The sequence below is a fragment of the Coffea arabica genome, chromosome 5e (genome assembly GCF_036785885.1).
Source record: "Coffea arabica cultivar ET-39 chromosome 5e, Coffea Arabica ET-39 HiFi, whole genome shotgun sequence".
Taxonomy (NCBI): domain Eukaryota; kingdom Viridiplantae; phylum Streptophyta; class Magnoliopsida; order Gentianales; family Rubiaceae; genus Coffea; species Coffea arabica.
This window is the reverse complement of record NC_092318.1, coordinates 11,913,821-12,202,178: the sequence shown is the minus strand read 5'-3', so window position 1 is coordinate 12,202,178 and position 288,358 is coordinate 11,913,821. Positions and strand designations below refer to the sequence as shown.

Here is a 288,358-nt window from a genome sequence, read left to right as displayed (position 1 = left end):
GTGGTTGATATTTGAGCTATGAATTGGCTATTTGGAGATGGTTTTGTGACCTTGATCAAGTGTATTTGATAGCTTATGACTTGTGGTTGTGATTGAGATTGACTTGAGATGAAATTTGGTGTTGAGTTTGGATGGAAAAATAAAAAAAACAAGGGGAAGTGCTACTGAAATTTTTACCACTTCCTTTCTTGTGAAATAAGTGATATAAGAGGGATGATTTTGGGTTGGTTTGGACTTAGGTTACATGTGACTTTGATGGTAGCGTATAAGCTGAAATTTTGATAAAATCATGTGAAAAGTAAGAGGAAAAGTGATGGTTCCTTCTAGTATGCTTTTTAGTTGCATTTGTTTCATTTTAACCTCGAGGTTGGTTGTCTTTTTAGCTATTTTGTTGCTGAAAATTTCAGCCATGAATTGAAATGAAGGACTCTTTGGTTATTCATGTTCTTAGGTCTAAATGTTTTCTTTTCACTCCAAAATCATATTTGCATCTTTGCACTAGTAGTTACTTGGATTTTCTTTGGTTCACCTAAATTTTGGATGGTTGAACCATAATATTTTTATCTTGTTGTTCTTAGGATTTGTCGATGATCAAGGGCATAATCCGGGAGAAAACTTTTGACACTATTTTTGCTTGAACTGGTGAGTGTACCACTTGCATGACTTGTTGCTTAACCGATTTACTTGTGTTTGAAATTTTTGACTTGAATGACTGTAACTTTAGTTTATCCTGAACGGGACGAGGGTGTACTTTATCACACTCATTTCCCTTTACTGTTTGACCGGTTTACTGTGCAATTTGGATTTGTTACTTGTGCATGAGTTGATGTCATTTGGAGACTAATATCCAACGATCTTACTGTAAAATTTGAGCTCAAACCTCATCGGTAGTCAATCGAATCGAGCTAGCAAGGGTTTGGTCGAGGTAGAATGAAGAACCATGAGAAAACTGTTACTAATTCACTGAATATTTTTTATATCTGATACACTCGAGCATTACCGCCACTGTTTCTGTTTGATGTTCGGGCCTAGTAAGGGGTATGTTTGGTAGATGAAAATTGGTATAAAGTGGGGATCTACGGTCATGGTTTTGCTTCTTTAAACATTGACGGAGTGTCAACAGGTTTGGATCAAGTTAATATAACGAGAAATTTAACTCTTGAGAGCCATCTGTATCCTTTAGTTGAACTACTCTGTTTAAGTCGTGGTGTTTACTTATATCTTATTTGATACTTATATTTGATCGATTAAAATTGTAATTGTGTGATTTCTTGACTGTGTGACCCTTTTGGTATCTCATTGGGCAAAAGTTCACCCTAAATTTTGGAAGCGTGAATTTTGGGAAAAGAGTCGAGTTAGTTATAGTTGTTTTTGTTTAATCTCCTTTGTATTAGCAAACCTCGCATGTATTTGTATAAATTTGGATACTCTGGCTGGTACTTTAAGTTGAATCATTAGAAACTCCATTGTATATAGTATTGATTGATTATTTGAAGTTAAATTGCGCCTTTTGGTATGGTGAATGTGAATTTTGGCTTAGTAGTCCTGGCGAGAGTTGGGCAGGCAGTCCGCTAACCTTTGGGGTACGCCCTAAGGGAAAGTGGGGCTGTCACAGTATTGCACCAATTAGATCTGATAATGTCTCAGTTTTCTTGGGAAGAGGAGGAGGGGCATCAAAAGAAGCACTAGTGGAAATGGAATGAGCTGTGTTTCCCCACAAAACAAAATTTACTGGGAGTTCACATACTGGACAACATCTTGAAGGCTTTTAGCTATAGGTTATGGTGGAAATCACGAATGAGTGACATGCTTTGGGCTCGCTACATGATCTCCAAATATGTAACGACAACAGGGCATGCGGCCATAGCGTCAATAAAGCCCTCAAACTCGCAGACTTGGAGAAGAATGATAGGAGTGCGTGACTTCATGGTACTGCACATGCAAACGCTAGTTCGAGATGGCAGCTTATCCTTCTGGTTCGACAACTGGTTGGGGACGGGACCGCTAGCTGAAGGCAAACAAGGGACACCATCTTCGAGTTTGGTAATTAAAAACTTGATCGCAGGTGCAGAATGGAAGCTAGACCGAGTCGACGAAGCACTAACGGAAGAGGACAGAAGGAAGATCCTAAACTTTCGTATTCACCATTCAACAGACTGGGATCAGTATGTCTGGACAGCTACTCCAGATGGCAAATTTAAAATCCAAATGGCTTTGGAGAGGCTCCGCAAGTCGACTAATCCTTTAATCTCAAGGAAACTCATATGGAACCGGCGTATCCCCCTCAAACTCTCTATTTTCATGTGGTGCCTACTGAATCATTTGCTTCCTTTTCCCGACATGTTATAGAGATTTGGGTTCCGCTTGCCATCCAAGTGCTACTTTTGCACAAGCGACATCCAAGGGCTACTTTTGCACGAGCGAGGAGACTCTGAGTCACTTCTTCATTGAGTGTAGGGTGGCACGTCAAGTATGGGGACAATTTGAGCAGATGTTCAAATTTCGAATAGCAGCGGCAGTGGACTCTCTCGCACAAAAACTACAAGGTTGATGGATGCACACGTCTAGGAGCTCGTTAGAGGCCGCTTTGGCCCATCTTTTACCAGTGTTGATCCGTTGGGAATTATGGAAGGCAAGGAACAAAGCTGCTTATGAGGACATTATCACGCCTCCAGGTCAAATAGCCCGTCAGGTTTTGGAGTTACTACACCATATCAATGCTGCTCATCCCTTCACTACATCAAGTCCCAAAGATGACATTTGGTTACAATTGGGACTGCTACCCTTTACTAGAAGGCCAGCGCCAACAATGTGCATTACATTGGTGTGGACCTTGCCACCTTATCCCTATGCCAAGTTGAATGTGGATGGCTCCTCTCTTGGGAACCTTGATTATTCAGGAGGAGGAGCATTATTAGGGACAATGCCGGGCACAAACGGGGGGCTTTCTCATCCTTTTATGGCTATCACATGAACATGGAGTCCAAGGTGAGGGCACTTCTAAGGGGCTTCAACTTTGTGCGTCGCTCGGCCTATCAAAGGTGATCGTGCATGTGGATTCAGTGCAATTACTATGCTCAGTAAGACAAATCTCAGCTACACCTTGGAAACTCAATAGCCTGATCAGAGCAGTATGACAATCGATAACGCACGCCAGATACATTTTGGAGCATTGCTACAGAGAGACCAACTCTGCAACGGACAGCCTTGCGAAGGAAGCAGCAATCATGCAACAATCTGCAACTTAAAATGCTGATTCTCTACCGAAATGGGTGAACAGTCTCTCCAATTTAGACACTCGTCAATTCCCCTCCATTTATATAAAGCATTGATTGTAAGGGAGTAGTTCCTCTCATAGTTTCCCTTTTTTTCGCTTCATTTACTCTGTAATTATGCCAATTTATTTTAATAATAATAATAAGTTTATATTTAAAAAATGGCTTGAATATATATATATATGTATACATATTTTAAGGCAAACCTGTCGCGCCCCATTTTAAAAAGAAAAAAATCAAGTGTTAAAAAATGGATTTTGGATTGATTTTGATTGGAAAAAATGAGAGTTTTATTTTTAGAAAAATAAATAAAGAAAATGGCCTAATGGGACTTTAAAAAGTGCGACGATTTTGACCCAAAACTAATAGTTTAAAAGGGTTTTTAATGAAAAATAGGAATCGCCACTTGGTATTGAGTTAAAGTGTACCAAGTCACCTAAAATAAATTTTTAATCAAAAATGGAAAAAAATCCTTTTCAAACGACTCCAAGTCTTCGAAAATTAGAGAAAAAGTGTTCGGGAGTCACATTTGAAGAAAGGGAAGGCAAGGATAAAATCCAAAGTACCCTTTCAACCTAACTAAGACTAGTTGCGTGATTTAGTAAAAAATTTTCTTATTTTAATCTAAAAATTTATCACATTTGGATGTCACCATATGGATGCAAAACCTAACCCTAGGAGGATATCGGTGGGTCGGAATATCTCTTCAAAGTTTAATTGATGTAAATCGCATTAATTGTGATGCCCAAGAGTGACTTTTTGAAGAGCTCACAAATATACAAAAATATGAGACTCTAAGAAAAGAAAAGGAAATAAGAAAATAATAATTATACAAATATACATGACCTAAAGGAATGCATCATAACGGGTGCGGGGAACTATGACTCGTGACTAGATTTTTCCTTTTATAGGGGGGATACGAGCGTGCTAAGGTTAGAAAACCAAACTCGTCTATATCCCATATTCAAGGGGTTGATTATCCTAATTTGTGTTCAAACAAATGACCTAATCCTATTTCTATTTTTTCTAAATGGGATGTAACTCTAAAATATTATACATAGGGATAGAGGATATATAAGGAAATATTATGTAAAAGTGATAAGGATCCTAAAAATAGAAAAATATGCATGAAATGTAATAATTTGGCATACAAACATGATCTAACGTATGGACGGTTCCTAAGGGTCTAGCATTGGACTAGCCCTATATCTATAAATTCTCACTAGTATTGGACTAGTGAGAAATCGGAGAAAAGGGTCTCAACTAGCGTTGGACTAGTGAGAAATCGGGAAAAAGAGCCACAACTAGCGTTGGATTAGTGTGGTGACGTCACATGTTTATTATGATCGAATAAAACTTATAAAACATAATAAAGCAAATAAACACATAAAACACATAGCACATAAGCATAATATCTAGATGCAAGACCCTAAGAAAGCAAGTAACACGTAAACACACAAGCATGCAAAACACACAAAGCAAATAAAGCCCTAACTATTACATTTGGGGACCCTAACTACAATCTAAAGGGAAAAATGAAATAAAATAATAACCTAACTATTACAATTTGGCATTTAAATGCCTCTCAAATAACCCAAATTAAATTAAAATAAATATACAAAATTAAAACAAATAAAGTGAATAAATAAATAAATGAAATAAAAAACATTCAAAAGAGGCATGCAATTACATACATAAAGTCACATAGGAGCACATAGTATCGAGTAAAATCAAAATAAAGAGTTGAGTGTACCTCCATTGAATTGGTGACCTAATGGAATGAAAATTTTCTTATTTTACCCTCTAAAACAAAGAAAAAGGTCAAGGCATCACTTTAATTAACAAATAATCACAAAAAATGAAAATAAACACGAAATTGAATCACTCAAAGCATCCAAATAAAGGTAAACAACCCATGTTGACACATTAAAACAAGCAAGGACCCAATTGAAAGAATTAAAAAAGTTGGAGGGGTTAAATTATTATTATCACAAATACTAAGGGTCTAAATTAAAAGAAATTAAATTTAAGGGCTTAAGATGAAACCTACCAAACCAAAATGATAAAATTCCCAAAAAATTAATGAAAACCCATTTGTTATAGTTAAACAACAAAATTACTCACAATTCTACTAAAATCCAAATCAAAATTATAAATCTATCAAAAAATTATTAAACCTTCAAGTTTTATCCTAAACTTATGAATAATCTGTCCAAAAAATGCACCAAGGTATACCAAAGGAAAATAACATGTTAAAAGGGGAAAAGTGATTAAATTTTCCAATTTTTCTGGGCCTTAATAGCATTAGATAGAAATTAAGGGGTTAAAGTGCAATTTATGAAACTTTTGAATGCATGCTACGAAGCTTTCTTTGTTTCTGCTGGTTTCTTTCCTCTGCAACATGCTGGGTTTCTCAAATGCAATCTCCCATCCATCCTAACGTAACTAATATCTCAGCTAACCAACATTTGGACTAAAGCAACAAGATAACCAAGCTTTCTTTTCACTTTTCAACATAAAACTTTATGTTTAAGCGCCAGAAATTCAGATGAAAAGATCAAGCAAGCATCGAATAACAGTATCTTCTTTAGCAACAATGCTTCTGCAATTTTCTCATGCAAACCGAAATATGATCATACGAAGTAATGGGAATGAAGCTTATTGATTTATCCACCAAACCCCAATGCTATAGCTTCCTACCCGTGTTGTTAATCATCACCCAAATGCAATGGTCTATCCCCCAGAAATTCTAATAAGGAAGTTGGACATGAAATGCAGCAAAGTCCCATGAATATTTGATGAAATCTCAAACCCCCAGATCTTCAAGAAAGCAAACCCAAACCATAAAACAAACAAGATAATCCGTGGTTCACATCCCATAGCATTCACGGGTGAGAGAAAACTAATGACCTTGTTCATAAGTTCCCAACAAGCAACTTTAGAACCCAAGTCTTCAAGAAGAAAGAAAGAAAAAAAAACTAAGACCCAAAATCAGAAAAATGAACTAGATAATGAAACACCAAATTCATGATTCGCCTAATTTCACGAATGAAAGTAAACTAATGGCTTTTGTCCCTAAGTATAGCAGGTTATCAAAACAGAATTTCTGTATGGATTGGTACTATCTTGCCATAAAACAGGGGGGAACCAAGGGCATGAACTGCTATTTTCATACCATGAAACAAGGAGGAACCGAAACATTTTTAGCAAAACCCATGCAAACATTCATTCTCATTCTCACAGCAACAAACATCCAACATCGGACAGATTCTTCATTTTTAAAACCAAAGCTAGCAAGCTCATCAACCAAAGCCTACTAAAACTTCATCATAGCATTGTTAACAACACACAGATGCAACAACCTATTCCCAACAGATCCAATAATGCTACTAGATATGAAAATGCAGCAAAGATGCAAAGAAAGAAACTTGCGGCAAACATGCACACAGCATACCAATTGAACAACAAAGAAATCACAAACTTTAAGCAACAAAGCAACTCTCGACCCTTCATAAGAGTCCTAATATACTTAACCCAGAATCGACTCAATGTATCAAGACCACAAAACTGTCCTTTCCCTTTTCAACATAAAATTCTGACTTCTGGACATAAAAGGTTCCGTATAAGACCATGAAAATTTGGAAGGGTTGCTGCAACTTTATTGTATGGTTGGTATGAAGAACCCATCATCATCCGGAATGAATATAACATCAAAAAACATCATGGACACATGGTTAAACATGCAACAAAGGAGATCTAAGGCGGGGAGGGGTCAAAAATATGGCTTTCAAAAATTTTCATGTAGTCGAGCCATTAGTCGAAGCTTTGCTGCAACTTCGTTGGGTTTTCCTTAGGCATAACAGGTCATCAAAACAGAATGGATTCATTTATGAATCACCATTGCCATACCATGAAACACAGAGGAACCGAAACATCACTCAAAACAGGCCTATGTAAACAATATTCATTTTCACGGCAAAATACCAAAAACATTGATCAGGTCCTTCGCTCTTAGGAAGAGCAAGCAGATTCTAGGTAAAAACCATCAGCAAAGAACCATCAGACAGCATGGAAGCAAAAGAAAGAACCATCAGACAACAAAGGTAAGCAAATAAAACAGCGAAAGAAAGCAGCTTTATAAGTAAAATGCAAGAAAACTGCTCCAAACAATCCAGCACAACCACAACGCAAGAGAATCAAGTGATGAAAACAACGAACAGCAAGAAATCATCATTTGGAATCCAACAGTGGCATGATAAAAGAAAAACTAGAGATTCACACATGCTGGTATCCTAATTAAGAGGAAAAAGAGTTTCCTCTTGCGTCGCAAGTTGACCTAGATGTGCAGGATCCTCCAACAATTGAACGAACTAGAAGAAAAAGTTTCCTTGAGCAGACCCAGAGAGTAACAAAACCCTTTTCTTGCTCTTCACTAGTCTCTTTTTTTTTTCTCGGCCCTCCTCTCTGTTTTTTGCCATCCCCTCTCTGTTCTTTCTTTTCTTGTTTTTCTCGGTTCCCTCTAGCCGCCACTCCAAATTGTCCTGCTCAAACCCTCTTATTTTGTGGCCTTCTTATAGGCACCAGATTCCCCTAGAACCTAGCATCAATGGCGCAGGTTTGCTGCCTTTTCTTGTGATTATTTTGAGCCTCTAGATGACTCTTGCTACACAAGAACTTGAGTTCCCTGGATTAAGGCCAGATGACCTGTACTAGAATGATCCAATGGAGCCAAAAAAAACCAAAAAAAAAAGTCAGAAAAGAGCTGGAATTTGTAGCTGCATTTCTAGTACTGTAGCTTCATTTCTGCCGAAGAAGAAAATGTGCGCGTGGCTTCCCTTTTTTTTTTAGTTTTTGTCTTTTCAAAATCATTTTAGATAAACACTCTAATTGAAGTTGTTTCATTACTTTAAAGAAATTGAATCTAAGATGATTAAAACATATTTTTGTGAAAATTTTCATTTTTCAAAACTTTAATGTAAAATATCTTAAAAAATAAAAATTATGAACTTAATTTATAAAAAATAAGCAAAAATGAACATTACTATCATTTAATAAATTAAATAAAATAATAATACATAATAAAACATAATAAATAATAAATAATAAAATAAAAATAAAAATTTGGTGCTACAGTTTGCCCCTCTTTGTCCGAATTTCGAAAAGACTCGAGACAAATACGTAAACACCAAATACTTACCTTTCGTTACTCTGCCGTGAAACACGCAAACATAAAACGGTCAGCAGGATAAAACCCAGTCCTACCGAGGTTGGTGGGATAAAACCTGATCCTGCCGAGGTTGGTGAGATGAAACCCGATCCCAACAAGATCTAAATGGTCAGCAGGATAAAATCCGGTCATGCCGAGGTTGGTGGGATGAAACCCGATCTCAAAGCGGTATAAACGGTCAGCGGGATATAACTCGGTCCTACCGAGGTTGGTGGGATGAAACTTGATCCCAACATGGTATAAACGGTCAGCGAGATAAAATCCGGTCCTACCGTAAAAATTGAAAATGTGAGGACTCGTATTTTATTTTATTTTATTTATTTATTGTATTTATTTATTTTATCGATTTATTCACTTATTTATTGGTTTACTCCAAAATAGTTATTTTCATGATTAATTACCCAAGTATTAGTTAGTTATGCTATTGTTACAGGAATTTCTTAGAAATTTCGCTTTATCGGGCACGAGTCGGAAGTTCGTGTTTTCACGCGCGCGACTAATTGAAGGACTTTAGAAAATTATTGTTGGACTACTAAGAGTGGATAATAATAGTGTTAAAGGAATTGCATTAGAGGTTTAGTGCATAAGTGAAACAAACCCCAGAGGAAATGGACGAAATGCGCGCGTATGCGCACTATTGAGAGTTGACTTTTGTGCCAAAATTTGAACTACAACTACCAAGCTTCTCCAAGAAGCTTCCCTCATCAGATTTTCACTCTCTCTCTCTCACGCCTTGCTGGCCGAAAACTCCAAGGAAGAAGAAGAGCAAAACCCTTCATCATCTCACTTCATTTCTTGCACCTTTTCACTCCAAATTCATCACACAAACTCACAACAACTTGGAGACTCACTTGGACTAGGAAGAGAGCATTTTTCTCATGGTTTCTTGGAGCTCTTAGTGACCGAAAATTTCTGATTTTCATCATCCAAGAGGTGGTAATCACCTAACCTTTTAAACTTGGTTCTAGTGAGTTAAATTTGACTTGGAAACTTGTAGATTCATGTGGGCATCCTTATGTGGTTGAAAATCATTTGATTGGGCTCTATGAAATCTCACAATGGACATGTTGGACTGATATGATGATTATGGGTGTTATTGATGTTGATTAAGTGCTAAACAAGTGGATATAAGTTGAAAGAGTAGAAGGAAAATCAAAGGAAAGTTGCAGCTAAAAAGGGCCGAATTCTGCCCTGTTCTTGCCGAACCCTTGGTTCGATTTTTTTGTGATCAAATGACCTTGAATTTGTCGTAGATATATTGTATGGGTTGTGTGGAAAGTTTCCACCAAAAATCACTTGATTTGGTTGGGCAAAAGCTGGATTTTCGAAATATCTTCAAATCTGGAAAACGGGTAATAGGGGTTCTCTGGCAGTGAACTTTGAACGATCATAACTCTTTGCTCCCACGTTAAAATCAAGTGCCGTTTGTGGCATTTGAAACTAGACACTTCTTGTTTTCTAACGGTATAAAATGCATCACTTGATATAAACTGAGTGAGTTGTACTACTTCTTCAAAGTTACCTGTTCTGTTTTATTGCTATGCTAGAGAGTCAGTGATGTGCTGGGATTTGTTGCTTGAATTTGAGCTAGCTATGAACTGAATTTCAAAATGATTTATTCTGATGAAATATAGCCTTATGAATTTAGTTTCCAACACCACTAATCATGCCCAATTCCAAGTTGAATTGACTGAGTTATGGCCAAATTACAGAACTGCACCAGTGATAGAAAATCCTAATTTTGGCTAGCCGAATGGCTTAGCTCGAATTGGGACTTGTTATTTTGAAACTTTGGGTGTCAATCACCTACCAAATGTATGTTGGATGTTTCTTAGACTTTTTCTTCATGAATGAACCAAGTTTGAGATGATTTCATTGGCCAAAGGTTCGAAAAAGAAAAATGGAAGCATGAAGGCAGCTTTGTCTTCGGATTTCCTTAAACTTTAGCAGTTTAGTTAACTACCTTCCCTTGTGAATTTTTAAGCGAAATTTGGTAGAGTAGTCCTCATATGAAAGTTGAATTGTACCAATTTTGGTCTTATTCTAAGACTGTTTTGATATACAAACAAGTTACCAAAGTTATTTTTCCAAATTTGGAAAATTGCCCAACAGTCCTCATTTTGAACCAACTTTGAGCTGCTATATCTTGGTGCTCAAAACTCCGAATCTTGTTTCATTTATTTTGTTTTAAACTTTGATTGTAACTCTAATTTAGTTTCAAATTTTAGAGGCTAGTTCAAATTCTGTGAATTTTGCCGAATTTTCAAAGTTTACCAAAAACCAACTCCGAAGTTGTCTTGGAAGTGCAAGTCAGTAGCTTTAAGCAGAAATTTGAGTGTTTTTCATTTAGAATCATGGAAAAGTGTATTCTATAAACTTTTAGTACTTTGGAAGTAGTTTCCAACGGTACCAAGGTTTCCAATTTTGGACCTACAGAGAGTGAGATATGATTTTTCAAAGAATGGCCCTCAAATCTGAAATTTCTATACTTAAAGGAAATTGAGTTTTTATAACTCTACATTTCTCTTTGATATTACTTGACCGTTTTATACTTGATTTCAAAGAGAAAAATAAGATTTTCCTTGCGTTATTAAACCCCACTTTAGAGTCTCGATTTATGAGTAATTAAGGATTATTTTCATGATATTTTCTTAGATTGTACAAGAGTACAATCTTCCTTGATAATTTGGGGTTTTAAACGATAGTGTGTGATAGATAATTATTGTTTGCTCAGGCATTCAAGGGGACCTTCATGAGGACCTCACAACTGACGCTTAAACACTTGAATTGTGCACCACTATCTCATTTTGACTAGGTGAGTGTCAAGTGTATGTGAACTTGTTATGTGCTTAATCGTTATTAGTGATAGAATATTTTGAAAATGCTGAGTCGAGTGTGTACTTTACCACACTCGTTCTCATTTAAGTGAAGTGTACTTGAATTACTCGACATGAAATATTTGAAGTGAATATTTACGTGAAGTATACTTGAATTACTTGAAGTGAATTGCTTGAAATGACTTGTTAAGTGAATTAAGTGAAGTGTTTCAGTGATTAATTATGCTATGGCTGCATAAGTTGATTGGAGTGAATCTCCTCGACTCCTAGTGATACTAGTGGGGGACGCCCAAATCTTATTGGCCAACCTTGGACTCGAGTCAGCACGGGTTTGGTCGGGCTCCTTGGCAAGCCATGAGAAAAACATAAGTTTGACCTATTGAGAGGTCTTACTTGGCATACTCGAATAGTATAGCCTTATATAAAAGAAAGGTGGGCCCGGTACTGGGATATGTATGGGTGAACGGGGAACGAGTAAGTGAAGTCCTACGGATTATAACCTACCCGATTGACCGAGTGTCAACTCATGGAGGTTCTTGATATTGCAAGCGAAAAATAGCTCCTGAGAGCTCCTATATCCTTGAATTGTTTCTGTTTACTTTTCTCGCCCGAATTGTTATTTACTTGAATATTACTATTTTACTCGTTAAATGGGATTGTTAGTTGGACAACGTGCTTGCATGTGTGTTTCTTGGCCTCATTGAGTATTGACTCATTCCATTAGTTTGTTTTCCTTAACAGGTGAATTGGAAGATTATGAAAAGCCGACTAGGTTATGTTTTTGATTGAAATCTTGGTTGTAAATATTTAGTCGACTTTTAATGGTGATGTATTTTGCGAATTGATGTATCTTTTGAGAACATGATGTAAGATTTGGTTATTCGGTTAAGGAAGCAACTTTTCTTCATTTAGACTTGTATATTTTGGTATGTATCGTTAAATTTGAATGGAATTGTCTTGAGTCCTAGCGAGAGTTGGGCAGGCGTCCCGCGGATATCCTTGGGTTCACCCTTGGGAGAAGTGGGAGCATCACAGTTGGTATCAGAGTGCCAGGTTAGAGATTTATTTGGGAGATATATTAGAAACCTTACCCTTAAGATTTGAGATGAGATGACCTAGTCATAACCAAAGTGATATTTGAGCGAGTTAGTGACTAAGTTTCTAATCCAAAAATTGTGGTTGTTCTGCAGGGATGGAGAATGGAAACGGGAACCCTGCTGCTAATGGGAATGGTCATGCCAATGGCCATGTAGAGCCTCCTAGGCCTATTTACTATCGAGCTCTTAGCGAAGGAACTCGCGTGCGCTACTCGCCTGCTACTAGGTATCCTCGATGTCCGTGTAGGTTGACGTATGCATACCCGAACCACCTTGTACTAGCCATTGACGACGAGAATCGTCAGTTGGTGAACACCAATCGAGATCTACTCCAAGAGGTGGAGAAGCTGAGCCAAATGGTGAGTGCTCAGAGTGAGAGGATTGCTGAGATTGCGGAGGTATTGGCAGGTGAGGTGGCCACGGTTGAGATCACTCGCGATGAGATTCAGAGGACTAGGGCTCGATTTATTAGGTTAGGTGAGGAAATCCGAGATCGGGCTTCCGGGATCTTAGCCGACACTACTATGCTGATTGAGGAGGTGATGGAGGTTGTCCAGAGTCCGGCTCAGGAGGAGGATCCGAAGGAGGATCCTGAGGAGGAGATTTCACCTGGTAGCCCTACTGTGGACTAGATCCAGAGTGATAAACCCTTTTGACTGATATAGTTAGAATTAGCTGGGGTGATTCTAGTGCTAAAGCCATTGTATTTTTGTATGACTGTGTGGCCTACTTTTGAGGCACTTGATTTTATTTTAGTCGTATGTGACTAAAAGTACTTTTGTAGCACTTGTGTGCTATATTTTTGTACTCTCCCATGACTTGCTAATTGTATGAACTTTGAAGTGTTAATGAATGTAAATTATTGTTATTTCCAATGTTTCTTGATTGGCTCTTGTTTTGAGTATTTTCTCGTGTAATCACTTTTATTTCTGCACTAGGCACCATTAGAATTATGGACGGACGAAGGAGTGGTCGAGATCGTGGGCGAGGGTCTAGGCAAGCCCAACCTCAAGGGGATGACCAGGGATCGGCAACTGGACCGATCCAAGGACAAGAAAATATAGAAGTAACCAAGTGGCTACTACCATTAATAGGATGACAGATATTCTTGAACGGTTAGCTGAGAGACAGGGTCCAGAACCACTTAACCAACCTAGGGGATAGGATAGGGGGGAAGAGAGAGCCTTGAAGAGGTTCCTAAAATTTAACCCGCCTAAGTTTACTGGCGAACCTGATCCTGAGGTAGCGGAGAATTGGTTCGCCTTAGATTATACTGAAGATAGGCGAGTGAATTTTACTGCTTTCCAATTTGAGAGAGTAGCACGTGTTTGGTGGGACGTGATAAAGGGAAAATGGGAAAAAGCTCAAACCCCTTGGACTTGGGAGAATTTCACAAGGGAATTCAATGAGAAGTTTCTTTTGCCTTTAATCCAAGAGAAGAGGGAGGATGAGTTCATCAAGTTGAAACAAGGAACTCTTAGTGTAGCTGAGTATGAAGGGAAGTTTACCAAACTTTCTAAATACGTCCCCGAATTAGTGACCAACGAGCGGAAAAGGATAAGACGGTTTGTACAAGGGTTTAATGTAGAAATCCAGGAGGGTTTGGTTGCGGCCTAAATCTCTACATTTACTGAGACTCTAGAGAAAACGCAAAGGGTCGAGAGTGCAAGAATGCAAGTTAGGGATTTCCATAACAAGAAAAGGAACTTTTCTAGTCACACTTCTGGACAGGTTAGTAAGAGTACACAACCTTCCAAGATGGGAAGAGGAATGGGAGGAGTGTGGTCCGCTAGAGTTTCAAGGGGAGCTTTATCCAGAGGAAGTCGTAGTGGGCCAATTCAAGCGAGAGGAGTGCCTTCTAGTGGTTTGGTAGTGACACCACAAGTTACTTATGGTTACAGTGGTAAACCCAACCATTCAGAGAATGATTGTTGGAGAAAGTTTGGGAAATGTTTGTTCTGTGGTAGGGCTGAACATCAACTTGCGAGTTGTCCGAAGGCCCCAAAAATAGGAGGTAGCACTCAAAGGCCAAAAAAGTCAACCTCTAGGCAGACTAGTGCTGGGGGAAGTCGACCTAGAGTGCCAGTTAGGGTTTATGTACTTGATCATCAACAGATTCCCGATGCAACTGAGGTGGTTGAAGGTACGATCCCTATTTTTCACCGTTTAGTTAAGATTTTAATTGATCCGGGTACGACACATTCTTTTGTAAACCCTAATTTCATGAGTGGGATAGACTTGAAACCAATTAAATTACCTTATAATTTGGAGGTTAAGACGCCTACTGGGGATCAAAGTTTAATCGCTAACTTGGTATATAAGAATTGTGAGATCTGGGTTGGAGAACGGAAATTACTAGCCGATCTGATGGGTTTAGCGATTAAGGCATATGATGTGATCCCAGAAATGGACTGGTTAGCCCGTTACAATGCTCAATTGAATTGTAAAACAAAAATGGTAGAATTGTGCATTCTGGAAAAGGCAGTCCTGAAACTGGATGTAAGGGGTAGATTAGTTTCATTTGCACTTATATCAGGGATTCGAGCTAGGAGAATGTTAAGTAAGGGAGTTCGGGAATATTTGACTTTTCTTATTAATACTTCTAGCGATAAAATGAGATTGGAAGATACGTCTGTAGTGAAGGAGTATTCAGATGTCTTTCCTGAGGAATTAGAGTCTTTACCCCCGAAAAAAGAAATAGCTTTTAAGATCGATGTGACTCCGGGAGTAGCACCTATCTCTAATACACCGTATAGAATGGCTCCCGTTGAATTGAAAGAGTTGAAATTGTAATTACAGGATTTATTGGAGCGGGGTTTTATAAAGAAGAGTGATTCACCGTGGGGAGCTCCGGTCTTGTTTGTTAAGAAAAAGGATGGGAGTTTAAGGTTGTGCATAGATTATCGAGGTTTGAACGATGTCACTATTAAGAATAAGTACCTGTTGCCCCACATTGATGAATTTTTTGACCAACTGCAAGGGGCGGTAGTATTCTCGAAGGTGGATTTGAGACAGGATTACTACCAATTGAGGATTTTGGAAAAAGATATACCCAAGACTGCTTTTAACTTGAGATATGAACACTTTGAGTTTGTAGTAATGCCATTTGGATTGACCAATGCACCTGCTACTTTTATGGATTTGATGCACAAGGTCTTTAAACCTTATTTGGACCAATTTGTGGTAGTGTTCATTGATGATATACTAGTGTACTCTAAGCCGGTGGAAGATCACGAGAAATATTTGAAAATTGTTTTACAAATCCTGAGGGAACATCAATTGTATGCTAAGTTTAGCAAGTGCGAATTTTGATTGAAAGAAATGACATTCTTGGGACACATAATTTCCAAGGACGGGATTAAAGTGGATCCAACCAAAGTTGAAGCGGTCTCTAAATGGAAACAACCGGAAAATCCTACTGAAGTTCAAAGTTTTATAGGGTTAGTAGGGTATTACCGGAGATTTATGAAAGATTTTTCTAAAATTGTTGGATCCATGACTGAGTTGACTAAGAAAAGTGGGAAGTTTATATGGAGTCCTAAATGTGAGGAAAGTTTTCAGGAATTGAAGAGACGTTTGACAAGAGCACCTGTACTAGCTCTACCAAATGGGAAAGATATTTTTGTGATCTACACAGATGCTTCCAAGGAAGGCTTGGGATGTGTATTAATGCAAAATGATAAAGTGATAGCGTATGCCTCTAGAAAGTTGAAACCGCATGAAGGAAATTACCCAACTCATGATTTGGAATTAGCGGCTGCAGTGTTTGCTTTAAAGAAATGGAGGCATTACTTATATGGATTAACTTTTGAGGTTTTGACTGACTACAAGAGTTTTAAGTATTTGTTTTCTCAAAGGAAGCTAAATTTGAAACAACGTAGATGGATAGAATTCTTGGAAGACTATGATTGCAAGATAAAGTACCATCTAGGGAAGGCCAATGTAGTGGCCGATGCTTTGAGTCGTCAAGTACAAGTGGCGGGATTGATGATTAAGGAATTACACTTGTTAGAAGAAGTTAGTTATTGAAATCCTCGACTTGAACCGAGGAAAGTAATTCTTGGAAATATTATAGTGAATTCCACTTTGGTGGAACGTATCAAAGAAGCTCAGGAAAAGGACCCTGAAGTGCAAAAGTGGTTGAAAAAAGTCAAAAAGGGAGAAAAGTCGGATTTTAACTTGGGAATGAATGGTATATTGAGATTTCAGAATCGGATAGTAGTGCCAAAGAATGAAAAACTTAAGAAGGAGATTTTGGAAAAGGCATACCGATCGAAGTTTACGGTACACCCTGGAAGGAATAAAATATACCAGGATTTGAAGAGTTTGTATTGGTGGGAGAGCATGAAAAAAGAGATTGCTCGATTTGTTCAGATTTGTTTGATTTGTCAACAGGTTAAAGTTGAACATCAGAAACCATCAGGACTTTTGCAACCTTTAGAGATACCCGAGTGAAAATGGGAAAATATCACCATAGATTTTGTATCAGAGTTACCTAGGACACAGAGAGGTCATGATGCCATTTGGGTAATAGTGGATAGATTGACCAAATCGGCTCATTGTTTGTCGATTAGTATGAAGTATCCGCTGAAGAAGTTGGCTAAGTTATACTTGGATGAGATTATCAGGTTGCATGGGATACCTGTAAGTATTGTGTCCGATAGAGATCCTAGATTTGTTTCGAAATTTTGGCAAAAGATGCAAGAAGTGTTGGGAACTAAATTGAATTTAAGTACTACTTACCATCCCCAGATCGATGGACAGTTTGAGAGAACGATTCAAACTCTTGAGAACATGTTGAGAACTTGTGTTTTGGATTTTGGAGAGAGTTGGAGTAAGTATTTGATATTGGTGGAATTTGCTTATAATAATAGTTTTCATTCTTCAATTCAAATGGCCCCGTACGAAGCACTTTACGGTCAAAAGTGTAGGTCTCCGATTTGTTGGGATGAAGCAGGTGAACGAAAAATTTTAGACCCAACTACAGTGCCTTGGATTGAGGAGGCAAATGAAAAAGTGAAGTTGGTATGCTAGAGGATTCAGACCGCACAAAATCGTCAAAAGAGTGATGCAGATGACCGTAGGAAGGACTTGGAATTTGCGGTTGGAGATCAAGTATTTCTTAAGATTACCCCTCTGAAAGCAAGTTTGATGGCAAGAAGGGAAAAGAAGTTACAACCGAGATTTGTAGGATCTTATAAGGTTATCCAACGCGTAGGAAACATAGCGTATAAGTTGGAACTGCCACCGAGTTTGTCTCGAATTCACAACGTTTTCCACGTGTCCGTACTTAAGAAGTATCACCCAGACCCTTCCCATATCTTGTAACCGAAAAATGTTGAATTGATGAGGCGCTGACCTATGAGGAGAAATCGGTGAAACTCCTAGATCGTAAGATGAAAGAATTGAGGAACAAGCGGATTTCGTTGGAGAAAGTTCTCTGGAGGAACCATGGACTAGAGGAAGCAACCTGGGAAGTTGAAGAAACGATTCGAGAAAAATACCCAGACCTATTCTCAAATTAAGGTATAATTTCGAGGACGAAATTTTCTTAAGGGAGAGAGGATGTGAGGACTCGTATTTTATTTTATTTTATTTATTTATTTTATCGATTTATTCACTTATTTATTGGTTTACACCAAAATAATTATTTTCATGATTAATTACCCAAGTATTAGTTAGTCATACTATCGTTACAGGAATTTCTTAGAAATTTCGCTTTATCGCGCACGAGTCCGAAGTTCGCGTTTTTGCATGCGCGACTAATTGAAGGACTTTAGAACATTATTATTGGACTACTAAGAGAGGATAATAATAGTGTTAAAAGAATTGCATAAGACGTTTAGTGCACGAGTGAAACAAACTCGAGAGGAAACGGGCATGAAACGTGCGCGTACGCGCACCATTGAGAGTTGACTTTTGTGCCAAAATTTGAACTACAAGTACCAAGCTTCTCCAAGAAGCTCCCCTCATCAGATTTTCACTGTCTCTCTCACCCCTTGCTGGCCGAAAACTACAAGGAAGAAGAAGAGCAAAACCCTTCATCATCTCACTTCATTTCTTGCACCTTTTCACTCCAAATTCATCACACAAACTCACAACAACTTGGAGACTCGCTTGGACTAGGAGGAGAGCATCTTTCTCACAGTTTTTTGGAGTTCTTAGTGACAAAAAATTTCTGATTTTCATCAACCAAGAGGTGGTAATCATCTAACCTTTTAAACTTGGTTCTAGTGAGTTAAATTTGACTTGGAAACTTGTAGTTTCATGTGGGTATCCTTATTTTGTTGAAAATCATTTGAGTGGGCTCTATGAAATCCTGCAATGGACATGTTGGACTGATATGATGATTATGGGTGTTATTTATATTGATTAAGTGCTAAACAAGTGGATATAAGTTGAAAGAGTAGAAGGAAAATCAAAGGAAAGTTGAAGATAAGAAGGGCCGAATACTGCCCTGTTCTTGCCGAACCCTTGGTTCAATTTTTTTGTGATCAAATGACCTTGAATTTGTTGTAGATATATTGTATGGGATGTGTGGAAAGTTTCCACCAAAAATCACCTGATTGGGTTGGGCAAAATCTGGATTTTCGAAATATCTTCAAATCTGGAAAACGGGTAACAGGGGTTCTTTGGCAGTGAACTTTGAACGATCATAACTCTTTGCTCTGACATCAAAATCAAGTGCCGTTTGCAGTATTTGAAACTAGACACTTCCTATTTTCTAACGGTATAAAATGCATCCCCGGATTCGAACTGAGTGAGTCGTACTAGTTCTTCAAAATTACCTATTCTGTTTTATTGCTGTGCTAGAGAGTCAGTGATGTGCTGGGATTTGTTGCTTGAATTTAAGCTAGCTATGAACTGAATTTCAGAACGATTTCTTCTGATGAAATGTAGCCTTATGAATTTATTTTCCAATGCCACCAACCATTCCCAATTCCAAGTTGAATTGACTGAGTTATGGCCAAATTACCAAACTGCACCAGTGATAGAAAACCCTAATTTTGGCTAGCCGAATGGCTTAGCTCGAATTGGGACTTGTTATTTTGAAAATTTTGGTGTCAATCACCTACCAAATATATGTTGAATGTTTCTTAGACATTTTCTTCATAAATGAACCATGTTTGAGATGATTTCATTGGCCAAAGGTTCGAAAAAGAAAAACGGAAGCATGAAGGCAGCTTTGTCTTTGGATTTCCTTAAACTTTGGTAGTTTAGTTAACTACCTTCCCTTGAGAATTTTTAAGCGAAATTTGGTAGAGGGGTATTCCTCATATGGAAGTTGAATTGTACCAATTTTTGTGTCATTCTAAGACATTTTTGATGTACAAATAAGTTACCAAAGTTATTTTTCCAAATCTGAAAAATTGCCCAACAGTCCTCATTTTGAACCAACTTTGAGCTGCTATATCTTGGCACTCAAAACTCTGATTCTTGTTCTGTTTGTTGTGTTTTAAACTTTGATTGTAACTCTAATTGATTTTCAAATTTTAGAGGCTAGTTCATATTCTGTGAATTTTTCCGAATTTCCAAAGTTTGTCAAAAACCAACCCCGAAACTGTCTTGGAAATGCAAGTCAGTAGTTTTAAACCGAAATTTGAGTGTTTTCCATTTAGAATCATGAAAAAGTGTCTTCTAGGAATTATTAGTACTTTAGAAGTAGTTTCCAACGGTACCAAGGTTTCCAATTTTGGACCTATAGAGAGTGAGATATGATTTTTCAAAAAATGCCCCTCAAATCTGAAATTTCTATACTTAAAGGAAATTGAGTGTTTAGAACTCTCCAATTCTCTTTGATATTACTTGATAGTTTTACACTTGATTTCAAAGATGAAAATCAGATTTTCCTTGTATTATTAAACCCCACTTTAGAGTCTCGATTTACAAGTAATTAAGACTCATTTTCATGATATTTTCTTATATTGTACAAGAGTACAATCTTCCTTGATAATTGGGGGTTTTAAACAATAGTGTGTGATAGATAATTATTGTTTGCTCAGGCATTCATGGGGTCCTTCAAGAGGACCTCACAACGGATGCTTAAACACTTGAATTGTGCACCACTCTCTCATTTTGACTAGGTGAGTGTCAAGTGTATATGAACTTGTTACGTGCTTAATGGTTATTAATGATAGAATATTTTGAAAATGCTGAGTCGAGTATGTACTTTACCGCACTCGTTCTCATTTAAGTGAAGTATACTTGAATTGCTCGACATGAAATACTTGAAGTAAATATTTACGTGAAGTATACTTGAATTACTTGAAGTAAATTGCTTGAAATGACTTGTTAAGTGAATTAAGTGAAGTGTTTCAATGATTAATTATGCTATGGATGCATAAGTCGATTGGAGTGAATCTCCTCGACTCCTAGTGATACTAGTGGGGGACGCCCAAATCTCATTGGTCAACCTTGGATTCGAGCCGGCACGGGGTTGGTCGAGTTCCTTGACAAGCCATGAGAAAAACATAAGCTTGACCTATTGAGAGGTCTTACTTGGCATACTCGAGTAGTATCGCCTTATATAAAAGAAAAGTGGGCCCGGTACTGGGGTATGTAACGGTGAACGGGGAACGAGTAAGTGAAATCCTACGGATTATAACATACCCGATTGACGGAGTGTCAACTCGTGGAAGTTCTTGATCGTGCAAGTGGAAAATAGATCCTGAGAGCTCTTATATCGTTGAATTGTTTTTGTTTACTTTTCTCACCTGAATTGTTATTTATTTGAATATTACTGTTTTACTCGTTAAATGGAATTGTTAGTTGGACAACGTGCTTGCATGTGTGTTCTTGGTCTCACTGAGTATTGACTCATTCCATTAGTTTGTTTTCCTTAACAGGTGGATTGGAAGATTATGAAAAGCTGACTAGGTTATGTTTTTGATTGAAATCTTGGTTATAAATATTTAGTCGACTTTTAATGATGATGTATTTTGGGGCTTGATGTATCTTTTGAGAAAATGATATAAGATTTGGTTATTCGGTTAAGGAAGCGACTTTTTTTCATTTAGACTCGTATATTTTGGTATGTATCGTTAAGTTTGAATGGAATTGTTTTGAGTCCTGGTTAGAGTTGGGCAAGCGTCCTGCAGGTACTCTTGGGTTTGCCCTTGGGAGAAATGGAGGCGTCACAGAAAAGATTTTTGCAGAATGCTTTTTTGTATAAATTTGAAAATAGAGACAGATCTTTTCTTCTAAAAAATTTGCCCCAGTGTGATGCTATTGGACTGTTGGACCTGCAAAAGAGAAATAATCATAAGGATAGATAATGCCACCACCATCCGATCAATCCTGCTTTCAAGAAATATGTAAACATGAGTATTTGTGCGTTCTTCCCTGATGCAGCGAAAACTCAACTTTACTCCGTGAACTGTGTCAAGCTTCCTTAACTTCCAATGCTAATAAGACATTTGGTATCCAGGCAATTTCAATAGAATCACGGGGATGGCCATTCGATAAGTCCTCAATGTAGCAAAACTTAGCTTTACTCTGTGAACTACATCAAATCTTCTTAACTCTCAATGCTCATCAAATATGACATTTGTTATCGATGCAATTTCAATAAATCACAGGGATTGCCATTTGATAAATCTAGCAAGATAAATGAGACCATGAAACTCATGAAAGAATATTTTATTTACACAACAATGATGAAAATTTCAGTAACATGCAAATAATCATTTATTTTTGTATTGAAAGAAAATTAATTTTGGAGAAATGAACCTGTAAACTCAACAATTCACGCTTGAGAATACCAAAGTACTCTGATTTCAAGCAAAATACCACGTTTGACTCTTTAGATATCACTCCTTCGGAGTTCAATGTCGGCAACATAACCACAAGGTGAAGAGAAATTCCAATGAGCTGAGTCACCAGCCATTCTATTCTAAGCTCACTTTTCAACATAAAACTCGACCTTAGCGTCCTTTCGGGTTTTCACTAAGGTTACCCACACCCTTTTTATTTTTTTTTATTTTTTATTTTTTCTTCTTTTCTTTTCCTTTTTCCTTCTTTTCCCTTTTCTTTTTTTTTCATTTCTTCTTTCTCTTTTTCTTTTTCTTTTTTTTTCAAAGGCGCCCTTTCGGGTTTTCATCTGATAAACAAATCTTGTCAATAGTCTTTATTAATTCAGAAATGTGTTTTAAGAAATGATGGCATCAGTACGACAATCCTTCCCTTGTAAAATCGGTGAAGGTGTATTGACATCATTTGCCATGTGATTTAGAAAATTTCCTAAAAGAGGTGATACAAAAAATAGAAGTCAGGACTTTCAGTTTTTGTAATGGGGTCTGGTGAAGTGCTAAGAAAAGGTTAAGGCTTGAAGGTGAATTTCAAAAGTGGTTTAAATGATCTGAAATCGCATTGTTGCGCCAACCCTATTTTAGGGTTAAATTAAAACTTGCCCCAGTTTATTCTCAACTGAGATTCTCTTCTCTTTCATTTTCCCCTTTTTTTCTTCTGTCATTCTATTCATCTTTTGAAAAGTTTACAATTTGCCCCTATTTATTTTTAACCAAGGTCTTCTTTTGTTCATTTTTTTTTCATGCGATTTTCCTTCAAAAATTGAATTTGCCCCAGTGTGGAGTTTGCGATCCTCAAGGGTTGCCAAACGAAATGATTTATTCTGAAGGTTCAAAAGGGATAACTAAAAATAGAATGTTTAATTGGAAAGGAAGAAGGTCTGACTTTCATTCCATTCTTCGCATTAACCCTAAAAGGAAACTTCCATTTATCAGATGAAGAATTTCTTACATATATCCGAATTGATTGGTTGAAGGAAAACTTGTGCATCCATTTCTATGAGAACAAGTGCTCCACCAGGTAACACTTTCTTGATAATAAAAGGGCCTTGCCAATTTGGTGCAAACTTTCCCATCAATCTACGATAACTGCTCGTGACGTTGTTTAGTTCAATCAGTCTCATCCAGTTTGGCCTCCATTAATATGCTCAATGAAGGAATTTCGACCTCGGCTGGCAAAACTGCTTCCATTCCGTACATGAGGTTGTAAGGTGTTGCTCCAGTAGAAGTCCGTATAGCCTTTCTATAGGCCATTAATGCATGGGGAGCTTTTCGTGCCAATCACGATGTCTTTCAGTCATTTTACGGATTATCTTCTTCAAGTTCTTATTCGCGGCCTCCACAGCTCCATTCATCTGTGGTCTATAAATAGAAGAATTTCGATGTTTGATCTTGAACTACTCGCACAATCCATCCACCATAGTATTGTTGAGATTCTTGACATTGTCGGTGATTAGTGTTTCTGGCACACCAAATCGACAAATGATACATTTTCTTAGAAAATCGGTCACCACCTTTTTAGTCACATGCTTGTAAGACTCAGATTCGACCCACTTTGTAAAGTATTCAATTGCCACTAGAATAAATCGATGCTCGTTCGAAGCAGGAGGGTCAATAGTTCCAATTACATCCATACCCCATATTGAACATGGTCAGGGAGCAGTGATACTGTGTAATTCTGTGAGAGGAGTGTGCATAACATCCCTATGCAATTGATATTTAATGCATTTTCTGACAAAAACTACACAATCATGCTCCATAGTAAGCCAAAAATATCCGGTCCTCATGATCTTCTTCGCTAATAAATGGCCATTCATATGTGTTCCACATACACCACTGTGCACTTCTTTCATCAAATAATCCGCCTCACCTTCATTAACGCATCTTAGAAGGCCTAAATCTGACGTTCTTTTGTAGACCACCTCTCCATTCAAGAAAAACTTGGATGATAATCTGCGCAAGAAACTTTTAGTAGTCATATCAGCACTTGGAGGATAAGACCCCGTTTTGAGAAATTTCTTGATGTCGCTATACCAGGGACGGCTATCGAAAGATTTTTCTACAACCAAACAATGTGCAGGATTTTCCTGCAATTGAATCTGAATAGGCTCGATCACCAACTCATCTGGATGTTGAATCATTGAAGATAAAGTGGTCAAAACATCAGTGAAAACATTTCGAGCACGCGGAATATGTCTGAACTCTAAACTTCTGAATTTATTCGCCAAATCCAGTAAACTGCAATGATATGAAAAGATCTTTGAATCTCGAATAATCCATTCTTTAAGCGTTTGATGCACGAGCAAATCGGAATCACTGAACACTATTAAATCCTTGATCTCCATTTCCAGGGCCATTTATAGTCCAAAAATGCAAGTCTCATATTCAGCCATATTGTTAGTGCAGAAAAATCGCAGTTTAGCGAAACCAGAGTAATGTTTTCCTTCAGGCAATACTAGAACAGCTCCAATACCGGCCCCAAAGGAATTTGAAGCACCGTCAAAGAATTGTCTCCATTCATAGCATTTCTGTGAGAGCCCGTAATTTTTCCATTTTAGGGTTTTATTATATTCAACGGCTTGTTTTCTGCACTTTCTACATCCGGAAAATTTTCTAGATAAATTTTATGAGTAAATATAGTTTTTAGATGATTTTTTTAGTATCGAATAGATTTTGGAAAAATAAGAATGTATATCGGACGTGGGACCCACTAGTGCGAAAAGTTCGGAAAAATTCGGCCAATTAGGTTAAGTTTTGGATACTGGAATTAATTTATCGGGTGTTAAGAGATAAGTAGAGGTGCAATTTGGATTGGTGTGAGAGGAAACAAAGTGATAGACTTGCATTAAATAAGTGACAAGTGTCACCATTTGATTGGAGGGACTTGTATGACTACTATTCATTGTCTTACCAATTGACCAAATAAATCAAAAAAATACCAAAAATTCACCATTTTCTCCTTCATCTTGGCCGAGCTCTTCAAGCAACAAAAGAAAGAAAACTCTTCAAGTTTTTGGCTTCAATCTTGCTTCAATCAACTCACTCAACCATCCAATCTTGTTTTTGCTCCATAAAACCACTTAAGGGAGTGATAGTGAGGTGTTGTGTGGAGTTATTTGGAAAGCTAAGAGGACTAGTTGCTCTCTCTCTCTTGTTTCTAAGGTGAGTTGTGAAGAACCCCTCTCCTCCCTCTAATGATGCTTAATTTATGCTTAGTGGTGGAATAAGATGCAACTTTATAGATTATATTGTGATTTTTGGTTGAATTGATGAAGTTTTGTAATTATTGGGGATTTTTCTGTTTTAATATGAATATGATTGTATGGCTATGTATGATGATCGGAAATGGTATGTAAGGGACCTAGGAGGTGGAAAAAGTGGATAATTGCAAGCAATTTCTGTTTTGGAAGAAATTTTGGAAAGTTAGGGTTTATGAAATTACATTCTGCCCGTTTTTGTAGCTCATAGTTAGAGGCCGAATTGGCCTTGGCTTAAAACATGAAAATTGTAGGTAATGATATTTTAGAGGTGCCTACAAACGTTCAGGTCAATCGGAGTAGCGTACCTTGAGAAAAGTCGAAATTACCCTTGCTGTCCTGGTTTTACCCGAATTTAGGAATTGCTTCTGTAATTGGTTATTTTGGTTAGGAATGCTTCCGAATTGGTTGTTGAGGTCTTCTGATGAAATGTATCCCTGTTCCTTAGCTTTCGGATGGCTTTAGAATTACTGGATTTGGACTTAGGTAGCCTGATTTATGATGTTTGCACTAGAATGCGTTCTGTGAATCTGTTTTTGCGGTTCTGGTGTAGTATCTTGCCTTTTTGACCTGGTTCCACTCGAAACTGGGTTGAGTGACCTTCTTCAATATTGTAGCCCTATCTCTTAGCTTCGAAACGGTGGGTCTTGGACCTTCATCCGATAATCGTAGTGCCTTTGGTGCCATTACCGTAAAATGACGTCAAAAACTGTTTTTTTCAGGGTTAAAGCTAGTTCCATTTCCGGATTTTCTGGTTTCCTCTAATACTTATGTATGCTTATGGAGCCCTATGTCGGTAGTATTTGGCATTGGTTTATGACTTGTAATCGAGTCTTATTATACTTATTGGAATATTTTAGGGCTTGACTTTCCTTTCCGGTCATTTTCCTAGCTAAATGACTTGAATGACTTTAAGCCTAGTGAACTACTTTCAAGTACGGTTTTAAGAGTCTTCCTTTTTCCATATGATTTCATCAAAACCCTTTTTATATAACCTCTACTTGAATATATAGTGACTTTTAGTCATACAAACGATTCTTTACGATTCCGAAAGAATATTTTCTTAGCCTATCTATTTGTCTTTTGATTTGTCGTTAGTCAAATGTTTTCCGTTGGAATTCTATAAGCCTTTTGAGCTTGGTTTTGCAATTGATTTTGAAACCCTGGTTATTTTCATCCTTGGGTCCAAACAACCCTCTTTTTACTTGAAAGTCATCTTTACACGCTTTACTCCCAATTAGTCAGGTTTCTTCGTTTCCCCTTAAATGTTTTGCTCGATAAACTATAATGTGTTCTCTTGTTCAATCTTAGGTTTCACTGGTGATTAAGGGTAATATCCGGAAGGATATTTTGCACGTTATTTTGCATAACTAGGTGAGTGTTCCTTGTTTGCTATATTCCTTGACTTATTGGCTTGTTATTATTGATTGATGATGTGTTAAGTGCTTTCAATGATTGTTAAAACGAGTTTTCTAGGCGAGTGTGTACTTTATCGCACTCGACCTAAATAAATGTGAAAGTTTCAATGATTAATGATTAAATGCTAGTTGCGCATGAATGTAAGCCGTTTGGCTGAATTGGGCCCTGCCCTTCGTTACCGATCGACTCGAGCCAGAAGCGGACTCGGTCGGGCGATATGGTGACCCTGGGTGAATTGGTATACTCGAGTATTACCTTGTAGTCCGGCCACGTCCGGATGGGTGGAGTCCGGCTAATGTCCGGATGGGTGGAGTCCGGTCAACGTCCGGAAAAGGGATGAACGAACAAAAGGATGAACGAGGGATTCTACTTACAAAAATGTATTTTTAAACGATTGGAGGAATAAGGGGAAATGTCAGGGGAACGAACGAACAATCAAATAGCTCCATGTGGGCCGTATCCTTTTAATGAATGTTACTATCGCTTTTCATTGTAAATGTTTCTTGAATTATTGATACTCCATGTTTAATGTATTGAATTGATTGTCTGATTATCTGTTTGGAACCTCACCGAGCTTTTAACTCACCCCTTTAGTTTTGTTTTCCTTAACAGGGGACGGCGAGCAGAATGAGAGCATAGACTAGCTAGTCTAGTTCTTTTGTTTCTTTTGTAGTGGTTCTCGCCTAGTGCTTGGCACGGACTGGACGTATGAAGGATTGAGAACCTTTGTATTTTTGATCTTTACACTCTCGTTTGGGGATGACAATGTATATAAGTTTCGCTTTAAATTTTGGATCGTTGCCCTATTTATTCTTGTGATTTATTCAGATTTTAAGTGAGGACTGTGGTGAACGATTGAGTCCCGGCGAGAGTTGGGCAGGCGGTCCGCCGAACCCTTTGGTTCGCCTTAGGGTGAGGTGGGGCTGTCACAATTTCTCATTTAAGTCTTCCGCTGTACCAACAAACAGAACCTCCTCATCCGAAAAATAAGTGTGAAGCGGTTGATAATCGTCCTCCCTTGGATTTTCAGGCAGGTGATCTGCTAGAGCCTTTCCCTTAACTGCCTTTTGTGTGGTGAAAATGATATCGAATTCCAAAAGGTTCATTTGCCATTTAGCCATACATCCGGTCGGCATTGGTTTTTCCAATAAATATTTCAAAGGATCTGAACGAGACATAAGGTAGGTGGTATGACTAAGCAAGTAATGCCTTAATTTCTGAGCTGCCCAAGCCAATGTACAACAACTCTTTTCAAGAAATGAGTATTTTGCCTCATAAGTTGTAAACTTCTTGCTAAGGTAATAAATGGCTTGTTTCCTTTTCCCAGAATCATCATACTGCCCCAAAACACATCCCACAGCCTCGTCGAGCACAGACAGGTACATAATCAAAGGTCGACTCGGCTTGGGTGGCACTGAGACCGAGGGGTGCAATAAGTAATCGTTGATCTTATCAAACGCCTGCTGGAATTTTTCATTCCAATAAAATGACACATTCTTCTTCAATAATTTAAACAAAGGCTCACATGTAGAAGTCAACTGGGCGATGAACCTTCCAATAAGTTAATCTTTCCTAAGAAACTCTTCACATCCTTTTGTGTTTTTGGCACTAGCATTTCACGAATGGCCTTAATCTTCGTCGGATCTATCTCTATACCCTTCTTACTAATGATGAATCCCAATAATTTGCCAACAGGGGCCCCGAATGCACACTTTGCAGGATTTAATTTCAAATTATATCTTCTCAATCTCTCAAATAACCTTTTCAAATCAATCAAATGGTCTTCTGCTCTTTTGGATTTGATGATGATGTCGTCCACATAAACCTCAATCTTCTTATGAATCATATCGTGGAGTAGGGTGGGTATTGTCCTTTGATAAGTGGCTCCAGCATTTTTTAACCTGAATGGCATTACTTGATAACAAAATGTCCCCCACGGAGTGATAAAAGCAGTTTTATCTTTATTTTCTTCTGCCATTAGAATCTGATGGTATCCAACAAAGCAGTCACCAAAAGACTCAATCTCATGCCCAGCGGTGTTGTCCAGAAAGATATGTATGTTTGGCAAGGAAAAATCATCCTTCGGACTTGTCTTGTTCAAGTCTCGATAGTCAACATATACTCTTACCTCTCTACTTTTCTTCGGTACCGGGACGGGATTTGAAAGCCAAATAGGATAATGCGACACCTTGATAATTCTGGCATTTTGTTGCTGCTCAATTTGCTCCTTGATTTTAAGACTCATATCCGGCTTAAATTTGCGAGGCTTTTGTTTTACTGGTGGAAAATTTGGGTCTGTTGGCAGTTTGTGAACCACTATGTCTGTTGAAATTCCGTCATGTCATAGGACCAAGCGAACACACCTTGAAACGTGGTCAAAAATTCAATCATCTCTACCCTCTGCTTCTTATTCAAATGAATGCTAATTTTTATTTCCTTACCCTCAGTTTCAGTGCCAATATTAATGGTTTCTGTTTCTTCTAAGTTCGGTTTGCCTTTCTCTTCATATTGTTCAAGATTCTTTAACAAAGATTCCGATTCTTCCTCGTTATCGCTCTCGTTTTGAATTTCTGATTCCAAAATTTTAAATTCGTGAGAAATATCGAGATTGCAATCATCGAATTCCGGAATAGTGATATCCAAAGGGTCAATGTGTTTTATTTTTGGCCATCTGAAAAAAATGAGATAGATGCAACAATGCGTAAGTAAATCAATTTGAAAAATAAATACTGTGCATTTCATTGAATTTCAAAATAATGGACAAAATGTCATAACATGCTGCTTAACAAAAGATATGCATTTAGATACGATATTTAACGTAAGACTTGCAGTGCAAAGACATTTGATTCAAAGTTCTTTACAAAATTGAAAGACAAAAGATGAATAATTCGAATGATTTCTCTCATATCTTATCAACCAAAGGCAATCCCCTAGATTTACCGACATTCCTTTCGGGAGGGAAGGAAATTACTAGTCCAATTCTTCATTGCTGCTTCTACAGGAACCTCTGGGAATTCTGGATCCTCTGATGGCTCACCCTCATAAGTAGCTCCCACAAATAGCTCAGACAAACTAATATCCACCTCCTCGATCAGGTCCATTTCAGATCTAATCACTTCTGATTGATAGGAAAAAGTGCAGTACAATGGTGGGATACTCCTGATAATTTGCTTTCCTCCTTTTTCCACTCTCTTGCGATCCAGGATTTTTTTTCTTGTCTTTGGCAGTAGGTTGAAACCCTAGTTCAAAGGTGTTCTTCTTTTCTTGAAACTTTATTGGTTGTAGGACTCCTTGCAGGCTACGCCCGAGACCCTTGCCTAACTGGTATCCTCCCCGAATCATCTCTTTAGCCATCATAACACTGGCTTCTGGCAGATTCATTCCCAGCCCCGACTTCTCCTTAGACACCCATCCTACTGAGACGATATTAGCCACATGGTGAGAGGAAACTAGAACTTTTCTATCACTTTCTTCATTTTGCCTAGAATTGACAATCATAGTACAATCATCCTCTGAAAACACTGTGATCAATTGGCCATTCACCACAAGCTTCAACATTTAATAGAGTGAAGATGGTATAGCGCCTGAAGTGTGAATCCAAGGTCGTCCAAGTAGAATATTATAAGCACTTGAGAAATCCATAACTTGGCATATGAATTGGAATTGGGCAAGTCCTATTTCCAGCACTAAATCCACTTCTCCCATTGATTCCCTTTTTGCGCCATCAAATCCCCTTATCACAGTCGCAGACGGCCGGAGTTTAGCTTCTTGAAATCCCAACTTAACCAAAGTATTCCATGGACATATGTTTAAAGCAGATCCGTTGTCTATCAGAACTCTCGGCAATAACTTCCCATTACAACGGACTGAGATATACAGTGCCTTGTTGTGTTCAATTCCCTCAGCGGTTAAATCTTCATCAGAAAAAGAAATCTGATTTGAAGCCAAAACATGCTCAACTACATGGGTGAATTTGTCAACAGGAATATTCTTAGGCACTTGAGTCTCATTTAACACCTTGAGCAAAGCCTCTCTATGAAGTTCCGAGGTTAAGAGTAGGTTCAACATAGAAATTTAAGCGGGCAGTTTATCCAATTGCTCGATACTTTATACTCGCTTTTCTTCATCATCCTAAGGAAATTGAATGCTTCTTCTTCGATCACAGCTGGTCTTTTTGGCGCGGCTTTTTCCTTTGCTCTTGAGGGTTCATCAACTGCGGTTTCACCTACGATTCTTCCAGATCTAGTGATGGCGGCCACCTCCTTCTTTGGCGTTTCTTCTCCTCCAATCAATAACGTCGGCTCGCTGTAATTCCATGAAAATTCTTGTAGATTAAGAACAGGAGCTTGTTCAGGCAATTCAAGTACTATAAGCTTTGATGGCTCACATTCGAACGGTATCACATCTAGAATAAAAGGATCAGCATTTTCCTTGATTTCGTAGGATTCTTCCTCCAGTATGAATGGTTCTCCAATAACCCCCATTATCTCAGCTTCATCCACAACGTATTGAGTAGGTTCCCCGATCTCCTCATCCATGGTAATAACTCCAACGGTATCTTTGTGCACAGGAAGGGGGTTTTTGCTAACACTTGGTCCTTGTTCTTCTCTTCTTCTCAAAATTATGTCTCCGGCCTCAATCATGTCTTGAATTTTATGTTTAAGTACCCAACAATTGACAGTAGAATGCCCAGGAGCTCTAGAATGATAAGCACAAAAGGACTGGAGGTCATAACCAGGGGGAACTCCTTTAGTATAGACTTTAGGAGGTATTGTACCAATTTTTCCCGCGGCCTTGAGCTGCTTATATACTTGATCAAGGGGCCGACCTAGATTGGTGAAAGTTCTATATGACATTGATTTTTGGGTGTTATTGGTTTGTTGATAGTTTAGTTCGGGTTGGCGGGTGAAGTGGGTCTTGGGTTATAAGGAGGGCGAGGTCTAATCTGAAAATTAGGTGGAGAAATGTGAAATGGTGTTATGGGTGTGTTTGGGTAATTTGGTCGGGGTCGAGAGTGGTTAATAGTGGTATGATAAACAGGTCGAAAGTGTGGTTGGTATGGGTAACGGGGTGAATAAGTAGGGTATTGTTGGTATTTAGGTCGGAAGGAAGGACCTTGGTTCCAGACAAATGAAGTTTCCTCCTCTCCCTTCTTGAATTGGGATTTCTTACTACTACTGCCTTGATTTTGCATAGGTTCTAGTTGTGATTTTAAAGCTGACACATTAACAATCTTCCCTGCTCTCACAAACTCATCATACTCTTCCAATTTATTAATAATTTCTGCGAAGGAACACCTGGTCATGCGAAAAATCTCCTCGAAATAGGGCAAGTCATGGGTTTTGATAAACGTACGAACAATTTCTTCTTCAGTCATGGGAGGTTCCACCTTGGCAGCCAATTTCCTCCATCTCTTTGCATACGTCTTGTGATCTTCAAATGGCTTCCTTTTAGTCCCTTCAAGTGTGGTTCTCGTCAGAGCAAGCTCACAATTGTACTCATACTGTCTCACAAAAAGCGGTCGACAAATCCAGCCATGTCCTCATATTCTCGGGTTTCAAGTTGGAATACCAATCTAGTACATCGCCTTCTAAGCTTTCAGGGAACAACGGAATTGGTAGATTCTCGTCATCTATCGGCTTTCCTAATTTGTTGGCAAACATTCGAAGATGCGTCTTGGGGTTGCCTGTTCCGTCATACTTGCTAAATTTGGGTGCTTTAAACCCACAGGCAGTTGCATATTAGGAAACATGCACAGTTCATTATAGTTCAAACCTCATTTTTTACTCAAGCCTTGGTTGTTTCTCATAAACTCATCAAACCGATCCAACCTTTTTAGCAAATTCTTGTCAATTGGCGCAGAGGATTCTCCAGCTTCAACTTTTCCTTGGGCAGCAGTGTCCAGCGTGAATGGTTCAGCGATAGAATAGTAATACGGTCCTTGAGATTCAAGTGGTTTGTTCAGATTAACAGGTGGATAATTTTAAAAAATTTGAGGGTGAGAAGGATTGGTTTGGATAGTGGGTGCATAAGTATGTGGTAGACCATGAGTGAGATAGGTGCAAGTTTCTTCAGGTGGATTTGTAACATGTGAGGCCAAGGAGGTTTGAGTGTAGGGCAAAAGTATTGGTTGCGGTTCAGTTTGATTAGCAGGTAAGGGCTCAGATTGACCACCGCTACCGCTACCAGCGACCAACTGATGAATCACGCGCCGTTGTGCGGTCATTTCTGTACTCAACTCATTGAATCTGTTTAACACTTCGCTCAGTTGAGCTCCCAAATTTGCCAAGTCAGTTGATGATGTCGCTATAGGCCTATCGAACGATTCCGGATGCGTACTCATGTTTACACTGTTTCTTGAAACTCGGCTACGCGATCGTATGATAATGGGGCTTTTTCGTGTAGCTATATTTACAATTACCCGAAAATTTATGAAAAACCTTATTTAAATGCTCTTCTTGATTAACTGTTGTCAAAAGAAAGAAAAAGGAAAAGAAAAAGACCCGAGTTAGTAAAAATTAAAGTAATTCGGATACATGTCCTATTAAGAAGCCCTTGTTGTGCCAAGGGTAGGTTTAACATGATACAACACCTTCAAAGTAGGACCTATTTTATCAAACCTGCTTTTGACTACCATTTTGTACAGAAGAAAAGTCATTTCATATTTCAAATTTCCATTTATAAACATTATTTACATCATTTCTCGGAGACGCTCTCGTACAAAGTCATTAAACCTCCTTAACCTATCTATGACAGCATTCTTGGATTCTCTAGCATAAGGGTTTCTCATACGTTCCACTTCATCGTACAATTCTCCGCATTTTCTTTTCAATTCTCGGTGTTTCTCTTGCATCTTTTCACAGGCCTTTTTATGTTTCTCGACCATCTCTTGGTGAGCTTTGATAGACTCCTTTAGTTGCAAATTTTCTCTATCTTTGGCTTCGATAATGACCCTCAATCTCTTGACCTCCTCAGATGGTTCGTCTTGCGATTCTTGCGTACCCAAACCCTTAAGCCAATCCTCATATTGCGAAGTAACTAAACCCTTTTATTTGAGTTTTGGAATGTATTTGACATGCTCGTCGTCGGACAACGTACCCTATGCCTCAATGATAGCAATCTTCTTCGAAATTTCATTTGGACATATCCCTTTGTCAAAAACGATAATGAATTCGATCAGATCAAATGTAAGTGGTAACTCTTGAACATGGCCCAACTGTCGGAGAAACCTCTTCGGATTATATGCCATGATACCCTGGGTACCCAACAATGGAATGAACTTGGATGCTTTAGCGCGAAGGACGGGTTTAACACAATTAGTCCAATCTAAGACCCATCTGACATTCTGCTCAGGTAAGTTCTTCAAGAAGTCCACGAACTCGGATGCATTACACGGCAAACCATTCCCATTAATTCTCTTGTGATGCGTAATTATCCAATTATACCCAGACATCGACAGACTATCGGAACTAAGTGATCATCTCATGAAGTGCTCCATAGCCCATACGTGCAAGACCAAATTTGACCCACGAAAGAATTTTCCGTCTCTCTGACAAGTAGTGCAAGCTATAAAGATATCGGCTAAGATAGTCGGAACAATAGAGCATTGCCTATCTTTTATTCCTAAAAATAAATCAAACATGACTTTGGTGAGTTTAAAGGTTATTTTTTTGTTTTTCCTTGAAAAAAGGTAGGTTCCAACCATAACCAATCCATAAACTCACACTCTTTTACGTTCCCATATTGCCTTGGTCGTAAATGAAAAATCTCCTAAATGCCTCTCGAAACCATCCCTCAATGCGAATCGGTTGAATAAGAACTTTACGTCAATGCTTTAGTCAGACCCTTGTATTACGGATTTCCTTAACCCAGCGAAATGATAGAACTTAGCTTTGTTAGATACAAATGGGAATATTACGGCGGTACCATGAATTGGTAAATTAAAGAGGCCAGCTACCTCCTCAATTGTCACGGTCATCTCTTTCTTGCCTAACTTAAATGCGGAGCAAATAGGGTCCCACAAATGTATCAAAGCTTCTACCAAATAGCCATCTGATTTGATATCTTTAAAATTCCCAATTGGTCCTAAGTGAGAAGCTACTTGGTTAATTTCGCTAGGTGAAAGCAATGCGGGCCACCTCTGTACCTCAATCGGTACTACTAACATTTGTTGGATTCGTCGAGGGCGTTCCATCTAGAAACAAGAAGTTGGTGTCAAGTACCGTACCTACAGGTCCCACTTTTCTGGTTAAACATGAATTTAAACGTGAAAATCCCAAAATAGGGTTAAATACCCACGAAAATATAGGGTTGGCTTATTCTTAACATGGGATTCCCTCTAAGGTTTATGCATGATACTAATTTATCAAAACATTTAAATATGCAATAAAACATGACCTAAAGGGACCCTTTGTATGCCAAGGGTGGGCCTAAAATGATGTGCAATTATTAATCTAAAAATGCAATACATCGAAATTTTAAAGATGCAATAGCCAATCTAAGAAGGTAGGTTCTAAAGGAATATCATGCCAGATCTCTTATTTTTTAGCATTTGTAAATGCAAAAGACGAGAAAATAAGGAAATGTTAGTTAAACAAATACACATAACACGTTGGGCAATTAGATAATACAAAAAGCGAAAAGAAAGGAAAATAAGGAAAGAGGGGTGGCATCCCTCCTTTCGTGCCTAGTGTTCGTAGTTGGGTACGGTCGACTCTATCTTAGGCGATTTCTAATATGGATGCATGAGATTGGGCTCACTAATGCACCTAAACTCAATAAAGGTTCAGGCCCCCAAACCTTCAGACCAAAGGCGAAGGGCCATCAATCCCAATGCCTAAGAGTCGGTGGTTCGAGCTATCCCTCGGACATTGCTACGCGCACGTCGTGCCACGGCCACATGTCCAAGTGGATCAATTTAATCCTAATAAGGGAAGAGTGGTATGACAACCACTAAAAGTAAAAAAATGCGGGGCTATAAAGTAAAGCATATGCACGTATGAAGTGCTCCATTTGAAGAGATGGATTAAATACCATCAAATATGAGTGAGGGTTCTAGGGTGGCTACCCCCTTCCCCAAGATGCAAGCGCAATATACAAATATAAGTGAATGAAAAAGAAAATAAACACATTACATACACGGATATCGAGATGATTTGTATGTGTGAAAATGCAAGACACCCTAATGTCGCGCCCCACTTTTTGATTGAGTGAAATGATGTGTGTGGTGTGAGTGTGTGTGATATACATGTGAACGTGTGCGGAATGAAAAGTAAAAGGCCATGGGACTTAGAATGCGACGATTTGGCCAAGTGAAGTTCAAAAGGGTTTTGGTATCAAAAAAATGGAGTCGCCACTTGGTATAGAGTTAGGGTGTACCAAGTCACCCAAAAATGATTTTTGTTTTTGAATAAAAAAAGTAAATAAACCCTTTTTGAGAACTTTTGGGTCTGCGTAACCAAAAGAGGGATCGGGGGTCACATTTGACGAAGGGGAAGGCAAGGATAAAAATCCAAGGCACCCCTTCGACCTAGCCAAGGCTAGTTGCGTGACTTAAACCAATTTTCCTAATTTTTCTACCCAATGTATGTTCGCACGTTGGATATGACTATATGAATGCAAAACGGAAAGGAAAATGCAATCCTAAATTCTACGATGTCTCTCGTGAGGCTTTTGGTCCCAAACCACATGAATTGTGGCGGCCAACAAAGGAAAACCCCCATAGAGGTCGATTAATGCAAATGAGACTCAAAGGTGCAAGTGTGGAAGTGTATGAAAGAAATTAAAAATCCAAGTGTTTGTGTGCAAGTGTATGAAAAGGTGCACGTGTGCAATTGTATGAAAATTCCAAGTGTTTGTGTGCAAGTGTATGAAATATAGTGATAAGTGCATATAGGTGTAATTAAATGCAATTTTGTGAAGTAGAAATCAAAATGAACAATAAGGAAAGGAAAATGTGAATTGAAAAGAATGAGTGAGTGATAAATGAGAATGAATGAACCTAAGGGAATGCATCAGGTCGGGTATGGGAATGACTCCTAACTTGTCGACTTCGATTTTCCCTTTGATTAGAAGGCAAAACTAGCGTGCTAAGGCTATCGAGTAGCCACACTCGCTCGTTTCCCTTATCAGAAGGGGACCCTCAAGCAAATGGACCCTACAACTATCATGATATGCAAAAATCCTAAAATGAAGGGAAAGGGGGTTCGAGGAGCATGCCAAGTGATAAAACTAAGAAAAATGCATGATATGTGGTGAACAAGCAAATGATATGCTAATGTGGGGAAATCCCTAAGGGTCTAGCGTTGGACTAGCCCATTCTATGAATTCCGACTAGCGTTGGACTAGCGGAAACGTACATTCATCCATTCCATTCATTCATGGCTATGAAAGCAAGTAGACATGCCAAAATACTCGTAAACACATAGCACATAGCATTTAGCATGCTCGACTAGATGCAAGAGCCTAATAAAGCAATTAAACATGTAGCAACAAAAACAAGCAACCAAGGGGAAGGGGAAATGGACCAGATGCTCTCCGAGCCCTATCTATTACAAGCCAAGAGGTGTACACATACCCCATAAAAGCATAAAGGGGAAGGGGAAATGGACCAGATGCTCTCCGAGCCCTATCTATTACAAGCCAAGAGGTGTACACATACCCCATAAAACTTAAATAAAAGTAAAAAAACAAGTAAATGCATGCAAGGAGGTAAGGAAAGCGAAGTAGACATGCATATTCACATAACACGTAGGAGCACGTAAGAGAAATGAAAATCAAAGAGATAGAGGTTACCTCCCTTGCAATTGGGCCCCAATGAAGTGAAATCACTTATTTATCCTCCAAAATAAAAGAAATGGTCAAGGTACCAATTTATTTGGAAAAATTAAAAGAAATGCGCAAAACAAAGCTCACTTGATCATAAAGCCCCTAAAGTCATGTCTTAAGCGCAATTGAAACAAAGCATGGTAGTTAATTGAAGCAAATAAGCAATGAAGTTGCACGAATTAAAATTACCAAGGACCAAATTGATGAAATTATTTAATTGATTGGGTTCTAGTGAAATAAAGGGAGACTTGGGGGGCCAAAGTGCAATTTTCAGAGAGTTTTTTCATGCAATTCATGCAAGCTACGAAGAACTTCACTTCTGCAATTTTCATATGCTCTAACAACCGAAAAAGGAAATCTGCTGCACATCTCCCTCAAGACCAGATTTCTTGAGCACAACTTTGATTAGATATTTCCAAACCAACATCACAAATTCAGACTAGACAACCCACTTCATAGTCACCACCATTCAAACAAGCAGGAAACTTGGCAAGATCTAGTGCAAAAAATCTGGAAAAAACATGCAAAATGGCTCGGCAAAACTGATTGTTTATTTTTCCAGCAAAGTATTTGATCTAAATCAAGTATTTCAGCCCCCAAGCATGCAAACTCAATACCAATCAAACACTACCCCTTTCCACACCAAATTAACCATCAAATTGAGATGGCCAACTTGGTGAAAGACCACGGAGAAAAGAACAACAAAACAGATACAGCAGCCTTTTCTCTGCTGCAAATTTCATTCGGGAGCTTACATAGCTCAGAAAAATTTGAGGTAGAGCTTTAACATGCAAAAACCAAAGGATAACTATGAAACTAGCAAACTTGAACTTATTCAGGGGTGCATTTCTGCAATAAAGACACAAACAATACTGCTGCATTTTTGGTTTCCAGGCTTGCGGCAATTTTCCAGCCGCAACTCTACCCATTCTATCATGCAAACAGGTCTATCAGAAGCAGGTTTCTACCTATCCATCATTAACCAAACATGCAAGTTCATTGCAGGGTTGAAACGGAGCAAATGAAGCTGACCATCAAAGATGAAAGTAAACAGCAAAACAGTAATGGAAGGAAAGAGAGGAGATGCCGCAGTTTTCTGCAATAAAAAACAAAGCTTGCGGCCCTTTGCTCCCAAGCTCACCGCAATTTTCCAGATTTAAGTCCCTAACTTAGCTGTGTTTAATCTCATGCAAAAGTTTTCATTCCAACATGGTTAACATCCTACCAAATATCCAGCTTAGACCTTAAGCCAGTAAACACAACATTCAGCACTCCAGCATGCAAATTTCAATCCCAGATTGTGCATAAAAATCACCAAAAGAAACAGCCATGAACATTAGAAACGAACACAGCTAAACGCAAATCCCTTCTCCTCCAAAATCAAACCAGATTCACGGATAGAAACTCACATGAAGAATGCAATCCAGTGCAAAGACTAAGACTTTCAGCATACAAACATAACTCAGCAACTTACAAACAAATCCAAAGTAAAAAAAAATGTTACCTTTAAACCTTGACCGAATCTTGATGCACTTCAAAAGATGAAATCTTTGTTCCTTCGTCTCTCCCGCAGATGCGCTTCCTGATTCTTTGCCTTGCTTCAACGAATCCAAAACCTTCTTGCTGCCCAAAGTTTCCTGAACCAACACCTCTAAAACTCACTGCTTTTCTCTTAATCCACCGTAAATCTTCCTCACTCTTTTATCACTCTTTCTCAGTCGCTGTTTTTCTGCTTTCTTCAGCCGCCCACTCTCTGTCTTTTCCCTTCTAGCTTTCTCTCTTCGTTTTTCCAAGTTTCGGCTGTCACCTCTCTCTCGTATGTCCTCTACCCAGAATTTTCTCTAGCCGTCAACCTCCAAGAAAAGCTTCCTCTCTTTTTTGTTTTTTTTTCTTTTTCGTTTTTCTTTCTTTCCGATCCTATCCTGCTAATGCTCTCCCCCAAAAAACCTCCCCCCGTTGCGGCTCCCTCTTCTTTTCTATTTATACTAGCTCCCAATCTCCTAAACCCTCCCATGAAAGGTGAGGATGAGGGACAAGGACAGGCCCTCACATCCAGCCCTCCAAAGGGCAAGCCTGGCCGTCCTTTGCACGCTGCAAAAAAAAATTGCAGCGTGCATGCTGCGACAAAATTTCTTTTTTTTTTTTTTTTTTTTTTTTTTTTAACACAACTTGAAGATTACAGAAAATATAAATAACAATAATAACAAAATTACACAAACCAGGTAATAATAATAATAACAAAACAAAAATAATTTTAAACAAAAGAAACTAAACAAAAATGGCCATTTTTAAAATTTCCAATTTTTCATTATTTCCTTTTTCTCAAAATAACTTAATAAAAAAAACTAAAGTGCCAAAAGATTGAATTTAAAGAAATAAACATATTTTTGTGAACAAATTTTCCCTTTTTTTTTCTTTTTCTTCTTCTTTTTTTTTTCTTTTTCCTCTTTTTCTCTAATTTTCTCTTTTCTCCTTTTTTATGATTTTTCATTTTCATTTTTCCTTTCAAGAAAGCATTGAATAAAAACAAAATGACTAAGACATATTTTTGATGTTTTCCTTTTCTTTTTTCTAAAAACTCTACGCTAATTTTAAACTTAAAAGCTAAAACTAAAAATTAAAACTAAAAGTAAACAACGAATGCAAACAATCTAAAATGAAAATCATGAAATAGATGCCACATAAAATTATTCAAAATTTGGTGTCTACAGTTTGCCCCTCTTTGTCTGAGTTTTGAAAAAACTTGAGACAAAGAAGTAGACACCAAATACTTACCTGTGTTATTTGGCTGCAAAAGGATCCCAATGAACAAGAATTTGAATACGGGACTGACCCGAACATGAAAAATAAAACGGGACTGACCCGAACCAGAATTGAAAACGGGACTGACCCGAACAGAAATTTAAGATTGGGATAGACCCACGGGATAGACCCGGACAGAAATGTAAAATTAGATGAATTGAAGTGAGATAGAGTGTTGGTGGGATGGAAACACGCACATTAGTGAGTTAGGCTCGATGCTAACGGCGGTAGAAATGAGAACATGCACGTTAGTGAGATAGACTCGATGCTAACGGCGGTAGAATGAAAACACGCACGTTAGTGAGATAGACTCGATGCTAACAGCGGTAGGATGAAAACGCGTACGTTAGTGAGATAAACTCGATGCTAACGGCGGTTGAAGTAAAACACGCACGTTAGTGAGATAGACTCGATGCTAACGGCAGTAGGATGAAAACACGCACATTAGTGAGATAGACTCGATGCTAACGGCGGTTGAAGTAAAACACGCACGTTAGTGAGATAAACTCGATGCTAACTGCGGTTGAAGTAAAACACGCACATTAGTGAGATAGACTCGATGCTAACGGCGGTAGAATGAAAACACGCACGTTAGTGAGATAGACTCGATGCTAACGGCGGTTGAAGTAAACACGCACATTAGTGAGATAGACTCGATGCTAACGGCGGTTGAAATGAAAACACGCACGTTAGTGAGATAAACTCGATGCTAACGGCGGTTGAAGTAAAACACGCACGTTAGTGAGATAGACTCGATGCTAACGGCGGTAGAATGAAAACACGCACGTTAGTGAGATAGACTCGATGCTAACGGCGGTTGAAGTAAACACGCACATTAGTGAGATAGACTCGATGCTAACGGCGGTAGAATGAAAACACGCACGTTAGTGAGATAGACTCGATGCTAACGGCGGTTGAAGTAAAACACGCACATTAGTGAGATAAACTCGATGCTAACGGCGGTAGAATGAAAACACGCACGTTAGTGAGATAGACTCGATGCTAACGGCGGTTGAAGTAAAACACGCACATTAGTGAGATAGACTCGATGCTAACTGCGGTTGAAGTAAAACACGCACGTTAGTGAGATAAACTCGATGCTAACGGCGGTAGAATGAAAACACGCACGTTAGTGAGATAGACTCGATGCTAACGGCGGTTGAATTAAAACCAATCCCAACATGACTTTTGTGAAGTTGGCGGCACAAAATCCAGGCCCAACGTGATCTTTGTGAAGTTGGCGGCACAAAATCCAGGCCCAACGTGATCTGGTGAATGGTCAGCAGGATAAGACCCAATCCTGCCATCCAATTGGTCAAGAAATTGGATTTGATCTGTCAAGATATAAGAAATTAAATTTTGATTTTCCAAGAAACAAAAATTTGAACTTGATTTTCGATTTTTGACTTTTGAATTTTTCTGATTTTTCGAGAGAATTTTTTTCAAAAATAATTTGCCCCAGTGTAGGGCCCTTTTCCCTTCTTTCTTTCCTTTCTTCGGCATCGGCCTTCCACATCGCCAGATGCTTTTCGTCGACTTCAACTGTGAATACCTGCACAGGGGGCTTACATGCACTCAAATTTTCAAGAAAAAGGCAGCGTGATTGATTTGAAAGTCTTGCTTGAGTCTTTGACGAAATCCTCAAATGGACTATAAAAAATTTGCCCCAGTGTGGGCTTATTTTGTGAAATCTTGCGAATAAAAATTTTGCCCCAGTATGGGCCCATTTGATTGCAAACAATTGGTTTGGATGACTTTCCATTTATGCGAACACTATAAGAAAGAAAATTTCATGATGAATTTTCTCAAAATAATGCCAAATTACAAAGGATTTCTTCCTTACCTTAGCATCGAAGCTTTGGGTAATGGCGTTATTTCTGATTTGGAAATGGGAGGTCAAGATTTGTCTTATTCATGTGCTCAGATGGTATGTAACCCTTTCTATACCACATCTTGGTGAAAGCAAAGAGTTTATCATCCTTATTTCTTAAGAAAACGTAGTCCACATACGAGCTTTATAGGCTTGCAATAACACGGATGGAAACGATAGCTAAAACATGAAAAAACTGGTTGTTCCCTTATGATCACAAATGATTGATGGATTTCTTACGAGCATAGTCGTCACTTTGGATTGTCATGAAGGAATAAGTCAACGATGGACTTTATGAGCTTGTAATGTGGCTTGAAAACGATAGCTAAAGAATAAAACTTTCAAGGACATTACACCACAGATCGCATTTTTCAACATTGCCTTCATCTGGACTCCAGATTCTTGGACTTTGTTTGACTTTTTATCATCACCCAACAGAGTCTTTTAACATCAAATCTTTTTGCATCTTTCTTTTGCATTCATTTCGCTCGTTTTTCTTTTCTTTTTCCCTCTTTTCAGAAATACCTTCTCGGGGTTTCATATGAAGAGCAGTGTCAACCTCACGCCAAATCAATTCAGAAATACAGCTAAAATTTTCGACATCAGAAATTTTCTTAACAGGGCCATTGCTAAGAACAGAAGTCAGGGCTTTCGGCTTTTGTAATGGGGTCAGGTGGGGTGCTTAGAAAAGTTAAGGCTTGAAAACGGATTTCAAAACTGGTTTGAAAAATCCGAGATCGCATTGTTGCGCCAACCCTATTTCAGGGTTAAATCAAAATCTGCCTCAGTTTTTGCTCAATTGAGGCTTTTTACTTTCATTTTCTTTCTTTTTTGTTTTTGACTCTCCGGCTTTTTGCCATTCTTTGAAATTTGCCCCAGTTTATTTTTGAACTGAGGTTCTCTTTTTCTTCCTTTGTTTTTGATCTTGTTGCTTTTCACTTTTCACTTCTTGAAATTTTCTTTTCAACTCAGACTCGCCCCCAGTGTGGGGTTTGCGATTCTCAGGGTTCGCCAAACGAAGTATTTTATTCTGAAGGCTCAAAAGGGATAACTAGAGATAGAATGCTTGATTGGAAAAGAAGAGGGCCTGACTTTTATTCCATTCCTTACAATAACTCTGAAAGGAAACATTCATTAATGGGAAATTTTTAGCATGTACCTGAATTAACTGATTGAGGAAAACCCTTGTTCATCCATATTTGTGAAACATAGGCGATCCACGCGGACAAATCCCTTCCTTTTCTTTTTTTTCAAAATTCGGAACCCAAGTGGAGTCAATTTCCCCAATTCGCGGTTCCCTCCTTATTCGAGCATTTTTGCTTTTCCCCTTTTCTTTTCCTTTTTAAAATTTCCCAATCTCCTTCCCCAATGCGAGGTACGATCATAAGTGCATTCGAAAAGAACCACCAATTTTAGCTCAAATGAGGACGCAAGGGATAAATGGTGTTTAGATTGAAGAAATGATGGCCAAAGTATCATTCTTACGCTTCATGACAATCAAAGTAACGAAACGGTTATTGAAAATCCATTCCCCTATTTGATATTTGAAAATTTTCCAACATAGGGTAGTGATCATTAGGGCTCTTATTTGAAACGAAATTATTCTTTCATAGGCTCAAATGGGAGATCAAGTGATAAAAATCTGTATAGGTAGAGAAAAGAATGCTCGAAGTATCACTCCAAATTTTCCAAACGAATAAGGATGATGCACATTTTTGCTTTCACTTAGATGTGATTGAATCGATTAAACACAATGGATATTTTCAAGCAAAGATGGCCCCAATTTGCGATTTATCAATCAATGTGACTGATTTTATTTTGGGGTTCAGTGAAGGAAAAAAGATATCTCATTGGGCCTTCTGAATGACCTCTTTTAATTCTGAACACTCTTATTGTGAATTTTCAGGTCGGAGGTTGAAAAAATCCCAATTTAGTCTTATTTCTTAAAATTCATCATGAAATCTCCAATGAATAAGAATAAAGAATGAAATGTACATAAATATACACAAAACAATGATTGTCCAAAAAGTTTATTGCTGAAAAAGTTTGAAACAAATTTTCTCATTCAATTACGATACAGGTGAGAAGAGAGAAACTTGTAAAGAGCTCCACATATACACTTTTTGTCTCCTTTTCAAATATACAAAATTTCCCTTTGGAAAACAATTACAACATCTCTCAGAGGGTTTTCATCGTAGGATCCGCCCAAGAATCAAATAACACTTGTAATCTTCAAACTTTATTGGATTAAAATTATCATCAGATATAGAAGAACATTTCCGTCTTATTGAAATATTTTTATGAATGCAGGGGAGGGGGGAAACAAAAGAAAAATACCCCGAGTTAGTAGGCAAAACTGCAAAATCGGTATGCATGTCCTATGGGAGAACCCTTTTATGCCAAGGGTAGGCCTAGCATGAAAATGCAATCCTCCAGAGCAGGCACTATACAATACCTGATGGATCCAATCAGCTCATGGAGTGAAAAATAATTTTGAAAGAATTTGGTCAATTGGGGTGACGAGAGATTTGTCAAAATGAGGTCAACGTCCGAATAGATTGATCACCTTTGATTTGCAAAAGGCACGGGTTTGACCTTGACGAACCTCCCATCGAAAAGATTGGAATTCGTTTTAACAAATTTTCTCAGTAAATTACGGGTCAAAACCCTAATTGATCAAATGATTGGATGCAATGGACGATTTTTCAAAATTGACTAGATCTCCCAATTTGGAATTTGACAATGAAATCCTAATAGGGCAAATGGGTTGAATGAAATTGACAATTTATTTAAAATCGACCGAATTACCCTAAAAGGGAAACAGGTCAAATGAATTGAATGAAATTTATCCGAAATTAATCAGATCACCCTAAAAAGGGTAAATTGATCAAATAGATTAAACGAAACATGATTTATTCAAAATCGGCTCGGTTGCCCTAAAAATGGGTAAATTGGTCAAATGAATGAAATTGAATTAGGGATATATTCAAAAATCGGCCGAATGACCCTAACAAGGGTAAATTGGTCAAATGAATTGACAATTTATTCAAAACCGACCAGGTGACCCTCAAAGGGTAAATTGGTCAAATGCATTGATGATTTATTGAATGAATCGACCGGATGACCCTAAAAAGGGTAATTTGGTCAATTGAATTGATAATTTATGCAAAAATCGACCGGATGACCCTAAAAAGGGTACATTGGTCAAATGGATTGGATGAAATGAATTTATTCAAAAATGACTAGATTGAACTAAAATTGAATGAATTGGAAAAAAATGGATTGGATAAGATGGATGATTTGTTCAAAAATCGATTGAATTATTCGCCCACTGGGTGGTTTCAAGAAATCATTACAATGCCTTGGTCTATGAGCTTCTAAAATCAAAATTTGGCCTCTATATTTATCGTCTCAACAATGAGGAATCATTTCTTCGAATTAACGTCCTTTTACGCAAGGGAATTTTACCAATTTTGAGAAAATGGCAAAAAGTGATTATTAGATGCTCATATTCCAAAAAATTGCTTCATGAAAATGATCGGATCTTTACCTTACCTTGTGCACTACCCCTTCGGACGGTACGAGAAAGGTAAACGTGCAAGTCTCATTTGGATTATATATCCGAGACATGGGGTGGTTTATTCCTAACACGGGATCCCCTAAATGGCATTCCCTTTCTAGGGTTTATGCATGATGCCAGTTTATTAAAGCTATGTAAATATGTGACAAACATGAAATGTGAGCTAAAGGACATAAATAATGCAACGGGGGGAAAAGGTCTAAACATGAAATGTATTTACTGGAAAGTAAGTGCAAAGACTGAAATTTAGACATGTGAGCTATCTAGTGGGTGAGTCACTAAAAGAGTGCCCAAGAGGCCTCTTATTGCTAAGACACATGAATGCAAGCCAAGAAAACAAAAGAAATGGTTAGTGCAGTTGATAGTACACATAACACATTGGGAGCAATTAAAAAAAGAAATACAATAAAGCAGGTAAAAGGGGTGGAACCCCTTCCCTCGTGCCTAATGTGCTTAAAATAGGGTAAGGCTGACTCTAGCCTAGGAAAATGCTAATATGGATGCATGAGGTTTGGTTCACTAATGCCTAGACTCGATAAAGCTTCGGCTCCCAAGCCTTCAGACCTAAAGGCGAAGGGTCATCACTCCCAGGGCCTTTGATCGGTGGCTCGAGTGATCCCTTAGGTAGCGCTATGGGCGCAGAGCACACCAGCCGCCTACCCAAGGCGATCGATCCTAATCCTACAAGGCGGTGTGGGAAACGCCCACGAAAAACAAAATAAAACGGGATAAAAGCAAGTAAACGTGCACGTATGAAGTGTTCCCTATTTTGAGGGAAAGGGGTGAGAACCACGCGAGGCTCTAAAGGTGACACACACCCCCCCAAATGCAATGCAAGCGCGAGATAAACAAGTAAACATACATCCAATCAACCAATCACACGTATGTGAGTGAGGGAATAGTTGGATACGCGCGCGAGGCAAAAAGGCCTCAAATAAAAAAAATGCAACCCTAATATCCAAGTGCAATGCATAAAAAGGGTAGAAAAAGGAAACGAATGGCTAAGTCAAATGCTCGGACCCACTTAGGAGCTCCCCAGTGGAGTCGCCAACTGTCGCGCCCCACTTTTTGATTGAGTGAAATGATGTGTGTGGTGTGAGTGTGTGTGATATACATGTGAACGTGTGCGGAATGAAAAGTAAAAGGCCATGGGACTTAGAATGCGACGATTTGGCCAAGTGAAGTTCAAAAGGGTTTTGGTATCAAAAAAATGGAGTCGCCACTTGGTATAGAGTTAGGGTGTACCAAGTCACCCAAAAATGATTTTTGTTTTTGAATAAAAAAAGTAAATAAACCCTTTTTGAGAACTTTTGGGTCTGCGTAACCAAAAGAGGGATCGGGGGTCACATTTGACGAAGGGGAAGGCAAGGATAAAAATCCAAGGCACCCCTTCGACCTAGCCAAGGCTAGTTGCGTGACTTAAACCAATTTTCCTAATTTTTCTACCCAATGTATGTTCGCACGTTGGATATGACTATATGAATGCAAAACGGAAAGGAAAATGCAATCCTAAATTCTACGATGTCTCTCGTGAGGCTTTTGGTCCCAAACCACATGAATTGTGGCGGCCAACAAAGGAAAACCCCCATAGAGGTCGATTAATGCAAATGAGACTCAAAGGTGCAAGTGTGGAAGTGTATGAAAGAAATTAAAAATCCAAGTGTTTGTGTGCAAGTGTATGAAAAGGTGCACGTGTGCAATTGTATGAAAATTCCAAGTGTTTGTGTGCAAGTGTATGAAATATAGTGATAAGTGCATATAGGTGTAATTAAATGCAATTTTGTGAAGTAGAAATCAAAATGAACAATAAGGAAAGGAAAATGTGAATTGAAAAGAATGAGTGAGTGATAAATGAGAATGAATGAACCTAAGGGAATGCATCAGGTCGGGTATGGGAATGACTCCTAACTTGTCGACTTCGATTTTCCCTTTGATTAGAAGGCAAAACTAGCGTGCTAAGGCTATCGAGTAGCCACACTCGCTCGTTTCCCTTATCAGAAGGGGACCCTCAAGCAAATGGAGCCTACAACTATCATGATATGCAAAAATCCTAAAATGAAGGGAAAGGGGGTTCGAGGAGCATGCCAAGTGATAAAACTAAGAAAAATGCATGATATGTGGTGAACAAGCAAATGATATGCTAATGTGGGGAAATCCCTAAGGGTCTAGCGTTGGACTAGCCCATTCTATGAATTCCGACTAGCGTTGGACTAGCGGAAACGTACATTCATCCATTCCATTCATTCATGGCTATGAAAGCAAGTAGACATGCCAAAATACTCGTAAACACATAGCACATAGCATTTAGCATGCTCGACTAGATGCAAGAGCCTAATAAAGCAATTAAACATGTAGCAACAAAAACAAGCAACCAAGGGGAAGGGGAAATGGACCAGATGCTCTCCGAGCCCTATCTATTACAAGCCAAGAGGTGTACACATACCCCATAAAAGCATAAAGGGGAAGGGGAAATGGACCAGATGCTCTCCGAGCCCTATCTATTACAAGCCAAGAGGTGTACACATACCCCATAAAACTTAAATAAAAGTAAAAAAACAAGTAAATGCATGCAAGGAGGTAAGGAAAGCGAAGTAGACATGCATATTCACATAACACGTAGGAGCACGTAAGAGAAATGAAAATCAAAGAGATAGAGGTTACCTCCCTTGCAATTGGGCCCCAATGAAGTGAAATCACTTATTTATCCTCCAAAATAAAAGAAATGGTCAAGGTACCAATTTATTTGGAAAAATTAAAAGAAATGCGCAAAACAAAGCTCACTTGATCATAAAGCCCCTAAAGTCATGTCTTAAGCGCAATTGAAACAAAGCATGGTAGTTAATTGAAGCAAATAAGCAATGAAGTTGCACGAATTAAAATTACCAAGGACCAAATTGATGAAATTATTTAATTGATTGGGTTCTAGTGAAATAAAGGGAGACTTGGGGGGCCAAAGTGCAATTTTCAGAGAGTTTTTTCATGCAATTCATGCAAGCTACGAAGAACTTCACTTCTGCAATTTTCATATGCTCTAACAACCGAAAAAGGAAATCTGCTGCACATCTCCCTCAAGACCAGATTTCTTGAGCACAACTTTGATTAGATATTTCCAAACCAACATCACAAATTCAGACTAGACAACCCACTTCATAGTCACCACCATTCAAACAAGCAGGAAACTTGGCAAGATCTAGTGCAAAAAATCTGGAAAAAACATGCAAAATGGCTCGGCAAAACTGATTGTTTATTTTCCAGCAAAGTATTTGATCTAAATCAAGTATTTCAGCCCCCAAGCATGCAAACTCAATACCAATCAAACACTACCCCTTTCCACACCAAATTAACCATCAAATTGAGATGGCCAACTTGGTGAAAGACCACGGAGAAAAGAACAACAAAACAGATACAGCAGCCTTTTCTCTGCTGCAAATTTCATTCGGGAGCTTACATAGCTCAGAAAAATTTGAGGTAGAGCTTTAACATGCAAAAACCAAAGGATAACTATGAAACTAGCAAACTTGAACTTATTCAGGGGTGCATTTCTGCAATAAAGACACAAACAATACTGCTGCATTTTTGGTTTCCAGGCTTGCGGCAATTTTCCAGCCGCAACTCTACCCATTCTATCATGCAAACAGGTCTATCAGAAGCAGGTTTCTACCTATCCATCATTAACCAAACATGCAAGTTCATTGCAGGGTTGAAACGGAGCAAATGAAGCTGACCATCAAAGATGAAAGTAAACAGCAAAACAGTAATGGAAGGAAAGAGAGGAGATGCCGCAGTTTTCTGCAATAAAAAACAAAGCTTGCGGCCCTTTGCTCCCAAGCTCACCGCAATTTTCCAGATTTAAGTCCCTAACTTAGCTGTGTTTAATCTCATGCAAAAGTTTTCATTCCAACATGGTTAACATCCTACCAAATATCCAGCTTAGACCTTAAGCCAGTAAACACAACATTCAGCACTCCAGCATGCAAATTCAAATCCCAGATTGTGCATAAAAATCACCAAAAGAAACAGCCATGAACATTAGAAACGAACACAGCTAAACGCAAATCCCTTCTCCTCCAAAATCAAACCAGATTCACGGATAGAAACTCACATGAAGAATGCAATCCAGTGCAAAGACTAAGACTTTCAGCATACAAACATAACTCAGCAACTTACAAACAAATCCAAAGTAAAAAAAAATGTTACCTTTAAACCTTGACCGAATCTTGATGCACTTCAAAAGATGAAATCTTTGTTCCTTCGTCTCTCCCGCAGATGCGCTTCCTGATTCTTTGCCTTGCTTCAACGAATCCAAAACCTTCTTGCTGCCCAAAGTTTCCTGAACCAACACCTCTAAAACTCACTGCTTTTCTCTTAATCCACCGTAAATCTTCCTCACTCTTTTATCACTCTTTCTCAGTCGCTGTTTTTCTGCTTTCTTCAGCCGCCCACTCTCTGTCTTTTCCCTTCTAGCTTTCTCTCTTCGTTTTTCCAAGTTTCGGCTGTCACCTCTCTCTCGTATGTCCTCTACCCAGAATTTTCTCTAGCCGTCAACCTCCAAGAAAAGCTTCCTCTCTTTTTTGTTTTTTTTTCTTTTTCGTTTTTCTTTCTTTCCGATCCTATCCTGCTAATGCTCTCCCCCAAAAAACCTCCCCCCGTTGCGGCTCCCTCTTCTTTTCTATTTATACTAGCTCCCAATCTCCTAAACCCTCCCATGAAAGGTGAGGATGAGGGACAAGGACAGGCCCTCACATCCAGCCCTCCAAAGGGCAAGCCTGGCCGTCCTTTGCACGCTGCAAAAAAAAATTGCAGCGTGCATGCTGCGACAAAATTTCTTTTTTTTTTTTTTTTTTTTTTAACACAACTTGAAGATTACAGAAAATATAAATAATAAAATATAAATAACAATAATAACAAAATTACACAAACCAGGTAATAATAATAATAACAAAACAAAAATAATTTTAAACAAAAGAAACTAAACAAAAATGGCCATTTTTAAAATTTCCAATTTTTCATTATTTCCTTTTTCTCAAAATAACTTAATAAAAAAAACTAAAGTGCCAAAAGATTGAATTTAAAGAAATAAACATATTTTTGTGAACAAATTTTCCCTTTTTTTTTCTTTTTCTTCTTCTTTTTTTTTTCTTTTTCCTCTTTTTCTCTAATTTTCTCTTTTCTCCTTTTTTATGATTTTTCATTTTCATTTTTCCTTTCAAGAAAGCATTGAATAAAAACAAAATGACTAAGACATATTTTTGATGTTTTCCTTTTCTTTTTTCTAAAAACTCTACGCTAATTTTAAACTTAAAAGCTAAAACTAAAAATTAAAACTAAAAGTAAACAACGAATGCAAACAATCTAAAATGAAAATCATGAAATAGATGCCACATAAAATTATTCAAAATTTGGTGTCTACACCTAAAAAGGAAAAAATGCAACCTAAAACCCCCAAATGTGATATATAAGAAGGTTAGAAAAAGAAAATGATTGACTAAATCAAATGCTCGGGCTCTCTAAATCTCCAGTGGAGTTGCCAAGCTGTCGTGCCCCATTTCCAAAAGAAAAAATTGTGATGCCCCCACTTCTCCCAAGAGCGAACCCAAGGGTATCTGCGGGACGCCTGCCCAGCTCTCGCCAGGACTCGGTACAAATTCAATTCAAACTTAAGAATAACCAATCAGTACTAAAAGTCGAAAATATAAAGGAAGGTCAATTCCTTAATAATCGATCAAGTCTTACATTATAAGTTACCAAAATATCTTACAATCCCAAAATATACAGCTTCCAAAAGTTGACTAAATGAATACATTCAAAATTCTAATAAAAAGGCCATCAAGTCGACCTCTCCATAATTCCTTCCATTTCAGCTCCTGTTAAAGAAAGCAAGTCTAACGGGGTGAGTGGATGTTCATGAGACCAAGAAAACATGCAAGACAAGTAATTCAATAATAATAGCACTTACATAATAGTGAAAACTATAACATTCAAGGAATTTCACAATTCATAATAAACACCCTTGAGTAGGATACAGAAACTCTTCGGAGCTAATGATTTCTTACTTTGCCCAAATTCAATTTTAATATCTTCCCATGACGACACCCCGTTCCCCGGGTAGGTAATTGAGTTTGTAGCCTTTCACGTATTCCATGTATGTTTCTGAGACGACTCGAGAGGTACCTCCCATCCAAATCGATGTGGTACTTACCATCGTTCAGTTTAAAGTTCTGAGACGATTCGAGAAGTACCTCCCACCAAATCAGTGTGGTACTTACTATCGTCCAGAGGTCAATGAGACATCGCTCCAATCGACTTAGAATGCTTTAGGGTTCTGAGACGATTCGAGAGGTACCTCCCACCCGGATCGATATGGTACTTGCTATCGTTCAGAGGTCTAGGGTATTGAGACGACTCGAGAGGTACCTCCCACCCGGATCGGTATGGTACTTACAATCATTCAGTTAATAGGTCTGAAACGATTCAAGAGGTACCTCCCACCAAAACGGTGTGGTACTTGCTATCGTTCAGAGGTCGATGAGACATCACTCCAATCGACTTATGCAGCCATAGCATATTTTCCAAGTCAAGTCATGTCAGGTTAACCAAGTCAGGTCAGGTCAGGTCAAGCAAGTCAGGTCAGGTCAAACAAGACAGGTCAAACATAAGTCATTTATTTCAAATGAGAACGAGTGCGATAAAGTACACACTCGGCTCGGCAAGTTTACGTATCATGTATAACACTTGTACAACTAATATCTCAATCACATAAGCATTTAACACATACTTGACACTCACCAAATAAACAAAGAAGAAATGTCACTTGACGTTCAGGCGTCCACCGTGGAATCCTCTTGAAGGTCCTCGTGCGAGCCTGAGCAATTAATAGTGAACTATCATTTATATACCCCAATTATCACGAATGGTTGTACGCTTGTACAATCCAAGAAAATCTCACGAAAGCGAGTCTAAATTACTCGTGAATCAAGGCTTAAAAGTGGGGTTTTTAAAACACAAGAGAAATCGAGTTTTCATCTTTGAAATCAAGTGTAAAACGTTCAAGTGATATCGAGGAAAAAAAAAGAGAATTTCGAAAAACTCCATTTCCTTAAGTTTCGAAAATTTCAGCTTTGATATGAGATTTTGAAAAATCGTATCTCATTCATTACAAGTCCAAAATTGGAAAACTTGGTACCGTTGGAAACTTCTTCCGAAATACTAAAAGTTCCTAGAATACACTTTTCCATGATTTCAAATGGAAGTTATTCGAAAGTTGGCCCAAAGTGGCTGTTTTGGACCATTAAGACAGTTTTGGGTTGATTTTCGGCAAAGTTTGGAAATTCGGAAAAATTCACACAATGCGAACTCGCCTCTAAAATTTGGAACTCAATTAGAGTTACAATCAAAGTTTAAAATACAATAGGTGGAACAAGAATCGGAGTTTTGAATATCGAGAGACATCAGTCCAAAGTTGATCACATTTCGCAAACTGTTCAGTCATTTTCCAGATTCAAAGACTATATTGGAAATATCATTTGGCCATCGATTTGGCATTAGAAATACACCTAAATTGGTACACTAAATCTTCCATGTGTGTACAACATTTATACCAAGTTTCATGAAAAAATTCCCACGGGAAGGCAGTCATTAAAACAACCAAATTTCAAGAAATATTTCAAAGCCAATCTGCCTTCTCACTTTTCTTTTGCATGCAAACGTCTTGTGCAATGAAATCAGTTCTAAATCACTCCATTTTCGAAACCAAGAGTCCATAAACATACACTAAGCAATTTAAAGATAATGAACATCACAATTTTTGAAATATAACTCCCCAAATCAGATTTGACCATTCGGCCAAGAGAAAAGGAAAAGTTTTCCAGATTTGAAAAGCAGAATTTGGGACATCTGTTGGGCATCGAGGAGGACTTGGAATGGCACCAAATTTGGCAGTATTATACTACCATATGAGAGCTATTCTTCTGTCAATTTTCATGAAAAAATACACACGGCAAGTTGGTTAACCAGATCACCAAAGTTTCCAAATTTCCAAGGCAAATCTGCCTTGGACATGAGTTTTCCGTTTTCAAAACATTTGGCCAACAAAAATGTCTCAAACATGGTCCTTTTTATGTAGGTAATATCTAAGAAACATCCAAGATGCATTTGGTAGATGACTAACACCAAGAATTTCGAAACAACAAGTCCCAATCAAGATTTAGACATTTACTAGCCATAAGAGGGTTTGAAATCTCCGAGTCAGTTTGGGATTTCGGCCACAACTCACTCAATTCAACTCGGAATTGAGCATGGTTGATGGCGTTGGAAAGTAGATTCGTAAGACTATTTTCTCAGAAGAAACCGTTTTCAAAATCTATCCATAACCAGCTCATTCATGAGCATCAAGTTATAGCTCATGTGCTGCCTTCCAGGAAACAACGAAACAGGACAGAAATTTTCAAATGAATGGTTTGGCTTGTTCAAGTGGAACCAGGACATGCATTTTATATCAACGGAAAGCTGGGAATGTCTAGTTTCAGTATGACAAACGGTACTCAATTCTGACATTGGAGCGATGAGTTATAGCCGAAACAAGACGACTGCCAGAGCAGTGACGGGAACATTTTCCAGTTTTCTAAGCTTTCGTAATTCCAACATTTGGGTGACCAAATCAAGTTACTTTTTAATGAAACATTTTATACACTCACTATAACATGTAAACAACATAAACAAGCCATTGGAACCTCAAAATTTTGCATCAAAGTGCATGAACATAACAGGGGCAAAATGGTCACTTTTGGTCATTGCACCATCCTTGAGTTTCTATCAACAATCTAGCATTATTCCACTAATTTAAACACTAAACCAATATTAATATCACCATCAATCACCAAATCAGTCCCTCAAACCAAAATGGGAGTTCATAGAGCCCACACAACCATTTTTCCATCATAAACAAGCTACCCAAGTGCATGCATGAGCTTAAATGTGTAAGATAACTTCCATAAATCAAGTTTCCAAGGTTTGATCATCACTTATTTGGTTTGATGTTCCAAAGCAGAATTTTCGGTCCTCTCTTGGTCCAAGAAATCCGTGGAATGCAGCTCCTTTTCTTAGCTAGATGAACTCTCCAAGTATTAAGTTAAGTGTGGTCAAATTTTGGTGGAATTTGGTGGTGTTTTTGTTGAAGAAATGAAGATGGAAAATGGAGAACTTTGAGTTGTTTCCCTTCTCCCTTGGCCGGCTGGTATGGAGTGAGGAGAGAGGAAATGTTTGATCAATTAAAGCTTCCAAGTGAAGCTACAATGTGTGGCCACAAATCACCCAAAAGTCAACTCTCCTTCGCGCACGCACGCGCGCGTTTTGTGCTCGATTCCTCTCGAGTTTATTTCACTAGTGCACTTATTTTCATATAAATATTATCCACTCTTAATTGTCCCAAAATAAGGGTCTAAAGTCCCTTAATTAATCGCGCGCGTAAAAACGCGTAGTACCGATTTGTGCACGATAAAGTGGAATCTCTAAGAATTTCTTATAACGATGGTATAATTAACTAACACTTGAGTACTTAAACATAAAAATACCTATTTTAAGACTAATGTACAAGTCTCCAATTTTCCAAGTTTATTGTATTCTCAAATCGATTATTAACTCCCATCGCGTATTCACTATTCTCACTTAACGAGTTTTCAAAAATTAAATTTGGAAAAAAATCATTTTAAAAATATATGCAAGTCATAATTCCATGTAATTGGGTCTAAAAAGGTTGAAATAACATATTCAGAGTAAACGGGCAATTAAATATTTAAATAAACTAGTAATAGGAATTTAAAATAAGTAAATTTTTGCGAGTCCTCACAAAAATCAAGTGTTAAAAAATGGATTTTGGATTGATTTTGATTGGAAAAAATGAGAGTTTGATTTTTAGAAAAATAAATAAAGAAAATGGGTGGAAATGGGACTTTAAAAAGTGCGACGATTTTGACCCAAAACTAATAGTTTAAAAAGGGTTTTTAATGAAAAATAGGAATCGCCACTTGGTATTGAGTTAAGGTGTACCAAGTCACATAAAATGAATTTTTAATAAAAAATAGAAAAAAACCCTTTTTAAACGACTTCAAGTTTTTGAAAATCAAAGAAAGAGTGTTCAGGAGTCACATTTGAAGAAAGGGAAGGCAAGGATAAAATCCAAGGTACCCTTTCAACCTAACCAATGCTAGTTGCGTGATTTAGTCAAAAAAAAAATTTATTTTAATCTAAAAATTTATCATATTTGGATGTCATTATATGGATGCAAAACCTAACCCTATGAGGATATCGGGGGGTTGGAATATCTCTTCAAAGTTTAATTAGTGCAAATCACATTAATTGTGATGCCCAAGAGTGACTTTTTGAAGAGGTCACGAATATACAAAAATATGACTCTAAGAAAAAAAAAAGGAAATAAGAAAATAATAATTATACAAATATACATGACCTAAAGGAATGCATCATAACGGGTGCGGGGAACTATGACTCGTGACTAGATTTTTCCTTTTATAGAGGGGATACGAGCGTGCTAAGGTTAGAAAGCCAAACTTATCCATATCCCATATTCGAGGAGTTGATTATCCTAATTTGTGTTCAAGCAAATGACCTAATCCTATTTCTAATTTTTCTAAATGGGATGTAACTCTAAAATATTATACATAGGGATAGGGGATATATAAGGAAATATTATGTAAAAGTGATAAGGATCCTAAAAATGGAAAAATATGCATGAAATGTAATGATTTGGCATACAAACATGATCTAACGTATGAACGGTTCCTAAGAATCTAGCGTTGGACTAGCCCTATATCTATAAATTCTCACTAGCATTGGACTAGTGAGAAATCGGAGAAAATGGGTCTCAACTAGCGTTAGACTAGTGAGAAATCGGGAAAAAGAGCCACAATTAGCGTTGGACTAGTGTGGTGACGTCACATGTTTATTATGATCGAATAAAACTTATAAAACATAATAAAGCAAATAAACACATAAAACACATAGCACATAAGTATAATATCTAGATGCAAGACTCTAAGAAAGCAAGTAACACGTAAACATACAAGCATGCAAAACATACAAAGCAATAAAACCCTAACTATTATATTTAGAGACCCTAACTACAATCTAAAGGGAAAAAATGAAATAAAATAATAACCTAACTATTACAATTTGACATTTAAATGCCTCTCAAATAACCCAAATTAAATTAAAACAAATAAAACAAATAAAGCGAATAAATAAATAAATGAAATAAAAAACATTCAAAAAAGGCATGCACTTATATACATAAAGTCACATAGGAGCACATAGTATCAAGTAAAATCAAAATAAAGAGTAGAGTGTACCTCCCTTGAATTGGTGACCTAATGGAATGAAATTTTTCTTATTTTACCCTCCAAAACAAAGAAAAAGGTCAATGCATCATTTTAATTAACAAATAATCACAAAAAATGAAAATAAACATGAAATTGAATCACTCAAAACATCCAAATAAAGGTAAACAACCCATGTTGACACATTAAAACAAGCAAGGACCCAATTGAAAGAATTAAAAAAGTTGGAGGGGTTAAATCATTATTCTTACAAATACTAAGGGCCTAAATTAAAAGAAATTAAATTTAAGAGCTTAAGATGAAACCTACCAAACCCAAATGATAAAATTCCCAAAAAATGAATGAAAACCCATTTGCTATAGTTAAACAACAAAATTACTCACAATTCTACTAAAATCCAAATCAAAACTATAAATCTATCAAAAAATTATTAAACCTTCAAGTTTTATCCTAAACTTATGAATAATCTGTCCAAAAAATGCATCAAGGCATACCAAAGGAAAATAACATGTTAAAAGAGGAAAAGTGATTAAATTTTCCAATTTTTCTGGGCCTTAATAGCATTAGATAGAAATTAAGGGGTTAAAGTGTAATTTATGAAACTTTTTGCATGCATGCTACGAAGCTTTATTTGTTTCTGCTGGTTTCTTTCCTCTGCAACATGCTGGGTTTCTCAAATGCAATCTTCCATCCATCCTAATGTAACTAATATCTCAGCCAACCAACATTTGGACTAAAGCAACAAGATAACCAAGCTTCTTTTCACTTTTCAACATAAAACTTTATGTTTAAGCGCCAGAAATTCAGATGAAAAGATCAAGCAAGCATCGAATAACAATATCTTCTTTAGCAACAATGCTTCTGCAATTTTCTCATGCAAACCGAAATATGATCATACGAAGTAATGGGAATGAAGCTTATTGATTTATCCACCAAACCCCAATGCTATAGCTTCCTACCCGTGTTGTTAATCATCACCCAAATGCAATGGTCTATCCCCCAGAAATTCTAATAAGGAAGTTGGACATGAAATGTAGTAAAGTCCCATGAATATTTGATGAAATCTCAAACCCCCAGATCTTCAAGAAAGCAAACCCAAACCATAAAACAAACAAGATAATCTGTGGTTCACATCCCTTAGCATCACAGATCAAGTTGGGTTTTACAGCATCGAGGGGAAAGCATCAAAATACTCATGTTTACACGTTTCTTTAAAGTTAGACGGGTCGAATGGTGGTGGCATTATTTATTTTTTCTCTTGCAGGTCCATACGTGTTTCGAATAGTAAAATTGGGGCAAATTTTTTATATAATTGTGGAATGTCGTCCAAGAATTGAATATTCATGGTTCAGACCGAGAAAGAGGTGTGAATCAAAATCTTAAGGAGGAGCAACAATGCCATAATGCAAAACGAATGATCGGTTGCACAACAATTGGCTGAAACTGGGGCAAATTTTGTAAAGATTCTCCAGGCTTGGGTTGTATCCCACTGATCATTTTATCGTGTTGGATTTGGAATCTTGGCAGGCTTGGGTTGTATCCCGCTGACCATTTTATCGTGTTGAATTTGGAATTTCGGCAGACTTGAGTTGAATCCCACTGACCATTTTCGTTTGAATTTCGGCAGGTTTGGGTTGTATCCTACTGACCATTTTATCATGTTGGATTTGGAATCTCGGCAGGCTTGACTTGTATTCCACTGACCGTTTTATCCTGTTGAATTTGGAATTTCGGCAGGCTTGGGTTGTATCCCACTAATATCCCACTGACCATTTTATCATGTTGGATTTGGAATTTTGGCAGACTTAGGTTGTATCCCACTGACCATTTTATCGTGTTGGATTTGGAATCTCGGCAGGCTTGGATTGTATCCCACTGATCATTTTATCGTGTTGAATTTGGAATTTCGGCAGGTTTGGGTTGTATTCCACTGACCGGGTTGTATCCCACTGACCGTTTTATCGTGTTGGATTTGGAATCTCGACAGGCTTGGGTTGTATCCCACTGACCTTTTTTTCATGCTTGGGTTTTATCCCACCAATCTCGACAGGGTTGGATTGTATCCCACTGACATTTTATCATGTTGGATTTGGGTTTTATCCCACCAATCTTGATAGGTTTGGATTGTATCCCACTGACCATTTTATCGTGTTGGATTTGGAATTTCGGCAGGATTGGATTGTATCCCACTGACCGTTTTATCGTTGGGTTTGGGTTTTATCCCACCAATCTCGGCAGGATCGGGTTTTATCCCACTGACCTTTATATGTTTGCATATTTCAACTCTCAACAGAATAAATACAGGTAAGTATTTGGTGTCCACGTCTTTGTCTCAAGTCTCTTCGAAACTCAGACAAAGAGGGGCAAGTTGTAGACATCAAAATTTCAATTGATTTAGTTAAATTTTTAGCTTTATTTTTTATTTGTTTATTCTTGTTTTATATTATTTTATTTTACTTTATTTTAGTTGATTAAATTGATAGTAGCAAATTAGGTTCATCATTCTTTTTAAAATACATTCTTATTATTACTATTATTATTTTTTATTATTATTACTATTATTATTATCAAATTTCTAAAAAAAAAAGAAGAAGAAGAAAATTCTCAATAAAAATCCATTTTATCTTTTTCAAACTCAGTTTTTTTTTTCTAAATAAAATGACATTTTGTAAGGTAATTAAAAATTAGCATTTTATTTATCAAAAATTGATTTTGAAAAGAAAAATACAAAATATTATGTGGCACACATGTAATAGGGTCAAGTGGGGGGTGTGCATGGTAGACAAGTATGTTGGGAGAGCATGAGACAAGTGTCTCTATATTTCTTTGACACCGTATCATCTAGATGATAGGTGGCAAGACAAGTGTTGAGCCTAGGAAAATTAAAAAAAAAAATAGGAAAAGAATAGAGGCTACGGTGGCTAGGGTTGGAGGGGAAGCTACGCGAAAACTAAGAAGGCTTTAGGCAAGAAAAAACCGAGAGAGGGGCTGAGGAAAAAGGAAGGGTTTTCAGGCAGTGAAAAAACAAGGAAAAGAAAGAAACTGGAGAAGGCTAAAAAAGAAAGAAACTGGAGAAGGCTAAAAAAGAAAGTAACAAGGGAAAAGGGAGCTGGGAGCTGGTGAGGAGCTTCGGGAAAAAGGAGAAAGTTTTCTTGGGGAGGAAAAGAAAAAAATTGAGCAAGAGGGAAACAAGAGCTTGGGGCAGGGAGATCTGGGAACCAAGAGAGAAAAAAAGTAGCTGCGGGCAACAAGAAAAGAAAAAACCAGAAAGGGGAGACTTTGGGGGAGTAGGAGGAACTGAAAGGAGAAAGGAGAGATTGAGAGACTTTCGGAAGTGATCAGAAAAGAAGGAAAACAAGGAAGAGAGGAAGAGAGAGCTATGGGCTGGAGAAGGAAACAAGTGAGAGAGATTGCAGAAAGTGAGGGAAAGCAAAGAAACTAAGGGTTTCGGGCTGAGGGAAGAGCAAGAAAGAAACGAAGAAAGAAAGAAAAGAGGGTTTTTGGCAGCTAAGAAGAAAGGCTACGGGGGGGAACAAGAGAAAGAGAGGATTGCGTAAGAGGGCTACGGGAACAAAGCAAAAGAGAGAGAAGGGAGATTGGGGGAAGAGACGGAAGGGACGGCTAAAGAATAGAGGAAGAAAGAGGGAATCTGGAGGAGGAAGGAAATAAAGCCTAGAGAGTTTCAGGCCAAACGGAAAACAAAAAGGAAGAAAAGAAGGAAGTTTCGGTTGAAAAAAAACGAAGGGAAGAAGCCAGGAGGAAAAGAAATGGAGGAGAGAAAAGAGAGAGCTTCGGGGGGGGGGCTGAGTGAGAGTAGGAAAAGAGGAAGACTGAGTAGCAAGAGAGGGAAAGGAGGAAAAGAGAATGCAGAAAAATCTGATAAAATTGTTGAGCCAGGGTTGGGGAGAAAGCTACTTTGTGGTCGAAATTTGATCCCGAATTTAAGGTTTTTCAATCATTATTTTGTCATCTGCACCATCTATGCTTGTAATAGCGTGACTTTTGTTAAGAAGACTCCTCCAAAAAACATCTCCAGCACCCTCAAATTGCAGCTAGAAGTCTGCGGTTCATCAGCTCTTGAATCTTTCTGGGTCACCGCAATTGCTTTGGATCCTGCATATTGGACAAGATTATCCCAACCCCTCGTTCATTTGACTCCTTAAAGTTCAAAAGGTAGTCCCTTTTATCCCTTTTTCGTGTCACATAAGCCTGAATCTACATTAGAGTCAGAAATCCATGCTGCACTTTATTTCTTTTTTGCTGTTTATTTCTTTTATTCCTGGCAGTCATCAATTCAGATTTCCAGCCTTAATCCTGCAATAAAAATGTAGTGTTTGATTTGGTTGATGTTGGGAGTCACAGCGTTTGGTTGTTTTGATCCAAAACCTGGATATTTGGTTGAGTGGCCATTTGTGATGAAATGAAAAGAGAGTTGCAGGAAGAAAGGCTTTCGGTTGCAGCGAAGAAGATGTATGCAAAAGTTCTAAAAATTTCATTTTAACCCCTCTAATTTCCCCTCATTTCACTATGGCCCATAAAATTGGAAAAATAATCAATTTTGTCCCTTCAACATGTTGTTTTTCTTTGGTATATCTTAATGTGATTTTTAGAGAGATTATTTATGATTTTTTGGATGAAATTTGAGGTTTAATAGTTTTTGATAGATTTATAGTTTTGATTTGGATTTTGGGTGAAATTTTAGGTAATTTTGTTGTTTAATTATAGCAAATGGGTTTTCATTCATTTTGTGAAGTTTAGCATTTGATTTTGGTAGACCTCATCTTAAGCCTTTAATTTTATTTTGTTTTAATTTAGACTCTTAATATTTGTAATAATAATGATTTGACCCCTCAAACTTCTTTAATTCTTTCAATTGGGTCCTTGTTTGTTTTAATTTGTTGAATATGGGTTGTTTACTTTCATTTGAATGCTTTGATTGATTCAATTTCATGTTTATTTCCATTTCTTGTGATTATTTGTTAATTAAAGTGATGCCTTGACCTTTTTTCTTTGTTTTGGAGGGTAAATTTGGCTCCAGTTAGGCACCAATTCAAGGGAGGTACACTCTACTCCTTTATTTTGATTTTACTTGTTCCTATGTGCTCCTATGTGACTTTATGTGTGTAATTGCATGTTTTTTTGAATGTTTTTTTATTTCATTTTATTTATTCATTCATTTCATTTGTTTTAATTTTGTATTTTTATTTTAATTTAATTTTTAGTCATTTGAGAGGCATTTAAATGCCAAATTGTAATAGTTAGATTATTATTTCATTTTATTTCATTCTTTGCCCTTTTTAGATTGTAGTTAGGCCCAAATGTAATAGTTAGGTCTTTATTCGCTTTATTTGCTTTATGTGTTTTGCATACTTGTGTGTTTACGTGTTCCTCGTTTTCTTAAGGCCTTGCATCTGGATATCATACTTATGTGTTATGTGCTATATGTGATTTATGTGTTTATTTACTTTTATTATGTTTGATTTGATTATGATAAATGCATGACGTCACCACACTAGTCCAATGCTAGTTGTGGCCCTTTTTCTCTGTTTTCTCGCTAGTCCAATGCTAATGAGAACTTATAGACATGGGATAGTCCAACGCTAGATCCTTAGGGACCATCCATGCGCTAAATCATATTTGTGTGACAATCACTATATTTGCATGCATATTTTCTATCCTTTAGGGTTTTTATCATTTTGCATGACATTTCCCTTACATAAACATCCCTTATCTCATATTCCCCTATATGTATATCCCTTATCCCATATTTCCCTTATATGTACATTTCTTATCTCTATGTGTGAGACATGGCATTAGACTTGCATTTTCATTTAAGAAAATTAGAATTAGGTTAGATCATTTGCTTGACTAGATAGGAAATACCCCTCAAATATAGGATATGGACAAATATGGCTTTCTAGCCTTAGCACGCTTGTATTCCCTCTATTAAAGGAAAAATTGAAGTCACGAATGTTAGTTCCCCGCACCCGTTATGATGCATTCCTTTAGGTCATGTATATTTGTATAATTATTATTTTCTTTTCTTTTCTTCGAGTATCATATTTTTGCATATTCGTGACATCTTTAAAGAGTCACTCTTGGATCTCACAATTAATGTGATTTGCACCAATTAAGATTTAAAGAGACATATTGCATTCATATAGTGACATCCAAATGTGATAAATTTTTAGGTTAAAATAAGAAAAGTTTTACTAAATCACGCAACTAGCCTTGGTTAGGTTGAAAGAGTGCATTGGATTTTATCCTTGCCTTCTCTTTTTTCAAATGTGACTCCCGAACCTTTTTTTCTGATTTGCGTAGATTTGGAGTCGTTTAAAAAGGGTTTTCTCTACTTTTTATTCAAAATTCGTTTTAGGTAACTTGGTACATCTTAACTCAATACCAAGTAGCGACTCCTATTTTTCATTAAAAACCCTTTTTAAACTATTATTTTGGATCAAAATCGTCTCACTTTTTAATTCCGTTTAGACCCATTTCTCTTTATTTATTCTCTAAAAATCAAAACTCATCATTTTTTTACTCAAAATAAATCAAAATTCCATTTTTATAACGCCGTATTTTATTTCTTTCAAAAAATGGGACGCGACAGTTTGATATCTATTTGAGTCCAAAATAGCATGAGTTTCATGTGTATACAAATATCCGTGCTTAAAAAGTTGAAAAATAGGATTCTGGCGGGGTTCCGGCCAACTGTTTTCGGCGGATCGACCCGCCGGAATGTTCTTGGTCTTTTTTCTTTCTTTGTTTCCTCCAATTTTCTCTTGTTTGTTTTACTTGGTTTGATCTGATCTGGGTCAGAAATGCTTAATAAACATGTTATGGGCTAAAAAAAAATTGGTCGAAACTTGTTTCTTTGTTTGGGTTTCGACTTGGGCTTTGGTGTCAAAGTCCAATGTTTTTGGTTGGATTTGTTTTAGTAAATTAGCGGGCCAGTCCATCTTTTTCTTCGGGTTTTCTCTGGGCCAAGAGAGTTTCAGGGCAATAAAAGAAATAAAATGGCGTGATGGTCTTTTGTCATAAGAAACCAGAAAACAAAATTTGCAATCAAGCCCCTGATCTTTTGAGTAATTTCATTATGATCCTAAAACTTTTTATTTCTTTTAATTAGATCCCTAATTTAATTATAATTTGATCCCTAACCCCTAACTTTTTTAAGAATTATAATTTGACCCCAAAAACTTTTCAATTTTTGCAATTGAATCCCTAACAACTTTGATTTCTTAATTATATTTGGTTTATCTCCTTTAATTGTTAATCATACTTCATTTAAATGTATTTAATTTATAAATTTTATGTTTGTTTATATTTCCTTATTATAGTAAAAATGAATTTGCCATATGTTTACATTTTTCTTTTTAATTGTTAATTAAATTGGTGGCTTGGCTATTTTGTTGATTTTGAAGTATAAATAGGGCAAATTCCACCTCATTTAACCACAATTTCAAGAGATATACTTTCTATTATTATTTTAAATTCTTTATGTGCTCCTATGTATTTTTATATGTGATTGCATGTTTTGAGTATTTTTTCTTTTATATGCTCATTTTACTTATTTTAAGTTTCATTTATTTTATTTTATTTTGATGATTATTTGGGAGACATTTAAATGCTAAATTGTAATAGATAGGTGCCTAAGCAATACATTTAATTAGGCCATGTAATAGATAGATTTTATTTTTACCAAAAGTGTAATTAGTTAGATAAATGTAATAGATAGGTTTATTATTTTCAAAATTCCCCTTCTAGATTGTAGCTAGGGCCCTCAATGTAATAGCTATATTTTATTTGCTTGCATGCTTGTATGTTTATGTGTTTTTTTTTGCTTTTTCTAGGATTTTGCATCTAGATACTATGCCTATGGATTATATGCTCCATGTGCTTTATGTGTTTATTTTCTTTAATTATGATTTATATACTTTATTTATTTATAATAAATGCATGACGTCATCACAAGAGAAAAATGTTAGTTGTGATTTTTCTTCCCAATTTCTCACTAGTCTAACACTAGTGAGGACTTGTAGAAATGAATTAGTCAAATGTTAGACCCTTTAGACCGTTTTCACATTAGATTCATACCTTGTGTGACATTTATTGCATTTCATGTATTTTTTCTATTTTTAGATTATTTTCATTTGTATGATAGTTTTCCCGTTGTTATTCCCTTACTTTCTATATGTTTGGACCATATCATTTAGAATTGCATCTCATTTTAGGAAATCAGAAATAGATTAGTTCATTTGCTTGACTAGGTTAGGAGAGTCACATTTTAATTATGAAAAATAAACGAGTATGATTTTTTAGTCTTAACATGCTCTCATCCCCTCTATAAGAAGGAAAATTATGTCACGAATTTTAGTCTCCCGTGCTCGTTATATTGCATTCCTCGCTTTTAGGTCATGTATATTTATCTAATATTATAATTTTTCTTTTTTTCGAGTCTCATTTTTTGCATTTTCATGACCTATTCAAAAAATCACTTTTAGGTATCGCAATTAATGTAATTGGTACCAATTAAACTTAGAAGAGACATTTCGACCTTCCCGATATCCTTTAAATCTAGATTTACATCCATATAGAAACATCCAATGTGATAAGGTTTATAAATTAGATTAGAAATTTTTTTTGACTAAATCTCATAACCAGCCTTGGTTAGGTTGAAAGGGTGCCTTGAATTTGAGTCTATCAAATCTTTGTCTTCTCTTTCTTCAATCGTGACTCTCGAATCCTTTTCTCTTGTTTTCAAATATTTGAAGTTGTCTAAAAGGGGTTTTATTTATTTTATTATTTAAAAAATATATATTGGGTGACTTGGTACACCTAAACTCAATACCAAGGGGCGAATCTTATTTTTATTTGAAAACCCTTTTAAGATTAAATTTTGGGGTCCAACCGCCACATTTTCTAAATCCCATTTGAGGCTCATACTTTTCCTTTATTTTCTAAAAACATAAATTCATTTTTTCAACACTATAAATTTATTTTTAAAAAATGGGGTACGATAGTAGCTTTCATGGATTTGATGAGTAAGGTGCTCAAGTCACAACTAGATCGCTTTGTGGTACTATTCATTGATGATATTTTAGTATATTTTCCGGATGAAGAAATTGGTGTCGTGCATCTTAGAGAAGTTCTAGAGATCCTAAGGAATGAAAAATTATATGCAAAGTTTAGTAAGTGTAAGCTTTGGTTGATGAGTGTGGCCTTCTTAAGACACGTTATATTAGCGGAATGTGTGTCTGTTGATCCAAAGAAAATAAAAACAGTTGTAAATTGGTCATGACCTACTAATGTAACGAAGGTAAAAAGTTTTTAAGGGTTAGTTGCCTATTATCGAAAATTTGTAGAGAGATTCTCTACCATTGCCACACCCCTTACTAAATTGACTCAAAAGAGGGCAAAGTTTGAGTGGACTGATAAATGTGAGGTTAGTTTTCAAGAGTTGAAAAAGAAATTAGTATCAGCCTCAGTGCTTACCCTACTCTCGAGGACGGAAGGATTATTAATTTATGATGACACTTCAAAAAGCAAACTAGGGTGTGTATTGATGCAGAGCAGAAAGTAATAGCATATGCTTCACGTCAATTGAAACCCTATCAATAGAACTATCCCACGCATGTTTAGAATTATCCGTAGTAGTTTTTGCTCTTAAGATATGGAGGCATTATTTATATGAGATACAATACAAAGTTTTCATAGATCATACAAGTTTCAAGTATCTGTTTACACAGAAAGAATTGAACATGAGATAGAGAAGGTGGTTGGAGTTGATCAAAAATTACAATCTGACGATCAGTTATCAACCAGGTAAAGTGAATAAGGTGATAGATGCTCTTAGTAGGAAGTCTAAGACCTTCAGAGAGCTCTTAGTGAAGGAACAAATGGAAAATTTTGAATTAGAAATAGTAAACTCCACCGCTGATATGTTAGCTGTCCTTGTCCTTACACTGATCTTAATAGATAGGACTAAGAAAGCACAAAATTTAGATATTGAAGTTGCTAAGATTAAGGAGAAGATTAGAGTTGAACCTTTTGATAGGTTTGAATTAAAAAAAGATGGTAGTTTGTGGAAGCATAAGAAGTTATGTGTGGCGACCCCACCTCTCCCTAGGGCGTACTCTAGGGTTTAGCGGACCGCCTGCCTAACTCTCGCCAGGACTCGCTCACTTATGTCGAATAAAATAGTTCACAACCTCAAGCGTAAATGGAATAACAGTTCCCAGGTTTGGAACATACATGTACATTCATTTCTATTCCAAACATTCATACAATCCCAAATATAACAAAATATGTGAATTCCAAATACATTTAACCCTAACCGAGCACTAGCGCGAGTACAATCACAAAAATTTAAAAACTAGACTATGCTAGCCTGTACCAGCCTCACGCCCTCACTTGTACCCCCTGTAAGGAAAACAAATTTAACGGAATATAGTGAGCCAAAGCTCAGTGACGTTCCAAAACTTCATGCAGACCCAAGTAGCAAGTTGATCATATGTAAAACTTGAACTCTTAAAATGAGCGAGTGTAAAAGTTCATGAAAAAAAAATAATAACACGACAAGTAATAATCATTTCAAAGTATAAGAATACAGATGGCTCTCAAGAGCCAAATTCTCGCTGCTTCACCATAGCTTGATCAAGTAGTAGTTGACACTCTGTCAACTTTCCAGTAAAATAACCAGTCCAGTAGTGCCCCACTTAACGCCAATCTCCGTTCACCATTCAACCCCCTTACCGGGTCCGAACGCCAAAATAAACACGTGTGGTAATACTCGAGCATACCGACTAGTCGAGGAGATAACACTCCACTCGACAAAACAAGAAACCCAGGGTTCGTTACCTAATTGAGCAAGCTCTTGTCAGCTCGACTCGAGTAACTAGCCACAGGGTTTCTGGAATTCCAGACAGGATGCAAGTCATATGCATGTATATCAAGTCAATTGCAACCAAGAAACAAGAATATATCACTTTAGAGCAAATGCAATAAAGTACACCCTTGCCTGACCAAACCAATCAAATAATATCCGACCACGTTGGTAAAGCATTTAAATCAAGTATAAAGTTCAATCATGTATTTGGAAGCACTCCAAAGACTTAGTGCTTCTTAGGATCACACTCAAGTGCAACTCCTTGTTTGGAGTCCAAATCTGCGATAAAATATCATTTAAGAGTTTGAAATCAACTAGGGTTCGAAACTTAGGAGTTTCACTTAAAGAAAATCAAGTAAATGAAACTCGTTTAAGTAGTATTCATGTTACTTATCAAACTCTATAAAATTCATGCTCGCTCTTTTAGTGTTGATAAAGAAGCGATTAAAACTTTGGAATTCGCATTTGGGTCTAAAAGACAAGGAAAACGTATTTCTAGTGGTCGCTACTTTCGCCTTTTAAAGGGTACGAGTTTTGGCCAAATTTCAGCTCATATACCTCTATTAACGGTAACTTGACTATCATAAACAATCCAAGTTCATTTCGACCTCAAATCATCGCTCAAGTTTCAAGTTTACTCGCTTATCCTTCGAGCGAAAAGTTGGGCAGCATGCCCTTTGTATTTACCCATTTTCCCATCCAAGTACAACTTGGATTCACAAGCCAACAAACCTCCAATCCAACCACAAGTGATAACCAACAACATATATCTATTCAAAGCCTCAAAACCAACCAAATAATAAACTTATCACCATGGATATCAAAGCTGGAAACCAGTTTAAAGAAGATATTATAAGTGGCAGATTTGTCATCCTTCGGTGTTTTGGTCTCAACTGAAGCTACACTTATTGGATTGAGGCAAATTTTATGGCGTTTTGAAGCTCAGACAGAGACCTACCTTTCCTATGCGGACATCGATACCCAGTTCTCTCATTTTCATGGTAAAAAATGATCAATCAGAAGCACATGAAAAACTGGTCAGGAAAATTAGAGTTTTTGTGCAGTCAGGAGTGATCTGGCAAAATCATAAGCTAAAATGATCCAATTGATCTGAAATTTTGTAGGTAGAAAGTTAACTCAAATCCCTTTAAATTTCATGTTTTGTCCAAAAGCCGATTCAGTCTAAAACATGGAGAAATTCACAGTCCAAATTGATTCGAAAAATAGGGCAGAACTGAAATTCACCACCAAATGCTGGAAATTTAACTTTTAACTCTACAAGGTCACAATCAAGCCAACAATCACTTTACAAATTCTATTTCCAAGCTCAATAACAACATTTTCTAGGTAAACAATACTAATCAAAACTAAAAAATGCAAACCCTAACTGAAAATTCCACTACACCACCAAAAACTAGAAAATCAACCATAGCAAGCCAAGATTAAAAACTTCTATACCAAACTTAGCAAGATTAAGCTAGAGAAAGGGAGTGGATCATCTTATACCTTCCAATTCTTGTTGCTAAGTGAAGAACCAAGCTCTTTCTCCCAAGACTTTCACCTTCCCTAGCTTCCTAAGCACCAAGAGGTAAGTTTAATCGGTTTGGTTTGTGTGATTTCAACTCAACAAGGAAGAATCAAGGTTGGAGTTGAAGTTATTTTTCTCTCTTTTTTCCTCTCTTGCTCTCGGCCACCAAGGAGAAAGAATGAAGAAGATGAATCAAAAATGAATGATAAGAAGGAAGGAAATAAGTTGGTCAAACACCTCTTGGATTGTCGCCACTTGTCGCAACAATATTAACTATTTTTTTTCTTTTCTCCCTTTTATTTAGTCCAAAATTTCGGCTCTTTGGAGGATATTTTAGGGGTGATTAGCTGAAATAAAAGTAAGGAGATTAAGGTAATAAAGTAGCGTTCAAGTGGTGTACTCAATCGGTAGCAAACGGTGCACGTCGGTTCAAGCCGATTTTCCTTAACTCTCGCGTACTTGTGTTTTAACTTATAGTTCACTAACTTATTAGTAGCACTTCTAATCACACACTTCCTCTTATTAAAAACTCACTCTTAACCACCAAATTTAGTATACACACCTCACTGATTAATCACACTACCAAAATACGCAAAAACCCTAGTTTACCCTAACTATAAAAGTAAAGGTAAAACTCTTAATTTTATTATTTATTACAACTATTGATGGAGTAAATGAGTAGTACAGATATTATAAAGTAATTTAATCAAATTAAAAGGGACTTTTAAGAAAATATGGAGAATTTTGCAAGTCCTCACATTATGTGTACCAAGAGATAAAAATCTGAAACCAAAAATATGGAAGAAAGAACATAATTCAAAATCCTCTATTCATCCTGGTGCGATTAAGATGTACCAGGACTTGAAGAGAAACTATTGGTGGAATGGGATGAAATGAGAAATAACCAAATATGTAACTAGATGTCCATGTGTCAACAAGTGAAAGCCAAGCATCAGATACCTACCGGCTTGTTACAACATCTAGAAATTCTACAATGGAAGTGGGAGCATGTGACCATGAATTTTGTGATAGATCTACCTCAGACAATTTGAAATAATGATACTATCTGGGTTACAGTTAATCGATTAACAAAATCTATCCATTTTCTACTCGTGCCAAATGGATTATCAATGGAAAAGTTAGTGGAGCTATATGTAGAGGGAACTATTTGTCTTTATGGTGTTCCAGTAAGTATAGTATCAGATAGAGACCTGAGATTTACCTCAAAATTTTGGTTAGCTTACCAGTAAATCATGGGAACTGATCTGAGATTATGCACCACTTTCCATCTCCAAACAGATGGGCAATCTGAGAGAACCATGCAAACACTAGAAGACATGTTACGAGCTTGTGTTTTGGATTTTTCTGATAGTTGGGACAGACTAATGAAATTGATGGAATTCTTATATAACAAAAGTTACTATAATGGAATCGGTGCGGCCACATTTGAGGCATTTTGTGGGTGAAAATGTAGATCTCCGTTGTATTGGCAGAGATAAGTGAAAAACTTATCACCAGTCCAGACCTAGTAGAGAATACTAATGAGAATGTCAAGATTATTTGAGAAAGGTTGAAGGTAGCTCAGGACTAAAACAAAGAGCTGGGTGGACTTAAAACGAAGGCCAATAGAATTTCAACTAGGAGAGAAGGTGTACCTAAAAAATATCCCCCACTAAGAGAGTAATGAGATTTGGAAGGAGTGGTAAACTAAACCCAAGATATGTGGAACCTTATGAAATTTTGAAAAAGGTTAGGACTTTAGTATGCCTGCGTTGTCAAGAGTACATAACATCTTCCATGTCTTACAACTAAGGAAGTACGTATCGAATCCAAGTCATATCCTAGAGGACAAACCCATTGAAGTGAAAGAAAATTTGTCAGTAAAGTGGGTTCCACTGAGGATCATGGATCGCATGGAGCTAGTTTTAAGAAGAAGGATAATACCTTAGGTCAAGGTATAGTGGATGAATCACACACCATGAGAAGCAACATAGGAGCTAGAGAAAGACATGCGAAACAAGTACCCATACCTTTGTGATCTAGGTGTGTGAGTTTCAAGGACAAAACTTTACTTTAGGGGGGTAAAATGTAATAACCTCTATTTTTTTCCTAATTCTTAGTTAATATTAATCTTTACAATAGTAAAAAGGTAAAAGAAAGATTGTAAATTTAAGGGAAATTATTAAGGGGAAAAGAGATAAAAATGGAGAGATGAGATAATGGTAGCCCTAACTATGTAACGTGTCTGTAGTGGAGTAGTTAGTGGGGAAAAGTTGTAGGGTAGTTACTGCATATCACTATTTATCTAATAATCAAGGAGAAACATTATTTTACTTCCTTTTCTCTTCATCCTATTAGAACAAAAACTCTCTAAAGTTGTCAGAGAAGAAGAAAGCAACGTTGGTGTTAAACAAGCAGACATTAGTTAGGCAAGCCAATTTCAAAGTGCTCAAACCAGAAAGTTTCCAACAAAAACTAAAACTTTTCTTTCAAGTTTGTTAATTTAAAGTTTTATTTTGATGATTTTATCATACATGTATGAATATATACATATATATGTAGATGTTTATTGTGACAGCCCCACTTTCCCCTAAGGCGAACCAAAGGGGTTAGCGAACTGCCTGCCCAGCTCTCGCCAGGACTACGGTACAGTTACACGCGTTCGAATACGTTTCGGGAAAACAAAAGTGCGCTCGGACAAGCCATAAGTATCAAAATAGCAAAATAATAAAAAAAATGAAATGGAAAACTGAATAGCGGCCTGGATAGTAGAATCCAAACATCAATTTAACATATACAACCATAGTGGCATGCCACAGACATTCATTAAGGAAGTACATATTCAGTTTGCCTATCAAAAAGAAATGAACCCGTTACACATTAAGGCTTCATTTCAAGAGCTATACAAAAGACATTTACAAGCTCAATTTGGCAAGTGACTATCCAATCCATTCTCAAAAGTAATTATATTCCTGTAAGGAAAACAAATAACACGGAATGAGCTAAAGCCCAGTGGTATACTACTACATAAGCAACCAAAGTCACATAAGGATGAACTTTCATTTAAAGTGCACAAATAAGCAGTAAAACAAAACGGAAAAGGATACGGTCGGCTCTCAAGAGCCCATTTCCACGCTTGCAATCTTGATCCAACCTCATTGACCCTCCGTCAATGAAAAGTAACCATCCGTAGACATCACTTACATCCAACCGTCCAACTATCATACCCCAACCGGGCCCGCACTCCATTCAGTCATTTTGGTAATACTCGAGTATACCGGAACCAAAGGTCTCATTACCATAAGATTCCACAGTACAGTCCCCGTGGCATGACAATTTTCACGACCAAGCCCTCGCCGGCTCGATCCAATTGACTACCAAACGGGGTTGAGCTCAGTGATACAGTAAAGCCATTGGACATTCGCCCAAATGATACCAAATCAGTTTCCATGAATGGAATTCAGTATTTCATATATCAAGTGCAGTAATTCAGTAATGCAAGCACTAGCCATGCATGGAATCACAAGGGGTGAGGGCGGTCAAGTACACCCTCACCTCAATCATTTCCAATAACCAATTAAGCCTTCAAGGCATCAATACACATAGCACAAAGCCACATTATAGCAAGTAAGTGAGTAGTATACTCACTAAGCAAGAAAGTGGTATTTGTGACAGCCCCACTTTCCCCTAAGGCGAACCAAAGGGGTCAGCGGACTGCCTGCCCAGCTCTCGCCAGGACTAACGGTGCAGTATAAAGCGATCTATCACGTTTTGAAACTTATAATGCGCGCAAACAAGGCAAAAGGGCAAAATAACCCAAAATAAAAGAAATGAAATCCAGAGTCGGCCATGAATAGTAACCGACCCGTCCGAAACCCAACCAAACATTGAAATACATATACAACATAACATTAACCATTTACAAGCCACAATGGCATTTAAAAGTGATACAAAAGTCACTACATATGTGGGTTGCCAAAACAAAAGTGAAAACGGCCCTAATGATACAGTTAGGGTCCCATTTTATATACAACACAAAAGAAGCATTCATCTAGTTCATTCGGCAACCATTTAACAAAATTCATTCCAAAAGGGGCACATTCCTGTAAGGAAAACAAAGAAACGGGGTGAGCTATATGCCCAGTGAGAATACAATCACCATAGCAGCTAAGATCACATAAGCATAACCGTTCAGTTCACGTATGCAAATAAGAAGTAAATCAAACCAGTGAAAGCATACGGACGGCTCTCAAGAGCCCATTTCCACGTTTACATTCTTGATCCAATCTCATTGACCCTCCGTCAATGTTTAAGAATACCCGACCGTAGACCTCACTTCACTCCATTCCTTCCACCAAACATACCCAACCGGGCCCGCACTCCAATTCAGTAGCTTTTGGTAATACTCGAGTTTACCGGAACCAAGGGTCTCATTACCACAAGGTTCCCCAGTACAGTCCCCGTGGCAATTCAATCTTCACGACCAAGCCCTCGCCGGCTCGATCCAATTGACTACCAAACGGGGTTGAGCTCAGTAATGCAGTAAGGCCGTTGGACATCGTCCAAACGACATCAATTCAGTTTCCAGGAAATGGAATTCACCAACCAATATATCAAGTTCAGTAATGCAATAAAACGGTAGCCATTCAGTGACAATATCAAAAGAGGTGAGGGCGGTCAAGTACACCCTCACCTTAATCAATTCCAATATGCAAGTAAGCCTTCAAGGCATCACATAAACATTTAGCAAAGCCACATAGTAACCATTTAGTGAGTAGTATACTCACCAAGTGAGAAAGTGGTGTTTCATACACCGTGGTCACCAAGACGTCGTGAGCTATCGTCACGCCCTAGAATCACGCAACAAATGCAATGAGACTCGATAACGAGTCATATAGCAATGCTAAACACAACCCCAATAGGGTTTCATATGCATAAATGTGCATAATAGCAAACCAGAAATTAGAAAATGGCCTTAGTCTTGGCCCCAAATAGAAAACTGTTTTGCCCTTATTATGCGGTAATGGTGTAAAATTCTCTACGGTTATCGGATGGGGGTGTAAGACCCACCGTTTCGAAGCTATGAAACAGGGCTACAACAATGTAGAAGGTCACTCAATCCAGTTCCTAGCTTAACTAGGTCGAAAATGCCAAATACTATACCAGAATTACCAAAACAGGTTTGTAAAACACAGAAAACTGTAATCGGTATATCTCAGTCCATACAAGTCCAAATGCCGAAATTCCAAAGGCATAAGTTAGCTAAGTCATCCAGCTACATTTCATCAGAAGACACCAACTCCAAAATCCAAACCAATTCCAGTCAAAATAGCCAATTACTATCGCAGTTTTCGCATTCTGTCCAAAGCAGAACAGCTACAGTAATTTCGTCATAACTCATTCTACATTCATCCAAATACCCTGAAATTTTACAGGCACCTCAAACACATCAATACCTACAACTTTCATGTTTTGAGAAAAGTCTAATTCGGCCTCTAACCCAGTGATCTAAAACCGGACAGAATTGGGATTTTAAGAACCCTAACTTTTCAAATTTCCAACCAAATCCAAAATTGATTGCATTTGCCTATCCAATACACCTCATAGAGTCATTATCAACCATTACCATTCATCATACAAGGCCACAACATTCATTTCATATTAAACCAGAAAAATTCCCAATAAAATAAAAACTTCACCAAAACTCTTCAAATCAAGAAATAAATCATATAATCCTTCACTCATGCCACCATTAAGCATAATATAACCATCATTAGGTATAGGGGAGAGGTTGAAGCATCACTTACCAAGAAACAAGAGAGAGGAGGATGTTGGACACCTTAAACCTTCAAACAAGCTTCACTAAAGCACTCACTATCACTAAAAGGTAAGATTTTATGGAGCAAAAACTAAGTTAAACACTTGATTTGGTGGATTTGGACTTGTTAGAAGCTTGAATGTTGAAGAGTTTTGTCTTCCTTGGAGCTTGAGAGGGCCGGCTATGGTGGAGAGAAAAATGAGGAAATTTTAATGAATTTTGAAGATATTTAACCTTTGGTCAAAAAAGTCAAAATTTGGAATAGTATTTCTTAAGTCATATCCAATAGGGAAGTGACACTTGTCACTCTCATTAAATGCATTCCTATCTTTCTTTTCTCTCTCACATCAATCACTTCACACACTCTACTCATCACTTAACACCCGATAAATTTTAAACAGTATCCGAAACTTAACCTTATCGGCCGAATTTTTCCGAACTTTTCGCACTAGTGGGTCCCACGTCCACTATTTACTCTTAATTTTCTAAAAATTCACCAATGCTAGAAAAATCATCTTAAAACTATAATTGCTCATAAAATCCACCAGGAAATTATTTCTGAGCCAGAAAATGCAGAAAACATGCAATTAAGGGGAAATAAACCCTAGGAAAAATATTAGGGTTTTACGGGTTCTCACACTCTCTCCCCCTTAAAAGAATTTCGTCCTCGAAATTTCAACGCATATACATCCGGTCAAGATATCGTTCAGAAACCAATCAAGCATTAGAATTCAATCTAATCCAACTTGTATTCACCCGGTTCCATAAGTTTCCTCAGAGTCAGTCAAATACTAAGAATCATTCTAATCTCATTTATCGTATTTCCATGATCCAGTAAAGCATGGCTTATCAAATAATCACTTATCATATTCAAGTACTAAATATCATGCCAATCCAACTTATCAAATAGTCATGATCCAATAGGGAGTTAAACGCGTAACCAGATAAAATAGGCAAAAGGCTTGAAGTCGGACGTAAAGTCCCAGGTATTTGAAAGAAATTCAGGATATAGCAAAGCTTTAGATCGAAAATTCATCATTGGTGGTGCTGGACAACACAACAAGCTAGCACAACGGCTACGCTTCACCAAAGAATTTCAGTTCAGTAAGTTGGCCCTGGTGGTGCTGGACAACACAACAAGCTAGCACAACGGCTATACTTCACCAAATGCCTCAGTTCAAGTATGTCCCTGGCGGTGCTGGACAACACAACAGGCAATGCCCCACCAGAGAGGTTCAGTTCAACCGCCACAGAAGAGTAGTAGCCGGTTTACAATTACACCAGTACGAATAAGTTCAAGAGTAGGGTCAAAGTAGAGCCAAATACTTCCGGTTCACGGTGCATGAGCACGAATAAGAGCATAAGTTCAAGTTCAAGTACAAGTTCAAGTTCAACTTCAAGGATCATGAGTACGAGTAAGAACACACTGGCCTAACCTCTGTCCAGCAATTCACATTCTTAAACAGTCACAAATTCAAGTCCACATTAGATATGTAAGGCCACACTAGCCTAAACAGGTTCAAGTCTCAAGTAAGCTCAGTCTAATCGGTTTCAGGCAGTTCAAGTTCTCTTACCAACCCAATGCAATACTTTCGGAGTTCAAACTTCCTAAGATTGAAATATTGGCACAGAACCAATCATAACATATGTTACGCACAAGAAAATCTCACCAAGTTTCCGACTAGGTTAAACCATTATCCCTTGGTAAATCTAACCTTCTGGTTTATTCTCAATTCATATTTAGCACTGGGGACCCATTAAATTATATGAAACTGTCCATCAATTTGTCTCACAAGTACAGGATTGTCTAAGCCCTCGGCCACGGTCCCCTTTTCTCATTCCTGCTGCTCTACTTAATAGAAGTCTATAAGCACAGGAAAAACATAGGAAAAGCATCATTAGGCATAAAGAGCTTAATGCATATACAAAGTCCACAAATGTTTATAAGCAGGACATGATTCTTTACAGGTACCAAAAATTATAGCACGGATTAAAAGTCACAAAATAAGGCCAATACGTTATATATTGCATATAGGCAATTAAGTGCCACAAAATATAGTAATATATACAAGCAGGATACAAAAGGCCTCACAGCGTGCACCACCCTTCCTAGGGCTATAGCTAAACCAAAAATCCAATCAATCCATAACACAAGCTGGAACCAAGATTATCCATTCGAAGTTCAAAATCTTTAATAAACAAGCCACCAGTCAAAACACCATCATCTCCAAAATCAACCAGTCTTAGGGTTTTGTAATTAAAGTTTCAAGCTCCAAGTTCAAATCCAAGAAACAAATACAACTTGCTAACTTACATGTCAAATGGAAACCAAGTCAAATAGGCTCACTAACTTCGTACTCTTGAATACAATCATTCTATATCTCAAAGTCCCTCAGTCCGTACACTTAAAGATAAGCTTACCCTTCTAGAAAATCAAGAATTTGAAACCATAAGTAAAATATATAAAGTAATCCGAAACTTATCAAGTTCAGGATTTTCATTATAATTACAATAGCTCACCATCCTTTCGAAAACTCAAGATATATTTGTTTTCATGTAAAGCATAGAAAAATTCAAGTGCGAAAAGATACAATCCAGGGGAAAACTTAGTTTATAAACTTTTAACCTTAACCACCCATCATATACAAAATTCAACAACTCATCAGTTATTCACAAATTTTCAACTTTGAACTTCAAGTCAAATTCACATTTTGACTAAAATCGGCAAATTACACATACTTAAAACGTATATATCTTATTTCCAATCATCGCTTGCAAATAAAACTAGTACCTCCTAGTTTTTCTTTAAAATTCCAAAGCATAATTTCTTTAGAAGGTATGTGGGCGGAAAATGCATTTTACTCCTTTGGTACCTTTTATCTCAGTTCAAAATCATTACACATAAAACTTGACTATCACATCTCACCTTTTATCCATGGCCATGGCCAGTACTAGGAATCACCTCAATTCCTTCCACACTTACAAACATAATAGAATTCAAATTCGTCCAATTCCTCAATTTTTTTCCTACAAGTCCCAAATAAGGAATTTTCAAACAATCAATTTCTTTGTCCCACTAGGATACAATAGCTCCTCGTTCACATAATATTCAAATTAATCTCACAGTCAGGCCTCCTAAACTTCAAACTTAGGATACACTACAGAGATCTGAAGCCTAAGCTCTGATACCACCTGTGACAGCCCCACTTTCCCCTAAGGCGAACCAAAGGGGTCAGCGGACTGCCTGCCCAGCTCTCGCCAGGACTAACGGTGCAGTATAAAGCGATCTATCACGTTTTGAAACTTATAATGCGCGCAAACAAGGCAAAAGGGCAAAATAACCCAAAATAAAAGAAATGAAATCCAGAGTCGGCCATGAATAGTAACCGACCCGTCCGAAACCCAACCAAACATTGAAATACATATACAACATAACATTAACCATTTACAAGCCACAATGGCATTTAAAAGTGATACAAAAGTCACTACATATGTGGGTTGCCAAAACAAAAGTGAAAACGGCCCTAATGATACAGTTAGGGTCCCATTTTATATACAACACAAAAGAAGCATTCATCTAGTTCATTCGGCAACCATTTAACAAAATTCATTCCAAAAGGGGCACATTCCTGTAAGGAAAACAAAGAAACGGGGTGAGCTATATGCCCAGTGAGAATACAATCACCATAGCAGCTAAGATCACATAAGCATAACCGTTCAGTTCACGTATGCAAATAAGAAGTAAATCAAACCAGTGAAAGGATACGGACGGCTCTCAAGAGCCCATTTCCACGTTTACATTCTTGATCCAATCTCATTGACCCTCCGTCAATGTTTAAGAATACCCGACCGTAGACCTCACTTCACTCCATTCCTTCCACCAAACATACCCCAACCGGGCCCGCACTCCAATTCAGTAGCTTTTGGTAATACTCGAGTTTACCGGAACCAAGGGTCTCATTACCACAAGGTTCCCCAGTACAGTCCCCGTGGCAATTCAATCTTCACGACCAAGCCCTCGCCGGCTCGATCCAATTGACTACCAAACGGGGTTGAGCTCAGTAATGCAGTAAGGCCGTTGGACATCGTCCAAACGACATCAATTCAGTTTCCAGGAAATGGAATTCACCAACCAATATATCAAGTTCAGTAATGCAATAAAACGGTAGCCATTCAGTGACAATATCAAAAGAGGTGAGGGCGGTCAAGTACACCCTCACCTTAATCAATTCCAATATGCAAGTAAGCCTTCAAGGCATCACATAAACATTTAGCAAAGCCACATAGTAACCATTTAGTGAGTAGTATACTCACCAAGTGAGAAAGTGGTGTTTCATACACCGTGGTCACCAAGACGTCGTGAGCTATCGTCACGCCCTAGAATCACGCAACAAATGCAATGAGACTCGATAACGAGTCATATAGCAATGCTAAACACAACCCCAATAGGGTTTCATATGCATAAATGTGCATAATAGCAAACCAGAAATTAGAAAATGGCCTTAGTCTTGGCCCCAAATAGAAAACTGTTTTGCCCTTATTATGCGGTAATGGTGTAAAATTCTCTACGGTTATCGGATGGGGGTGTAAGACCCACCGTTTCGAAGCTATGAAACAGGGCTATAACAATGTAGAAGGTCACTCAATCCGGTTCCTAGCTTAACTAGGTCGAAAATGCCAAATACTATACCAGAATTACCAAAACAGGTTTGTAAAACACAGAAAACTGTAATCGGTATATCTCAGTCCATACAAGTCCAAATGCCGAAATTCCAAAGGCATAAGTTAGCTAAGTCATCCAGCTACATTTCATCAGAAGACACCAACTCCAAAATCCAAACCAATTCCAGTCAAAATAGCCAATTACTATCGCAGTTTTCGCATTCTGTCCAAAGCAGAACAGCTACAGTAATTTCGTCATAACTCATTCTACATTCATCCAAATACCCTGAAATTTTACAGGCACCTCAAACACATCAATACCTACAACTTTCATGTTTTGAGAAAAGTCTAATTCGGCCTCTAACCCAGTGATCTAAAACCGGACAGAATTGGGATTTTAAGAACCCTAACTTTTCAAATTTCCAACCAAATCCAAAATTGATTGCATTTGCCTATCCAATACACCTCATAGAGTCATTATCAACCATTACCATTCATCATACAAGGCCACAACATTCATTTCATATTAAACCAGAAAAATTCCCAATAAAATAAAAACTTCACCAAAACTCTTCAAATCAAGAAATAAATCATATAATCCTTCACTCATGCCACCATTAAGCATAATATAACCATCATTAGGTATAGGGGAGAGGTTGAAGCATCACTTACCAAGAAACAAGAGAGAGGAGGATGTTGGACACCTTAAACCTTCAAACAAGCTTCACTAAAGCACTCACTATCACTAAAAGGTAAGATTTTATGGAGCAAAAACTAAGTTAAACACTTGATTTGGTGGATTTGGACTTGTTAGAAGCTTGAATGTTGAAGAGTTTTGTCTTCCTTGGAGCTTGAGAGGGCCGGCTATGGTGGAGAGAAAAATGAGGAAATTTTAATGAATTTTGAAGATATTTAACCTTTGGTCAAAAAAGTCAAAATTTGGAATAGTATTTCTTAAGTCATATCCAATAGGGAAGTGACACTTGTCACTCTCATTAAATGCATTCCTATCTTTCTTTTCTCTCTCACATCAATCACTTCACACACTCTACTCATCACTTAACACCCGATAAATTTTAAACAGTATCCGAAACTTAACCTTATCGGCCGAATTTTTCCGAACTTTTCGCACTAGTGGGTCCCACGTCCACTATTTACTCTTAATTTTCTAAAAATTCACCAATGCTAGAAAAATCATCTTAAAACTATAATTGCTCATAAAATCCACCAGGAAATTATTTCTGAGCCAGAAAATGCAGAAAACATGCAATTAAGGGGAAATAAACCCTAGGAAAAATATTAGGATTTTACGGGTTCTCACAGTATTTCATGCACCACGATCACCAAGACGTCGTGAGCTATCGTCACGCCCTAGAACATGTAAACAAATACCATAAGACTCGATAACGAGTCATAAAGTTAAACCAATTATCGCCCAATAGGGTTTCATGCATGGAAATTCAAGTGTTAAATACTTAACCTTTACTCAAGTCGAGAATATAGTTTTCTAAATCTCGAGTAAAATTTCGGGCAGCATGCCCTTTGTTTTTACCAAATTTTCCAGCCATAAGGCTTCATTAGTTTTCTTCAATCACAACCCAACAACACACATATAAGCATTTCATGTCAAGAGCCGTTCCATCGGCTCACAATATCATAAACAAGAAACCATACCGAGCCATAAACAACACCAATTCACAACCCCAATAGGGTTTTATAAACATATACAAGCATGAAAGCAAACCAGAAATTAAGAAAGGCTTTAATATAGGCCTTGATAAGAAAACCGGTTTTAACGTCATAATGCGGTAATGGCACAACTCTCACTAAAATTATCGGTTGGGGGTGTAAGACCCACCGTTTCGAAGCTATGAAACAGGGCTACAACAATGTAGAAGGCCACTCAGTCCAGATCCTAGCACAACTAGGTCAAATATGCCAAAAACTATACCAGAATTCCCAAAACAGGTTTGCAAAACGCAGAAAACTGTAATACGTCAATCTCAGCCTACACAGGTCCAAATTCCGAAATTCCAAAGGCATATGTTAGCTAAGACATCCAGCTACATTTCATCAGAAGACACCAACTTCAAAAACCAAACCAATTCCAGTCAAAACAGGCAATTACTATCGCAGTTCCGCACATTCTGTTCACCAAAAACAGCAACAGTAAAAACGGTATAACTCTCTCTATACTACTCCAAATTCCCTGAAATTTTGCAGGCACACTAAACTCATCAATACCTACAACTTTCATGTTTTGAGCAAAGTCCAATTCGGCCTCTAGCTATGACCTAAAATTTCGGACAGAATAGGGGTTCAAGAACCCTAACTTTGCACAATTCCATTCAAATCCAAAATTGATTGCATTTAACCACAATTCACACTCACTAGAGTCATTGCCAACCATTACAATTCATCATACAAGCCCCCAACATCAAGATCATATTAAACCAGAAAAATTCCCAAAAAAATAAAAACTTCACCAAAACTCTTCAAATCAAGAAATAAATCATATATTCCTTCACTCATGCCACCATTAAGCATAATATAACCATCATTAGGTTTAGGGGAGAGGTTGTAGCATCACTTACCAAGAAACAAGGGAAAGAGAGATTGTGGACACCTTTGCTCTTCAAAACAACTTCACTACAACCCTTAATAGCACTAGAAGATAGAATTTTATGGAGTGGAATCTTGTTTATTTGGTTGATTTAGATGATTTGCTAGTAGAAAGCTTGAAGATTGAAGAGTTCTTCTTCTTGCAAAAGAGTGAGAGAGAGCCGGCCAAGGAGAAAGAAAAATGAGGAAATTTTGTGAATTTTTTTGATATTTAATCCTTTGGTCAAAAAGTCAAGAAAGTGAATAGTAATTCTTAAAGTCCACCCAATAGGAAAGTGACACTTGTCACCTCCATTAATGCCTTCTTATCTTTCTTTTCCCTTTCACATCAATCACTTCACACACACTACTTAACTCTTAACACCCGATAAATTTTTCACAGTATCCGAAACTTAACCTTATTGGCCGAATTTTTCCGAACTATTCGCCCTAGTGGGTCCCACGTCCACTATTTACTCTTAATTTTCTGAAAACTCTCCAATACTAGAAAACTCATCTTAAAACTATAATTACTCATAAAATTCTCCAGGAAAATATTCCTAAGCCAGAAAATGCAGAAAACATGCAATTAAGGGGAAATAAACCCTAGGAAAAATATTAGGGTTTTACGGGTTCTCACACTCTCCCCCCCTTAAAAGAATTTCGTCCTCGAAATTCCTTATCATTGACTAATCCGGGATTAAATTGAGCAGTATACTTAGCTAACAGATCTGTACCCATTCACTGGCCAGGTTCAGTAAATTCTTACCTTCCACGTCCTCTAATGGGTCAAAGACTTGATGTTGTTCTAAGGAGTACACCCGAGAGGACACTTTTGATCCATCCTTGTCTCCCTTCAACTGGTCAGGGTGGGTTGTAGCTGGTGGCAGAGTCCCTTCCCGCTCGCGCAGGCGAGCTGGACAGTTAGCAATTTGGTGTTCGGCACTCCCACAGAGCAAGCATTTTCCTCCTTTCCTCCAGCAATTGTCCTCCGAGTGGTTTAGTTTCCCGCAATACCCGCAGGGTCCACGTGCTGCAGAAGCTAAGCCTCCTCTTGACGGCCTCTCTGGTGACACTCCCGGCATCCTCACTCCTCCCGTTCCTCGTCCAAACTTGGGAGGGGTACTTTCATCCTCCTGCCCTGAACTACTTCCAGGAAATCCTCTCTTTTTTGTCTGGAAATTTTTCACCTGGAGCCTAGCATTCTCTACTCGTTGGGCTTTTTCCATTACCTCGCTAAACGTGGTGATTTGAGCCGCCGCGAGGTCTTTCTGGATCTCAACGTTCAAACCCTGAATGAAGCGCCTGACCCGTCTTTGCTCAGTCATGATTAGCTCAGGCGCGAATTTGGACAGGCGGGTAAATTGACTCTCGTACTCCGCCACAGTCTGAGCCCCTTGCCGGAGCCGGATAAACTCGTCCTCCTTCCTCTCCTGGACTAGAGGAGGGAAAAACTTGGCATTAAATTCCCGGATGAAGTTCACCCACGTCCTCGGTGTCTGCTCCCGTTCCCATTTCTGCCTAATTACGTTCCACCAGGAACGGGCTAGCCCCTCAAGCTGGAACACGGCAAAAGTCACCTGCCGTTCGTCAGAGTAGTGTAAGGCTGCAAATATGTCAACCATCTTTTCAAGCCACCTCTCGGCAACGTCCGGGTCGGGTTCCCCAACAAACTTTGGCGGAGCGAACTTTTGGAATCGTTCGAGAGCTCTATCTTCGCCCTCGACATGATGGCCAGGGTTTCCGGGGTTTCCAGGGTTAGGGTTTGGGTTCTGAGCTTGTTGCTGCACTACTTGTGCAAGCAGGTTTGTCATTTGCTGCATAGCAGCAGCTATCTGGGCATTAGGGTCAGCTTGGGGTTCAGGATCAGGTCCAGTCGAGGTTTCCCCCGCACCCCTAACCGGTGTGGGTTGTCTAGCACCGCGCCCACGTCCCCGACCACTCCGAGTACCTTCCATAAGTTTCACTCGGTCTAGGCAAAAGTACTAAACCAAAGTCGTAATAAGGCAAGTAAGTAATACGCCAAACTGTCACAAAAACACATATTGATACAGTGCAAACATGATCACTAACATATATACACAAACCAAACAAGATCAAGCCACACACATATATACAATCAGTCGAGTCATGTACAGGCAAGTCAGAAAAACATAGACGATTCTCCGAGGAATGACCTTACTAGATCACCAAATCCTTTCTAACCTAGGCCCTCATATCTTTCGTATCCGGGCGCAAGAATCCCATCTAAGATAATTCACAACTCGAGCCGGCCGGTCCCAAGAGTAAACCATCCTTATTAAAGATTCCTACCCGACATACATACCTAGCTTCCTCAAATCCCATGAAAATGATTCGTACACTTATCACATGCTCGGTTCATAACTTATGCTCAAACGAGCACTTAGACATATTCATGAAATTCGGACCACAACACCACTTGGCCCAGTCTCACTCCGCGCAGAGACCACGCGACCTGGCTCTGATACCAATTGTGACAGCCCCACTTTCCCCTAAGGCGAACCAAAGGGGTTAGCGAACTGCCTGCCCAGCTCTCGCCAGGACTACGGTACAGTTACACGCGTTCGAATACGTTTCGGGAAAACAAAAGTGCGCTCGGACAAGCCATAAGTATCAAAATAGCAAAATAATAAAAAAAAATGAAATGGAAAACTGAATAGCGGCCTGGATAGTAGAATCCAAACATCAATTTAACATATACAACCATAGTGGCATGCCACAGACATTCATTAAGGAAGTACATATTCAGTTTGCCTATCAAAAAGAAATGAACCCGTTACACATTAAGGCTTCATTTCAAGAGCTATACAAAAGACATTTACAAGCTCAATTTGGCAAGTGACTATCCAATCCATTCTCAAAAGTAATTATATTCCTGTAAGGAAAACAAATAACACGGAATGAGCTAAAGCCCAGTGGTATACTACTACATAAGCAACCAAAGTCACATAAGGATGAACTTTCATTTAAAGTGCACAAATAAGCAGTAAAACAAAACGGAAAAGGATACGGTCGGCTCTCAAGAGCCCATTTCCACGCTTGCAATCTTGATCCAACCTCATTGACCCTCCGTCAATGAAAAGTAACCATCCGTAGACATCACTTACATCCAACCGTCCAACTATCATACCCCAACCGGGCCCGCACTCCATTCAGTCATTTTGGTAATACTCGAGTATACCGGAACCAAAGGTCTCATTACCATAAGATTCCACAGTACAGTCCCCGTGGCATGACAATTTTCACGACCAAGCCCTCGCCGGCTCGATCCAATTGACTACCAAACGGGGTTGAGTTCAGTGATACAGTAAAGCCATTGGACATTCGCCCAAATGATACCAAATCAGTTTCCATGAATGGAATTCAGTATTTCATATATCAAGTGCAGTAATTCAGTAATGCAAGCACTAGCCATGCATGGAATCACAAGGGGTGAGGGCGGTCAAGTACACCCTCACCTCAATCATTTCCAATAACCAATTAAGCCTTCAAGGCATCAATACACATAGCACAAAGCCACATTATAGCAAGTAAGTGAGTAGTATACTCACTAAGCAAGAAAGTGGTATTTCATGCACCACGATCACCAAGACGTCGTGAGCTATCGTCACGCCCTAGAACATGTAAACAAATACCATAAGACTCGATAACGAGTCATAAAGTCAAACCAATTATCGCCCAATAGGGTTTCATGCATGGAAATTCAAGTGTTAAATACTTAACCTTTACTCAAGTCGAGAATATAGTTTTCTAAATCTCGAGTAAAATTTCGGGCAGCATGCCCTTTGTTTTTACCAAATTTTCCAGCCATAAGGTTTCATTAGTTTTCTTCAATCACAACCCAACAACACACATATAAGCATTTCATGTCAAGAGCCGTTCCATCGGCTCACAATATCATAAACAAGAAACCATACCGAGCCATAAACAACACCAATTCACAACCCCAATAGGGTTTTATAAACATATACAAGCATGAAAGCAAACCAGAAATTAAGAAAGGCTTTAATATAGGCCTTGATAAGAAAACCGGTTTTAACGTCATAATGCGGTAATGGCACAACTCTCACTACAATTATCGGTTGGGGGTTTTAAGACCCACCGTTTCGAAGCTATGAAACAGGGCTACAACAATGTAGAAGGCCACTCAGTCCAGATCCTAGCACAACTAGGTCAAATATGCCAAAAACTATACCAGAATTCCCAAAACAGGTTTGCAAAACGCAGAAAACTGTAATACGTCAATCTCAGCCTACACAGGTCCAAATTCCGAAATTCCAAAGGCATATGTTAGCTAAGACATCCAGCTACATTTCATCAGAAGACACCAACTTCAAAAACCAAACCAATTCCAGTCAAAACAGGCAATTACTATCGCAGTTCCGCACATTCTGTTCACCAAAAACAGCAACAGTAAAAACGGCATAACTCTCTCTATACTACTCCAAATTCCCTGAAATTTTGCAGGCACACTAAACTCATCAATACCTACAACTTTCATGTTTTGAGAAAAGTCCAATTCGGCCTCTAGCTATGACCTAAAATTTCGGACAGAATAGGGGTTCAAGAACCCTAACTTTGCACAATTCCATTCAAATCCAAAATTGATTGCATTTAACCACAATTCACACTCACTAGAGTCATTGCCAACCATTACAATTCATCATACAAGCCCCCAACATCAAGATCATATTAAACCAGAAAAATTCCCAAAAAAATAAAAACTTCACCAAAACTCTTCAAATCAAGAAATAAATCATATATTCCTTCACTCATGCCACCATTAAGCATAATATAACCATCATTAGGTTTAGGGGAGAGGTTGTAGCATCACTTACCAAGAAACAAGGGAAAGAGAGATTGTGGACACCTTTGCTCTTCAAAACAACTTCACTACAACCCTTACTAGCACTAGAAGATAGAATTTTATGGAGTGGAATCTTGTTTATTTGGTTGATTTAGATGATTTGCTAGTAGAAAGCTTGAAGATTGAAGAGTTCTTCTTCTTGCAAAAGAGTGAGAGAGAGCCGGCCAAGGAGAAAGAAAAATGAGGAAATTTTGTGAATTTTTTTGATATTTAATCCTTTGGTCAAAAAGTCAAGAAAGTGAATAGTAATTCTTAAAGTCCACCCAATAGGAAAGTGACACTTGTCACCTCCATTAATGCCTTCTTATCTTTCTTTTCCCTTTCACATCAATCACTTCACACACACTACTTAACTCTTAACACCCGATAAATTTTTCACAGTATCCGAAACTTAACCTTATTGGCCGAATTTTTCCGAACTATTCGCCCTAGTGGGTCCCACGTCCACTATTTACTCTTAATTTTCTGAAAACTCTCCAATACTAGAAAACTCATCTTAAAACTATAATTACTCATAAAATTCTCCAGGAAAATATTCCTAAGCCAGAAAATGCAGAAAACATGCAATTAAGGGGAAATAAACCCTAGGAAAAATATTAGGGTTTTACGGGTTCTCACATTTATTTGTTGTCATGAAAAAGGAGGGTTTGTCAACCTGATTAGTTTTTATTTTACCTATTTTTAGTTAGGTTTAAGGTTAAATTTTTAGTGTGTTTTAAGTTAAAATGGAAAAATTGAATTCCTTTATATGTTACTTTTCATACAAGTAATGTTTCATAACAAAAAAATGCAAAAGTGTGGGTTAATATGCAAAATTGTGTTCTTTTGTAGGTTTTGGTATTATAGGAAGAGATTCAAGTCAAAAGAAGTTTCACAACTTTGACACACTTTGGTATTTTTGCTATATATTGAGTTACAAGTATCGGATTGAGGTTATTCTTGAATCATTTTGAAGCTAAAATATAGCTCTACAATTTATATGAGATAGAAAAATCCAGTTCATTGCGTTCTCTGGTCATAAAGTCAAACTACAGTAAAAAATATTTATTTCAAAAGCTGAAATAGAGCATTTATCATCTAAGGGTATTTTGGTCATTTTCCAGACTATAGAGATCCAAAAAGATAATTATTGATGCATTGGAAAGCTAACTCAAGGAACTACAATTTGCGTGTTTTGTGCAAGAGCTAATTTGACCTCCATCACCAAGAAACTTGCAGTTGGAGTTGGACCAAAAACAAAGCAAAGTTGAGTTTTGAAATGAATGTACAGAACTAAAGACAAAGAGGATCCACGAGGCAAATCCATGAGGCACACACCTTGCGGATCCATCTCACGGATCCCTGAAGTCAATCTGCAACTTGCACTCTATTCACATAAACTTTTTGACCAATTCCTCTGCAAGAAAAATGGCTGGAACCAGCTAAATTTGAGTTGGAGAAGGGAAAAGCAACTTTGTGACTACATTATGAGAACATCTTCTCATCCAAACATTTATAAATACCTCTTGAATCTCATTCATTTGAGCATCATGTGAGCAAGAGATAGCACCATGTAATGTGAAGTAGAGTAAAGTAAAAGTAGAAATAGAAGAAGTTTTAGCTCTGCTTTCATATTGTGAGTTTCAAAGTTAGTTTAAGAACTTTGATAGAAAGGTGAAAACACTCTTATATCAAGGTTATTTGAGAGATCAACTTGTGAAGGAATTCAAGGATTCAGTCTTCAAGAAATTGAAAAAGAATTCTTCTTCCCAACTTTGTCTCTTGTTCTTATTTGTCATTATTTGTTCCAAGTTTGTTTCATGCTTAGATGTTTTTAATATGATATCTAGCTAAACTTTTTCATATCCTAGGGTGAAGACGAACTTGTTATAGTTTCGATTTGAAATAGTTAGAGAATGATTATGCTTTTTCATGATTTGTTAGTTTGAGAACTTATGCTTATGCTTTATAGTTGTTTAGCCACCAATTATGAATGATTTGATAAAGTTGAGCAATGAAAGTTGCCTTCTAATAGATCTAAGTTCTTAAACATTATCTTTATTCTCATGAAAGAAGTGAATAATGGTTGGTTGGATTCATATAATAACTTCCTTGCACTTATTTAACTTGTTCTCTATGAAAATAGGTGAAGGATGATTCAAGGAGTTAAAGGAACCAGCGAAAGCAATTTTTAGAGGAATTAGCCAAGGCAATTTCTTTTAAAATTTCCCATTGGCGAAAGCAAGGACATCCATTTGGAAGTTATTCCTTGCTAATTCATGGAAGCATAAGCATAATCACCTTAACTAATTTCTAAACTTGACATAACAAGGGATTCTAGTCCTTGGGATTCTCTCACCTCATCTTTAAGCAATTCTAATTTAACTTGTCTTTACTTTCATTTACTTTCTTACAATCTACCGCCTAGATGGTTGGTTTTACACCTAATGGCCGGTTTATATTTATTGTTTTTTTCTATATAGCCGGTTGTATAGCCTAACTAACTTCTAACTTTTATGGCAAGTTGTACCACCTAAACTAACATCTTTCATGGCGGTTTTACCGCCTAATTAACTTTCTTTGCTTTTACTTCCTTAAACTTTGGTTATCTAGATAATAAAGCAAGTGATTAAACTCTCAAGTGAATGCCAAACTCTAAGTCCCTGTGGAATCGATACCTATTATCCCTATACTCAAGAAACGAACCGTATACTTGCGGAAACAGGGGAATAAGGTTTTAAAATTTGTAGTGTCGTAAAAAGCCCTATCAAGTTTTTGGCACCGTTGTCGGGGACTTAGACTTAGGTGCAACACTAGAGTTAAAGCAAGCTTTATTAAGCTAGACTTTGTTACTTTATCTTTATTTTTGCTAATCTTATATTCTCTATCTTCTAGTTCTTCATTTTGGTTATTTCTAGGTACTAAATTCTTCACCAAAGGCACAGTTTGCCTTCAAAGAATTAAACACAATGAGAAGAGGAAGAAGACGTGCCCAACAACAGCAAATTGAGGTGGAAAGTATAGGTGAAACTATCGTCGAAATGGAGGAGCAAAGGCCAAGATCTTTGAGGGATTATGCCTTGCCAAATGAATTGGAAGCGCAAACTAGTATTGCAAGGCTAGCAATTAATGCAAACAACTTTGAGAGCAAGCCCTCTCTCATCCAAATGGTTTAACAAAGTCAATTTGGAGAAAATGCAACGGAGGATCCTAACACTCATCTAGCTAACTTCATGAATTTATGTGGTACAGTCAAAATAAATGGAGTAAGTGATGATGCAATTAAGTTAAGGTTATTTTCTTTTTCATTTTGTGATAAAGCAAAGGTATGGTTTAATTCTTATCCACCTAATACTTTCATTTCTTGGGGTGAGTTGACAAAAGCATTCTTAAATAAATATTTTTCTCCCGAAAAAACGGCAAAACTTCGCATGGATATTACAAGTTTCACTCAACATGAAGGCGAGTTATAATATGAAGCTTGGGAGAAATTTAAGGATCTTTAAAGAAGATGTCCCGCCATGGTCTCCCTGATTGGTTGTTCGTTCAAACCTTCTATAATGGACTCAACTACCCAACCAAAATCAACATAGATGCCACCGCTGGTGAAACTTTAATGGGAAAATCAACCAAGGATGCTCAAGCGTTGATAGGGGAAATGGCCTTTAACAATTATCAATGGGCAAATGAAAGAGGTAACTCAACAAGAGTGGTCGGTATGTATGAAATTGAGACTCTCAAATTTTTAAGTCCTAACTTAGAAAACATGTTTAATTCTTGAATGGATAATGTTGAGAGATTGCCAAGTAAACAAGGGGGAAGTGGTTCAAATTCTCATGTAAGTGTTGCTTATTGTTCGACATGTGGTGGTAATCATGATAGTGCTAATTGTTTTCATATGGAGCAAGTTCATAATGTTAACAACTACAATTGACCACCTCAAAAAATAATCTTTTTTCAAACACTTACAATCCCGGTTGGAAGAATCATCCTAATTTAGGGTAGAGACGCCAATCAAATGCACAAAAACTATCAGTCCACCCGATTTTTAAACAAAGCCACTTGAGTCACATTTTTTAACTTTAGAGGCTAATTTTGAAAAATATTTTCATGAAACAAGAGAAAGATTTGATGATGTTAAAATGAACATGAATAATATGATGACCATGATTAAGGATATGCAACACCAGTTAGATACTATTGCTAATTCCAATATTTGAGGCAACTGGGTGAATTTCAAGTAAATTGAGGTGAATCATAGAGAACATGTGAATGCAATCACTCTTAGGAGTGATAAATAGTTAGAGGATAATCACCTTGTTAAAAAAGGAAGAAATGATGAAAATGGGGGTAAAATTGAATGAGAAGATAATAAGGATCATGTTTTAAATGAATTTGATATGCTTTCTTCTTATACTTCTCATAAGAATGTTACTAACTCTGTTTCTTTTCCCAACAAGTTGAAGCAAAGCAATAAGGAGAAGGAATTTGCGAAATTTGCTAAAATGTTTAAGAAAATCAGAAATAATATTGATTTTGTTGATGCTATCTTACAAATGTCCTCTTATGCCAAATTTTTGAAGGATATTATGCCAAGAAAGAGGAAAATTGAAGATCATGAGACAATAGCATTAACTGAGGAATGCTCGATATGTGTTCGAAACAAGCTTCCAACTAAATTTAAAGATCCAGGGAGTTTCACTATATCTTGTACCATTGGACATTTGAATTTCACTAATGGTCTATGTAATTTAGGTGCAAATGTATCATTGATGCCACTTTCCATTGCAACGAAAAGTTATTTGAGGAAAATGAAGGATATAAATGTTACTCTTCAATTGGGAGATAGGTCCATAAAGCATCTAGTTGGTATAATTGAAAATGTCATCATTAAGGTGAAATCATTCTTCATACCAGTTGACTTTAATGTATTTGATATGGAAGAAGACATGCATATACCTATTATTTTAGGTAGGCCTTTTTTAGCCACCGCCGGAACTTTAATTGATGTTCAAGAAGGTAAGTTGACCTTTAGAGTTAATGGTGAAGAATTAACGTTTAATCTTAATGAAAGTAAGGATCTTGATTAATGGCATGGAAAACTTTTAAACCAAAGGAGGTTAATGTTATACAAGAGTTGTATAAAGAAGGTTATCATGTTGAAACTCTTGATTCTCATGCTTATAATATGTCTAATATGAAGAATAAAGGAAAAGAGATCCTTAATCCTAAAGTTCAAGTGGATAAAGACAAGAAATCAAATAGACTTTGGGATTGTTTAAAATGTTTCTCAAAAAATCCTCATATTTATTGTGATCATACTAACTCTTCCTTTTTTGATGATAAGGATGACTTGGAGATAGGGCAAACTCAAAATTTGGCGAATGGAAAGAGAGGTTTTAATCCTTGGGAAGGAACTAGTTCCTTTTCCCCTCCAAAATAATCTTCAAGAAGAAACATTTTTGAGTCGAGCCAACGACTATAAACAAAAGTGCTAATTGGGAGCTAACCCAATGTTTTAAGTCATTTCTTTTGTTTCAGTGTGTTTTCATGTTTATTAGAAGTATTAAGTTGTGTTTGTTATGTCTCTTTTGTAGGTTTCAAAAGTTAAGGCAAAAGTTACCTTTTGAAGGTTGGCGAGGAACAAGAAAAATGAAGAACTTAACCCCTCATTTTGCATTTTAGATGTTTTTGATTCATTATGAAGGGTTAGATTGCATATTTAGATCATTTGAAACTTGTTTGAGACATTACATTTTACAAAAAAATGATTGGAATCATGTTTCTGGAGAAATTGGAAATGAATGGAATAGTGAAAAAGTGTAGTTTTTTGCACTTTAATTGCAGAAACACAGAGATCCGCGAGGCAGATCTATGAGACTACCTCACAAATCCTAAAGGGTTTTTGTTAAAAAAATTTTTTTCCTCCTTTCTTCTTTCCTTTCTTAACCACACTTCAAATTTGTGGCTTTTCCATCATTTGAACCTTCAATTAGTTTGTTTGCCATTTTGCATGATAGAGCTCTATTACTAATTACTAATAGTTATTATATGGAACTTTTTGCACTCTTTGACTTTCATTTACATAGTAAATGGTTGAAATTCAAGAAAGATGAAGTCATAGAAGATTGCAAGGCAAGAGGCCACTTCACCATGGAGGGAGTATTTCTTTTTCTTTTGGTTTTCCTTTTCACACATTGAGGACAATGTGCACTTAAGTGTGGGGAGGGGAAAGGTTTATTACATTTTTTTGTGGAAAATGGTTCAATTCCTTCTTAATTGTGGAAAATGGTTCAAATTTTGTCAATTTTCAAAGAAATTTCATAACCATTAGTAGTCAAATTCTCCTTTTGGAGTATAATTGACGTGTCTTGAGAATCTTATTTCTTATTTGACTTGGAAATAACTATTATATGACTAGAATTTTTGTTATAAAGAAAGTATATCTTGTAAAGTGGAAGTAATTATGCTTTAAATTTTGCATGCTTCATAAGTTTCCTATCTTGATTGAATTTCACAAATTGAGTGATGAATATGGTCAATATTTGCATTACTTTTTCTATGATCATTCTACATGAGGGAAGTTGTTAGGAAAAAAAAAGAAAAAAGTAATGAATAAATATTTACTCCAATGATTCTTGAATCTAAGTAATCAAGAGTTTTCATCTGCAAATTTCGACTTTCACGCAAAACGACTCTTGAATTATGAGTATGCAAAGCAACTCTAGCTAGTGATGAAGTTGAGTAACCGGGGCTCTTCATCTACCAATGTCGATTTTAGCGTCAAAAGACATTTTCACTACTTGAGGAAGCTATTGTTGATTATTTGATTATTGAATAAATCTCTCTTTTGAAATAATAAAGATGATCAGGAAATTTACATGCCTTGACTTGATTATATGAATTGCTTAAAAGTGAAATTGAGTTGAGGGGAGGAAATGAATTCAACAAGTCTTAATTCTTGATATAATTATTTCTCATTTACTTGGTATGATGAGTATTTGCGGTGAAATGAATGGTTGTATAATGGTGGTTTACCTTGTTATTAAGGAAATGAATTTGAAAGATACATGAGCACAAAGGGATATATTTAAACTATTGTGATGGTTTGTAATTCTTAATTGCTTGAAGACAAGCAATAGTTCAAGTGTGGGAGAGTTTGATTAATCTTTACTTTACCTATTTTTAGTTAGGTTTAAAATTAAGTGCTTGGTGTGTTTTAAGTTAAAATGGAAGAATTGAGTTCCTTTATAAGTTACTTTTTGTACAAGTAGTGTTTCTTAACCAAAACATGCAAAAGTGTGGGTTAATATGCAAAATTGTGTTATTTTGTAGGTTTTGGTATCATAGGAAGAGATTCAAGTCAAAAGGAGTTTTACAATTTTGACATACTTTGGTATTTTTACTATATCTTGAGTTACAAGTATTGGATTGACGTGATTTTGGAACCATTTTAAAACTAAGACATAACTCTACAATTGATATGAAGACATTGAAATCCAATTCATTGAGTTTCTTGGTCAAAAAGTCGAAATACTGTCAGTAAAATTTATGTCAAAAGCTAAAACAGAGCATTTACCAGTCAAGGGTATTTTGATCATTGCGTAACCTACAGAGATCCGAATGAGATGATTCATGATGCATTGGAAAGCTAACTCAAAAAGTGGAATTCCACGAAAGAGTTGGAAAATGCTTTCCAACCAAAAAGTTGCATGCAAAACACTAAAATGAAATGAATAAATTGGAAAGCCTTTCTATCCTAGGCCTTTCTAGCGTGCCAAACGAGGGGTGAGTGTTGGACTAAACCTTAGGGCAAACCACTAGGATTTACTATTTTTGTTATCAGTTCTAGGGGTTTTCAGGATTTTACACTACTTGTAAAGATAAATGAATTGCTTCTAGCCAAATATTCGGTGTGATAACGAAATTTGCCTACCAACTAATTTCCCTTTTTTTTAATATAATGGTTGTCTTTATCAATTAAGGAAGTGATAGAACTCAATGTATGAAATCCTTTTCCATTTAATGCTCTCAATCATCCTTATTTGTTTGGTACTTTTTATGCACCAACTATATAGACAAGATTTTGCTAGATTCGAGCATTTGTTATGACAAAATTTTCAAATCTTGATACTAGAAATTGCTTTTGCAATTGAAGATTGATTAGTTTCTCACAGGAAAAAGGGGGGAAAAGACTAAAAAAAAAAAACTACTATAGAGAGTTTGAAAATTTTTCACATATAGTTTTTATTTAATATTGTAAATTGAATAAAAATTCAGGAAGTCATGAGAACCAAATATAAATTTGGGATAATTTCAAAAACCTCCCCTGAGATTTCTGATTATTTCACTGGCATCCCTCCATGTTGCAAAAATTACACTAACCTCCCTCCATGTTGTAATATCTAGGTCTAATCAATAATTAAGAAGTGATATTAGGAGAGGAAAATTAATATAATTTTATCATTGCTCTTCATCTTCTACATTATTTAATTAATTTAATACACCCACACATTAAAGAAAAACACTAAAATTTGTTGTTTATCATTGGGAATCAAATCACATAAAAAATCAAAAAATAGTATATTATTTTATATTTTACACATAATACAAGATTCAAATTACGTTTTTTAGTTATATACCCATTGTCAAACATGATCAACAAAAAATAATCAAAAAATTTGCAATCAAAATATTATGGAGAACAAATTTTAACATAAGAAATATTCTTATCAACATACTAAAATTAGTTGTTGAGATTTTTGTGGTATTAAAGTTCATTCTTTGTAATATTTTAGTTACAGATTTTTTTGATTATTTGTTATTGATCATGTTTGACATTAGGTTTGTAACTGAAAAGAGAAATTTGGATCTTACATTAAGTGAAACATATAGAATGATATACTATTTTTGATACCATATGTGATTTAATCTCTGATGATAAACAACAAATTCTGGCATTTTCTTTAATATTTGGACTAGTATTAGATTAATTAAACAATTAAATAAATAAGGAGTAATGGTGGAATCATATTATCTTCTCTCTCCTAATAACACTTTTTAATTATTGATTGGACTTAAATGTTACAAAATAATAATGCTCAAGGGAGGTTAGTGCAATTTTCAAAATTTGGAGTGAGACAATTGAAATTATCAAAAACCTGAGGGGAGGTTTTTGAAATTATCCCTATAAATTTTTACTCCGTCACTGGACCAATATATATACATGTTGTAGCGTGGAAGTCGTGAAAGTACAGCAGACCTTGGGAAAAGAGTCTCTGTCGAAAAAAATGAAAAGCTATGAAGAGATAATTTCTCAAATCAACAAAACAAGACGTGCTAGATTGAGTGACTAAAAAAAAATATTAAACCACGGTGGTTCAATTTAAATCTATTTTAAGGATAAAACTCATTGTGAAATCCAAAGACAAAATATTGCTTTAGTTTCAGGCAACGGTATTGTGTATTTCTAATAAAGATGGCTTCTGGTACATGTGCATCCGTTAACCCTTCCAAAAACATTTTCTGTGGCTAAAATGTTTGTTAATTTAATGGATTTGTGTTAATTGAGTAAATACAATCATGTACAAAATTCAGACAGGATTGGATTAGATGATAAGGTTGGAGGGATTATGAGTATGAGCTCCTTGATTCAACATCTCTCACTTAAAAAAATAATTATGTACTAAATTTTAATATTTACGTTTGCATTGCACATGCTTTTTTTTAGTCTATCAATGAGTAAGTTTGCTAATTTCAATTATTTTCAATAATCACCTCATAATCAGCTTATGCAAAATATAAGACAAACAAGAACAAGGACTTTGAAACGTCCAACCACGACTCTTTGGCAAAGCCTTCAAAGTCTATTTGGTAATGTAATATAATTCTCTCCCGAATAACTTCTTATTTCCTTCTTTCACACCAGCTTCTTTCTGTATCTTTTAAAATACAACAAAAACTTTGACCATTCCTTCAAAACTTGCAAAACACACTAGACAATTTTCATCATTTTATTTTTTCGTTTCTTTTTTCATTTTTCTTTTTACTTTCATTTCATGTTTAGTGAGAACGACGGACCTTATAGTTCCAATCCGACCTATGTTTGGATTGGCATGCTCTGCAAAAAAATTCTTTAGTTGCATCTTAAAACGCATTTTTAACTACTTTTTATATTTTTAAATATATTTTTATTTCACATATATTACATAATAAAAATTAATAAAGTAAATATTTTAAATAATTTTCTATCCAAACACAATCTTTGTTTTCTGTGATGGAATCATTTCAGTGTTGTTTGTTTCACGTCACCAATTTCAGGTGACGCGAGCCATGACTTCACTTTCTTATTACCAGGTCAAAATGTATACTTTTCGTTGGACTATTGTGGACTGATAGAACTATTAAAAAAAAAAAAAAAGACTTGGAGTACAAGGATAAAATAGTCTCACTGACATGTATAAAAAGCCAGTGGACACTTGAAAGCATGTAGTTTTGGTTTCTATCCTCAATCAAATAATTTCCTGAAGTTAATAACAGAAATGAGGAAAGAAATGAAGAAACCAGAGCTGGTTTTCATTCCTTCACCAGGGATGGGTCACTTAGGATCAACTGTTGAGCTAGCAAAGCTTCTCATTGATCGTAATGAACACTTATCAATCACAGTTCTGATTACGAAGTTTCCCTTTGAAACAAAGGTGGGTAGCTCCACAGATTCGCAGACAGAAACTTCGGATTCTCGCATAAGGTTTCTTGAGCTCAAAAAAGATGAGTCTGCTTCACAAACGGCATCTTCTAATTTGTTTATGTATCAGTTTATTGAAGATCATAAAAGCAGTGCGAGGGATGTCCTTGCTGAAATATCAAATTCTGCATCCTCTGATCTTGCTGGAGTCCTCATAGACATGTTTTGCTCCTCCATGATTGATGTAGCCAAAGAATTTGGGGTTCCCTCTTATGTTTTTTATACATCCGGTGCTGCAATGCTTGGCCTTATATTGCATTTGCAAAGTCTGAGAGATGATTTCGGAGAAGATGTCACCAATTATGAGAACTCTAAAGTTGAATTACCTGTTCCGACTTACATCAATCCTGTTCCAGTTAAAGTTTTGCCATCTCGACTGTTCGACAAGGAAGGGGGTGGCAACATGTTCCTCAACCTGGCCAAAAGATACAGGGAGACCAAAGGAATCGTAATCAACAGTTTTCTCGAGTTAGAATCCCATGCAATACAGGTTCTATCCAATGATAAAACCATCCCACCAGTATACCCAGTAGGGCCTATATTGAACCTTAAGGGAAGCGATGGTCAAAATCAAGAAACTGAGATGATTATGAAATGGCTTGATATTCAGCCTGATTCTTCTGTAGTGTTCCTTTGCTTTGGCAGTGGAGGTTGTTTTGATGGTTACCAAGTGAAGGAAATTGCCTATGCACTCGAGCGCAGTGGATATCGGTTCCTGTGGTCATTGAGAAGGCCTCCACCTAAAGGAAAGTTTGAGTTTCCAGGTGATTATGAGAATCTGGAAGAAGTCTTGCCAGAAGGGTTCTTGGAGCGAACTGCAGAGGTTGGAAAAGTTATAGGATGGGCACCACAGGCGGCAGTTCTATCCCATCCTGCTGTGGGAGGCTTTGTCTCTCACTGTGGCTGGAACTCAACCTTGGAAAGTGTTTGGTATGGCGTTCCAACAGCAACTTGGCCACTTTATGCTGAGCAGCAGGTGAATGCCTTCCAGATGCTGAAAGACGTGGGGATGGCTGTGGAGATCAAAATGGATTTCAAAAACACTTTTCGCGAGCCAAGTACTGCGATTGTGGCTGCAGATTTAATTGAAAAGGCAATTAAACATCTTATGGATCCTGAGAATGAAATCAGAAAGAAGGTGACGGAAATGAAAGAGAAGAGCAGGTTGACTCTTAATGGAGGAGGATCATCCTCTGCTTCATTGGGACGTTTCCTGGATGCTGTGATAGATAATATTCCATGACTGTTTGTCAGATCTGACATCTATCATTCGACCAAAATCTATTTACTCTGCTATAATTGATAATGTTTGCAAGTTTGTCATTTACATGTTACTTTGTTGTAGTTTGTAGTTCTAAACTTCTAATACACGGATGCAACTATACTGTGGAATTCAAAACCAAGGACACCTTTGTATTACCACAACCAGCCAATAAATTTCTACCAACACATAAACACGACAACCAAGGTGGTGATTGTGAGATAAATGTAACCCGAAGGCCAAAGTGAACCAAACTAGCCTGATAACATTTATCAATATAGCCCAATTTGGATGTAATGGAATTGGTTGACTTACCGCCACCCTAAAAGGAAAAAAAATACGCAAGCAACTACAATGTCTTGACTAGCCACAAAACCGTTACAGAACTAAGCCAACCAAAATTGTCTAGGAATGGTTTGGTGGTTAAAATGTCAAAAACTAGAAGTGTTGGTTTCGACTCTCCCCTACCTCCTCCCTGCCTGAGGTGTAATACTTTCAAGCATCAACTTTGAGTTCTCCTTGAGTCCATCTCAAGGCCATTGAATTTTTCTTTCGAAATGCCTTTACTTTTCAAAATTGAGCAATTTCAATTTTGAAAAACAATTTTTTACTATGTTCAATCAACCTCAATTTTCAAGGTTAGACACAATGAAGTAGTACATACGAAATTGGACTATTAAATACCACTTGGCTCGTTCTTCATCCGACATGTAGTCTTTTTGACTTCTTTGGTGCAAGGCATAATTAACCTCCATTTCTTACACATTTCTAGTCAAATAAAACATTAGTTCATTTTATTTTCTTCCTAGCTATCAAAATTACAGGATTAAAAAGAATAATGGTTTTCAATTACTTATCAATTTCCTACAACCTTCTGATAGATTGGATATTGAATATTGTTAAGATTTTTAGTGATTGTGTTAGGTTCATAAGTAAAGGGTTATGTTCCACATTGGTTCGAAAGATAGAAAAGAGCGGTTAATATGTAAGTAAGGACCCAAGATCTAATGGCTTAAGTTTTTAGGTCAGAGTTGGGTTCCTGACTTACATATTGGCTCTTTGGTGAACTCTCTCAAGGTGTTTCTCCCTATCAAATTGGTATCAGAGGTTCAGGTTGCGATACTGAACTACTCATGGGCAAGTTTGGTTAGTGTTGGACCAGGTGCGCCATGGATTTGGCAGGGAGTCTGGTTGGTGTTAGATCAAGGAGCCAAGGGTTGGCAGAGGTTCAGAATGCAGTTTAAATGTTAAAGAAGAGTAGATCCATGATTGGGAGAAGTAATTTGATAGGGAGAAACACCTCAAGAGAGTCCACCAAAAAGTCTAATATGTAAGTCAAGAACCCAACTCTGACCCAAAAGCTTAAGTCATTAGAGTTTGGACCTTTACTTACATACTAACCGCTCTTTCTCTATCTCTTAGACCAATGTGGGACAAAATTCTTTGCTCGTTGTAGTTGGCCCAATCCACAAGCGCCACGTGTCAGATCGGCTACGATAACCCGCCAGCTCGGACAGGCCAGTTCGGGAGAAGGGGACGCCAGCTCGGTCATGGCCACCGCCTCTCTGTTAGATGGGCTTGGTGGGCCGCGGCCTCCGGACCTTTCGAGGTAACCACACAAAATCCTAGAAAGACTCCTTCCCCGATAGGACTTCGCATTTATGACACAAATACGGCTGCAAACGGCCGCTGATGCCATTAGATGCAAAACTTTCCCAATGTTCCTGGAGGGGAAGACACATCAATGGTTCCAAGGATTGCTTCCCAGGTCAATTCGGTCTTTTAGCCAGCTCGCACAGCTGTTCGCAGCTCAGTTTGTTTTGTCACGAGCCTTTTCCAAGAGCACTACTCACCTGATGACAGTTCAGCAGTGGCCCGAGGAATCGCTGTGCGAGTACATGGTGCGTTTCAACAACGAGTCTCTCCAGGTCCGGGACCGGGACGATAAAGTTGTCATGGCTGCCTTCATCAATGGATTGCGTAAGCAGAAGCTGTACACTGAGTTCTTTGAAAGACCTCCCAAGTCAGTTCGGGAGATGCTGGACCGAGCTCACGAGAAAGCTAACGCAGAGGAGGCCAATCGCTTGAAGAGCGCACAGGAAAGACTGAAGGACGACAGACGCAGAAAGGGCGCCTACCAAGGGGGTACGCGACCTGGTCAGGGATGGAAAAATACCTTCGATCGCCTGCCCAGAAATCGGTCAGTTGAGAAAGAGAAGGCCTGGACTCCCCTCACAGCACCTCGGGCCCGGATCCTCGCCGTGATGCAATAGGAAGGTCTCTCCCGACCTCCCCGACCATTGGCCGGTGACAAGAGCAGGTGCGATCAGGGCCTGTATTGTGCTTATCATCGGGACATAGGGCACGATACTGAAAACTATCGTCACCTCAAGAAAGACATCGAAGAGCTAATCAAACGAGGACACTTAAGGCAGTTCATACGGGACGGACGGGCTGACCAGAGGCAAGGAGGGTACAAATGAGAATGCGCGAACTACCCACGTGACCGACCTCGGGGTCCCCGCGACCAAACTCCCGAGCCGGAAGTACAGAACACCATTGCAGGAGGACCTGTTGGAGGAGATAGCCACGCAGCTCGGCGGAACAACCGCCTCCTCCCCAGTGGAGAGAGCTTGAACAAACGATTGAAGATGCACGAAGAGATCATTTATGGACCAGAGGACGCGGTACCCTTGGCTTCTAATAACCATGAGGCCATCGTGATAGAAGTCATCACATCCAACTACAAATTAAAGAAGATATACATAAACAATGGAAGTGCCATTGACGTGCTGCATTATAAGACCTTCAAGGAGCTGCAATTGGAGGATAAGCAGCTCATCCCCATCCGAACTCCGCTAATTGGTTTCGCAGGACCACCAGTAAGACCGGAGGGAATGATAACCCTCATGGTCACGGTGGAGGTGTCGCCAAAAAGCTGAACTGTTCCCGTAAACTTTGCAGTAGTCAATGAGCCATCGTCATATAACATGATTCTGCGGTGACCTACCCTAAACGCCCTCCGAGCTGTCTGCTTGACCTTGCACCTCAGAATGAAATTCCCCATGCCTGCGAGAGTAGTGGAAGTGCTAGGCGATCCAGGAGTGGATAGGGCCTGTTACATCGCAACTCTCAAGGGCAAGGAAAAACTGGTCGCTCAAACAACTTATTTAGAGCCTTGGGAGCCCGTGGAGAAAAGGGAGAGACTGGAGATGGATGAGGGGCTGGTCGAACTGCCGGTCCGCCTGAAAAGACCTGATCGTACGGTCAAGGTCGGCTCATACCTGAGCGAGCTGACCCGGAGCGCACTAGCATCCCTTTTAGAAGAATACGCAGAGATCTTTGCCTGGAATGCGGATGACATGCCTGGAATTCCACCCGAGCTGGCAGTTCACAAGCTGCACGTGGACCCCAATGTCCGGCCTGTGAAGTAGAAGAAGAGAAATTTTGCGTCTGAACGAAACGAGGTCGTCAAGAGCGAGGTAGGCAAACTGTTGGAGGCAAAGATCATGAAAGAGGTCTACTACCCGACCTAACTGGCCAACCCAGTGCTGGTCAAGAAGGAAGAAAATGCTTGGAGGATGTGCGTAGACTTCACCGATCTGAATAAGGCCTGCCCGAAGAACTGTTACACGCTCCCGCGAATAGATCAGCTCGTGGATTCAACTACGGGATATGAGATCTTTTGCTTTTTGGATGCTTTCAAGGGGTATCATCAAATAGCCATGGACAAGAAAGACCAGGAGAAGACCTCGTTTATTACCAAATACGAAACCTATTGTTATGTCACCATGCCGTTTGGACTGAAGAACGCGGGCGCGACCTACCAGAGATTGGTCAACAAGTTGTTCAAGGGTCAGATAGGTCAAAATATGGAGGTCTACGTGGACGACATGTTGGTGAAAAGCAGAACCTAGGAGCAGTTCATCACGGACCTTAGAGAGATCTTTGATGCCTTTCGGAGCTCACGGATGCGGCTGAACCCTAAGAAATGCACTTTTAGGATCAGGTCGGGTAAATTCTTGGGATCATAATTTCCAAAAAAGGGTAAGAGCTAACCCGGACAAAATCAAAGCCATCATGGATATGTCCCCTGTGACGACCCCACTTCCCCCTAAGGCGAACCAAAGGGTTTGGCGGGCCGTCTGCCTAGCTCTCGCCGGGACTCACTACAAAACTCAAGCATGAATATAATCGATGGTTCTTAAAAGCTCAAACGGAGTATAATATATCCACCAGTCCAACATACCAAAGTACGAGTCCAATACTTCATCTAAATTTTCACAATAACAACTTAAGTACAATCTTATGTTTGCAAATCAAATCATTCTTACAAAAGTAAAATCCCCAAAATGTCATGAGACTTACATTCACTTCAACCACAAGTACATCATACCATAAAGTTCACAAATCTTTCAAAATAACCATTACATTCCACAAAGAAAATCAATCACAACCCAGATAAAGGATAATCCACGGTACTCCAAATCCTTGTGCTTGAGTAACTATCCTTCTCGAGCCCTACATAGAACTAAAATATTTTTGGGGGAGAGCTAAAGCTCAATGAGGTTTCAAAAGGGAAAATCAAGTATTTATAAACCATTGCGTAAGTGTTACTTTGGAAACACATGTAGAAATAATACTTTTGTTGGCAACTTTATTATGAGTACAACTCATAAATCATTTACAAATCACTAACGTACATTTGGAATGAACGACCATATAAATATATTTTCACGAATTTTAGTCAAACAAATAGTGGCACGTCCGACTAGAAGAACATTACAAGGATTGCTTCGTCTCAGAGATTAATGCTCATGAGGAGTCTTACCCGAGAAATGTCAACTAGGAGAGCAATAACAGTGTTAATAGTAAAGCAAACACAAAAGGATACAGTACTCGGTCCACTTCCCGTCCTTATGACTCCCATTGGTAACTCCTTCGGTTGACTGGCCATCACCTTATCCCTCCAGTGGTAATACTCGAGTATACCAAAATACAGTGCCCAGGGTTATCAACCTATCCGACCAAGTCCGCTTCTAGCTCGAATAGGTGATAACGAAGGGGAGAAGGCCTTGTTCAGCCAATGTGATAAAGTACACATGGCCTACAGCATACGCAAATAACATATAAACAATGAAATATTGAACAGTTAAGCAATACAACAACAGTTAGGTCGAGTGTGATAAAGTACACACTCGCCTAGAAATAAGTACTTTTCATTCAAATGAACAAGATTCATCAAGTATTAGACCACTTAGGCATGAAAGAAGCACTCATCAAATCACATCACGTATATATATCTAAGCAATTATACAAGTAGTGGTTATAAAAGTTCGAGAAGCAATTTTGTGCAAAACAGTTTGGAATCCCTCACCGTAATCCGGAGCAAAGCAAGAGCAAAAGCAGGAAATTAAAAGAGCTTCTCGGTGTCCTCTGAATCACCTGAGATTAATCACAATTACAAATTACCTAGATGCTCGATTAAGGCGAATAAAAGAAAACCTCTTAGATACACATACTCAAGCCTCAAGCTCAAACAAATTGAAATAGGAAGTTTTAACTTAATCATTGGTATAAAACCAAAAGGAATTTAAAAGTCCCATTTCCGAAATAAATCGTGGCAAGGACTATCAATTTCAGAAGAAGAGTAAAATGCTTAATTTGGCACGGAAATCGAGAAGGTGAAAAATGTGTTCGTACTAGAAAATTTTCAATAAAAGCTCAAGTACTAGAATATAAGTGAAAAAGAATCATGTTTTCTTGCCGAGCAAGTTTTCTACACTTTTCATTTAAATTTATTAAAATCTAGTGTTTTTAACAATTTTCCTCTAAAACAACTGGCCCGGAATAATTTTATGAAAAATTTAGAGTTTGGAAGTTAGTGCAATTATTTCTTAAAATAATAAACCTAGTGTAAGCAAAGAAAAGAATCAACAAGTCAGCAAGGGTTTAAAAGTCCCGACACTCGAATTTAGCATTATCGTACTATACTCAATTTCTATAGCTTAATATTGGAACAAAACATTTCAACAAAGCTTGGTCAAGAGTACTCGAATTCAAGGGCCAAAATGGACTTTACGATTTCAAATCATTTGCACATTGTATTCCCGGTTGCCAAAATAGCCAAATCACAATTTAAACATCAATTTCACTAGGGCTTCATCAATCATTAGCCCTAAGTCTCAACAGATTCAATTTCAAATAAAATTCAACAAAGTAAGTCCAAGGTATCAAAACAATTCCAAATCATAAACCATGGACCTTCCAAATACATTTCAGCCAACCACTTGACCAAATTCACCAAAATTAAACTCTTGCAAAAATTTACTCAAATGGTCAAGAGCTTCATCAATCATTAGCTCTTGACAACCAATACTCACTTTCAAACACCAATCCATTCAAAACAAGAAGAAAAACTACAGCCAACTAATAGATCATCAATCCAACTTTTCCTTGACTAAATCAGTGTTTTAAATACTCAAGTTCTACATGCAAACACTTAGCTAGCTAATTAACATCTTTCGTTCAAAATCAGATTCAATTAACAACTACAAATATCCCAAAAATCCAGAAATTCATTCGGCTCTTCTTGGATAATCTTGCATGCAGCAGATTTTCTTGTTTATTTTGTTTCTAGCTTAGCCGGACCAAAACACTTCATGCAAGGCTTAATCATTTAATTTTAATTAGTCAAACACCTAACCAAGTGGAAATCAAACACATTCCAGCAAATTTCATGCTAAAATACCCAAGCAATTTCCAAAACAACTTCAACGGCTAATCTAGAAAAATTAGTTCAGCAGCCCAGAAATTTTCTAATAAGTTTTCCAGCCATGCGACTGAAAATCCTAGCCATAAAGTTCACATGCAACACTAAGTAAGGAACTTATCTATCAGGTTGATCCAAGATTAAGCTCAAATCATCACAACCCAGCAAATTAAAACCAAAATTTCCAGCTCAAGCTCTCGGCAGCTTCATTTTCTTCTCAAACAGATTTTTCTATAACTTAAGTTATCATCTAGCCACACAATCTCACATACACGCTTATAGTCAGCTTCATCGACCCATAAACATCTCCTCTAAGTTCAGAAATTACCTTAGCTTGAAGCCTAAAACACACGACTAGCTGCTGCAAACTTTTCCCTCTCGGTCAGCCCAGAAATGCAGCCCGTCACTCCTCCTCTCACTTGTCCAAGCTTGCGACTGAAATGGAGAATGTTTAGCTCTCAGTCCTCTTCACTAACTCACGGCTAGATGAAAGAGTGAACAGCAGGTCTCCCTCCCTCTTCTTTTTAATTTACGGCCGGAAGGAAACAACGAGACACTCAGCTCTCCCTCTCGGTCGATACTTCCAAGGTAGTTGTTTCCTCACAGCTCACGGTAGAAAGGCAAATGAAATGGAGGTATTGTTGTAGTGGTATGTAGTTGATATAGTGGAGTATGATAGTGGGGTGTGAGCCGGCTTGATGATTGGTGGAGTGGTGGAGCAGATAAAGAAAATGGAACCGGCTGGAATTGGGAAGTGTTTGGAAATGATTTGATTCAAGAATTTTTTTCCCATGGCTGCATGGTGAATTTGACTTGGGAAAGACTAATTTGGTCCTTTCACGTTTCATCCGAATTTCCACTTAAGCCCTCAATCCTAAACTGAATCCAAAATTTATCCCAAATGTAATTCGAATGCCTACTAGTATACTAATCTCGCAAAAATTAAATTATCGAGATACAACGTCCTAAGCGTAATTATACAAAGTCTTGACTTAAAACGATTCGTCTTAATTCCAGTTTCCCCTTAACACCTAACGTTATTAATACTTAAAATTAGCTATTGAAATTCAAGGAATTAATATTAAAGCAATAACACACTCTACGTCAAGAAATATTAACTTAACTTGGCAAAAATTCAAATAGTCCGATATTTTGCACGATTAACTTATTTGCGACTTTGAACTTATTAAAATCAAGTTTGACCTTAAAATACAACCATTCAACATAATTCAGCAATATTACTTCAAAATCAATTAGGTTTGGTAGCTCTAAAACAAGGTTAACGTTCATATATAAATTCTAAGATCTTATAAAACATTTGAGCTAAGATTAAATCATTTCATTCTAATCTTAATAATTGAAGCTGATGGAGCTTTTATTTTATTTTATTTTTTCTAAATTTTCAATTCTATAGGAATTCAATTAGGCATTTAATTTACCCATTCATTTGTTACATGTAATATTTCTAATAACGGATTAATCGTAATGAAATAAATTCAAAATATACTCATAAATTTCCGAGTTCTCACATCCCCTCCCCGAAACATCAAGGAGGTGCAACGCCTGGCGGGTAAGATGGCATCCTTGAACAGGTTCCTGTCCAAATCAGCAGTTCGAGACTCCCCTTTCTTCAAAACCTTAAGAAGAGGTCCCCAATTCGAATGGAACTCGGAGTGCCAGAAAGCATTCGATGAACTGAAGGTCCACATTGCCCAGTTGCCGGCCTTAACCTCCCTCAGATAAGGCGAAACCCTGTTCATCTATCTAGCGGTGGGGGAAGAGGCAGTCAGTTCGGTGTTAGTTCGAGAGGAAGACAAGGTCTAGAAACCTGTGTACTATGTTAGCCGAGTTCTGCAGGGGGCCGAGACGAGGTATTCCGCAGTGGAGCAGTACGTTCTGACACTAATTCAAGCGGCTTGGAAACTCAGGTCATACTTTGAAGCTCACCTCATCGTAGTAGTGACCGACCAACCTTTGAAACAGATCCTATCCAAGCCCGACGTGTCAGGAATGATGGTGAAATGGGTTGTGGAGCTGTCCGAGTATGACCTCGGTTATCAGTCTCGGACGGCCATCAAGGCCCAGGCGTTGGCAGATTTCGTAGCGGAAGGTGTCTCCTTTGGGATGCAGGGGTCCAGGGCCGAATCGGCTGGAGAGGCTGCTAAGGCCGAATCACCAAGAGAAGCAGCAGAGGCTAATCAGGCCGGAGAAGCTTCCAAGGCCGGAAAAGCAGTTGAGGAGGCTGTTGAGGCCGAGCAGGCTGAAGAAGCAGCTGAGGCTGAGCTGGCCAGAGAAACTGCTGAGACCGAACGGGCCGAAGAAGCAGCTGAGGCCAAACAGGCCGGAGAGGCTGCTGAGGCCAAACCAAGAAAAGCCGCTAAGGCCGAACTCGCCGGAGAAGCAGTTGAGGCCGAACAGGCCAAAGAGACTGCCGAGGCCAGACGGGCCGTAGAGGCTACGATGCGGATCGTCCCGACCTAGACCCTATATGTCGACGGCTCATCAAGTAAGGAAAGATGCGAAGCTGGGATCCTTCTAATCAGTCCTACGGGGGAAGAACTGGCTTATGCATTGAGGTTCGATTTCAGAGCCTCCAATAACGAGTCTGAATATGAGACTCTGATTGCGGGGATGAAGATGGCGAGAAAATTATGGGCTAAGTCGCTAAAAGCCCACAGTGACTCACAGCTGATAGTAAACCAAGTCTTGGGGAATTACAAAATTAAGGAAGAACCATATGCCTCTAAGGTGCATGAACTGGGGAGCCAGTTCGAATAATTCTTCTCACTCGAACAGATCCCTCGAAGTCGGAACAAGAGAGTTGACGCCCTTTCCAAGTTGGCCTCCACCTCGTTTGGCATGCTAAATAAGAAAGTACTGGTAGAAGTTGTCAAAAGACGAGCATATGAGCAGATGGACACTGCAGTGATTCAAGTGATGAGCTCGTGGATGGATCCCATCGTGCAGTACTTAGCCAACGGAGAGCTGCCCTCAAACAAAGTAGAATCTCGTAAAGTCCTCATCAAATCACAGAGGTATGTACTCATAGACGGAGTGCTGTATAGGAAATCCTATCTACGTCCGTGACTGAAATGCGTGACGCCTGAAGAGGAGAGTTACGTCTTGCGCGAGTTACACGAGGGCATCTGCGGAAACCACGTCGGCCCAAGGATCCTGCTCTTGTATAGACTCTTGTATGACTGCTCTTGGCCAGGTATCCGGCCAGATCTTGGCCGGATTTTTGGCCGGATTTGGTGAACAGTGACCTCGCCAAAATTGTTCTTTCTTCGTTCAACTTCCGTATTGGCTCGAAATCCAACCAAGAACAAGGAAACATCATCTACCAATACCACAAGAGCATAACCAAGCAGTATATAGGTAACATATACACATGAAACACTTTCATAAATCCTTGATTACAAATTTTACAAATCAAAAGGAATCATGGAATCTAAATACATTTAGGGTTTCTCATAATCGAGGAGCTATACAAACAAAAGAATGCCTAACTAGCTCAACTCTCCTCAAAACATTGTTCCAAAAGTTGTTCCTGTAAGGAAAACAAAAGTAACGAGGGTGAGCTTACGCTCGTGAGGCACCGAGAAGACACACAAGTATAAACATACTTCACTATAGTTAACCAAGGCACATAAAGAAGTAAACCAATATGAAAGGATACAATTGGCTCTCAAGAGCCACTTTCCATTTGCCGTACTTGATCTCATATTCGTTGGCACTCCGTCAACCTTTGAAGAAAGGAACAAGACCGTAGATCCCACTTTATACCACATTCCTTCCACCGAACATTCCCCTTGCCGGGTCCGAACACCTCACAGTAATAGAGAGGCGATACTCGAGTATACCACAGGGTCGAGGGAATAACATTTCACTCGGCTAACAGTAAACCCATAGTTGGTTATCGAATCGCCTAGGCCCTTGCCGGCTCGACTCGAATAACAACCAATGGGATATGAGCTCAGGTATCACAGTTAAGTCGTTGGTCATAGTCCCAAACGACATTAAATCATGTACAAATACAGTTTCACAGTTAAACAGTAACAGTCATACAGATAAGAGAACGAGAGAGATGAATTACACTCTCGTCCCAGTCAAGCCAACCAAGTTCACATAAACAAGTACAAACAGTCATTTAAGCAATAAACCATATAATGGTACACTCACTGAATCAAATAAGCAACTTCACAATTTTCCTTTAGATGTAGGCCCCGGATCACCGGCACAACCTATAATAAGCAAGAAACCACCATTGAGACTCGAGCACGAGTCAAACTACTATAATGAACTACTAGTATAATATAACTTAGAAGTAAAATGAAGTGACAGTGGGTGTTAGGTATGAACAACCTCAAAACCTTTTCAATTCTACCCAAAAACACTCTCAACTCAAAATTACCAAATCTCCTTAACATTGGACAGCATTTTCCCTTTAATTTTCACATTTCCAACCTATCATTCATCACCAATATTCACATGAAACGATCACAAGTACATATATATTTTATAGGCTAAGTAATACACCTCATTAGGGTCTCACTACCCTTAAATCTCAACCAATTACAAGCTCATGAGCCAACCATAGAAAAGCCCCAAATATATAAAACCCTAAAACTAAAATTTTCCTCTAAAAGCTGAAATTCTCCACAACAAACCACCATTAACATATAGAGGCCCTATATTACTCAATATAAGGCTATCATTCCATGGCCAACCATAATATACCATATAAAACAGAAAAATCCTCAATAAATATGAAAATTGGTCAAACTCAACCATAATTCAAGAAATATTCCACAAAATGACATGCTTCACCACTAGAATGCACTAATTGATCATTATTATCATCAAAGAGGAGATGTCTTGACAACTCACCTTATCAACTACAAGAAGCAAGGTAGCTAGTGGTTCTTCTTCACAAGTGGCTCCACCAAAGACCTTAAACTCACTTGTCAACTCACGTTTGTGGAGAAATTTGGAATTTCTATGGTAGATTTACAAGATCCAAGCAAGGAAGGAAGGAAAAAGTTAAAGCTCCTCTCTTCTTTTCTCTCTAGTGTTGCATGGCCAAAAGGGGGGAAAATGGGGAGAATTTTTGGTCAAAATTGATTTAGGAAATGTGAGATAGCTCTAGTCAAAGTCCAACTCCCAATAGGAATACAACATGTGGCACTTGTAAGAGTTATCTCCTCCTCTTATCTTATAATACTACTTAACTAGCTAACCTCTAATTAGCTCATAACACCACGTAATAAAATCCTTGTATACAAAACTTCTCCAAATTATCCACATTTATCGCACTTATCACACTAGTGAGTCCCACATCCACTGTACCCACCATCAACATAGGAAATAACTTATTTTGGAAAAAAAATGATTTAAAAATCATAATTTCTCACAAAAATTCCCAAAAATTCATATAATAAAGAAAATATAGAATATATGCACAAAAGAACAAAATAAATGCCTAAAAAATAAGAAAATTTCGGGATCTCACAATATTCCTATTTGGTTATTTATTACCAAGCTCATTTCTTTTGGTAACTTAAGCATCGGAGTCAAATCGGGGGGTCAATCCCGTCCTTGCCTTTGGTTTCTTGCAGGGATTCCAAACTCGGACTTGTCAATCTCAACCCTCCTCAGAAGTTTGATCTCGAGCTTCTAAAATTAGCATCGTCTATGGGAATGAAGTTGAATCCAAGTGCTCTAGTTTCCAATGGCAAAAACTCATTCCAATTATGGAAATCAAAATCCTCGAACATTCGAAGGTCGCACAGCTGATTTGAGGGACTAGGGAATTCTTGAGAACTCTCAACCTTACAGAGAGGCTATAGCTCGGGTGGTCGAGTTCATGGTGTCCAAACCAAGGCTTTTTGAAGAGATTGTTAGGCATATGAAAAGGAAGGAGAGGGCCCAGTGTTCTAGGAGACAGCCCAAAGATACTCCTCTATCTTCTTCTTCTGAGGATGACTCGGATGATCATCATCCTAAGAGGAAGAAGGAGAAAGAAAACCTTATGAAATTAAAATGTAAGGTTCATTCTAAGGTATCCTCAGTTTCACGAGCATTGCTCAAGAACCCATTTCAAAGAAAGGATAATAGGGAAGGATCCAGATATGGATTGGCCCTTTATGGGGATTATATGAGGGCCTCCCATTTTACCCCAGACATTAATGAAGAAGTTTTTCTAGCTAACTTTAAGTTGCCTAATGTCCCATTTTACGATGGAAAATGAGATCCTGAAAACCATTTCCATGCATTCTTATCGGCATTCAGATTGTAGGGGATCTTGACGTGGTGATGTGTCGGGTGTTTCCATATTTCTTGCAAGGTATGCTCGAAAATGGTTCTGAAAATTGGAATCGGAGAGTATAATCTCACTAGAGCAGTTGGTGGACCAATTCGTCCATTGTTTCATCTCTTCTCAGCCCATCACCAAGACTTCAACATATCTTATGAACATTAAACAACATCCAAATGAATCTCTTCAATCTTATCTAGCTTGCTTCAATGAAGAAAGTATCCAAATTTTTGATCCAATGGATCAAGTCACTATGGCCACCTTCATCCATGGGTTAAACTCGAGAACCTTCAATATGGAGTTGCATATAGATTAGCCAATTATTTTGAATGAGCTTTGGCTGAGGACCGACAAGTTCATCCAGGGACAAGTCTCCAATTGGATAAAGAGAGAAACTCAAGCTCCTTCACCATCTTGGGAAAGGAGAGGATAGCTTGCACAAAGCAACAACACAACGAATAACTTGGCTGGACCCAGTCAAGAGGGAAGAAGCGGGTTCGACAAAATCTCAAAGGGGAAACCCCCTATCGTTGAACAAGACCTCACCACTCTTAACACTTCCTAAGCCCACATTCTCATGGTCACGAAGCAAAAGGATTTGGGCCTTCCTCCTCTGAGAATGTCGGGAAAGAGGAAAAAAAGGAACCAAAACCTTTATTGCGCGTATCATAGGGGCATTGGCCATGAAACTGAGAATTGCAATGACCTCAAGAAGGAAATAGAGAACTTGCTCAAGCAAGGATATTTGAGACAGTTCATCAATAGAAGGGGAAGGGATGACTCCTGAGATGATAGAAGGGATGATCGACGGGATAGTCACCATGACGATCGATGAGAGTGCCGACCATACGTTCATCCCAATGATCGACGAGAGGATAGGTCTCCACGGGACCAATCTCCTAACCCTAACAGGCACGTAGTCTAAGTAATTAATACCATCAGTGGGGAGCCCACAGGAGGCGATAGTCAATGTTTTAGGAAGCAAACATATTAGGAACTACTCTTGACTTTATGAAACCCAATTCCCGACTCGCTGATGTGATATCCTATGGACTACAGGACCCCATCCTTGTGGTCTCCCAAAACCATGAGGCGATTATCACCAAAGTGATGTTGAATAATTTTATTATTAAAAAGATGTACATTGACCTGAGTAGCTCCATAGATATCTTGTATTACGGAGTCTTTGAACAAATGAGACTAGGAGATTATAAGTTGCCACTAATTCAAATTTCTCTCGTATGTCCTAGTGACCTGGGATGATATCGAATGAGCTCTAGTTTCGTACTTCATCAAAGAAGTCTCTACGGGGTTAGATTTGAAATTCTAAAATGATTCAAGTAACACCATATTTCTGGACTTTCTGTTAATATAGCACAAGCATTAAAAGAAGATTTTATTTTACCTTCAAGGAAGGAATAGGGTTGTTAAAACTGGATTACAAGGGCATAAATGGAAAGTGAAGAAAGATCACAGGCTTGTTTGCTGGTGACTAGGTTACAACATAAGGGATACGAACTTTGTACTTTCCACTAGTCCATGTGATTGATCCAAACCCATTTCTGTTGATTAAATCTGTACTGTTGTCATGCCTGAAAGTCACTTGATAACTTAGCTTTCTGATATTTTTGGTGAAGTGCAGCTTTTTGGGATTCACAAGCACTTCCAAACCTGCACCCTTGGGCGTTTCTACACTAACTGTGTAGAGCGAATCTTCCTCGCCAACATTTGCTACAGTTCTTTTTACTTTGATGCTTTTATGACCATAAAAATAAGAGACGGCTATTGATGGGTAGTTCAAGTTGGACATCTGTTCTTCACTAGAGTTACTTGAGCAAGAAAAATCAGCCGGAAGGTTTGATGAAATGAGTTTTATCTGTGATGTGTTGTAGCCGCTGTTGCAAAGGTACTGTAGGTAGTCGATTACTTCAGTGTCATAAACTAGCCCTGGTTGCAATGGACCTGACAAGCTCACTTGCCCTGAACCAAAGTCATATGGGGTTGCTGGATTACCGTTATTATTTTTTATGGGGGCCTTGAGATTGTCTGTCTGAATTGCTGAGGATCAAGATGAAGTAGAGGTATGTTACAATGATCTTTCAGAGACTCAATCACCAGGATTTGCTTTAAAACAAGAAGTTACCAACCTGTAGTCATTATAGCTGATTTGATTGCAGAAGGACTCCAAGAAGGATACTTGGATTTGACTGTTGCTGCAATTGCAGATACATGGGGGGTGGCCATTGAAGTTCCTGAAACTATGTTGAAGGGTGGTGTTGTTTTTGTGTCATTTGAAGGCCATGCTGCAAGAATGTCAACTCCTGGTGCTACAACATCAGGCTGCAAGTGCATTGTGATTGAAGGATATCATTTACCAGTTTCTCTACATGGTGAATGGTGATAATAAACAGAGATTGAAGAAAGGGATAGATGTTTTACCTTGATAAGGTTATAATTACGATATATAGGCCCTGTACCTGAGAAGTAGGCCACTGCTGGAGCAGGCTTGTATTTATCTACAACTACAGTTGGTAATATAGTTGCCACAAGATTCCTTGAAAATTCCAAAATGAAATTAGCTAGAGAAAGAAATTTCATATTGGAGTGGTAGTATTTTTTCTCTTTGAAGGAGTTCATTCTTTTTTCTTTTCCTTTTATTGTTCCTTCCTTACTAGTTGTCGACATCGTCGTTACCTGGTTGAGTTGATATAAGATCTAATCTCATCGGCATCCTGGAAGGTAATTATGGTCATTGGAGAAGAACCATAGATGGAGGCTACAGTTTTTTCATCATAATTAATTAGTATCACACCAACACCGCCTAGGCTTATTACAGTCTGAAGCCTCTCTTCGTCAGAACTTTCTTCAAGGTAATCTTCACAGAGAACAATCTTCCCTTTGACTTTACTTTTATCTAATGATTCAGGGAAACAATTACTAAAACAACTCCTTGTCAGTTTTACAATAATTTCCAATGACCAGGATAGAAAACTAATTATGAAGTTCAATATTTTATACCTTGCGGAGGATTCTGAAGTTTCACTAGGATCCTTGGCTGAACGGGCATCAATCACAGGATACACTGGAGACCTTTTGATATTAGCAAAATGAATTCCTCCTCCCTGAAATTGATCAAACATGTTTGCTGAATTAAATCCTAGAGTTTACACTACTGAAATGTCAAAGAAATCTTGAAGATTGCGTGTTGAAAGCTTGACACGTTAACGAACAAACTTGAAGATTTAAACAAAGGCAAAGTCCTTCATTTCCCTCCAACAATGAAGAAGGAGCATAAGTTCATTACTTACCTGGATCACTTTGTTGTTGCCTAGCACAACGTTTGACTCAAAAAACCGGTCAATGGTGGATGCACCTACAGTTAGAACCCAAGGAACAACATTCACAATCGAGTTTTCTTCAAGGCCACGATTTCCAGCAGAGCAGACAACAAGAATGCCTTTCTCAACTGCGTGAAATGCTCCAATAGTAATGGGGTCAGTTAAAAAGTCTTTTCTAGTTACAATACCAGCTGATACTGATAAAATATCGACACCATCGGCTATTGCATCATTGAAGAAGCGCTGAGCTTCCCCGGACCGAGCTGACCTGATGAGCTCGGCGTGCTGATGATGAAAGCGTGTCCAAGCCCTGCAAAATAAACGAGAAGGAGTCTATAGGTTGACTAGCAGAGGAGCCCTGAGGTGGTCCCCGAGGGCACTCTGACGGTCACGTTAGTTTTCCGATGAGGGGAATTTACTGAGAGAAAAACAGTTGGGAATGCTTTGCCAATAGTGTGCGTACCTTATGCAGTCGGTGTGCGTTATTATTTATACCTGTTTGAGAGTCCGACCTCCGTACGTTTCGGGGCTTACCCAGTATAAACTCAATCCCGCGCTGAGGGGGATTCTCCCCGCCCTCTGCGGGATTGTTTTCCGAACTCCCAGGGAGCCCTAGCAGCGGCGTGTCCCAAGGTGGTTGCCATGGGCCTGGGGTCCGAGCCCAACTCTGGCCTTCTTGGGCTGCCACGTGTCTTGGCCTAGGACGGGGCCTCTGCACTAGCCCCCTAGATTAGGTAGGGCTTCCAGGCAGACCTAATCTATACCCTTGCCACGTGGGAGCCCAGCGTCGCACTGCTCTGCCATGGTCACCTCCGGTACAGTGCTGTCATTGAAAAGCTGCGCCCGCGTCCTTTCAGTTGTCGCGTCTCTTCGATCTCCGTACCGTTCTTAAATGCGTTCACATGGGGCAGTTCAAATTCAAGCAGCCGTTTCCCCCCATTTTGCTCCCTATAAATAGGGATTTCCAGATTTTCTCAGACTCTATTTGCCATTTTCTTCTCTTCGTGCATTTTCTCATTCCCAGAAATCCCAGCGACGAGGCTTCCGGCTTACAGTATCCAGACTCCGGCGGTTCCTCCATCTTCTCCCCATTCCGTTCACCAGTAAGTCCTTCTTCCTCCTCCTTCGCACTTTCTCTTTTCTCCTTCACCACCTTCTGCATTTTATGTCGGATCGTTTCGACATTACCTCCACCGCATCCCAAATTCCAGCCCATCGTAGAGCCCCCAGAATCCTCATTTCTTCTTCGTCTTCGTCCTCATCTTCATCTTCATCCTCTCCTCCTCCTCCTCTCTCTTCTTCCTCTGCTTCTAATCCCAACTTCCACATTCCTGATCTGCTCGAGCCTATTGATATCATGAGTTCTCCATCTGCCCATTCTCCTTTAGTTCGCATGTTGGAGGAGGCGGCCGAGCTTGATACTTTCATCGATCAGCAGGCCACTTCCATTCCTTCCCCCAAGTCCTCACATGACTCCCCTGGCGGAGCCCAGGGTGGGGCAGGCGAGGATAGGGATTCTTCAGAGGGGACCCCTACCCCTGTGCAGGGGGATAATCCTGAACTTGACTACGGTCAACCTGACCAGCAAGAGGTTACCCTCTCACCCGGGGGGGTCGCCGAGCTGGTCAGCTCCTTTTCCAGTCCTCCGGCTTTCGAGCCAGGGTCTGCCGGGCCCGATGACCGAGCTAGCCGACCTCCCTCCGGCTTCATAGCCATCTATAGGGAGCAGCTGGTCGCAGGGCTCCGTCTCCCAATTCCTCCAGCCCTGGCTGAGATCCTGAGCTACTGGGGGTTCAGAATCACCCAGGTCCATCCCAATTCGATCAAGATTATCATTGGGTTCCTGATCTACTACCAAATCTGCTCCATTCCCTACTCTCTTTCTCTCTTCCGAGCTTCCTATACCCTCAAGCTCTCCCTTCCTCGGTGGTACTATTTCTCCCGCCGAACGACTAGTAAAGTTCGGGGTGGGAAGGGCATCCAGGATCTGCTTTTCGGGGTCCCTTCTTCCGTAAAAAACTGGAAGGGGGACTTCTTCTTCGTTAAATCCATGCATTTTCCTCCCAATGTGTGGAAGGTTGGGGAGGTCGTCTCCGACCCCAACCCGGGGGACTTGGACGCCGAGGCCCTCAGCTGCTGGTGAGTTCTAAGGTGAAGCTCTATGCCACCAGGTTCTCCACCGAGCAGATTTCTGCGGCGGGGCTGATGGGGACTTTGTCCGGGTCCCCTGGAGAAGTGGAGCTCTCCCCTCTCAACTACAACGACTGTAATGCCGCCCCCGTGCTCCTATTGCCTGTTATCCTCTTCCTTTTTTCCTTACCAACCTGTTTCTGCTAACTTGGTGACATTTGCTGCAGTGAGGAGGCTTTCCAAACTGTTGGGCGCGCCTTCCGAGCCGACCACCCTAACTCCACAGCCAGAGGCCGCCCAGAAGACCTCTGAGGCCTCTCCGACTCCTGGGGGCAGCTCGGCTCCCCAGAAGAAGGCATCCCAGTTTCAGTCCCCCTCCAAGCAGGTCGCCAGCAAAAAGAAGGCGACAGGACAGAAGAGGGGCCGAGGGGACGAGCCTTCCCAACCCGGGAAGAAGCTCATGCCAGCTCCAACACAGCGCCCTCTCCTATTGACGTCGGGGGGCCCTGTCCACCTGGGATTTGGCTCCGCCGAGGAGCACGCCGGGGAGACGCCTCCCCCCACCTTGTGGCATTTCCGCCATGTGGCCCCTGTCAAGCCGGGCCAGGCCCCCTCTATGCACGACCCCCGTCGCTTCTGCCCGTCCTGGGAGCTTTCCATCAACGACCGAGCCTAATTTTCCGAGGTGGCTCGCGAGTTGGTTGCGGGCTGGGTCCTCCCTCGCGACAAGAGGTGGATGGAGATCGTCAGTCCATCCGAGCTCCAGGATATGTACTTCACCGCCCAAGCTCAAGTGAGTTCCCTATCCCTTAGGCCAGTTGTGTCCCCGCTTTTCGGCTAAGTCGCGCAATGTGCTAACTTCTTCTTTCTTCTCCTCAGGCCAATGCTGCTGGAGCCGCCCTGACAACCCGCTTCTCCGAACTGTCTCTCGACTTTGAGAAACTGTAGAAAAAGAGTCGGGAGACAGAGCAAAAGCTTGCCCATGCCCTTAAGGAGACGGACTCCCTTAAGGCCAAGTTGGGCAAGGCCGAGAAGGAGTTGGAGATGGCTCAAGTCCAGCTCGCCTCCATAAGGTCAGAGCTGGATCAGGAGAGGACGGGCGTGGAGAAGCTGAAGGCGGACCACGTCATCGAGCTCTCCGGCTCCGTCAACCTGGAGCGCAAGAAGGCTGTTCGGGAGTTCATCTCCTCCGAACAGTTTGCCGAGGATGTGGCCCTCCTCAACCAGCCCATCCTCCAGGTCGGCTTCACGCGGGCCCTGGACCAGGTGAAGGGTCTCAACCTGCCTAGCTTCGACTTGGCCGCGTTCAAAGGACTACAACTCCGCCGCCGAGGAGAAGCTAGATTGGCTCTTCGATGGGTACAGCAAGGGGCATGCCCTGAAGGACCTGGTGGGCAGGAGCGATGTGGGGGCTGAGCTGGCTTAGGTTTCCTTGGAGGAGGACGAGGCTCCCGGGAAGGAGCCGGTGGCTTAGGGTAGCGGCCACTCCAGAAACCCTTTCCATCTTCTTATAAGGATGTGATCATGCTCCAGCAATGCACTTGAAAGACCATTCGAAGTGAATAGGTTTCAATGCCCCGCAGTTCATGATCTCCATAGATATCTTTTTGAATAGCCTTCCCCACACGCCCCTCAGCATGTTTAAGGTGTACCCTCAACTCCCGCGCTCAAGCAGGTCGCCCGCAAGAAAAAGGCGGCCGGGAAAAGAGGGGCCGAGCTGTACATTGCTGGGTTTTCCTATTCTTTTATAGCTCGGTAGGCTATGTAATAGATAGGTTTTGAGTGTATATATGAATTAGCATTCAATGAAAACTGCCTAATTTTGACTTTCAATTTTCGCTTGCAACGAACCTTAATAATCGAAGTGGCCTGCCAACCACCTGGGTAGAACACCGAACTGATTCGCCAAGACGATGTGCCGGCCTCTCGGGTCGAGCACCTATCAAATTTTAAGCTAACAATCAAATTGTCAAAGACAACAGACTAAGGCATCAACAAGCTACATCAGTCTAATCCCCAATGTGCCGACCTCCTGGGCCGAGCACTAAACTTTAAGGGCAGCCATGCCGACCTCCTGGGTCAAGCGTCAAAATTTTAAAGGTGATCCATGCCGACCTCCTTGGTCGAGCGTCAAAATTTTAAAGAACGATCCTGCCGACCTCCTGGGTCGAGCGTCAAGCTCTCAGACTTGAGACGCATTCCATCCAGTACCATTCATCACCACTCAGGGACTTGAGAGGCATTCCATCCATTACCATTCATCACCACTCAGGGCCCCCCACTAGGACACTTAGTATTGTCTGAGTGTGCTAGTGTAAGATTTAAACTTAAAAAGTAAACAGTAAAATTAGAGGCGAGTATTTATTTAATGATGAATTTGTATGAGGATTTCAAAGAATACAGTAAGATACCCTGCCTCAGTCTATCCTACAAACAATCGCAAGTTCGAGAAGTGCCAAGTGCGGGGTACCTCAATTCCATCTAATCTCGCAAGCTTGCAGTAACCAGCTCGACTCGTTTCCAGGACTTTGTACGGCCCCTCCCAGTTTGGGTCGAGCTTGTGGGAACTATGAGCTTGACTGACTGAGTTCTTTCTTAAGACGAGGTCACCCGGTTGGTACTGCGTGTTCCTCACCTTCGCGTTGTGGTAGCGGGCGAGCTGGCTTTTATACTTAACCATCCGTATCGCGGCTTCCTCGCGTTTGGCCTCCAGCATGTCCAAGTGGCACCTCAGTTCTTCTTCGTTGGCTGTCGCAACGAAGTTCTGTGTCCGAGGCGAGCGGAGGCCGATCTCTGCGGGCACCATCGCTTCTACCCCATAAGTCAGGGAAAACGGGATCTCATGAGTGACCGTCCTTGGCGTAGTGCGGTAAGCCCAGAGGACGCTAGGGAGTTCCTCTAGCCAATTAGACCGGGCTAGTTCCAACCTAGTCTTCAGTCCTCGCAGGATGGTTCGGTTGACGTTTTCCACTTGGCCGTTGGCCTGGGGATGACCGACCGAGGAGAAATGTTGGCTAATCCCGAGCTCGGTGCACCAGCTCCTGAAGGGGTTTTCGGCGAACTGTCGCCCATTGTCGGATATCAAGACATGCGGGATCTCGAAGCGGCAGACTATGTTCTTCCAGAAGAACTTCTGAATTGCCTTTCCAGAGATAGTGGCCAGGGGTTCGGCCTCCATCCACTTTGTGAAATAGTCGATGGCTACCACGAGGTGTTCGTATCTTCCGGGAGCCCGGGGAAAGGGACCCAGGAGGTCTCCCCACTGGGCAAAGGGCCAAGGACTGTGGATGGGGACCATCTCCTTAGTGGGTTGGTGACGTAGCGGGGCATGCACCTGGCAAGTTCGGCATTTCTGAACAAGAGCCGCGGCATCCCGAAATACCGAAAGCCAGTAGTAGCCTAGGAACAGGCATTTTTTGGCCAACACTCGGGACCCCACATGTGCTGCGCACAGGCCTTCGTGAACTTCTCGGAGGACATAGTCGCCCTCCTCAGGAGTTACGCACTTTAGCCAGGGAGACAAATACGACCTCCTATAGAGGGTCCCTCCAGCGTAGGCGTATTTAATAGCTCTGAGTTGGAGTCGGTGAGTCTTGGTTTTGTTCACGGGGAGGACACCCGAAGTGAGAAAGTCCACGAGAGGAGTCATCCAAGTGGCCGGGCTTTCTATAGCTAAGACCTGGACCTGGCCAATGCTTTTTTGCTTGACTACCTCTACCAAGACTTCCTTGCTCAGGTGGGCAAACGAGGAGAACGCCAGTTTCTACAGGGCGTCCGCCCGCTTGTTCTGTGACCTCGGCACCCGCTCGATCTCGAAAAGGTCGAATAGGGTTATCGCCTCTCGCACCTTAGCCAGATATTCTTTCATGACATCCTCCTTGGCCTCGTACTCCCCGCGGACCTGGAAGACTACGAGCTAAGAGTCGCTCCGGACCCTGATCGCAGTTATACCCATCTGGTGGGCTATCCGCAATCTTGTAAATAGGGCCTCGTACTCAGCCTCATTGTTGGATGCCGGAAAGTCAAATTTGAGTGCGTAGGTCAGCTCCTCCCAAGTGGGCGAGGTGAGCAGCCGATCGGCTCCGCTCCCTTCCTTACTTGAGGTCTCGTTTACAAATAGTACCCACGGCTCTTCCGAGCGTGCCTCCTCGGGCAAAGAGCTCGGCTCAGACACGGACAAACTGGCTCCCTCGGCGAGGAAGTCTGCCAGGGCCTGAGCTTTGATAGCGGTGCGAGGCTGATAGCCGATGTCGTGCTCGGCCAGTTCGACGGTCCATTTGGTCATTCTGCCCGGGACCTCAGGTTTTGTGAGTATCTAACGCAAGGGTTGATCCGTCATGACCACAATACTGTGAGCCTGAAAGTAAGGTCGGAGTTTCCGGGCGGCGTGCATCAAGGCAAGGACCAATTTTTCTGCCGGCGTGTGCCGCGTTTCCGGCCCTTGTAAAGGACGGCTAACGTAGTATATTGGCCTTTAAGCCCCCCTGTCCTCCCGCACTAAAATCGCGCTAACAGCCTCGTTGCAAGCAGACAAGTATAGGAACAGGGTTTCTCCCTGCTCCGGGGCGGTCAGAGCAGGCAGCTCAGCCAGGTACGCCTTTAGGTCGGTGAAGGCTTTCTGGCATTCCTCCGTCCATTGAAAGTCCTTAGGTGCTTTCAAGATTCGAAAGAAGGGTAGCCCCCTTACCGCGGAGCGCGAGAGGAATCTATTCAGGGCAGCTATCCTCCCGGGAGCCGTTGGACTTCCTTGACGTTCCTTGGAGGGGCCGTGTCCATGATGGCCTGGAGCTTATTCGGGTTGGCCCGGATCCCCTCTCGGGAGACCAGGAAGCCCAGGAACTTTCCTGACCTGACCCCGAAGGTACATTTCTTCGGGTTCAGCCGCATCCGACTTTCCCACAGAATGTTCAGGATTTCCCTCAGGTCGGAAATGAGCTGCCGGTCGATTCGACTCTTGACGATCATATCGTCCACGTAGACCTCCATACTTCTGCCGATCTGATTTTGGAATAGTTTATTGACCAGGCGATGGTAGGTAGCTCCAGCGTTTTTCAATCCAAACGGCATTGTCCGGTAGCAGTACGTCCCCTCCTCAGTGATGAAGGAAGTCTTTTCTCGATCTTTCTCGGCCATCTCTATCTGGTGGTATCCCTTGAAGGCATCCAGGAAATACAAAATGTCAAAATCCACAGTAGAGTCTACTAACCTGTCGATCCTTGGCAAGGGGAAGCAGTCCTTTGGGCAGGCTTTGTTAAGATCTGTGAAATCCACGCATATCCTCCAAGACTGGTCCTCCTTCTTCACCAGGACGGGATTGGCCAACCATGTCGGGTAGTATACTTCCAGGATGATTTTGAATTCGAGCAGCTTGCCGACCTCCTTCCTGATCACCTCATTCCTCTCTAGGGCGAAACTCCTCTTCTTCTGCTTCACCGGTTTGAAGCGGGGATCTACGTTGAGGTGGTGGACGGCCAGATCAGTTGGAATCCCGGGCATGTCCTCAACCGTCCATGCGAAGACCCGGGAGTATTCCCTTAGCAGGGCCTTCAAGCCTTCCTTCTTCTTAGAAGGTAACGATGCACCGATACGGAGGATCTGGTCAGGCCTGTCCTTTTTCAAGGGGAACTCCTCGATCTCGTCCTGGGTGCCCAACTGTCGGGCCTCCTCCCCCGGGATGTAGGGCTCCAGGCTGGTCGTCTGGGCGACCACCTTTTCATGTCCCCGGAGCACGGTCAAGTAGCAAGCTTTGGCCACCTCTGGGTCTCCGTGCATCTCAGCTATTCCTCCCGGGGAGGGGAAATTGACGCTGAGGTGGAGAGACGAGGGGATAGCCCGGAGGGCATTCAAGGCGGGCCATCCCAAGAACACGTTGTATGGGGATTGTTGTTTGACCACCACAAAGTTGACGGGGATGGTCCGGCATTTGGGCTCCTGCCCTACTGTGACCATCAGGGTGATCATCCCCTCCGGATTGATGGGCGGTCCGGTGAAACCCACCAGGGGTGTCCGAACCGGGGTTAGCTGTCCGTCCTCTAAACCGAACTCCTTGAACACCCGGTAAAACAGGATGTCCACTGCGCTCCCCTGGTCGACGTAAACTTTCTTCACTCGATAGTTATTGGTCACGACGTCTATCACGATGGCCTCGTGATTTCCGGACGCCAGGGGAACCGCATCCCTTGGTCCGAAGGTGATCTCCTCATCCATGCGCAAGCGCTTCAGGGAGTCATCCCCCTCGGGGGGAGGCCGCCTGTTCTTCCGAGCTGCATGGCTGTCCCCCCCCCGTAGGTCCCCCAGCGATGGTGTTTATCACCCCTGCTAAGTTCTGGGTGTCCTGGTTGGGGGAGTTGCCTCGAGGAACGTCACGCCGCTCAGGGCGGTCGCGACGCTGGCCCCGCCCCTGTCTCCGCGGTAGGTGCGTCCTGGCTCCTGGCCAGGTCGACCTTGCCGCACGAATCGCCTCAAGAAGCCGCGCTGGATCAGATCTTCGATCTCCTTTCGCAGGGCCCAGTACCCCTCCGTATCATGCCCAACATCACGGTGGAAGGCACAGTACCGGTCCTGATTTCTCTTGTTCCGGGGTGTCCTCATCTTAGGCGGCCGTTCTCCTAGGCCCTCCGCCTCCATAACGGCCATAATCTGAGCTCTGGACCGAGTTAGGGGTGTAGCCTTTTTCCAGAAGCGGCGGCTGAGCGGGGGTTTTCTCCTTTGAGAGCCGGTCGAAAACATTCTTCTTGGCTAGGCCGTCCTTGTTCTCGGGGGGGTTTCCCCATCCTCTCTGTCGCGCTCCATTTTTTTTATAAAAAATAAATGAATGGTTTGAAAAGTGAATTTTTGATTTGAAAAATGAATAAAGAGTACGGGTCTAAATAGGACTTGAAAATGCGACGATTTGACCCAAAATATAGTTTAAAAAGGGTTTTTGAAATAAAAATCTGAGTCGCCACTTGGTATTGAGTTAAGGTGTACCAAGTCACCAAAAATGAGTTTTCAAAGAAAAAAGTAGAAAAACCCCTTTTAAACGACTCCTAGTCTACGAAAATCAAAGAAAAGGCTCGGGAGTCACATTTGACGAAGGAGAAGGCAAGGATAGAAATCCAAGGCACCCCTTCGACCTAGCCAAGGCTAGTTGCGCGATTTAGTCAAAGATTTTCTTGTTTAACCAAAGAATTTATCACATTTGGATGTGCTATATGAATGCAAACCCTAGACCCAGGGAGACATCGGGGGCAAAATTTCTCTTCAAAACTTGAGTAGTGCCAATCACATTAGTTGTGATGTTCAATAGTGACTCTTTGGAGAGGTCACGAATAATGCAAAAATATGAGACTCTAAGAAGAGGAAAAGAATAAAATAATTATAGAAATATACATGTTTTAAAGGAATGCATCATGTCGGGTATGGGGGACTAATGTTCGTGACTCAATTTTCCCTTTAATAGAGGGAATATGAGCGTGCTAAGGCTAAAAAAGCCAAATTCGTCCATATCCCATATCCAAGGCGCTCCCTACTCTAATCAAGCAAATGCACTACCCTAATCCTAAATCTAGAATGAAATGCAAGTCTAATGTTATGTATCACACATAGGGGTATATATATGTATGGGGAAATTAGGGATAAGGGCTATACGTATAAGGGGAATATCATACAAAATGATAAAAGGCCCTAAAAAGTGAAAATATGCATGAGATGGAGTGATTTTATCATGCAATCATGATCTAACGTGCGAGGGGCTCCTAAGGGTCTAGCATTGGACTAGCCCACATCTACGCTCTCTCGCAAGCATTGGACTTGCAAGAGCTCGAGTAGACAACCATGACTAGCATTGGACTAGCCACGGTTACGTGCATTTTGCATCCATCACACACATATATAAGTAATATGCATAATTAAAGAAAGTAGACATGTGAGCACGTAATTCACATAACACATAAGCATACATATCTAGATGCCAAACCCTAAGAAAGCAATTAAACACCTAGCACATACGCATGCAAATCACACAAAGAAAAACAAAGAAACCCTAACTATTACATCTGGAGGGGGAAGCCTACTACAATCTAAAAGGGGAAATAAGAATGAATAAAACAATTAAATTCCTAACTATTACAAATTTGGCATTCGAGTGCCTTTCAAATGATCAACATCGAACTAAAATAAAATAAACATACTAAATTAAAACAAATAAAGCGAATAAATAAAATAAATAAAATGAAAGCATCCAAATGGCATGCAATTGAGCACATACAGTCACATAAGGCACATAGGGTCAAAATAAAGTCAAGAATAAGGGACAGAGTGTACCTCCCTTGAGTTGGGGTCCTAATGGAGTGAAATTACTTATTTACCCTCAAAAAATGAAAGAAAAGGTCAAGGCATCACTTTAATTAACAAATAATCGCAAAATGGAATAAGCATAAATTAAATTGGTCAAAGACACTTGAAAGAAAACAGATAACTCATGTTTAAGAAATTAAAACAAAGTAAAGACTTGATTGCAAAAAATTAAAGAAATTTAAGGGATTAAATTGATCAATTTTTCAATCATTTGAGCCATAGTGAAACAAAAGAAGACTTGGGGGCCAAAGTGCAATTTTAGAAAGTTATTTCATGCAATCTTCATGCAAAGACGTGAGAAACATTCTGCAGCAAAGTTTCACAAACTTGTGAAGCTTTCGGCAGAAGACTTCAAACCAAATCCATCAAAACATTACCCAACACTCATTGTTTATCAACCCAAATTCACGTGACTCCACAAATTATCAACTTTAAGCAATAATTATCTATCATTAGTGATCCCAACAGAGAGTATCCAAGCAAGAAAACAAGGAAAGAAACAGCAGAAATTCTTAACTTTTGCTCAAACATCAAACCAGAACATTCAATAAAACATGCTAAAAAAACCCAGACCACAAAGCAACCAAAATACTAGACATCTGTACAAGGATTTTCAAGGCAACATCATACAATCCATGAGGATGCTTGCTGCAATTCAAACCTGCTGCCATTTCACTTTCGCACCCAAACTTCAGATTCAAACACACGCTTCAATTGAACTTTCTCGACTGAACATCTAAGCTTTAATCTAGGCAGTAAAATTGCTGGGAATTAACATTTAAACATGCAAAAGAAACCCCAGAATAGGATCACCAAGCTTTATAGCCTTCTCCCTTCTGATTTCCTTTCATCGCAACATTTCTGGTTAACGGGTTCTGCAATTTCCAAAGCTGAACAATCCAGTAACCATTTATACGAATGAACTCCAAAACAGCCAACCATTTGCCAATTTATCACCACAAGAGGTAAGACAAGCAGGTCAAGACCCATTCAAAACCCCAAGCAAAAATGTCCAAAGTGTTTGACAAAGATTCGTAGCTCAACTGGAAGGCAGTTTCTTGAACAACCAGTGAATTTTGGAGAAAGAAAATGAAGAAACGAAGATGCAATGAAAATCTCAAACAAGCTTAGCCAAGAGGGCCTGAATCTAGTCAAATTTCACGTACTGTCTTCCCATTTACAACCCAAAAAATAAATTGAGTGTAGCGAGTTATAGCCATAAGCATTCAACAACAGGAAAATGCAGCAGGGTTCAAGCTTGAAGCAGCTAATGTTTTCAGCATTTGCATGGTAATGGCTACTGCTATAACAAATCAGAAACTTGCGAGAAGCAACAAAGAAAGTTTGAAACAAAGCTAAGCATTCTATACAACTGACATTTCACAAAGCTGATCATGCAAACCAAGAGAACTACAGCAGGGAGGGTCCAACAGCATGCATCTTCAACAAAAACAATTTCAGGCAATCTGACCGAAGCTTTCTAAAAGCTATAGAAATTTATCTACCTATCAAACGTTCGAGCCTGTTTTCTATAGCTTTGGACCAAAACACGTAACCCCAACATCAAACATTCCATGGTTCTAAGCTACCCCATTCCAGATTCATACACAAAAAGAAACAAAGGCACGGCCATGAACTCCCACCAATGACTGAGTTTCATTATCAACTAAATACATCAACAACAACATCAAAAGCTTGGACGGACCCAAGATCATGAAGCCCAAAACCTGAACACAATTCATCACTTTAATCATGTGCGAATACGGTAAAAGCTTTAAGCCAAACAACACAGCAAAAAGGGCAAGAAGATGCGGCAATCAATATGGCGAAAATCTGCTATATACTTGACCTTATATACTGGGAAAGACAGCTCAAGAACTACCTCAGCTACCCCAGGATTTGTTACCAAATCCGCCGTTGGCAACGACGCTTGTCAGGCAGTGGCAGTGACGAGGAGTTGAGGTGGTGCAGTAGAACGCTGGCCGCAACAGCAACGGCGTTTCTCCTTTTTCTTTCCCCCAAAAGACTTCCTCCTGCTCGAACTATTCCTTTTTACTCTGGATCTTTCTGGTTTTCTCTCCACAGTTTCTTTCCTCCTCAAAGCGGCGTTCTTTCTTTTCCTAAGCCCTAACCGCTACTGGATTCTCCCTACCTTCTTCCAAAATTTTCAGCCGTCATTTTCATTCTTTCCTGATCCTCTCAGCCCTTTTTCTTTTGGAGCTCTTTCCTAAAACCTAGCCGTCAGCCTCTCAAGCTCTCCTCATTCTTCGCAGCTTCCTTGAAGTTTTTTTCCTAGCCGCCAGCCTTCTCCTCCATCCCACACTCTCGGTTTCTCAGTCCCCTCGCTCAGTTTTCCTTTCCGCCGCCCTCTCTTTTTACTTAACCCTTCTCTCCTTTCTTCAGCCGTCAAAACCTCCTTTATATAGGCATCCGGAATCCCCCCGTAACCTAAGACCAAGGGATGAGATTTGGAGCTGCATTTTGGCTCCTCCTATCAAGACCATCAGATGGCATCTTGCATGAAGCTTGCGTCCTTTTTCTTTTTCGTCTTTTTCCTTTTTTCATTTAATTAACAATAAACACAATATGAAGAAAAATAACTAATTAAGTAAGATCGAATAAAAATGAGCGAAACTAGGCATAAAAAGATAAAATCAAATGCTAATTTTTCTTTCTCTTTTCCTTCTTTTCTTTTTCCCTTTTTTTTTTTTTAAAAAAATTAACAATGAATTTGAATCTAAAATAACTAAAACATATTTTTGTGAATGCTTTTCTTTTTTCCCGAGAAATTCTACGCTAAAATGGCTTGAAATAAAAAACTAAAAAACTAAAAAGTAAATAAAAACTAACACGACAAATAAAAATAAAAAATAAATAGTAAATGAAATTACACTAAAAATTTGGTGTCTATACTCTCCGATCTCCGAGCTCCCGATCTGACTCTCTCTTCAGGTGAGCAGCCTCCTCCGCATTAGCGGCCACGTGTGCCCTGGTCAAGAGCTCTTCTAGGTCTCCAGGAGGCTTCTCGGCGAGCTTGTAGAAGAGCTCCTGCACCCTGAACCCGTTCATGAAGGCGGTCATGACCACCTTTTCATCCTTATCCCTGATCTGCAAGCTCTCCGTGTTGAAACGGGTCATGAAATTCCTCAGGGACTCGTCCGACTTTTGCCTGATTGCCATCAGGTGAGCCGCGTTTTTCGAGTAAGTCTTCGAGGAGACGAACTGGGCGGCGAACTGTCTGGCCAGCTCGGGAAAACTCCGGATGGACCTCGGTGCCAGACCCTGGAACCAGAGCCAGGCCTTCCCCTTCAGAAACATGGGGAAGGTTTTGCAGCGGACCTCATCCGCAGCGGTTTGCAGACGCATGTGCGTCAGGAAGACCGAGAGGTGGTCTTCCGGGTCGGCCGAACCGTCGTACAGTTCGATGTTCGAGATCTTGAATTTTCGAGGTAACGGGTAGTCCTCTATCCCTCGGGTAAAGGGCGAGACTGTGTAGTTGTCCTCGTACAATTGCGGCCGCAGGATCTGCTCAAACTCGTCCCGGACAGGCTGCCACTGGGGAGGTTCCCACGGCCGGCTCTTGATAGATCGGGCGGGGGAAAACTCAGCTCGTTCCGCGCGAGCTTCCACGAGGAGGGATTCCTTGGTCTGCCCCCAGCGGACCGGTCGCGAGAATACCTCTCGCTATCCCCGACCACCGAGGCCCGCGGCCGAGGGGGAGTCCGTGGTCGTTTCCTCTTGGGGGGCTGGTCCCGTGACTCATCCTCTGAGAGAACGGGAGGTGACTCCCTCTCCTTCCCCTTCGCATTAGAGGTCTGCGCGCCCCCAGCCTCGCCCCCCTCCTTTGCTTGTCGAATTATGTCCTCTAACATGGGGAGATTCTCCGTCACGAACTAAAAGATCTGCTGTCTACGTTCCCCTGAAAGGGCTGAGCCCCCGGCACCCCGGGTCGCCTCGGCCTCCATTCGCCGGGGCCCCTCGCCGACTCCGGGATCGGTGTTCTCTACGGTTCGTTTGGAACGCGTTCTCGCCATCAACACAACTACTCGTACCTTTCCTTCCCACAGACGGCGCCAACTGAAGAAGCGCTGAGCTTCCCCGGACCGAGCTGACCTGATGAGCTCGGCGTGCTGATGATGAAAGCGTGTCCAAGCCCTGCAAAATAAACGAGAAGGGGTCTATAGGTTGACTAGCAGAGGAGCCCCGATGTGGTCCCCGAGGGCACTCCGACGGTCAAGTTAGTTTTCCGGTGAGGGGAATTTACTGAGAGAAAAACAGTTGGGAATGCTTTGCCAATAGTGAGCGTACCTTATGCAGTCGGTGTGTTTTATTATTTATACCTGCTTGGGAGTCCGACTTCCGTACGTTTCGGGGCTTACCCAGTATAAACTCAATCCCGCGCTGAGGGAGATTCTCCCCGCCCTCTGCGGGATTGTTCTCCGAACTCCCAGAGAGCCCTAGCAGCGGCGTGTCCCAAGGTGGTTGCCATGGGCCTGGGGTCCGAGCCCAACTCTGGCCTTCCTGTGCTGCCACGTGTCTCGGCCCAGGATGGGGACTCTGCAATCATCAAATGCTTTTAGAATGGCAGACCCATAGCATCCATACAAATGAGAACAGACACGGTATGCAGCAATACGAGACCCTGGAAACCCACCCCTAGCAATGCCTTTTGCTAGGCCATGGTAGAATGCACCCCGGGCGGGGGTTCCTGCAGCGATTGCAGCAGCATGAGTACCATGGCCACCCTGGTCCCTTGGGGTATTAAATGGACTCGGATCAAAATCAGTATTGTTGTAATACCTTACTCCAATCAATTTCCTGATGCAAGAAGGATAGAAATTTATACCTTCTTTGGATCAATTAAAGCATGAGATGAAAATCTACACAATTTCTGTGTAAGGATTACCTATTGCAGTTGGAAGAACTAAAATCAGGGGCTTCCATGCATGTTCCCTTCCAGCGTGACGGAATTGGACCCAAACCTTCATCACTGAAACTCTTTGATTCAGGCCAAATCCCTGGATTAGAATTTGAAATTAGTCATGCAGCCAGCAAGCTAGAACAAATGATCTAGTAGCATTGATTTGGATGCTAGAATGATTTCCCCACGGTACTAATAGGCATTAGTCCATTGATGGTTTTACTTAAAAAACAAACTTTTCCTCATATGTCTACATTCTAGGCAATTAACCTGTATCAAAGATTCCGATTATAATGTCTTCCCCATGTAATGCAGAGGAAGTTGAGGTTGATTGTTGACTGAAACCGATGCCCAGTTCATCATCTTGATACTTTAAGAAGTCCCACGAATGTGTTGTGTGGAGATCAAGGACTGGATCGCGGAAAACAGATACAACTCCGAGCCTTCGAGCTATTGACTCTGCCTCTTCCTCTGATAAACGAGCTGCAAATCCCGAAAAGCCATTGTTGTATCTGTGTATAACTCTATATTCACCCCTGGTTTAGTTGCAAAACATTTAGCTCCAACAATAGTACTATTAAGGATTCAAGATTCGAAAAACTAGATGGAATGCTTGAAGAAGCTTGTCAAGAGTGTTTGCTTTCTGATTTATCATACCTTTCTCCTAAGGAGCTCAGAATTTGAACATAATCATTTGTTCTGGCAACAATTGATGAGGTTGCAGCTGCTCCCTTGTACACGATATAAACACCATTCTCTTGTGCTTGAACTGCCTGGAACCAAATGAGAAAGAGAGATAAAAAGCAGAAGAAATTATGATTGCGCTTCATTTTGTGGAGTATATAGGCGAGTCTCCTCTATCACAATTTATAGGGCGCCAGATTATTTTTTAAAATTTTTGTCCAAAAAAAAAAAGTTAACAAATAAGAATCTGGAGTGTCAAGAAGGATGAATTAGGCTTGCAAGGTAGTTTTATTTGGAGCCTTGATGGTCAAAGTTGGTGAGCATTGGCCTAAAGACCTCATGCATCAGATGGTAATATAATATATTCATCGAGAGTTGTGCCCCATCCTTCATCTGAACTTTATTGATAATCAATCAATTTTATACTATTAAGTTGGAGATCCTTAAGTAGTGACCATTAGGACTTTGGAGCGAGCTCGGCTAGGAACATGCAGATATAAAAGGAAACTATACTTCTAATTGTGATAGTTTTGTGATCATTTTGTTGACTTCATTGAAATCAACATGTAAACATACTCCACCTTAAATCAGCAAAGATGAACTCAATTGAATGATACTCGCTTGAGTTCATTATCAAGCCCAAAATCATTGTTAGATTTTCTCCAGATTGGGGTTCAAATATAACTCAGAGCAGAGGCACATGGTAGTTAGGGCGGGGCAAGTATGCTTCTAAAAATCATAAATTTGGCTGTTAGAAGTTTTCTATTCAGTTCATTTGCCTTACAATTGCAACCCTGATTTTTCTGAAACTCACTTTCCATTTTAGATTGCCACCCTAAATGTGCTCAAATGTTGTTCTTGCTTACATTGGCCCCTAGACATATAAATATTACCTCCATTACTTGCAAACTGCAATAATTGTTAAAGGACGAACTCACTCACAATTGAATAACTTGTTACGATTTTAAGAAACAACCTCCTATTAAAACTTATAGGACGAAATCTACATCATTCTTTAACCACTTTATTTTGGAGTCTCAAGAATAATCAAGACTGACTAGTTTTAGATAAGGTTTCTTACAATGATTTGCAACTTTTTTTTTTACTTTCATGTCAATTAATTGCATTCTAATTGAAGAGGAGAAAGTTTAACTATTTAGAGAACTTTTAACCTCTCTTCTGCAAGACTTAGACCTTGTTTGATAATCTAATTTAGCATTTAAATTTAATGAATTCAAATCTTAACTTGTTCAGATGCATTTAATAACCAAAATTTGAATACTAAATTTTCAAGACAAAACTTGCTCCCAAAAATTGGTAATAACCAATTCACATTTAAAAAAAAAAAAATTTTTTTAGTGTATGCAGGAGGATTCAAACTCGAGACCTCTTACTTATATTCCCGCCCCCATATCACCTAACCCATCCCTCCCTCCATGATAACCAATTCACTTATCACTTAATATACCATACATTCAAATGTATCAGATTTAGTATTTAACAATTCAATAATTTAATAAATTCTGATTTTAGAATTCAGTTTTCAGAATTCAATGTTATCAAACGTATCTTAAGTGCAACACCAATAGGTTTGCTTACATAAAATAATATTGTTGTAGAAGTCAATCGAAAGATTATCATCGAGTCAACGATTAAAAACTAGAGAAAAAAAATAGGCAAAAGGAAGAATAAAATACTATCAGGTCACTAGTTATAAGTTTCTTTATTTTGAATCAAGTGTGTTTTGGGAATGCGAAAAAAATTATTAAAATCTGCTACAAAAGTACTAAAATTTCTTAACGAGGCTGTAGTTTTTCAATCAACTCGCCTTAGGGGATTCGGTCACGTTGTGAAGTTTAAAGTGCATGCCTAGCAGTAGGGTCAGAGGCTCAAACCTTTGTATCTATAGTAAAATTCAAAAGGTGAATCCTTTGATCTGGAACCACTCCCTCTTGCTCCCCTTGGCCTAGTTGGGCCTTCCCTTAGATATGTTAGAGTAGGACATTAGGATTAGGATTAGTGTAGAAGTTGCCAACTGACAAAAAAAAAAGGGTTGTAGTTTTACTAATAAAGTGATAAATTTTGGTATGCAAATGGCATGTTTCACATATAATTAGTAAATAATCCTCAAAGAGTGGTAAAATTCATAATTCATAATGAGTTAATCTTTTATACATCGACCGTGTATATATTATCATGATTAGAAGTACGACACATATGCAAAATTTGAGTTTCAAATTCAAATTTAAATTATATGTCATTCATTTGTGTTATACATCTAATGGTGAAAATGTATAGAAGATTAATCCATTTATAAGATTTATTAATCTTATATACACGGATAGTGTATACATTATTATGACACATGTGTAAAATTAGTGTTTCAAATTTAAATTTAGATTATATGTCATGTATCGAATAATAAAAGTGTATAGAAGATTAACCTATTCATAAGAGTTAATTTTATATACACTGATAGTGTATAGACTGTTACAGTTGAATGCACGAAACATACACACAATTTGAGTTTCTAATTAAATTCAGATTACATGACAAAATAAAAAAAATCACATTGAAATGGCACATGGCTTTCTGAATTCTGATGAGGCACTAATTTGCCGAGTAATGTGATGCTATATCAGCACGGCGCAGTCCATTCGTTTTTTTATTACGAATATTGATTTCCTTTCCTTTTTCTATTTTGATGTAATTAGTCACTAGATATTATATACACAATAAAGATTAAATAATATGTTTTTAGTAATTAGTGGGCACAATTATCGTGATTGATGGACCCATATTCACCAACTAAGCATATAATAATAACTTATTCTCTGATCGTCCTATTTTAAGTAGGATGCATGGTGCTATTAGATAGCAAGTGATTCGTATCTAATTTTGAATGTTATTTATCTGTACTTTATTAGATTTGCTTTAATGACAGAAATGAGAAGTTAATATAATTGAATAAGAAAACCCTAAACACGTTTAGATTAAGTTAATGTCTAAAGATGCCCAAAACCAGCGATGCCCCCCATTTTCTTCCGGGAACAGTTTTACTGTGTGGTCCCTTCTAGAAAGATCACATGGTATTTAAGGTATCTAGGCACGTTCATGGGAATAGTTTGACTGCACGGGTCTTGTAAAACCCACGATTTTTGGGCTCATTTTATCTTGCCAATTTAATTAAATGGTAATTTATTATGGGTAAAAGCAAACATAATTGCAGGTTAGGTTAAATAGGGTAAGGGGTCTAATAAATGAAAACTCTTACCCAAGCCACCTACTAATAAGTAGTGCTAGGTTTAGGATTTTATTAAAACCCTAAACAGGAAAATAACCCTAGCCTTACTTTTCTTTCGTCTACCTCCCTAGAGCAAGAGCCGTCAGAGAGGAGAGAAGGAGAAGCAGGCAACACCGTCAATCGATCCGACGACTAGGCACCTAAACCTGTAAGTCTCGAGTTCACACAAGAGAACCTCTCTTTTAAGTTTTAGTAGTTGTATCAATTGTTCTAATAATTTTATGGGCATGTATCGTTGCTATATAGGTGTAGATATGTATGTTTTAATAAGATTCGTATCTGGATTAATAGGAATAGGGGGGTTGATTTTAACCCTGATATTATAGGGTGTTTGAATATGTTTTAAAAAAAAAAAAGTTGAAAGTTGATGTCGCCAGCACTTGCTGGCGACAATGGACATAGGAAATGGTTGGCCTTTTCGGCCAACCAATGGAAGGAATGTTGTTGCCAGACCTTGGTCAAACAAAATGGTTTGTGACGACCATGGTCTAAAAGGAAATGGTTGGCCTTCTGGCCAACCATGGCTCTCACCCGAAGAGGAAAAAGGGATAATTTAGATGTTAACCAAATATAAGATAAAATAAATAAATTTTGAATATAACTAGTCCATTTTTATAGGTGATCATGGGTATTAAAATTCAGGACCCAATTTAAAGAAATTGTTAGAATTCAAGTATTGGTCATGTAAAACTTTTATTTAATTAATTACGTCTAAGATATTTAAAGAAAAATCTAGGATATCTTAATTTAGCCTTATGAGGTTAATGTAGATGAGGTGAGATAAATTCTAAATTGTTAAACGAAACGTTTAAAATAATAATAATAATAATAATAATAATAATAATAGTAGTAGTAGTAAATAATAATGCTGACGATAACACTAATATTAATAATCATAATAATCATAATAATAATAGTAAATAATAATTAATAAACAATAATAGTAAGGATAATAACAATATGGGCATGGAGGAAGTAAATTAAGGATATAAACAAAGATACAAATATAATACGAGTGGAATAAACTAAGACAATAATAATTATAATAGGTCAATATATATAGATATATATATATATATATATATATGTACATGTATACATAAATAATAATAACACCTATACACGCCTAAAAGTGGAAATAAAGGGAAAGGTAATAGTAACTATCTAACATATATATAAGTGATAATAAAATAAATTAGCGACGACGAGGATGGTAATAATAATAATGGATAATCATAAATTATAAGTAAATATAGTAAGATAGTAGTGAGGATAATAAACAGGATTGTGAATAATTATTTTCTTCTAAATTAGGAAACTTTACAAAATGAACACTTTCCAAATTAAGAAATTTTCTAAAAATAGAAATTTTCTAAATTAGGAAACTTTCCAAAAAAAATAGAAATCATCCGATTGGAGGGAAATGCTATTAGGGTCCATACAATGGTCTAGATATGAATCTTGTACTTACTTAGAGCTTATATATTTATACATCTATAGGAAGTAACAACTAATTAGGGAACTCATGCATTTGATAGGTACAGTACAAGGATTTAAGGTAGTTCCACTCGAACAGCCAAACAGAGGTAGGTGGTACTTACCCTTCTGAGATTTCAAATGTGCAAAATGAAATTCTTGTTCTCAATCCTATTTTGTTGTGTTGACTCGAAAGGTGTTTGATTAAATGCTTTACTTAGATATTTATGAAAGTTATATTTTACTATACAAAAAGGACCATATGACTTATTTGAAATGTTTTGATATGTTATTATATACCAAATGAGTTGAATCTTTTATGTACTCAAAGATTTATATATGTGGTGTGTGGAATGAATTTTTGACAAGTAAAGCTCAAAACAGTCATGGGATAGACGGTAGGGGCTATAGTCCTGTATAACGGTCATGGTAGCCTGGTATAAAGTCCAGCCGATTTACCGATGGATAAAGTCATGGTAGCCTGGTATAGAGCCCAGCCGATTGACAAGGTCAGGGTAGCCTGGTATAAAGCCCAACCGATTGACCGATTGATAAAGTCATGGTAGCCTGGTATAAAGTCCGGCCGATTGACCCATGTATGAAATGAGACCAATCGGTAGTCATGAAACCTATTGGTCGCCCACCTAGAAGGGGTAAAATCTCTAGGCTGAGTACTCAGTAGCCGGTCATTACATGTACTTGTTATGAGCTGATCTGAAAGAATGATTTATGAGCCGATATGGAATGATTTATGAACTGATTTGAAATGAGACTTATGAGTTGATTTGAAATGATCTATGAACTGATATGCAACGTTTTACAGGATCATTTATGAATGGATATGAAGAGACTTATGAATTGTTATAAAGTTATTTTTGACGTTACAATTTCTCATGTATAAATATCAATAAGATGCCTTTTGAACTGCTTGTCATTTCTTTACTAATGATTGTTTTATAAATGACGTTACTTTCAAAATTATGGATGTGAATGATTTGCAAACTATTTGGGTTGTACTTCTATATATATGTATCTATAAAACTAAGAGTGTATGGTCCAACAGAGGGGTAAATATTACCTACTGAGCGATGTGTCGCTCAACCCACTCCTTACCATTTTTGCAGATTCTGAAAAGTATGAATTGGTTTACATAGAAGACCCTGAGGAGGACTTTTATTAGTTTAGGTACATAGAAGTTGGCAGGCTAGCTACTCCTAGTGTTAGTCTTATTTACTTTTATTTCCGCCGTTTCAATTGGAGAAAAAAAAATGTACGAACGTCTTGAATATTCGTAGACTTCCTTTTATATGTAATTCGAACCGCACTTTATTTGTTTAAATTATTTAGTACTGTCAAGTTAAATTAGTTAATGTAGCCTTGTATTCCTGAGAGGGACTTGGGAGTACGGCGGATGTCATGTGACGGGCACGTGCGGGCTCGGGGCGTGACATTTTTAGTGGTATCAGAGCTTAGGTGATATGGTCCGGAAGTATGTGAAATGGTTTTTTGAGGTTAGGGGTTTTGAGAATTGAAACGAGATGAAAAGAAAAAGGGGATTAAAGGAAATAAGAGATTCATGTGATTTTTTTAATTTTTAGGTTATGCGATCTAGATATATGTTGAATGATATTTGTAGTATTAGTGCTTTTAGAAAATGGGAATGAGGTTGGATAGAATATTGTGAAATAAGAGATTTTCATAATATTTAATGATAACAGAGTTTGAGGTACAATTTACTCTTTAGATGAAGTACACCCTAGGAAATACTCAATTGTGACTAAATAAATAGGCTTGAAAATTTGCATGTGTGAATAGTTGAAATGGTACAATTGGTGTTTATGATGTTGTTTTATTGGATATGATTTTGATTGCAAATTTTAAGTTTAAGATGTCGGATGTGTAGGAAATATTATATATATTTGAAGTATTGTCTGCAGGAAATTGAAAGTACTAAGGAAATTAAAGTACGTATGCAATATATGTTGGATCTTGGAATTCTGTTGACTTATTTGAGGTTTACGATAATTAGATCTAATGCTCAAGACATTTTTTTAAACTAGTTGATATTATTAGTTCAAGTATTATTACATCTTGCTCAAGAAAATATATTTATAAATTTCTTACAATATATAATTTTACATACTTTTTACCTAAAAATGAGTAAATGGTGAAACCAAAATTTTATTTGCACAAATAGTTTTTAATCAGAATTTTTAAATATGTAACTTTACCTTGCAGGTACTTGGTAAGTATAGTTTCTAAATATATATGTATATATCTATAAGAAAAAAAAATAAATACATTAAATAATTATATCCTATAATCCTGTGCAAAATATTTTTTTATATATACTCATCCAATCTCAAAAAGAGCTTTAGCTAAATGTATTCTGGAAAAAAAAAATTCTTATCGTATAAAAAATTTAACAATAATTCTTGATAAATTCTCTTTGTACTCTAAATTCTAATGCTGAAAGAAGTATAGTTAGTTGACTTATGTATTTCAAAACACTTTCAGTTTTCTAAAATTGTGTGAGTTTGAAATTCTATGTATAGATAATACTTTACCAAGGTTATGATAAAGTTATTAATTTCCTATATGAGATTTTGGTGATAATTTTTGTATAAAATTTTCTATATTTTTGTATCATCAAGAAGTTTGTGAAATGATATTTGAGATATTAATATTTTCGAAAATTGAATTGAGCTAGGAAAAAAAAATGACCAAAGGAAATAAGATTCCCATGTCATTTAGTGGTATAATAACTTAGGTTATAAGATCTGAAAATAGGAGTGATGCTATTTGAGATATTATTGATCTCTTTGGAATTTGAAATGAGATAGATATGAAATTTGAGGGAAATAAGAGATTTCCATCACCAATTACAAATACAGTGGGCAGGAACCCATATATCGAGATAAGGATTATTTTGTGATAGTGGATAAGTAAGTTGTGATAAAATGTGTGACAAGAGAAGAAATGGTACTGTTAGTGTCTCTGGTATCTTTTCTATAGGTTGATATTTATAGAGCATTATAAGCCGATATTTAGAACGCCGGATTTGTGAGAGATATTATGTTCATCTGAACTATATAAACATGAAGATGGAAGGTATTGAGAAAAATAAGAGTGCGCAGCAGAAGCTTGATGAAATTAAATAAGGGAATCCAATTGAGACATTGTAGGAATAGTTCCAAAGATGTATTGCAAGAACATTGGAAATTTTGTTAACTTATCTTGATGTTTATGTCTTTTAGGTTTCGAGGACGAAACCTTTAAAAGGGGGGAAGAGAATGTGATACCTAGTCTGAAAATGAATTGTGAAAGTAGTGTGGAATTAAAACCCTAAATTCACGTCTAGATTTTGGTCATCCTACCAAGAGATTATAGGGATTGATATTTAAGATTAAATACTGCCTTCTATCCCCAAATGAATAGATAGTTAGAAAGAATTGTACAGATATTGGAGGACATGCTGAGAGCTTGTGTTCTAAACTTCTCGAATAGTTGGGATAGGTTGGTGAAACTAATGAAGCTCTTGTACAATAATAGCTATCATAGCGGGACGGTATGAAACTATTTGAAGTGTTGTATGTGCGAAAGTGTAGATCTTCCTTATATTGGGATGAATAGGTGAGAAACGGATCACTGGCCCCGACTTGGTGGAACGAACTTTGGAGAAAATTAAGATTATTCGGGAAAGATTAAAAGTAGCTCAGGACTGAAACAAGAGTTGGGCAGATTCAACAAAAGGAAACCTTTAGAGTTTCAATCGGGAGAAAAGGTATATTTGAAGGTATCCCCCACCAAGGGAGTGAGGGGATTTGGAAGATGTAGTAAGTCAAATCCGAGGTATGTAGGATCTTACGAAATACTGGATAGAGAGTTGGACTTTTAGCATATCGCCCTTCCACCTACTCTGTCGAGGATATTTCATGTCTCTCAACTGAGAAAGTATGTATTTGACCCAAGTCATGTTTTGGAGGACCAACCCATCGGGGTGGGGGAAAACTTGTTAGTGAAGAAAGTTTCTTTGAGAATCATGGATCATAAGGATCAAGTTCTAAGGAGAAGGACCATACCCTACGTGAAGGTGTAATGGACGAACCATACACCACGAGAGGCAATGTAGGAGTTAGAAGAAGACATGCGAAATAGACATCCCTATTTTTTTATCAAGGTACATAAGTTTCGAGGACGAAACTTTTTGTAAGGGGGGTAGAATGTAAAACCCATGATTTTTGGGCTCATTTTATCTTGCCAATTTAATTAAATGGTAATTTATTATGGGTAAAAGCAAACATAATTGCAGGTTAGGTTAAATAGGGTAAGGGGTCTAATAAATGAAAACTCTTACCCAAGCCACCTACTAATAAGTAGTGCTAGGTTTAGGATTTTATTAAAACCCTAGACAGGAAAATAACCCTAGCCTTACTTTTCTTTCGTCTACCTCCCTAGAGCAAGAGCCGTTAGAGAGGAGAGAAGGAGAAGCAGGCAACATCGTCAATTGATCCGACGACTAGGCACCTAAACCTGTAAGTCTCGAGTTCACACAAGAGAACCTCTCTTTTAAGTTTTAGTAGTTGTATCAATTGTTCTAATAATTTTATGGGCATGTATCGTTGCTATATAGGTGTAGATATGTATGTTTTGATAAGATTCGTATCTGGATTAATAGGAATAGGAGGGTTGATTTTAACTCTGATATTATAGGGTGTTTGAATATGTTTAAAAAAAAAAAAAGTTGAAAGTTGATGTCGCCAGCACTTGCTGGCGACAATGGACATAGGAAATGGTTGGCCTTTTCGGCCAACCAATGGAAGGAATGTTGTTGCCAGACCTTGGTCAAACAAATGGTTTGTGACGACCATGGTCTAAAAGGAAATGGTTGGCCTTCTGGCCAACCATGGCTCTCACCCGAAGAGGAAAAAGGGATAATTTAGATGTTAACCAAATATAAGATAAAATAAATAAATATTTAATAAATAAATTTTGAATATAACTAGTCCATTTTTATAGGTGATCATGGGTATTAAAATTCAGGACCCAATTTAAAGAAATTGTTAGAATTCAAGTATTGGTCATGTAAAACTTTTATTTAATTAATTACGTCTAAGATATTTAAAGAAAAATCTAGGATATCTTAATTTAGCCTTATGAGGTTAATGTAGATGAGGTGAGATAAATTCTAAATTGTTAAACGAAACGTTTAAAATAATAATAATAATAATAATAATAATAATAATAATAATAATAATAATAATAATAATAATAATAGTAGTAGTAGTAAATAATAATGCTGACGATAACACTAATATTAATAATAATAATCATCATAATAATAATAGTAAATAATAATTAATAAACAATAATAGTAAGGATAATAACAATATGGGCATGGAGGAAGTAAATTAAGGATATAAACAAAGATACAAATATAATACGAGTGGAATAAACTAAGACAATTATAATTATAATAGGTCAATATATATAGATATATATATATATATATATATGTACATGTATACATAAATAATAATAACACCTATACACGCCTAAAAGTGGAAATAAAGGGAAAGGTAATAGTAACTATCTAACATATATATAAGTGATAATAAAATAAATTAGCGACGACGAGGATGGTAATAATAATAATGGATAATCATAAATTATAAGTAAATATAGTAAGATAGTAGTTAGGATAATAAACAGGATTGTGAATAATTATTTTCTTCTAAATTAGGAAACTTTACAAAATGAACACTTTCCAAATTAAGAAACTTTCTAAAAATAGAAATTTTCTAAATTAGGAAACTTTCCAAAAAAAATAGAAATCATCCGATTGGAGGGAAATGCTATTAGGGTCCATACAATGGTCTAGATATGAATCTTGTACTTACTTAGAGCTTATATATTTATACATCTATAGGAAGTAACAACTAATTAGGGAACTCATGCATTTGATAGGTACGGTACAAGGATTTAAGGTAGTTCCACTCGAGCAGCCAAACAGAGGTAGGTGGTACTTACCCTTCTGAGATTTCAAATGTGCAAAATGAAATTCTTGTTTTCAATCCTATTTTGTTGTGTTGACTCGAAAGGTGTTTGATTAAATGCTTTACTTAGATATTTATGAAAATTATATTTTACTATACAAAAAGGACCATGTGACTTATTTGAAATGTTTTGATATGTTATTATATACCAAATGAGTTGAATCTTTTATGTACTCAAAGATTTATATATGTGGTGTGTGGAATGAATTTTTGACAAGTAAAGCTCAAAACAGTCATGGAATAGACGATAGGGGCTATAGTCCTGTATAACGGTCATGGTAGCCTGGTATAAAGCCCAGCCGATTGACCGATGGATAAAGTCATGGTAGCCTAGTATAGAGCCTAGCCGATTGACAAGGTCAGGGTAACCTGGTATAAAGCCCAACCGATTGACCGATTGATAAAGTCATGGTAGCCTGGTATAGAGTCCAGCCGATTGACAAGGTCAAGGTAACCTGGTATAAAGTCTGGCCGATTGACCCATGTATGAAATGAGATCAATCGGTAGTCATGAAACCTATTGGTCGCCCACCTAGAAGGGGTAAAATGTGACGCCCCCACTTCTCCCTAAGGCGCACCAAAGGGTATCCGCGGAACGCCTGCCTAACTCTCGCTAGGACTCAAGCAATAAACGTTCAACCTTAAAGCGATACTAGATACCAAAATCAAATTAGTACGAATACATATAGTGCGGAAACGTTCATGCTTAACAATATCCATCCATTACCCAACCTGTCAGCATATGGCTCTGATGCCAACTGTGACAGTTCTCATGGTTACATCACAAGGTACCTATCAGCTTGCCACCCGCACGTCGTGCGTTCATAATACAACTTAAATTTCAAAATATACATCACAGATATCCGAATGATACATTAAACTTCCAAGGTACAATCATAAAGGGGTCAAGCCAAAATACACCTAAAACCCTAAAACAAAATATATCCAAAAGGAGATTTCTCCGCGTTAACTCCATTTCCAGTCCTGTTAAGGAAAACAAATCTACAGGGTGAGCAAAACGCTCGTGAGGCCAAGGACACACATGCAAGCACATTGTTCAAATAGCAATCTCAACTTTATTAAATAAAACCGTGATATTTCAATAAAGTACCATTTGAGCAGGAAAAAAAATAATCAGAAACAATTCAAGGATATAGTAGCTCTCGGGAGCTAAGTTCCACTCGCTCTGCCGATGTCATTCGTATACCTTCCCGCATTGACCCTCCTGTCAACCGGGTCGGTATTTCCATTTCCGTAGATCACCACTTACTTCCCTCCGTCCACCGTACACCCCAAGGGCCCACAAATCTTTTGTAAGGCGATACTGCACGAGTATGCCAAGCAAGACCTCTAATTAGGTCGAGCTTATAATCTCATGGCTCGCCCAAGTTCCCGACCAAGCCCATTGCCGGCTCGAGTCCAAGGTCGGCCTATGAGTTTGGGCGTCCCCCATTCATTTGAAAGTCGAGGAGGTTCACTCCAACGACATATGTAACCATTACATAGCATTGCATTTCATTCATTCATTCAATACATTTCATTTGAAAGTCGAGGAGGTTCACTCCAACGACATATGTAACCATTACATAGCATTGCATTTCATTCATTCATTCAATACATTTCATTCATTCATTTGAAATCAGAACGGATGCGATAAAGTACACACCCGCCCTTATTTTTAAAATCTCTAATAATTACCACAATTAAGCAAGTATCAAAGATTCACACACTTGACACTCACCGAGCAATTTAATAAAGATTATTCGCTGGAGGTTCAAGTGTCCACGGTGAGATCCTCTTGAAGGTCTCCTTGTGCGCCTGGCATTTAATAGTGGATAATTACTCAAGTATCTCAATTATCAAGTAAGATTGTACATTAGTACGATCTAAGGAATATTTCACAAAAATGAACCTCAATTACTCGTAAATCGAGGTTCAACTTGCGTTTTATGAAGTATAATATTAGTTGAGTTTTTATCATGAAAATCGTGGGCAAAACGTTTAGATAATATCAAAAGAGTAAAGAGTTCTTGAAAAACTCTATTTCTTTGAAATTGGAAAATTTTCAGCTTTATTATGAATCTTTGAAAAATCGTAACTCACTCGGTACAAGTCGAAAATTGGAAAAATTTATACCGTTAGAAACCTCTTAGAAAGTACTATAAGTTCCTAGAAGATGCTTTTCCATGAATCGAAGTGGAAAGTGTTCAAAAATGGGCTTGAAGGTGCAGACTTGGTTTCAAGGCAGCATTAAGTTGGATTTCGGCCAACTTTGAAAATTCGGCACGATTCACACGTTGCAAACCGGCCTCTGAAATTTGCAGCTCAATTAGTGTTGCAAGTGAGGTGTATAACAAAACAAGCGGATCAAGAATCGGAGTTTCGAGCACCGAGATACGGTAGCTCAAAGTTGAGCAAATTCAAGACTGGATGAGAATTTTCCAGATTTGAACCTCTAACTTTAGTAATTTAATTGGGTATCGAAACGAACTTGAATTGGTACCAAAATTGGCAGTATTTCAATACTATATGGAAAGTATCTCTCTATCGAATTTCGGGGAAAAATACCTTCGGCAAGGTAGTTAATTAGCCAACCAAAGTTCAAGAAAAATCCTAAGGCAATCTGCCTTTGACTTTCATTTTCCAAATTTCCAATCGTTTAACCAAGAAAGTTATCCAACCATGGTTCATTTGTGAAATAAGGGTCTAAGATACATCCATGATACCTTTGGTAAGTGTTTAATATCAAGAACATCAACTAACAAGTTCACTCCAAGATTTTGTTCCAAACCAGTCCAAACATTAGGTTTTTTTCCAAAACAGAGCAGTCCACTTGTTTCAGTCACAACTCAGTCAATATAGCTCGAAATCGAGCATGGCTTACGCCGTTGGAAAATAAATTCATAGAGTTAAAATATCACAGAAGAAATCGTTTCCAAATTCGGCACCCATCTGGTTCAAAATCGGGCATCAAGTTGCTGCCTGAACACTTCATTCCAGATGAACAGAGCAACAGGACAGCGAACTTAAAACATTTGGTTCGGCTTGCTCACAAAGAATCAGAACGTACATTATATACCAAATTAAAGCTAGGAATGTCTAGTTTCACACGCCACCGACGGTACATGATTTCGACATCCGAGGACAGAGTTATAGCCGAAATACCACAGCTGGTCTGTGCCATACGGGAACAGTTTCCAGATTTGCTAGTTTCGAACAAAAATTTCATTTGCCCAACCAAACCTCATTATTTTTCAATGAAATTTTCCACACCTCTAATACATCATATAGGCATCCAATTCAAGCCATTAGTTCATTAAAAACTGGCCTTAAAATGGTCGAACATGGCAGGGGCAAAATCGGAAGTTTTTGCTTCTTACACCCAATGAAGTTTCTACTAATTACCCACCACTAATGCATCATTATAACCACTAAACCAACAATATAATCACCATCACTCATCAAATCAGCAACAACAACCCAAGTGTGGGAATTCAAAGAGCCCACAATCACATTTTTACACCATACACAAGCTAACCAAATGCATGCATGAACTTAACAAGGTAAGATAGCTTCCAAACTTCAAGTTTTCAAGAGTGGATCATCACTTACTTTGGGTTGGTGTTCAAGCAGAAATTTCGGCCCTCTAATGCACCAGAAAAACCGTGATTTCCAGCCCTTGTTTGCAGCTCAAAATGATCCTCAAGTGTCAAGCTAGGTGTGGTGCAAGTTTGGTTAAATTTGGAGATGATTTGGGGTGGTTTTGAGTGAGATTAGTGAGCAGAAATTTTGTTGCAAATGAGTTAGAGAGAGGAGGGAGTTTGGTCGGCTGTGAGGAGAGAGAAAATGGAGGGAAATCTGACTTCCTTTAGCTTCCAAGAGAAGGTGAAATAAGTGGTGGTAATTCACCCAAAAGTCAACTCTCATTAGGGGCCGTTTGGTGCGATTACGGCTCGATTTTCTCGCGCGTTGGGTTCACTAGTGCACTAAACCTCCAAGGCATATATATTCATGAAATATTATTCACTCTTAATTGTCCCGAAATAAGGGTCTAAAGTCCCTCAATTGAAGTCGCGCGCGTGAAAACGCGTACCGTCAAATTTAACGTTATAACGCGAAACTTCCGAGAAATTCTTATAACGATTGCACTACTAACTATCACTTGAGTATTTATTCATAATATTACCTATTTTAGGACCGTAGTACAAGTCTCCAATATTCCAAGTTCATTGTGCTCCTACGCGGTTAAAATCTCCAAGCACTATTCACTATTTTTACTAAACGCGCTCTAGGAAATTAATTTTCGAAACGAATCATTTTAAAAATATAACGAAGTTATATTACCATGTATTTAGGTCTAATAAGACTAGAAAATATTCCTTGGAAATAAAATCCAATTAAATAATTTATTAAGCCATAAATTAGGTTTAAATAAAATAATAGTTTTTACGAGTCCTCACATGAGTCGAGTATTAACTCCTCAAATCTCCAATAAATTTGTATCCATGCGTCTTTTGGAAAACTATCCACGCGTGAGTAGTATATGCTCACTTAGAACTTATTTACCTTTAATTCTCGATTAACTTTTCTTAATCTGCTATTGTCCGTTCTTAATTTCCCCAGGATAATCATACTCTCGAATATAATATCACCTCTGTAGACACCAAATTTTGAATAATTTTATGTGGCATCTATATCATGATTTTCATTTTAGATTGCTTGCATTCGTTGTTTACTTTTAATTTTTAGTTTTAGCTTTTAAGTTTAAAATTAGCGTAGAGTTTTTAGAAAAAAGAAAAGGAAAACATCAAAAATATGTTGTAGTCATTTTGTTTTTATTCAATGCTTTCTTGAAAAGAAAAAGTCAAAAAAATAGGCTTTAGTTGGATTGGAAAAATGAAAAAAAGAGAAAAAGGGAAAATTGGTCACAAAAATACGTTCAAATTTCTTTCTTTTGGCATTTTAGTTATTTTATCAAGTTATTTTGAGAAAAAGAAAAAAAGAAAAAAGGAAAAATGAAGAAAATTCGAAAAATGGACATTTTTGTTGTTTTTATTTGTTTAGTTTGTTTTTTTATTTTATTTATTTGTTCTCATTATTATTATTATTATTACATGGTTTTGTCATTTTGTTATTTTTGTTTTTATTTATATTATGTATTTACTTAATTTAAAAAAAAAAAAAAGCGCAGCATGAAGGCTGCGTTTTTGCCGCAGCTTGCAAGTGAACTTTGGGGAGCTCCTTAGCTGCAAATTTCAGAAGAGTGGTTGAGGATTTAGGGTTGGACGTCTGATATAAATAGGTAGAGAGGTTAGCAGCCGCAAAAGGGGGAGAGAGTTTTGAAAAGAGTGGGCTGAGGGAAAAAGAACAAGAGGCTACAGAAAACAGAGAGGTCTGGGGGGGAGAAGAGAAACCAGCAGCGAACAAGATCATTGGGGGAGCCGAGAAACAGGAAAAAACGCTAGGCTCTGGCAAGAGTTTGAGGGCTTCAAGCCAAACCAAAACAAAAAGGCAGCTACGGGATAGAGAATGACGGCTAGGGTATTAGTGGAGAGCTGCCGTGAGAGAGAAAGGAGGTTTTTGGGAAGCTAGCTGGTGGCTGGGCAAGAGGAAAAAACGCAGAAAAGAAAACAGAGGGGGGGGAGGTTTCGGTTTCAATGATCGGCGAGAAAAACTTGCAACCACCACAGCAACCATCGCAACTCCATCCGTTGCCTGCCCAGACTCCTCTTCATGCTATCAGCCCAAGCCACCACAAACCTCCATAACCACCGCCTACAAATGACCACCTCCAGGTTCTGTCATCGCCACCACCGCACGCAACTTCCGTCGAGGTCACCAGACAGCAGCCACCTTTCTTCTCTAGAGTGACCAACGAGCGGTCAACTGCCTCCCAAGAGGTCCTCCAAGGATCACTACATCAAGGAGGAAGAAAAGCCACCACCAGTCCGCTACCATCACTAGAACTTCCCACCACTGCCTGAAAATAATTTCACGAAGCAGGCGCAGGTAAGTTGTCCTTTTCCCTTAAAAATTCTCGGTTCTGTTTAAGCTCTCAGAGCATGTCTGCCGTGGGTTTTGAGGGTATAGCATCTAGGTTTGGTTAAGGACATCAGTAGGGCTCGCTTGATTTGTTTCATATAGATGTCCTGGCTGAATGATGAAGTTTGAAGAAAGAACTGAAAATTGCAGAATGTTGATTCCTTGTAATTGCATGAATTTCTGGTATCTAAACCTAAATTTGTATGGTGAAAAATGGGAAAACATGCTTGTGAACTTGTTACTTTGCTCCTAGTTGTTGTTAGTTGAGCTGTTAGTAGTGTTTGGATAGCAAAGAATTGCAGCAAAAGGAAACTCAAATGCTGCAGACATTTTTTTGTTAACTGTCGGCTCACATTCTCGTTTGTTCCCCTCGCTTGTTTTCTCCTTGTAATGATTTAAATCTGTCCCTTGTGCCTTGAAGTCTCCTCCCTTGTTGTCCAAGACCGTGAATTCCCATGTTAGCTGGAGAGTTTTTTTTTATTTGCTGTACTACAGTTTTGCTGCTCATGAAGTTATCAGCTCTGCTTCTGAAGCTGTTACAAAGAAAATTCAAAAGGGTCTAGTCATCTGCATTCGAAGCTTGCTATTTGGTTTGTAATTGCATCATTATGTTAGTTTCCATTTCTCCAAGTTTACGCAGAAAATGTTGCTGTTTGGTGTGTTTTGCTCACTTGCTGTTTTCCTTTTGCTGGTTCCACAAGCTGATGAGAAGCTTGCATTCTTGTGATTGCATTCTGTTTGCTTGTTTGAGATGCTAAAATCTTGTGTTTTGTTATCTGAAATAAAAGCTTTGATGTTTGGATGGGATTAGGTGTTTTGGGATAGAAAAGAGATTGCATTGAAGTAATCCGAATTAAAGCTGGTTTCGTTTTAGTCATTTGCAGAATCATAAGCTTCATAACCGTGCATGCTTTTGCATGAGAAGCTTTTCTGGAATTTAGCACTTTGACCCCCCAAGTCCCCTTTGTTTCACTATGACCCAACCAATTGAATAATTGCATCAAATTGGTCCTTGATAATTTTAGTTCTACAACTTCATTGCTTGCTTGTCTTAATTAATTACTATGCTTTGTTTCAATTGCACTCAATTCATAACTTTAGGGGCTTTATGACCAAGTGAGCTTGTGTTTGCCTATTTTCTTTAATTTTCCCAAATAAATTGGTACCTTGACCATTTCTTTTATTTTGGAGGATAAATAAGTGATTTCACTTCATTGGGGCCCAATTGCAAGGGAGGTAACCTCTATCTCCTTGAATTTCATTTCTCCTATGTGATCCTACGTGTTATGTGAATATGCATGTCTACTTTGCTTTCCTTGTCTTTCCTCAATTCTTTCATTTATTTTATTTACTTTTGCTTTTTATTAAAGTTATTCATTTTGGGGTATGTGTACACCTCTTGGCTTGTAATAGATAGGGCTCGGAGAGCATCTGGTCCATTTCCCCTTCCCCTTTATGCTTTTATGGGGTATGTGTACACCTCTTGGCTTGTAATAGATAGGGCTCGGAGAGCATCTGGTCCATTTCCCCTTCCCCTTGGTTGCTTGTTCTTGTTGCTACATGTTTAATTGCTTTGTTAGGGCCTTGCATCTAGTCGAGCATGCTAAATGTTATGTGCTATGTGTTTATACGTGCTTGGCATGTCTACTCGTTTTCTATAGCATGAATGAATGTGATGGATGAATGTACGTCACCACACTAGTCCAATGCTAGTTGTGGCTCATTATTTCATTAGGAATTCATAGAAAGGGCTAGTCCAACGCTAGACCCAATAGGATTTTTCCTTTGTTTTTCATTAATGCATTATTTGCCTGTTCACTACATATCATACATTTTTTCTTAGTTTTATCATCTGGCATGCTCCTCGATTCCCCTTTCCCCTCACTTTAGGTCTTGCATCTCATGCTAGTTAGGGTACATTTGCCTGAGAGTCCCCTTCTGATAAGGGAAACGAGCGAGTGTGGCTATTCGATAGCCTTAGCACGCTAGTTTCGCCTTCTAATCAAAGGGAAAATCGAAGTCGAAAAGTTAGGAGTCATTCCCATACCCGACCTGATGCATTCCCTTAGGTTCATTCATTCTCATTTATCACTTACTCATTCTTTTCAATTCACATTTTCCTTACTGTTCATTTTGATTTCTACTTCACCAAATTGCACTTAATTACACCTATATGCACTTATCACTATATTTCATACACTTGCACACAAACACTTGGATTTTTAATTTCTTTCATACACTTCCACACTTGCACATTTGAGTCTCATTTGCATTAATCGACCTCTATGGGGTTTTCCTTTGTTGGCCGCCACAATTCATGTGGTTTGGGACCAAAAGCCTCACGAGAGACATCGTAGAATTTAGGATTGCATTTTTCTTTCCGTTTTGCATTCATATAGTCATATCCAACGTGCGAACATATATTGGGTAGAAAATTAGTAAAGGTAAGGTTAAGTCGCGCAACTAGCCTTGGCTAGGTCAAAGGGGTGCCTTGGATTCTATCCTTGCCTTCCCCTTTGTCAAACGTGACCCCCGAACCTTTTTCTTTGGCTTACGTGGACTAGGAGTCGTTTTAAAAAGGGTTTTACTACTTTGTCTTTAAAAAACACTTTTTGGGTGACTTGGTACACCCCAAATCTATACCAAGTGGCGACTCCGTTTTCATATTTAAAAAAAAACCCTTTTTAAAATTTCATTTGGCCAAATCGTCGCTTTCCAAAGTCCCATGGCCTTTTACTTTTTATTTTGCACACGTTCACACCACACACTACACACATCCACATCATTCACCATTCAAAAAGTGGGGCGCGACAGTTGGCGACTCCACTGGGGATTTCCTAAGTGGGTCCAAGCATTTGATTTGACCATTCTTTTCCCTTTTCTACCCTTTTTATGCATAGCATTTGGATATTAGGGTTGCATTTTTCTATTTTTGGGACTTTTGGCCTTGCACGCGTATCAAACTACTCCCTCACTCACGTATGTATGATTGGTTGTTTGGATGTATATTTTGCTTGTTTTATCTCGCGCTTTGCATTGCATTTGGGTGGGGGGATATACCCTAGAGCCTCGCGTGGGTTCTTGATCCCTCCCCTCCAAACGAGCACTAGCATACGTGCATACGCTTTAATTTTCCGTCCCTCATTTATTTTTCTTTTAGTGGCTTGTCACGCCACTCCACCCTGTTAGGACTTTAGGCGACCCACTTGGACGTGTGATCGTGACACGACGTGTGCGTAGCACGATCCGAGGGGTCACTTAATCTTCCGCTTTAAGCTTTGGGTTAATAGGCTTTAGCTTTTAGTGGAAGGTTGAGGATTTTTGATAGATTCACTCAGACATGTGGCCGTGACACGACGTGTGCGTAGCAATGTCTGGGGAATCGCTCGAACCACCGACAAAGAACCTTGGGATTGATGACCCTTGGTTTCCAAGTCTGAAGGTTCGGGGACCTAAAACCTATCGAGTCTAGCTGCATTAGTGAGCCCTAACCTCATGCATCCATGACAGTGTTACCTAGGATAGCATCTGCCTTACCCTATTAGGGACACTATTCACGAGGGGAGGGGTCCAACCCCTTTTTCCCTTTTGATAGCTTTATTTCTTTGTATTGATTTTCGTTGCTACAATGTGTTATGTGTATTTATGTGATTGAACTAACCTTTCTTGGTTTTTGTCCCCATTGCATTCACAAACCCTAGCAAATAAGAGGTCTGGCATGACCTTCTTTTAGAACCTACCCTCGTAGATAGGTTATTGCACGTTTAAAGATTTTGGTATATTGCATTCATAGATCAATAATTGCATAGCATTATAGGCCTACCTTGGCGTATAAAAGGTCCTTTTAGGTCATGATTTCATTTCAAATTGCATGTTTTACTGCTTTAATAAACTGGCATCATGCATAAACCCTAGAAGGGAATGCCATTTAGGGGATCCCGTGTTAGGAATAAGCCACCTTGTGTCTCGGATACTTAATCCAGTGAGACTTGCACGTTTACATTTTGTACCATCCAAAGGGGTAGTGCACAAGGTAAGGTAGGATCCGATCATTTTCATAGAGTGATCCTTGGAATATGAGCATCTAATAATCACTTTTTGGCCATTTTATCAAAAATTGGTAAAAATCCCTTGCGTGAAGGACATTAATTTGAAGAAATTCACAAATGATTCCTCCTATTGAGACGATAAATAAATTGAGGCCGAAATTTGATTTTTAGAAGGTCATAGACTAATGCACCTCAATAATTTTGAATTAACCAATGGCCGGACAATTCAACCAATTCATTTTGCCAATTCATTCAATAAATCGTCAATCCATTTGACCAATTTACCCCTTTTTAGGGTCACCTGGTCTATTTTCAATAAATCGTCAATTCATTTGACCGATTTACCCTTTTTAGGGTCATTCGGCCGATTTTTGAATAAATCATTCATTTGGCCAATTTACCCATTTTTAGGGCAATCGAGCCGATTTTGAATAAATCAAGTTTCGTTCAATCTATTTGATCAATTTACCCTTTTTAGGGTGATCTGATTAATTTTGGATAAATTAAATTTCATTCAAATCATTTGACCTGTTTCCCTTTTTAGGGTAATCCGGTCGATTTTTAAATAAATTGTCAACCCATTTGCCCTATTAGGGTTTCATTGTCAAATTCCAAATTGGGAAATCTAGTCAATTTTGAAGAAAACCGTCCATTGCATCCAATCACTTGATCAATTAGGGTTTTGACCCGTAATTCACTGAGAAATTTTATCAACGAATTCCAATCTCTTTGATAGGAGTTCGTCAAGGTCAAACCCATGCGTTTTGCAAATCAAAGGTGATCAATCTATTCGGACGTTGTCCTCATTTTGACAAATCTCTCGTCACTCCAATGGCCAAATTTTTCAAATTATTTTTCACTCAATGAGTTGATCAGATCCGTCAGGTATGGTATAGTGCTTACCCTAGAGGATTGCATTTTCATGCTAGGCCTACCCTTGGCATAAAAGGGCTCCCCCATAGGACATGCATACCGATTTTGCAGTTTTGCCTACTAACTCGGGGTATTTTTCTTTTGTTTTCCCCTCCCCTGCATTCATAAAATGTTTCAATAAGGCGAAAACATTCTTCTATATCTGATGATAATTTTGGTCCAATAAAGTTTGAAGGTTACAAGTATTATTTGATTCTTGGGTAGATCTTGCCACGGGGACATGAAAGATCCATCTGAAGGCTCTAGGCCAAAATCTCTGAGAGGCTTTATAATTGTTTTTCAAAGGAAACTTCTGTTTATTTGATGTGTTAATACATTTTTGCTCTAAAAGGAAGGGAGCCAAAAGGAGTATATATGTGGGGCTCTTTAGAAGTTTTTCCTTCTCATTTGTATCATAATTGAACGAGAAATTTTGTTTCAAATTTTTTCAGCAACAAAAATTTTTGGACAATCATTGTTTTGTATATATTTATGTACATTTCATTCTTTATTCTTATTCATTGGAGATTTCACGATGAATTTTAAGAAGTAAGACCAAATTGAGAAACTTCATGATCATAAGTGTCTGCTTTCCAAAATCCTTATGTACACCAGATTGTTGATTCGAGTCATCCAATAAGAGTGCTAAAAAGATGGTCACTCAAAAGGTCCAATGAGATACCTTTTCTCCTTCATTTAACCTCAAAATAAAATCAGTCACATTGATTGATAAATTGCAAATTGGGACATTCTTTGCTTGGAAAAATCCCCATTGGTTTAACCGGATTCAATTCACATCTAAGTGAAAGCAAAAATGTGCATTATTCTTGTTTGTTTTGAAAATTTGGAATGATACTTTGAGCATTTGTTTCACTACCTATACAGATTTTTATCACTTGCTCTCCCATTTGAGCCTATGAAAGAATAATTTCGTTTCAAATAAAGGCCTTAATGATCTCTACCCTATATTGGAAAATTTTCAAATATCAAATAGGGGAATGGATTTTCAATGACCGTTTCGTTACTTTGGTTGTCATGAAGTGTAAGAATGATACTTTGGCCATCGTTTCTACAATCCAAACACTATTTATCCCTTGCATCCTCATTTGAGCAAAAATTGGTGGTTCTTTTCGACTGCACATATGATCGCACCCCACATTGGGGAAGGAGATTGGGGAATTTTGAAAAAAGAGAAAAGCAAAAATGCTAGAATAAGGAGGGAACCGCAAATTGGGGAAATTTGATTCCACTTGGGGTCCAGGTTTGAAAAAAAGAAGAAGAAAGAAAGGGAAGAGTTTTGTCCGCACGGATCGCCTACGTTTCACAAATATGGACGAACAAGGGTCTTCCTCAGTCAGTTAATTCAGATACACGCAAAAAATTTCGCATTAGCGAAAATTTCCTTTCAGAGTTATTGTAAGGAACGGAATACAAGTCAGGCCATCTTCTTTTCCAATCGAACATTTTATCCCTAGTTATCCCTTTTGAGCCATCAGAATAAATTATTTCGTTTGGCAACCCCTGAGAATCGCAAACCCCACGCTGGGGGCGAGTTTGAGTTGAAAAGAAAATTTCAAGAAGTGAAAAGTGAAAAGCAACAAGATCAAAAACAAAGGAAGAAAAAAGAACCTCAGTTCAAAAGTAAACTGGGGCAAATTTTGTGAAATTTCAAAGAATGGCAAAAAGGCCGAAAAGTCAAAAGGAAAAAGAAAAATGAAAGAGAAAAAGCCTCAATTGAGCAAAAACTGAGGCAAATTCTGATTTTACCCTAAAATAGGGTTGGCGCAACAATGCGATCTCAGATTCTTCAAACCAGTTTTGAAATCCGTTTTCAAGCCTTAACTTTTCTAAGCACCCCACCTGACCCCATTACAAAGCCGAAAGTCCTGACTTCTGTTCTTTGCAATGGCCCTGTCAAGCAAATTTCTGATGCCGGAAGTTTTAGCTGTATTTCTGAATTGATTGGGTGTGAGGTTGACGCTGCTCTTCATGTGAAATCCCGCGAGGGTCTTTTTGGAAAAGAGGGGAAAAGAAAAACGAGCGAAATGAATGCAAAAGAAAGATGCAAAAAGATTTGATGTTGAAAGACCCTGTTGGGTGATGATAAAAAGTCAAACAAAGTCCAAGAATCTGGAGTCCAGATGAGGGCAATGTTGAAAAATGCGATTTTCGGTGCAATGTCCTTTCAAAATTGTTTCTTTAGCTATCGTTTTCAAGCCAAATTACGAGCTAATAAAGTCCATCGTTGACTTATTCCTTCATGACAATCCAAAGTGAGGACTATGCTCATAAAAATCCATCAATCACTCATGATCATAAGGGTATAACCAGATTTCACATGTTTAGCTATCATTTCTACCCAAAATTTTGCAAGCCATTAAAGCTTATATGTTGACTCAATTTTCTTAAGAAATGAGGGTGACAAACTATTTGCTTTCACTAAGATGTGACATTGAATGGGTTACACACGACTGGGGCACAAAAATGAGACAAGTTCTGACCTCCCATTTCTTTAGCCGTTTCAAAAATAAAGTCACTTGATTGGTCTTGAAAGATGAACCAACCAGAAATGGTGACCCATCACCTAAAGCATTGATGCTAGAGTGGGGAAGAAATCTTTCGTAATTTGGCATTATTTTGAGAAATTCATCATGAAATTTGTTATATGAGTTTAAGCAAGACATTTCAATTTCCTTCACACGATATGTTGGGAAAAGCAATTGCTTACTCGGTTCAAAGAAATGGAGGATCATTCAAACAAATTTTTTGCAATCAAGGGAGCCCACACTGGGGCAAAATTTTATTTGTGAGATTTCATGAAATAAACCTATACTGGGGCAGATTTTTTGTAATACATGTGGGATTTTTGTCCAAAAGTCAAAATGATACATTTTCGAATCAATCACGTTGCTCTTTTCATGAAATCAAGTGCATGTCATGCTTTGTTAAGGCCCCTGTGCAGGTATTCATGATTCAAAATGACGAAAAGCATCCAGTAAGGCGAAAGGCCGATACTGCAGAGAGAAGCAAGAAGAAGGAGGAAAAAATGGACCCGACACTGGGGCAAATTTTGTTGAAAAATTCTCTCGGAAAAATCCGAAGGGAAGGGGAAAATTCAGAAAAATCAAAAATCAAAATCAAATTCTTGTTTCTTGGAAAATCTTGTTTCTTGACAAATCCAATTCAATTTCTTGTTCCAACATCTCGTTGGGTCTGGACTTCGTGCCGCCAACATTCCAAACATCAAATTGGGACCGGGTTTCATCCCGCCAATCTCGGCAGGATCGGGTATAATCCCGCTGACCGTGTTTATCAAATTGGGACCGGGTTTCATCCCGCCAATCTCGGCGGGACCGGGTATAATCCCGCTGACCGCTTTTTATCAAATTGGGACCGGGTTTCATCCCGCCAATCTCGGCAGGATCGGGTATAATCCCGCTGACCGTGTTTATCAAATTGGGACCGGGTTTCATCCCGCCAATCTCGGCAGGACCGGGTATAATCCCGCTGACCGCTTTTTATCAATTTGGGACCGGGTTTTATCCCGCCAATCTCGGCAGGACCGGGTATAATCCCGCTGACCGTTTTTATCAAATTGGGACCGGGTTTTATCCCGCCAATCTCGGCAAGACCGGGTATAATCCCGCTGACCGCTTTTTATCAATTTGGGACCGGGTTTCATCCCGCCAATCTCGACAGGACCGGGTATAATCCCGCTGACCGCTTTTTATCAATTTGGGACCGGGTTTCATCCCGCCAATCTCGGCAGGACCGGGTATAATCCCGCTGACCGTTTTTATCAAATTGGGACCGGGTTTCATCCCGCCAATCTCGGCAGGACCGGGTATAATCCCGCTGACCGCTTTTTTCGTTGGGACCGGGTTTCATCCCGCCAACCTTGGCAGGATCGGGTATTATCCCACTGGTCGATCATCATGGCAGGTTTGGGTTTAATCCCACTGACCAATTCATTACTGGGGCAAATCTGTAGATACGTTCTCAAATAAAGTCTTATACAGTTTTCTTCATACAATCCCATTCGAATTTCCTATCTCTAGTCAATCCCAATTTTATATTTCTGTCCGGGTCTATCCCGTGGGTCTATCCCAATTTTACATTTCTGTCCGGGTCTATCCCGTGGGTCTATCCCAATTTTATTTTTCATGTTCGGGTCAGTCCCGATTTCAAAATTCCTGTTCGGATCAGTCCTGTTTTAAATTCCTGCTCGGGTCAGTCCCGTTTTATTTTTCATGCTCGGGTCAGTCCCGTATTAGAATTCCTGTTCGTTGGAATCTTTTGCAACCCAATAACACAGGTAAGTATTTGGTGTCTACTTCTTTGCCTCAAGTTTTTTCAAAACTCAGACAAAGAGGGGCAAACTGTAGACACCAAATTTTGAATAATTTTATGTGGCATCTATATCATGATTTTCATTTTAGATTGCTTGCATTCGTTGTTTACTTTTAATTTTTAGTTTTAGCTTTTAAGTTTAAAATTAGCGTAGAGTTTTTAGAAAAAAGAAAAGGAAAACATCAAAAATATGTTGTAGTCATTTTGTTTTTATTCAATGCTTTCTTGAAAAGAAAAAGTCAAAAAATTAGGCTTTAGTTGGATTGGAAAAATGAAAAAAAGAGAAAAAGGGAAAATTGGTCACAAAAATACGTTCAAATTTCTTTCTTTTGGCATTTTAGTTATTTTATCAAGTTATTTTGAGAAAAAGAAAAAAAGAAAAAAGGAAAAATGAAGAAAATTCGAAAAATGGACATTTTTGTTGTTTTTATTTGTTTAGTTTGTTTTTTTATTTTATTTATTTGTTCTCATTATTATTATTATTATTACATGGTTTTGTCATTTTGTTATTTTTGTTTTTATTTATATTATGTATTTACTTAATTTAAAAAAAAAAAACGCGCAGCATGAAGGCTGCGTTTTTGCCGCAGCTTGCAAGTGAACTTTGGGGAGCTCCTTAGCTGCAAATTTCAGAAGAGTGGTTGAGGATTTAGGGTTGGACGTCTGATATAAATAGGTAGAGAGGTTAGCAGCCGCAAAAGGGGGAGAGAGTTTTGAAAAGAGTGGGCTGAGGGAAAAAGAACAAGAGGCTACAGAAAACAGAGAGGTCTGGGGGGAGAAGAGAAACCAGCAGCGAACAAGATCATTGGGGGAGCCGAGAAACAGGAAAAAACGCTAGGCTCTGGCAAGAGTTTGAGGGCTTCAAGCCAAACCAAAACAAAAAGGCAGCTACGGGATAGAGAATGACGGCTAGGGTATTAGTGGAGAGCTGCCGTGAGAGAGAAAGGAGGTTTTTGGGAAGCTAGCTGGTGGCTGGGCAAGAGGAAAAAACGCAGAAAAGAAAACAGAGGGGGGGGAGGTTTCGGTTTCAATGATCGGCGAAAAAAACTTGCAACCACCACAGCAACCATCGCAACTCCATCCGTTGCCTGCCCAGACTCCTCTTCATGCTATCAGCCCAAGCCACCACAAACCTCCATAACCACCGCCTACAAATGACCACCTCCAGGTTCTGTCATCGCCACCACCGCACGCAACTTCCGTCGAGGTCACCAGACAGCAGCCACCTTTCTTCTCTAGAGTGACCAACGAGCGGTCAACTGCCTCCCAAGAGGTCCTCCAAGGATCACTACATCAAGGAGGAAGAAAAGCCACCACCAGTCCGCTACCATCACTAGAACTTCCCACCACTGCCTGAAAATAATTTCACGAAGCAGGCGCAGGTAAGTTGTCCTTTTCCCTTAAAAATTCTCGGTTCTGTTTAAGCTCTCAGAGCATGTCTGCCGTGGGTTTTGAGGGTATAGCATCTGGGTTTGGTTAAGGACATCAGTAGGGCTCGCTTGATTTGTTTCATATAGATGTCCTGGCTGAATGATGAAGTTTGAAGAAAGAACTGAAAATTGCAGAATGTTGATTCCTTGTAATTGCATGAATTTCTGGTATCTAAACCTAAATTTGTATGGTGAAAAATGGGAAAACATGCTTGTGAACTTGTTACTTTGCTCCTAGTTGTTGTTAGTTGAGCTGTTAGTAGTGTTTGGATAGCAAAGAATTGCAGCAAAAGGAAACTCAAATGCTGCAGACATTTTTTTGTTAACTGTCGGCTCACATTCTCGTTTGTTCCCCTCGCTTGTTTTCTCCTTGTAATGATTTAAATCTGTCCCTTGTGCCTTGAAGTCTCCTCCCTTGTTGTCCAAGACCGTGAATTCCCATGTTAGCTGGAGAGTTTTTTTTTATTTGCTGTACTACAGTTTTGCTGCTCATGAAGTTATCAGCTCTGCTTCTGAAGCTGTTACAAAGAAAATTCAAAAGGGTCTAGTCATCTGCATTCGAAGCTTGCTATTTGGTTTGTAATTGCATCATTATGTTAGTTTCCATTTCTCCAAGTTTACGCAGAAAATGTTGCTGTTTGGTGTGTTTTGCTCACTTGCTGTTTTCCTTTTGCTGGTTCCACAAGCTGATGAGAAGCTTGCATTCTTGTGATTGCATTCTGTTTGCTTGTTTGAGATGCTAAAATCTTGTGTTTTGTTATCTGAAATAAAAGCTTTGATGTTTGGATGGGATTAGGTGTTTTGGGATAGAAAAGAGATTGCATTGAAGTAATCCGAATTAAAGCTGGTTTCGTTTTAGTCATTTGCAGAATCATAAGCTTCATAACCGTGCATGCTTTTGCATGAGAAGCTTTTCTGGAATTTAGCACTTTGACCCCCCAAGTCCCCTTTGTTTCACTATGACCCAACCAATTGAATAATTGCATCAAATTGGTCCTTGATAATTTTAGTTCTACAACTTCATTGCTTGCTTGTCTTAATTAATTACTATGCTTTGTTTCAATTGCACTCAATTCATAACTTTAGGGGCTTTATGACCAAGTGAGCTTGTGTTTGCCTATTTTCTTTAATTTTCCCAAATAAATTGGTACCTTGACCATTTCTTTTATTTTGGAGGATAAATAAGTGATTTCACTTCATTGGGGCCCAATTGCAAGGGAGGTAACCTCTATCTCCTTGAATTTCATTTCTCCTATGTGATCCTACGTGTTATGTGAATATGCATGTCTACTTTGCTTTCCTTGTCTTTCCTCAATTCTTTCATTTATTTTATTTACTTTTGCTTTTTATTAAAGTTATTCATTTTGGGGTATGTGTACACCTCTTGGCTTGTAATAGATAGGGCTCGGAGAGCATCTGGTCCATTTCCCCTTCCCCTTTATGCTTTTATGGGGTATGTGTACACCTCTTGGCTTGTAATAGATAGGGCTCGGAGAGCATCTGGTCCATTTCCCCTTCCCCTTGGTTGCTTGTTCTTGTTGCTACATGTTTAATTGCTTTGTTAGGGCCTTGCATCTAGTCGAGCATGCTAAATGTTATGTGCTATGTGTTTATACGTGCTTGGCATGTCTACTCGTTTTCTATAGCATGAATGAATGTGATGGATGAATGTACGTCACCACACTAGTCCAATGCTAGTTGTGGCTCATTATTTCATTAGGAATTCATAGAAAGGGCTAGTCCAACGCTAGACCCAATAGGATTTTTCCTTTGTTTTTCATTAATGCATTATTTGCCTGTTCACTACATATCATACATTTTTTCTTAGTTTTATCATCTGGCATGCTCCTCGATTCCCCTTTCCCCTCACTTTAGGTCTTGCATCTCATGCTAGTTAGGGTACATTTGCCTGAGAGTCCCCTTCTGATAAGGGAAACGAGCGAGTGTGGCTATTCGATAGCCTTAGCACGCTAGTTTCGCCTTCTAATCAAAGGGAAAATCGAAGTCGAAAAGTTAGGAGTCATTCCCATACCCGACCTGATGCATTCCCTTAGGTTCATTCATTCTCATTTATCACTTACTCATTCTTTTCAATTCACATTTTCCTTACTGTTCATTTTGATTTCTACTTCACCAAATTGCACTTAATTACACCTATATGCACTTATCACTATATTTCATACACTTGCACACAAACACTTGGATTTTTAATTTCTTTCATACACTTCCACACTTGCACATTTGAGTCTCATTTGCATTAATCGACCTCTATGGGGTTTTCCTTTGTTGGCCGCCACAATTCATGTGGTTTGGGACCAAAAGCCTCACGAGAGACATCGTAGAATTTAGGATTGCATTTTTCTTTCCGTTTTGCATTCATATAGTCATATCCAACGTGCGAACATATATTGGGTAGAAAATTAGGAAAGGTAAGGTTAAGTCGCGCAACTAGCCTTGGCTAGGTCAAAGGGGTGCCTTGGATTCTATCCTTGCCTTCCCCTTTGTCAAACGTGACCCCCGAACCTTTTTCTTTGGCTTACGTGGACTAGGAGTCGTTTTAAAAAGGGTTTTACTACTTTGTCTTTAAAAAACACTTTTTGGGTGACTTGGTACACCCCAAATCTATACCAAGTGGCGACTCCGTTTTCATATTTAAAAAAAAACCCTTTTTAAAATTTCATTTGGCCAAATCGTCGCTTTCCAAAGTCCCATGGCCTTTTACTTTTTATTTTGCACACGTTCACACCACACACTACACACATCCACATCATTCACCATTCAAAAAGTGGGGCGCGACAACCTCGAAACACTCGTGTTCACTATCTCGCACTTAAACAATCCTTCCGAAAATTGAAGTTGTTAACGGGACATTTTAAAAACACAATGAAGACATTATTCCATACGAATGGATTTAAAATGGTCGTAATAAATTATTTGGGGAAAACAGGTGGATAAATACTTAATGAAACCATTAATATTCGATAAAATAAGAAATTTTTCGGGTCTTCACATCCTCCCCTCCTTAACAGAATTTCGTCCTCGAAATTCACACCTGAGAAAATATCATTCTCTTCATGGTTAAACCTATCAGATCGATCACCAGCTTACGTTTTTTTTTTTTCTAACTTATACTTGACAATTTCCATTCATTCGACTAGCAATCAAACCTTGATATTTTTTTTTTATATAGGCGTTTTAACTTCCTAGAGGCATATACAATCACCTTTTCATGTTTTATTAATATACATTCTAAACCATCCTTTGAGTCATCTGTAAAAAGCACAAAATTACCCCCTACACATGTACACCAATTAACATTCTTCATCTCAAGATTTTTCCTTACATTTAGAACCTCAAATGGTTTGCCAAGTCTTGCACTCTTACAAAAATCCTTGATTAACCAAAGGTAGTATTCGACTAACTCCGAGAATTCCAAATTTCAATATGCTTTTCTAGTCGTTTCCTCTTATACAATCTTTCATTTTAGCTGAGTCAATAATAATTCCTTCCTTAGATACTGTATAACGTAGAAAGATTATTTCTTCCAATCGAACTCACAGTTATTGAACTTAACAAAAGTTGGCGTTCTCTCGAGGTTCGTAAAATTACCATCAAGTGTCTTTCATGACCTTCTCAACACTTGAGTATATCGATATATCATCAATAAATGCCTCCACCGATTTGTCCAAGTACGATTTAACTCCGATACCTTGGGTCCATAAATACTTCTAGTGCATCTGTCAACTCGAAGGGTGTACCGAAAATTTTAGAGTGTCCATGTCTTAATTTGAAAGCGGTATTAACCACATTAGTTCCTAGGGTTCCCAAATGGGTAATATCTCTTCTGTCGCGCCCCATTTTTTGATAAAATGAATAAATGGTTTAAAATGTATTTTTCGATTCAATTTGCGATTGGAAAATGAATTGTGATTTAAAAGAAAAATGGGTCTAAATGGGGGTTTGAGAATGCGACGATTTGACCCAAAATTATAGTTTAAAAAGGGTTTTTAAAACTAAATATGGAGTCGCCACTTGGTAATGAGTTAAGGTGTACCAAATCACCTAAAAAATGTATTTTTTAAAAAAATAGGAAAAAGTAGTGAGAAACCCTTTTTAAACGACTCCTAGTCTACGTAAACCAAAGAAAAAGGTTCGGGAGTCACATTTGACAAAGGGGAAGGCAAGGATAAAAATCCAAGGCACCCCTTTGACCTAGCCAAGGCTAGTTGCATGATTTAATCAAAGATTTTCTTGTTTTAACCAAAGAATTTATTACATTTGGATGTACTACATGAATGCAAACCCTAGACCTAGGGGTATTGGGGGAAATTTCTCTTCAAAGGTTGAGTGGTACCAATCACATTAATTGTGAAGCCCAATAACGATCCTTTGAAGAAGTCACGAATAATGCGAGTGGGATGCAAATGAATGGAATGCATGTATGCAATGTGAGGACATGAGTTTGAAAAAGTAATAATAAACAATAAAAATGTAAAGGAAAATGTGCACGTGAGTGGGCAAGGTACGGTATGTGAAATGATAATATGAAGCGCATGTGTGCAAGTGATGATAAGAGTGTTCGTGTGCAAGTGAAGAAACACAAAGGTGCTCGTGTGCAAAATGGGAGGAAAAATGAAAGTGTGATGAGGGTATAAAATGGTAGAGTGGATTTAAAAATGCATGAGCCTAGGGAATTCATGCATATTGGGTACGGGGAGACCTAAATCGTGACTCAATTTGCCCTTTTATAGAGGGAATACAAGCGTGCTAAGGCTTATAAAAAGCCACACTCGTCTATATCCCATATTTAAGGGGATTCTCAAGCAAATGAACCCTTATAAACTAGCATGAAATGCAAAACCTAAATTGAGAGGGAAGGGATTAGAGGGGCATGCGAAATGATAAAACTAAGAAAAATGCATGACATGTAATGAACATGCAAACATGTACTAACGAGGGGAAATTCCTAAGAGTCTAGCATTGGACTAGCCCATTCTATGAATTCCGACTAGCGTTGGACTAGTGGAAACGTTCATTCATTCATCACATTCTTTCATGGCCATGGAAAGCGAGTAGACATGCCAAACACTCGTAAACACATAGCACATAACACTTAGCATGCTCGACTAGATGCAAGGCCCTAATAAAGCAAATTAACACGTAACAACTAAGCATGCAAGACACATAAGACAATTAAAGCCCTAACTATTACATTTGCTAGCTAGGCATACGTCTTCGATAGGTCTTCATTGAATGCTCCTCCAAGCCCTATCTATTACAAGCCAAGAGGTGTACACATACCCCATAAAGAATAACTTAAGTAAAAAGCAAAAGTAAATGACATAAATAAAAGGAATCAAGGAAAGGCTAAGAAAGCAAAGTAGACATGCATATTCACATAACACATAGGAGCACGCAGGGTCAAATGAAGTGCAAATGAGGGATAGAGTGTACCTCCCTTGAATTGACGCCCTAATGAGGTGAAGTTACTAATTTACCCTCCAAAATAATAAAAAGGTCAAGGTACCACTTAAATTATCAAATAAATCAAAGAAAATGGAAACCGACGTCAAATTGAATTACTCGAAGCATTCCAAGGAAAGTAAACTACTCGTACTTAACCAATTAAGACAAACAAAGACCCCATTGAAAGAATTAAAGAGGTCTAAAGGGCCAATTTATTATTATTATAAACACTAAGGGACTAAAAACATAAAATAAAATTAAGAATCTAAGGTGAAACTTACCAAATCAAACTAGAAAATTCACAAAAGGTAAACAAGGAGCAATTTACTAGTAGCTAAAACAACCAAATGCCAAATGCCCAAGAATCCAAAAAAATCAAATTAACTACAAGTCTAGGAAAAAGAAATTATTAGACCCTTCCAATTCATTCTACAACTCTTTAAGTATCTACCCAAAATAAATCAAGATGAATTAAAGAGGGAATGGCATGTTAGGAGGACAAAATTAATTAAGTTTTCCAATTAATTGGGCCATGGATGCATTAGATAGAAGTCAAGGGGTGGGAGTGCAATTTTAGAAAATTTCCATGCAAGTTCATGCAATCTACGTGAAGAACAACATGAGAAACAACATTCTGCAGCAGAAATTTCTGCTGAAAGCTTTCGGCAACCCAGCATTTTACAAAGACAGCCTTCGAACATAGCCAAATCCAAACACAACTATCACACAATTCTCTCACTTTGCATCATGAAGCTTGTAGGCTTAAACACCCAAAATCGGACAAACAAGCATGCAAAAATTTGAACAGCTCAAGCAGCCTCATGCAAAGTTTTACAAATTTTTTTTTTACAACATCTCTTGTCAAACCATTAGCAACTCGAAACTTCAACAAGAGAAACAGCACACACAACTTGCTTTTAAGTTAAGGTCCCAAACCCAAATGTGAAGGCTTTGAACTAAGCGTCTAACTACACAATCACCATCATCTAAACAGGAAGAGCATTTAGAAAAATCTCATGCAAAAAGTCTGGAAAAGCTTTTGATGACAAGAAAACTGCTGCAACCTTCCAGCCGCAGCCCTCTATTCATTTCAGCATGTCAAACAAGTTTATTCATACCAAAATTCAACCTATCCGTCATCAACTAAACATACAACTTCATTGCATGATTGAATCAAAAAGATGGAGCTGATCAAGGATAGAATGAAGACCAAAACAGCAAAAGAAGAAAGAGTGCAGCAAGCTTTTTTTCAATTTGCTTCCTAAGCTTTCCAAGTTTGCTGCAATTTCCAGCCGCAGCTTTCTATTCATGCGAACCAGATTTTTGATTCAAATGCACAACCTTGATCAAATACTTTTTAGCCCAGCATCACGACTCTAAACCCAGCAACAAACTACCTAGTGACCACAATTCAAATGACTAGAAAAACTTGGGAAGACATCATACAAGATTCTGGAAAATGCATGCAGAAAAAGAGAAACAAAAACTCTCTTATCATCTCATCAACATAGGCTGAATACCAGAATTTTGGCTTGGGCATGCATATGGTGTATGAACTGAGCAACAAACCACATCATTACCATCATCCAAGCAGGCAGAAAACTTAGAAAAATCCCATGCAAAATTCTGGGCAAGTATGCAAACATTTGATGAACAAAACTGATGCAATTTTTTTTACCCACTCAGCCGAGAAAGCATTCATGAAAACGACTCAACGCATTTCCCATCATTCAAACCCAACATACAAAGACTTGAAACAACATTCTTCATGCATTTCCAAGCATTATTTTCCAGAGAAAAATTCCCAAAAACAATTGCAAATTCCAGTTTCACTCCCTCGGCAAATCACATAAATTTTCCAGCACTTGGTTGGTCTTAAATCCGAATTTACCTCGGTTGAATCATTGTGTTAAGTACCCAAAACTAACATGCAAGGCTACTTAATGAAATTACTATCATTTCTAGTTCAGATCAAGTTCGGACAGCAACTATAAACATCCACAAATCCAGAAATTCATTCGGCTATTCTCGGATGATCTTGCATGCAGCAGATTTTTTTGTTCATTTTTATTTCTTGCTTAACCGAGCTAATGAGCTGCATGCAAAGCTTAATCATCTTGTCTTAAGTTAGTTAATCACATTTATAAGCTCAGATTGCCTCAGGGAAACAAAATTAAAGCTGCATTATTCAAGTCAAGCTCTCGGCAGTCCCAAATTCTTATGCATAACAGATTTCTTTTTCTTCAAATCATCAAGTTTTCACTCGGCTAAATCACTAGATTATGCACTCAAAACCAACATGCATACCTAATAAATGGAATTGTTATCCATTCTAGTCCAAAACAGAGTCAAACACCAGCAACGTTCATAAAAAAAATCCAGAACCTGTTCAGCTAATTTTCGGACAACTTGCATGCAGCAGATTTTGTTTTCCCTTCAAATTCTGGCTTAAACACAGCTAATAAATCCCATACAAGTTTAATCATCCATCTACTAATTAGCTAATCATACAACTAAGCTCAGATCATCACAACTTAGCAAATTAAAACTGAGATTACCATCTCAAGCTCTCGGACAGTACCAATTTTTTTTTCAATCAAATTTCTGGTAACTTAATCCTTTATCCAAACATACAACCCTCACATGCATGCCTCCAACAGCCTCAACTACCCAAAATCAACTAGTTCAAGTCTATATATTACCTCAACCTGGAGTTTACACACACGGCTGGCAGCAGAAATAGTTTTCCTCCCTTCAACAGCCCAGAAATTGCAGACCGCTATCTCTCTCTCTCTCCCTTGCTCTGGCTTGCGGCTGGATGAAAGAAATTTGGTCTCAAGCTCTTCACCAGCTCACGGATGGAAGGCAGAATGGGTCGCAAGTCACTCTCTTCCCTCTCTAAGTTACGGATAGGAAGAAAAGAAACAAGAAGCTCGGCTCCCTCTTGCTCACTCTTGTCGATGGAACCGAGGCTACAGCTCTCACTCCCTCCTGCTCTCGGTCCAAAGCAGAAACTGAAATCTCGTGGAGTTTGGGTGCTTAGTGGTTGATATGAAGATGAATCACGGATGGAGGAGGTTGAGTGTTTTTTTTTTTTTTTTTTTTAACTTTCAACTTAATAAATACAGAAATGATAAAATATAAATAATAATAATAATAACAAATTGCCAAAAACCAGGTAATAATAATAATAATAATAATGAAAATAATTTAAAAACTAAACAACTAAAAACAACAAAAATGGCCATTTTTCCATCTTTTTTGTTTCATTTTTCATTTTTCATATTTTTCATTTTTTCCTTTCAAGAAAGCATTGAATTTAAATTACAAACGACTAAATCATATTTTTTTTTGAATGCTTTTCTTTTTTTCTTTTTTTTTTCTCTTTTTCAACAAATTCTATGATAAAACTTAAAAATAAAAATAAAACTGGAAACTAAAAACTAAAAATGAACACAACAAATAAAAAACTAAAAATGAAATTTCACCAAAAATTTGGTGTCTACATCTTCTTTAAATCCAACTTAAATAGGATCACGGCTCCTTACAAATTATCGAATTCTTATCCATGTAAGAGAAATGGTAGTTGTTCTTAATGGTCACATCGCTCCAGACTCCATAATCTATAAATACATAGCTTCTAGCCTTCATTCCAACTATAATATCTAGTCCTTAATCATTAGGCACATTGAATCCATTAATTATTTCCTTTTACTAACTCAATCCACCGATTTTAATATCTCAAATTGGCATTTCAAACATTGAATTCCATTTCAACACTAAGTCCTCACTTCGATCCCGATCTCTAGTCACTATCAAGACCTCAGGTGGTCTATATTCTTCAAGCAAAATCTCGATCACATCCAATACTATTCGCATCTTATTATAATTCTAAGGGCGTGGGGTAGGATTTAAACATACGTGTAAGTCATAAAAACAATTAAAAGCGAAGTAAGTTTTCATGAGTCATAAAGATCATAATAATTACATCCAGTTGGAAGAGGTTTATGAACTCCTCTCAAAAGGAAAGGAGAATGACAGGATTGTAGCAAAACATGTCAAGTTGCCAGGATACAAAACAACAAAAGATTTTTTTTTTTTTTTTTTTTTAAAAGATCACAACCTCCAAAGGTGCTAGCCCAGTCTAGGGTAGAACTACCACCTCTATTCCTCGAGTGAAGTCAAACCATCTCAATCTGTGAAACCTTCGCTACTAGGACCCCGTTCATAGCCATTAGTACTAATTACTCCCATCTGGCACTTGATCGTTTTGCGGTGGACCTAGTTGGCTATTGAGTACTTCCTCTTTTTGAAAGCTCTAGGGCAATCTGAAATCCTATGCTTAGTACTACCACACCTCAGACACTTTCCTTGCTTCATCCAGCACTCGGCCTCAACGTGGTTAACCTTGCCGCAGTATCCACAATGTGCATGAGAAGTGGCGGCTTGGCCAGTTCGAGGATTTTCTTTGCATTTCTTCTCTAATTCTACATTCTGGCGTAGTAATTCAATTTTCTCTGCATATTCTTGTTTCCACCGTCCTTCCCAGTAGTCAGCTAATTTCCTTTGAAATTCTACCTCGTTTCGAAGAAGGTTCAATTCCTTACGCATTTCTTCCAAAGTTGTCATCTTACCAGTTGACTTAAGTCAAATGCTAACCTGTCAGGCAAATCAAAGGATCAAAAGTGTAGCCATGCATAATGGAAGCTCGAGCCAGATTACTCTTTCATTCTTTTGCTTATAGGTCACCCCGAAATATAAATCTTAGTTATTCTCTGCCGAACATGAGTGAGTTCTTAAGTCTCCATAAAATTACTACCATTAATTCCAATTACAACCAGATACGGGGACTCTATTCCTTGATATAAAGTTTTTCATGTCCTACTTCAATCTTCGATATTTGTCTATGAAGTGGTTTGAAAAGGGATCAAAATCTCGTAGTCCCATTAGTGCCTTATAGTATCCTTTCAAATCAATCTTACTGTTTCAAGGTTAGGTCCCCCGTGAAACCTAGATAGACGACCTCCAAGAATCATTTCATTTTCACACCTCTCCTGGTCCTTAGGTTGGCTTATTGGTCCGGAGCTTTGGTACTCGACCAACTGTTCTAGGATATCAGTCGTATGGCCAATAGTAGGAGCTATGTAGGTGTTTCCCTTTATTTCTAGGGTTTCGGTTCAATCCAGCAATCGTTCCCTAATTATCCCCTGGAGCTTGGGGTGGTCTAACCCCCTCGCCCTCGATCCCCCTTTTACTTATTTGGCCACTCATAACTTTAACAGTCATATAAACATGGCATGAAATGAACGCACCCAAACGAAGTTTGAAAGCGAGACTTGATCATGCTAAACAAATATGAGAATAAAAGGGAAAACGCTGAGATAATCGTAAATACGTATAACCCCAATCATGGATTTTAAAATCATAAAGTAGTAAGGTTAAACATGTCATGAGAAATGTTTAATTGCCTCAAAAGGTAGAAAACATATTGAAACAAGACACAAAATACAACGGCCTTTAAGCGAGCGTCACCCTGTCTATCTTTGGCAAACTATTAAAATAGTTTAAATCACTAAATTAGTGATTGGCAGTACCCAAAAGTCTTCACTACCTCCATAGGATCAGTTTCATTTCCAGCACTAGGAGTTTTAGATCTCATGTCCCTTATCGAATATCTTGTCATTCCCCACTCATGCAACCAAGGTAACACACCTAGCCACCGACTCATCCATTCTGTCTTTAATTTCGGACACTAACCTAACAAGTCGGTTCTTAGCTTTTGAAGTTTCTCACCAGGAGCCTTTGTCTCCCTCGCTCCTGAAGTACTTCAACTTCAATTTCAGGAATTCTAGTAGTCTAGGCATCCGCAATTGTCCTCAGTTCTCAATCATCCCTTCGAATCACTCCAGTTTATTCGGATAGCCACTTCAAATAATCGACCACTATTAACACCCCACTATTTGGGCTCGGCAAGTCCTTTGAAATTCACATGAAGTCCTAGTCCAGTAAATCGGACCATTTCTCCAATGCTCTTTTAGTTCACTCTCTCGATAGTGGACCACCGGAAGGCGCCCCCGAGACAATTTAATATCGCCATTACCTTCTGTAGTTTACACTTAAGAGTAAAAGCTTAGGTAGGTGCAGATACACGAAATAAACAAGATTTGACCACTTCATACTATCCCAAATGTATCACACCATATCAAGACTCCTTGTCATCCACTAATTCGAACTTAGGTTCTAATTTTTTTCATTTTCACAAGCAGTCACTTAACTTTCAATCAAATTCCACAGTCCGGCATCCTAAACATTTAAGCCTAGGATACACTACAGAGATCTAAAGCCTAAGCTCTGATACCAACTGTGACGCCCCCACTTCTCCCTAAGGCGCACCAAAGGGTATCCGCGGAACGCTTGCCTAACTCTCGCTAGGACTCAAGCAATAAACGTTCAACCTTAAAGCGATACTAGATACCAAAATCAAATTAGTACGAATACATATAGTGCGGAAACGTTCATGCTTAACAATATCCATCCATTACCCAACCTGTCAGCATATGGCTCTGATGCCAACTGTGACAGTTCTCATGGTTACATCACAAGGTACCTATCAGCTTGCCACCCGCACGTCGTGCGTTCATAATACAACTTAAATTTCAAAATATACATCACAGATATCCGAATGATACATTAAACTTCCAAGGTACAATCATAAAGGGGTCAAGCCAAAATACACCTAAAACCCTAAAACAAAATATATCCAAAAGGAGATTTCTCCGCGTTAACTCCATTTCCAGTCCTGTTAAGGAAAACAAATCTACAGGGTGAGCAAAACGCTCGTGAGGCCAAGGACACACATGCAAGCACATTATTCAAATAGCAATCTCAACTTTATTAAATAAAACCGTGATATTTCAATAAAGTACCATTTGAGCAGGAAAAAAAATAATCAGAAAAAATTCAAGGATATAGTAGCTCTCGGGAGCTAAGTTCCACTCGCTCTGCCGATGTCATTCGTATACCTTCCCGCATTGACCCTCCTGTCAACCGGGTCGGTATTTCCATTTCCGTAGATCACCACTTACTTCCCTCCGTCCACCGTACACCCCAAGGGCCCACAAGTCTTTTGTAAGGCGATACTGCACGAGTATGCCAAGCAAGACCTCTAATTAGGTCGAGCTTATAATCTCATGGCTCACCCAAGTTCCCGACCAAGCCCATTGCCGGCTCGAGTCCAAGGTCGGCCTATGAGTTTGGGCGTCCCCCATTCATTTGAAAGTCGAGGAGGTTCACTCCAACGACATATGTAACCATTACATAGCATTGCATTTCATTCATTCATTCAATACATTTCATTTGAAAGTCGAGGAGGTTCACTCCAACGACATATGTAACCATTACATAGCATTGCATTTCATTCATTCATTCAATACATTTCATTCATTCATTTGAAATCAGAACGGATGCGATAAAGTACACACCCGCCCTTATTTTTAAAATCTCTAATAATTACCACAATTAAGCAAGTATCAAAGATTCACACACTTGACACTCACCGAGCAATTTAATAAAGATTATTCGCTGGAGGTTCAAGTGTCCACGGTGAGATCCTCTTGAAGGTCTCCTTGTGCGCCTGGCATTTAATAGTGGATAATTACTCAAGTATCTCAATTATCAAGTAAGATTGTACATTAGTACGATCTAAGGAATATTTCACAAAAATGAACCTCAATTACTCGTAAATCGAGGTTCAACTTGCGTTTTATGAAGTATAATATTAGTTGAGTTTTTATCATGAAAATCGTGGGCAAAACGTTTAGATAATATCAAAAGAGTAAAGAGTTCTTGAAAAACTCTATTTCTTTGAAATTGGAAAATTTTCAGCTTTATTATGAATCTTTGAAAAATCGTAACTCACTCGGTACAAGTCGAAAATTGGAAAAATTTATACCGTTAGAAACCTCTTAGAAAGTACTATAAGTTCCTAGAAGATGCTTTTCCATGAATCGAAGTGGAAAGTGTTCAAAAATGGGCTTGAAGGTGCAGACTTGGTTTCAAGGCAGCATTAAGTTGGATTTCGGCCAACTTTGAAAATTCGGCACGATTCACACGTTGCAAACCGGCCTCTGAAATTTGCAGCTCAATTAGTGTTGCAAGTGAGGTGTATAACAAAACAAGCGGATCAAGAATCGGAGTTTCGAGCACCGAGATACGGTAGCTCAAAGTTGAGCAAATTCAAGACTGGATGAGAATTTTCCAGATTTGAACCTCTAACTTTAGTAATTTAATTGGGTATCGAAACGAACTTGAATTGGTACCAAAATTGGCAGTATTTCAATACTATATGGAAAGTATCTCTCTATCGAATTTCGGGGAAAAATACCTTCGGCAAGGTAGTTAATTAGCCAACCAAAGTTCAAGAAAAATCCTAAGGCAATCTGCCTTTGACTTTCATTTTCCAAATTTCCAATCGTTTAACCAAGAAAGTTATCCAACCATGGTTCATTTGTGAAATAAGGGTCTAAGATACATCCATGATACCTTTGGTAAGTGTTTAATATCAAGAACATCAACTAACAAGTTCACTCCAAGATTTTGTTCCAAACCAGTCCAAACATTAGGTTTTTTTCCAAAACAGAGCAGTCCACTTGTTTCAGTCACAACTCAGTCAATATAGCTCGAAATCGAGCATGGCTTACGCCGTTGGAAAATAAATTCATAGAGTTAAAATATCACAGAAGAAATCGTTTCCAAATTCGGCACCCATCTGGTTCAAAATCGGGCATCAAGTTGCTGCCTGAACACTTCATTCCAGATGAACAGAGCAACAGGACAGCGAACTTAAAACATTTGGTTCGGCTTGCTCACAAAGAATCAGAACGTACATTATATACCAAATTAAAGCTAGGAATGTCTAGTTTCACACGCCACCGACGGTACATGATTTCGACATCCGAGGACAGAGTTATAGCCGAAATACCACAGCTGGTCTGTGCCATACGGGAACAGTTTCCAGATTTGCTAGTTTCGAACAAAAATTTCATTTGCCCAACCAAACCTCATTATTTTTCAATGAAATTTTCCACACCTCTAATACATCATATAGGCATCCAATTCAAGCCATTAGTTCATTAAAAACTGGCCTTAAAATGGTCGAACATGGCAGGGGCAAAATCGGAAGTTTTTGCTTCTTACACCCAATGAAGTTTCTACTAATTACCCACCACTAATGCATCATTATAACCACTAAACCAACAATATAATCACCATCACTCATCAAATCAGCAACAACAACCCAAGTGTGGGAATTCAAAGAGCCCACAATCACATTTTTACACCATACACAAGCTAACCAAATGCATGCATGAACTTAACAAGGTAAGATAGCTTCCAAACTTCAAGTTTTCAAGAGTGGATCATCACTTACTTTGGGTTGGTGTTCAAGCAGAAATTTCGGCCCTCTAATGCACCAGAAAAACCGTGATTTCCAGCCCTTGTTTGCAGCTCAAAATGATCCTCAAGTGTCAAGCTAGGTGTGGTGCAAGTTTGGTTAAATTTGGAGATGATTTGGGGTGGTTTTGAGTGAGATTAGTGAGCAGAAATTTTGTTGCAAATGAGTTAGAGAGAGGAGGGAGTTTGGTCGGCTGTGAGGAGAGAGAAAATGGAGGGAAATCTGACTTCCTTTAGCTTCCAAGAGAAGGTGAAATAAGTGGTGGTAATTCACCCAAAAGTCAACTCTCATTAGGGGCCGTTTGGTGCGATTACGGCTCGATTTTCTCGCGCGTTGGGTTCACTAGTGCACTAAACCTCCAAGGCATATATATTCATGTAAATATTATTCACTCTTAATTGTCCCGAAATAAGGGTCTAAAGTCCCTCAATTGAAGTCGCGCGCGTGAAAACGCGTACCGTCAAATTTAACGTTATAACGCGAAACTTCCGAGAAATTCTTATAACGATTGCACTACTAACTATCACTTGAGTATTTATTCATAATATTACCTATTTTAGGACCGTAGTACAAGTCTCCAATATTCCAAGTTCATTGTGCTCCTACGCGGTTAAAATCTCCAAGCACTATTCACTGTTTTTACTAAACGCGCTCTAGGAAATTAATTTTCGAAACGAATCATTTTAAAAATATAACGAAGTTATATTACCATGTATTTAGGTCTAATAAGACTAGAAAATATTCCTTGGAAATAAAATCCAATTAAATAATTTATTAAGCCATAAATTAGGTTTAAATAAAATAATAGTTTTTACGAGTCCTCACATGAGTCGAGTATTAACTCCTCAAATCTCCAATAAATTTGTATCCATGCGTCTTTTGGAAAACTATCCACGCGTGAGTAGTATATGCTCACTTAGAACTTATTTACCTTTAATTCTCGATTAACTTTTCTTAATCTGCTATTGTCCGTTCTTAATTTCCCCAAGATAATCATACTCTCGAATATAATATCACCTCGAAACACTCGTGTTCACTATCTCGCACTTAAACAATCCTTCCGAAAATTGAAGTTGTTAACGGGACATTTTAAAAACACAATGAAGACATTATTCCATACGAATGGATTTAAAATGGTCGTAATAAATTATTTGGGGAAAACAGGTGGATAAATACTTAATGAAACCATTAATATTCGATAAAATAAGAAATTTTTCGGGTCTTCACATAAAATCTCTAGGCTGAGTACTCAGTAGCCGGTCATTACATGTACTTGTTATGAGCTGATCTGAAAGAATGATTTATGAGCCGATATGGAATGATTTATGAACTGATTTGAAATGAGACTTATGAGCTGATTTGAAATGATCTATGAACTGATATGCAACGTTTTACAGGATCATTTATGAATGGATATGAAGAGACTTATGAATTGTTATAAAGTGATTTTTGACGTTACAATTTCTCATGTATAAATATCAATAGGATGCCTTTTGAACTGCTTGTCATTTCTTTACTAATGATTGTTTTATAAATGACGGTACTTTCAAAATTATGGATGTGAAAGATTTGCAAACGATTTGAGTTGTACTTATATATATATGTATCTATAAAACTAAGAGTGCATGGTCCAACAGAGGGGTAAATATTACCTACTGAGCGATGTGTCGCTCAACCCACTCCTTACCATTTTTGCAGATTCTGAAGAGTATGAATTGGTTTATATAGAAGACCCTGAGGAGGACTTTTATTAGTTTAGGTACATACAAGTTGGCAGGCTAGCTACTCCTAGTGTTAGTCTTATTTACTTTTATTTCCGCCGTTTCAATTGGAGAAAAAAAATGTACGAACGTCTTGAATATTCGTAGACTTCCTTTTATATGTAATTCGAACCGCACTTTATTTGTTTAAATTATTTAGTACTGTCAAGTTAAATTAGTTAATGTAGCCTTGTATTCCTGAGTGGGACTTGGGAGTACGGTGGATGTCATGTGACGGGCACGTGCGGGCTCGGGGCGTGACAGTTCTGGATTTGACTTAATTTAGATCTAGATTCACTAAATTCATTAATTTTTTGATCCAAACTCACATCTTCATGAGTTTGAAAATAAAATTCTGACCGAACCGTAATAGGTGCTAGTATCCAATAGATAACCATGAATACCTTTTATTAATATGTTTATATATATATATATATATGGATTTTCTAATGGATGCCCCAAGGGCACTTGCTCCTTAACACACCTAATATCAGCTAACCTACCATATATATATACACACTAATAATTATTATTCTTTTTTGCATTTATATATTTTTCCTATTTAATCTTGCCTACCCTCCCTTGTATTTATTTACTTTCCTAATTAATCTTATATTTTAAAAAATATAACATCTAAAATATATCTTAACGAGTATCTTATGAGCACCCATTAAACAAACTCTGTGTGTGTATATATGTACATATATTGTGTGTGTGTATATATATATATATATTGTTGTGTGAAATAATTATGGATTGAAAGCATATGACAATTTCAAGTAATACTATTTGCTTGAAAATTTGTATCTTTATTCAACATTCAAACTTGCAAGTCTTTGAATTTCCTCCACCTTATATATATATATCTATATATATATGTATGTATGTATGGTCCAGATAGGTGTTTGAGTTTAGGTCTGATTTTAAGCATGGATCATAAGAAATCAAACCCTACTCAAATTCATGATTTTTTTTTAACAGGGTTTGGATCTTGGTAGAGTTTGAGTTTTAAAATTTGGACCAAAATAAAGAAAAATATGATAGATTTCGATTGGATCTAAATACTATTTGATCCATTCAATTGCCTATATCTGGTGGTCATATACTTTTTTGTGTGAAAATGATTATGTAATAAAACTATTTAAGTAAACTTGTAATTAATATTCTAAACCAATACTGTCGATTTGGAACTTTTCCAGAATTGCAGTTTGAGTTCAAGTTTGGGATATTTGGTGAAGAATTAGCTACATAGGATCCTGTGAGCTTGTTTGTTCTGTGTGATCTTTGTAATCGAATTTGCAGAAAGTTAATTTGCTTATCTGAGATCATCATTTTCTTCTTCCTCAGTCCTTCCTTCCTTTTCTTATCTTCCATTACTACTTCTGGCCTTTAGTAATTATGATGAATACTAATGGGATTGATCTCATTTTATAATTATTAGCTATTGTTTCATCCATTTCCATTATTCCCTAGTTTTAATTTTTTTTTCTGGTTCTGCTTACCACAACAGATTCGAACCTAAATTGCTTTGGTACCACCTTATAGTTATAGACAATATTTGATCATTGTAAATTTCTGCTTACAACGAATCTTGATTTTCTTTCTTTTTTTTTTTCTTTAGATGAAATACAGTATTGTATTTTTTTGATATAGCCAGCATAATTATTGATGATTTGATATATCCAGAGTCACCAGCTAAGCAAACAATTAAGATAATAATAACAAAATTTTGATTAACCCCTTTTATGGCATGATGCATGCTTAGTGCTACTAGATTGCTAGTGATTTGTATCTAAGTTTGCATGTTATTTTAGCTTAACTACAATTAAATTTGCTTTCATTAGTGAACACGTTTAGATTGATTTAACTGTTACGCAGATTCACCATCTAAGCAAACAATACAGATAATAATAACAAAATCTATTATTGTCCCATTTTTAGGACGATGCTTGCTTAGTGCTACTAGATAGCAGGTGAGTCAATTAAATTTCCTTCCATGAGGGAATGTGTTTAGATTAAATTATTAATTAAGTGTTTAATGATGCCTAACAACCACGCACACCCACCTACCGTTTTAATTCTTCCCGGATAATTTACAAATCCTACTGCTTCATGGCAGAATCTTACTAACTCTTCTAGCTAATTTTATCACTTTTCTAGCAAAAGTTACTAGCATTTTGTAATGGGGAAAAGGAAACCTTACCACTTTTTTTTTTACTATTCACAGCTATTCTTCTAGCAATTCCCAACACCATTACAGTAAAAACTAATCACTTTTTATCATATCCGACTAATTTTTTAAGCAAAGTTTACCACGAAGGACGGGTGGGATTGAAGAAATGGGAGAGGGCAAGGGGGTTAGAGCACAGTACGTTTAATTCTGGGAGTTTCGGCTTTAGCCACTAAACTTGTTTCACTTTTTATTTTCTGGAAACATTTACCATTTTTGTAGCAAAATTTTCCTCTTTTTTCTTTTCTTTTTTAAGAAAATTATTATTTCATTATTAGAAGCTACCACTTTATAGTACTAAATACTATCCTTCTATCATGCCTTACTAATTCTGGGTACGGATGTTCACTTTATCAGATTTTCTCCAGATTGGAGTTCAAATATAACTCACGGCAGAGCCACATGGTAGTGAGGGAGGGGCAAGTATGCTTCTAAAAATCATAAATTTGGCTGTTAGAAGTTTTTAATTCAGTTAATTTTCTTTACAATTGCAACCCTGATTTTTCTGAAACCCCATTTCCATTTTAGATTGCCTCCCTAAGTTTGCTCAAATATTGTTCATGTTTATATTGGCCCCTAGAGATATAAAATATTACCTCTATCTTATAAAAAAGTTTAATTGAAATAATTTAAAGAAATTTAAACTGACTAGATTGATAAGTAAAAATTGTTATGTCCACATTCATCCTAAAGATGCACTTACAAAGTGATTGCCCTCCCCCCCCCCCTTCCCCCTACAGGTTCTAATTCTGCCATTACTTGCAAATTGCAATAATTATTGAATGACGAACTCACTCACAATTGAATAACTTGTTACGATTTTAAGAAACAACCTCCAATTAAAACTTATCGGAAGCAATTTACATGATTCTTTAATCACTTTATTTTGGAGTCTCAAGAACAATCAAGATTGATTAGTTTTACATAAGGTTTTTTTACAATGATTTGAAACCTTTTTAGAGATGAAGTATGGGGCACAACTTAATGGATTAAAGAACTTTTAAAATGTTTCAATTTAGAGAACAATTAACATTCATCGTATGGAGGATGAAGTTTAAACAATTTAGAGAACTTTTAACCTTTCTTCTGCAAGACTTAGGTCCTATTTGATAACCTAATTCGACATTTAAATTTAATGGATTCATAACTTAATTTGTTCAATTGCATTTGATAACCAAAAATTGAATATTTGAATTAATTAAGTGGCACTAAATTTTCAAGGTAAGACTTGCTCTAAAAAATAAGTGATAAGCTATTCAATTATCACTTAATGTGATATACACTCAAATGTATTAGATTTAATATTTAACAATTCAATAACTTAATGGATTCAGACTTTAGATTTTAAATTTCAGTTTTCAAACTTCAATTTTATCAAAAGCAGCCTTAGTGCAACACCAGTAGGTTTGTTTACAGAAAATAATTTTGTCAAAAAATTCAATCGAAAGATTATCATTGAGTTGACAATTAAAAAGAAAAGAAAAAAGAGAGGCAAAAGGAAGAATAAAATACTACAGGTTACTAGTTAGAAGTTTCCTTATTTTGAATCAAGGGTGTTTTGGGAAGTTGTTTCTTTTTTCTTTTTTGCTAAAAAAATTATTAAAAACAGCTACAAAAGTATTAAAAGTTCTTAACGAGGTTGTAGTTTTACAACCAACTCACCTTAGTGGATTTGGCCACAATTTGAAGCTTAAAATATAAGCTTGGCAATAGATCAAGGATCAAACCTACGCACTTGTAGTAAAATTCTGCTTTGATCTGGAACCACTCCCTTTTAACTCTCCTTTGTCCAGTCGAGCCTTCTCTTAGATAGGTTAATTAGAATAGGAGTTTAGGATTAGAATTAGCATAGAAGTTGATGACAGACCAAAAAAAAAAGCTTATAGTTTTACTAATAAAGTGGTAAATTTTGGTATAAAAGTGGCATGTTTCACGAATAATTAGTAAATAATCCTCAAAAAGTGGTAAATTTCATTAGTCACAATGAATTAATCTTTTATACATTGACATTACCCTATCATAGGTGAATGCATGATACATATAAAAAATTTTGAGTTTTTAATACAAATTCAGATGTGGCAAAATTTTTTAAAAAGTCACATTGAAATGGCACGTGGCTTTCTGAATTCTGGTAAGCCACTAATTTGCCGAGTAATGATGTTGCATTAGCACGGCGCCGTACATTTATTTTTTATTACGAATATTAATTTCCTTTTCTTTTTTTATTTTGATGTAATTAGTACAATATAAATTATATAATATTTTTTTTGGAATTTGTGAGCACAATTATCATGATTGATGGACCCATATTCACCAACTAAGCATATAATAATAACATATTCTATGATTGTCCTATTTTAAGCAGGATGCTTAGTGCAATTGGATGGCATGTGATTCTCATCTAATTTTGAATGTTATTTATCTGTACTTTATTAGATTTGCTGTAATGACAGAGATGAGAAGTTAATATAATTGAATAAAAAACCCTAAACACGTTTAGATTAAATTAATGTGATTAGGTGCCTAAAGCACCGGATCCCCACAATTTTCTTCTCGGAATGGTTCTGGAAAGATCACATGGCATTTAAAGTATCTAGGCATGTCCGTGGGAATAGTTTTACTGTATGGGTCCGGATTCCACTTAATATAGATCTAGATTCACTAAATTCATTAATTGAAATCCAAACACACGTCTTCCTGAGTTTGAAAATAAAATTCTGACTGAACCCTGATAGGTGTGAGAATCCAATAGATAACCATGAATACCTTTTTTAATATGTAATTAATTGTATTCCATATATATATATATATACACACACACACATACATATATACATACACACACACAACAATTTCAAACATACCTAGGTTTAGATGTTGAATAAAGATACAAATTTTCAAGCAAATAGTATTACTTGAAATTGTTATATGCTTTCAATAATTATGGATTGAAAGCATATAACAATTTCAAGTAATACTATTTGCTTGAAAATTTGTATCTTTATTCAACATTTAAACCTACGTATGTTTGAATTCCTCCACCTTTTCTCATATATATTGTATGGTCCGGATAGGTGCTTGAGTTTAAGTCTGATTTTAGGCATGGATCGTAAGAAGTCAAACCCTACTCAAATTCATGATTTTTTTTACAGGGTATGGATCTTGGTTGAATTTGAATTTGAAAAATTAGACCAAACTAAAGAAAAACATGATAGATTTGGACGGGATCTGAATACTACTTGACCCATTGAAGTGCCCATGTCCAGGGGTCATATACCTTTTCGTGTGAAAATGATTATATACTAAAAACTATTTAGGTAAACTTGTAATTGATATTCTAAACCAATATTGTCGGTTTGGAACTTTTCCAGAATTGCAGTTTAAGTACAAGTTTGGGATATTTGGTGAAGAATTAGCTATTTAGGATCCTGTGAGCTTATTTGTTCGGTGTGATCTTTGTAATCGAATGTGTAGAAAGTTAGTTTGCTTGTCTGAGCTCTAAGGATGATGCTGTATCAAATAACTCGACTCGAGCTCGTTTGGATCGAATGTGAGATTGAGTTCAAGCCACTCGTTTGAGCTCACGAGTCGAGTTCGGGCTCCAATATTTTGTACTTGAAAACTCGAAGAGTGTAATCAAGCTTTTTATAATATATATTTTTATATTTATTATTGTGAAATGTCAATAATATCTTTTATTTAAAATTATATGTAAAATATTAATTTTTATTACGTGAGTTTGATTAGACTCGAATAGGCTTGATTGAGTTTGATTTGACTCAATTAGATTAATTAAACATGAGCTCGAGTAAGGTAAACTAAAGTCGAGTTTGAGCTTTTCGCAATTTTTTTGAACCGTATTCACCAAAAGGTGCATGACTTCTAATAGATCGACAAGCTCAAGTTCAGTTATTTTATCTCGAGTCGAGTTCGAGTAGTGCACTACAATTAAATTTGCTCTCATTAGGGAACATTTTTAGATTAATTTAAGCGTTACGCAGATTCACCAGCGAAGCAAACAATACAGATAATAATAACAAAATCTCAGATGAGCCGCATCTAATTTTGGGGGAGGGGGAAGAGATAAAAAATGCAATCTTCACAGTCAACAATTCATAAGACAGCAACAACCTTCTAACTAAATACTAGTAGAATTGGTGCAATTACTTACAATCCCATTTCAAGAAACCACTTTTCAGTCCATTTCTCAAGTCTCAAACTCTAAACATCAAGAAAATGCTTTTACAAAACCATCTCACTGGTTGCAACTAAACCCAAATAATCACCTTTTTGCGGCAATTCGTCGAGCATTGTGCAAGTGTACATGGTGGCGGCCATAGCAAAATTGAAATCATGTGATCCTTTATGGTTGTTGTAGGTTGCTTGATATCATCATCTCCAAACGGTTGATAATGGCACGGCAAGGGGATATGTGAGAAACGCTTAAGCAGTCAAGGGATTTGACTGTTATTTGGCCAAACTACAAGGCTCATTGGGTAATATGGTTCACACGTAGGGAAGGTAATTGTAATTAACCCTATTAATTAAGTGTTTAAAGAAGCCTAGCAACCGCGCACGCCCACCTAAAAATGCTGTAAGACTTGCTAAATTGTGGTAATAATGTTGAAGGGTTTGCATGACAAGTACCTTATAGCATTGGTAAGTGTGGGCTTCAATCTTTATTATTTTGTGAATGTGAAATTAGATAGGAAAAAGTGCGCAGATGCATCTGGGCAAATATATGTGACCATGTAAATGTAGATGGAAAGGAGCGCTGACGGCACTAGTTCAAAATTTAATATGTTTTAACTAAACTTTTTGGAAGTTGCTTTTTTAAGTGCTAAAAGACTCTTAAGCTTCACTAAAAAAGTAATAGAAGTTGTTAAGAAAGTTGTAAGTTTTACCGATAAATGGCAAGTTTTAGTATAAAAGTAGCATGGGTTGCTGATTGGACTTTTTGAGTCGAGTTTTGACAAGTCTAAACTTGACTCATAAATTACATGAATTTTTGGATTTCGAACTCAATTGAAAATGTTCAAACTCAACTCACATTATTATATGAGTTTGAGATCAAATCGAACTTAGCCCAAGTTCGTAATTAAATATATAATTATATATAATATATATTTTGTAATTATGAGTTACCATAGATTTATATAATAATTATTAACACTTTATGTCATAATATATATACTTATGAATTATACATATATATATATATATATATATATATATTAGTCGAATATGGACCGAGTCTTAATCAAGCCTAGTACAGTCCAAACTCAGTTCATATTTAATTCAATCTTAATATTTATACTCAAATTCTATCTTGCCCAATTAAAACTAGACTCAGTGGGCTTTTTTGAGTCAAACGGGCTGAACTCGGGCTAAGCCATTAACAGCCCCATGTTTTATCGTAAAAAAGTAGTAACTTCCGTCAAGCAAAACTGCAAAAGCTATAAATTCAGGTATCTTACTTATTTTAGGGCAAAAGTTGCTAATTTAGGTCAAAAACTTATGAAATAAAATTACTCTTAGAGCATGAATCCTCCTGCTAGAGTAATTATTTGACTCAGACCGGGTTTTAAAGGGAACAACTCAGAGGAAGCCCGGAAATAATCCCCAATACCGATTTTCTTGTGTATTTCTTTTGTTGGTCTTTTACTTTTTTTTTAAAAAATTTTCCTTTACTTCTCTTGACATGAGCTCTTTTTTTTTTTTTTTTTAAACGAGAAAGTGTCATTTCATTGATGACATGAGCTTGATACTAATAACTTGCACAGGTAATTATTTTTATATTTGTAAAATTTAGTCGATTACAAATGATTTTTTATTTTTCTAAATTTTCAGTTACAATCTTAATTTCCATATTTTGTCAAATTGGTCTTATGCATTTAATTATAAACTCATCAAATTTTCATTCAAAATTTAAACAGGAAATGTTTATATTAGTATTTTTTATTTTGTTATATTGTATAATTAATTAAAATATATTCTTGATATCCAGTTCTCCCATTTTTTAATTTTGGCCCAACTTATTAAACTCATGAATTCCTAAACCTTGAGTTCAACCGAATCACTATTAGGTCCAATTGTTAAAAAACTAGTTCTCTCCTCTCTCTCCACTAAGTACTAGGAATGGCAACAAGGTGAGGGTGGGGCACGGGAACCCTGTCCCCACCTCGCCCCCACCCTATAATGAATAAAATTATATATAATTAGTAAAAAAAATTAGTAATTTAGTATAAATGTATAATTAGTAAAAAGGTATATATTTAATAAAAAGTGTATAATAGAATAAATATATAATTAGTAAAAAGTGTAATTAAAAATTTAGTATAAATGTATTAATATAACTAATCAATAATTTATATTAGTATAAATATATAATTATTAGTATAATTAATAATATTAATTATATTACATGTACATACTTTAATATTTATAACTAATAATATTAAATGTGTTATATATGTAATTATAATATATATATATATAAATATATGTATAATTTTTTTTAAGGCGGGGGAATACTCTGCGTCCCCCGCCCCGAGAACGCCCCGCGGGCGAGTGCCGCAATTGCCATCCGGCCCATCCCTGCTAAGTACTTTCATTTCCTCCTGCTCTGGCTGGTGATTGTTTGCCAACCGTGTACTTTTGTCCATGGAACTTTAAAAAGTAAAACTTCCAAACTTCCGTTATACCAAATCAACTTACCCTTGTCAGAAAATGAATTTAATTCTAATTGACTTCGAAAAATTCAAGACAACTGAAATAAGTTGAATTACAACTCTGGGTTTACAGTCCTAAGCCCTAATTGTAGATAAATCAAACTTTTTTTTTTTTTTTTGGAACAATGGATCCTGGACTCCAAACATTTTCACAACAAATTGAAAAGTCCACCATCCACAACGATATTCTTCCTGCTTCATAAAATGCGCGAGTCTCCTTTATCAAATTCTGTTTTGGATGTTAAAAATATATATAAACGTTTGACCATATCCATGCAAAAGAATGAAAAGGATGTGATTAAGGGTGACAGGAAAGTAATTTGATTTCCTGTATTTTAATTGCTTTTAGGAAATGGTACAAAGAGAGGAAAAAAAATGTGGAGATCAGGGAATGCTAAGAAAATGGTGGATATTGACTATCCAAGGACACTACTTTTCATTAACGGTAAGAAGAAAATTTGCTTTAAGAAGAAAATTAACGGTAAGAAGACGGTGGATTTTGACTAGCCAAAGGCACTACAGATCTTTTGAGAAAACTTGCTCTAGCAAGAAAATTTATGTTTTGCTAGTGTCACCAGCCAATCCAATCTTCTTTTCAATCTTGATAAAAAGTATAATCTGTTAATATCGGTTGGATATTTGTTTTCCCTCTATTCCCTCATTCAACTAAGTTGGATCTCCCTTCCTTGTAGAATAGAGTAGTATAAATGCTATTGATTAACAAAAGAAAAAACAAAAAAGTTAATATCGGTTGGAAACGCACACGATTTTTGACAGTACTTTTAATATAATACAATAATAGCATCTTTTTCTTTTTCTTTTTTTTTATCACACTCTATTTGCTGGTTTAGTCAGCACAATTATCAACAATTGATGGACCACGAATAATAATAGGGATAATTTCAGAAACCTCCCCTGAGGTTTCTGATTATTTCATTTAGTTCCTTTGAAGTTTCTAAAATTACACTTACCGTCCTTGATTTGACACTTTGGTAACTAAACCTTAAAATAAGGTCAAAATTTTAATGGATACCCTAAAATGCCCTTATCTTATAAAGTTCAATTCATTCTTCTAAACAATTATAAAGTAATTTGACACAATTATAAAAAAAAAGAGTCTCAAGTTTTTCATACCAATATTTGTTATTTAATAATCAACTATAACAATAAATCTTTTGTTATGATAAGCTATTTTTGATAGTGCTTTATTGGGAATATAGATTCTTTTTAAGTTAAAGAAGAAAGTGTTACCTTATGTTTTTTAAATTTGTGGACTATTTTTTTAATAAAAGTTTATGGACTAATTTAGTGATGGAACCACCATAGTTTGGTAGTGATTTTGTGTCATTTGTTTTTAATTATTGTTGATTTATTCTTGATTTTGATACAAAAAAAGAGCTGAAAAAAATTGGATGATATTAAAAGTCATAAAAAAATTTATTAGTTTAACGTTTGATCTAAATAGATATTAGCAATAATATTGATAGTTCTTATATACTTCTAATGAAATATAAGCGAAATGAATAAGAAGAAAAAGGAAAAAGGAAAAAAATTATAAAATCCATCCTTTATATAAACATGGAAACAAGAAAGTTTTATTAAAATATTAAGGTTAGTATAGTCATTTTAAATTGGTAAGGGAGGTAGGTGTAATTTCTGAAATTTTAAGGGAGCCATATGAAATTATCAAAAACCTCAGGGGAGGTTTCTGAAATTATCCCATAATAATAACAAATTCTACGATTGTACTAGTTTTAGCTTGATGCTTAGTATAGCTGGACAGTAATTGATTTGTACCTAATTTTTTATATTATTTAAGTACAAGGCCAATGAAATTTGCTTTCCTTACGGAAAATAAAGTTAAAAAAATGTATAGATATATAATAACCCTAAACACGTTTAAATTAAATTACTGTTTTTAAACCTGTTTAAACTGGGCATCTCCACCCTACCATTTTCTTCCAAGATTATTTTTGCTGTATGGGCCCTTTTGTGAGGATTACATGGTTAATTAAAGTATGTGGGGCTCATATAACATTTCTTTGAAAATAGTTATTAAAATTAAGCGAGTGATGCAATTTTGTTCTCACTACTTGGTCCGTGTCAAATTGATCCCGATTTTTGCAATCAAAATAACTATGGTTCTCAAAGTTTTTTATTTTATGCAAATACAGGAAAATTACCAAAATATCACAACAACTAATGTTCAGAATTCAATTAACGTAGTTAAAAGTTTTGACTTTGTTTTTTAGTCACTAATGTTCGGAGAATCAATAACTATGACTTTTTAGACTTCTAATCGTTATATTTAGTTTTTTAAGTAGAATTAAATGTCTAACATATGTTCTAAATTCCTTTAAAATCTGTAGACACCAAAATTTTGATTTTATTTTATTGTTATTTTATTGTTATTTTTATTTTTATTTAACCAAAGTTCGCAAAATGATAGTTAGCTATTTTTATTGAATTAGGTTTATCTTCTTTTTTTAAAAAAAAACATTTTTTGCATTAAATTTCCCAAAAAAAGAAAATTCTCACAAAAATTTATTTTTAATCTTTTCAAATTCAATTTTTTCAAAATAAAATGAAAATGTGCAAGGCAAATCTCAAAAAGGAATTTAACATTTTTTGTTTACTTTAAATTTTTGCCTTGAAAAGTAAAAAGAAAAAAAACAAGAAATAGGTGGAATGCATGCAAGATAGCTAAGTGGTTTGAATGAATATTAGCCATGTGTTTTTGTCTTTTTGCACACCACAACACTTGCAAGAGACTATGTGGCAAGGACACCTGTTGAATTGGGAAAAATCTGGAAAGGAGGGAAAAAAAATAGGGGGCTTCGGGCAAGAAAGAAAGAAAGAAACGAAGAGAGGAAGGAAGAAAGGGGGAGAAAAAAAATGTAGAAAACAAGAGAAAGAGAGGAGGAAGGGAGAATCTGGGGATGATCAGAGAGGAAAAACAAAAAGAAAAATGAAAGGAAGAAAGAAGAAAGACAAACGAGAGAAAATCAGGGAAGAAAGGAAAAATTTTCTGCTGGAAAAATCTTCAATCAGGTTGGTCGACCAGCCCCTTTCCCGATCAATTTTCGACCTTGATTTCTAGTTTTTTGAGCGATTTCTTTTTTTTCTAAACCATCACCAGATGTAGTAGAACAACCTTTGTTCTGAAAAGATTAGGAAAAAACGTCCCCAGCCCTTTCGAATTGTAGCCTAAAGTCTGGACCTTGCCACTGCTGAAATTTCTGCAACAAGGGTTTTGGCTTCCAGATTCTAGCTTTGAATCTCACTCTCCTCGGATTTACTGCATTTATTTTGCATCTCCAAACATCAAAGGTAACTCTTAATCCTTCCCTTGCTTGCTGCAATCCACATGCAAAAAGAGTTGAACTCATTAAACAAGGACCTTGTCAAATTATTTCTTCATGAGTTTTTGCACTTGCCTTATGCGTGTTATTGGGTCTGATGCATCTTATTGAAAGATGAAAGCTGGAAACAAGGCCACCAATGTTGTTTTTATTTATCTCTGCAAGTTTTGCAGCTCATGATCTGAGTCATGTTTTCGGAGATTTGTTTGGAATATACAAATGAATGTTGTCTCTTTCTCTTTCTACTTGCAAACCCAATAAGAAAAGGAAGGGGGTGGTCTTGAGCCACTAATTTCATGTTGTTACATTGTTTTTCTTGTTGGGTTAAAGTTCCTATGTTAGTTGATGAATCCATGGGCTTCGTTAAATTTGCTGCTGATTTTCTTGTGCTTGAATAAGAGTAGCTAGTGAAACCCAGGAAGTTGCAGCAGAAGGCTTCTTAGAACCAAATGCATGTAGTTTTCAAAAAATTGCATTTTGACCCCCAAATTTTTGCTTAATTCTACTATGGCCCAAAAATATGGAAAAATCAATCAATTTTACCATTTTGAAATTCAATCATTTTCTTGTGTTTTAACCATGTTTTAGACAAGTTTATTTTCTGGTTTTAGGAGATAATTAGAGCTTAATTAATTTTTAGAGCTTTATTTTGCTTTGATTTCGACCCCCTAATATTTGTGATATTGTAATTTGACCCTAAAAACTTTCTCAATGTTCGCAATTAGGTCCCTGGCAAATTTGATTTGTTAAATAGAAGTTGCTTTCTTCTTTAATTATTAATTCTATTTCATCTGAATGCTTCAATTGATAGACTTCATGTTTATTTCCATTTCTTTATGATTTGTTGATTAAATTGGTGCCTTGATCATTTTTGTTAATTTTAGAGTTAAATAGGGCAAATCCAACCCCCCCATTAGCTACTACTTCAATGGAGGTATCTTCTTGTGTTATTTTAAATCCTCTTATGTGTTCTTATGTGTTTTTATATGTGTAATTGCATGTTTCTGAGTGATTTTTCTCTTAGTTATTCGTTTTTATTTGTTTAAGTTTCATATATTTAATTTAATTTTGATGATTATTTGAGAAGCATTTAAATGCCAAATTGTAATAGATAGGGTTTAAGACATGTATTTAGATAAACTATGTAATAGATAGGTTTTAATTCTTACCAAAAGTGTAATTAGTTAGATAAATGCAATAGTTAGGTTATTATTTTATTCTCCCCCCCTTAGATTGTAGTTAGGGTCTCGAATGTAATAGTTAGGTCTCTATTTGTTTTTATTTGCTTGTGTGCTTGCATGCTTATGTGCTTACTTGCTTTCATTAGGGTTTTGCATCTAGAAATTATGCCTATGTGTTATGTGTTCTATGTGCATTATGTATTTACTTGTTTTAATCATGCTTTATATGATTTATTTAGTTACAATAAATGTATGACGTCAACACACTAGTCTAACGCTAGTTGTGGCCTTTCTTCCCGATTTCTCACTAGTCCAACGCTAGTAAAGACTTGTAGAAATTGGTTAGTCCAACGCTAGACCGTTTAGGCCGTTTTTGCGCTAGATTCACATTTGCGTGACAATTACTACATTTCATGCATATTTTCTACTTTTTAGGATCATTACCATTTTACATGATATTTCCTCTATATGAATATCTCTTATCCCTATGTGCGAAACATGACATGTACACTTGCATTCTATTTAAGAAAAATTAGAAATAGGTTAGATCATTTTCTTGATTAGATTAGGAGAGCACCCTTTAAATATAGGAAATGAACGAGTATGGCTTCTTAGTTTTAGCACGCTCGTATCTCCTCTATAAAAAGGAAAATTGAGTCACGAATCTTAGTCCCCCACACCCGTTATGTTGCATTCCTCTTTTAGGTCACGTATACTTATATATTATAATTTTTCTTTTCTTCGAGTCTCACTCTTTGCATATTCGTGACCTCTTCTAAGAATCATTTTGGGCATCACAGTTAATGTGATTCGCACCAATTAAACCTTGAAGAGATATTTCGATCCTCCCGATATCCATTAAGTCTAGGTTTGCATCCATATAGTAACATCCAAATATGATAAGTTTTATAAGTTAAATTAAGAAAATTTTCAACTAAATCACGCAACTAGCCTTGGCTAGGTTGAAAGGGTGCTTTAGATCAAATCTTTGCTTTCCCTTTCTTCAACCGTGACTCTCGAACTCTTTTTTCTTGTTTTCAAAGAGCTGAAATCGTTTAAAAAGGGTTTTATGTATTTTTTTTATTAAAAATACATTTTTGGGTGATTTGGTACACCTTAAATTAATACCAAGTGGCGACTCCTATTTTTTCTTAAAAACCTTTTTTAAACTGTTATTTTGTGCCAAAATCGTTGCATTTTCTTCCCATTATAGGCCATTTTTCTTTATTTATTCTCTAAAAGGCAAAAACTCATTTTCACTCAAAATTAATCAAAAAATTCATTTTTATAACTCGTAATTTTATTTTTCAAAAAAAAAATGGGGCGCGACAGCTGGCGACGCCACTGGAAAATTTTTAGAGAGTCCGAGCACTTGATTCAGTCAATCCTTTTCTTTTTCTAACCTCTTTACATATCACATTAGGATGTTTTAGGCTACATTTTTTTCCTTTTTAGGATTTCTTGCATTTCACACACGCAATCATCTCGATATCCGTGTATGTGATGAATAATTTGTTTATTTACTTTCATTTACTTATGTTTATCACGCTTTGCATCTTAGGGAGGGGGTATAGTCACCCTAAAGCCATAACCCACATTTGATATTTAATCCCTCCCCTCAAAGGAACATTTATAATCCCTAATGGTTGTCACACCACTCCACCCTATTAAAATTAGAATCGATCCACTTGGACATGTGGCCATAGCACGACGTGCGCGTAGCAATGTCCGAGGGATCACTCGAACCACCGACTAAGGTCTTGGGATTGATGACCCTTCACCTTTTGGTCTGAAGGTTTGGGAGTCTGAAACCTTAATAGAGTCTAGATACATTAGTGAGCCTAACGTCATGCATCCATATTAGAAATTGTCTAAGTTAGAGTCTAACTCACCCTATTAGGAGCACTAGACACGAGGGGAGGGATTACACCTTTTTTTTTTCTTTAATTGCCTTCTATTTGTTTCAAATTATTTTTGCTTGCTCCAATGTGAACTAATCTTTCTTTATTCTATTGCATTCATAAGCTTTAGAAATAAGAGTTCTAGCATGATATTCTTTTAGAACCTACCCTCTTAGATAGGTTATTGCACGTTTAAATTTTAATATATTGCATTCGTAGGTTAATTGCACATAATTTTAAGCCTACCTTGGCATACAAAGGGTCCCTTTAGATCATGTTTTCATTTCAATTTGCATATTTAATTGCTTTGATAAATTGGCATCATGCATAAACCTTAGAGGGTATGCCATTTAGGGAATCCCATGTTAAGAATAAGCCAACCCTATATTCCCATGGGTATTTAACCCTGTTCTGGGATTTTCACGTTTAAATTCCAATTTCACCAGAATAGTGGGATCTGTAGGTAAGGTACTTAAAACTAATTTCTTGTCTCTAGATGCAACGTCCTCGAGGAGTCCAGTAAATGCCAGTAGCACCGATTGAGGTACAAAGGTGGCCTGCATTGCTTTCACCTAGTGAAATTTACCAAGTAGCCTCTCACTTAGGATCAATCGGGGATTTTAAGGATATCAAATCAGACGGCTACTTAGTAGAGGTTTTGATACATTTGTGGGACCCTATTTGCTCAGCATTTAGAATAGGCAAGAAGGAAATGACCGTGACAATTGAGGAGATATCTGGCCTTCTTAATTTATCGAATCATGGTACTACAGTATGTGAGGACCCGAAATTTTCTTATTTTATTTTATTTTTCTGGTTTAATTAATTATTTACTTACCTGTTTTCTCTGAATAATTTATTTCAATTATTTTAAATTTATTTACATGGAATAATGTCTCAATTATTTTTTAACACGTCTCGTTAGTAAAATTAATTTTTTCTAGAGCTCGTTTAGCGAGAAATAAGGAGTACACGTTTTTCGAGACTATGTTCGATCCGAGAGTACATTAGTTTTGGAGAATTAAGAATGATCAATAGTAGATTAAGAAAAGTTAATTGAGAGATTAGATGTGAGTGAGTTAAAGTTTAAGCGTATACCGTGCGTGCGTCGAAAGTTTTTCGAAAGACACCCTGGTACAAATTAATTGGAGATTTGAGGAATTAATACTAGACTCATGTGAGGACTCGTGTTTTTATTTCTAAAATAGTTATTTTCATGATTAATTACCTTAGTATTAGTTAGTTACATTATCGTTATAAGAATTTTTTAGAAATTGCACTTTATCGCGCACAAGTTGGAAGTTCGCGTTTTCGCGCGCGTGACTAATTGAGGGACTTTAGACATTTATTTTTAGACTATTAAGAGTGAATAATAATAGTGTTAAAGGAAGTGCATTAGAGGTTCAGTACACAAGTGAAACGAACCCGAGAGGAATCGGGCACGAAACGCGCGCGAACGCGCACTTTTGGAGGGTTGACTTTTGAAAGAATCTTAACCACAAAACCTCAAGCTTCTCAAGGAAGCATCACACCAGATTAAAACCCTTCTCTTCTCACCTCAAGTGTCGGCTGGAACTCTCTTTTCTCTCATCTCAAGTGCCGGCCAAAAACAAGAAAAAAAGAAAGGAAAGAAAACTCTTCATTTCTACCTCAAATCTTACTCCAAATCACCTCAAATTTTGCATCCAACTTGCAAATCAATTGGAGATTCACTTGGACTAGGAAAGGAGCACCATTTCCACGGTTTCTTGGAGCCTCTTAGTGGCCAAAATTCTGGTCTTCAACGTCTAAGAAGGTAGCAAATGATCTAACCCTTGAATCTTAGCTTTTGTAAGTTAGATTACACTTAGAAACTTGTAGCTTCAAGTGGGTAGCTTTGGATTGTTGAAAATCATGTGAGTGGGCTCTATGAAATCCCACAATGGACTTGATGATCTGATTTGATGAGTTTGGATGTTATTTGTGTTGATTAAGTGTTAATCTAGTGGATTTAAGTTGAAAGAGTGAAAAGAAAATCAAAGGAAGTGATGCATGCTGAAGGGCCGAATCTGCCCTATTTTTACTGAACCCTTGGTGTGATTTTTTTTTAGTTAAATTTTCTTGATTTTGATGTAGATATGTTGTATAGGTTGTGTGGAAAGTTTTCACCAAAAATCACTTGATTTGGTTGGCTAAAAGTTGAATTTTCGAAATGATTTCAAAGCTGGAAAACGTGTACAGAGGTGCTCTGGCAGCGAATTTTAAATGACTATAACTCTTTGTTCCGAAGTCAAAATTGAGTGCCGTTTGCCACATTAGAAACTAGACACTTCCAGTTGTCTAAAGGTATAAAATGTATCTCTGATTCCACTTGAATGAACCGTACCAGCATTTCAAAGTCACCTGTCCTGTTTCACGGCTGTGTTAGAAAACCTGTTATGTGCTGTGACTTGTTGCTCGAATATGAGATAGTTATGGACACAATTTCAAAACAATTTCTTCTGAGAAATTTTAGCATTATGAATTTAGTTTCCAACGCCACCAACCACACTCAATTCCAAGTTGAATTGAGTGAGTTGTTGCCGAATTGCAAAACTGTCTCAATGATGGAAAACCCTCTTTTTGGCTAGTTGAATACCTTAATTTGAATGGGGACTTGTTATTTTGAAATTCTTGGTGTTAACCACCTACCAAAAGTATCTTGGATGTTTCTTAGACCTTTTTTTCATAAATGGGCCAGATTTGAATCGTTTTCACAGGGCAAAATGTTTGAAAAGGAAGAAGGAAGCAAAAGACAGATTGGTCTTGGATTTTCTTGAAATTTGGTAGTTTAGTTCACTACCTTCCCGTGTGAATTTTCAAATGAAATTTGGTCGAGGAGTTGTCCTCATATGGAAGTTGAATTCTACCAATTTTGGTGTCAATCTAAGACCATTTCGATATACAAAAGATGTCCCAAAGTTGCTCTTTGAATCTGGAAAACTTTTCCTTTTCTCTTGGCCGAATGGTCAAATCTGATTTGGGAAGTTATATTTCGAAAACCTTGATGTCAATTACTTCTAAATTTCTTATTGGATGTTTATGGAACATTAGTTTCAATACTTGAATTAATTGAAGTTGATTGTGTGGAACAAATCTTTTAAAAAGGAAGGAGACGTGAGAAGGCAGTGTAGCCTTGGAATATTTCTTGAACTTTAGTTGTTTTAATGACTGCCTTTCCGTGAGAGTTTTTGCATGAAACTCGGTAGAAATGTTATTCATACATGGAAGATTTAGCGTACCAAGGTTGGTGTAGTTCCATTGCCAAATCGATGGTCAAATTATATTTCAAAGATAGCCTTTCAAATCTGGAAAATGTTCAATCTGTCCTTATTTTTGGCTAACTTCGGACTGCTATATCTTGATGTTCGAAACTCCGATTTTGGTTTTGCTTGTTGTGTTTTAAACCTTGATTGGAATTCTAATTGAGATACAAATTTCAGTGGCTATTTCACTTTCTGTGAATTTTTCCGAATTTCCAAAGTTTGCCAAAAACCAACCCGAATCTGTCTTGGGAGTCCAAGTCAGCCACTTTAAGCCAAAATTTGAGTGTCTTCCATTTTGAATCTTAGAAAAGTTTCTTCTAGAAACTTTTAATACTTCGGAACTAGTTTCCAATGGTACTAAGTTTTCCATTTTTGGACCTACTGAGTGCAAGATATGATTTTTCTAAGTTTGACACACAAAGCTGAATTTTGCCAAATTCTTAGAAAATGTAATTTTGGGACCTTGACTTCTTTTCTCGATATAGATTGAACATTTTGAACTCGATTTCATGGAAGATGCTAGTCTTTCTTCGGACATTAAAACTTCACTCTTAAACCTCGAGTTGAGAGAATTTAAGCTCTCTTTTAAAACTTTGATTTAGTCTATTTGAGTGTGCATCCTTTCTTGGTAAATGAATGATTGTAAGTAAAGTTAATTATTATTTGCTCAGGCACTCAAGGGGACCTTCAAGAGGAACTCGAAGCGGATGCCTAAACACTTGTTTGAGCACTTACTCACTTGTTTTGAATAGGTGAGTGTTCCATATAGGAGTACGTGATTTGAATAGTTTTATGACATGTTTACTCCATGGTCATTATGTGTTTAACTGTTAAGTGCTACTGATAATTGTTTCTATGGACTTTTCCACCATTTTGAGTCGAGTGTGTACTTTGCCGCACTCGTTCTCATTTAAGTAAAATGTACTTCAATTACTCGACATGAAATACTTGAAGTGCATATTAACGTGAAGTGTTTCAATGATTGATTATGCTATGGTTGCATAAGTCGATTGGAGTGAATCTCCTCAACTCTTAAGTGGTAAAAGTGGGGGACGGCCAATGGGCGGCCTACTAAAATGATAAATGTCTAGCTATTAACTGTGAACTACTACCGTTTACCGATTACTGTTTACCGTTAACTGTGATTACTTACTGGTTACCGATTTACTTGATTACCTGCTTACTTGATTACTTGACTACTTGATTATTTGTACATGTTGTAAGCTATAAGCTGAACTGGGCCCTGCCCTTGGTTACTAACCTACTCGAGCCAGGACTGGGTTCGGTCGAGTAGGTTGGAACCCTGGGACACCGTTTCGGTATACTCGAGTACTACCACTGGAGGGATAAGGTGATGGCCAGACAAACCGAGGGGACCTGAAGTTATAAGGTGCAGTTGACCGAAATGGTTCCACTGGAACACCGTATACTTCAATGTGTGTTTATTTTTGCATAATGATAACTGTTTCATGCTAATGTGCCAATGTGCAATCTCGAACAGTACCTGTGTTATGCTCAAATTACTCGTACAATGATAACTGTCTCGTGTTAATGTGCCAATATGCAATCTTGAACCATACATGTGGTATGCTCAAATTACTTGATTTATTAGAACTGCTAGAGTGTCTTAGAACCTCACTAGGCTGTTTAGCTCATTCCATGTTTTTATTTTCCTTAACAGGGTTCGAGACCAAGTGCACTCGTAAATGGTACTAGATTATTTTCTTTTGAAAACTTTAAGTTGTATTATAGCGGATGGTTGTAGTATATATTCTTTTGGATTGTATTAAACTTGAAAGCTAACTAATTGTAAGCATGCAACATTTTGGAGTACTTTAATTATATATTGAAGTTATTTGAAGTATTTCGAGCTTTTGAATTGTGGATTGTAGTGAGTCCTGGCGAGAGTTGGGCAGGCGTCCCGCGGATACCCTTTGGTTCGCCCTAGGGAGAAGTGGGGGTGTCACAGTTGGTATCAAAGTTTAGGTTTCAGATCTTTGTAGTGTATCCTAAGCTTAAAAGTTTAGGATGCCGGACTGTGAAGACTGGTTTGAAAGTTAAGTGACTAATTGTAGGGATGAAAATCAGAGCCGCTTCGCGTGATCTCTGCGCGGGGTGATGTTGGGCCTAATAGTGTTATGGTTCTTACTATGTGGATGAGTAAAAGACTTAAGTGCTCTTATAGAGTGAAGCTATGAATCATGAATGTGATAGGTATAAACCCTTATCTTGATATTTGGGAAAAATTAGATATGTATGTTGGGTAGAAATCTCAAATGTGGTGATTTACTCTTGGGACCGGCCGACTCGAGTTGTGAATTACCTTGTTTTGGATTTTTGTACCCGAGTACCTAAGAGTTGAGGGCAATCCTAAGGACTTGAGATCTCCATTTGTGGGGAATAAGAACGAATTGATATTTCACGTGAATAGTTACAGAGAACCAATATCGTTTGGGTAAGATGGCACAATAATTAAGAGCGAGAGGTGGAGAAAATCGTAGCCCAGAAGATCCTAGTGTTGGGATTGAAGCTGAACGTATTAGGGAACGGGAATCATCTAGTTCAAATTAGTCTAGTGAAGCACTACTTGTGATCTTTTGTAGTGGGACGATGGGAGTAGAATTTAAGAGTTTGTACCTTGGAGATGAATGTACTTTTGATAATCACCTGTTTACTTTTGTTTACTGACTTTGACTTGGTATGAACTTTACTTGACTATAACTTGTGTTATGATTTAATGAGATCTAGTTTATGTTTGACTGGTATGGTGATAATATTATTTGTGCAAGTGATTCCATTTTTTCTTTAAAGTTGTTGCTGATATGTGTGTGTAGTTCGACTATGGTTTAGTGTGAGGTTTATGTATGTGCATCTAGATTAGCTATGAACATGGAAACTAGAGGACAACGAAAGGGACGTCAACCTACACAACCCCGAAATCAAATAGTAGATAATGGGTCTGATATTGATCAAAACGCCGAGCCAAGGGCTAGGAGAGGAGATGACCAAATGGCGTTAGTTTTAACTCGCATGATGGATGTACTAGAGCTCTTAGTAGCTCAACGGGGTCAGGGGGTTGGACAAGGAAACCAACGTGGAAACCAAGAGATAGGGGAGGATCGAGTTTTGGAGCGGTTTCAGAAATTCTTCCATCCAAATTTTCTGGAGGACCTGACCCAGAAGTAGCTGAGAATTGGTTAGAAAATATAAGAAATATATTCGGTGCCTTGGACTACACAGAGGAAAGACAAGTCACTTTTGCTGTATTTCAATTTGAAGGAGCAGCTCGAGTCTGGTGGAATGTTATAAGAAACAAGTGGGAAAGAAATCAAACTCTAAGGACTTAGATAAACTTTGTACGAGAATTTAATGAGAAATTTCTTCCTCCACTTGTCCAAGAAAAGAGAGAAGACGATTTTATAAACCTTCTTCAAGAAACTTTGAGTGTGGCTGAGTACGAAACATGATTCACGAAATTATCTATATATGCTCCAGAATTGGTGGCTATGGAACGAAAGAGAATAAGACGGTTTATCTAAGGATTAAATTTAGAAATCCAAGATGCCCTTGCCGCAGCACAGATTGAAACATTTAGTGACGTTCTCGAGAAAGCGCAAAGGGTGGAAAGCACAAAATCCCAACCGAGGGCCTTTTAAGCGAGAAAAAGAGATGCATCTGATAGTAGACTAAGAGAAATTGGACCACCATCCAAAGTTAGAAAAGGAGTGGATAGAGTAAGACTATCACTTACTTCACCACTCATGATAAAGGAACCAGAAGGGACTACGTCACGAAGAGCTCCAGTAGGACAGATACAATCAAAGAAAATCTCGTAGGCAAGTCAAGTCACAATGCCTCGTCCGACCTGTGGATATTGTGGAGGGACGAATCATACCGAAGAAAACTGCTGGCTAAAGGGGCGAAAGTGTATGGGATGAGGGAGTACCAACCAAAAAGTTCACGACTGTCCAAAGCGCTATCCACGAGAAACAACTACTTCACAAGGAAATAGAACTATCCCTCGACGAGTCAATGGAGTAGGAAACCAACCAGTGGCATCTGCAAGAACATATGAAATGATAACACAACAGGGTTCAGGGTTATCTGAGGTTACAGAACGTATGAATTTCGAGAACGAAATTCTTTTTAAGGAGGGAAGGTTGTGAGGACCCAAAATTTTCTTATTTTATTTTATTTTTCTGGTTTAATTAATTATTTACTCACCTGTTTTCTCTAAATAATTTATTTCAATTATTTTAAATTTATTTACATGGAATAATGTCTCAATTATATTTTAACACGTCTCGTTAGTAAAATTAATTTTTTCTAGAGCTCGTTTAGCGAGAAATAAGGAGTACACATTTTTCGAGACTATGTTCGATCCGAGAGTACATTAGTCTTGGAGAATTAAGAATGATCAATAGTAGATTAAGAAAATTTAATTGAGAGATTAGATGTGAGTGAGTTAAAATTTAAGCATATACCGTGCGTGCGTCGAAAGTTTTTCGAAAGACGCACTGGTACAAATTAATTGGAGATTTGAGGAATTAATACTAGACTCATGGGAGGACTCATGTTTTTTTTCTAAAATAGTTATTTTCATGATTAATTACCTTAGTATTAGTTAGTTACATTATCGTTATAAGAATTTTTTAGAAATTGCACTTTATCGCGCACAAGTTGGAAGTTCGCGTTTTCGCGCGCGTGACTAATTGAGGGACTTTAGACATTTATTTTTAAACTATTAAGAGTGAATAATAATAGTGGTAAAGGAAGTGCATTAGAGGTTTAGTGCACAAGTGAAATGAACCCGAGAGGAATCGGACACGAAACACGCGCGAACGCGCACTATTGGAGGGTTGACTTTTGAAAGAATCTTAACCACAAAACCTCAAGCTTCTCAAGGAAGTATCACACCAGATTAAAACCCTTCTCTTCTCACTTCAAGTGTCGGCTGGAACTCTCTTTTCTCTCATCTCAAGTGCAGGCCAAAAACAAGAAAAAAAGAAAGGAAAGAAAACTCTTCATTTCTACCTCAAATCTTACTCCAAATCACCTCAAATTTTGCATCCAACTTGCAAATCACTTGGAGATTCACTTGGACTTGGAAAGGAGCACCATTTCCACGGTTTCTTGGAGCTTCTGAGTGGCCGAAACTCTGGTCATCAACATCTAAGAAGGTAGCAAATGATCTAACCCTTGAATCTTAGCTTTTGTAAGTTAGATTACACTTAGAAGCTTGTAGCTTCATGTGGGTAGCTTTGGATTGTTGAAAATCATGTGAGTGGGCTCTATGAAATTCCACAATGGACTTGATGATCTGATTTGATGAGTTTGGATGTTATTTGTGTTGATTAAGTGTTAATCTAGTGGATTTAAGTTGAAAGAGTGAAAAGAAAATCAAAGGAAGTGATGCATGCTGAAGGGCCGAATCTGCCCTATTTTTACTGAACCCTTGGTGTGATTTTTTTGTAGTTAAATTTTCTTGATTTTGATGTAGATATGTTGTATAGGTTGTGTGGAAAGTTTTCACCAAAAATCACTTGATTTGGTTGGCTAAAAGTTGAATTTTCGAAATGATTTCAAAGCTGGAAAACGTGTACAGAGGTGCTCTGGCAGTGAATTTTAAATGACTATAACTCTTTGTTCCGACGTCAAAATTGAGTGCCGTTTATGACATTAGAAACTAGACACTTCTAGTTTTCTAAAGGTATAAAATGTATCTCCTGATTCCACTTGAGTGATCCATGCCAGCCTTTCAAAGTCACCTATCCTGTTTCACGGCTGTGTTAGAAAACCTGTTATGTGCTGTGACTTGTTGCTCGAATATGAGCTAGTTATGGACAGAATTTAAAAACAATTTCTTCTGAAAAATTTTAGCATTATGAATTTAGTTTCCAACGCCACCAACCACACTCAATTCCAAGTTGAATTGAGTGAGTTGTTGCCGAATTGCAAAACTGTTTTAGTGATGGAAAACCCTCTTTTTGGCTAGTTGAATGCCTTAATTTGAATGGGGACTTGTTATTTTGAAATTCTTGGTGTTAACCACCTATCAAAAGTATCTTGGATGTTTGTTAGACCTTTGTTTCATAAATGGGCCAGATTTGAATCGTTTTCACTGGGCAAAATGTTTGAAAAGGAAGAAGGAAGCAAAAGACAGATTGGTTTTGGGATTTTCTTGAACTTTGGTAGTTTAGTTCACTACCTTCCCGTGTGAATTTTCAAATGAAATTTTGTAGAGGAGTATTCCTCATATGGAAGTTAAATTCTACCAATTTTGGTGTCAATCTAAGACCATTTCGGTATACAAATGTTATCCCAAATTTGCTCTTCGAATCTGGAAAACTTTTCCTTTTCTCTTGGCCGAATGGTCAAATCTGATTTGGGAAGTTATATTTCGAAAACCGTGATGTCAATTACTTCTAAATTTCTTATTGGATGTTTATGGAATATTAGTTTCAATACTTGAATTAATTGAAGTTGATTCTGTGGAACAAAGCTTTTAAAAAGGAAGGAGACGTGAGAAAGCAGTCTAGCCTTGGAATATTTCTTGAACTTTAGTTGTTTTAATGACTGTTTTTCCGTGGGAGTTTTTGCATAGAACTTGGTAGAAATGTTGTTAATACATGGAATATTTAGCGTACCAATTTTGGTGTAGTTCCAATGCCAAATCGATGGTCAAATGATATTTCAAAAATAGCCTTTCAAATCTGGAAAATGTTCAATCTGTCCTTATTTTTAGCTAATTTCGGACTGCTATATCTTGATATTTGAAACTCCGATTTTGGTTCTGCTTCTTGTGTTTTAAACCTTGATTGGAATTCTAATTGAGGTACAAATTTCAGAGGCTGTTTCACTTTTTGTGAATTTTTCCGAATTTCCAAAGTTTGGCTAAAACCAACCCGAATCTGTCTTGGAAGTCCAAGTCAGCCACTTTAAGTCAAAATTTGAGTGTCTTCCATCTTGAATTTTAGAAAAGTGTCTTCTTGGAACTTTTAGTACTTCGGAACTAGTTTCCAATGTTTCAAGTTTTCCATTTTTGGACCTACTGAGTGCAAGATATGATTTTTCTAAATTTGACACACAAAGCTGAATTTTGCCAAATTCTTAGAAAATGCAATTTCGGGACCTTGACTTCTTTTCTTGATATAGATTGAACGTTTTGAATTCGATTTCATGGAAGATGCTAGTCTCTCTTCGGACATTAAAACTTCACTCTTAAACCTCGAGTTGAGAAAATTTAAGCACTCTTTTAAAACTTTGATTTAGGCTATTTGAGTGTGCATCCTTTCTTGATAAATGTATGATTGTGAGTAAAGTTAATTATTATTTGTCCAGGCGCTCAAGGGGACTTTCAAGAGGAACTCGAAGCGGACGCCTAAACACTTGTTTGAGCACTTACTCACTTGTTTTGAATAGGTGAGTGTTCCATATAGGAGTACGTGATTTGAATAGTTTTATGACATGTTTACTCCATGGTCATTATGTGTTTAACTGTTAAGTGCTGCCGATAATTGTTTCTATGGACTTTTTCACCATTTTGAGTCGAGTGTGTACTTTGCCGCACTCGTTCTCATTTAAGTAAAATGTACTTGAATTACTCAACATGAAATACTTGAAGTGCATCTTTACGTGAAGTGTTTCAATGATTGATTATGTTATGACTGCATAAGTCGATTGGAGTGAATCTCCTCGACTCTTAAGTGATAAAAGTGGGAGACGGCTAATGGGCGGCCTACTAAAATGATAAATGTCTACCTATTAACTGTGAACTACTACCGTTTACCGATTACTGTTTACCGTTAACTGTGATTACTTACTGGTTACCGATTTACTTGATTACCTGCTTACTTGATTACTTGACTACTTGATTATTTGTGCATGTTGTAAGCTATAAGCTGAACTGGGCCCTGCCCTTGGTTACTAACCTACTCGAGCCAGGACTGGGTTCGGTCGAGTAGGTTGGAACCCTGGGACACCGTTTCGGTATACTTGAATACTACCACTGGAGGGATGAGGAGATGGCCAGACAAATCGAGGGGACCAGAAGTTATAAGGTGCAGTTGACCGAAATGGTTCTACTGGAACACCGTATCCTTCAATGTGTGTTTATTTTTGCATAAGGATAACTGTTTCATGCTAATGTGCCAGTGTCCAACCTTGAACTATACCTGTGTTATGCTCAAATTACTCGTACAATGATAACTGTCCTAGCTTGCTTGACTCTTTCATTTCCGCACATGTTCTTAACTTGCTTTTGTACTTGTATGACTTGGAGCCTATGGAATGGCTATTGAAATGAGATGATTTTGTGTGTGACTTTGGGATTGATTGAGGAAAATAATGAAGCCATAAATGGCTGGAAAATAGGTAAATACAAAGGGCGTGCTGCCCAAATTTATGCTCGAGAATTAGGTCGATATACTTGCGACTTGAGTAAGGCTTGAGAGCGAATACCACGTGAACCATCTAGGGTATTTACGTTTTCTTTGCCACTTCGACTCAAGTAGCGATTTTAAAGTTTTACAAGTGAGTCTAAGTTTTACAAATATTTACTTATGTCCTTTGGTTTCAATGTACTCTTTTCACTACCAAAACTTATATTTTGTACTAGTACGTATTCGAATTTTCTTTGAATCACTTAAATCTTTGATGGTTGAAGTATAATGTGTTCGCTTGATTATATTAGGATACCTTGGTGATTGAGGGTTATCCGGAAGGAACTTTGGACGTTATTTTGCTTAAATATGTGAGTGTTCCTTGTTTGTTATATTTTCCTTGACTTCATGGCTTGTGTTATTGTTTGACAATGTGTTAAGTGCTTTCAAGGATTTCCAAAACGAGTTTTCTAGGCGAGTGTGTATTTTATCGCGCTCGACCTAAATGAAATGTGAAATTTTTAATGATTTAATGATTGAAACGTTATATGTGCATAGATGTAAGCCTTTTGGCTGAACTGGGCCTGCCCTTCATTATCGATCGACTCGAGCCAGAAGCGGACTCGATCGGGCGATATGGTGACCCTGGGTGAATATTTGGTATACTCAAATATTACCTTGTTATCGGGTGGAGCCTAGCCAACGTCCAGGAGGGGTGAATGAAATAAATGAACGAACGAGGGTTTTACTTATCGAAATGCTTTTTAAAAATGATTGGAGGAATAAGGGGAATGATTGGAGAATGAACGAACGAACGAACGAACGAACGAATAGTTCCTGTGAGCTCGTATCCTTTTAATGAATGTGTTATTATCGCTTTCCATTGTAAATATTTCTTGAACTATTGATACTCTGTGATTAATGTATTGGATTGATTGTTTGATTATGTGTTCGGAACCTCTCTGAGCTTTTAGCTCATTCCTTTAGTTTTGTTTTCCTTAACAGGGGACGGCGAGCAGGACGAGAGCTCTGTATAGAATAGCCTAGTCTAGTTCTTTGATTTTGTAATGGTTCTTGCCCTAGTGCTTGGCACGGGCTGGATGCGTGGTAAATTGAGATCCTTTGTATATTCGATGTTTGTACTCCCTTTTGAGATAGTAATGTACATAAGTTTTGCTTTAAGTTTCGGATCGTCGTTATATTTATTCTTGTGGGTTTATTCTGGTTTTGTTTGAGGGTTGAAGTGAACGATTGAGTCCCGGCGAGAGCTGGGCAGGCGGTCCGCCGAACCCTTTGGTTCGCCTTAGGGGGAGGTGGGGCTGTCACAGTTGGTATCAGAGCCTGCTACGCGTGGTCTCTGCTGGGAGTGAGATTGGGCTAAGTGGTGAATAAGTATAACGGATTAAGTGCTCGTTGAGCTTAAGCTATGGAGTCATGAATTGTTATAGGCCTTAAATCTTTCTCCCGGTATTTGTGGACAATTGATAGGTACGTCAGGTAGGAATCTCGATTGTAGATAGTTTATTCTTGGGACTGGCCAGCTCGAGATGTGAATTATCTTATTTCGGATTCTTGTGCCCGAGTACTGCAGAGTTGAGGCGGTGTTAGGTAGTTGGGATTTGTATTTCGGGAACATGAATAGGCTTTATTTGGCCAGAATGAGTACAAGAGATCAATGGACATCTAGTTTGGATAGTTTGGATAGTAAGTGACGTGAGAGACCGGACGGAACCGGGACGATATCGCATTTTCTTTTGATTTGCCCTTATATCGTTATGACATGACATTTGTTGGTGTATTTGTGTATATGCTTCTCTGTCTAATTTGATATGTATGTGGTGTGTTATGTGTGTATATGTCTATCTGTGCATTTGCTACACTAGAATTTAGTTACTACCTTTTGGGTAAAAGAAAAGAAAAGAGAGGAAACCGAACAAAAGTATCAGCACAGGTTTATGCCGTAGACCAGCAACAAGTTTCGGGGTCGTCTGAGGCAACGGAAAGTAAAAATTTCGAGGACGAAATTTCTTAATGGGGAGAGAGTGTGAGAACCCAAAAATTTTCGCATTTTCTCAGCATTATTTTATTCATTTACCAACATTTTATACTTTCCTTGGAAATATTAAACTTTCTATGCATTTTTACAAGCAAGTACAGTTTTAAATTCATTTTCGTAGTATGAGTTAGTGTACGTTAAATTTGAAATGCATTATCGATGTGAGGACCCGTAAAATTCCTTATATTTTGCTTAAAAATACCCTTTTATTTAGAAATTATTACTTTATAACGGCCCTACTACCCAATCACCCCACAAAAAGTGCAAATGAATATAGAATTAAGGGTTTTTCATTTTCGTTTTCAAGTTAGTGTGAATTAGGATTTTTACGCCTATCCGTGGTGTGACTATCCGGTACGGAGTGTGGATCAAATTTGGTGATTAAGAGTGATTTTTAGATGATATTAAGTGTGTGATTAGAAGTGGTAATAATAAGGTAGTGAATTATAAGTTAAAACCCCAGTATACGCGATTTAAGGAAAAACGGGTTGAACCGACGGGTACCGTTCGCTACCGATTGAACACCCCACTTGACTACCACTTTCTTATCATAAAATATCCTTGATATTAGTGCAAAATATCAGCCCTTAAACCAGCTCAAGTCAGCCGAAATTGTAGACCAGAATAAGGGAGAAAAGAAAGAAAATTTGACTACCAATCAACTTGTGACACTTGTCAACATTGACCCAAATCAATTCCTATCCTTTTAACCTTCTTGAAGCTTCAATTGCACTTTATTTCAGCCTCCATTTCTGCCATATGAACCGTGAGAAAGAGAGGGAAAAGCCAAGAGAAAGAAACCATAATCCATCTTGAGTTTGATCCACTTGAGTGAGAAAACAAGAAAACTAAACCGATTAATCAATAGTTTGAGAGCTTGGGAAGCTTAAGTAACCAAAAATTTCAAGGAGTAGTGGAGGATCACTCTTGCAAGGCCTTGTCTTAAGGTATAATGGCTGATCACCCTTTCTTTTCCATTAATCATGATTAAGTTGGGTATTAATGTTAGAATTTTGCGATGCTTGTTTGAAATGGTTTTGATGATTGGATGGATGAATTTTGAGTTAGGGTTTTGATTTATACACTTATAATTCTTGTTGGTTAGGTGTTATATTGTGTATATATATGGTATATAATCTTGTAAAGGAGAAATAGTGGTGGTTTTAAGGTAAAAATGTGAATTATAGCTTGATGTAGCAAAATTCCAGATTTCTGGAAAATGAAGCTTCAGTTCTGCCCGGTTCTAGTTACCAATGTTAGAGGCTGAATTAGACTTAGTATAAAACATGAAAGTTGTAGAGAATGATATTTTATATTTTCGAACAAAATTTCATCTCAATCGGAGCGACGTAGCCTCTGAAAAGACTGAAATACCCCTGACTACCATAGATTTGGACCAGTGGACATTTGCAACGTTTCACCAAACTGATCGTATGTTTTCACCTTGATACGTACTAAACTAACTTTTATCCAAAACATGACAGTTGTAGTGCTATGTCTTAGCTTTCTAACTCCCCTAGAATCATCTCGTTTGGACTTCGGTAGCCTGAGTTATTGTCGTTTACGCATAAGGCGGTTAACAAACCCGAATGTGAGATTCTGGTTCTGTTATTTGAGATTTTGACTTAGATACACTACAAACTGGACTGAGTGGTCTTCATCAAAGTTCTAGGCCTTTGTCTTAGCTTTGAAATGGTATAAATTGTACCCCAATCCGATAAGCGTAGTTTCGGTTGTGTCCGTTACGCAAAACAACGTCAAATCTGTCTTTTGTTTCTTGACTCAACCTTCATTTCCGCACATGTTCCGAGCTTGCTTTTGTACTTGTATGACTTGGAGCCTATGGAATGGCTATTGAAATGAGATGGTTTTGTGTGTGACTTTGGGATTGATTGAGAAAAATAATGAAGTCATAAATTGCGGGAAAATAGGTAAATACAAAGGACGTGCTGCCCAAATTTACGCTCGAGAATTAGGTCGATATACTTGTGACTTGAGTAAGGCTTGAGAGCGAGTACCACGTGAACCATCTAGGGTATTTACGTTCTCTTTGCCACTTCGACTCAAATAGCGATTTTAAAGTTTTACAAGTGAGTCTAAGTTTTACAAATATTTTACTTATGTCCTTTGGTTTCAATGTACTCTTTTCACTACCAAAACTTATATTTTGTACTAGTACGTATTCGAATTTTCTTTGAATCACTTAAATCTTTGATGGTTGAAGTATAATGTGTTCGTTTGATTATATTAGGATACCTTGGTGATTGAGGGTTATCCGGAAGGAACTTTGGACGTTATTTTGCTTAAATAGGTGAGTGTTCCTTGTTTGTTATATTTTCCTTGACTTCATGGCTTGTGTTATTGTTTGACAATGTGTTAAGTGCTTTCAAGGATTTCCAAAACGAGTTTTCTAGGCGAGTGTGTATTTTATCGCGCTCGACCTAAATGAAATGTGAAATTTTTAATGATTTAATGATTGAAACGTTACATGTGCATGGATGTAAGTCTTTTCGCTGAACTGGGACTACCCTTCGTTACCGATCGACTCGAGCCAGAAGCGGATTCGGTCGGGCGATATGGTGACCCTGGGTGAATATTTGGTATACTCAAGTATTACCTTGTTATTGGGTGGAGTCTAGCCAACGTCCAGGAGGGGGTGAATGAAATAAATGAACGAACGAGAGTTTTACTTATCGAAATGCTTTTTAAAAATGATTGGAGGAATAAGGGGAATGACAGGAGAATGAACGAACGAACGAACGAACGAACGAACGAACGAACGAACGAATAGTTCCCTGTGAGCTCGTATCCTTTTAATAAATGTGTTATTATCGCTTTCCATTGTAAATGTTTCTTGAACTAATGATACTCTGTGATTAATGTATTGGATTGATTGTTTGATTATGTGTTCGGAACCTCTCTGAGCTTTTAGCTCATTCCTTTAGTTTTGTTTTCCTTAACAGGGGACGGCGAGCAGGACGAGAGCTCTGTATAGACTAGCCTAGTCTAGTTCTTTGATTTTGTAATGGTTGTTGCCCTAGTGCTTGGCACGGGCTGGATGTGTGGTAAATTGAGAACCTTTGTATATTCGATGTTTGTACTCCCTTTTGAGATAGTAATGTACATAAGTTTTGCTTTAAGTTTCGGATCGTCGTTATATTTATTCTTGTGGGTTTATTCTGGTTTTGTTTGAGGGTTGAAGTGAACGATTGAGTCCCGGCGAGAGCTGGGCAGGCGGTCCTCCGAACCCTTTGGTTCGCCTTAGGGGGTGGTGGGGCTGTCACAGTTGGTATCAGAGCCTGCTACGCGTGGTCTCTACTGGGAGTGAGATTGGGCTAAGTGGTGAATAAGTATGACGGATTAAGTGCTCGTTGAGCTTAAGCTATGGAGTCATGAATTGTTATAGGCCTTAAATCTTTCTCCCGGTATTTGTGGACAATTGATAGGTACGTCAGGTAGGAATCTCGATTGTAGATAGTTTATTCTTGGGACTGGCCAGCTCGAGATGTGAATTATCTTATTTCGGATTCTTGTGCCCGAGTACTCCAGAGTTGAGGCGGTGTTAGGTAGTTGGGATTTGTATTTTGGGAACATGAATAGGCTTTATTTGGCCAGAATGAGTACAAGAGATCAATGGACATCTAATTTGGATAGTTTGGATAGTAAGTGACGTGAGACACCGGACGGAACCGGAACGATATCGCATTTTCTTTTGATTTGCCCTTATAGCGTTATGACATGACATTTGTTGGTGTATTTGTGTATATGCTTCTCTGTCTAATTTGATATGTATGTGTTCTTGATATATGGTGTGTTATGTGTGTATATGTCTATCTGTGCATTTGGTGCACTAGAATTTAGTTACTACCTTTTCGGTAAAAGAAAAGAAAAGAGAGGAAACCGAACAAAAGTATCAGCACAGGTTTATGCCGTAGACCAGCAACAAGTTTCGGGGTCGTCTGAGGCAACGGAAAGTAAAAATTTCGAGGACGAAATTTCTTAATGGGGAGAGAGTGTGAGAACCCAAAAATTTTCGCATTTTCTCAACATTATTTTATTCATTTACCTACATTTTATACTTTCCTTGGAAATATTAAACTTTCTATGCATTTTTACAAGCAAGTACCGTTTTAAATTCATTTTCCTAGTATGAGTTAGTGTACGTTAAATTTGAAACGCATTATCGATGTGAGGACCCATAAAATTCCTTATATTTTGCTTAAAAATGCCCTTTTATTTGGAAATTTTTACTTTATAATGGCCCTACTACCCAATCACCCCACAATAAGTGCAAATGAATATAAAATTAAGGATTTTTCCTTTTCGTTTTGAAGTTAGTGCGAATTAGGGTTTTTACGCCTATCCGTGGTGTGACTATCCGGTACGGAGTGTGGATCAAATTTGGTGATTAAGAGTGAGTTTTAGATGATATTAAGTGTGTGATTAGAAGTGGTAATAATAAGGTAGTGAATTATAAGTTAAAACCCTAGTATACGCGATTTAAGGAAAAACGGGTTGAACCGACGGGTACCGTTCACTACCGATTAAACACCCCACTTGATTAACACTTTCTTATCATAAAATATCCTTGATATTAGTGTAAAATATCAGCCCTTAAACCAGCTCAAGTCTGCCGAAATTGTAGACCAGAATAAGGGAGAAAAGAAAGAAAATTTGACTACCAATCAACTTGTGACACTTGTCAACATTGACCCAAATCAATTCCTATCCTTTTAACCTTCTTGAAGCTTCAATTGCACTTTATTTCAGCCTCCATTTCTTCCATATGATCCGTGAGAAAGAGAGGGAAAAGCCAAGAGAAAGAAACCATAATCCATCTTGAGTTTGATCCACTTGAGTGAGAAAACAAGAAAACTAAACCGATTAATCAATAGTTTGAGAGCTTGGGAAGCTTAAGGAACCAAAAATTTCAAGGAGTAGTGGAGGATCACTCTTGCAAGGCCTTGTCTTGCGGTATAATGGCTGATCACCCTTTCTTTTCCATTAGTCATGATTAATTTGGGTATTAATGTTAGAATTTTGCGATGATTGTTTGAAATGGTTTTGATGATTGGATGGGTGAATTTTGAGTTAGGGTTTTGATTTATTCACTTATAATTCTTGTTGGTTAGGTGTTATATTGTGTATATATATGGTATATAATCTTGTAAAGGAGAAATAGTGGTGGTTTTAAGGTAAAAATGTGAATTATAGCTTGATGTAGCAAAATTCCAGATTTCTGGAAAATGAAGCTTCAGTTCTGCCCGGTTCTAGTTACCAATGTTAGAGGCTGAATTAGAATTAGTATAAAACATGAATGTTGTAGAGAATGATATTTTATAGTTTCCAACAGAATTTCATCTCAATCGGAGCGACGTAGCCTCTGAAAAGACTGAAATACCCCTGACTACCATAGATTTGGACCAGTGGACATTTGCAACGTTTCACCAAACTGATCGTATGTTTTCACCTTGATACGTACTAAACTAACTTTTAGCCAAAACATGACAGTTGTAGTGCTATGTCTTAGCTTTCTAACTCCCCTAGAATCACCTCGTTTGGACTTCGGTAGCCTGAGTTATTGTCGTTTACGCATAAGGCGGTTAACAAACTCGAATGTGAGATTCTGGTTCTGTTATTTGAGATTTTGACTTAGATACACTACAAACTGGACTTAGTGGTCTTCATCAAAGTTCTAGGCCTTTGTCTTAGCTTTGAAATGGTATAAATTGTACCCCAATCCGATAAGCGTAGTTTCTGTTGTGTCCGTTACGCAAAACAACGTCAAATCTATCTTTTGTTTCTTGACTCAACCTTCATTTCCGCACATGTTCCGAGCTTGCTTTTGTACTTGTATGACTTGGAGCCTATGGAATGGCTATTGAAATGAGATGGTTTTGTGTGTGACTTTGGGATTGATTGAGAAAAATAATGAAGTCATAAATTGCTGGAAAATAGGTAAATACAAAGGGCGTGCTGCCCAAATTTACGCTCGAGAATTAGGTCGATATACTTGCGACTTGAGTAAGGCTTGAGAGCGAGTACCACGTGAACCATCTAGGGTATTTACGTTTTCTTTGCCACTTCGACTCAAATAGCGATTTTAAAGTTTTACAAGTGAGTCTAAGTTTTACAAATATTTTACTTATGTCCTTTGGTTTCAATGTACTCTTTTCACTACCAAAACTTATATTTTGTACTAGTACGTATTCGAATTTTCTTTGAATCACTTAAATCTTTGATGGTTGAAGTATAATGTGTTCGTTTGATTATATTAGGATACCTTGGTGATTGAGGGTTATCCGGAAGGAACTTTGGACGTTATTTTGCTTAAATAGGTGAGTGTTCCTTGTTTGTTATATTTTCCTTGACTTCATGGCTTGTGTTATTGTTTGACAATGTGTTAAGTGCTTTCAAGGATTTCCAAAACGAGTTTTCTAGGCGAGTGTGTATTTTATCGCGCTCGACCTAAATGAAATGTGAAATTTTTAATGATTTAATGATTGAAACGTTACATGTGCATGGATGTAAGCCTTTTCGCTGAACTGGGCCTACCCTTCGTTACCGATCGACTCGAGCCAGAAGCGGATTCGGTCGGGCGATATGGTGACCCTGGGTGAATATTTGGTATACTCAACTATTACCTTGTTATCGGGTGGAGCCTAGCCAACGTCCAGGAGGGGGTGAATGAAATAAATGAACGAACGAGGGTTTTACTTATCGAAATGCTTTTTAAAAATGATTGGAGGAATAAGGGGAATGACAGGAGAATGAACGAACGAACGAATAGTTCCCTGTGAGCTCGTATCCTTTTAATGAATGTGTTATTATCGCTTTCCATTGTAAATATTTCTTGAACTTTTGATACTCTGTGATTAATGTATTGGATTGGTTGTTTGATTATGTGTTCGGAACCTCTCTGAGCTTTTAGCTCATTCCTTTAGTTTTGTTTTCCTTAACAGGGGACGGCGAGCAGGACGAGAGCTCTGTATAGAATAGCCTAGTCTAGTTCTTTGATTTTGTAATGGTTCTTGCCCTAGTGCTTGGCACGGACTGGATGTGTGGTAAATTGAGATCCTTTGTATATTCGATGTTTGTACTCCCTTTTGAGATAGTAATGTACATAAGTTTTGCTTTAAGTTTCGGATCGTCGTTATATTTATTCTTGTGGGTTTATTCTGGTTTTGTTTGAGGGTTGAAGTGAACGATTGAGTCTCGGCGAGAGCTGGGCAGGCGGTCCGCCGAACCCTTTGGTTCGCCTTAGGGGGAGGTGGGGCTGTCACAGTTGGTATCAGAACCTGCTACGCGTGGTCTCTGCTGGGAGTGAGATTGGGCTAAGTGGTGAATAAGTATAACGGATTAAGTGCTCGTTAAGCTTAAGCTATGGAGTCATGAATTGTTATAGGCCTTAAATCTTTCTCCCTGTATTTGTGGACAATTGATAGGTACATCAGGTAGGAATCTCGATTGTAGATAGTTTATTCTTGGGACTGGCCAGCTCGAGATGTGAATTATCTTATTTCGGATTCTTGTGCCCGAGTACTCCAGAGTTGAGGCGGTGTTAGGTAGTTGGGATTTGTATTTCGGGAACATGAATAGGCTTTATTTGGCCAGAATGAGTACAAGAGATCATTAGACATCTAGTTTGGATAGTTTGGATAGTAAGTGACGTGAGAGACCGGACGGAACCGGGATGATATCGCATTTTCTTTTGATTTGCCCTTATATCGTTATGACATGACATTTGTTGGTGTATTTGTGTATATGCTTCTCTGTCTAATTTGATATGTATGTGTTCTTGATATGTGGTGTGTTATGTGTGTATATGTCTATCTGTGCATTTGCTACACTAGAATTTAGTTACTACCTTTTGGGTAAAAGAAAAGAAAAGAGAGGAAACAGAACAAAAGTATCAGCACAGGTTTATGCCGTAGACCAGCAACAAGTTCCGGGGTCGTCTGAGGCAACGGAAAGTAAAAATTTCGAGGACGAAATTTCTTAATGGGGAGAGAGTGTGAGAACCCAAAAATTTTCGCATTTTCTCAGCATTATTTTATTCATTTACCTACATTTTATACTTTCCTTGGAAATATTAAACTTTCTATGCATTTTTACAAGCAAGTACAGTTTTAAATTCATTTTCGTAGTATGAGTTAGTGTACGTTAAATTTGAAACGCATTATCGATGTGAGGACCCGTAAAATTACTTATATTTTGCTTAAAAATACCCTTTTATTTAGAAATTATTACTTTATAACGGCCCTACTACCCAATCACCCCACAAAAAGTGCAAATGAATATAGAATTAAGGGTTTTTCATTTTCGTTTTCAAGTTAGTGTGAATTAGGATTTTTACGCCTATCCGTGGTGTGACTATCCGGTACGGAGTGTGGATCAAATTTGGTGATTAAGAGTGATTTTTAGATGATATTAAGTGTGTGATTAGAAGTGGTAATAATAAGGTAGTGAATTATAAGTTAAAACCCCAGTATACGCGATTTAAGGAAAAACGGGTTGAACCGACGGGTACCGTTCGCTACCGATTGAACACCCCACTTGACTACCACTTTCTTATCATAAAATATCCTTGATATTAGTGCAAAATATCAGCCCTTAAACCAGCTCAAGTCAGCCGAAATTGTAGACCAGAATAAGGGAGAAAAGAAAGAAAATTTGACTACCAATCAACTTGTGACACTTGTCAACATTGACCCAAATCAATTCCTATCCTTTTAACCTTCTTGAAGCTTCAATTGCACTTTATTTCAGCCTCCATTTCTGCCATATGAACCGTGAGAAAGAGAGGGAAAATCCAAGAGAAAGAAACCATAATCCATCTTCAGTTTGATCCACTTGAGTGAGAAAACAAGAAAACTAAACCGATTAATCAATAGTTTGAGAGCTTGGGAAGCTTAAGGAACCAAAAATTTCAAGGAGTAGTGGAGGATCACTCTTGCAAGGCCTTGTCTTGAGGTATAATGGCTTATCACCCTTTCTTTTCCATTAATCATGATTAAGTTGGGTATTAATGTTAGAATTTTGCGATGCTTGTTTGAAATGGTTTTGATGATTGGATGGATGAATTTTGAGTTAGGGTTTTGATTTATTCACTTATAATTCTTGTTGGTTAGGTGTTATATTGTGTATATATATGGTATATAATCTTGTAAAGGAGAAATAGTGGTGGTTTTAAGGTAAAAATGTGAATTATAGCTTGATGTAGCAAAATTCCAGATTTCTGGAAAATGAAGCTTCAGTTCTGCCCGGTTCTAGTTACCAATGTTAGAGGCTGAATTAGACTTAGTATAAAACATGAAAGTTGTAGAGAATGATATTTTATATTTTCGAACAAAATTTCATCTCAATCGGAGCGACGTAGCCTCTGAAAAGACTGAAATACCCCTGACTACCATAGTTTTGGACCAGTGGACATTTGCAACGTTTCACCAAACTGATCGTATGTTTTCACCTTGATACGTACTAAAATAACTTTTAGCCAAAACATGACAGCTGTAGTGCTATGTCTTAGCTTTCTAACTCCCCTAGAATCACCTCGTTTGGACTTCGGTAGCCTGAGTTATTGTCGTTTACGCATAAGGCGGTTAACAAACCCGAATGTGAGATTCTGGTTCTGTTATTTGAGATTTTGACTTAGATACACTACAAACTGGACTGAGTGGTCTTCATCAAAGTTCTAGGGCTTTGTCTTAGCTTTGAAATGGTATAAATTGTACCCCAATCCGATAAGCATAGTTTCTGTTGTGTCCGTTACGCAAAACAACGTCAAATCTGTCTTTTGTTTCTTGACTCAACCTTCATTTCCGCACATGTTCCGAGCTTGCTTTTGTACTTGTATGACTTGGAGCCTATGGAATGGCTATTGAAATGAGATGGTTTTGTGTGTGACTTTGGGATTGATTGAGAAAAATAATGAAGTCATAAATTGCTGGAAAATAGGTAAATACAAAGGGCGTGCTGCCCAAATTTACGCTCGAGAATTAGGTCGATATACTTGCGACTTGAGTAAGGCGTGAGAGCGAATACCACGTGAACCATCTAGGGTATTTACGTTTTCTTTGCCACTTCGACTCAAATAGCGATTTTAAAGTTTTACAAGTGAGTCTAAGTTTTACAAATATTTTACTTATGTCCTTTGGTTTCAATGTACTCTTTTCACTACCAAAACTTATATTTTGTACTAGTACGTATTCGAATTTTCTTTGAATCACTTAAATCTTTGATGGTTGAAGTATAATGTGTTCGTTTGATTATATTAGGATACCTTGGTGATTGAGGGTTATCCGGAAGGAACTTTGGACATTATTTTGCTTAAATAGGTGAGTGTTCCTTGTTTGTTATATTTTCCTTGACTTCATGGCTTGTGTTATTGTTTGACAATGTGTTAAGTGCTTTCAAGGATTTCCAAAACGAGTTTTCTAGGCGAGTGTGTATTTTATCGCGCTCGACCTAAATGAAATGTGAAATTTTTAATGATTTAATGATTGAAACGTTACATGTGCATGGATGTAAGTCTTTTCGCTGAACTGGGCCTGCCCTTCGTTACCGATCGACTCGAGCCAGAAGCGGATTCGGTCGGGCGATATGGTGACCCTGGGTGAATATTTGGTATACTCAAGTATTACCTTGTTATTGGGTGGAGTCTAGCCAACGTCCAGGAGGGGGTGAATGAAATAAATGAACGAACGAGAGTTTTACTTATCGAAATGCTTTTTAAAAATGATTGGAGGAATAAGGGGAATGACAGGAGAATGAACGAACGAACGAACGAACGAACGAACGAACGAATAGTCCCCTGTGAGCTCGTATCCTTTTAATAAATGTGTTATTATCGCTTTCCATTGTAAATGTTTCTTGAACTAATGATACTCTGTGATTAATGTATTGGATTGATTGTTTGATTATGTGTTCGGAACCTCTCTGAGCTTTTAGCTCATTCCTTTAGTTTTGTTTTCCTTAACAGGGGACGGCGAGCAGGACGAGAGCTCTGTATAGACTAGCCTAGTCTAGTTCTTTGATTTTGTAATGGTTGTTGCCCTAGTGCTTGGCACGGGCTGGATGTGTGGTAAATTGAGAACCTTTGTATATTCGATGTTTGTACTCCCTTTTGAGATAGTAATGTACATAAGTTTTGCTTTAAGTTTCGGATCGTCGTTATATTTATTCTTGTGGGTTTATTCTGGTTTTGTTTGAGGGTTGAAGTGAACGATTGAGTCCCGGCGAGAGCTGGGCAGGCGGTCCTCCGAACCCTTTGGTTCGCCTTAGGGGGTGGTGGGGCTGTCACAGTTGGTATCAGAGCCTGCTACGCGTGGTCTCTACTGGGAGTGAGATTGGGCTAAGTGGTGAATAAGTATGACGGATTAAGTGCTCGTTGAGCTTAAGCTATGGAGTCATGAATTGTTATAGGCCTTAAATCTTTCTCCCGGTATTTGTGGACAATTGATAGGTACGTCAGGTAGGAATCTCGATTGTAGATAGTTTATTCTTGGGACTGGCCAGCTCGAGATGTGAATTATCTTATTTCGGATTCTTGTGCCCGAGTACTCCAGAGTTGAGGCGGTGTTAGGTAGTTGGGATTTGTATTTCGGGAACATGAATAGGCTTTATTTGGCCAGAATGAGTACAAGAGATCAATGGACATCTAATTTGGATAGTTTGGATAGTAAGTGACGTGAGACACCGGACGGAACCGGAACGATATCGCATTTTCTTTTGATTTGCCCTTATAGCGTTATGACATGACATTTGTTGGTGTATTTGTGTATATGCTTCTCTGTCTAATTTGATATGTATGTGTTCTTGATATATGGTGTGTTATGTGTGTATATGTCTATCTGTGCATTTGGTGCACTAGAATTTAGTTACTACCTTTTCGGTAAAAGAAAAGAAAAGAGAGGAAACCGAACAAAAGTATCAGCACAGGTTTATGCCGTAGACCAGCAACAAGTTTCGGGGTCGTCTGAGGCAACGGAAAGTAAAAATTTCGAGGACGAAATTTCTTAATGGGGAGAGAGTGTGAGAACCCAAAAATTTTCGCATTTTCTCAACATTATTTTATTCATTTACCTACATTTTATACTTTCCTTGGAAATATTAAACTTTCTATGCATTTTTACAAGCAAGTACAGTTTTAAATTCATTTTCCTAGTATGAGTTAGTGTACGTTAAATTTGAAACGCATTATCGATGTGAGGACCCATAAAATTCCTTATATTTTGCTTAAAAATGCCCTTTTATTTGGAAATTTTTACTTTATAATGGCCCTACTACCCAATCACCCCACAATAAGTGCAAATGAATATAAAATTAAGGATTTTTCCTTTTCGTTTTCAAGTTAGTGCGAATTAGGGTTTTTACGCCTATCCGTGGTGTGACTATCCGGTACGGAGTGTGGATCAAATTTGGTGATTAAGAGTGAGTTTTAGATGATATTAAGTGTGTGATTAGAAGTGGTAATAATAAGGTAGTGAATTATAAGTTAAAACCCTAGTATACGCGATTTAAGGAAAAACGGGTTGAACCGACGGGTACCGTTCACTACCGATTAAACACCCCACTTGATTAACACTTTCTTATCATAAAATATCCTTGATATTAGTGTAAAATATCAGCCCTTAAACCAGCTCAAGTCTGCCGAAATTGTAGACCAGAATAAGGGAGAAAAGAAAGAAAATTTGACTACCAATCAACTTGTGACACTTGTCAACATTGACCCAAATCAATTCCTATCCTTTTAACCTTCTTGAAGCTTCAATTGCACTTTATTTCAGCCTCCATTTCTTCCATATGATCCGTGAGAAAGAGAGGGAAAAGCCAAGAGAAAGAAACCATAATCCATCTTGAGTTTGATCCACTTGAGTGAGAAAACAAGAAAACTAAACCGATTAATCAATAGTTTGAGAGCTTGGGAAGCTTAAGGAACCAAAAATTTCAAGGAGTAGTGGAGGATCACTCTTGCAAGGCCTTGTCTTGAGGTATAATGGCTGATCACCCTTTCTTTTCCATTAGTCATGATTAATTTGGGTATTAATGTTAGAATTTTGCGATGATTGTTTGAAATGGTTTTGATGATTGGATGGGTGAATTTTGAGTTAGGGTTTTGATTTATTCACTTATAATTCTTGTTGGTTAGGTGTTATATTGTGTATATATATGGTATATAATCTTGTAAAGGAGAAATAGTGGTGGTTTTAAGGTAAAAATGTGAATTATAGCTTGATGTAGCAAAATTCCAGATTTCTGGAAAATGAAGCTTCAGTTCTGCCCGGTTCTAGTTACCAATGTTAGAGGATGAATTAGAATTAGTATAAAACATGAATGTTGTAGAGAATGATATTTTATAGTTTCCAACAGAATTTCATCTCAATCGGAGCGACGTAGCCTCTGAAAAGACTGAAATACCCCTGACTACCATAGATTTGGACCAGTGGACATTTGCAACGTTTCACCAAACTGATCGTATGTTTTCACCTTGATACGTACTAAACTAACTTTTAGCCAAAACATGACAGTTGTAGTGCTATGTCTTAGCTTTCTAACTCCCCTAGAATCACCTCGTTTGGACTTCGGTAGCCTGAGTTATTGTCGTTTACGCATAAGGCGGTTAACAAACTCGAATGTGAGATTCTGGTTCTGTTATTTGAGATTTTGACTTAGATACACTACAAACTGGACTTAGTGGTCTTCATCAAAGTTCTAGGCCTTTGTCTTAGCTTTGAAATGGTATAAATTGTACCCCAATCCGATAAGCGTAGTTTCTGTTGTGTCCGTTACGCAAAACAACGTCAAATCTATCTTTTGTTTCTTGACTCAACCTTCATTTCCGCACATGTTCCGAGCTTGCTTTTGTACTTGTATGACTTGGAGCCTATGGAATGGCTATTGAAATGAGATGGTTTTGTGTGTGACTTTGGGATTGATTGAGAAAAATAATGAAGTCATAAATTGCTGGAAAATAGGTAAATACAAAGGGCGTGCTGCCCAAATTTACGCTCGAGAATTAGGTCGATATACTTGCGACTTGAGTAAGGCTTGAGAGCGAGTACCACGTGAACCATCTAGGGTATTTACGTTTTCTTTGCCACTTCGACTCAAATAGCGATTTTAAAGTTTTACAAGTGAGTCTAAGTTTTACAAATATTTTACTTATGTCCTTTGGTTTCAATGTACTCTTTTCACTACCAAAACTTATATTTTGTACTAGTACGTATTCGAATTTTCTTTGAATCACTTAAATCTTTGATGGTTGAAGTATAATGTGTTCGTTTGATTATATTAGGATACCTTGGTGATTGAGGGTTATCCGGAAGGAACTTTGGACGTTATTTTGCTTAAATAGGTGAGTGTTCCTTGTTTGTTATATTTTCCTTGACTTCATGGCTTGTGTTATTGTTTGACAATGTGTTAAGTGCTTTCAAGGATTTCCAAAACGAGTTTTCTAGGCGAGTGTGTATTTTATCGCGCTCGACCTAAATGAAATGTGAAATTTTTAATGATTTAATGATTGAAACGTTACATGTGCATGGATGTAAGCCTTTTCGCTGAACTGGGCCTACCCTTCGTTACCGATCGACTCGAGCCAGAAGCGGATTCGGTCGGGCGATATGGTGACCCTGGGTGAATATTTGGTATACTCAACTATTACCTTGTTATCGGGTGGAGCCTAGCCAACGTCCAGGAGGGGGTGAATGAAATAAATGAACGAACGAGGGTTTTACTTATCGAAATGCTTTTTAAAAATGATTGGAGGAATAAGGGGAATGACAGGAGAATGAACGAACGAACGAATAGTTCCCTGTGAGCTCGTATCCTTTTAATGAATGTGTTATTATCGCTTTCCATTGTAAATATTTCTTGAACTATTGATACTCTGTGATTAATGTATTGGATTGGTTGTTTGATTATGTGTTCGGAACCTCTCTGAGCTTTTAGCTCATTCCTTTAGTTTTGTTTTCCTTAACAGGGGACGGCGAGCAGGACGAGAGCTCTGTATAGAATAGCCTAGTCTAGTTCTTTGATTTTGTAATGGTTCTTGCCCTAGTGCTTGGCACGGACTGGATGTGTGGTAAATTGAGATCCTTTGTATATTCGATGTTTGTACTCCCTTTTGAGATAGTAATGTACATAAGTTTTGCTTTAAGTTTCGGATCGTCGTTATATTTATTCTTGTGGGTTTATTCTGGTTTTGTTTGAGGGTTGAAGTGAACGATTGAGTCTCGGCGAGAGCTGGGCAGGCGGTCCGCCGAACCCTTTGGTTCGCCTTAGGGGGAGGTGGGGCTGTCACAGTTGGTATCAGAACCTGCTACGCGTGGTCTCTGCTGGGAGTGAGATTGGGCTAAGTGGTGAATAAGTATAACGGATTAAGTGCTCGTTAAGCTTAAGCTATGGAGTCATGAATTGTTATAGGCCTTAAATCTTTCTCCCTGTATTTGTGGACAATTGATAGGTACATCAGGTAGGAATCTCGATTGTAGATAGTTTATTCTTGGGACTGGCCAGCTCGAGATGTGAATTATCTTATTTCGGATTCTTGTGCCCGAGTACTCCAGAGTTGAGGCGGTGTTAGGTAGTTGGGATTTGTATTTCGGGAACATGAATAGGCTTTATTTGGCCAGAATGAGTACAAGAGATCATTAGACATCTAGTTTGGATAGTTTGGATAGTAAGTGACGTGAGAGACCGGACGGAACCGGGATGATATCGCATTTTCTTTTGATTTGCCCTTATATCGTTATGACATGACATTTGTTGGTGTATTTGTGTATATGCTTCTCTGTCTAATTTGATATGTATGTGTTCTTGATATGTGGTGTGTTATGTGTGTATATGTCTATCTGTGCATTTGCTACACTAGAATTTAGTTACTACCTTTTGGGTAAAAGAAAAGAAAAGAGAGGAAACAGAACAAAAGTATCAGCACAGGTTTATGCCGTAGACCAGCAACAAGTTCCGGGGTCGTCTGAGGCAACGGAAAGTAAAAATTTCGAGGACGAAATTTCTTAATGGGGAGAGAGTGTGAGAACCCAAAAATTTTCGCATTTTCTCAGCATTATTTTATTCATTTACCTACATTTTATACTTTCCTTGGAAATATTAAACTTTCTATGCATTTTTACAAGCAAGTACAGTTTTAAATTCATTTTCGTAGTATGAGTTAGTGTACGTTAAATTTGAAACGCATTATCGATGTGAGGACCCGTAAAATTACTTATATTTTGCTTAAAAATACCCTTTTATTTAGAAATTATTACTTTATAACGGCCCTACTACCCAATCACCCCACAAAAAGTGCAAATGAATATAGAATTAAGGGTTTTTCATTTTCGTTTTCAAGTTAGTGTGAATTAGGATTTTTACGCCTATCCGTGGTGTGACTATCCGGTACGGAGTGTGGATCAAATTTGGTGATTAAGAGTGATTTTTAGATGATATTAAGTGTGTGATTAGAAGTGGTAATAATAAGGTAGTGAATTATAAGTTAAAACCCCAGTATACGCGATTTAAGGAAAAACGGGTTGAACCGACGGGTACCGTTCGCTACCGATTGAACACCCCACTTGACTACCACTTTCTTATCATAAAATATCCTTGATATTAGTGCAAAATATCAGCCCTTAAACCAGCTCAAGTCAGCCGAAATTGTAGACCAGAATAAGGGAGAAAAGAAAGAAAATTTGACTACCAATCAACTTGTGACACTTGTCAACATTGACCCAAATCAATTCCTATCCTTTTAACCTTCTTGAAGCTTCAATTGCACTTTATTTCAGCCTCCATTTCTGCCATATGAACCGTGAGAAAGAGAGGGAAAATCCAAGAGAAAGAAACCATAATCCATCTTCAGTTTGATCCACTTGAGTGAGAAAACAAGAAAACTAAACCGATTAATCAATAGTTTGAGAGCTTGGGAAGCTTAAGGAACCAAAAATTTCAAGGAGTAGTGGAGGATCACTCTTGCAAGGCCTTGTCTTGAGGTATAATGGCTTATCACCCTTTCTTTTCCATTAATCATGATTAAGTTGGGTATTAATGTTAGAATTTTGCGATGCTTGTTTGAAATGGTTTTGATGATTGGATGGATGAATTTTGAGTTAGGGTTTTGATTTATTCACTTATAATTCTTGTTGGTTAGGTGTTATATTGTGTATATATATGGTATATAATCTTGTAAAGGAGAAATAGTGGTGGTTTTAAGGTAAAAATGTGAATTATAGCTTGATGTAGCAAAATTCCAGATTTCTGGAAAATGAAGCTTCAGTTCTGCCCGGTTCTAGTTACCAATGTTAGAGGCTGAATTAGACTTAGTATAAAACATGAAAGTTGTAGAGAATGATATTTTATATTTTCGAACAAAATTTCATCTCAATCGGAGCGACGTAGCCTCTGAAAAGACTGAAATACCCCTGACTACCATAGATTTGGACCAGTGGACATTTGCAACGTTTCACCAAACTGATCGTATGTTTTCACCTTGATACGTACTAAAATAACTTTTAGCCAAAACATGACAGTTGTAGTGCTATGTCTTAGCTTTCTAACTCCCCTAGAATCACCTCGTTTGGACTTCGGTAGCCTGAGTTATTGTCGTTTACGCATAAGGCGGTTAACAAACCCGAATGTGAGATTCTGGTTCTGTTATTTGAGATTTTGACTTAGATACACTACAAACTGGACTGAGTGGTCTTCATCAAAGTTCTAGGCCTTTGTCTTAGCTTTGAAATGGTATAAATTGTACCCCAATCCGATAAGCATAGTTTCTGTTGTGTCCGTTACGCAAAACAACGTCAAATCTGTCTTTTGTTTCTTGACTCAACCTTCATTTCCGCACATGTTCCGAGCTTGCTTTTGTACTTGTATGACTTGGAGCCTATGGAATGGCTATTGAAATGAGATGGTTTTGTGTGTGACTTTGGGATTGATTGAGAAAAATAATGAAGTCATAAATTGCTGGAAAATAGGTAAATACAAAGGGCGTGCTGCCCAAATTTACGCTCGAGAATTAGGTCGATATACTTGCGACTTGAGTAAGGCTTGAGAGCGAGTACCACGTGAACCATCTAGGGTATTTACGTTCTCTTTGCCACTTCGACTCAAATAGCGATTTTAAAGTTTTACAAGTGAGTCTAAGTTTTACAAATATTTTACTTATGTCCTTTGGTTTCAATGTACTCTTTTCACTACCAAAACTTATATTTTGTACTAGTACGTATTCGAATTTTCTTTGAATCACTTAAATCTTTGATGGTTGAAGTATAATGTGTTCGTTTGATTATATTAGGATACCTTGGTGATTGAGGGTTATCCGGAAGGAACTTTGGACGTTATTTTGCTTAAATAGGTGAGTGTTCCTTGTTTGTTATATTTTCCTTGACTTCATGGCTTGTGTTATTGTTTGACAATGTGTTAAGTGCTTTCAAGGATTTCCAAAACGAGTTTTCTAGGCGAGTGTGTATTTTATCGCGCTCGACCTAAATGAAATGTGAAATTTTTAATGATTTAATGATTGAAACGTTACATGTGCATGGATGTAAGCCTTTTCGCTGAACTGGGCCTACCCTTCGTTACCGATCGACTCGAGCCAGAAGCGGATTCGGTCGGGCGATATGGTGACCCTGGGTGAATATTTGGTATACTCAAGTATTACCTTGTTATCGGGTGGAGCCTAGCCAACGTCCAGGAGGGGGTGAATGAAATAAATGAACGAACGAGGGTTTTACTTATCGAAATGCTTTTTAAAAATGATTGGAGGAATAAGGGGAATGACAGGAGAATGAACGAACGAACGAATAGTTCCCTGTGAGCTCGTATCCTTTTAATGAATGTGTTATTATCGCTTTCCATTGTAAATATTTCTTGAACTATTGATACTCTGTGATTAATGTATTGGATTGGTTGTTTGATTATGTGTTCGGAACCTCTCTGAGCTTTTAGCTCATTCCTTTAGTTTTGTTTTCCTTAACAGGGGACGGCGAGCAGGACGAGAGCTCTGTATAGAATAGCCTAGTCTAGTTCTTTGATTTTGTAATGGTTCTTGCCCTAGTGCTTGGCACGGACTGGATGTGTGGTAAATTGAGATCCTTTGTATATTCGATGTTTGTACTCCCTTTTGAGATAGTAATGTACATAAGTTTTGCTTTAAGTTTCGGATCGTCGTTATATTTATTCTTGTGGGTTTATTCTGGTTTTGTTTGAGGGTTGAAGTGAACGATTGAGTCTCGGCGAGAGCTGGGCAGGCGGTCCGCCGAACCCTTTGGTTCGCCTTAGGGGGAGGTGGGGCTGTCACAGTTGGTATCAGAACCTGCTACGCGTGGTCTCTGCTGGGAGTGAGATTGGGCTAAGTGGTGAATAAGTATAACGGATTAAGTGCTCGTTAAGCTTAAGCTATGGAGTCATGAATTGTTATAGGCCTTAAATCTTTCTCCCTGTATTTGTGGACAATTGATAGGTACATCAGGTAGGAATCTCGATTGTAGATAGTTTATTCTTGGGTCTGGCCAGCTCGAGATGTGAATTATCTTATTTCGGATTCTTGTGCCCGAGTACTCCAGAGTTGAGGCGGTGTTAGGTAGTTGGGATTTGTATTTCGGGAACATGAATAGGCTTTATTTGGCCAGAATGAGTACAAGAGATCAATGGACATCTAATTTGGATAGTTTGGATAGTAAGTGACGTGAGAGACCGGACGGAACCGGAACGATATCGCATTTTCTTTTGATTTGCCCTTATATCGTTATGACATGACATTTGTTGGTGTATTTGTGTATATGCTTCTCTGTCTAATTTGATATGTATGTGTTCTTGATATATGGTTTGTTATGTGTGTATATGTCTATCTGTGCATTTGCTACACTAGAATTTAGTTACTACCTTTTGGGTAAAAGAAAAGAAAAGAGAGGAAACCGAACAAAAGTATCAGCACAGGTTTATGCCGTAGACCAGCAACAAGTTCCGGGGTCGTCTGAGGCAACGGAAAGTAAAAATTTCGAGGACGAAATTTCTTAATGGGGAGAGAGTGTGAGAACCCAAAAATTTTCGCATTTTCTCAGCATTATTTTATTCATTTACCTACATTTTATACTTTCCTTGGAAATATTAAACTTTCTATGCATTTTTACAAGCAAGTACAGTTTTAAATTCATTTTCGTAGTATGAGTTAGTGTACGTTAAATTTGAAACGCATTATCGATGTGAGGACCCGTAAAATTACTTATATTTTGCTTAAAAATACCCTTTTATTTAGAAATTATTACTTTATAACGGCCCTACTACCCAATCACCCCACAAAAAGTGCAAATGAATATAGAATTAAGGGTTTTTCATTTTCGTTTTCAAGTTAGTGTGAATTAGGATTTTTACGCCTATCCGTGGTGTGACTATCCGGTACGGAGTGTGGATCAAATTTGGTGATTAAGAGTGATTTTTAGATGATATTAAGTGTGTGATTAGAAGTGGTAATAATAAGGTAGTGAATTATAAGTTAAAACCCCAGTATACGCGATTTAAGGAAAAACGGGTTGAACCGACGGGTACCGTTCGCTACCGATTGAACACCCCACTTGACTACCACTTTCTTATCATAAAATATCCTTGATATTAGTGCAAAATATCAGCCCTTAAACCAGCTCAAGTCAGCCGAAATTGTAGACCAGAATAAGGGAGAAAAGAAAGAAAATTTGACTACCAATCAACTTGTGACACTTGTCAACATTGACCCAAATCAATTCCTATCCTTTTAACCTTCTTGAAGCTTCAATTGCACTTTATTTCAGCCTCCATTTCTGCCATATGAACCGTGAGAAAGAGAGGGAAAATCCAAGAGAAAGAAACCATAATCCATCTTCAGTTTGATCCACTTGAGTGAGAAAACAAGAAAACTAAACCGATTAATCAATAGTTTGAGAGCTTGGGAAGCTTAAGGAACCAAAAATTTCAAGGAGTAGTGGAGGATCACTCTTGCAAGGCCTTGTCTTGAGGTATAATGGCTTATCACCCTTTCTTTTCCATTAATCATGATTAAGTTGGGTATTAATGTTAGAATTTTGCGATGCTTGTTTGAAATGGTTTTGATGATTGGATGGATGAATTTTGAGTTAGGGTTTTGATTTATTCACTTATAATTCTTGTTGGTTAGGTGTTATATTGTGTATATATATGGTATATAATCTTGTAAAGGAGAAATAGTGGTGGTTTTAAGGTAAAAATGTGAATTATAGCTTGATGTAGCAAAATTCCAGATTTCTGGAAAATGAAGCTTCAGTTCTGCCCGGTTCTAGTTACCAATGTTAGAGGCTGAATTAGACTTAGTATAAAACATGAAAGTTGTAGAGAATGATATTTTATAGTTTCCAACAAAATTTCATCTCAATCGGAGCGACGTAGCCTCTGAAAAGACTGAAATACCCCTGACTACCATAGATTTGGACCAGTGGACATTTGCAACGTTTCACCAAACTGATCGTATGTTTTCACCTTGATACGTACTAAAATAACTTTTAGCCAAAACATGACAGTTGTAGTGCTATGTCTTAGCTTTCTAACTCCCCTAGAATCACCTCGTTTGGACTTCGGTAGCCTGAGTTATTGTCGTTTACGCATAAGGCGGTTAACAAACCCGAATGTGAGATTCTGGTTCTGTTATTTGAGATTTTGACTTAGATACACTACAAACTGGACTGAGTGGTCTTCATCAAAGTTCTAGGGCTTTGTCTTAGCTTTGAAATGGTATAAATTGTACCCCAATCCGATAAGCATAGTTTCTGTTGTGTCCGTTACGCAAAACAACGTCAAATCTGTCTTTTGTTTCTTGACTCAACCTTCATTTCCGCACATGTTCCGAGCTTGCTTTTGTACTTGTATGACTTGGAGCCTATGGAATGGCTATTGAAATGAGATGGTTTTGTGTGTGACTTTGGGATTGATTGAGAAAAATAATGAAGTCATAAATTGCTGGAAAATAGGTAAATACAAAGGGCGTGCTGCCCAAATTTACGCTCGAGAATTAGGTCGATATACTTGCGACTTGAGTAAGGCTTGAGAGCGAGTACCACGTGAACCATGTAGGGTATTTACGTTCTCTTTGCCACTTCGACTCAAATAGCGATTTTAAAGTTTTACAAGTGAGTCTAAGTTTTACAAATATTTTACTTATGTCCTTTGGTTTCAATGTACTCTTTTCACTACCAAAACTTATATTTTGTACTAGTACGTATTCGAATTTTCTTTGAATCACTTAAATCTTTGATGGTTGAAGTATAATGTGTTCGTTTGATTATATTAGGATACCTTGGTGATTGAGGGTTATCCGGAAGGAACTTTGGACGTTATTTTGCTTAAATAGGTGAGTGTTCCTTGTTTGTTATATTTTCCTTGACTTCATGGCTTGTGTTATTGTTTGACAATGTGTTAAGTGCTTTCAAGGATTTCCAAAACGAGTTTTCTAGGCGAGTGTGTATTTTATCGCGCTCGACCTAAATGAAATGTGAAATTTTTAATGATTTAATGATTGAAACGTTACATGTGCATGGATGTAAGCCTTTTGGATGAACTGGGCCTACCCTTCGTTTCCGATCGACTCGAGCCAGAAGCGGATTCGGTCGGGCGATATGGTGACCCTGGGTGAATATTTGGTATACTCAAGTATTACCTTATTATCGGGTGGAGCCTAGCCAACGTCCAGGAGGGGCTGAATGAAATAAATGAACGAACGAGGGTTTTACTTATCGAAATGCTTTTTAAAAATGATTGGAGGAATAAGGGGAATGACAGGAGAATGAACGAACGAACGAACGAACGAACGAATAGTTCCCTGTGAGCTCGTATACGTTTAATGAATGTGTTATTATCGCTTTCCATTGTAAATGTTTCTTGAACTATTGATACTCTGTGATTAATGTATTGGATTGATTGTTTGATTATGTGTTCGGAACCTCTCTGAGCTTTTAGCTCATTCCTTTAGTTTTGTTTTCCTTAACAGGGGACGGCGAGCAGGACGAGAGCTCTGTATAGACTAGCCTAGTCTAGTTCTTTGATTTTGTAATGGTTGTTGCCCTAGTGCTTGGCACGGGCTGGATGTGTGGTAAATTGAGAACCTTTGTATATTCGATGTTTATACTCCCTTTTGAGATAGTAATGTACATAAGTTTTGCTTTAAGTTTCGGATCGTCGTTATATTTATTCTTGTGGGTTTATTCTGGTTTTGTTTGAGGGTTGAAGTGAACGATTGAGTCCCGGCGAGAGCTGGGCAGGCGGTCCTCCGAACCCTTTGGTTCGCCTTAGGGGGAGGTGGGGCTGTCACAGTTGGTATCAGAGCCTGCTACGCGTGGTCTCTGCTGGGAGTGAGATTGGGCTAAGTGGTGAATAAGTATGACGGATTAAGTGCTCGTTGAGCTTAAGCTATGCAGTCATGAATTGTTATAGGCCTTAAATCTTTCTCCCGGTATTTGTGGACAATTGATAGGTACGTCAGGTAGGAATCTCGATTGTAGATAGTTTATTCTTGGGTCTGGCCAGCTCGAGATGTGAATTATCTTATTTCGGATTCTTGTGCCCGAGTACTCCAGAGTTGAGGCGGTGTTAGGTAGTTGGGATTTGTATTTCGGGAACATGAATAGGCTTTATTTGGCCAGAATGAGTACAAGAGATCAATGGACATCTAATTTGGATAGTTTGGATAGTAAGTGACGTGAGAGACCGGACGGAACCGGAACGATATCGCATTTTCTTTTGATTTGCCCTTATATCGTTATGACATGACATTTGTTGGTGTATTTGTGTATATGCTTCTCTGTCTAATTTGATATGTATGTGTTCTTGATATATGGTTTGTTATGTGTGTATATGTCTATCTGTGCATTTGGTGCACTAGAATTTAGTTACTACCTTTTCGGTAAAAGAAAAGAAAAGAGAGGAAACCGAACAAAAATATCAGCACAGGTTTATGCCGTAGACCAGCAACAAGTTCCGGGGTCGTCTGAGGCAATGGAAAGTAAAAATTTCGAGGACGAAATTTCTTAATGGGGAGAGACTGTGAGAACCCAAAAATTTTCGCATTTTCTCAACATTATTTTATTCATTTACCTACATTTTATACTTTCCTTGGAAATATTAAACTTTCTATGCATTTTTACAAGCAAGTACAGTTTTAAATTCATTTTCCTAGTATGAGTTAGTGTACGTTAAATTTGAAACGCATTATCGATGTGAGTACCCATAAAATTCCTTATATTTTGCATAAAAATGCCCTTTTATTTGGAAATTTTTACTTTATAATGGCCCTACTACCCAATCACCCCACAATAAGTGCAAATGAATATAAAATTAAGGATTTTTCCTTTTCGTTTTCAAGTTAGTGCGAATTAGGGTTTTTACGCCTATCCGTGGTATGACTATCCGGTACGGAGTGTGGATCAAATTTGGTGATTAAGAGTGAGTTTTAGATGATATTAAGTGTGTGATTAGAAGTGGTAATAATAAGGTAGTGAATTATAAGTTAAAACCCTAGTATACGCGATTTAAGGAAAAACGGGTTGAACCGACGGGTACCGTTCACTACTGATTAAACACCCCACTTGATTAACACTTTCTTATCATAAAATATCCTTGATATTAGTACAAAATATCAGCCCTTAAACCAGCTCAAGTCTGCCGAAATTGTAGACCAGAATAAGGGAGAAAAGAAAGAAAATTTGACTACCAATCAACTTGTGACACTTGTCAACATTGACCCAAATCAATTCCTATCCTTTTAACCTTCTTGAAGCTTCAATTGCACTTTATTTCAGCCTCCATTTCTTCCATATGAACCGTGAGAAAGAGAGGGAAAAGCCAAGAGAAAGAAACCATAATCCATCTTGAATTTGATGCACTTGAGTGAGAAAACAAGAAAACTAAACCGATTAATCAATAGTTTGAGAGCTTGGGAAGCTTAAGGAACCAAAAATTTCAGGGAGTAGTGGAGGATCACTCTTGCAAGGCCTTGTCTTGAGGTATAATGGCTGATCACCCTTTCTTTTCCATTAATCATGATTAAGTTGGGTATTAATGTTAGAATTTTGCTTGTGATGCTTGTTTGAAATGGTTTTGATGATTGGATGGATGAATTTTGAGTTAGGGTTTTGATTTATTCACTTATAATTCTTGTTGGTTAGGTGTTATATGGTGTATATATATGGTATATAATCTTGTAAAGGAGAAATAGTGGTGGTTTTAAGGTAAAAATGTGAATTATAGCTTGATGTAGCAAAATTCCAGATTTCTGGAAAATGAAGCTTCAGTTCTGCCCGGTTCTAGTTACCTATGTTAGAGGCTGAATTAGGCTTAGTACAAAACATAAAAGTTGTAGAGAATGATATTTTATAGTTTCATACAAAATTTCATCTCAATCAGAGCGACGTAGTCTCTGAAAAGACTGAAATACCCCTGACTACCATACATTTGGACCAGTGGACATTTGCAACGTTTCACCAAACTGATCGTATCTTTTCACCTTAATACATACTAAAATAACTTTTAGCCAAAACATGACAGTTGTAGTGCTATGTCTTAGCTTTCTAACTCCCCTGGAATCACCTCGTTTGGACTTCGGTAGCCTGAGTTATTGTCGTTTATGCATAAGGCGGTTAACAAACCCGAATGTGAGATTCTGGTTCTGTTATTTGCGATTTTGACTTAGACACACTACAAACTGGACTGAGTGGTCTTCATCAAAGTTGTAGGCCTTTGTCTTAGCTTTTAAATGGTATAAATTTTACCCCAATCCGATAAGCGTAGTTTCGGTTGTGTCCGTTACGCAAAACAACGTCAAATCTGTCTTTTGTTTCTTGACTCAACCTTCATTTCCGCACATGTTCCGAGCTTGCTTTTGTACTTGTATGACTTGGAGCCTATGGAATGGCTATTGAAATGAGATGATTTTGTGTGTGACTTTGGGATCGATTGAGAAAAATAATGAAGTCATAAATTGCTGGAAAATAGGTAAATACAAAGGGCGTGCTGCCCAAATTTACGCTCGAGAATTAGGTCGATATACTTGCGACTTGAGTAAGGCTTGAGAGCGAATACCACGTGAACCATCTAGGGTATTTACGTTTTATTTGCCACTTCGACTCAAATAGCGATTTTAAAGTTTTACAAGTGAGTCTAAGTTTTACAAATATTTTACTTATGTCCTTTGGTTTCAATGTACTCTTTTCACTACCAAAACTTATATTTTGTACTAGTACGTATTCGAATTTTCTTTGAATCACTTAAATCTTTGATGGTTGAAGTATAATGTGTTCGTTTGATTATATTAGGATACCTTGGTGATTGAGGGTTATCCGGAAGGAACTTTGGACGTTATTTTGCTTAAATAGGTGAGTGTTCCTTGTTTGTTATATTTTCCTTGACTTCATGGCTTGTGTTATTGTTTGACAATGTGTTAAGTGCTTTCAAGGATTTCCAAAACGAGTTTTCTAGGCGACTGTGTATTTTATCGCGCTCGACCTAAATGAAATGTGAAAATTTTAATGATTTAATGATTGAAACGTTACATGTGCATGGATGTAAGCCTTTTGGCTGAACTGGTCCTGCCCTTCGTTACCGATCGACTCGAGCCAGAAGCGGACTCGGTCGGGCGATATGGTGACCCTGGGTGAATATTTGGTATACTCAAGTATTACCTTGTTGTCGGGTGGAGCCTAACCAATGTCCAGGAGGGGGTGAATGAAATAAATGAACGAACGAGGGTTTTACTTATCGAAATGCTTTTTAAAAATGATTGGAGGAATAAGGGGAATGACAGGAGAATGAACGAACGAATGAACGAACGAACGAATAGTTCCCTGTGATCTCGTATCCTTTTAATGAATGTGTTATTATCGCTTTCCATTGTAAATGTTTCTTGAACTATTGATACTCTGTGATTAATGTATTGGATTGATTGTTTGATTATGTGTTCGGAACCTCTCTGAGCTTTTAGCTCATTCCTTTAGTTTTGTTTTCCTTAACAGGGGACGGCGAGCAGGACGAGAGCTCTGTATAGACTAGCCTAGTCTAGTTCTTTGATTTTGTAATGGTTCTTGCCCTAGTGCTTGGCACGGGCTGGATGTGTGGTAAATTGAGAACCTTTGTATATTCGATGTTTGTACTCCCTTTTGAGATAGTAATGTACATAAGTTTAGCTTTAAGTTTCGGATCGTCGTTATATTTATTCTTGTGGATTTATTCTAGTTTTGTTTGAGGGTTGAAGTGAACGATTGAGTCCCGGCGAGAGCTGGGCAGGCGGTCCTCCGAACCCTTTGGTTCGCCTTAGGGGGAGGTGGGGCTGTCACAGTTGGTATCAGAGCCTGCTACGCGTGGTCTCTGCTGGGAGTGAGATTGGGCTAAGTGGTGAATAAGTATGACGGATTAAGTGCTCGTTGAGCTTAAGCTATGCAGTCATGAATTGTTATAGGCCTTAAATCTTTCTCCCGGTATTTGTGGACAATTGATAGGTACGTCAGGTAGGAATCTCGATTGTAGATAGTTTATTCTTGGGTCTGGCCAGCTCGAGATGTGAATTATCTTATTTCGGATTCTTGTGCCCGAGTACTCCAGAGTTGAGGCGGTGTTAGGTAGTTGGGATTTGTATTTCGGGAACATGAATAGGCTTTATTTGGCCAGAATGAGTACAAGAGATCAATGGACATCTAATTTGGATAGTTTGGATAGTAAGTGACGTGAGAGACCGGACGGAACCGGAACGATATCGCATTTTCTTTTGATTTGCCCTTATATCGTTATGACATGACATTTGTTGGTGTATTTGTGTATATGCTTCTCTGTCTAATTTGATATGTATGTGTTCTTGATATATGGTTTGTTATGTGTGTATATGTCTATCTGTGCATTTGGTGCACTAGAATTTAGTTACTACCTTTTCGGTAAAAGAAAAGAAAAGAGAGGAAACCGAACAAAAATATCAGCACAGGTTTATGCCGTAGACCAGCAACAAGTTCCGGGGTCGTCTGAGGCAATGGAAAGTAAAAATTTCGAGGACGAAATTTCTTAATGGGGAGAGACTGTGAGAACCCAAAAATTTTCGCATTTTCTCAACATTATTTTATTCATTTACCTACATTTTATACTTTCCTTGGAAATATTAAACTTTCTATGCATTTTTACAAGCAAGTACAGTTTTAAATTCATTTTCCTAGTATGAGTTAGTGTACGTTAAATTTGAAACGCATTATCGATGTGAGTACCCATAAAATTCCTTATATTTTGCATAAAAATGCCCTTTTATTTGGAAATTTTTACTTTATAATGGCCCTACTACCCAATCACCCCACAATAAGTGCAAATGAATATAAAATTAAGGATTTTTCCTTTTCGTTTTCAAGTTAGTGCGAATTAGGGTTTTTACGCCTATCCGTGGTGTGACTATCCGGTACGGAGTGTGGATCAAATTTGGTGATTAAGAGTGAGTTTTAGATGATATTAAGTGTGTGATTAGAAGTGGTAATAATAAGGTAGTGAATTATAAGTTAAAACCCTAGTATACGCGATTTAAGGAAAAACGGGTTGAACCGACGGGTACCGTTCACTACTGATTAAACACCCCACTTGATTAACACTTTCTTATCATAAAATATCCTTGATATTAGTACAAAATATCAGCCCTTAAACCAGCTCAAGTCTGCCGAAATTGTAGACCAGAATAAGGGAGAAAAGAAAGAAAATTTGACTACCAATCAACTTCTGACACTTGTCAACATTTACCCAAATCAATTCCTATCCTTTTAACCTTCTTGAAGCTTCAATTGCACTTTATTTCAGCCTCCATTTCTGCCATATGAACCGTGAGAAAGAGAGGGAAAAGCCAAGAGAAAGAAACCATAATCCATCTTGAGTTTGATCCACTTGAGTGAGAAAACAAGAAAACTAAACCGATTAATCAATAGTGTGACAGCTTGGGAAGCTTAAGGAACCAAAAATTTCAGGGAGTAGTGGAGGATCACTCTTGCAAGGCCTTGTCTTGAGGTATAATGGCTGATCACACTTTCTTTTCCATTAATCATGATTAAGTTGGGTATTAATGTTAGAATTTTGCTTGTGATGCTTGTTTGAAATGGTTTTGATGATTGGATGGATGAATTTTGAGTTAGGGTTTTGATTTATTCACTTATAATTCTTGTTGGTTAGGTGTTATATGGTGTATATATATGGTATATAATCTTGTAAAGGAGAAATAGTGGTGGTTTTAAGGTAAAAATGTGAATTATAGCTTGATGTAGCAAAATTCCAGATTTCTGGAAAATGAAGCTTCAGTTCTGCCCGGTTCTAGTTACCTATGTTAGAGGCTGAATTAGGCTTAGTACAAAACATAAAAGTTGTATAGAATGATATCTTATAGTTTCCTACAAAATTTCATCTCAATCGGAGTGACGTAGTCTCTGAAAAGACTGAAATACCCCTGACTACCATAGATTTGGACCAGTGGACATTTGCAACGTTTCACCAAACTGATCGTATCTTTTCACCTTGATACGTACTAAAATAACTTTTAGCCAAAACATTACAGTTGTAGTGCTATGTCTTAGCTTTCTAACTCCCCTGGAATCACCTCGTTTGGACTTCGGTAGCCTGAGTTATTGTCGTTTACGCATAAGGCGGTTAACAAACCCGAATGTGAGATTCTGGTTCTGTTATTTGAGATTTTGACTTAGATACACTACAAACTGGACTGAGTGGTCTTCATCAAAGTTGTAGGCCTTTGGCTTAGCTTTGAAATGGTATAAATGGTACCGCAATCAGATAAGCATAGTTTCGGTTGTGTCCGTTACGCAAAACAACGTCAAATCTGTCTTTTGTTTCATGACTCAACCTTCATTTCCGCACATGTTCCGAGCTTGCTTTTGTACTTGTATGACTTGGAGCCTATGGAATGGCTATTGAAATGAGATGATTTTGTGTGTGACTTTGGGATTGATTGAGAAAAATAATGAAGTCATAAATTGCTAGAAAATAGGTAAATACAAAGGGCGTGCTGCCCAAATTTACGCTCGAGAATTAGGTCGATATACTTGCGACTTGAGTAAGGCTTGAGAGCGAATACCACGTGAACCATCTAGGGTATTTACGTTTTCTTTGCCACTTCGACTCAAATAGCGATTTTAAAGTTTTACAAGTGAGTCTAACTTTTACAAATATTTTACTTATGTCCTTTGGTTTCAATGTACTCTTTTCACTACCAAAACTTATATTTTGTACTAGTACGTATTCGAATTTTCTTTGAATCACTTAAATCTTTGATGGTTGAAGTATAATGTGTTCGTTTGATTATATTAGGATACCTTGGAGATTGAGGGTTATCCGGAAGGAACTTTGGACGTTATTTTGCTTAAATAGGTGAGTTTTCCTTGTTTGTTATATTTTCCTTGACTTCATGGCTTCTGTTATTGTTTGACAATGTGTTAAGTGCTTTCAAGGATTTTCAAAACGAGTTTTCTAGGTGAGTGTGTATTTTATCGCGCTCGACCTAAATGAAATGTGAAATTTTTAATGATTTAACGATTGAAACGTTACATGTGCATAGATGTAAGTCTTTTGGCTGAATTGGGCCTGCCTTTCGTTACCGATCGACTCGAGCCAGAAGCGGACTCGGTCGGGCGATATGGTGACCCTGGGTGAATATTTGGTATACTCAAGTATTACCTTATTGTCGGGTGGAGCCTAGCCAACGTCCAGGAGGGGGTGAATGAAATAAATGAACGAACGAGGGTTTTACTTATCGAAATGCTTTTTCAAAATGATTGGAGGAATAAGGGGAATGACAGGAGAATTAACGAACGAACGAACGAATAGTTCCCTGTGAGCTCGTATCCTTTTAATGAATGTGTTATTATCGCTTTCCATTGTAAATGTTTCTTGAACTATTGATACTCTGTGATTAATGTATTGGATTGATTGTTTGATTATGTGTTCGGAACCTCTCTGAGCTTTTAGCTCATTCCTTTAATTTAGTTTTCCTTAATAGGGGACGGCGAGCAGGACGAGAGCTCTGTATAGACTAACCTAGTCTAGTTCTTTGATTTTGTAATGGTTCTTGCCCTAGTGCTTGGCACGGGCTGGATGTGTGGTAAATTGAGAACCTTTGTACATTCGATGTTTGTACTCCCTTTTGAGATAGTAATGTACATAAGTTTTGCTTTAAGTTTCGGATCGTCGTTATATTTATTCTTGTGGATTTATTCTGGTTTTGTTTGAGGGTTGAAGTGAACGATTGAGTCCCGGTGAGAACTGGGCAGGCGGTCCGCCGAACCCTTTGATTCGCCTTAGGGGGAGGTGGGGCTGTCACAGTTGGTATCAGAGCCTGCTACGCGTGGTCTCTGCGCGGAGTGAGATTGGGCTAAGTGGTGAATAAGTATGACAGATTAAGTGCTCGTTGAGCTTAAGCTATGGAGTCATGAATTGTTATAGGCCTTAAATCTTTCTCCCGGTATTTGTGGACAATTGATAGGTACGTCAGGTAGGAATCTCGATTGTAGATAGTTTATTCTTGGGACTGGCCAGCTCGAGATGTGAATTATCTTATTTCGGATTCTTGTGCCCGAGTACTCCAGAGTTGAGGCGGTGTTAGGTAGTTGGGATTTGTATTTCGGGAACATGAATAGGCTATATTTGGCAAGGATGAGTACAAGAGATCAATGGACATCTAGTTTGGATAGTTTGGATAGTAAGTGACGTGAGAGACCGGACGGAACCGGAACGATATCGCATTTTCTTTTGATTTGCCCTTATATCGTTATGACATGACATTTGGTGGTGTATTTGTGTATATGCTTCTCTGTCTAATTTGATGTGTATGTGTTCTTGATATGTGGTGTGTTATGTGCGTATATGTCTATCTGTGCATTTGGTACACTAGAATTGAGTTACTACCTTTTGGGTAAAAGAAAAGAAAAGAGAGGAAACCGAACAAAAGTATCAGCACAGGTTTATGCCGTAGACCAGCAACAAGTTCCGGGGTCGTCTGAGGCAACGGAAAGTAAAAATTTCGAGGACGAAATTTCTTAATGGGGAGAGAGTATGAGAACCCAAAAAGTTTCGCATTTTCTCAGCATTTTTTTATTCATTTACCTACATTTTATACTTTCCTTGGAAATATTAAACTTTCTATGCATTTTTACAAGCAAGTACAGTTTTAAATTCATTTTTCAAGTATGAGTTACTGTACGTTAAATTTGAAACGCATTATCGATTTGAGGACCCGTAAAATTCCTTATATTTTGCTTAAAAATACCCTTTTATTTGGAAATTATTACTTTATAATGGCCCTACTACCCAATCACCCCACAATAAGTGCAAATGAATATAGAATTATGGGTTTTTCCTTTTCGTTTTCAAGTTAGTGCGAATTAGGGTTTTTACGCCTATCCGTGGTGTGACTATCCGGTACGGAGTGTGGATCAAATTTGGTGATTAAGAGTGAGTTTTAGATGATATTAAGTGTGTGATTAGAAGTGGTAATAATAAGGTAGTGAATTATAAGTTAAAACCCTAGTATACGCGATTTAAGGAAAAACGGGTTGAACCGACGGGTACCGTTCACTACCGATTGAACACCCCACTTGACTACCACTTTCTTATCATAAAATATCCTTGATATTAGTGCAAAATATCAGCCCTTATACCAGCTCAAGTCAGACGAAATTGTAGACCAGAATAAGGGAGAAAAGAAAGAAAATTTGACTACCAATCAACTTCTGACACTTGTCAACATTGACCCAAATCAATTCCTATCCTTTTAACCTTCTTGAAGCTTCAATTGCACTTTATTTCAGCCTCCATTTCTGCCATATGAACCGTGAGAAAGAGAGGGAAAAGCCAAGAGAAAGAAACCATAATCCATCTTGAGTTTGATCCACTTGAGTGAGAGAACAAGAAAACTAAACCGATTAATCAATAGTTTGAGAGCTTGGGAAGCTTAAGGAACCAAAAATATCAGGGAGTAGTGGAGGATCACTCTTGCAAGGCCTTGTATTGAGGTATAATGGCTGATCACCCTTTCTTTTCCATTAATCATGATTAAGTTGGGTATTAATGTTAGAATTTTGCTTGTGATGCTTGTTTGAAATGGTTTTGGTGATTGGATGGATGAATTTTGAGTTAGGGTTTTGATTTATTCACTTATAATTCTTGTTGGTTAGGTCTTATATGGTGTATATATGTGGTATATAATCTTGTAAAGGAGAAATAGTGGTGGTTTTAAGGTAAAAATATGAATTATAGCTTGATGTAGCAAAATTCCAGATTTCTGGAAAATGAAGCTTCAGTTCTGCCCAGTTCTATTTACCTATGTTAAAGGATGAATTAGGCTTAGTACGAAACGTGAAAGTTTTAGAGAATGATATTTTATAGTTTCCTACAAACTTTCAGCTCAATCGGAGCGACGTAACCTCTAAAAGGACTGAAATACCCCTGACTACCATAGATTTGGACCAGTGGACATTTGCAACGTTTCACCAAACTGATCGTATCATTTCACCTTGATACATACCAAAATAACTTTTAACCAAAACATTACAGTTGTAGTGCTATGTCTTAGCTTTCTAACTCCCCTGGAATCACCTCGTTTGGACTTCGGTAGCCGGAGTTATTGTCGTTTACGCATAAGGCGGTTAACAAACCCGAATGTGAGATTCTGGTTCTGTTATTTGCGATTTTGACTTAGATACACTACAAACTGGACTGAGTGGTCTTCATCAAAGTTGTAGGCCTTTGTCTTAGCTTTTAAATGGTATAAATTGTACCCCAATCCGATAAGCGTAGTTTCGGTTGTGTCCGTTACGCAAAACAACGTCAAATCTGTCTTTTGTTTCTTGACTCAACCTTCATTTCCGCACATGTTCCGAGCTTGCTTTTGTACTTGTATGACTTGGAGCCTATGGAATGGCTATTGAAATGAGATGATTTTGTGTGTGACTTTAGGATCGATTGAGAAAAATAATGAAGTCATAAATTGTTGAAAAATAGGTAAATACAAAGGGCGTGCTACCCAAATTTACGCTCGAGAATTTGGTCGATATACTTGCGACTTGAGTAAGGCTTGAGAGCGAATACCACGTGAACCATCTAGGGTATTTACGTTTTCTTTGCCACTTCGACTCAAATAGCGATTTTAAAGTTTTACAAGTGAGTCTAAGTTTTACAAATATTTTACTTATGTCCTTTGGTTTCAATGTACTCTTTTCACTACCAAAACTTATATTTTGTACTAGTGCGTATTCGAATTTTCTTTGAATCACTTAAATCTTTGATGGTTGAAGTATAATGTGTTCGTTTGATTATATTAGGATACATTGGTGATTGAGGGTTATCCGGAAGGAACTTTGGACGTTATTTTGCTTAAATAGGTGAGTGTTCCTTGTTTGTTATATTTTCCTTGACTTCATGGCTTCTGTTATTGTTTGACAATGAGTTAAGTGCTTTCAAGGATTTTCAAAATGAGTTTTCTAGGCGAGTGTTTATTTTATCGCGCTCGACCTAAATGAAATGTGAAATTTTTAATGATTTAATGATTGAAACGTTACATGTGCATGGATGTAAGCCTTTTGGCTGAATTGGGCCTGCCTTTCGTTACCGATCGACTCGAGCCAGAAGCGGACTCGGTCGGGCGATATGGTGACCCTGGGTGAATATTTGGTATACTCAAATATTACCTTGTTGTCGGGTGGAGCCTAGCCAACGTCCAGGAGGGGGTGAATGAAATAAATGAACGAACGAGGGTTTTACTTATCGAAATGCTTTTTAAAAATGATTGGAGGAATAAGGGGAATGACAGGAGAACGAACGAACGAACGAACGAACGAATAGTTCCCTGTGAGCTCGTATCCTTTTAATGAATGTGTTATTATCGCTTTCCATTGTAAATGTTTCTTGAACTATTGATACTCTGTGATTAATGTATTGGATTGATTGTTTGATTATGTGTTCGGAACCTCTCTGAGCTTTTAACTCATTCCTTTAGTTTTGTTTTCCTTAACAGGGGACGACGAGCAGGACGAGAGCTCTGTATAGCCTAGCCTAGTCAAGTTCTTTGATTTTGTAATGGTTCTTGCCCTAGTGCTTGGCACGGGCTGGATGTGTGGTAAATTGAGAACCTTTGTATATTCGATGTTTGTATTCCCTTTTGAGATAGTAATGTACATAAGTTTTGCTTTAAGTTTCGGATCGTCGTTATATTTATTCTTGTGGGTTTATTCTGGTTTTGTTTGAGGGTTGAAGTGAACGATTGAGTCCCGGCGAGAGCTGGGCAGGCGGTCCGCCGAACCCTTTGGTTCGCCTTAGGGGGAGGTGGGGCTGTCACCGTTGGTATCAGAGCCTGCTACGCGTGGTCTCTGCGCGGAGTGAGATTGGGCTAAGTGGTGAATAAGTATGACGGATTAAGTGCTCGTTGGGCTTAAGCTACGGAGTCATGAATTGTTATAGGCCTTAAATCTTTCTCCCGGTATTTGTGGACAATTGATAGGTACGTCAGGTAGGAATCTCGATTGTAGATAGTTTATTCTTGGGACTGGCCAGCTCGAGAAGTGAATTATCTTATTTCGAATTCTTGTGCCCGAGTACTCCAGAGTTGAGGCGGTGTTAGGTAGTTGGGATTTGTATTTCGGGAACATGAATAGGCTTTATTTGGCCAGAATGAGTACAAGAGATCAATGGACATCTAATTTGGATAGTTTGGATAGTAAGTGACGTGAGAGACCGGACGGAACCGGGACGATATCGCATTTTCTTTTGATTTGTCCTTATATCGTTATGACATGACATTTGTTGGTGTATTTGTGTATATGCTTCTCTGTCTAATTTGACATGTATGTGTTCTTGATATGTGGTGTGTTATGTGTGTAAATGTCTATCTGTGCATTTGGTGCACTAGAATTGAGTTACTACCTTTTGGGTAAAAGAAAAGAAAAGAGAGGAAACCGAACAAAAGTATCAGCACAGGTTTATGCCGTAGACCAGCAACAAGTTCCGGGGTCGTCTGAGGCAACGGAAAGTAAAAATTTCGAGGACGAAATTTCTTAATGGGGAGAGAGTATGAGAACCCAAAAAGTTTCGCATTTTCTCAGCATTTTTTTATTCATTTACCTACATTTTATACTTTCCTTGGAAATATTAAACTTTCTATGCATTTTTACAAGCAAGTACAGTTTTAAATTCATTTTTCAAGTATGAGTTACTGTACGTTAAATTTGAAACGCATTATCGATTTGAGGACCCGTAAAATTCCTTATATTTTGCTTAAAAATACCCTTTTATTTGGAAATTATTACTTTATAATGGCCCTACTACCCAATCACCCCACAATAAGTGCAAATGAATATAGAATTATGGGTTTTTCCTTTTCGTTTTCAAGTTAGTGCGAATTAGGGTTTTTACGCCTATCCGTGGTGTGACTATCCGGTACGGAGTGTGGATCAAATTTGGTGATTAAGAGTGAGTTTTAGATGATATTAAGTGTGTGATTAGAAGTGGTAATAATAAGGTAGTGAATTATAAGTTAAAACCCTAGTATACGCGATTTAAGGAAAAACGGGTTGAACCGACGGGTACCGTTCACTACTGATTAAACACCCCACTTGATTAACACTTTCTTATCATAAAATATCCTTGATATTAGTACAAAATATCAGCCCTTAAACCAGCTCAAGTCTGCCGAAATTGTAGACCAGAATAAGGGAGAAAAGAAAGAAAATTTGACTACCAATCAACTTCTGACACTTGTCAACATTTACCCAAATCAATTCCTATCCTTTTAACCTTCTTGAAGCTTCAATTGCACTTTATTTCAGCCTCCATTTCTTCCATATGAACCGTGAGAAAGAGAGGGAAAAGCCAAGAGAAAGAAACCATAATCCATCTTGAATTTGATGCACTTGAGTGAGAAAACAAGAAAACTAAACCGATTAATCAATAGTTTGAGAGCTTGGGAAGCTTAAGGAACCAAAAATTTCAGGGAGTAGTGGAGGATCACTCTTGCAAGGCCTTGTCTTGAGGTATAATGGCTGATCACCCTTTCTTTTCCATTAATCATGATTAAGTTGGGTATTAATGTTAGAATTTTGCTTGTGATGCTTGTTTGAAATGGTTTTGATGATTGGATGGATGAATTTTGAGTTAGGGTTTTGATTTATTCACTTATAATTCTTGTTGGTTAGGTGTTATATGGTGTATATATATGGTATATAATTTTGTAAAGGAGAAATAGTGGTGGTTTTAAGGTAAAAATGTGAATTATAGCTTGATGTAGCAAACTTCCGGATTTCTGGAAAATGAAGCTTCAGTTCTGTCCGGTTCTAGTTACCTATGTTAGAGGCTGAATTAGGCTTAGTACAAAACATGAAAGTTCTATATAATGATATTTTATAGTTTCCTACAAAATTTCAGCTCAATCGGAGTGACGTAGCCTCTGAAAAGACTAAAATACCCCTGACTACCATAGATTTGGACCAGTGGACATTTGCAACGTTTCACCAAATTGATCGTATCTTTTCACCTTGATACGTACTAAACTAACTTTTAACCAAAACATGACAGTTGTAGTGCTATGTCTTAGCTTTCTAACTCCCCTGGAATCACCTTGTTTGGACTTCCGTAGCCTGAGTTATTGTCGTTTACGCATAAAGCGGTTAACAAACCCGAATGTGAGATTCTGGTTCTGTTATTTGAGATTTTGACTTAGATACACTACAAACTGGACTGATTGGTCTTCATCAAAGTTGTAGGCCTTTGTCTTAGCTTTTAAATGGTATAAATTGTACCCCAATCCGATAAGCGTAGTTTCGGTTGTGTCCGTTACGCAAAACAACGTCAAATCTGCCTTTTGTTTCTTGACTCAACCTTCATTTCCGCACATGTTCCGAGCTTGCTTTTGTACTTGTATGACTTGGAGCCTATGGAATGGCTATTGAAATGAGATGATTTTGTGTGTGACTTTGGGATTGATTGAGAAAAATAATGAAGTCATAAATTGCTGGAAAATAGGTAAATACAAAGGGCGTGCTGCCCAAATTTACGCTCGAGAATTAGGTCGATATACTTGCGACTTGAGTAAGGCGTGAGAGCGAATACCACGTGAACCATCTAGGGTATTTACGTTTTCTTTGCCACTTCGACTCAAATAGCGATTTTAAAGTTTTACAAGTGAGTCTAAGTTTTACAAATATTTTACTTATATCCTTTGGTTTCAATGTACTCTTTTCACTACCAAAACTTATATTTTGTACTAGTACGTATTCGAATTTTCTTTGAATCACTTAAATCTTTGATGGTTGAAGTATAATGTGTTCGTTTGATTATATTAGGATACCTTGGTGATTGAGGGTTATCCGGAAGGAACTTTGGACGTTATTTTGCTTAAATAGGTGAGTGTTCCTTGTTTGTTAGATTTTCCTTGACTTCATGGCTTGTGTTATTGTTTGACAATGTGTTAAGTGCTTTCAAGAATTTCCAAAACGAGTTTTCTAGGCGAGTGTGTATTTTATCGCGCTCGACCTAAATGAAATGTGAAATTTTTAATGATTTAATGATTGAAACGTTACATGTGCATGGATGTAAGTCTTTTGGCGGATCTGGGCCTGCCCTTCGTTACCGATCGACTCGAGCCAGAAGCGGACTCGGTCGGGCGATATGGTGACCCTGGGTGAATATTTGGTATACTCAAGTATTACCTTGTTATCGGGTGGAGCCTAACCAACGTCCAGGAGGGGGTGAATGAAATAAATGAACGAACGAGGGTTTTACTTATCGAAATACTTTTTAAAAATGATTGGAGGAATAAGGGGAATGACAAGAGAATGAACGAACGAATGAACGAACGAACGAACGAACGAACGAATAGTTCCCTGTGAGCTCGTATCCTTTTAATGAAAGTGTTATTATTGCTTTCCATTGTAAATGTTTCTTGAACTATTGATACTCTGTGATTAATGTATTGGATTGATTGTTTGATTATGTGTTCGGAACCTCTCTGAGCTTTTAGCTCATTCCATTAGTTTTGTTTTCCTTAACAGGGGACGGCGAGCAGGACGAGAGCTCTGTATAGACTAACCTAGTCTAGTTCTTTGATTTTGTAATGGTTCTTGCCCTAGTGCTTGGCACGGGCTGGATGTGTGGTAAATTGAGAACCTTTGTACATTCGATGTTTGTACTCCCTTTTGAGATAGTAATGTACATAAGTTTTGCTTTAAGTTTCGGATCGTCGTTATATTTATTCTTGTGGGTTTATTCTGGTTTGGTTTGAGGGTTGAAGTGAACGATTGAGTCCCGGCGAGAGTTGGGCAGGCGGTCCGCCGAACCCTTTGGAAATTATTACTTTATAATGGCCCTACTACCCAATCACCCCACAATAAGTGCAAATGAATATAGAATTAAGGGTTTTTCCTTTTCGTTTTCAAGTTAGTGCGAATTAGGGTTTTTACGCCTATCCGTGGTGCGACTATCTGGTACGGAGTGTGGATCAAATTTGGTGATTCAGAGTGAGTTGTAAATGATATTAAGTGTGTGATTAGAAGTGGTAATAATAAGGTAGTGAATTATAAGTTAAAACCCTAGTATACGCGATTTAAGGAAAAACGGGTTGAACCGACGGGTACCGTTCACTACCGATTGAATACCCCACTTGACTACCACTTTCTTATCATAAAATATCCTCGATATTAGTGTAAAATATCAGCCCTTATACCAGCTCAAGTCAGCCGAAAGTGTAGACCAGAATAAGGGAGAAAAGAAAGAAAATTTGACTACCAATCAACTTCTGACACTTGTCAACATTTACCCAAATCAATTCCTATCCTTTTAACCTTCTTGAAGCTTCAATTGCACTTTATTTCAGCCTCCATTTCTGCCATATGAACCGTGAGAAAGAGAGGGAAAAGCCAAGAGAAAGAAACCATAATCCATCTTGAGTTTGATCCACTTGAGTGAGAAAACAAGAAAACTAAACCGATTAATCAATAGTGTGACAGCTTGGGAAGCTTAAGGAACCAAAAATTTCAGGGAGTAGTGGAGGATCACTCTTGCAAGGCCTTGTCTTGAGGTATAATGGCTGATCACACTTTCTTTTCCATTAATCATGATTAAGTTGGGTATTAATGTTAGAATTTTGCTTGTGATGCTTGTTTGAAATGGTTTTGATGATTGGATGGATGAATTTTGAGTTAGGGTTTTGATTTATTCACTTATAATTCTTGTTGGTTAGGTGTTATATGGTGTATATATATGGTATATAATCTTGTAAAGGAGAAATAGTGGTGGTTTTAAGGTAAAAATGTGAATTATAGCTTGATGTAGCAAAATTCCAGATTTCTGGAAAATGAAGCTTCAGTTCTGCCCGGTTCTAGTTACCTATGTTAGAGGCTGAATTAGGCTTAGTACAAAACATAAAAGTTGTATAGAATGATATCTTATAGTTTCCTACAAAATTTCATCTCAATCGGAGTGACGTAGTCTCTGAAAAGACTGAAATACCCCTGACTACCATAGATTTGGACCAGTGGACATTTGCAACGTTTCACCAAACTGATCGTATCTTTTCACCTTGATACGTACTAAAATAACTTTTAGCCAAAACATTACAGTTGTAGTGCTATGTCTTAGCTTTCTAACTCCCCTGGAATCACCTCGTTTGGACTTCGGTAGCCTGAGTTATTGTCGTTTACGCATAAGGCGGTTAACAAACCCGAATGTGAGATTCTGGTTCTGTTATTTGAGATTTTGACTTAGATACACTACAAACTGGACTGAGTGGTCTTCATCAAAGTTGTAGGCCTTTGGCTTAGCTTTGAAATGGTATAAATGGTACCGCAATCAGATAAGCATAGTTTCGGTTGTGTCCGTTACGCAAAACAACGTCAAATCTGTCTTTTGTTTCATGACTCAACCTTCATTTCCGCACATGTTCCGAGCTTGCTTTTGTACTTGTATGACTTGGAGCCTATGGAATGGCTATTGAAATGAGATGATTTTGTGTGTGACTTTGGGATTGATTGAGAAAAATAATGAAGTCATAAATTGCTAGAAAATAGGTAAATACAAAGGGCGTGCTGCCCAAATTTACGCTCGAGAATTAGGTCGATATACTTGCGACTTGAGTAAGGCTTGAGAGCGAATACCACGTGAACCATCTAGGGTATTTACGTTTTCTTTGCCACTTCGACTCAAATAGCGATTTTAAAGTTTTACAAGTGAGTCTAACTTTTACAAATATTTTACTTATGTCCTTTGGTTTCAATGTACTCTTTTCACTACCAAAACTTATATTTTGTACTAGTACGTATTCGAATTTTCTTTGAATCACTTAAATCTTTGATGGTTGAAGTATAATGTGTTCGTTTGATTATATTAGGATACCTTGGAGATTGAGGGTTATCCGGAAGGAACTTTGGACGTTATTTTGCTTAAATAGGTGAGTTTTCCTTGTTTGTTATATTTTCCTTGACTTCATGGCTTCTGTTATTGTTTGACAATGTGTTAAGTGCTTTCAAGGATTTTCAAAACGAGTTTTCTAGGTGAGTGTGTATTTTATCGCGCTCGACCTAAATGAAATGTGAAATTTTTAATGATTTAACGATTGAAACGTTACATGTGCATAGATGTAAGCCTTTTGGCTGAATTGGGCCTGCCTTTCGTTACCGATCGACTCGAGCCAGAAGCGGACTCGGTCGGGCGATATGGTGACCCTGGGTGAATATTTGGTATACTCAAGTATTACCTTATTGTCGGGTGGAGCCTAGCCAACGTCCAGGAGGGGGTGAATGAAATAAATGAACGAACGAGGGTTTTACTTATCGAAATGCTTTTTCAAAATGATTGGAGGAATAAGGGGAATGACAGGAGAATTAACGAACGAACGAACGAATAGTTCCCTGTGAGCTCGTATCCTTTTAATGAATGTGTTATTATCGCTTTCCATTGTAAATGTTTCTTGAACTATTGATACTCTGTGATTAATGTATTGGATTGATTGTTTGATTATGTGTTCGGAACCTCTCTGAGCTTTTAGCTCATTCCTTTAATTTAGTTTTCCTTAATAGGGGACGGCGAGCAGGACGAGAGCTCTGTATAGACTAACCTAGTCTAGTTCTTTGATTTTGTAATGGTTCTTGCCCTAGTGCTTGGCACGGGCTGGATGTGTGGTAAATTGAGAACCTTTGTACATTCGATGTTTGTACTCCCTTTTGAGATAGTAATGTACATAAGTTTTGCTTTAAGTTTCGGATCGTCGTTATATTTATTCTTGTGGATTTATTCTGGTTTTGTTTGAGGGTTGAAGTGAACGATTGAGTCCCGGTGAGAACTGGGCAGGCGGTCCGCCGAACCCTTTGATTCGCCTTAGGGGGAGGTGGGGCTGTCACAGTTGGTATCAGAGCCTGCTACGCGTGGTCTCTGCGCGGAGTGAGATTGGGCTAAGTGGTGAATAAGTATGACAGATTAAGTGCTCGTTGAGCTTAAGCTATGGAGTCATGAATTGTTATAGGCCTTAAATCTTTCTCCCGGTATTTGTGGACAATTGATAGGTACGTCAGGTAGGAATCTCGATTGTAGATAGTTTATTCTTGGGACTGGCCAGCTCGAGATGTGAATTATCTTATTTCGGATTCTTGTGCCCGAGTACTCCAGAGTTGAGGCGGTGTTAGGTAGTTGGGATTTGTATTTCGGGAACATGAATAGGCTATATTTGGCAAGGATGAGTACAAGAGATCAATGGACATCTAGTTTGGATAGTTTGGATAGTAAGTGACGTGAGAGACCGGACGGAACCGGAACGATATCGCATTTTCTTTTGATTTGCCCTTATATCGTTATGACATGACATTTGGTGGTGTATTTGTGTATATGCTTCTCTGTCTAATTTGATGTGTATGTGTTCTTGATATGTGGTGTGTTATGTGCGTATATGTCTATCTGTGCATTTGGTACACTAGAATTGAGTTACTACCTTTTGGGTAAAAGAAAAGAAAAGAGAGGAAACCGAACAAAAGTATCAGCACAGGTTTATGCCGTAGACCAGCAACAAGTTCCGGGGTCGTCTGAGGCAACGGAAAGTAAAAATTTCGAGGACGAAATTTCTTAATGGGGAGAGAGTATGAGAACCCAAAAAGTTTCGCATTTTCTCAGCATTTTTTTATTCATTTACCTACATTTTATACTTTCCTTGGAAATATTAAACTTTCTATGCATTTTTACAAGCAAGTACAGTTTTAAATTCATTTTTCAAGTATGAGTTACTGTACGTTAAATTTGAAACGCATTATCGATTTGAGGACCCGTAAAATTCCTTATATTTTGCTTAAAAATACCCTTTTATTTGGAAATTATTACTTTATAATGGCCCTACTACCCAATCACCCCACAATAAGTGCAAATGAATATAGAATTATGGGTTTTTCCTTTTCGTTTTCAAGTTAGTGCGAATTAGGGTTTTTACGCCTATCCGTGGTGTGACTATCCGGTACGGAGTGTGGATCAAATTTGGTGATTAAGAGTGAGTTTTAGATGATATTAAGTGTGTGATTAGAAGTGGTAATAATAAGGTAGTGAATTATAAGTTAAAACCCTAGTATACGCGATTTAAGGAAAAACGGGTTGAACCGACGGGTACCGTTCACTACCGATTGAACACCCCACTTGACTACCACTTTCTTATCATAAAATATCCTTGATATTAGTGCAAAATATCAGCCCTTATACCAGCTCAAGTCAGACGAAATTGTAGACCAGAATAAGGGAGAAAAGAAAGAAAATTTGACTACCAATCAACTTCTGACACTTGTCAACATTGACCCAAATCAATTCCTATCCTTTTAACCTTCTTGAAGCTTCAATTGCACTTTATTTCAGCCTCCATTTCTGCCATATGAACCGTGAGAAAGAGAGGGAAAAGCCAAGAGAAAGAAACCATAATCCATCTTGAGTTTGATCCACTTGAGTGAGAGAACAAGAAAACTAAACCGATTAATCAATAGTTTGAGAGCTTGGGAAGCTTAAGGAACCAAAAATATCAGGGAGTAGTGGAGGATCACTCTTGCAAGGCCTTGTATTGAGGTATAATGGCTGATCACCCTTTCTTTTCCATTAATCATGATTAAGTTGGGTATTAATGTTAGAATTTTGCTTGTGATGCTTGTTTGAAATGGTTTTGGTGATTGGATGGATGAATTTTGAGTTAGGGTTTTGATTTATTCACTTATAATTCTTGTTGGTTAGGTCTTATATGGTGTATATATGTGGTATATAATCTTGTAAAGGAGAAATAGTGGTGGTTTTAAGGTAAAAATATGAATTATAGCTTGATGTAGCAAAATTCCAGATTTCTGGAAAATGAAGCTTCAGTTCTGCCCAGTTCTATTTACCTATGTTAAAGGATGAATTAGGCTTAGTACGAAACGTGAAAGTTTTAGAGAATGATATTTTATAGTTTCCTACAAACTTTCAGCTCAATCGGAGCGACGTAACCTCTAAAAGGACTGAAATACCCCTGACTACCATAGATTTGGACCAGTGGACATTTGCAACGTTTCACCAAACTGATCGTATCATTTCACCTTGATACATACCAAAATAACTTTTAACCAAAACATTACAGTTGTAGTGCTATGTCTTAGCTTTCTAACTCCCCTGGAATCACCTCGTTTGGACTTCGGTAGCCGGAGTTATTGTCGTTTACGCATAAGGCGGTTAACAAACCCGAATGTGAGATTCTGGTTCTGTTATTTGCGATTTTGACTTAGATACACTACAAACTGGACTGAGTGGTCTTCATCAAAGTTGTAGGCCTTTGTCTTAGCTTTTAAATGGTATAAATTGTACCCCAATCCGATAAGCGTAGTTTCGGTTGTGTCCGTTACGCAAAACAACGTCAAATCTGTCTTTTGTTTCTTGACTCAACCTTCATTTCCGCACATGTTCCGAGCTTGCTTTTGTACTTGTATGACTTGGAGCCTATGGAATGGCTATTGAAATGAGATGATTTTGTGTGTGACTTTAGGATCGATTGAGAAAAATAATGAAGTCATAAATTGTTGAAAAATAGGTAAATACAAAGGGCGTGCTACCCAAATTTACGCTCGAGAATTTGGTCGATATACTTGCGACTTGAGTAAGGCTTGAGAGCGAATACCACGTGAACCATCTAGGGTATTTACGTTTTCTTTGCCACTTCGACTCAAATAGCGATTTTAAAGTTTTACAAGTGAGTCTAAGTTTTACAAATATTTTACTTATGTCCTTTGGTTTCAATGTACTCTTTTCACTACCAAAACTTATATTTTGTACTAGTGCGTATTCGAATTTTCTTTGAATCACTTAAATCTTTGATGGTTGAAGTATAATGTGTTCGTTTGATTATATTAGGATACATTGGTGATTGAGGGTTATCCGGAAGGAACTTTGGACGTTATTTTGCTTAAATAGGTGAGTGTTCCTTGTTTGTTATATTTTCCTTGACTTCATGGCTTCTGTTATTGTTTGACAATGAGTTAAGTGCTTTCAAGGATTTTCAAAATGAGTTTTCTAGGCGAGTGTTTATTTTATCGCGCTCGACCTAAATGAAATGTGAAATTTTTAATGATTTAATGATTGAAACGTTACATGTGCATGGATGTAAGCCTTTTGGCTGAATTGGGCCTGCCTTTCGTTACCGATCGACTCGAGCCAGAAGCGGACTCGGTCGGGCGATATGGTGACCCTGGGTGAATATTTGGTATACTCAAATATTACCTTGTTGTCGGGTGGAGCCTAGCCAACGTCCAGGAGGGGGTGAATGAAATAAATGAACGAACGAGGGTTTTACTTATCGAAATGCTTTTTAAAAATGATTGGAGGAATAAGGGGAATGACAGGAGAACGAACGAACGAACGAACGAACGAATAGTTCCCTGTGAGCTCGTATCCTTTTAATGAATGTGTTATTATCGCTTTCCATTGTAAATGTTTCTTGAACTATTGATACTCTGTGATTAATGTATTGGATTGATTGTTTGATTATGTGTTCGGAACCTCTCTGAGCTTTTAACTCATTCCTTTAGTTTTGTTTTCCTTAACAGGGGACGACGAGCAGGACGAGAGCTCTGTATAGCCTAGCCTAGTCAAGTTCTTTGATTTTGTAATGGTTCTTGCCCTAGTGCTTGGCACGGGCTGGATGTGTGGTAAATTGAGAACCTTTGTATATTCGATGTTTGTATTCCCTTTTGAGATAGTAATGTACATAAGTTTTGCTTTAAGTTTCGGATCGTCGTTATATTTATTCTTGTGGGTTTATTCTGGTTTTGTTTGAGGGTTGAAGTGAACGATTGAGTCCCGGCGAGAGCTGGGCAGGCGGTCCGCCGAACCCTTTGGTTCGCCTTAGGGGGAGGTGGGGCTGTCACCGTTGGTATCAGAGCCTGCTACGCATGGTCTCTGCGCGGAGTGAGATTGGGCTAAGTGGTGAATAAGTATGACGGATTAAGTGCTCGTTGGGCTTAAGCTACGGAGTCATGAATTGTTATAGGCCTTAAATCTTTCTCCCGGTATTTGTGGACAATTGATAGGTACGTCAGGTAGGAATCTCGATTGTAGATAGTTTATTCTTGGGACTGGCCAGCTCGAGAAGTGAATTATCTTATTTCGAATTCTTGTGCCCGAGTACTCCAGAGTTGAGGCGGTGTTAGGTAGTTGGGATTTGTATTTCGGGAACATGAATAGGCTTTATTTGGCCAGAATGAGTACAAGAGATCAATGGACATCTAATTTGGATAGTTTGGATAGTAAGTGACGTGAGAGACCGGACGGAACCGGGACGATATCGCATTTTCTTTTGATTTGTCCTTATATCGTTATGACATGACATTTGTTGGTGTATTTGTGTATATGCTTCTCTGTCTAATTTGACATGTATGTGTTCTTGATATGTGGTGTGTTATGTGTGTAAATGTCTATCTGTGCATTTGGTGCACTAGAATTGAGTTACTACCTTTTGGGTAAAAGAAAAGAAAAGAGAGGAAACCGAACAAAAGTATCAGCACAGGTTTATGCCGTTGACCAGCAACAAGTTCCGGGGTCGTCTGAGGCAACAGAAAGTAAAAATTTCGAGGACGAAATTTCTTAATGGGGAGAGAGTGTGAGAACCCAAAAATTTTCGCATTTTCTCAGCATTATTTATTCACTTACCTACATTTTATACTTTTCTTGGAAATATTAAACTTTCTATGCATTTTTACAAGCAAGTACAGTTTTAAATTCATTTTCCTAGTATGAGTTAGTGTACGTTAAATTTGAAACGCATTATCGATGTGAGGACCCGTAAAATTCCTTATATTTTGCTTAAAAATACCCTTTTATTTGAAAATTATTACTTTATAATGGCCCTACTACCCAATCACCCCACAATAAGTGCAAATGAATATAGAATTAAGGGTTTTTCCTTTTCGTTTTCAAGTTAGTGCGAATTAGGGTTTTTACGCCTATCCGTGGTGTGACTATCCGGTACGGAGTGTGGATCAAATTTGGTGATTAAGAGTGAGTTTGAGATGATATTAAGTGTGTGATTAGAAGTGGTAATAATAAAGTAGTGAATTATAAGTTAAAACCCTAGTATACGCGATTTAAGGAAAAACGGGTTGAACCGACGGGTACCGTTCACTGCCGATTGAACACCCCACTTGACTACCACTTTCTTATCATAAAATATCCCTGATATTAGTGCAAAATATCAGCCCTTATACCAGCTCAAGTCAGCCGAAACTGTAGACCAGAATAAGGGAGAAAAGAAAGAAAATTTGACTACCAATCAACTTGTGACACTTGTCAACATTGACCCAAATCAATTCCTATCCTTTTAACCTTCCTGAAGCTTCAATTGCACTTTATTTCAGCCTCCATTTCTGCCATATGAACCGTGAGAAAGAGAGGGAAAAGCCAAGAGAAAGAAACCATAATCCATCTTGAGTTTGATCCACTTAAGTGAGAAAACAAGAAAACTAAACCGATTAATCAATAGTTTGAGAGCTTGGGAAGCTTAAGGAACCAAAAATTTCAAGGAGTAGTGGAGGATCACTCTTACAAGGCCTTGTCTTGAGGTATAATGGCTGATCACCCTTTCTTTTCCATTAATCATGATTAAGTTGGGTATTAATGTTAGAATTTTGCTTGTGATGCTTGTTTGAAATGGTTTTGATGATTGGATGGATGAATTTTGAGTTAGGGTTTTGATTTATTCACTTATAATTCTTGTTGGTTAGGTGTTATATGGTGTATATATATGGTATATAATCTTGTAAAGGAGAAATAGTGGTGGTTTTAAGGTAAAAATGTGAATTATAGCTTGATGTAGCAAAATTCCAGATTTCTGGAAAATGAAGCTTCAGTTCTGTCCAGTTCTAGTTACCTATGTTAGAGGCTGAATTAGGCTTAGTACGAAACGTGAAAGTTGTAGAGAATGATATTTTATAGTTTCCTACAAAATTTCAGCTCAATCGGAGGGACGTAGCCTCTGAAAAGATTGAAATACCCCTGACTACCATAGATTTGGACCAGTGGACATTTGCAACGTTTCACCAAACTGATCGTATCATTTCACCTTGATACGTACTAAAATAACTTTTAACCAAAACATGACAGTTGTAGTGCTATGTCTTAGATTTCTAACTCCCCTGGAATAACCTCGTTTGGACTTCGGTAGCCTGAGTTATTGTCGTTTACGCATAAGGCGGTTAACAAACCCGAATGTGAGATTCTGGTTCTGTTATTTGAGATTTTGACTTAGATACACTACAAACTGGACTGAGTGGTCTTCATCAAAGTTGTAGGCCTTTGTCTTAGCTTTGAAATGGTATAAATTGTATCCCAATCCGACAAGCGTAGTTTCGGTTGTGTCCGTTACGCAAAACAACGTCAAATCTGTCTTTTGTTTCTTGACTCAAGCTTCATTTCCGAACATGTTCCGAGCTTGCTTTTGTACTTGTATGACTTGGAGCCTATGGAATGGCTATTGAAATGAGATGATTTTGTGTGTGACTTTGGGATCGATTGAGAAAAATAATGAAGTCATAAATTGCTGGAAAATAGGTAAATACAAAGGGCGTGCTGCCCAAATTTACGCTCGAGAATTAGGTCGATATACTTGCGACTTGAGTAAGGCTTGAGAGCGAATACCACGTGAACCATCTAGGGTATTTACGTTTTCTTTGCCACTTCGACTCAAATAGCGATTTTAAAGTTTTACAAGTGAGTCTATGTTTTACAAATATTTTACTTATGTCCTTTGGTTTCAATGTACTCTTTTCACTACCAAAACTTATATTTTGTACTAATACGTATTCGAATTTTCTTTGAATCACTTAAATCTTTGATGGTTGAAGTATAATGTGTTCGTTTGATTATATTAGGATACCTTGGTGATTGAGGGTTATCCGGAAGGAACTTTGGACGTTATTTTGCTTAAATAGGTGAGTGTTCCTTGTTTGTTATATTTTCCTTGACATCATGGCATCTGTTATTGTTTGACAATGTGTTAAGTGCTTTCAAGGATTTTCAAAACGAGTTTTCTAGGCGAGTGTGTATTTTATCGCGCTCGACCTAAATGAAATGTGAAATTTTTAATGATTTAATGATTGAAACGTTACATGTGCATGGATGTAAACATTTTGGCTGAATTGGGCCTGCCTTTCGTTACCGATCGACTCGAGCCAGAAGCGGACTCGGTCGGGCGATATGGTGACCCTGGGTGAATATTTGGTATACTCAAGTATTACCTTGTTGTCGGGTGGAGCCTAGCCAACGTCCAGGAGGGGGTGAATGAAATAAATGAACGAACGAGGGTTTTACTTATCGAAATGCTTTTTAAAAATGATTGGAGGAATAAGGGGAATGACAGGAGAACGAACGAACGAACGAACGAACGAATAGTTCCCTGTGAGCTCGTATCCTTTTAATGAATGTGTTATTATCGCTTTCCATTGTAAATGTTTCTTGAACTATTGATACTCTGTGATTAATGTATTGGATTGATTGTTTGATTATGTGTTCGGAACCTCTCTGAGCTTTTAACTCATTCCTTTAGTTTTGTTTTCCTTAACAGGGGACGACGAGCAGGACGAGAGCTCTGTATAGCCTAGCCTAGTCAAGTTCTTTGATTTTGTAATGGTTCTTGCCCTAGTGCTTGGCACGGGCTGGATGTGTGGTAAATTGAGAACCTTTGTATATTCGATGTTTGTATTCCCTTTTGAGATAGTAATGTACATAAGTTTTGCTTTAAGTTTCGGATCGTCGTTATATTTATTCTTGTGGGTTTATTCTGGTTTTGTTTGAGGGTTGAAGTGAACGATTGAGTCCCGGCGAGAGCTGGGCAGGCGGTCCGCCGAACCCTTTGGTTCGCCTTAGGGGGAGGTGGGGCTGTCACCGTTGGTATCAGAGCCTGCTACGCGTGGTCTCTGCGCGGAGTGAGATTGGGCTAAGTGGTGAATAAGTATGACGGATTAAGTGCTCGTTGGGCTTAAGCTACGGAGTCATGAATTGTTATAGGCCTTAAATCTTTCTCCCGGTATTTGTGGACAATTGATAGGTACGTCAGGTAGGAATCTCGATTGTAGATAGTTTATTCTTGGGACTGGCCAGCTCGAGAAGTGAATTATCTTATTTCGAATTCTTGTGCCCGAGTACTCCAGAGTTGAGGCGGTGTTAGGTAGTTGGGATTTGTATTTCGGGAACATGAATAGGCTTTATTTGGCCAGAATGAGTACAAGAGATCAATGGACATCTAATTTGGATAGTTTGGATAGTAAGTGACGTGAGAGACCGGACGGAACCGGGACGATATCGCATTTTCTTTTGATTTGTCCTTATATCGTTATGACATGACATTTGTTGGTGTATTTGTGTATATGCTTCTCTGTCTAATTTGACATGTATGTGTTCTTGATATGTGGTGTGTTATGTGTGTAAATGTCTATCTGTGCATTTGGTGCACTAGAATTGAGTTACTACCTTTTGGGTAAAAGAAAAGAAAAGAGAGGAAACCGAACAAAAGTATCAGCACAGGTTTATGCCGTTGACCAGCAACAAGTTCCGGGGTCGTCTGAGGCAACAGAAAGTAAAAATTTCGAGGACGAAATTTCTTAATGGGGAGAGAGTGTGAGAACCCAAAAATTTTCGCATTTTCTCAGCATTATTTATTCACTTACCTACATTTTATACTTTTCTTGGAAATATTAAACTTTCTATGCATTTTTACAAGCAAGTACAGTTTTAAATTCATTTTCCTAGTATGAGTTAGTGTACGTTAAATTTGAAACGCATTATCGATGTGAGCACCCGTAAAATTCCTTATATTTTGCTTAAAAATACCCTTTTATTTGAAAATTATTACTTTATAATGGCCCTACTACCCAATCACCCCACAATAAGTGCAAATGAATATAGAATTAAGGGTTTTTCCTTTTCGTTTTCAAGTTAGTGCGAATTAGGGTTTTTACGCCTATCCGTGGTGTGACTATCCGGTACGGAGTGTGGATCAAATTTGGTGATTAAGAGTGAGTTTGAGATGATATTAAGTGTGTGATTAGAAGTGGTAATAATAAAGTAGTGAATTATAAGTTAAAACCCTAGTATACGCGATTTAAGGAAAAACGGGTTGAACCGACGGGTACCGTTCACTGCCGATTGAACACCCCACTTGACTACCACTTTCTTATCATAAAATATCCCTGATATTAGTGCAAAATATCAGCCCTTATACCAGCTCAAGTCAGCCGAAACTGTAGACCAGAATAAGGGAGAAAAGAAAGAAAATTTGACTACCAATCAACTTGTGACACTTGTCAACATTGACCCAAATCAATTCCTATCCTTTTAACCTTCCTGAAGCTTCAATTGCACTTTATTTCAGCCTCCATTTCTGCCATATGAACCGTGAGAAAGAGAGGGAAAAGCCAAGAGAAAGAAACCATAATCCATCTTGAGTTTGATCCACTTAAGTGAGAAAACAAGAAAACTAAACCGATTAATCAATAGTTTGAGAGCTTGGGAAGCTTAAGGAACCAAAAATTTCAAGGAGTAGTGGAGGATCACTCTTACAAGGCCTTGTCTTGAGGTATAATGGCTGATCACCCTTTCTTTTCCATTAATCATGATTAAGTTGGGTATTAATGTTAGAATTTTGCTTGTGATGCTTGTTTGAAATGGTTTTGATGATTGGATGGATGAATTTTGAGTTAGGGTTTTGATTTATTCACTTATAATTCTTGTTGGTTAGGTGTTATATGGTGTATATATATGGTATATAATCTTGTAAAGGAGAAATAGTGGTGGTTTTAAGGTAAAAATGTGAATTATAGCTTGATGTAGCAAAATTCCAGATTTCTGGAAAATGAAGCTTCAGTTCTGTCCAGTTCTAGTTACCTATGTTAGAGGCTGAATTAGGCTTAGTACGAAACGTGAAAGTTGTAGAGAATGATATTTTATAGTTTCCTACAAAATTTCAGCTCAATCGGAGGGACGTAGCCTCTGAAAAGATTGAAATACCCCTGACTACCATAGATTTGGACCAGTGGACATTTGCAACGTTTCACCAAACTGATCGTATCATTTCACCTTGATACGTACTAAAATAACTTTTAACCAAAACATGACAGTTGTAGTGCTATGTCTTAGATTTCTAACTCCCCTGGAATAACCTCGTTTGGACTTCGGTAGCCTGAGTTATTGTCGTTTACGCATAAGGCGGTTAACAAACCCGAATGTGAGATTCTGGTTCTGTTATTTGAGATTTTGACTTAGATACACTACAAACTGGACTGAGTGGTCTTCATCAAAGTTGTAGGCCTTTGTCTTAGCTTTGAAATGGTATAAATTGTATCCCAATCCGACAAGCGTAGTTTCGGTTGTGTCCGTTACGCAAAACAACGTCAAATCTGTCTTTTGTTTCTTGACTCAAGCTTCATTTCCGAACATGTTCCGAGCTTGCTTTTGTACTTGTATGACTTGGAGCCTATGGAATGGCTATTGAAATGAGATGATTTTGTGTGTGACTTTGGGATCGATTGAGAAAAATAATGAAGTCATAAATTGCTGGAAAATAGGTAAATACAAAGGGCGTGCTGCCCAAATTTACGCTCGAGAATTAGGTCGATATACTTGCGACTTGAGTAAGGCTTGAGAGCGAATACCACGTGAACCATCTAGGGTATTTACGTTTTCTTTGCCACTTCGACTCAAATAGCGATTTTAAAGTTTTACAAGTGAGTCTATGTTTTACAAATATTTTACTTATGTCCTTTGGTTTCAATGTACTCTTTTCACTACCAAAACTTATATTTTGTACTAATACGTATTCGAATTTTCTTTGAATCACTTAAATCTTTGATGGTTGAAGTATAATGTGTTCGTTTGATTATATTAGGATACCTTGGTGATTGAGGGTTATCCGGAAGGAACTTTGGACGTTATTTTGCTTAAATAGGTGAGTGTTCCTTGTTTGTTATATTTTCCTTGACTTCATGGCATCTGTTATTGTTTGACAATGTGTTAAGTGCTTTCAAGGATTTTCAAAACGAGTTTTCTAGGCGAGTGTGTATTTTATCGCGCTCGACCTAAATGAAATGTGAAATTTTTAATGATTTAATGATTGAAACGTTACATGTGCATGGATGTAAACATTTTGGCTGAATTGGGCCTGCCTTTCGTTACCGATCGACTCGAGCCAGAAGCGGACTCGGTCGGGCGATATGGTGACCCTGGGTGAATATTTGGTATACTCAAGTATTACCTTGTTGTCGGGTGGAGCCTAGCCAACGTCCAGGAGGGGGTGAATGAAATAAATGAACGAACGAGGGTTTTACTTATCGAAATGCTTTTTAAAAATGATTGGAGGAATAAGGGGAATGACAGGAGAATGAACGAACGAACGAACGAACGAACGAATAGTTCCCTGTGAGCTCGTATCCTTTTAATGAATGTGTTATTATCGCTTTCCATTGTAAATGTTTCTTGAACTATTGATACTCTGTGATTAATGTATTGTTTTGATTGTTTGATTATGTGTTCTGAACCTCTTTGAGCTTTTAGCTCATTTCTTTAGTTTTGTTTTCCTTAACAGGGGACGGCGAGCAGGACGAGAGCTCTGTATAAACTAGCCTAGTCTAGTTCTTTGATTTTGTAATGGTTCTTGCCCTAGTGCTTGGCACGGGCTGGATGTGTGGTAAATTGAGAACTGTAAGGATCGAAAACAACCCAAGAGGGGGGGTGAATTAGGCTTTCAAAAACCTGCTAATAAGTACTCTTCCTTTTTGAACAGACAGCCTTTCTTTTTCCCAAATGCCTCCTAATGAACAAGATAATACAATAGCACAGGTATTAGTGAGATGGAGAGAAGAACAGTTTATATAGAAAAGCAGTAAATAAAAGTAAGGAACCAAACCAGGCTTCAAACACAACTGAGGTTTGAACACCACTATTATATACCAAGTTACTTCAAGTTGAATAGACTTGCAACCAATCTTATGTGTACAAGGAAGGGATCACTTCCTTCTTGCCCCAAAACACACTTGGTCAATCAAGGAAGTTTTACAAACACTCGCAACCCTCACTATGCTACACTATTGAAGAAGCTATGTCACACTTGAAAAAACAACTGCACGAAGATTGCACATACAAGGAATACAAATGTTTCTTTTGAGTATTCTAGCACTTGAATCACTCACAATATGATGTAGGCTTGATGTACAAAGTTGTCTTGAGGTGGTTGACTTTGTTCCTTTTATAGGAGACCAGAGAATTCCTCAATTAATGCTGTCAACGGGTAGAAGGCAGCTGAAGAGTCAACTAGCCGTTGGTGCTGTCGGACGTCCGATGTTTGGTTTTTATGCGTCCGAAGGTAGGATGAGTACTTGGAAATTTCTTCTTCACTTTCTTCGGACGGCCGATGCATTCAGAATGTTGTGTCCGAAGAGCAGCAACACTTGTTGGACGTCCGATACACAGGTGTTAAGCGTCCGAATCCTGATCAGTTAAACACGTAACTCCTGGCTTGACTTCTTCGGACGTCCGAGTCTGAGTTCTTTACCCGTCCGAAGGAACTCAAAGAATGTCGGACGTCCGATCCTCTCCTTTTGTGCGTCCGACATCATCCTCAGCAGACTTCATTCTTTTTGTTCTCCTTTTGCTGCTTTAAATCCACAGACCTGTTTGGTTCATTTCTGAAAAGGATCTCTACAAAAGGTATTAGAAACACCCAATTGTTTTGTAATCATCAAAAGATATGAATTGAGATAAACAATCTCCCCCTTTTTGATGATGACAAAATAATTGGATAGATCACAGAATTTAACTGCTCCCCCTAACGAAGTGCATAAATAGTATATCAGAAGAGGCGCAATCCACACCATCAGTGCTGATCCAGCTCAACTCCCCCTGAGATTGTCTCCCCCTAACTAGTTACTTTCTTCTATCAGTGTTAAACCAAATCCAATTCCATCCAATTCTCCCCCTTTTTATCATCACAAAATTGAGTATCAGTTTTGGAACAAGCAGTATGTCCCATCAGAAACATTATCCGTGTATTCATTTACAATGTACAGCATAGTGTGAACTCAGTCATGTAGCAGATGTTAAACAGAAACATTCATTTATTGAGCAGATTTCAGAAGCTAATCATAACATCCATTCAAATCATTCATAACAAGCACTTAGTTAAAACATTCATAGATAGTAGAAAATATCCAGGTGTTCAGCACTCAGTACAAAAGTGCAATGCAAAAGATGAACTAAAGTCCTAGGTTTAGGTGCAGTGACCTAGTGGTGCCTAGATAGTGATTTTAGATGATCCAGGCCTCCTCCTGGTCAGACGATACTGTTCAGGGTCCTCCTCTTCCTCAGTTTCTTCACCATTGTCTTCAACTTCTTCCTCAGTTATTGGAGCCTTGCCTTTATTCTTGGGCTGAGAACTGGAAGCTGGAGTAGTCTCATCACCAGTGGTTGGCCTTGTGGGCTCAGATCTTGGTTCTTTCTGATGAGCAGCCTCATTTGTTTCAGGTATAGGGGGCACAAGAAGATTCCTTTTTTCAAGGAAAGAGGATTGTTGGGCAGAGGTCATGGTCATCATGAGACCATCTTCAAGAAGCATAACATGCTGTTTGAGGTCTTCAAGCAGGGAGATGACCTCAGAATTGGAAGAGAAGGACTTACTTGCAGACTTTCTGGGATGAATGGTGAAAGGAGACATATACCCTGACTGATCATGGGGAGTTCTAGGAGTGACAGGGGTTTCATGCAAATTTTTTCTTCTAGACTCGGCCACAGTCTCCTTGTAGCACCAATGACCCTAAAAAAATTTTAGATTCTTTCTTTCAAAATAAACTTTGGAGAAAACTGAAGAAGCACTTTCTTTTGGAGATTTGCCAGAAAAGGGTATGTCAAAATGAGCAAAAATGGGGGTCAGAAATCTGCCATAGGAAAGCTTTCTACGACTATCAGTGCTGATTTTGAGCAGAAATTTGCACATTACAAATCCAAAGTCAATGCGGATTTTTTCAACAAAGCAGTAGAAAAGATAGAGTTCCATTTTATTTGCATCTGTTCTGTGGCCATCAGTTGCTACCAACAGATTCGAGATGATAGTGAAGATGATCAGATTCTGAGGACTGAGATCATCCAATCTTGCCTCAGCAGGGGTGTTGAATTTGGTTTGAAAATAAGTCATGAGTTTAGCATTGTAAAAGTGATGATAGGCAAAAGGGAATTCCTCATATGAAAAGAAATTTGCAATTTTTCCCTTAAAACCAGGTTCAATATTAGTTTTCAGAATAGAGTTCACAATGTCAGGAGTTAATATGATGTCTACAGAGTTGACCCTAGAGATGAGTTCAGTGTGTGATGTTCCCTTTCTAAGATTAGCAAAAAATTGATACAGCATGTCAGGATAGAAAGCATTGGGAATGGTCAGGAGATGAGTCCATTTCTGGAATTCAGAAAGTTTGATGACAGGTTCAAGATCAAGCTTACGAAATTCAAAAGGAATGATGAGCCTTTGGGTGATGAAATCTTTTTGAGATACTAACTCAAATCTGTCTCTGGCTTCATCATCGATGAACTTGGGTAGAGGAATGGGTTCAGGTGCAGGCTGAGTTACTGGATTCTTCCCAGAACGTGTTCCTTTAGAGGTTTGAGTGGCAGATGCACCAGCATTTTGAGTCTCAGTCCTTGTCCTTGGAGACTTCCGGATGGAGGGTTCAGGTGTTGGCTGACTCTCAGTGATGTTTTCTTCATTCTGCTGATCAACAGATGGATCAGCAGATTGCTTTTTCTTGGATTGGGGAGATCTCTTCCCCTTTGCAGTCCTTTTTCTTTTACTGGAAGACTTTGTGACAGTTTCTTCACCTTGGGTGGCCTGCTCTGGTTCCTCATTTCCACCAGCAATGTTCCCTTCAGAGATCTGCCTTTCCATTTGTTCATCAGATGATTCAGGAGATGGTATAACTAATTTTCTTTGGGCAGTCTCCTTCCCTGTGCCCCTACGAGTCACTTTCTTTCTTTTTGAAGCCACAGGAGGTGGATCAACAATTTCAATGTCTTCATCCCTCAGTTTAAAAGACCTTCCGGCACTAGTAGATCCTCCCCTCATCCTAACCATGATGCAATGTGGATGTGATTTTTAATGCAGAGTGTTGTGTATAGAAGGAAAGAACAGTGAGAGTTAACAAGAGTGCACTATGATGCCGCAGAGAGAGGGTTATATGAGATTAGGGTTTCGTATGTAAATTGGGAATTTTGGAGCAGTTGGATGTTAGGAGTGCCTTTTGTGAGTGGTTAATGAGCAATGGAGGTGTAATTGAGTTGGTTGAGTTAATTTCTCGGAACTTGGTTTGAGGAGAGAGGAATTTGAATTTCAAATTTTAGAGAAACTGAAAGGTCGCGTCCGAGACTGATGAAGGAAAATGAATTGAGAAGAGTCAGTAACTGCCTTATAGGACACATTTTTGAGTGTCGGACGTCCGAACGAAGTGATGCGTCCGACACAACCGTCCGAGCCAGGGATTTTCTGTACCTTGGATGAAGAACACTATCGGACGTCCGTTTCAATTCATCGGACGTCCGATAAGGATTGGCTGGAAATAAGGCTCGGAACATTTTTTCTGTAACACCCAATTTAGTCCTCAAAGACACAAATTGATCTAGCGGAAGAGCTTTTGTGAGTATATCAGCGATCTGTTCTTTAGAACAAATAAACTCAACACGGATTATCCCCTTTGAGACAAGATCGCGAATGAAATGATGCTTAATATCAATGTGCTTAGTCCTAGAGTGTTGAATGGGATTTTTTGTTAGATTAATTGCACTGGTGTTGTCACAGTACATGGGTACACATTCATATACTAAACCGAAATCATTTAATGTGTTTTTCATCCATAACAATTGAGCACAACAGGCACCAGCAGCAACATATTCAGCTTCAGTAGTGGACAGTGAGATAGCATTTTGTTTTTTACTAAACCAAGAGACCAAGCAATTTCCAAGAAAGTTGCATATACCAGTAGTACTTTTTCTATCTATTTTACAACCTCCAAAATCAGCATCAGAGAATCCACACAAAGGAAGTTCATAACATTTTGGATACCACAAGCCATAATTTAAGGTTCCTTTAAGATATCTCAAGATTCTTTTTACTGCATTCAAGTGTGATTCCTTTGGACAGGATTGAAATCGAGCACATAAACACACAGCAAACATGATGTCAGGTCTACTAGCAGTTAAATAAAGTAAACTTCCAATCATACCTCTGTACTTCTTCTCCTCAACGTTTATACCTTCCTCATCTTTGTCTAGTTTGGTAGAGGTGCACATAGGTGTCCCAACAGGCTTTGAATCCTCCATTCCGAATTTTTTTAGCAACTCCTTGGTGTATTTTGTTTGATTTATAAACATTCCATCTTGGTTTTGAACCACTTGGAGTCCAAGGAAGAAATTCAGTTGTCCCATCATGCTCATTTCAAATTCTTTTGCATGATGGTGGAAAAGTCCTTGCACAATTTTTCGTTAGTAGCACCAAATATGATATCATCCACATATATTTGCACAATCAAAAGATCTTGTGAGCTCTGTTTTGTAAAAAGTGTAGTGTCTACAACGCCTCTTTTAAAACCATTTTCAATCAAAAATCCACTCAAACGTTCATACCATGCTCTAGGAGCTTGCTTTAATCCATATAGAGCTTTTGAGAGTTTAAACACGTGATCTGGATAGGATTCATTTTCAAAACCAGGAGGTTGGTCAACATAGACCTCTTGGTCTATAAATCCATTTAAGAAGGCACTCTTAACATCCATTTGAAATAATTTAAAGTTCTTGAAACATGCAAATGCTAAAAACATTCTTATGGATTCCAGCCGAGCTACTGGAGCAAAAGATTCATCAAAGTCTATTCCCTCTTCTTGAGTGTATCCCTTAGCCACCAGTCTAGCCTTATTTCTAACAATCTCCCCTTTATCATTCAATTTGTTTCTAAAAATCCATTTTGTGCCAATGATAGGATGGCCTAGTGGTCTGGTAACCAGAGTCCAAACTTTGTTTCTTTCAAATTGGATTAACTCTTCTTCCATAGCTAAAATCCAGTGCTCATCATTCAAAGCATCAACAACGTTTTTAGGTTCAATATGCGATACAAAAGCAAGATTATCTATCAGGTGTCTAGAGGAGCGAGTTCTAACTTGTTCAGAAGGATCACCAATTATAAGCTCCCTGGGATGATTATGAACAAATTTCCAGGCTCGTGGGAGATCATTGGGAGTGGTGGTATCTCTATCATTCACTATTTCAGCTGGAATGACCTGAACATCAGTGACTTTTAAATCAGTTTCTGGTGAGACAGAGTCATGATCATTGATTGCTAGCTTCTTCAGTTCATCTTGAACAGCTGTATCATCTTCTTCACCACAACTCATAGAAATGTCATCATTAGATTCATCAAAAGTAATGTGTATAGCCTCCTCTATAATCAATGTTCTACGATTATAAACTCTGAAGCCTCTTTTGTTTTCACAGTAACCTAAGAAAATTCCCTCATCAGATTTTTTGTCAAACTTTCCAAGATGTTCCTTGATATTCAAAATAAAACATTTACAACCAAATACTTTGAAGTAACCAACAACAGGCTTTTTGTCATACATGAGCTCATAGGAAGTTTTGTTCAAAATTGGCCTTAGAAGAACTCTGTTCATGGTATAACAGGCTGTGTTTATGGCTTCAGCCCAGAAATATTTTGGTAAATTGCATTCACTAAGCATGGTTCTAGCAGCCTCTTGGAGAGTTCTATTTTTTCTTTCTACGACCCCATTTTGTTGAGGGACTCTAGCAATAGAGAATTCATGAGTAATACCATTATGATCACAAAATTCTGGAAAACCACAGAATTTGAATTCTGTTCCATTATCACTTCTAATCCTGACAATTTTCAAGCCAAGCAGATTTTGTATTTTAGCAAATAGTGAGGTAAAATTCTTAAAGGCATCATCTTTATGAGCAAGGAACATCACCCAAGTGTATCTAGAATAATCATCAACAATTACAAAACAGTATCTCTTACCACCAAGGCTTACAGTTTGTGTAGGACCAAACAAATCAAGGTGCAGAAGTTCAAGTGGTTTTGAAGTCGAAACACATTTCTTAGGTTTAAAAGAAACCTTGACTTGTTTTCCAAATTGGCAAGCATCACAAACTCTGTCTTTTTCAAATCTAATTTTTGGAAGACCTCTAACAAGTTCCTTTTTAGAAATTTCTTTCAGCAAGTCCATATTCAAATGACACAATCTTCTATGCCACAGCCATGGATCCTCATTTGCTACTTTGAGACATTTGAGATATGAGGAATCAATTTTTTCAAGAGAAACTACATAGACATCATTAACTCTTTTTCCTTTGAAAACAATGTTGAATTTAGAGTCAAATATGAGACATTCAAGTTTTTTGAATAATACAAACAGATTCCTATCACACAATTGACTAACACTTAACAAATTGTAACTCAAGTTGTCAACAAGAAGAACATTTTGGATAAAAGTTTGATCATTCTTACCAATATCGCCAATACCAACAGTCTTGGCTTTGTTATCATCTCCAAACGTTACCTTTCCACTTACTTTTTGTTTGAGTTTAATGAACTGTGATGCATCACCAGTCATATGTCTTGAGCATCCACTATCAATGAACCATTTTGATTTTCTTGCGATGTTATCCTGGTTCACCTACACACAAACCCACAGATAATATTTGGTACCCTTTACATATTGGGTCCTTGAGAGTTAGTCTTATGTTTAACTATCCACAGGCACCTCATGCCATTCCTCATGTTTTTCTTAACATGACAATTACTATTCATGTGACCAGATTGACAGCAAAAATTGCATACTGATATTGGATTAGTCAAATGAACAGGTTTAATGAATCTGACTTGCTTTCTTTTGTGGATAGCAAACTCATTTGTATTTTGGTTCAGTTTCACTTGATGAGTATAATGAACATTGTTATTCTTTTGAAGATGGTTCTGTTTTAAATGATGTAACAATTGATACAAGTCATCCATTCTTTTTCTCAAGCTACATTGCTCACTTCTGAGTATGTCACAGTAACTCTTCTTTTTGTAAAACCCAGCAAGCACATTAGACTCAGTCCTTTTCAGATTATCATTTTCATTCTTAAGACATTTGTTTTGTCAAAAAAGATTCGCATTGTCTTGTATTAGAAAGCTAATTTTCTGCTTCAGTTCTTTGTTTTTAACATATGATTCTTTCAAATTGTTATGCATTTTTTCTAGAAAAGAATTAACATCATCATCAGAATCACTATCAATATCGATTTGAGAATTGCATTGTGTTACCTCTTCATCTCCAATAGCCATGAAAGCCACTTTAGCAGATTCCTCTTCTTCTTCAACTTCACCTTCTGAGTTGCAATCATTCTAGGTAATTTGAAAATTGTTGAACTTTGGTTTTCGTTCAATCTTGTTTTCCTTCTTTTTCTTCATTGGACACTCATTTGCATAGTGTCCTGATTGGCCACATTCAAAGCATTTGTCGTTTTGCTTCTTATTGAACTCCAGTCTCCCTCTGTTTCTGAATTCATTAGTCTGATTCTGGAAGGAATTGCTGGATCCGCCTTTCCTGAATCTTCTCTTATTAAGAAATTTTTTGAATCCTCTTGTGATGAGTGCAATATCACTGTCATCTCCTTCCAAGTCATTTTCATCCAGTGAGGCTGTTTCATCTTCATCTTGTGAAATTTTCAGAGCAATACTCTTCCTTCCTTTTGTGTCTTCTTCTTCCTGCATCTTAGATTTAAGTTTCAGTTCATAAGAAGTTAGAGAATTAATCAGAGATTCAATAGATAAGGAATTTAGATCCTTTGCTTCCTCTATGGCGGTCACTTTGCTTTCCCATTCCTTTGATAGAGCATTCAGGATTTTTCTGTTCTTTTCACCTTGAGTGTACTCCTTCTCAAGCACTTCTAGATCCTTGATCAGATCATTAAATCTACAATACATCTTGTCGATGTTTTCATGAGGCTCCATCTTAAAAGATTCATACTTGGTGACCAGAATGGACTTTTTCTGTTCTCTTACGTTGTCACTACCCTCATGAATTTCTCTCAGCTTATCCCACATTTCTTTAGCAGATTTACACCCTTTTACTCTTATTGACTCATTTGAGTCTAAGGCACTGTAAAGAACATTCATGGCTTTGGCATTCAGTGTGAGATTGGTTCTATCCTGAGCATTCATTTCAGCTCTCGTTTTTTGTCGCAATAAACCTGTTTCTGCATCAAGAAAGTTAGCATCATGCGGTCCTTCATTCACAATAAACCACAGCTCAATATCAATGGATTGCAAGAAGATAATCATCCTTTCTTTCCAACTAACATAATTGGAACCTGTAAACATGGGAGGCCTAGTAACAGATTGCCCCTCAACAAACATAGCATGACTGGTTGTCATCATTACTCCAAGCCGTTAGAGCTTAATCTCAAGGAGACCAAGCTCTGATACCAATTGTAAGGATCGAAAACAACCTAAGAGGGGGGGTGAATTAGGCTTTCAAAAACCTGCTAATAAGTACTCTTCCTTTTTCAACAGACAGCCTTTCTTTTTCCCAAATGCCTCCCAATGAACAAGATAATACAATAGCACAGGTATTAGTGAGATGGAGAGAAGAACAGTTTATATAGAAAAGCAGTAAATAAGAGTAAGGAACCAAACCAGGCTTCAAACACAACTGAGGTTTGAACACCACTATTATATACCAAGTTACTTCAAGTTGAATAGACTTGCAACCAATCTTTTGTGTACAAGGAAGGGATCACTTCCTTCTTGCCCCAAAAGACACTTGGTCAAGCAAGGAAGTTTTACAAACACTCGCAACCCTCACTATGCTACACTATTGAAGAAGCTATGTCACACTTGAAAAAACAACTGCACGAAGATTGCACATACAAGGAATACAAATGTTTCTTTTGAGTATTCTAGCACTTGAATCACTCACAATATGATGTAGGCTTGATGTACAAAGTTGTCTTGAGGTGGTTGACTTTGTTCCTTTTATAGGAGACCAGAGAATTCCTCAATTAATGCTGTCAACGGGTAGAAGGCAGCTGAAGAGTCAACTAGCCGTTGGTGCTGTCGGACGTCCGATGTTTGGTTTTTATGCGTCCGAAGGTAGGATGAGTACTTGGAAATTTCTTCTTCACTTTCTTCGGACGGCCGATGCATTCAGAATGTTGTGTCCGAAGAGCAGCAACACATGTCGGACGTCCGATACACAGGTGTTAAGCGTCCGAATCCTGATCAGTTAAACATGTAACTCCTGGCTTGACTTCTTCGGACGTCCGAGTCTGAGTTCTTTACCCGTCCGAAGGAACTCAAAGAATGTCGGACGTCCGATCCTCTCCTTTTGTGCGTCCGACATCATCCTCAGCAGACTTCATTCTTTTTGTTCTCCTTTTGCTGCTTTAAATTCACAGACCTGTTTGGTTCATTTCTGAAAAGGATCTCTACAAAAGGTATTAGAAACACCCAATTGTTTTGTAATCATCAAAAGATATGAATTGAGATAAACAAGAACCTTTGTATATTCGATGTCTGTACTCCCTTTTGAGATAGTAATGTACATAAGTTTTGCTTTAAGTTTCGGATCGTCGTTATATTTATTCTTGTGGGTTTATTCTGGTTTTGTTTGAGGGTTGAAGTGAACGACTGAGTCCCGGCGTGAGTTGGGCAGGCGGTCCGCCGAACCCTTTGGTTCGCCTTAGGGGGAGGTGGGGTTGTCACAGTGGGTATCAGAGCTTGCTACGCGTGGTCTCTGCGCGGAGTGAGATTGGGCTAAGTGGTGAATAAGTATGACGGATTAAGTGCTCGTTGAGCTTAAGCTACGGAGTCATGAATTGTTATAGGCCTTAAATCTTTCTCCCGGTATTTGTGGATAATTGATAGGTACGTCAGGTAGGAATCTCGATTGTAGATAGTTTGTTCTTGGGACTGGCCAGCTCGAGATGTGAATTATCTTATTTCGAATTCTTGTGCCCGAGTACTCCAGAGTTGAGGCGGTGTTAGGTAGTTGGGATTTGTATTTCGGGAACATGAATAGCCTTTATTTGGCCAGAATGAGAACAAGAGATCAATGGACATCTAATTTGGATAGTTTGGATAGTAAGTGACGTGAGAGACCGGACGGAACCGGGACGATATCGCATTTTCTTTTGATTTACCCTTATATCGTTATGACATGACATTTGTTGGTGTATTTGTGTATATGCTTCTCTGTCTAATTTGATATGTATGTGTTCTTGATATGTGGTGTGTTATGTGTGTATATGTCTATCTGTGCATTTGGTGCACTAGAATTTAGTTACTACTTTTTGGGTAAAAGAAAAGAAAAGAGAGGAAATCGAACAAAAGTATCAGCACAGGTTTATGTCGTAGACCAGCAACAAGTTCCGGGTTCGTCTGAGGCAACAGAAAGTAAAAATTTCGAGGACGAAATTTCTTAATGGGGAGAGAGTGTGAGAACCCAAAAATTTTCTCATTTTCTCAGCATTATTTTATTCATTTACCTACATTTTATACTTTCCTTGGAAATATTAAACTTTCTATGCATTTTTACAAGCAAGTACAGTTTTAAATTCATTTTCTTAGTATGAGTTAGTGTACGTTAAATTTGAAACGCATTATCGATTTGAGGACCCGTAAAATTCCTAATATTTTGCTTAAAAATACCCTTTTATTTGGAAATTATTACTTTATAATGGCCCTACTACCCAATCACCCCACAATAAGTGCAAATGAATATAGAATTAAGGGTTTTTCCTTTTCGTTTTCAAGTTAGTGCGAATTAGAGTTTTTACGCCTATCCGTGGTGTGACTATCCGGTACGGAGTGTGGATCAAATTTGGTGATTAAGAGTGAGTTTTAGATGATATTAAGTGTGTGATTAGAAGTGGTAATAATAAAGTAGTGAATTATAGGTTAAAACCCTAGTATACGCGATTTAAGGAAAAACGGGTTGAACCGACGGGTACCGTTCACTACCGATTGACCACCCCACTTGACTACCACTTTCTTATCATAAAATACCTTGATATTAGTGCAAAATACCAGCCCTTAAACCAGCTCAATTCAGCCGAAATTGTAGACCAGAATAAGGGAGAAAAGAATGAAAATTTGACTACCAATCAACTTGTGACACTTGTCAACATTGACCCAAATCAATTGCTATCCTTTTAACCTTCTTGAAGCTTCAATTGCACTTTATTTCAGCCTCCATTTCTGCCATATGAACCGTGAGAAAGAAAGGGAAAAACCAAGAGAAAGAAACCATAATCCATCTTGAGTTTGATCCACTTGAGTGAGAAAACTAGAAAACTGAACCGATTAATCAATAGTTTGAGAGCTTGGGAAGCTTACGGAACCAAAAATTTCAAGGAGTAGTGGAGGATCACTCTTGCAAGGCCTTGTCTTGAGGTATAATGGCTGATCACCCTTCCTTTTCCGTTAATCATGATTACGCTGGGTATTAATGTTAGAATTTTGCTTGTGATGCTTGTTTGAAATGGTTTTGATGATTGGATGGGTGAATTTTGAGTTAGGGTTTTAATTTATTCACTTATAATTCTTGTTGGTTAGGTGTTATATGGTGTATATATATGGTATATAATCTTTTAAAGGAGAAATAGTGGTGGTTTTAAGGTAAAAATGTGAATTATAGCTTGATGTAGCAAAATTCCAGATTTCTGGAAATTGAAGCTTCAGTTCTGCCCGGTTCTGTTTACCTATGTTAGAGGCTGAATTAGGCTTAGTACAAAACAAGAAAGTTGTAGAGAATAATATTTTATAGTTTCCTACAAACTTTCAGCTCAATCGGAGCGACGTAGCCTCTGAAAAGACTGAAATACCCCTGACTACCATAGATTTGGACCAGTGGACATTTGCAACATTTCACCAAACTGATCGTATCTTTTCACCTTGATACGTACTGAACTAACTTTTAGCCAAAACATGACAGTTGTTGTGATATGTCTTAGCTTTCGAACACCCCTAGAATCACCTCGTTTGGATATCAGTAGCCTGAGTTATTGTCGTTTACGCATAAGGTGGTTAACAAACCCGAATGTGATATTCTGGCTCTGTTATTTGAGATTTTGATTTAGATACACTACAAACTGGACTGAGTGGTCTTCATCAAAGTTGTAGGCCTTTGTCTTAGCTTTGAAATGGTATAAATTGTACCCCAATCCGACAAGCGTAGTTTCGGTTGTGTCCGTTACGCAAAACAACGTCAAATCTGTCTTTTGTTTCTTCACTCAACCTTCATTTCCGCAAATGTTCCCAGCTTGCTTTTGTACTTGTATTACTTGGATCCTATGGAATGGCTATTGAAATGAGATGATTTTGTGTGTGACTTTGGGATTGATTGAGGAAAATAATGAAGCCATAAATTGCTGGAAAATAGGTAAATACAAAGGGCGTGCTGCCCAAATTTACGCTCGAGATTTAGGTCGATATACTTGCGACTTGAGGAAGGCTTGAGAGCGAATACCACGTGAACCATCTAGGGTATTTACGTTTTCTTTGCCACTTCGACTCAAATAGCGATTTTAAAGTTTTACAAGTGAATCTAAGTTTAACAAATATTTTACTTATGTCCTTGGGTTTCAATGTACTCTATTCACTACCAAAACTTATATTTTGTACTAGTACGTATTCAAATTTTCTTTGAATCACTTAAATCTTCGATGGTTGAAGTATAATGTGTTCGTTTGATTATATTACGATACCTTGGTGATTGAGGGTTATCCGGATGGAACTTTGGACGTTATTTTGCTTAAATAGGTGAGTGTTCCTTGTTTGTTATATTTTCCTTGACTTCATGGCTTGTGTTATTGTTTGACAATGTGTTAAGTGCTTTCAAGGATTTCCAAAACAAGTTTTCTCGGCGGGTGTGTATTTTATCGCGCTCGACCTAAATGAATTGTGAAATTTTTAATGATTTAATGATTGAAACGTTACATGTGCATGGATGTAAGCCTTTTGGCTGAACTGGGCCTGCCCTTCGTTACCGATCGACTCGAGCCAGAAGCGGATTAAATCGGGCGATATGGTGACTCTAGGTGAATATTTGAAATACTCGAGTATTACCTTGTTGTCGGGTGGAGCCTGGCCAACGTCCAAGAGGGGGTGAATGAAATAAATGAACGAACGAGAGTTTTACTTATCGAAATGCTTTTTAAAAATGATTGGAGGAATAAGGGGAACGACAGGAGAATGAACGAACTAACGAACGAACGAACGAATAGTTCCCTGTGAGCCCGTATCCTTTTAATGAATGTGTTATTATCGCTTTCCATTGTAAATGTTTCTTGAACTATTGATACTCTGTCATTAATGTATTGGATTGATTGTTTGATTATGTGTTCGGAACCTCTTTGAGCTTTTAGCTCATTCCTTTAGTTTTGTTTTCCTTAACAGGGGACGGCGAGCTGGACGAGAGCTCTGTATAGACTAGTCTAGTCTAGTTCTTTGATTTTGTAATGGTTCTTGCCTTAGTGCTTGGCACGGGCTGGATGCGGGGTGAATTGAGAACCTTTGTATATTCGATGTTTGTACTCCCTTTTGAGATAGTAATGTACATAAGTTTTGCTTTAAGTTTCGGATCGTCGTTATATTTATTCTTGTGGGTTTATTCTGGTTTTGTTTGAGGGTTCAAATGAACGACTGAGTCCCGGCGAGAGCTGGGCAGGCGGTCTGCCGAACCCTTTGGTTCACCTTAGGGGGAGGTGGGGCTGTCACAGTTGGTATCAGGGCCTGCTACGCGTGGTCTCTGCGTGGAGTGAGATTGGGCTAAGTGGTGAATAAGTATGACGGATTAAGTGCTCGTTGAGCTTAAGCTATGGAGTCATGAATTGTTATAGGCCTTAAATCTTTCTCCCGGTATTTGTGGACAATTGATAGGTACGTCAGGTAGGAATCTCGATTGTAGGTAATTTACTCTTGAGACTGGCCAGCTCGAGATGTGAATTATCTTATTTCGGATTCTTGTGCCCGAGTACTCCAGAGTTGAGTCGGTATTAGGTAGTTGGGATTTGTATTTCGGGAACATGAATAGGCTTTGTTTGGCCAGAATGAGTACAAGAGATCAATGGACATCTAGTTTGGATAGTTTGGATAGTAAGTGACGTGAGAGACCGGACGGGACCGGGACGATATCGCATTTTCTTTTGATTTGCCCTTATATCATTATGACATGACATTTGTTGGTGTATTTGTGTATATGCTTCTCTGTCTAATTTGATATGTATGTGTTCTTGATATGTGGTGTGTTATGTGTGTATATGTCTATCTGTGCATTTGGTGCACTAGAATTTAGTTACTACTTTTTGGGTAAAAGAAAAGAAAAGAGAGGAAACCGAACAAAAGTATCAGCACAGGTTTATGCTGTAGAACAGCAACAAGTTCCGGGGTCGTCTGAGGCAACGGAAAGTAAAAATTTCGATGACGAAATTTCTTAATGGGGGGAGAGTATGAGAACCCAAAAATTTTCGCATTTTCTCAGCATTATTTTCTTCATTTACCTACATTTTATACTTTCCTTGGAAATATTAAACTTTCTATGCATTTTTACAAGCAAGTACAGTTTTAAATTCATTTTCCTCGTATGAGTTAGTGTACGTTAAATTTGAAACGCATTATCGATGTGAGGACCCGTAAAATTCCTTATATTTTGCTTAAAAATACCCTTTTATTTGGAAATTATTACTTTATAATGGCCCTACTACCCAATCACCCCACAATAAGTGCAAATGAATATAGAATTAAGGGTTTTTCCTTTTCGTTTTCAAGTTAGTGCGAATTAGAGTTTTTACGCCTATCCGTGGTGTGACTATCCGGTACGGAGTGTGGATCAAATTTGGTGATTAAGAGTGAGTTTTAGATGATATTAAGTGTGTGATTAGAAGTGGTAATAATAAAGTAGTGAATTATAGGTTAAAACCCTAGTATACGCGATTTAAGGAAAAACGGGTTGAACCGACGGGTACCGTTCACTACCGATTGACCACCCCACTTGACTACCACTTTCTTATCATAAAATACCTTGATATTAGTGCAAAATACCAGCCCTTAAACCAGCTCAATTCAGCCGAAATTGTAGACCAGAATAAGGGAGAAAAGAATGAAAATTTGACTACCAATCAACTTGTGACACTTGTCAACATTGACCCAAATCAATTGCTATCCTTTTAACCTTCTTGAAGCTTCAATTGCACTTTATTTCAGCCTCCATTTCTGCCATATGAACCGTGAGAAAGAAAGGGAAAAACCAAGAGAAAGAAACCATAATCCATCTTGAGTTTGATCCACTTGAGTGAGAAAACTAGAAAACTGAACCGATTAATCAATAGTTTGAGAGCTTGGGAAGCTTACGGAACCAAAAATTTCAAGGAGTAGTGGAGGATCACTCTTGCAAGGCCTTGTCTTGAGGTATAATGGCTGATCACCCTTCCTTTTCCGTTAATCATGATTACGCTGGGTATTAATGTTAGAATTTTGCTTGTGATGCTTGTTTGAAATGGTTTTGATGATTGGATGGGTGAATTTTGAGTTAGGGTTTTAATTTATTCACTTATAATTCTTGTTGGTTAGGTGTTATATGGTGTATATATATGGTATATAATCTTTTAAAGGAGAAATAGTGGTGGTTTTAAGGTAAAAATGTGAATTATAGCTTGATGTAGCAAAATTCCAGATTTCTGGAAATTGAAGCTTCAGTTCTGCCCGGTTCTGTTTACCTATGTTAGAGGCTGAATTAGGCTTAGTACAAAACAAGAAAGTTGTAGAGAATAATATTTTATAGTTTCCTACAAACTTTCAGCTCAATCGGAGCGACGTAGCCTCTGAAAAGACTGAAATACCCCTGACTACCATAGATTTGGACCAGTGGACATTTGCAACATTTCACCAAACTGATCGTATCTTTTCACCTTGATACGTACTGAACTAACTTTTAGCCAAAACATGACAGTTGTTGTGATATGTCTTAGCTTTCGAACACCCCTAGAATCACCTCGTTTGGATATCAGTAGCCTGAGTTATTGTCGTTTACGCATAAGGTGGTTAACAAACCCGAATGTGATATTCTGGCTCTGTTATTTGAGATTTTGATTTAGATACACTACAAACTGGACTGAGTGGTCTTCATCAAAGTTGTAGGCCTTTGTCTTAGCTTTGAAATGGTATAAATTGTACCCCAATCCGACAAGCGTAGTTTCGGTTGTGTCCGTTACGCAAAACAACGTCAAATCTGTCTTTTGTTTCTTCACTCAACCTTCATTTCCGCAAATGTTCCCAGCTTGCTTTTGTACTTGTATTACTTGGATCCTATGGAATGGCTATTGAAATGAGATGATTTTGTGTGTGACTTTGGGATTGATTGAGGAAAATAATGAAGCCATAAATTGCTGGAAAATAGGTAAATACAAAGGGCGTGCTGCCCAAATTTACGCTCGAGATTTAGGTCGATATACTTGCGACTTGAGGAAGGCTTGAGAGCGAATACCACGTGAACCATCTAGGGTATTTACGTTTTCTTTGCCACTTCGACTCAAATAGCGATTTTAAAGTTTTACAAGTGAATCTAAGTTTAACAAATATTTTACTTATGTCCTTGGGTTTCAATGTACTCTATTCACTACCAAAACTTATATTTTGTACTAGTACGTATTCAAATTTTCTTTGAATCACTTAAATCTTCGATGGTTGAAGTATAATGTGTTCGTTTGATTATATTACGATACCTTGGTGATTGAGGGTTATCCGGATGGAACTTTGGACGTTATTTTGCTTAAATAGGTGAGTGTTCCTTGTTTGTTATATTTTCCTTGACTTCATGGCTTGTGTTATTGTTTGACAATGTGTTAAGTGCTTTCAAGGATTTCCAAAACAAGTTTTCTCGGCGGGTGTGTATTTTATCGCGCTCGACCTAAATGAATTGTGAAATTTTTAATGATTTAATGATTGAAACGTTACATGTGCATGGATGTAAGCCTTTTGGCTGAACTGGGCCTGCCCTTCGTTACCGATCGACTCGAGCCAGAAGCGGATTAAATCGGGCGATATGGTGACTCTAGGTGAATATTTGAAATACTCGAGTATTACCTTGTTGTCGGGTGGAGCCTGGCCAACGTCCAAGAGGGGGTGAATGAAATAAATGAACGAACGAGAGTTTTACTTATCGAAATGCTTTTTAAAAATGATTGGAGGAATAAGGGGAACGACAGGAGAATGAACGAACTAACGAACGAACGAACGAATAGTTCCCTGTGAGCCCGTATCCTTTTAATGAATGTGTTATTATCGCTTTCCATTGTAAATGTTTCTTGAACTATTGATACTCTGTCATTAATGTATTGGATTGATTGTTTGATTATGTGTTCGGAACCTCTTTGAGCTTTTAGCTCATTCCTTTAGTTTTGTTTTCCTTAACAGGGGACGGCGAGCTGGACGAGAGCTCTGTATAGACTAGTCTAGTCTAGTTCTTTGATTTTGTAATGGTTCTTGCCTTAGTGCTTGGCACGGGCTGGATGCGGGGTGAATTGAGAACCTTTGTATATTCGATGTTTGTACTCCCTTTTGAGATAGTAATGTACATAAGTTTTGCTTTAAGTTTCGGATCGTCGTTATATTTATTCTTGTGGGTTTATTCTGGTTTTGTTTGAGGGTTCAAATGAACGACTGAGTCCCGGCGAGAGCTGGGCAGGCGGTCTGCCGAACCCTTTGGTTCACCTTAGGGGGAGGTGGGGCTGTCACAGTTGGTATCAGGGCCTGCTACGCGTGGTCTCTGCGTGGAGTGAGATTGGGCTAAGTGGTGAATAAGTATGACGGATTAAGTGCTCGTTGAGCTTAAGCTATGGAGTCATGAATTGTTATAGGCCTTAAATCTTTCTCCCGGTATTTGTGGACAATTGATAGGTACGTCAGGTAGGAATCTCGATTGTAGGTAATTTACTCTTGAGACTGGCCAGCTCGAGATGTGAATTATCTTATTTCGGATTCTTGTGCCCGAGTACTCCAGAGTTGAGTCGGTATTAGGTAGTTGGGATTTGTATTTCGGGAACATGAATAGGCTTTGTTTGGCCAGAATGAGTACAAGAGATCAATGGACATCTAGTTTGGATAGTTTGGATAGTAAGTGACGTGAGAGACCGGACGGGACCGGGACGATATCGCATTTTCTTTTGATTTGCCCTTATATCATTATGACATGACATTTGTTGGTGTATTTGTGTATATGCTTCTCTGTCTAATTTGATATGTATGTGTTCTTGATATGTGGTGTGTTATGTGTGTATATGTCTATCTGTGCATTTGGTGCACTAGAATTTAGTTACTACTTTTTGGGTAAAAGAAAAGAAAAGAGAGGAAACCGAACAAAAGTATCAGCACAGGTTTATGCTGTAGAACAGCAACAAGTTCCGGGGTCGTCTGAGGCAACGGAAAGTAAAAATTTCGATGACGAAATTTCTTAATGGGGGGAGAGTATGAGAACCCAAAAATTTTCGCATTTTCTCAGCATTATTTTCTTCATTTACCTACATTTTATACTTTCCTTGGAAATATTAAACTTTCTATGCATTTTTACAAGCAAGTACAGTTTTAAATTCATTTTCCTCGTATGAGTTAGTGTACGTTAAATTTGAAACGCATTATCGATGTGAGGACCCGTAAAATTCCTTATATTTTGCTTAAAAATACCCTTTTATTTGGAAATTATTACTTTATTATGGCCCTACTACCCAATCACCCCACAATAAGTGAAAATGAATATAGAATTAAGGGTTTTTCCTTTTCATTTTCAAGTTAGTGCGAATTAGGGTTTTTACGCATATCCGTGGTGTGACTATCCGGTTCGGAGGGTGGATCAAATTTGGTGATTAAGAGTGAGTTTTAGATGATATTAAGTGTGTGATTAGAAGTGGTAATAATAAGGTTGTGAATTATAAGTTAAAACCCTAGTATACGCGATTTAAGGAAAAACGGGTTGAACCGACGGGTACCGTTCACTACCGATTGAACACCCCACTTGACAACCAGTTTCTTATCATAAAATATCCTTGATATTAGTGCAAAATATCAGCCCTTAAACCAGCTCAAGTCAGCCGAAATTGTAGACCAGAATAAGGGAGAAAAGAAAGAAAATTTGACTACCAATCGACTTGTGACACTTGTCAACATTGTCCCAAATCAATTCCTATCCTTTTAACCTTCTTGAAGCTTAAATTGCACTTTATTTCAGCCTCCATTTCTGCCATATGAACCGTGAGAAAGAGAGGGAAAAGCCAAGAGAAAGAAACCATAATCCATCTTGAGTTTGATCCACTTGAGTGAGAAAACAAGAAAACTAAACCGATTAATCAATAGTTTGAGAGCTTGGAAGCTTACGGAACCAAAAATTTCAGGGAGTAGTGGAGGATCACTCTTACAAGGCCTTGTCTTGAGGTATAATGGCTGATCACCCTTTCTTTTCCATTAATCATGATTAAGTTGGGTATTAATGTTAGAATTTTGCTTGTGATGCTTGTTTGAAATGGTTTTGATGATTGGATGGCTGAATTTTGAGTTAGGATTTTGATTTATTCACATATAATTCTTGTTGGTTAGGTGTTATATGGTGTATATATATGGTATATAATCTTGTAAAGGAGAAATAGTGGTAGTTTTAAGGTAAAAATGTGAATTATAACTTGATATAGCAAAATTCCAGATTTCTGGAAAATGAAGCTTCAGTTCTGCCCGGTTCTAGTTACCTATGCTAGAGGTTGAATTAGGCTTAGTACAAAACATGAAAGTTGTATAGAATGATATTTTATAGTTTTCTACAAAATTTTAGCTCAATCAGAGCGACGTAACCTCTGAAAAGACTGAAATACCCCTAACTACCATAGATTTGGACCAGTGGACATTTGCAACGTTTCACCAAACTGATCGTATCTTTTCACCTTCATACGTACTGAACTAACTTTTAGCCAAAACATGACAGTTGTTGTGCTATTTCTTAGCTTTTCAACACCCCTAGAATCACCTCGTTTGGGCTTCGGTAGCCTGAGTTATTGTCGTTTACGCATAAGGCGGTTAACAAGTGAGTCTAAGTTTTACAAATATTTTACTTATGTCCTTTGGTTTCAATGTACTCTTTTCACTACCAAAACTTATATTTTGTACTAGTACGTATTCGAATTTTCTTTGAATCACTTAAATCTTTGATGGTTGAAGTATAATGTGTTCGTTATATTAGGATACCTTGGTGATTGAGGGTTATCCAGATGGAACTTTGGACGTTATTTTGCTTAAATAGGTGAGTGTTCCTTGTTTTTTATATTTTCCTTGACTTCATGGCTTGTGTTATTGTTTGACAATGTGTTAAGTGCTTTCAAGGATTTCCAAAATGAGTTTTCTAGGCGAGTGTGTATTTTATCGCGCTCGACCTAAATGAATTGTGAAATTTTTAATGATTTAATGATTGAAACGTTACATGTGCATGGATGTAAGCCTTTTGGCTGAACTGGGCCTGCCCTTCGTTACCGATCGACTCGAGCCAGAAGCGGACTCAATCGGGCGATATGGTGACTCTGGGTGAATATTTGATATACTCGAGTATTACCTTGTTGTCGGGTGGAGCCTGGCCAACGTCCAAGAGGGGGTGAATGAAATAAATGAACGAACGAGGGTTTTACTTATCGAAATGCTTTTTAAAAATGATTGGAGGAATAAGGGGAACGACAGGAGAATGAACGAACTAACGAACGAACGAACAAATAGTTCCCTGTGAGCCCGTATCCTTTTAATGAATGTGTTATTATCGCTTTCCATTGTAAATGTTTCCTGAACTATTGATACTCTGTGATTAATGTATTGGATTGATTGTTTGATTATGTGTTCGGAGCCTCACTGAGCTTTTAGCTCATTCCTTTAGTTTTGTTTTCCTTAACAGGGGACGGCGAGCAGGACGAGAGCTCTGTATAGACTAGCCTAGTCTAGTTCTTTGATTTTGTAATGGTTCTTGCCTTAGTGCTTGGCACGGGCTAGATGTGTGGTGAATTGAGAACCTTTGTATGTTCGATGTTTGTACTCCCTTTTGAGATAGTAATGTACATAAGTTTTGCTTTAAGTTTCGGATCGTCGTTATATTTATTCTTGTGGGTTTATTCTGGTTTTGTTTGAGGGTTGAAGTGAACGACTGAGTCCCGGCGAGAGCTGGGCAGGCGGTCCGCCGAACCCTTTGGTTCGCCTTAGGGGGAGGTGGGGCTGTCACAGTTGGTATCAGGGCCTGCTACGCGTGGTCTCTGCGTGGAGTGAGATTGGGCTAAGTGGTGAATAAGTATGACGGATTAAGTGCTCGTTGAGCTTAAGCTATGGAGTCATGAATTGTTATAGGCCTTAAATCTTTCTCCCGGTATTTGTGGACAATTGATAGGTACGTCAGGTAGGAATCTCGATTGTAGGTAATTTACTCTTGAGACTGGCCAGCTCGAGATGTGAATTATCTTATTTCGGATTCTTGTGCCCGAGTACTCCAGAGTTGAGGCGGTATTAGGTAGTTGGGATTTTTATTTCGGGAACATGAATAGGCTTTGTTTGGCCAGAATGAGTACAAGAGATCAATGGACATCTAGTTTGGATAGTTTGGATAGTAAGTGACGTGAGAGACCGGACGGGACCGGGACGATATCGCATTTTCTTTTGATTTGCCCTTATATCGTTATGACATGACATTTGTTGGTGTATTTGTGTATATGTGACGCCCCGAAAGAATGAGTGTGAGAACCCGGAAATTTTCTAATTTTCTAGGGTTTATTTTATTTAATCACCCGCCTTTTCTACATTTTCTTTATTAGAAAAGTTCTCCAGATAAAGTTTATGAGCAAAGATAGTTTTAAAATAATTTTTCTAGTATCGGTTAGTTTTTGAGAAATTAAGAGCGTATTTTGAACGTGGGACCCGCTAGTGCGGTAAATGGATTATATTTTTGACAACTTGTTGGAATTTTGTATTAAGTGATATTATTTTACAAGGTGTTAAGATATTTGTATTGGAGAGACAAAAAGATAAGTTTTAAACCAAAAAGGTGACAAGTGTCACCTTGTGATTTAATCTTGGACTTTGACCATTTGACTTTACCTTTACCTTTACCAAATAAATACAAAAAAATTGATCAAAATAAGCTTCATTTTGCAAGTTTCTTGGCCGAATGTTCTTGCTCAAGAATGAAAGAAAAGCTCTCAATTTCTTCCTTCTATTTCTTGCTCAATCTTCAAATCCAACCAATAAAACTCCAAATCATTCCATAAAATCTCTTTGCTAAGTGGTCTTGAGGTGTTTTGTGGAGTTGTTTGGAAAGCTAAGGTGACCAATAGCTCTCTCTCTCTTGTTTTAAAGGTAAGTTGTGAAGAACCACTCTCCTCCCTTAATTGATGTTCAATTCATGATTGGTGGTGGTATAAGATGCACTTTTATGGATTATATCTTGATTTTGGTTGAATTGGTGAAGTTTTATAATTTTTGGGGATTTTTCTGTTTTCATATGGATATGATTATGGGGTCATATATGATGATTGGAAATGATGTTTAATGACTCTAGGAGGTGGAAAAAGTGATTAATTACAATAAATTTCTGTTTTGGAAGAAATTTCAGAAAATTAGGTTTTGTGAAGGAACATTCTGCCCGAATTTTTAGTTCCTAGTTAGAGGCCGAATTGGCCTTGGATTAAAACATGAAAGTTGTATGGAATGATATTTTAGAGGTGTCTAAAAAATTTCAGGTCAATAGGAGTAGTGTAGAATGAGATAAGTCGAAATTACTATTGCTATTCTGGTTTTACCCGAATGTAAGAATTGCTCCTGTAATTGGTTGTTTTGGCTGGAATTGCTTCCGAATTGGTTGTTGAGGCCTTCTGATGAAATTTGACCCTGTTTCTTATATTTCAGCTGGTTTAGGAATTTCTGGATTTGGACTTGAAGAGCCTGATTTATGATGTTTCCGCTAGAATGCGTTCTGTGAATCTGTTTTTGTGATTCTGGTATGGTATCTTGCATTTTTGACCTGGTTACACTCGAAACTGGGTTGAGTGACCTTCTGCAATGTTGTAGCCCTATCTCTTAGCTTCGAAACGGTGGATCTTGCACCTTCATCCGACAATTGTAACGCCTTTGGTACCATTACCGTAAAATGATGTCCAAAACTGTTTTTCTGGTTTTGAGCTTAACTTTCATTTCCGGACTTTTCCCTAGCTTGACTTGTACTAGTACTACTTGGAGCTTGCTGAATGACTATTGGATGAACTTGTTGTTGTGTGTGTACCTTTGGGACTGGCTGAGGAAATAATGAAGCCATGATGGCTGGAAAAGTTAGCAAATTCAGGGGAAGTGCTGTCCGAACTTTTAAAGGGCTTGATTGCTTTGGGTTTGTGATCTAAGGCTTGGATTTGAGCAAGGCAATGTTATATGATGGATGGTTTCTGAGCCATGGAGGTGAGTGACCTCAAACTATTTCTAAAGTTATTTATGAACCGTTTCCTGCATTATTTACTTTCGAACAGTTTCCAAAATTACTTTTGAACTGTTTTCTTGCATTATTTACTTTTGAACTGTTTTCTTGCATATCATGCGTGCTTGCATATGAGTGTTCCTTGTTTGCTATATTCCTTGACTTATTGGCTTGTTATGATTGATTGATAATGTGTTAAGTGCATTCAATGATTGTTAAAACGAGTTTTCTAGGCGAGTGTGTACTTTATCGCACTCGACCTAAATAAATGTGAAAGTTTCAATGATTAATGATTAAATGCTAGTTGCGCATGAATGTAAGCCGTTTGGCTGAATTGGGCCCTGCCCTTCGTTACCGATCGACTCGAGCCAGAAGCGGACTCGGTCGGGCGATATGGTGACCCTGGGTGAATTTGGTATACTCGAGTATTACCTTGTAGTCCGGCCACGTCCGGATGGGTGGAGTCCGGCCAACGTCCGGAAAAGGGATGAACGAACAAAAGGATGAACGAGGGATTCTACTTACAAAAATGTTTTTTTTAAATGATTGGAGGAATAAGGGGAAATGTTAAGGGATCGAACGAACAAACAAATAGCTCCATGTGGGCCCGTATCCTTTTAATGAATGTTGCTATCGCTTTCCATTGTAAATGTTTCTTGAATTATTGATACTCCATCATTGATTCATGACATCATCGAAATGATCGAAATCAAACATTGTGAAATATATTTGTTTAATGATTTTACTGGTTACTCGCTGAGCTTCTAGCTCACCCCAAAAATATTTTATTCCCCTCCACAGGGCTCAAGGCGAAGGAAGGACTTGTAGTACTTGTGCACGTGACTGGATGGCCTATGTTTAGTATAGTTTGGATTTGGAAATCATTTTATGTATAGTTGAGAATTGTTTCCGCTTCGCTTATGACATGTAATTATTGGAGAATTTGATGTATATTGGAGATTTATAATGTAATATTTGAGATTTATCTCGTAATCTGTTTGAGGACTGTAGTGAGTGACTGAGTCCCGGCGAGAGTTGGGCAGGCGGCCCGCCGAACCCTCTGGTTCGCCTTAGGGGGAGGTGGGGCTGTCACAGTATATGCTTCTCTGTCTAATTCGATATGTATGTCTTCTTGATATGTGGTGTGTTATGTGTGTATATTTCTATCTGTGCATTTGGTGCACTAGAATTTAGTTACTACTTTTTGGGTAAAAGAAAAGAAAAAAGAGGAAATCGAACAAAAGTATCAGCACAGGTTTATGCTGTAGACCAGCAACAAGTTCCGGGGTCGTCTGAGGCAACGGAAAGTAAAAATTTTGATGACGAAATTTCTTAATAGGGAGAGAGTGTGAGAACCCAAAAATTTTCGCATTTTCTCAGCATTATTTTCTTCATTTACCTACATTTTATACTTTCCTTGGAAATATTAAACTTTCTATGCATTTTTACAAGCAAGTACAGTTTTAAATTCATTTTTCTCGTATGAGTTAGTGTACGTTAAATTTGAAACGCATTATCGATGTGAGTACCCGTAAAATTCCTTATATTTTGCTTAAAATACCCTTTTATTTGGAAATTATTACTTTATTAAGGCCCTATTACCCAATCACCCCACAATAAATGCAAATAAATATAGAATTAAGGGTTTTTCCTTTTCATTTTCAAGTTAGTGCGAATTATGGTTTTTACGCCTATCCGTGGTGTGACTATCCGGTACGGAGGGTGGATCAAATTTGGTGATTAAGAGTGAGTTTTAGATGATATTAAGTGTGTGATTAGAAGTGGCAATAATAAGGTAGTGAATTATAAGTTAAAACCCTAGTATACGCGATTTAAGGAAAAACGGGTTGAACCGACGGGTACCGTTCACTACCGATTGAACACCCCACTTGACAACCACTTTCTTATCATAAAATATCCTTGATATTAGTGCAAAATATCAGCCCTTAAACCAGCTCAAGTCAGCCAAAATTGTAGACCAGAATAAGGGAGAAAAGAAAGAAAATTTGACTACCAATCGACTTGTGACACTTGTCAACATTGTCCCAAATCAATTCCTATCCTTTTAACCTTCTTGAAGCTTAAATTGCACTTTATTTCAGCCTCCATTTCTGCCATATGAACCGTGAGAAACAGAGGGAAAAGCCAAGAGAAAGAAACCATAATCCATCTTGAGTTTGATCCACTTGAGTGAGAAAACAAGAAAACTAAACCGATTAATCAATAGTTTGAGAGCTTGGAAGCTTACGGAACCAAAAATTTCAGGGAGTAGTGGAGGATCACTCTTACAAGGCCTTGTCTTGAGGTATAATGGCTGATCACCCTTTCTTTTCCATTAATCATGATTAAGTTGGGTATTAATGTTAGAATTTTGCTTGTGATGCTTGTTTGAAATGGTTTTGATGATTGGATGGCTGAATTTTGAGTTAGGATTTTGATTTATTCACATATAATTCTTGTTGGTTAGGTGTTATATGGTGTATATATATGGTATATAATCTTGTAAAGGAGAAATAGTGGTAGTTTTAAGGTAAAAATGTGAATTATAACTTGATATAGCAAAATTCCAGATTTCTGGAAAATGAAGCTTCAGTTCTGCCCGGTTCTAGTTACCTATGCTAGAGGTTGAATTAGGCTTAGTACAAAACATGAAAGTTGTATAGAATGATATTTTATAGTTTTCTACAAAATTTTAGCTCAATCAGAGCGACGTAACCTCTGAAAAGACTGAAATACCCCTAACTACCATAGATTTGGACCAGTGGACATTTGCAACGTTTCACCAAACTGATCGTATCTTTTCACCTTCATACGTACTGAACTAACTTTTAGCCAAAACATGACAGTTGTTGTGCTATTTCTTAGCTTTTCAACACCCCTAGAATCACCTCGTTTGGGTATCAGTAGCCTGAGTTATTGTCGTTTACGCATAAGGTGGTTAACAAACCCGAATGTGATATTCTGGCTCTGTTATTTGAGATTTTGATTTAGATACACTACAAACTGGACTGAGTGGTCTTCATCAAAGTTGTAGGCCTTTGTCTTAGCTTTGAAATGGTATAAATTGTACCCCAATCCGACAAGCGTAGTTTCGGTTGTGTCCGTTACGCAAAACAACGTCAAATCTGTCTTTTGTTTCTTGACTAAACCTTCATTTCCGCACATGTTCCCAGCTTGCTTTTGTACTTGTATGACTTGGAGCCTATGGAATGGCTATTGAAATGAGATGATTTTGTGTGTGACTTTGGGATTGATTGAGGAAAATAATGAAGCCATAAATTGCTGGAAAATAGGTAAATACAAAGGGCGTGCTGCCCAAATTTACGCTCGAGAATTAGGTCGATATACTTGCGACTTGAGTAAGGCTTGAGAGCGAATATCACGTGAACCATCTAGGGTATTTACATTTTCTTTGCCACTTCGACTCAAATAGCGATTTTAAAGTTTTACAAGTGAGTCTAAGTTTTACAAATATTTTACTTATGTCCTTTGGTTTCAATGTACTCTTTTCACTACCAAAACTTATATTTTGTACTAGTACGTATTCGAATTTTCTTTGAATCACTTAAATCTTTGATGGTTGAAGTATAATGTGTTCGTTTAATTATATTAGGATACCTTGGTCATTGAGGGTTATCCGGATGGAACTTTGGACGTTATTTTGCTTAAATAGGTGAGTGTTCCTTGTTTGTTATATTTTCCTTGACTTCATGGATTGTGTTATTGTTTGACAATGTGTTAAGTGCTTTCAAGGATTTCCAAAACGAGTTTTCTAAGCGAGTGTGTATTTTATCGCGCTCGACCTAAATGAATTATGAAATTTTTAATGATTTAATGATTGAAACGTTACATGTGCAAGGATGTAAGCCTTTTGGCTGAACTGGGCCTGCCCTTCGTTACCGATCGACTCGAGCCAGAAGCGGACTCAGTCGGGCGATATGGTGACTCTGGGTGAATATTTGATATACTCGAGTATTACCTTGTTGTCGGGTGGAGCCTGGCCAACGTCCAAGAGGGGGTGAATGAAATAAATGAACGAACGAGGGTTTTACTTATCGAAATGCTTTTTAAAAATGATTGGAGGAATAAGGGGAACGACAGGAGAATGAACGAACTAACGAACGAACGAACGAATAGTTCCCTGTGAGCCCGTATCCTTTTAATGAATGTGTTATTATCACTTTCCATTGTAAATGTTTCTTGAACTATTGATACTCTGTGATTAATGTATTGGATTGATTGTTTGATTATGTGTTCGGAACCTCTTTGAGCTTTTAGCTCATTCCTTTAGTTTTGTTTTCCTTAACAGGGGACGGCGAGCAGGACGAGCGCTCTGTATAGACTAGCCTAGTCTAGTTCTTTGATTTTGTAATGGTTCTTGCCTTAGTGCTTGGCACGGGCTGGATGTGTGGTGAATTGAGAACCTTTGTATATTCGATGTTTGTACTCCCTTTTGAGATAGTAATGTACATAAGTTTTGCTTTAAGTTTCGGATCATCGTTATATTTATTCTTGTGGGTTTATTCTGGTTTTGTTTGAGGGTTGAAATGAACGACTGAGTCCCGGCGAGAGCTGGGCAGGCGGTCCGCCGAACCCTTTGGTTCGCCTTACGAGGAAGTGGGGCTGTCACAGTTGGTATCAGGG

The 288,358-nt window shown here is 38.0% G+C and overlaps 4 protein-coding genes and 1 non-coding gene across 5 annotated transcripts; 1 reads left to right on the top strand and 4 right to left on the bottom strand.

The window, feature by feature from the left end:
• Positions 1-23,894: 23,894 nt before the first annotated feature.
• On the bottom strand, positions 23,895-24,599 carry LOC140006896 (uncharacterized). The gene has a single exon (XM_072049567.1). It carries the CDS (start codon positions 24,597-24,599, stop codon positions 23,895-23,897), a length of 705 nt encoding a protein of 234 aa, XP_071905668.1.
• A 5,877-nt stretch (positions 24,600-30,476) lies between these two features.
• Positions 30,477-33,261, bottom strand: LOC140006895 (uncharacterized). Its single transcript, XM_072049566.1, has 6 exons — positions 32,964-33,261; positions 32,741-32,858; positions 32,501-32,621; positions 32,034-32,421; positions 31,032-31,746; positions 30,477-30,951 (listed from the first exon to the last, which is right to left on the bottom strand). The coding sequence occupies exons 1-6, from the start codon at positions 33,259-33,261 to the stop codon at positions 30,477-30,479; spliced, it is 2,115 nt and encodes a 704-aa protein (XP_071905667.1).
• Positions 33,262-91,131: 57,870 nt separating this feature from the next.
• Positions 91,132-91,237, bottom strand: LOC113688712 (small nucleolar RNA R71). Its single transcript, XR_003448074.2, has one exon. It is a non-coding gene; the product is annotated as a small nucleolar RNA R71 (small nucleolar RNA).
• A 6,976-nt stretch (positions 91,238-98,213) lies between these two features.
• Positions 98,214-99,856, top strand: LOC113687833 (anthocyanidin 3-O-glucosyltransferase 2-like). Its single transcript, XM_027205355.2, has one exon. The coding sequence runs from the start codon at positions 98,251-98,253 to the stop codon at positions 99,694-99,696; it is 1,446 nt and encodes a 481-aa protein (XP_027061156.1). The 5' UTR covers positions 98,214-98,250; the 3' UTR covers positions 99,697-99,856.
• Positions 99,857-114,294: 14,438 nt separating this feature from the next.
• LOC113743837 (CO(2)-response secreted protease-like) lies at positions 114,295-263,262 on the bottom strand. The gene is made up of 12 exons (XM_072049565.1): positions 263,008-263,262; positions 262,696-262,908; positions 132,186-132,301; positions 131,799-132,064; positions 131,514-131,625; positions 131,164-131,425; positions 116,111-116,383; positions 115,821-115,924; positions 115,497-115,739; positions 115,242-115,356; positions 114,950-115,142; positions 114,295-114,860 (listed from the first exon to the last, which is right to left on the bottom strand). The coding sequence occupies exons 1-12, from the start codon at positions 263,260-263,262 to the stop codon at positions 114,295-114,297; spliced, it is 2,718 nt and encodes a 905-aa protein (XP_071905666.1).
• Positions 263,263-288,358: the final 25,096 nt, after the last annotated feature.

Bases quoted from the DNA above. Each gene is read 5' to 3' on its own strand.
- LOC140006896 (XM_072049567.1), bottom strand. From the start codon at position 24,599: ATGGCCCTGGAAATGGAGATCAAGGATTTAATAGTGTTCAGTGATTCC.
- LOC113687833 (XM_027205355.2), top strand. From the start codon at position 98,251: ATGAGGAAAGAAATGAAGAAACCAGAGCTGGTTTTCATTCCTTCACCA.
- LOC140006895 (XM_072049566.1), bottom strand. From the start codon at position 33,261: ATGAGTACGCATCCGGAATCGTTCGATAGGCCTATAGCGACATCATCA. The intron at 32,422-32,500 runs GTACTAGATTGG...TTTGTGAGACAG, and splicing joins CTGAAAGCTTAGAAGGCGAT to TATGAGTACAATTGTGAGCT. The intron at 30,952-31,031 runs GTATAAAGTATC...GGAACTTCATAG, and splicing joins AGGATGATGAAGAAAAGCGA to AGAGGCTTTGCTCAAGGTGT.
- LOC113743837 (XM_072049565.1), bottom strand. From the start codon at position 263,262: ATGAGGGGAGGATCTACTAGTGCCGGAAGGTCTTTTAAACTGAGGGAT. The intron at 132,065-132,185 runs GTATGATAAATC...CAACTAAACCAG, and splicing joins CTGAGCTCCTTAGGAGAAAG to GGGTGAATATAGAGTTATAC. The intron at 115,740-115,820 runs GTATAAAATATT...GAGTTGTTTTAG, and splicing joins ACTTCAGAATCCTCCGCAAG to TAATTGTTTCCCTGAATCAT.